The sequence below is a fragment of the Fringilla coelebs genome (genome assembly GCF_963513975.1).
Source record: "Fringilla coelebs genome assembly, chromosome: 3".
Classification (NCBI taxonomy): Eukaryota; Metazoa; Chordata; class Aves; order Passeriformes; family Fringillidae; genus Fringilla; species Fringilla coelebs.
Genome location: NC_140030.1, coordinates 58,535,212 through 58,812,466, shown reverse-complemented (window position 1 = coordinate 58,812,466; position 277,255 = coordinate 58,535,212). Strand labels below are relative to the sequence as shown.

General features: G+C 40.6%; 3 protein-coding genes across 3 annotated transcripts; all 3 read right to left on the bottom strand.

Moving 5' to 3' along the window:
- Positions 1–35,009: 35,009 nt before the first annotated feature.
- LOC311152149 (monofunctional C1-tetrahydrofolate synthase, mitochondrial-like) lies at positions 35,010–142,067 on the bottom strand. Its single transcript, XM_084202996.1, has 13 exons — positions 142,014–142,067; positions 138,742–138,818; positions 134,441–134,581; positions 127,854–127,922; positions 121,815–121,926; positions 101,799–101,938; positions 100,074–100,115; positions 98,967–99,067; positions 98,412–98,589; positions 85,469–85,576; positions 83,917–84,069; positions 41,420–41,528; positions 35,010–37,782 (listed from the first exon to the last, which is right to left on the bottom strand). Exons 3-12 carry the CDS (start codon positions 134,546–134,548, stop codon positions 41,439–41,441), a joined length of 1,101 nt encoding a protein of 366 aa, XP_084059122.1. The 5' UTR covers positions 134,549–134,581; positions 138,742–138,818; positions 142,014–142,067; the 3' UTR covers positions 35,010–37,782; positions 41,420–41,438.
- LOC311151918 (monofunctional C1-tetrahydrofolate synthase, mitochondrial-like) lies at positions 137,997–180,952 on the bottom strand (the record flags this gene model as incomplete). Its single annotated transcript, XM_084202631.1, has 19 exons — positions 137,997–138,095; positions 138,742–138,818; positions 142,014–142,116; positions 143,455–143,529; positions 144,404–144,511; positions 145,314–145,360; positions 146,592–146,728; positions 154,482–154,655; positions 158,493–158,590; positions 159,290–159,369; positions 163,637–163,748; positions 171,898–172,022; positions 172,890–172,990; positions 174,079–174,203; positions 176,772–176,825; positions 176,903–176,953; positions 179,613–179,697; positions 180,322–180,648; positions 180,828–180,952. 19 exons carry the CDS (start codon positions 180,950–180,952, stop codon positions 137,997–137,999), a joined length of 2,103 nt encoding a protein of 700 aa, XP_084058757.1.
- A 384-nt stretch (positions 180,953–181,336) lies between these two features.
- On the bottom strand, positions 181,337–270,695 carry PLEKHG1 (pleckstrin homology and RhoGEF domain containing G1; the record flags this gene model as incomplete). Its single annotated transcript, XM_084201688.1, has 18 exons — positions 181,337–184,413; positions 185,374–187,042; positions 187,850–187,957; positions 189,054–189,272; positions 190,165–190,187; positions 190,638–190,676; positions 191,901–191,996; positions 192,455–192,488; positions 194,304–194,390; positions 194,502–194,597; positions 194,681–194,863; positions 197,200–197,331; positions 198,312–198,462; positions 198,908–198,954; positions 205,920–205,989; positions 210,560–210,660; positions 227,250–227,788; positions 270,647–270,695. 18 exons carry the CDS (start codon positions 270,693–270,695, stop codon positions 183,317–183,319), a joined length of 4,740 nt encoding a protein of 1,579 aa, XP_084057814.1. The 3' UTR covers positions 181,337–183,316.
- Positions 270,696–277,255: the final 6,560 nt, after the last annotated feature.

Genomic DNA, 277,255 nt, shown 5'->3' with positions numbered 1-277,255 from the left:
CTTTTTGTTTGTGAGTGGGGTGGGTTTTTTGGTTTTTTTTTTTCTTGTCGTGCAGGATAGATTCCCAGTTATTAATTCATGCCAGATCCTGGCACAAGCTAGCAAAGCCAAGAAGAGGTTAGTTTTTTCTCCTAGCCCAGAATACACAAAGCATCTTTCCCGTGCCACAAAAGCAGGACCAGCATGTATGTGGTTACACTCTTACCTGGTACTTTCAAAGGCATCAGCAATGAAATAGCACACAAATTAAATTAACCACAACATGCCAAATGGGTAGCAAATGGATCTGTTAACTGTTCTACACCATAACTATAATTTTTTTTTTCTAAACATATGCATGTACCTGTCCTATACAGAGTTCATGGTTAAAATCAGGAATGGTCTGAAGAATTAATGGTACAGACACAATTTCTTATTGGAACATTTAAACCTCACCCACCAAAGCACTGTTTCATTCAGAGAAAAAAAAAAAAAATCTGAAAAAATTCCATTCTACAAAGGGCCTAATCTTCACATGCTGGTCAGTTTTTCCCTAAAAAAGTCAACACACATCAAGTCAATGACTGAAAAAGCATTTTCATCATCTCCATTAGCTAACACAAGAACCTACTGGAATTGTTTGTGTTCCGCAGACCAAAACTGGTGTTGTGGATCACAGAGTCGGGATAAATATCTCCTCCTTTCTGCTTAGTCTTCCTCATTTTCAGAAGACAGAGGAGATACAGGCCTGAGCTTTAGATAGTGCCTGAGTCCCTGTAGTAGAACTTACCCATAGCCACCCAGTACTTCTGGATCACCCACCAGCCAGCACTCACAACAGGGAGCAAGGAGCCTGTTCCCAGCCTTTCCTGGCTGTCATCCTTTCTCCACCATGTCTCTGGTGGAGAAAGAGCAGGCACCACCTCCATTCCCCACCAAATCTGCCTTTCTCCCTGCCTTCAGCTGCTCCTTTGTAGGTGCAGCTGAGAATGGAGGCCAGCCCAACTGCTGCAGGGCTATCTTGGGTTCGTTCCTCTTCAGCCGTGGACCCTGGGCATAGACACAGAGGGTTTGGAGAGGGGAGGGCTGGCTGTGGGGCTCAGTGACACACAGAGAAGTTGGGAACGGCCTGTGCCGTGGGGAGATCAGGGTTTTGCCAGGGAGTTTCTCAAGAAGGGAAATTTGACATAATTCAAGGTCTTTGCCACATCATTTCTTTTTTTCACTGCTCATTGACCACAAAATGCTTTCTCTGCAAGCAGCTAGAGCACTGCCTCCTTCCTCCCATGTAAACTTGCTCTTCAGTCCTTTTCCTCGTGCCTGGCAGCACCGGCTCTGTGCCCAGTAGTCTCAGAGCAAGGATGCTGCAAGCACTGCAGCTGAGAGAGACACCCCTCAGTGCCATTCACTGGCCATTTTCTGAACACAAATTACTTTCTTTTGGCTGAAAGTCTTTGGTTACATCTATTCAGTGAAATAAAATGTGCTTGGGATGGCTTTCTGGTGATGAGGTTGAGCAGCACAGGATGGCTTGTGCGTACACTCATGACTTCTCCCCACTTTGAACCACCACATTTCTGCAAACTTGTGATGCAGACAGCCATGAGCTGTTGTCTATCCCTGTATAATCCTTGATGTGGGCACAGTTTCTGTCTCCTTTCCTCTTGCATTTGCTTTTGTTTTCTTTCCTGGAATACATCTAGCATAGGAACTTTTAAGAGAGAGATCCAACATCTCCAATCTTATCCAGAGGGTGGTCATTTTCCAATTTGCCATTCTTGATGGTCTGCACCCTGCCCATACAGAAGGAATCATGATGAATGACAGGTCTGACTGGCATTTTTCAGCCTGTGTTTACCTGTCTTCTGCCTGTGTGCTGGGGTGGTTATTGCCCAGACCTTTACCCTGAACCCTGCAACTGCCTCCTGCTGTATCAAAGCGTTGTTCAGGCACTATGTCTGTTTCTATTGACAGACTTCCCAAAGAAGTGCAGTCACATAAGCTTCCTCTGGTCCTCTTGCAAAGTCACCAAGTGTTGGTGCTGAGGCAAGAATATTCAAGCTATTGACAAAAGTATGCATGCACACTTTTTAGGATGAATCCAAAGAATCAAGAAAGATAATAATTAAAGCTCTACTGCCATGTTATCTAGAACTATTTCCAGCAAAACATCTTTGAGGAAACTCCTACTAAGATGTGCAAGCACAGACCTTCCAAATGGCAGGACAGTCTTTTAGCATTGCAGCTAGCACATGACTGTTTTAAAACTCCCCTGAAACCTGGATAACTTTCATAATGATATTTATAATGCAGAGTCTGTAGACAGGGTTTAATTTATATACTTTTAAAATTGCTTCTTTTCCAAAAGCATTTATGATTGATGTAACCACTGCTGATGCTTTTGTGCAGAAGAGAAATTATATCTACAGTGACTCAGACTGTGAGCCTGTGTTGATGAAGTATTTTCCTGTTGTCTTCTGCCTCATTCATGATTTTCCCCATGCACTCCTTCCAGCCTTGACTCTGCTGGTCCCTGCAAGTGGCCACAAGCTTTGCTGCTGTTGGCCGCGCTCTGGCTGATCCTGAGAAGCAGCAGAGTGGATGGGGAGCCAGCAGCAAGGTGAGGATGGGATGGCTAGTCCCCAGCATCCATGATGGGTAACAGGGCTGCCTGCCCAGCCAGCATGCCAGGGCCTCCTCCATATCCCATCCAGGCTGGCTGTTCACAGGTTTGTGTGAGACAGTGGCTGGGAGCACTAGCAGCTGCCTGGAGCCCTGTTTACATGAAGGGTCTTGCTTCCTTTATCAGTGGTGAAGCTGCATTGGGATATTTTTGGCATAAAAGCTAAGTGGAAACATATCGTGTAAGTGTTCTCAAAATGGGAAGCTCTCAAGAACATACCTTAGATCTGGATAGAGAATATAGTGCTCTGACTTCATCTCAGCTGTTCTATTTACTGCAATCTTCAGCTTTTTCTCCCCTCTCTCTTGTCCAGTTATGATAGGAAATTCTAGGATGCTGTTAGAAATATGTGGATATGCCTAAGGAGCTAATATGTATCAGACAAACAAAATTCTGATGAGTGTAAAAAGAAGAAAATTACAAAAGCTGTGTAAAAATACTTGTTTTGCAAGCGGAATTGATAAAGCCATAGTACGAAATAAGGAAAAAGGAAAAAATTTTGCTGGTAGAGGACTGTTTCTTTGCTTCTCAGGAGTTCACATATCCCAGAAAAATCACAGTAACAGATAAAATGAGCAGAACCTTTACATCTAATAGGTTGACATCACAGAGGTGGTCTGTATCATGGATAAGGACACACATCTGTGTGTCGCACATAACAAAACCAAATTGGCTCCTCGCACTGTGCAATTTAAAAATAATGTTAGTAGCAGAAATTGACTTCAGTCTTGAATTTGATGGCTATTTCAGTAAAGGCCATGTATTTGTGTAGCAAGTATGCCATTCAGCGAGTAGTTGCACATTTCTGTAGCATCCAGAGATCCTTGTTGGACAACCCAGAGCTGTTCCAGGAGAGAGAGACCCAGCCTGTAGTTTTCTCTGGTACCAATCTGTCTCTACTACCTCTCTACTGCTGTCTCTCTACTACTACCCAGCCTGTGATTTCTGATTTCTCTGTAGTTTCCCTGTGGTTTCTCTCATCACCAGTTCTTCACTTGTTCTGCTCTTCCCAGGAGGTGTTGGACAGACATGTTAAGCTTCAGGAGCCTAACTGTTGTCATCTGCCCACAGACAGTTCTTCACAGGGGCATGGGACAGGGCAAGAGACTGCAAAAGTCCATCCCATTGGGAGTTTGGCTGAAGAGATTCACAGCATGTCCTGGGCACAGCCCAAATGGTCCCCTCTCAAACCTGTAAGAGCACTGGTTATTGGACAGGCTCTGATCTGCCTGTATAATTATATTAGTGTTTCCAGGAGACAATGTTTGGGTGTTGAAGCTGGAAGGTGCCCGTGGATTAAATTTTTTTCTTAAATGAGGAAGAAACATAAAATTTGGCTTTGTAAAGAAGGAAAAAAAAAATATTCTCTGTAAGTACTCTTTTCATAAGAAAAGAAGGAATAAGCTCAAAGGACTGTGTTTCATCATTCCCCTGTAATGCCAAGTGGTCCACTTTCCAGCTAAGGAAAGATATAGTGAGGCTGTAGTTTAATTTCATGTTATCAGTATAATAGTCATGCAGTGCCATAGGAGAATAAATGATGTGGTGTGCAGGTGCAAGGGGACACCAGCTTACAGGCAAGCTTAATCACAGTGTCAAAGATGGAAGAATGTGACCTCCACTGCAGTGTTTTATCTGCTGCACAGATAAATGCATCTCACCCAAGAAGCCTTTCAGGCAGAGCTCTGAGGAAATTCCTCATCAAGGGAGGAATGCCCAGAGGAGAGAGATAAAGATGCATAGAAGGTCCCCCTAATGCCTTTTTCCCATTGTCCCAGCAGCAGGTGAGTGAGGCTCTTTTGTCTTCAGGAGGAGACCCCTGTGGCTTGGGACTGAGCCCAGTGACTGTTTAGAAATGCCTTGGCACTACTGATGTTATCAAGAATGGCAGAGTTCAGAGCCAGCAGGTGCTAAAACACCACCCTGAAAATTTAATCGGAATCTGGAGTGGATTTAAAGAGTAGATTAGATTGGGGGGATACTCCAGAGGTCATCTAGTCCAATCTCTTGCTCAAAACAACGTGAGCTTCAGGCTTAGATGAGGTTGTTTGGTTGTTTAGGGCTTTGTTCAAGTGAGTTCTTGTTCCTGCTCCCCTACCACCTGGTGCCTGCCCCACATGTGCACATCAGGAGGCAAAGGAAACACCTTCTCTCTGTCACCAGCAGCAATATGCTTCCAGTTACTGCTGCTGAGGGGTCCCCATCCCTCACAAGCTTGGCTGTCACCCTGAGATGCCCACCCTTTGCCAGCAGTTTCTGCCAAGCCTCTGTATCCCCATCTGCTCTCCCAAAGGCTTGGTGACACAAGCAGGCTGTATTCTCCCCACGGGGAGACACTCATGGCCACCCCAAAAGGCACCCAGCTCTGCTCACCTGGACAGACACATCCCCCTCAGGAGCCCTGTCCCATAACTGGGAACCAGACTGTGAAGCTGCTCTGTGCGCTCTCCAGACTGCCTGCCCCTCTGGCAGTTTCTCATCTGTTTTGTGGCTCCTGGCTGAACCAGCAGACATTTGCAGGGTGAAACTGCATAAGCCATGAAATCCTTCCTCCCTCCTTCTACCCTGAGCAAGGTCAATGCACCTGGGAGACCTGTATAGCTGCAGGTAGGAAATGGCAAAATGTTCAAGAAACACAGACCACTGAGATTATGTCTTAGTACTGTCATATTCTTCCTCTGGCCTAAGCAAGCACTGTCCTGCTCTGCTAGTACCCACCCAGAATAATTTCCCTAGACTGTTACCTCTTGATTTGTCTATTTGCAGCTTACCTCTGGATCTCAACCAAGTGTGGTTGACTTATCTTTGGCTTTCTCATCTAAACCTATCATATTTATAAGTTATCTTTCAGTACTGGTAATGGTCATGACTACCCACCTCCTTCATTTGCTTTTGAGATTTTCAAACAGGAGCATCTGTGCTATGCCCTATGCTGCTCCTAATGCCTGGAGGCAACGTCCTTCAGAAATCTTCATTAAATCATGCCTTTGACATGTCATCTACAGAAAATGGGACAGCAGATAGTGTGGTTGACCTATGACTACTGATTACTCAGTAACATTATTTTCCTATTTCCTTGTATCCCTTCATGGGCCCATCCCTATCTATTGCAGACACATCAGGTTTCACCTCTGAGAGTCGGCCCTCTTCCCTTAACCCCTCACCTGCATGGTGTCTGTCAGCCCAGGCTGGCAGGGGTGTCCAGGCACACAGCAGTTCAGTATCCCTGTTGGCAGAAGGGTTTCACTGGTGACCCCCCCAGGTCCAGGGATGCAGAGCCATTGGGTGGGCAATGCCTCCTCCCTTTCCTGGACTGGTGCACATAGCCACTGAATTGAGGGAAGCCACAAGATGTGCTGTTTACACTGCTTTGTAGTGGGATTGTGAATTTTCAGATGCAAGGAAAGTGCTTTTGTTCTGGCCAGTATAATGCCAAATGTAAGGGGGGTCTGGTGTGGCTCAAAAAGCCTATTTCTGAACTAATACAAATAATAAATACCCCTTGGTCATTCATAATTTATAATTTTTGTTGTGAGCAATCCATAGAAATTCTAGTCCAATCACTTGACTGACAAAGTACAAAGCAGTGCCTCAGTTTTTAACCAGAGGTTTTTAACTTTCTGCCAACGTGATCAAAAATAAGCTCACTCCCAGAAAAAAGATAGCCAGAAAGATAACCATCATCATTCAGACTTCTAAATAATGCCCAAACTGGGACTTGAGCTCGAAGCATTTTTAGCCCCTTTGTTGCCAAGGCACATAGAAAAATCCTACAGATGCAGAAAGGGACAAGAAGTAGAGCAAACATAGGTAATAGTCCCAGTTTTGTCTTAGTTTGTAGAAGAAGGCACTAGCACACCTGACAGGCAAAAGCCTTCAGCAGCAGTGAGAACAAGTGAGAACAAGTGAGAACCATCTTCAAATTTTGTGTGGGTCTGTGTCTTGGAAAACAAAAAGTAGAGAGCCTCCGGCAAGAAGACAGGAGTCTTTCAGTAAGGTACCATGTACAGATGTAAACTTTAGATCAACTTTTCCAATTTTTACACATAAAAAGGTAACAAGCTTTTCTCTATGGGTCTCCACCTTTATGAATATATAACAATAGTAGCACGGATTTAGCCCAGCCAGTAAATGGTCTCCCCACCTCAGCTGTAAGAGGAGGGACAATGACCCGGCTGGTGTCATTTCTAGGGCTGGTCAGGCTGCCGTTGCACTTGAAGTGATCATTGATAAGATTACAAGTGAAAGGAGGGAAAGACAGAAAGAAAGAAGACAAGGAAGCCTCCCCCACTTCAAATTCTTCAGGCTGACCTGTCAGCTTCCATGTTACTACATTTGGACTTGAATTTCTTGCCAAGGTCAGAGCAGATTAGAAGCTGCTTTCATATCTGGCAGATATACTACTCCCCGGTGAACAAGGGAGTGTAGCTCCAGCATCTTTAAGTGGAAAGGAAAGTTCAGTCTTCTCCAGTCACCAGCGTGGAGTGCACAGGGGCCTCCCAATATTAACTCTGGTCAGCACCAGCGGGTCATCTTCTCTCCATAATCCCACATTCTCCCCCTCTCTGCTTGGACCTGAGCTGCAGACTCAAAAAGCAAGACTGAAAATATCAGGAAAACAGTGAGATTTGAAAGATCATATGATCATCTCATGATCACCAGTATTTGTTTTTTTTATGCTCTTTGTGGGAAATATATACTACTTTTATCTAAATCACCCTTAAAACACAACAGCAGAATTATGTGCAGCCAGGCAAGAGTTTGATTTCAGGAGTGACCTCAGGACTCACATTTCCTCTTGCCTGAAGCTCAATTCACATTTGTAGGGAACTTGCTCAGTGGGAGACATGTTTTTCTTAAATGTTCAACAGCTGCATGGAAGCTAGGCAGCAGGAAAAACACAGGGACAGGCAAAGGATAATAATAATAATAGTGTATTACCCCCTTGTCTTTTAAAACTTTGGTTCCCTCAAATAAAATGTAAGGAAATCTGGAAGTCCTGATGTGATGAGACCGAGGCATGCTGGATAAGTGGCTTGCCAGAGGTCATAAAGGAGCCTGAACAGAGAACAACATGCATCATCCAGCCATGTTTACAAAAATGTCTAGCTCCACCAGAATTAGTAACTGCATGCCAGAATGCTTAAGTTTTTTTTCAGTACAGAACTAAAGAACACAGGGCTGAGAAAACACAATGTGAAACATTGGGATTACAAAAGGGATTATAAAGTCTTAAGAGCAGACTGGCAAAAGTAAGAGGGTTTGCTGAGGAAAATATCTGGAGAAGATTTCCGTTCCAGAAAAGGAAGGAGGCTGTAGTAGTCAGCAGGTGACCACAAATCACTGAAGATCTGTGTTAACCAGAGTTTTCCATTTGGCCACTTGACTTCCCATATGTCATTTTACATGTCACAGACAGAGCTTGCATCTGTTTTTTTCTCTGCCTCGATGATAGTTTGCAGCAGTGAGAGGGGCTGCTCAGAATAATTCAGAAGAAATATTTCCCTGGTTTACTTTCCCTGTGTGGGATGCCTCACTTGGCTGGAAATCAATCTCACAACCAGGAAGGAAGGGGAAATTAGGAAAGAGAAGATAAAGAGAAAGCAAAGAGGAAAGAGAAGCAAAGAAGTCAGGAGTGGCAGAAATCAAGAGACACAGGGATGATGGTTATGGACTCTGAAGACAGCAAAGGGCAGGTAGGAAGAAGCAATGAAAATCAGTGAGACCCAGAGAGAGCAAGGAATGAGGGCAAAGGAAACAGTTTTTTCAAAAATGTAGTGTTAGGTTGAAAACTGAATGCAAAATGGTCACAAAAGTTTTAAGCTAAACTGATATCATATCAAGAAACACTTTTTGGACAAAATCAGGAGTTATTATTGCCTCATCAGTGTGCCTGTAGCCCTTTGCTGGGTCAGTGGGCTGACCCTTCTCTCTGTGCCTGCCCATGTGAGGTGGTGGGGAGGCATGGAGATAATGCTGACAGAAATTAGTCCCTCTTTATCTGGCCTGGCTCTGGCTGCAAGACTAAACAAGCTGAAAATACTCCTTAAAGGTGATAGGTCTTCACAAAACACAATTAACAACTGCAAGATGCCCTTCCAGGAACCAGCAAGACAATCCAGAGCATGCAGAGTTGGTTTATCCTAAAAGGAGTCAGTCTCTAAGAAGACATAGAACCCAAAACCAGGCATGTCTGTCAGGCCACGGGGAGGAGCATCAGCTGTGTTCCTCTGGCCCCATGGGGGAATGGGTGCTGGCAAAAGCCAAGACTGGGGGGCAGAAGGGGGCTTTATCCTTTGAGTGGTTCATAAATAACTTCCATCTGATGCTGCAGAGGCAAATGACTTGGGGACCAGAGATGTTGCAGAGAAATAGTTCTGCATACAAGTGCTGCGTGTTCCAGGCGTGGCAGCAGACCTCTGAGGAAAGCCAGAGCAAGGTGCTAGCCTGTGGCTTGTTTCTCATTGAATTAGAAGTTGTAGAAGTTGTAGAATCATCGCTGAGATTATCAAAGGTGGCTTGACTCTCCTCCTGTGATGGTAGCATAAAAAAATCTTGCCAGCAAAATAGGAACCCTCTTGCAAAACTTAAAAGCAGTCCTTTTGTATGATTCTGCTCCTTGATTTCAGACCTGTCCTCAGATTTAAGTGGTATCATACAGAAGCCCAGTAAATCCCTTTGGCCACTCTATCCAACAACCTGCAAATTGCTAATTAAGAGAATGAGCAGTTAACATGGACACCACATGATAACAAAACTCCAGTGGACTTTACTGAAGTTTACTCTCAAAAGCAATCAGTCCTGAACTGAGTTCCTTCCCAGAAAAGCTGAGTGTGGTACTGGAGCTTTCCCAGAGGACTCTCAGCTGCATTACAAACATGGTCTGTGCCTGTTTCTTAGCATGAGCTCTTCACAAATGGGTGCACATATGACATAGAAGCCCATCAGTGGGGCAGTGGGTCTCCTCAAGTCTATTCCCTGTGTGGGCAGAGCTGTCCCTGTCACCTGTGAAGGTCCCCTCTCCACCGGCACCAGCACAGGTCCAAGTTGTCCTTCTAGCTGGAAGCTGGGAATTTAATGCCTCCTTTATTCATTAGCAGTCTCTTCTCAGTGCTAAAGTTATCCAACCTATATTGAAATAAATTATTATTAAAACTTGTAATTATTCTTTTCAGGTCTGAAGTGCCGGGCACACCAGAAAATCAGAGATGGTAAGTTGTGCTTCGCGTGGAATTTTTATTTTTGTACATCTTTGCAGTACCAAGCTGGGCTCCCACACCGTGCTTCAGGGGCTGAGCCCTGCATTTAAATGATACCTGTGAGCCTCAGTGTGGCTGCGTGCCGCCCATGGAGCTATAGACAGGGATCAACCAGTGTGACAAAAATTACAGGTTAAAGCCAACCCCTCTGTCTTGTGAAGTCAGGAGTGATGAGAGCAGAGGCAGTGTCTGATTGGATCAGACTAAAGTCTCTTCAAGTCCAGTGTGACATTGATGCTGTTCAATACCAGATTACTACAGGGGAAAAGATCTCTTAAAGAATGGTTATGAAATTGCTTTCTATTTCATATGGTATGGTTTTCCTAAGCTCTGTTGTGTAGTGGCTGACAGAATCACTAGGTTGCTTTTATTTTTTTATCTCCCTAACTGCGTATTTTAAATCTGATTTCCAGAAACAATAAATATATTTGGAAACTACCCCAGATTGAGTTTTTTGTGGTATCTGGAAGTGAACCTGGCATTGGAAAAAGTGATAATACTTTCTAAGGTTTTAACCATCCTCCATCTAACACTATGTTAGATGTTTTTTTTCATTTTAATCTCTGTTTCAATGACCGCTACATCTGATTAAACTGCTTTGAACATTACTTTAATTTCAAGCCCATTGACCATTACCCCAAAGTATTACCTGCCATGCCCCAAAAGTAATGTAAAACAGGGGTGTAAGCAATGTTTTTATCTGTCTGAATATCCACACTGCAGTATCAAACAGATATTCAGATTACTCCTCGGTCCCAAGGGGTTTTTCCCATGATTATCTGATCCCTTTCAATCAAACAGGGTGTGTGCATCAGTCCCAAAGGCAATGTAAAGCTGACCAGAGCCATATTTCTGCAGATTCCCCAAAAGGCACAGGCAAGAATTCTTTTCCCCTGTGAGGATCAGAAATGCTGCAGGAGTTAATTGACTTTATATGGATGCTGCAGGCTTCCCAGCCACCAGCAATAAGAATATTTTTTCCAGGGATGGATGGTGGTGCAGAGGCAGAAATTCCCTGCAAGTAGGATATTGCTGGCAAAAGGATTCCCTTCTCTCATGTTCCCATTCTCTATGACCAAAGTACACACAGCATCAGTGGCATTTTCAGTATATAAAGTATTCTCATATAAATGTGTTAATTCTCTTGCATTGTCCTTGTAAGCATAATTTTTTAGTTCTGTGAATTTTTGTACGAGGGAAGCAGTACCCCTAGCTTTTGTAAGAACTGCTTTTTGACTATGAAAGAGAAGTTTGGTTATTTGATAACTTTGTAGATATAGGGTAACACTGCACAAAAGAGCAAATGCAAACCACCAACTCAGAGATGTATATGATGGTTAACTGCATGTAGGGTTGGTTATAAGATGTTAGCTAACTATGGTGCCCTGTTGAACCATGCCCTGCTTCAACCATGGAATCATAGGAGTAGAAAAAAACCATATAAAATCACCAACTTTGCCTGTCTGGACCAAGGGAGGATGAACTGTAACTGAGCTATTCTTGACTGGTGCTCATCTGTCCTGGTTCTCAAAGACCTCCAGAGAGGGAAACATTTTAGTTTCCTAAAATAATCCCTCCACACTCTGCAGTGGAGCCTGGAACTTGCTCAGCACCCCATCCACTTCTGTGGGAGGCCAGGGATCCACCCCAGAGTCTGCAGAGAGCTTTAGAGAAAGGGAGCAAAAAGGTTTTCTGCTCCTGGACTGTGCTACAAGACAGCACCACCACTCTTGTTTATAGTTTTCACTCTCCTCCTTCCCCTGATCTCTTCTGCCAGACCCCCCCCACAAGATGATATATTGCTCCCCCTCAGCTTCCTGACATGACTGTGATGTGAACTGCATCCCTGAGCCCACCTGCATAAGGAAAACCCCTGCAATTCCCCTGGCCAGTGGCAAATAGGGGTCATGGACAGGAGCAGGGGAAAGGAATGATGTCCAGAGAAGGATGGCTGGTTTCACTGCATTTGCTGCCTGGGAAAGTGGTCGTGGAAGGAACTCTTAACATTTCTCACTAGGTAGCCAAGAGCAACTGGTCTCAATTGGAATATTCCAGAGATATTGTTACTCTTCATCTGGTCTTCCAAAAAGCCCCTACACTTGTGCTCCAGGGACTTCTTCCCCATGCACATGTACAAGGATCAGTCTGACCCTCAGCCTTGATGAAACCACTTCATATCCCTTTTACAAAGGATGCTAGTCTGTGTCATGAAGCAACCCATTATTAAAAATACTTTCAATTAACTTTGATCATAGCAACTCAAAATCATTGAGGTATTTCTGAGTACCCAATTTTGCTATTTTTTCTCTTTCTATTGAACTTTGCATAACTTTACCAAAAACAGAACTAACTTAGACAGTTTTAGGAAAGTGAGAAATAGTACTGCCTTCAAACCCCTCCTGTGGTGCTTTCTGGTGATGTTTTGTTCTGTAGGAGCGTTTCACAGCAGAGATATGATCCTCAGCTGTGGTGTTTACAGTGGAAGAGCTGCCAGACCCATAAATACAGAAACTAACGAGCACAACTGTGCTCAAAATGTTTCTTTGTGAATCACACATAATTTTCTTATCCGAACTGAGGGAACATCGTGTTGCTAATGCAGTACACAAGGTCACCTCAAATTGTGAAGTAAAACCTATTTTCCCTTTGCTGGTTTTACTTTCAATGCCATCTTGTTCCAGGTCTGAACATTGTTCTACAATGTCTCTCTTGCTAGTTTTCCAGGTATCCTTGATGGGACATTTGACTATCCCTGACCAGAAACAGATGGATTTAGTCAGAAATTATCAAAGCAATAAAGATTTTTTTTTTTTTTTTAATACCACAAAATTTTCTGTTTGAAAGGAAATATTCCAAGATACTTTATATGCATTAGGCATGTCCCTGCTCTTCTCAGTAACAACTGCTGCATAGCTAGAGGAGTTGCATAGGTGAGTGAAGCTAATGGATGGGTTAACATGTTTATTTTTATATCCCTTCACTCTTCAGCCACTGGGTTGTATGAGATGGAAATCAGGGTGGATTCAGTAAATGTTTTCTCAGTTTGAACCATTTTTCCAGTATGTCTAGACTCAATAGGAGTATCAATGGCTCTGTGCTTGAACATATGAAGCAGATGAATAATTTAGTTGTTGGTTATTGAAACCTGATGCAAGATGCAAGTAAAATGGTGAAAAACCAAACAGCTGAGTACCCTGTTTTGCACAGGACATCCTCAGTTTCACTGTCCCAGTGTAATGTTCTGTGGTATCTATCCAGGGAGGAAATACTTTGGAGCATTTCGTTAGATAAAAATATGCAGCCAAGAAGAATTCCAGCAAATGGTAATGCTCTGCTACAGATATGTAATATGAATAAAAGGCATTGTTCAGGAGGGTCTCTGCAGAAGCAATCTTAATCCTCTTAAATTTTCGGGCTCTTGATACCTATTCTTTCTGGTCATTATAAACTTAATAATTTTTTTTTTAAAGTATTTCCAGTGTTGTGGGATAGGATCTCTGGAGACAGCAGAGACATGAGATAATGTAGGCTTAATACAGATGCTGTTATCTTCAGTGCAAGGATTTGATTAGTGCCTTCAAGAGTTCTGATTTTATAATGCTGTCCGTTTTTCAGAGAAAAACCCTTTCATAAGCTCTGACCCAATTGTTACAGAAGCCAAAGTGGAAAATTAAACTCAGAATGCACAGAATAAATATGGTTCTGTGTAATTTTTCTTGAGTGACCAGTAGTTTCTGGAGATTTTCTTACGAATTTTTCTGTCTTGTGTAAACAAACATGGTAAGGGAGTGCCACATAAAATTTAATGTCAGTATGATTTAAAAAATCCCAAAGGTTTAATTTTTTTGTATAGCTTTTGTTTTGTTTTGTTTTGTTTTGTTTAATTTAGTTCTATTTGTTTAGGTTTCAACAAGCTTTGTTGTGCTTGCAAATGCTCACACTGAAATACTGTTGGGGCAAGAGAGCCAGAATTGGCAGGGACTGCAAAAAGTTCAGTTACAAATAAAAATTAAACTGATGTCTGTTTACAGAATCTAGGCAAAATAAAAAAAAGAAAATGTAGAATATTATGAAATAACAATTAAACTATCAGATTAATTCACTTTTAATAGTCCAACAATATAAAGTTTTTTAACAGAGTCTTTAATCTGGCACCTTCTCTACTCAGGAATGTACTGCTGCAATCCAGAAACGCAGAAAAGCATTACATGTGTTAATAGTTTAACCAAATCAGGGGAGATGTTTGAAGATATCTGAAATATTAATTACATGAGATCAATCTGGCATTCCAGGCAAAGCATGATGATCTTGTGAAGCTGGAAATGTTAGGTCTTACATCTTGGTCTCAGAGAGCTACCTTTTGCACAAACTTGAATATAATCACCTGTGGTTCACAAAAAATAAACTAGAAAAGAAGATCTTCTGAAAAGGGACAACTATAGGGGCAGAAGGGGGCATGAGTGTTTCTACAGCTAGTTTCAGGCAACACTTTGAGATGTATGAGGAGGATTATCGTATGATTTTGCAGATATCCTTCAGCAATGTCTTTCCATATCATAAGAATTTGTCTGTGGGTCAGTTTACTTTTATTAGCTTGCCCAGATAAATATTACTCTTATACTATTATTCCACAGGCATTTGGATACTCTTGTTATACTCCTGTGTGCTGTGTAGTGGTTTTTATGTAATAGTCATGATAGTTTTAAGAGCTTAAGCAAACTGTGAATTAAAGGGCATAAGTACAATTTCATTAGACTAAGCAGGTCTTTCATCATATAAGCTCTTCTTCAGAGCTACATGATTTTTTAAATTAAAATGTCATTTGCAGTTAAATGTTTCTCTTCAGCTCTAGTAATTATTATATGACCCATGTTGACAAGATAAAATATTTACTAGTGTTCCTTGCATGTTCATGGTTATAATATTCTCATGCCTATCTTACATCTTGCACTGATTCTACTGTCAGTTTGACCTGAAACTACATAATTAAGCCAGTGCAAAATTGTTGTGACTCCTCCTTTGAAATGGACTTGCTTGATTTGGAGAGGTTTAGGTAGATGTTGGTTAAAGCTGAAGTGAAATAAGTCACTCTCATCTGATTTCACATGGGCTTCCTAATAATATAACTGCTTTGGTCAGTGGATCTTGGAGTTTGATTTCTCTTTTGCTGAGATACTGTTTTCATACAGGATTTCTGGCAGGTGTAAGCATGCCCACTGTGATGTGTTTGTGATGGTGGCTGTACTAACCCAATACTCCTCTACACCTGCAAACTCTGTCCCTGGCACTGACCTACTCAGACAGTGCAGATACAGTGGCCAGATCGGGATTTACTGACGCAAGTGAAGGTGAAGGGAGGTGCCACTGCCCTCAGCCTTCTCACCACGTGCTTTTCCCCTGCAGATGATAAAGGAGCAGCCTCATCCCCAGCATTCACTTTCAGTCATATCTGGACCTGTGAAAGCTACATCTGCCCTGCAGACGTGGGGGATGATGGCTGTGACAGCCAAGGGGTGTGAGGAGCTGTGAACCCACATCAACATCCCTGTGTCAGCAGAAGCATCTCACGCAGACCAGCCACGCTGCCAGATCATCATATTTGCTGGGGTACTTTCTTCATCTTAGGGAAGGGCTGCTTGTTTTATCCACAATGTCATGCATGATTTAAGAAAATGTTCAAAGCTAAAGCAGCTTTAGTAGTGAAGCTGCCAAGGATTTAAAACATTCCTGTGCTGGCAAAGGGCTCCAATTGGAAACGTATCAGTATATGGAGGAGTCCCGTGCATGTGCTCACACAAGTTAACACTGATCTACTTAAACTGATATAGCATGTGATTTTAGCTCACTCATAGCTGTGTCACGGCTGAGACATCAGAACCATAATCACTCTCCTCTTAAGAGCATCACTGGCAGCATGAACTCTTAGTGAGGAGGAGTCTGGTCTCTCCAGGATGGATGCAGTTCATTCCCAAAGTGAGACATACACATTTGTTAGCTTGTGCTGTGATGCATTGTTGCTCCTGCTCTTTGCAAGCAGCTTTTGCAGCCATCACAGTGTTCCCTGCAGCAATGCCCAGGAGGAAGATGGCCAAGCTCAGAGGAGCAGTGTCCCTCCCAGCAGCTGCAAGTACTGCCTACCACATTAAACAAATGAAATCTCACCCTTTATCATGCAAATAAGCAAGGTTAATTCCCTACCGCGGGAAAACCGTGAAATTCCCGTGTGACATCCCTTTCCCTCCTCCCTTCTCACTGCAACCAAGTGGTGGAAAGGGACAGCCCATTTGGTGCAGCATCTAAGAGGAGGGGGGGAGGCAAGCACACCCTTGTTCTCCCACGGGAGCTTTCCCAAGGGCCTGCCCTGTTCCTGGCAGCATCCCAAAGATCCAGGCGCTGCAGACCAGAGTGCCTGCCTTTGATCTCTCCATCTTGACCTCAGAGCAACCCTGCTGCCACATCAGCCAATACTCCCCACTGGAAATGAGAAAAAGAAGAAGCTTTATGAAGTATTTCTTCAGATGAATTTTTGTTCATCTAGAGTAGGGGCCATGTGGCATGTCTGCCTCCTGGTCTCCTTGGTCTCTTTTTGGCAGCAGGGCAGGTTCCTGGGCCACAGCACAGTGAGAGAGTGTCAGGAGAGTGCTGCAGAATCAGCAATCTGCCTTGTATATGACACGGGGATCCCCCAGACTGGGAAATGAAACTTAATGACACAACCCTATTTTCACAATTGAAAGAACAATGGCATTTGATTTAAACATAAATCTGCAGTTCAATTACAAAGAGTTTCAACATGTCTAAATGCAGAAGGTGATACTTTCATAATGGAGCTGCAAGGATCACAGCAGTATGAGAATATAGCCCCAGGGAGTGCCATCATCTTCATTATTCATGGTGCCTGGCCTATTTTCTCTCCCTCTTCTGGAAAGAACATGGGAATGTATATGCACATGTGTGCATGTGCAGGCGTGTGAGAGAGAAGATGTAGGTAAGTTAATGTTTTTCAAATAAAGTAGCTGGAAATAGTTGCTGATAATTAACCGTGTATTTGGCTTGTCCCACCCACCATAGAGTGCAATATCCCCAAGCAGAGTTGTGGCTGCATGACCTCATGCCACAGAGGCATGAATTTCTGGCAGCTCCGTGACATCCGTATGTGGATGCCTTAGCTGCTGCGGTGCTGTTGCTGATGAGAAGATTACAGATTCCTCTGCTCATGGAACAGGAGGACCACATCTACAGGTATCGTGGCCACTGGGGACTTCCAGTGACGAAGCCCTGAATCCAGATGCTGGCAGGAGCACACTCTGGGGCTCAGTGGGCTTGTCTGGGCAGACTCAAGGTCTGCTAGTGGGGGGAGGGTCCCCACGGTACTGTGAGGATGTGCCTCCCTTTTTCCTGGGGGCTTGTTGAGCCCTTGGCAGGGCAACAGTGGTGTCACGGAAGGGATTGGCCTCTCAGCAGTGCCATATCTGAGTGATAAAACCTGTAAGCAGATAAGTTATTGCATCCTGAGGGGATAGTGTTATTAAATCTATTTAGCATCTTGTTCACAGCTTTGAAAGGTTTCACAGATATGAGCTATGCTGAAACAGTTTCTACCCTCTATGCTCTGGAAGCCAAGGTGTTGTCCTGATTCAAAGATCTCTTTTTTTCCCCTCATTCTGCATTCATCATGGGGACTAAATTAGCAGAGATAAATGGGTGGCAAACACTCCTCTCCTTCCCCCACCACACCACAGCTGTGGTTGTGTTTCTGCTGGGTGCCAGCAGCTCATCCCTACTGACAGCTCCAATTTCTTGCCCTTGACTAAACCATCCACACATGAAATGGTGGCACTTAATGGTTCTCTGCACAACCTGCTTGGCTTTGACATGAAACTGCTTTTTAATGCATGTAGTGGAGATGTCTAACATTTCTACATGAAAGTATTGCGCTTTAATAGCATTTCAAAGTGACGCATACTTTTATATTAAAAAAAAATAAAATCCACAAAGCTGTAGTTCTGAGAGAAAAACAATTTCAAGCCATTATCATGCTTGTCATTGGCAGTTTTTTATCTGTAGGGGCAGTGGGCACACACAGGTTCTGGTGGGGTGTCAGTGGCTGCCATGCCTCTGGGGTGCACCCATCCCTAGGCAGGTCCAGAGGGTCACCCTGTGCTAGCAGTGCTGGCAGCTGGGGAACTCTGTGTGTGAGAGTGTGTGTGTGTGTGTGTGAGAGAGAGAGAGAGAGACTCAGACCAGTAACTCAATCTGATGTGAGGAGCCACCTTTCTGTTTCTGAATCACACCTAAACCCTTTGGAGAAAGTAATCATTAGGCTACTTGGAAGGGTAGGGGCCACTTAGCATGCTGGTGAAACACAAAGCTGGAGAGATAAGAGGTAAAGATAGCATTTACTCATCATTCAGCCCATCTGGATTTGGTTTATGGTACACATTCCTCAGCATCTCTACTAGAGACCAGACGATTTCCTTGTTTCCCTCAGCCTGTTCCTCAGCCACCCACCACTGCAGATGCAGTATGCTGTGTAAAAACTTTCTTTAAACTCTGTGTCCAGGGGAGTCACTTCCAAGCACTGCTGGATGAGGATTCATGTAAGGACGGAACACCATCCTGCCTTCCTCCCTGCTGTTGCTGTGCCTTTTCTGCCTTTATCCACATGCACACACACACACATTGAGCAGGGACTAAAATCTAAAGTAGGGAGGATGCATCCCCAGTGCCCTCCCTAGTGGGAGCATTGCCAAGTCTGGCCAGCTCCAGACACCCCTCTGCCTGCTTCTCTCCGAGGGAGGTGCAGCAGAGGCCGCCTGCCGCAGCTTCATCAGGTGGCTGGTTTGGTGTTGGAGCAGCTGGTGCTGGGCCAAACACCGTCAGTGTCCTGGTGCAGGGCCCTGAGCTGGTGTCTGTCGGTGCTGCCAGCTCAGCCTTCTTCAAAAGCTTTCTAAGGGGTGGCAGGCAGGTTTTTTGCTGGATGGTGCATTGCCTCCAGGAGCTGACAGAGAGCCAAACCCAGCAAAAACACAATGTGCTCTGACTAATGTGACACAAATACGATGCCAATAAAGTCTGTACATCCAGGTGACCCGGCAGTGCAGGGAGGTAATGACTGAACCACGGTGGACCCATGTTCTGACCCACTTCACAAACACACACCACAGATGTTGCTGGTCAGGAACCCCATCGAAATCCGGGATCAGGGGAGTGGTGGTTAATGCCTTCCTTCCCTCAGCGATTGGCAAAGCAGGATTGCATCCACAGGCAACATTTACCCTGAGTCTGCAGTATGCAGATTAAGGGGATGATAGCCATCGTTCAGAGTCCTTCACCCCTTGGGAATACTCTGAAACAGTGACTGACACACCCACTCCCACTTACTGCCTGGGGTACTATGGGTCTGCAGTACTTTATCAGCCTACTTGTGTTGTTTACAACTGTTTGAGGTTTGAAAATGCCCTGCTAAATGAAATACAGAGCTAAGCTGAGAAAATGCTAAACAGATTCCTATTCTGTAATTGGCTGTATCTATGGAAATCTAGATCATTATCCTAACCAAAACTTTTTCAATAATAAGATTAAAGAACATGTTTATATTTTGACTTTTTGCATTTAAAAGCAATCAGAAATTAATGTTAAAGGATACATGAAAGAACATATCTGTATCTCTGGCCAGAGATGAATGGAGAGAAGGCATCACGAAAGTGACATTACCACTCCTACAGACCTAAGGACACTGTTACTGTGTTATTGAAACCCAAGGTGTCTGAGAGCAGAGAGGCTCTGTAGGAGCTGTAGTCACCAAGTGTGGGGGTGGTTTGTCCCAGTGGCATAGCACAAGCTGGTCAAAATATGGCTCAGGATCAGCAGGTTAAGTGATAATCACATCTACACCTTTTTAAAAATAGCAAAGTCTGAGGTCACTCTGCAGAAACTGGTGTTACAAATGCCACAAAGAATAATAAAAACCTGTGGGTCTGGTTATAAAAAGAGCAGTGGAAAGAAAGAAGGCAGACGAAAGGTGGAGATTTATGAAAACTTCTTATAAGGCATTATGGTGAGAGCAGGGAGAAAAACAGAATATAGGTAGAACCAGAGGGTTTTTAAAATCTCATATCTGAAGATGCATGTGCCTTGCAGACAAGTGGTTACTCTAGCATATTGGTAAGGTCACATGCAGACAGGTACATACATCTGCAGGCATCCTTTCCCATTCAGGGCTATGAAGTACATGTGTACCTTTCCCTGTAAATGCAGCATCCTGTGGCTTTTATTGGTACAAATCAAGATAGCTCCATTTTGCAGATATGGTCCTTTATGTCTACTTACAGCAATGCCTGTGTTTTATTAGGCTGTTGTGTGTATTTTATAGAGGCTGTGGTGCAGAGATCTTTGCCACTAGCAGCAGGAGATGGGGATGCTGTCAGTTTGTATGGCCAGCATAGCAACCCTAGGTAACTGAGCACTAAACTAATCATCTTTTTCCTGTCCTTCGGTGATGTAGAGCAGGCTCATCACATGATGCAGCAAGCAAGCAAGGCTTGAAAAGAAGGAAAAAAGATGACATGGTGGCGACTTTTTCTCACTGAGGTGAGATGGTCGCCTACCTTTGCTGTGTTGAGGCAGGAGATTTGGTTATAAAGCTAAGTGGGAGGTGGTGATTGATTCTCAGCTGGTGAGAACTTGCTGCTCAGCCTTAAGCAAAGCATTCACCCTTTTGTTCTCGCTTGTTGCCACAGCAAAAAGGGAATATGGGATTTTTTTTCTGGTCGTAGATACACTGTTAAACAAAACTGTCTGTGAGATGCTCTGAGAGGATAAGATGTAAAATGCCTCAGGATTGCTAGTGTTGTTAAAGGATTGCCAAAGGACAAGGTCCTCCTGACTGGGAGACTTTAAAACTTCATTGTGAAGGCTTCAGTGGAAATTAAATACCATCCCAGCATTTGGGGTTTGCTCCCCCTGCTTGAATGGTGAGCTGGTCCTGCGGACGTGTCGAGCATTAAAGCATGGTGGGGCTGGTGCCAAAACCCCAAACAGAGCAGGAGACAGAGCTGCTGCCTGCTGACAGAGCCTCTCCTGCCATTCCTCCTCATGGGGACACGTGGAACAATCTGGTACCAAACTCCAGTTGGGCTGGAGAGAAGAGAAATAAGGGGCGGGTGTGGGGAGGGAGTGGGAAGCTCTTCCCGTTTCTGTCTGTTTTAAGGCAGGATGTGAGAGTGCTGCCTCGGCTTTGTTCTCCCTCCCTGCCCGAGCATCTTTGCATAAAGTCCCTGTGATCAATACTGATTAACTGTCTTCAGAAAAAAGGTCCTTCCTTCCTTTGTTTCTCCTGAGATAAGAAGCATCCCGATCCTGCCAGCCTGCCCTGTGGGAATTGTTAGATACTTTGCAGACTGTAAAACCAAGCGATAGCTTTTGCACTGGACAGTGCATAGCTTCTTAGACAGGAGCTAGGTTTGTTCTTCCAACTGATACAGATGAGAAAGAGGATGAGAAAGATTCTCTGTATTGAGCTGAGAATCCTTTTGTTTCCAGATATTGTAGCAGATCAGGTAAAAAAATATCTTTGCTGAGGGTCTGGCTTTTCTTAGTCGTTAGGCTTTGTTTAAAACTGGTAGCACCCCTGGGATTAGTTAATATTTAATTTGAATGGGAAAAGAAACTAAAGGCAGGCCACAACAAATGGTTCTAGTGCACAAATCTCATCCAGTGACACAGCAGCTGAGAAACAAAGCTAGTCACCTAAGAGCAGCAGTTAAATGGTGAGGGATGGAGCTGGAGTTCACTGCTCAGTGAGATTTATTTCACCCTCCCAAGGAAAGCTAACCTTGGGAAAAAATAAAACAGTAAATACTTCTTTCTCCTGGCTGACAGTTTACTGCTTCTGAGAAGCAGTGGTTTATGGACAGCAAGAGCAGCAGACAGACTGCAGCAAGAGGTGCAGCAGAGAGAAAATGGGAGATGCTGTCAGGAGAAGGGAGGAAGAAGGAGTGGGCAGGGCCACCCTTTCCAGCAGGAGTGATCCTGCAGTGAGGGGAGAACATGATTTTGATTAAATTTAACATGGCTGAAAACTACTTCAGTTTGGAGGGCTGTGCTGATGTGGACCTAGAATGGGTGATACCATTCTCCCTTCTGCATCCCCCCACTCTTCCATGCACACAGCTATGAGCATCAGCAAGGTTTTAATCTTGATTTTTGAATGCAATTTTTTCCTTATGAACTGTAGTAACTTTTCATATGGGTGTGTACTTTGTTTTGTCTTTAAATGCTATGTTTATTCGGTTTTCCATCAGGGCTCTTCAAGTCAAACTATTATTTTATGTATTGGTTGGGGGTTTTTAACACTACAGCTATAATGGGACCCTCGTGAATCTCACACATGCTAATACAGAGGCATTTTTTCCCAGTTTAAATGATACTGTAGCATCTTGGCACGTTTGGAGGTCAGGCAGTGTGGCAACATGATGAAAACTCCTGTTAAATGAATCATTTGTCCTTTTGTAATTGGGCTTCTTGGCACATCTTGCTGAGAAAGTGAGTTGCTTCAGCCCTGAAAAACTCAGGTTCACAATGTTCACTCAAGTATCAAATCAGTATCTGTGCAAAAGGGGAACAAGCATTTGTGATATTAATTCCCTTCTGTCTAGGGACAACTGATACATCTTCTTTTTTATTTGCCTTTTTCTTTGGCTGCAGCAATGTGCTCTCTGTTACCTGAGTAGGGCAGAATGAATGGGCAAGAAATTCTAAATCTTTACCCAAACTTGCAAAAAGGCTCAAAACTACAATGGTTTAACTGCCATTATTTATTTGTGAGTCTTTGCACTTTGTAAGTTTGGCCCAAATTTAAGGGAACTCAGTGTGACAGGTTGCTCATAGGATACTTTTGACGTAGGAAAAGCCTGGAATTTGCTTAGAGCCCTCTGCTATTGGAAGAAGTTTGTATAGGTATTTAAAATTTCATGTCCTCAGTCAACCTTCCGGGCCTTTAGAAGCTTGCCAGAACTGGAATATGGGCTGTCACTCTGTCAGAGAACATTAAGCCAAAGTGCAAGCTATTTTCAAGATAGAAATAATAATTCACCCCCAGGATATAGCAACTTGAGCAGTGGTTCCATTAGCAGCCTGCCAGGCTCTTTGGGTCTTGTGGGGACTGTGTACCACTGTGGGTGCTAGGCCAGCTCTGGAGGATGCTGCAGCCACAGGTCCTGTGCATCTGCCTCCTCCCTTACAGTGTTCTGAACACTGGTGGTAAAGAAATGGGTGGGGGAAAATACCAGAGAGAGAATGATGCTGAGTGACTCTTCACTTAGGGTATTTATTGTGAGCAAGAATAATAATCCATCTTTTTTTCCCCCCTCAGTGACTGGAAAAACAAGTGGTATTTCGAATGTGATACCATATATGTGGAGTCCCTTGTTCAGAAAGACTTCAAGGTTTTTCTTCAATATTTTTCAAAATCTCCTAAGGAAATATCTCTATATTATTAGGTTGGAATTAAGAGGTACCACTCACAATGAGCTAAAGTTTGGCTTGCTTATTTATATTCCCATTAGTTACATTTTTCATACTCCCATTAGCCACATTTTTTGTACTCCCTTTTTTTAGTTGCTTATTAAAATTGGGACCTTTAAATCCATTTTTCCATCACATATAGTATATTTTTGTTACTTCTGTTTTTAGGAAGCCCCAGACTGCCTTAAACTTCAGATGTGGTACTGCAGGTACAGCTCATACAGCGTTGGTGCAGCTCATTGGGTAAATTATTATGCGGCCTTAGTTTCATATTACGTTAGACTAAAGCCATAATTGCTGGTAATTCAATATGACAAAGGAAAGGAAACATCATATTCAGCAAATTAAGCTTCATATGACGGCATTACTTACGAAATGAACAGTTGGTCAAGGACTTTCAGGGACTATAAATAGCAGGAACCTGTACATTCAAAGAGTGGAGCTTTTAGTGATGGAAAGCAGAAGCCTTGCAGCTACTGCCATAACAAGGCAGAAAGAGTCCTTCAGGAAGTATCCTTCAGGGCTGAAGGGTGAAGCAGGTGGATCACATTCATTGAACCTCCCAGGGGATGGGTTTTCTTTTAAAAATTTCTGTACTTCTGATCAGTGAACAGCAGTACTTCGGGAGTCACTGGGGTTTGCTCTCAAATTAAAGTTCAATAATATTTCTGGGTGAAAATCTGCCTCTGCTGAGAGCAGCAGAGGAGCTTTGCTATTGATTTGACATGGGATAAGGTCTCACCAAGCATGGCAGGGGAGGGAGGATCTTCTCGGCCTTTCTTTTGACAAACTGAGGATGTGAAGAGGGCAGAACAGGTCTGCACCAAGACCCTTCCCATGACTGCTGAGCTCAGTGAAAATTGCTTTGCCTTTGTTCACATTTCCCATGTTGAGGGCTCACTGGTGTCTGGAGGTAGCAATCAGCAGCATTTAGCATCACCAGGAATCTCTGGCCTGAGCTGTGTCCTTCCAGAGAGCTGCCCTCACCCCCACATCCTGCTGCCCACTGCTGTTGATGGGAACTCTCGGCATGCCTTTTCTGAGGAAAAGGATTGGGTTTTGCCGCACTGTGGATATTTTAATCCTTCCTGATTTTGATGTAAAAATTAAAATCTAAGGGCTTGAGTTCTGACAGAAAATTTGACTTCATTGTGAATTTTAGGGGTTTTTTTTGTCTGGTTCAATTATTTGTCCATTAATGTCAGGCAGGAAAATGTTTTAAAGAGTATTCAAAAAGTGATAGAAATCCAACCATTTCCTATCATTTCCCTGTGGAAGACATAAAAAGCTGAGAAAATAAATCCTCCCCCATTCCGAAATGAACATTTGGAGATCTATTTATTTCCATTTTTCTTCTTGAAAAATAAATTTCTGAAATGTTTTGTCCTGTCTGCCAGATGCTTTTGCTTGAGTCACACATTTTCTCTAAATAAAACCCCCTCAAATATTCAACACGTCCTGTATAAGCAGCAGCGCTTCGTACGTGCCTTTGATAATGAAGACCTCTTACCTACCAGCAGTGACTGAAGAATCTCTTGGAAAGGAATCATTCCCATCTTTCAAGAACAATATTTTTTAAAATCTTATCTTAGAGTCTTGGATCAATAGGATAAAATCGACATAAATCTTTTATCAAGCCTATACATTTTTTCAAAGGGCTGATCAAGAACTGAAAAGGGATTTGGGTCAAACTCTAAGCAGAAGGATGAAAGACCATGAGTTGTGACACGTCTATCCCTGCCAACAACGTCTATGTTCAAACAAAAGACCTCATTCCTGGTAACCCTGCCATTGATTTTATCTTTAAGCACCTTGTCTGTAGTCCCACCTTCCTTTCTTCCCCTGATTCCAGCAGGGCTGGGTGGGTGTCAAGGGAAGGGCTCCAAACGGATCAATAGACTTTGGATCAGGCTATAGGTGATTACAGGGCTGTAGTAAAAGATTTTAGGTAAAATCTAGGGTGTGTTCAAGCCAGCTTTCTTACAAGACTAGGCAAATAGGATAAAGATGCACATAATTTACCATCTTGTATTTTTATTTTAGTATGAAAATGTCAGCTAAAACTCCAATTTACCTTTGCCTTTCAGTATTTGAGATGCAACTGTGTTTTATCCTACAGTGTATGGTTTTGAAATGTACTTTTTAAATTTAAAATATTTTTTAAAAGCCTCATTTCAAATTTTCAAAGTTTATCCACACGTTTTTTAATTCACCAGAGTATTTTATGTAATTGAAACTATTTTAAACAGCATTGAACCAGTAAGAAGTACTGCTGTATTATTTCTTTTGAACTGAAAAATCGGATGTGTAAACGTCTGTAATCTGAATGCATCTGTTTCCACTGATGATGGTGCACAGCCCATTTAGCCTGCTGTATCTTTTCCCACTGTTCTCTTGCTTCACCTCTGCTTAGGAATTTTGCAAATTTTGTGCCATTATTTGAATTTTTTTCTCATCTCTCAAACTGTGCTCCAGCAAACACACAGAACTACAGGAAGGTGATTTGCAAATTTCTCTCAGCAATTTCAACAGGCAACTGAAATGAGCCTGGCATTGCTTGGTACACACAGAGACACCAACCTGCCCTGCTGTGTCTCTCATCTTCCCACCACATAGAAACAGCTGCAGCATTTTGTCTCCTCCAGCGATTCCCCTGGGCCTAATTCTTTGCTCTTCTGTCTCCTCAGTCCCTCAATCCTGTGAACAGTAAGTGTTTGTCAAGCTGGCTTTTACAGTCACTAAATGCTTCTGCAATAAACATCAGGATCGTAATTAAGATGAAAATATTTTCCCTTCTCTGTGTCTGATGGCAATGCTGTAGGTCAGTGTAGACCTACACAGCACACCACACCTGAGCCAACCACACAAACCCGATTTTCCAAGGCTGAAGTTGTGTGATGGATCTGCCTTTTCCCACCTTGCTTGCTTTGTGTGAGGCTCATACACAGCAACATTTTTCTGTAGTAGCAGCAGTAGCAGTAATGAAGACCTCAGATGGTTTAAGTGAAAGGCACAAGTGTGCCCTGAAGAGCTGCCAGCGTTTGCTCACCCACAGGTGCAGAGGCACTCTGGCCTCTCTTTAAAAAACAGCTTCTGAGCCTTTCACCAGAGGCAGCCGAGACATTTCTCACCAGTGCAGCCCTCGAGCTGCTGGGCAGCGTTTACCCAGAGCTCTGAGAAGTTGCATTATGCCCTAATAGGGCCCACATATTGATCACAGATAAAAGATTGCTAATTACACTCATTCCCATGATTAAAGCATTCAGACTGAAATGCCGTTTCTAAGTTATTCTCTTACACTACAGAAGCACTTCCCTGTTGCATCGACCAAGGTGCTCCCTGCCCAGAAAGAGGGTCCTGCAGGGGTATGTGTCCCTGGAGCTGCCCAATTCCTCCAGGGGCACAGGGAATGCACAGGGCATGGCTGGGGCATCGCAGAGGCCAGTAAGCAATAACTCCAGCTCTGCTTTCCCAGGCACCACAGAGCAGATAAACAAGGATGGATCTTCTCTTACGTGCCAAGAAAAGTAATGTAATTATTAATCTCATTTCCTCAGAGAAAACAAGGGGTGATTTATTTGGCATTTTACTTCTATAACACATTCAGTGCGTGAATTATCCCTTTGAATTATACCTTTCCCTCTGCAGCTGCCTTGCACCACAGAAATACTGCAGAAGTCTCATGCTGGCCACAAAGAGAAGTGACCAGGAGTGAATGTCTGATGATCAGCTCCTATGGAGTAAAGCATGACCCAGCAGCCCATGCTCCTGGGGGAAGAAGAAACCATGGGGACACAGGGAAGTCCCCTTGCTGGGGCATGTGAGAGGGACCAGCCCTGGGGATAGCACAAGGCCACAGGTCTGGGAAGGTGAGAGTCAAATCTCCGTGGCTATGCTTTGGCAGGCTCCCAACAGTGGTGGGGAAAATAGTAATTTGAACAATGATGCCAAGATTAATTTTTCTTATTGTTCCAGGAAACTGTAGTTTCTTAGTGTCTGTCCAAGGACTTGCAAGAGAAGTCCTGAATTTGTCCTTCCAGTATGGGCAATGAAACTGAGACTTTTGCCGTGTGTTGTTGAAACTTTGATGGAGAACTTTCCTCCATCAAATAAAGTTGATGTGATTTGAGTAGCAGAGCAGCATTGAGGTCCTGAGCTTATTTCCTCCTCTAAACTAATTTTTTGCTGACTCTCAGTCTGTACAGTTTAAAAAGTAAGTGAAGTCAGTTTGCTCTGTTTTGAGTATTTCCTATTCATAAGATGCAATAAAGAGCACTGGGTTCATAGACCCATTTTCAGGGTTGAGTAGGGCCCTAACATGTGAGATTGTAGCAATTTAGGATTTTATGAACATTATATTGCTTTGCAACAGATTTACAAACTTAAAGCAATAGGACTCCTGATTCTAAAATACAACAACGGAATTGCAACCAGAATTATGAGTTAGTTAAAATATTAGATGTAATGAAAGCATAGCCTGGCAAGAAGTGAAACTGGAAAGTTTGTTCCTCATAAATTTCTATATCATCATGGAAAAGATGTTATCTCTCTCCTGTGTCCATTCCACTTCATCTCTCACTGTCTCTCTGCTTTGATGAAATCTACAGTCATTTACTTGTCTGTCAATTTACTGCTTACATGCAAAAATATCATGGTCAAATAAAATCAATTTCCTTGAGAAAGAATAAAAATAAGGCTAAGAAGCCCCTTCACTACTTAGTAAGCCTTGGGATAATTTAATTTATGCAAATGTATACAAAATGCCACGGAGGATATAAATTTAATTGAACATTAATTGGAAGTGATCTATGGTATCACACAGAGGTAGGAGTGAGCAGGCCATTTCCAGTTTGCATTTATGTGTGTGAAATGTGTGCACACACAGCCCTGGCAGCGGTTACCAGTGCTGAAAGCAATCACACACTGCAGCTGACAAGTCAAAGATCAAGTAGAAGTTTTTTTGTAAAATGGGGGAAATCCTGCTTTGAATAACCAATGACTTGACCTTTGTCAGCTGTTAGTCTAGTTGGTAGCAATTATCCAAAGGAGATTAAATTATCAGTCTCAAGGCAAGGTACTTTGCATTTTGAACAAGACCCAGGATTAAACACAGATACTTTCTGAATGCCAAGGGAGTTTCCAGCAGGATAAGGATTTCAGAGGAAAAGCACACTACTGTGAGTAAATCGCAGCTTTCTTCCCCCTTCCTTGTTCCTTTTCCTTAGCTTGAGAGCCCTCAGGAAATCTTACCATAGTCTGGCAACAGCACTGCTGGTTTATCCAGCAGGCTGCAAGTGGGACAGAGATGGCAGCCCTTGCAAACCAGGCAGGTGGTGTGTGAGTGCTGCTGTGGGTTCACAAACACCTGTGTGCCAGGTCATGGTGTTTTGTGGTTGGATGCTGACTTCTAAGACCTGACACCCATTCCTGAATACCGTCCAGAGTCCCAGGTACCATCCACCTCCTCAGGAGCACCAGGCATTTCCCCAGGGACACAGAGGATAGCCTGCCCAGGCTGGGCTGAGGGACAATTTGCCTCAGGGCTACCTGTGGTGCTGTGACTCATGGCACTGCCAGGACAGCTGGCACAGTGGGCAGAGCTGGCTGCGTGGCAGGATTCAGCCATACCAGCTATTCCCAACAACCTTCCTTAGCAGGGGAGTGGTTCCTGCAGCGTGGTCCCACCCACCCTGGGGCAAGCCTGCCTGCATGGGCTGAGGCACCCAGAGCCGGCAGTTTAAACCCATCCATCTGCTTTCATTGGAGGGGGCTGTGGAGGGACTGCAGCTTTGATACCTCCATTGGGCAAGGGTAGCTCTGGCCATTGATCCAAACACCTAAATCCATCAAACACAGTGAGACCAAATCTCCCAGGTAAGGACCTGGTGTGAGCAGGTGTTGCAGCCTATGCTGTAGTTGAGACAGCCACAATGCACAGAGCATCACCATACAATTTCAGAAGGCTTCAACTCATACAGAGTAACACCATACCACTTCAGAAGGCTTCAAGCACCTGCTCATACAGACCAACACCACCTCAGAAGGCTGTAAGTACCTACTCCTCTTGTTCTTCAGCCCAGCCTTTTATACCCCTCACCTTATATGCATTGCACCTGAGTGTCCCTTTTGAGATTGGTCAGTGCACCTGGGCACTCCATGGCTCATTGCTTTCAGTACTTTTCACCTGTCCTGCACAGCTGTAACCCCTTGGGGATGAGGCTCAGTGCACCTGGGCACACCATGGCTATTGCTTTCAATACTGCTCACCTGCTTTTCACAGCTGCAGCCCATTAGGGATGAGTTCAGTCACAGCCCCACTCCCAATTACCCCAAACTGTGCACCTACAGGTAGGCAGCACCTGCCCCTGCCAGACCTCGTTGTTACAGGGAAACTTAAAGTGCCTGAGAGTTGGGGGGGAGAGGGTGGAATGATGGAGTGAGAGTTGTTTCCTTTGGGTGTTCAGGCTTTTCTTCTTGTCTTTCCCCTCAAGTGCTTTGAAGCAAGCAATTAGGCCAGTGCTCTGAAAGTCTGCAGGATGTGACTTGGACTGTGACAACTCATCCAAGAGACTGAGCAGGTTAGTGGTCTTAATGTGGCTCCTTTGAGGGCTGTAGGGGAATAGCTGTTCTATGCTTCCACAATCCTGGGGACTGGGTGGTTCTGGCTGCTCTATCTTTGCAGCAAGCCTTTGGTTTTTCAGCACATTGCAGGAATGAACAAGTCCTTCAATTTATAGCTGCTAAGTAGCCCCCTACATCATGTGAGCTAGTTCCTAAATCTGTACATGAAAACACAAACTTACTTAAAGGAATTTTGTTTAGTAATAAATACAACGTTGAGCATGTGGTGGGACCTGCTGAGCAGAGGTCCTTTCCATCCTGAGTGGTTCTGTGTAAGCAGTGTGGATAGGGCTAGCATCTATACCAGATCTGAGTGAATATTTAGATTCTAAAATATTTTTATTAGAAAAAATATAGAGTTATAACCAGCTGACTCTATACTGGAGTCCTTACCTCTATTGAAAGTATTAAAAAAAAAAAATCTATTTTCCTGCTAGGCACTGGCATTTAAATAAGTCATGTAGAATTTAAAGCATGTGCTTGAATTTTTGAGTCCAGCATTTAAGTTTATAAATCTTGGAAGAAGTTTTTTGGTTTGCTTTTTTTTTTTTTTTTACATCTGTCATGCACATCTTTCCACATAGTAAGCACCTACATCTTCACCTGGTGATGGGCTGCAGGGAGCAGGATTTGCCCTGTTTGTAGGGTGGGGTGCTGTGGCGTGCTCTGGCCAAGCCTTGGTGGCATGATGGCAAATGTCTGCAGTGAGTTCAGCTGATCCCGTGCTGATTGTGTCTGCAGCGTCCCCAGACATTTCAAGATCCAGGCGAGGTTTTCTTCTATCCTGCTGCAGCAGATGACTGTAAACATTTCTGTAGCTGTTCTGGCTCAAGTCAAGCTAGTTGAGGCAATGTAAAATTCTAGGTCAAAAGGTGAAATGCTGCTAAATTTAAGGTTCAAGTTTATGTAGATGAGTAAATGGTTACTTGGACTGTTTCCATTTCAGTTGCACTAAGTAAGGTATGGCTCTCCCAGCATGTCTCCCTGCCACAGCTGGGTTTCACAGCCACTTCACTTCAGGAGTTGTGCAAAAGATCCTCCCCAAACATGTTTTCCCAAGTATGCAAGCCTAATTGCTCCTGTGCATCCAGGCTTGTCTCTCTAAATGTTTGGATTTGGCTCTGTACGTTCACTTTATCATCCCTTATACAGGATTAAACACTGTGTTCTTCTGTCAGTTTGCTCCTACCACTTGTTTTCAAATAGTGGAAAAACCTGAGCATTAAAGAGATTTGGGGTAAGAATCCATTTGCAGATACACGAATATATTTGATGGGATCCTCTCACTGTGAGAGAGTGAGGTTTTGGGACTTTTTTCTTTTGTCAGAGCTTAAAGGGAAAAAACTGGAATACCAGCAGAAAAGCAGTACTTTAAGGAATCATTTTTGCAAGTACTCCTTCCCCAAGCACGGTGTTGGATGAGGATGCTGTTGGTCCTTTCCGAAGGTTTAGAAAAAGAAACCATCTGTCTTTTAAACAGCTTGTGAGACTCTTGGTTTGATAATTGCAGGTTGTCTGCACAGCTCCCAGACGTGTTTAAATCATTCTGGGTATAACTCTTCCATTTTTGCCTCCAGGCTGGCGTGTGGTTTGTTTGTTGCTGAGTTACTGCAGTTGTGGGATAGAGATGTCCAAATTTAGCCAAGGTGAGGTTATCTATTGCAGTTACCTGCCACAGAGGAAGCATGTATGAGGAGGACTCAGTACACACAGGAATGTGAGCCTGGAGCCTCCCCCTCTCTGGGCTCCATGGCAATTGCTGCCACCCCTCTGATCCCTTGCAGTTGCTATAGGTAATGCCAGGCACAAGCTCAATGCAAGATCTTCCTGTCTCTGGAGACCTGGTAATCCATTCTGTGAGACAGAATTGATGGGACAACACCTTGCTATGAACTGGGTCTTGGTCATCTCCAGCAGCATTAACTTTGCAAGTGCATTATTATCACAAAAGCTATTTTTGGCTTTTTTTTTAAACTGACAATATTTTTCACTTGTTGGTCATCTCTTTATCTACTATTTCCTAGTTACACTTCAATACATTGTGCTGATTTAGTGTATTTCTTTAATATCAAATTAGTATTAAAAGTTCCATTTTCAGCAGCAATTTACAGTTAAATGCACTTTTGCTTTATATACAGCCTTCTTCAGAACTGTTGGTGCTAAGTTATATACTGCTCCACTTAAAGGAATTTTTTATGTGAGATTTAGTGAAATTACTTCTTAGACTCACCTCGATTTGCAACTGCTGTCATACAAATCTGCCCCAAAAGAGTGAACTTGATTCCTATGCTTTGTTCCTTCATTTACTGTCTTCATACTTTTTCTTCTTTTGTTATTTTTCATTTCCCCCATACTATTGAGAATTAAGTAAGTTGAATACTTGGTTATTACTGACAGGACTGAGGTTTAAGGTGTGCCTGACTTTCAGTAGTTCAAGAAGCAGAATTAGATACAGGTTTCATCCTGGATGACCAAGCTTTTTCCAGGTGTTAGTGTTTGACACTGAATGACAGCAGTTATCATTCTAAACATGGGGGGGAAAAATCAGCCTTTGTATGGCATGGATGTGCAGGGCCTGGTTCATTAAACTGCCACCTCAAGCTAATGTCATAAAGAGCAGATGGGAGTTAAGATACTGGTTTTGTTGCTCTCCCCAGAACCTCCCTCAGGGAGCATTTACTTACCTCAAATGCTTGGAAAAAAACCAACAGGTTGGCAAATAGAACTTTTTCTGACTGCAGTGGAGACACCAAGGTGATCGAGATGAGCTGGACCAGAGTAGGAATAGGTGTTGCACCCAAGCACAGAACCAGTGAAAAAAGGGATTTTGTGTCCTTGCAGAGATTCTGTCTGACTGAAAGCTGTGTAGGGGCTGGTCTGCAGTCTCAAGTCAGACATTCTCCTCCCCTTCAGCCTTTCCTCAAAAAAGAAAATGGAAGGAAATATCCTGGAGTTCATATAGTGGTGCAGCTACATGTCATGTACATAATACGCATTTTGTACAAATACAGCCATAATTGTATTTTTCTCGAGAAAAATGTAAGCTGTGTGTGTGATAAGAACATGCAGAGCCTGCATTATACAGGCAACTAACAGGCTGTATCCTGAAAAGCTGAAACTCTTCTTTGGCATTAAGAGTGTAACTTTGACCAGATGTTGATGGCAATTGAGTTGAAAGAGCATGATGGAAATTGCCCAGTGGGAAACAATTTAGCTTTTAAAATGTCATAACTTAAACCTTGATTTAGTGTATTGCATAGAAGTGGGCATGACTTGTATTTGATACATCCTCTTTTTTATTAGAACTCTGCAAAGTGAAGTTCTTAAGGTGCCTGTGGCGTGTGTGTGGGGTGTATTCCAGCTGTGGGCTTCCTCAGTGCTAACTTTTTCTGCTAACATCTCAGCTCATAGGAACATTGAACAGTTTACCTTGGAAGGGACCTGGAGATCACCCAGTGTAGGGTTGATTTAAAAATGTTCGTCAGAGTCTTGACCAGTTGAGCCTATGCTGGTATGTAGCAGTTTAGCTCCTCCCAATCATTGCTCAAAAGGTCTAAGTTAAAAATTTTACTGGGGAAGCAAATATTGAGGATTTTACATAAAAGCTGCATGCACAAATTGATTCTTGCTCATGCTTGTGTGTATGTAATACATTACACTCAACCACATGGAGTAGGGAACTATTATTATAACCACACTTGTGAAAATATTTGAATTTAGCTTACTTTATGTAAACACTCTGGCCTTAACTCCACAGTGAATGGTAACATGTATAGCACAGCAGTCCTGTTCTCAGGACAAATGCCTGAAGGAACTTTCAGTGCTCCCATTCCAACCTTCTCAAGCAGGGGGTCATATCTTCGCCTAAAAATTTTTCTCTAAAATATTTTCTCCAAAGAAAATTCTATGAAAACATGCATGTTTAAAGGGGGAACACCCTCCCTCATCACCCTAATAATTCCGTGGAGGGGAGAGTTTGCACATGCCTCCCACACTCACCCCTGGCTGATTGGGTGGCTGTCAGCAGGGCAGGCCCATGGGCCACCTAGAACAAAGCCACTGCTTGAGACCTGTTCTGTATGGGTAAGGTCCTGGCTGAAACACTGCAGAGAAGCTGCTTGGAAATCTAGCCATGAGAAGTATGCGAAAAACCCAGTTCTAATGCAAACCACGTGGTTAGCTATTTAGAAAACAGGAACACTGTCCACTGTGTGCCTGCAAAGCTCGATTTCTTCCCCCGCCTTCCCCATTTTATTAATTTGTGCTCCCAGGATGTTTTCTGCTCTGTTATGGCCTAATGATTTAGCACTCATAATTACTGAAGCTTTTGTATCCCTTCTGTTTGAATCCCACCTTGAGAAGCCCACAGATAATATTCCTGTACCTGACACTGCTTCACACAAATCCAGTGTCCAACTGACCCTTGCATCTGACCCAGCCTTTCACATCAAGGACCAAAGACAGCAGCAAGATTATTTTGGGACCAGGATAAGGTGTTAGCCTAGTGTGTCCTTCCCCAAGCACAAACTAACTTTAAAAGGACTGTATTGATGGAGAACCCATGGACAACCCTCTAGTGCATGGCCCTTTGTGGTAACAGCCAGGCACCAAATACTTTCCTGGGTTCTGGGAAGCCAGATAAGAGTCCCATGCTTTGCTAGCATCTGGCACTTCACCACACCATGGCTGAGCTCCTCTCCTTCCTTGGCATAGCTGTGTTTAGCTGCAGACATGGGCATGACAAGACTAAATGACTTCTGAGGAATTAAAAAAAAAAAGAAAGCCACTATTTAAGTAGACAAGATCACAGAGAGAGAACAATATTAAATAATGGATGTATTTATTAATGAATTCAGACAGGCACCACTTGTGCAAACTAAACGTTAGCACACAGACTTTATTTTCATGTTCATAGTAACTGAAATTCTGGAAGCTTGAATTTCACACTACAAATGAAGAAACCTGTTGCATGTATTCAAAAGTATTTCAATGTCATTGCAGAATTAGTTCAGCAGTAGCAATAGCAAAGTATTCAGTCACTACAGAAAGCAGATCTGACAATAACTGCGTGGTGCTAAACACACTTCAGCAAATGCAGGGATAAGCTTGGCAAGCTGCCTTATAAAGCTCTGGTTCTGCCCTGTGACACTGCTGCTCAGAGCAGATGCAAAAAACAAAGGAGTCCCACAGTCACATCCATGTAACAAGTGACACACATATCAATAAGACTGATCTTAAAAAGTTTTCACGTTAAACTCTCCTGGAGGAAGCGGCTCAGCTGGTGGCCAATAGCTCGTTCCCTTTGGATCAAAGGACAAAAAATGCAATAGCATGAGAGATTTTGGAGCTAGTTAATTAGATGGGGTGGGGGAAAAGCTATGACAAAAGCGGCCATTTCAGCTTTCTTTGAATTACTGAAGCTATCTAAACAATATAACAAATCCTGTGCACATGACAGTAGAAAAATTACAGGATGTTTGCAAACTCTCAACTAAATGAGCTGGAATGGTGTTTTAGGGAAAAACTGCTGGGTCAGATAAATGGTTCCAGCATGTGTGGCCTGAAGGGATAAGATGGAGACAACACTATAGAAAGTATCAAACAGCAGCTAGAGATGACTTATAAAACTTGTTGCTCAAACATCCACATCCATCCAAGCTTCTCAGGCAATCAGGCAGTGCTACATTTAGTATCCCACACTGCATGGGGACAATTCCAGTGCACCTGCAGGGAACCACAGTAACTCCAAGAAAGGCATAATTCTGTATTTTCTGAATTTCTCTGGACAAAATGGAGGGAAAACCTTGTTTATTTTTCTTGTAAGGAAGCTACTAGGAAAACTATGTCTTGAAACCACACTTATTTTCTTCCAAAACTCTCTGGCTGTTTCTTGGCTAGATAGATGAGTGTGTGCAAGACCAATTTACAACACTGTTGTGCGTATGAATAGCATTGAGTGGTATTTTGTGGCACAATTTAGTAGAAAATATAAGAAATCTCTCTTCCCAGCAGCTCTGAGAGCTTGAATCTGACTTTCTACTTATCATGTTTGTCATGCCCCAGCGTAATTAAAGCATCCACAGTCTAGGCTGTTACGAGCTCTATCGTCTAGTAAGGATAAAATATTAAATTGCTCTAGTTTTTACACTTATCTTCACAGCAATCCCCGTGGTGCTTGAGGACCATGCTATGAATAGCACTGAAATGCAGTCAGCAGACATTTCCGTGCTACTCCAGGGAAGGCCCAGACAATTAATTGCCCCCAGTTTGCTCTACTGTCCATAATTATAGTTTTGAGTTTATAAATAACAAAGCATGATTTTAAGAACCAAAACAAACCCCTCAATTACTACAGAGTTCCTGAGATAATTAAGTCTCCAAATGTGGCTCTGTAGAAGGGAACCAAGGCTACACTGCAAAAGCCCATAACATGCAGATGTGCGTAAGCAGAGCGAAGCGACAGGATGGAAAACGTCATCAGGAAAATAAACTCTCTCATCATTATTTCACCGCTTTTTACCTAAAAAAACAATGGCCTATTGTCTCAATTCACCCTATTGTTCTGTTGCATTTTTTGTTATTGAAGGAACCAACAGTCAGTCAGCGAGAGTTTCCTGAGGAGTAGCAGTTTGGAAAGTTCAATGCAGTATCCTGTGCCTAAGGCTTGTTTTGCTACAGGTTTTAGGAAAATCCAGGAAAGTAAAGTTACTGAGACAAATGAAAGCACACTTGTTTGAATACCCCTCCAAATGAAATACCCTTCACTTTTACAAGTGTGGTCGTTAAAACCTGCAAAATGAAGCATAAAAAAGCTGTGCCCTGTCCGCATCCCCGCTTGATGGACGTTCCTCTGTTGTAACTGGGCCGTTGTGTACAGCCAGGGAAGAACTCTAGGTCGGAGCCAGCACAGCAGGAGGCTTCATTAGCCATGAACAGGAGCAAAACAGTGCTTCAGAAGGAGCAGTGCCCTGTCTGAACAGCCAGCTTCACCACAACAAGCACATAATCAGCTGGACAGCCTGTAACACACGCTTCGGATAAAGACAGACCTATGGATACAAGACAGCCACGGCTTAAGTGTTTCAAAAGATCTTTGCCCAACAAGGAAACAAATTATACATTAAAAACTTTTTACAAAATACATGCTCTGTTCTTTCTCTGTTTAATATCTTCCTTGCTTGAAGCTTGGCTGTTGCCCAAACGCATCCAGAGCAACGCTTGATGATAACTCAAAAATGTGCAGTTAATCTGTGTGTAGTTTCAGCTCTTGAATGCCAGGAGCAAAAGTGTACTTTTCAGAGAGAAATAGGCTTGGTCACACAGCATAATCATGTTTATGCAAGTTTTTAGTAGATAGCCAAGATAAAGGAAATACTTCTGTAAACTCCTCTGAGAAAAGACAAAAACTCTGAGTTGAAAAACTGCTCTTTTTCAATGTCATTTTATCCACAAACAAGCGTAAGCCCTAGTAGAGAGCTTCCTGCATTACAGAGAGTAAAACTTTAGCTTGCCATGTTTTTTTTTGTTTTTGGTTTTTTTTTAACCGTACAGCTATATTTCATCATAAAAAACTAGTTTGAAGAAAGAGTAAACTTTTGCTCTTTGGTCTATCTTGACATTGCTCCAGAGACACATAACAGGAATATTTCAGACTCATTTTTTGTCTCCTACTTGCAGGAAACAGGAAAGTTGGAGTTCTTAATTTTCAGGCTTCTGAAATGACAAAGATAAGAAATTTATACATTGAAACAAGATATCTTTGCTTTCTTTAAAGAAAAAAAAAAAAAAAGGTGTCACATTCTAAAATGAGTGCTTCAGTGAAATGGGATATTTTTGCCTTAACCATAATAAACAAAAATGTATAGTTATGCCATATGCACCTCCTATTTATTATCTGTGCAGCCCTAGGTGAGAAACAGAAATCTGTACTCGTACTCCAGCATAATATGGACTTCAGACTGCACATTACTGTAGTAATTGTTGCTGACTGAAAGCTAATACTGTGGAATGAGACTAAAGGAAGTAACTTTTTTGTCCATAGGCTCAGTTTAATGGCTGTAAGGGAAAGGTCTTAAAACACTTTCTATTTGTATTTGAATAAATTAAGATGAGAACATCTAACAAATAGTTTGCAATTTTAGAACACCAGTTTTGGTCTTCTCTCTCTTTATGGACTTATTTATGGCCATGAAGATGCTCACAGGCAGAGCCCTGGGATTCCACTCAAGTTCAGAAAAGTTCAAAGTATCCAGGCTGTGTATTAAAATAATTCTGATGCTGTGCCAGTGCTGAAGAGCAGCGTGTGAGAACACCTCAGACACTGTGGACAGTAGATGCCTTACGAAGTCACAAGCAACTGAGGAGAACAATTTCCCCCTGCTGCCATCAACCCAGATACTCAAAGCCTGCACAGTAAGAGCAAGCACCTACTGCCACAGATTAAATCAGAGGGATCCTTAGAGCTCACAAGGGTCCTTAAGAGACTTTTCTTGTGCAGGTCCAGTTTGGGACTTCCCCCCCACTGAGCAAATACTTTTTTTTTTTTTTCCTTCCTATTGGCAGACTTATCTCCAGGTAAGTCTTACTCTGACTGGTGCTCTCTACAGACAGCTCCTAAGGAAACAATTTCAACTTTCTTAGTGTATGAGTTGGGCAGTATAATTTAATTAGGACAGCGGCCAGTGACGAAGGACTAGCCAGATTCCTTTGGGTTCATTTCTGTATATTAATGTTTCATTCTTTTGATAGATCACGTTGCTCCTACAGAGAGACTGCAATATTGTCTACCCATGTATTGGCTATTTGTCAACAGAGGAAAAACAGAGTTGACTTTTATGATAAGGTTTTTGCTTCTATGACTTTTTAGAGCATGTTCAAATAACTGCTGTGAAGTGGTAGAGAAAAATCAGAGTGGCAAATGACACCCAGTGTTTTAGCTCAGCCAGAGCCTCACACAGCATCCTGAGAAGCAGGAACTTCTGCCTGTATCTTTCACAGGTCTGAAGATAAGCATTGCAGAGGAGGATATTAACTGCACACTAAATCAACTGTTCTCAGGTCTCATGTTTATAATGAAATATCTGCAGCTCTTCCACAAATTTCTAAATATTTTTCAATTAAAATGTCTTAAAGATCTGAATCAGCCCTAATGAGCTGGCAAAACATATTATTAGTAATATTACATCGTACACTAAAATGCTGAAGAATTCAAATGAAATGAAAAAAACCCCTTGATTTGTTATCACAGAAACAAACCCACAAAGACCTCATAAGTGTAAAGACCCATCACCTACAGTGTGGGTTCACTTCAGTGCCTATGTGAAAACAAAGGATACTGCTAAACTTCTCCACAGAAAGTTGGGAGTAAAGACTACTTGGGAATATTATTTCTCTCTTCTTCCAAAATTAGCAATGTACAAATCTAGCACATGAACCAGATGAATTCTAGAGCTAATGAACACTTGACTACCTTGTGTGGTGTTCACTGGGTATTACCATACTTGCAAGGCATTTATTTAGATTCTTAAAGGTAGGAACACAGGTGAGCATGTGCCTATATTGGTGAAATATATATATAACTAAGCTGTTTTTTTCTTTAAAAGGCTTAAACTTAATGAATCATTCATCTGTCAGATGCCAACAATACCTCTGTAATGAAATTAAAATAATTTATTAGTAGTTGGCTATACATGTTATTTCCTACCTATTATGTTTTTGTGACTTCATTAGCATTTCTTTTTCTATCTGCCAAAACACCGTCACTGACTAAAAGCCAAGTTTAACATTTTCATTTCATGCACAGCTTCCAATGAAAGGCCTTCACAGTTGGAATGGAGTAGTTTGTCTGCTTAATTACTGTTGTTCTTCCAAACTCATCAGCCCCTGGTTTGGATGGATTTGTGTAAGACTAGGCAGTAAACACCCAATTAAGCAAGCTATGTGAATCTGCATATAGATTTTACATTAGGATTCTACAGTCATTCCAAATGATTCAGGAGCAATTACATGGCTGACACATGATGAATCAATATGTATGCATGAAGCTGCCAGACATATCATGTGTATCAGTAACAAAAATGGGATATGTGCCAAGGAGTGGTATGTGCGACGCCACCCAGCCACAGAATAGTCAGGGATGGTTTGCATACAGCTAATTACCTGTGCATGCAGGTTAACTTTCAAGGTAGGTGCTTTTTACTTGTCTTGACTGGCACACACACAAACTGGTGGAATCTGCTCTCAGAATCTCTTATTCTCATGAATATTGTGGCATTCACGTGAACGTGTGGGCAAGTGAACAGTTCACTTGGTCTGGTTGGGTTGTGCAAACCTCTCCCCTCCTCCAAACAATCCATCAAAACACAGAAATAGAAAATGAAAGCCCTTGCTCTCAGTCCACAGTAAGAAAGGACTGCTAAAGCAGGACTGAAGCACCTGGGCACATCCACCTCAAAGCTGTGGCTGATCTGGGGTCCCATCATAGTCCCATTAGCTCATGTTGTTCTGTCTTAAAAAAGAAAAACCCTTTTGCTCTCCAGACCAATCTACTGGGGGAGAAAGCTAAGTGATGAAAGGAGAGAATCCCATGACAGGCACACATGGTTTGTTTCAGTCAGGGTTACATTCTCTCTTACTCCACTTATTATGTTAAAAGGTTAAAGTGGAGGAGCATGAAATATTTTCATAACATCTTGTATTTTTAAGTGAGGAACATGTGCTGCACAAAATTAAAGCAGGACACCAAGAAGATTAAGTACTTAGAGAAAGGGAGGAGGTGGTGGGGGAACTGCAACCTTCGAGGAAAAGGGGGAGAATCCAGTATGAAAAACAGGCTAAGAGGATAGCTTTGTGTTCCTGAAATGCTTATTACCATTTGAGAGAGATGACAGCAGCTATGAAAACAAAACACAAAAAACCAAAGCAGAGCTCATGAACACATTGAGAAATACCTGCCTTGATACCTAGGTAATGACAGACGCACACTGCCACGTGAGTGCCCTATCAAAGAGTATTTCTTTTGAGGGGAGTAAGATGACATGGTTTCTCCAGACTACCTTTTTCCATAGCCAAGAGCAATACAGCTGCAGAGCTGGCTCCTCCTGATGCCAAACTGACAGTGCCAGGAAATCCAAAAGGCACCATTAGTGGACAACAGCAAAGTGCCAGTCACCATTCAGCAAATGAGAAACCCATGTGATAAATTGCACATTATGAAATACACCTCCAAAGTGTCTGAAGTCCTTACTGAAACTAGAGCCTAGATAAACTCCTGACAACCTTTCTTACACACATGCTAGGCACAAACATCCTCCCCCAAGCTGGAACAGGAAAATAAAGGCTGTTGACTGACCTGAATTTGGATGTCACTCTCAAAACAATCCTTTCACTTGCTCTGTGGTGGGGTCAAGGTCAATGTCATAGAAGCATGGCCTTGTGGGCAGTCCTGGCATGGTGCTCATCTGTGGAAACAATGACATTCAGTTATACTCCTGCACCCGTAAGCAGATAATCAGCCTACCCTTGCATGTAAACCTTAGATTAAGAGAAAGGTTGGATTGTTCAACACAGGCTCAACCCCAGATGTGATCTGTACCACATTTTTTGTTTCTGTTAAAAATGTCAAACTTGGTACTTTTTTGATGAATTTTTAAGTATGAGCTTCTAAAAGACAAGAAAGAGAAAACAAAAGCCAAAAAATACAGGCTAGCACAGCAACCTATGAATAAATTCTGTAACAAAATGAACACCCTTTGGGAAACTTGCTTGTTCCCCAAAATATTTATCCAGAACATTTATCTATTTATATCTCCTGAAAAAGAAATTGCACAGCAAAGGGCAAAGATGTGATTGTCTGACTTTACCTGGTGATATGAACATGTTAAACTCAGACCTCTCCCACAGAAAACCAGAATACAGAAGCAGAATTAATCACAACACTTACCCAATGTCAGAAGCAAATTGAAATAGTTCTACTAAACATACAGGAATTACAGCTGAATCCTAATTTAGTAGTTAGAATTAACAGGTTGAGATACTAAGCTAAAGCAACCCAATTATCTCAAACTATGCATAATTAAGATCCTGATCTAGCATAAGACACTAGCATCTGCATACTTTTAAACATGTCAATAGTTTCATGGAATTAAACTACACAGTTACAGCTCTGCTCAGGCTATTTATACTATTCTTTGAAATTGGCATTTTTAGCAGCAATTAAAGGCACATGACTGACATTGAAATCTTGAAGTGCCCCACAACAGTTTAAGCCCCTTTAAATCAGGGGTTCCTCCAGTTCCCAACTCCCTGCCTAAGGATTCCTTGTTTCTCCCTTGCAAAGGAGATGTCTGGAGAGCAGGTTTGGCAGAATAATGCTGGTTTTTGATCTGCTTCCTTTTCTCTTGTTTCAGCCCCTTAAGCCAGGAAGGGCTTTCCCATTCCCATTGGCCCCACTGGCACAGTGCAAAGGCTGTGCCTGTGGGGCAGTTTTAAAACAGGACCAGTTTGGATTGGTTTGGATCACTTTGGATTCACACCCTGAATAGCTCACTATATTTCCACTAATTCAAGGAACTCTAAAATCAGCATTTGGACTTAATGACTCCTTAAACCCTTTTGATATCTTAACCTCATAAGTGGAGAAAGTGGAGAATGCCCCTGCTGTAAAAGGCCCTATATTAATACCTAAATTGAGGAAAGACCTTACAATCTCTTGAAACGAACCTGGAATTTAACTTTACTTGACTGTTGGCTGAGAGTCTTTTAAGCATTAAAACTTAATTGCTAGATTTTGAGGAACAAGCTTTTCACCAGGGCAAGTCAGCAGAGTTCATGAAAACTGCTGGTCTACCTGACCACAGGAGGTAACCTTCAAACATGGCTGTGTAGGAAAAAAAATGATACAGACTTGAGTACCAGAAACAGAAGGAGTCAGATTAGGGTATGTCTTCGTGAGTGAGCTGAAACATCTTGCTGGAAGAGGGAAGTTTCACCCTGGGAACCCCTTGAATGATTCTGCCTTGGAGCTGGCTCTGGCACTCGTCTTACTGCAACCAGCCTTGTTCAACACACTGAACTGGTGTCAGTGCATGTTTTTGTGGCCAGGGCGGGTTGGCTAATGAACTAAATCTGCTCACCACATGACCAGATCCCCTCCAGGCCCCAGGCTGTGCCGGGGGAGCAGCCAGAGTACACTGTGGCCAGCCATCACCTCCAGCTCTGCAGCAGAGAGCTCAAAGCCAGGCAACCTCCTCCCTCTATCCTCCCGAATTCCCCAACAAGCACAGCTCAGCTACAGTGTTTGCTCTGGCCAAAGGCAAGCCCTAACAGGATAATTGCCTCCAAAGAGGAAAAACGTATGACCACCATCCTAGCTGCTCCCGAGTGCCAGACTTACAGGCCCCCCAGGCTCTGGGTCAGACTGTGTTGCATTCTCAGTGAGAGGGTCAGCATCTCCCTTATGCTTCAGCCTTGCTCCCAACACTCACGTAATGACTCCACCACGGGAACACAAGCAAAATGTGAAACCTCCCCAGCACAGTCCCATGTGCTCCGGAGAGGAAATGCTGCTGCCATTTCAGAGGTTAATCGTGTGCTGAGGAGGGGAAAGGCGCCTCGGGAGCTCAGTACCGGCGCAGCCATCATCTCACTTGAGATCTAGCTCAGAGGAAAAACAATGCAACAAGCTCTTCGAGTGGCTCAGTACATTTCCTCTGGTTTTAAATATAGTTCTTCCTGATGTTTTGTTATTGTACGTAGTAGGATTAAAAGACAAAACTGTCAGTTTGTGTTGACCAAACCCTGCCTCTGACTGCATGACATCATTTGTTGGCTGACACTAGCCTGGCATCTTAGCTAAGTACTAAAACACCTTGCTACTATTCTTTATCCACTGGCCTCGATAGTTGGACTACTACATCATTAGGGTTACTTAATTATTTTCTGTCTCAGATTCCTTCCAGTTTCTGAGTTAATGTTTGACAAAGAACTGCCTTAATGAAATTCATATCACTGGGAGGGGAATGAACAAATTGCCAAAGACAACTTTCTGGTTACTTTGTGTATGGAAGTTCAACATCTGAAAGCAAACTCCCAAATTCCAAGGCATTTTTTAAATTTTTTTTTAAACTATTGCTAATTTAGAAGAGTTTTTCCTTTTTTTTTTTTTTTAATTTTTCAGGTTTTTTTTAGTTTTAAATTTTTTTTTATTTTTATAAGAAATATTAAATACAAGTCCAACATATGTATTTCATATTTTGGACTTTTTTTTTTTCCTTTCATAGGCACAGTTCTACACCAGTATAAGTGTACTGTATTAACTAATGAAAAGTTACTACATTTAAAAAATTGCAAATATCAAACCAGTTTATTGCTGGTTTGGGAAATACAGCTATTCTCATATTGAATACTGAAGTCAACGAAAGGGAATAGGGTCATTTGAATTAAAACCACTGCTGCATAAAATGAAGTACAAGGCAAAAAAAAAACACCTCCAGAAGAAACACTTTGGAACAAATACTTATGTGAATCACAGACTGAAAATAAACTATGTACTGTCATTTTTCCCATGGCCCAGACTTTCAAACAGGCAAAGCCATGTAGATTTATGATCATTACTCTCTGCTCTCATTATCTGTACACACAGAAGAATCTATCCCTTTTTCATTGCTTCAAGGTCAATAGGAGGAGATGGCTGCCTGGCTGAGGAGAGCACGGCTGATTATTCCCTCTGCAGCCCTCCATTTCTCTCCTTCCACCACCAAGGCAGGAAAGAAAAGAGGGCTCAGTCTGCTACAAGGCTGCAGTGAGGCTTCACCTGACTGGCTTTCCACATGGCTGCAGGCTCAGGATCCTCTTCCCTCTCACCACTTTCTGTGATGCTGAATAAAGGCATTAATAAGTGAGTTGGTCTTTACCCCAGCAGGCATGATCCAGAGGGATCCCTCTCCCTGACCCGAGTAACCAGAGCCCAGATTTTTGTGCATGAAAGGGGAAAGCCAACCACCCCCTGGCTGTAGCACTTTCTGTACCTGCACAGTGTCCAGCAGACTATCTCCACCTCTCTTCCTGAAATAACTAATTACTAAAATTACTTCAGTTTTCAAACTTGAAAAAAGCAGAATGAACAATGAAAGAGAAAATATGCTTAAAACATAAATCACTTTATTAGCAGCTATGTACAGCATGAGAAAAACCCACAGAAATTTATAGTCATACAACAGCTTGCTTAGCATCTCATAAAATAAACATCCTCTATATATTACCCAGAGAGCAGCAAAACTCTCCACTCTATTGCAACAACATTTGGGCTATAGATTGGTAGCTATGCAATGTTGCACAGCGTGGCTGTGAGAAAAGAACAGGGTAAGAAGTGGAGAATGACAGCACCATATCCACTGAAAATCACAAACTGGATTTAGATGGCTGAAATAATCAGTACTTAATTTGAACAAAACTGCTACCATCACACTTTTCCTGGGAGAAGGGAAAATATAAAGCATGAGCTTGATTAACCTTAAGGCTTAATGCAATTCATATGAATGTTTCATGCAGGGGAAAAAAAAAGTTATAAAAATAATTTAGGAGTTAATAGGGACTAGTTTTCTAGGAACAGACCATTTTCTCTACAAACTGTGTAACTGTCCATACATCCATGAGAGCGAATCAACTGCAGAAAGATGATGTGAAAAATACAGAGCTATTTGTTACTATGGCTCTCTGTGTTTAAAGCAGCAAGTCTTACAGACAGCTTATCCTAAGGATCATTTACATTCCTGGAAATGCACAGCTGGTGGAAGATAAAATACAATTTTAGTTAAGGATGCCTGAAGGCTACTGTTATATTAGGCATTTATGATCCTCCAGAGGTTTACTTACATGACTGAACAAAAAAACCATAATGAACTTCCTTACAAATGGAGAATGCCAGTTACTTTCAAGAAAGCCAAATGAAAGTGTTGCTCCACACCCTCTCCACAAATGCATCCAAAGTTACTGGAAGAGTAACTAAGTTTCATTTAAATTACAGTTGTGTGTTCACTTGTAATTTGAATTGGCCATGAGATCTACATAAGGGTTGTACACAGTCAAGCACCAAGACTCTGTTCACCGGGTTTGTTGTGGTCCCATGAGGAACTATGCTGCTTAGCTTCCTTTTTTTTATCATACAAAAACCTATCAGTGGTTCACATCCTGCCTTTCAGGTGTATTCATCCATATATGTATCTGTATTTTTTCAATTATCTATATGAAGAGGTCCTAACAGAACCTGAGGTTGCCTTAACAGGGTTAGCACAATGGCACAATTTGCAAAACAGATGGTCCCAAGGACCACATCCAACTCATGGTTAGTGTCTTTTTCACCTATAAGACAAGAAGTGTCTGTTTTACAGGCAAAACATGGTTTCTGTTGAAGAGAGAAAGAAAATCTGAGGAATCTGTGCTTACATAAAGTATGGCGAACAACTCATTAGAAAATAATGAAAAATCAAAAAATAGGCTTGTAGAAAAAAACCTCCCTATTCTCTGGATTATGGAGTTAAGATTGTGTTTGACAAAAAACACAAGTAATTCACATTTTTTAATTGTATCCTTTTGTTAATTAAATGAGCTGTAACAACTCACAACCCTTTGGAACTTGAAATACTGCAGAAAACAGATGTTGTTTCTCAGGGGAATCCAGCATGCACATGACTGCGGATAACTCCTCAATAAAATCTGATGGCATGAATTGCATATCCCACACTCCCTCAGCAAGAAACAATACAAGAGGAAACTCAAGAGATTTATAAATAGTGCTATAAACCTGTATGCATTATGGTCAGCGTGCCAGAACTTGCTGGAATCCTGAGGCACAGCACGAAGGAGCTACGCTTCGGAGTTTCAATAACATTTCCTAGCGTGAGTTAGAGCCCTGGAAGACAGATCCACCACCTGAAATTTGCTCACCTTCAGCGCATCTGTCAGTCTCAGGGCATGCAAAGGTGAATGGGATAACTTTCTGAAGAAGTCCTTCCAGGTCTCCAGTCCTGCCTGCCCTTAGGTGTGCTTTGAGTGCCAATTACTCCCGCTGACACGTGCGGTGCTGGCCACGCACTGCAAGCTGGCACCAGGGGAACTGCAGTCCATGGAGCAGGAGAGAGAGATTAGCAGTCACCTCACTGCACTGCATGGCTGCAGAGGTGTGTGCTGATCTCTTTACTGGATCCTTTATGGCCCTGCAGCCTCCATTTCAAACTTGTACTTGAAAAACTTCATGAGACTATCCATGCAATGAGGGTCATGGGTAGGGCTCCAGCACTCTGAAGCATGCAACTGTCCAAACACTTTCAGTGAGCAGTCACTTATTTCATCTTCAAACTGAACTGTCCTACAGCACACAGAGGCACTCGGTGTGAAAAGGTCACAGAAAAATTAGGCAGCATACACTAAGCATTTCCAGAATCATCTTGAAGTTTGTTCCACAGAACAAACTGGGAAAATTCCCCCAGTCTACAGAGCTCTATCACTTCAAAGGTAGCTCAGGTTTTGAATAAAGGAAAAAAAATTCCATGAAAATAACAAAAGAGAATAGTTAAGAAAACAGCATTTCCACACCCCCCCACCCCTCCCCTAATAACTACAAGAACATCAGAACGAAATGGCCAAAACAAAAAAATGCACAATATAGTCTTCATCTTATCCATCCACCACATATTACACAGGGGAATGCTATACCAAAGCCTGAAGGGATACTCAAGCAACCTTTCACCACCTCTTAAAAGCAAACAAATTTCATATTAGGAAAATCAGATGCATAATGGAGGCAAGTTTGTGCTTCCTTCAAAAAATATCAACCTTTACAATCTAGTAAATTCAGTTTTGGAAATGGCAATGTTTTTTAAAAAAATTACTTTATTAGCTACATAATGTTTAAGAAAATATTGTCTCATTGTTTTTCATTGCCTGAAGATAATAAGGCTTTCTGAAAGCAGCTAACCAATGATATTTAGTCACTGTTTAAATAATGGTTTACTTTCAATTTTTAATGAAAATTTGCCAACCCTGATGGCCACAGGAGTTAGGGAGAGCGAAGATCATATTTCCTTCTCAGGAAATCTTTAACAGGAAAGGATCTTGCTGCAATGTCTAAGAACAACCACAGCAAGAAACTCAACACATTAACAGCTTTCAAAATGGTTAAAATAATGTTTGAAAAGATGCTGATGCTACCCCAACATATGCTGTAGTGTTCCTTGCAGTAAACGGCTCTTTTTCACTGGCATGCTGACTGATCTCAGGTGCAGAAGTCCATCTGGCATCAATTATTGTATTATAATTGCCTCTTACTTTGATGTTTTACACATTCTTGGCAATTGTTCGATTTTTGTGAAAGGATTTACAACAACAAAATGTATGGACATTGCTCCTCTGCTCTCAGCATCTGGATGAAGTTATAAAAGTACTGAATATTGATTATACGATCCAAATTGGCCTTGCTGCCAGGTGCTCAAGTTAGGCAGAAGCAACTTGTGCCCTGCTACATCCTCTGAAGGATTACCAGGATCCAACAAATTACTCAACTTGAATGGAGATGATCTGAACCCAAAAGTGACCTCCTGGGCACACTAGGGAATAAACAAAACCCACACAATAGTCCACATCTATCCAGTACAGCTTTTGCAGAGATCTTTGGGTGCATATCCCAAAGGAAGCAAGGGATTTCTCGGTGGAGGAACTCAAATGCTGCTGTTAGTGATGTGCTGAAGCACCAAAGACCCAGAAAGGACGTTTTTCTACTATTAAATAAAATATTTAGGAATAGATGTAATCTGTAACAGAATGAGCAATTTCCCCAATTAAGTAAAATATTTATGACTCACATATATGACTGCAGTTCCTCTTGGCAGAGTTCTCTCAACTCATTTTCATCTTAGAATTTATAAAACCACACTTGAAGCAGAAGAAAATGGTCCCCATTATAACAGCACAATGGAAATGATATATTAAATTTTAATTGAAAAATACACCTCACTGAGGCAGCACATTAGATGGTGTTAGTTGAGTTCTATACAATCCACACCGTGTTTCACAGAGCATTCTGCCCTACACAGGGTAATTGATAAACAAAATGCTACAAAAATGAAAGCAACACAATCCAACTTAACCAAACAACCCCTCAGAAAAAAAACCCGTTAATGAAGGAAATAAAGGGGGTGAGAAAAAAAATGAGACTACAAATTCCAGGTGACTTGTTCCAAAACACTTCCTTCATCCCAGCCCACTCAAATCCATTTCCAGAAGTAATTGCTCCCTTGACCAAGGCCTGCATCCTGATTTTCCTCTCCCCCTTGGGCTTTAGACAGAATCCCTGGCAGAGGACTCTTGCTCACTGCCTCCTGTACAAAATCACCTCCTCATCCAGGAGAAATCCTTCCCTGCAGCTCAATCCTGATGTCAGATGCTCCCAGGGCTGTTCCCATTCTTGAAAAGTATCCAATATATCAGACAGTGCTGGAAATGGGCCTCTGAAGGAATAAATCCAGAGCATAAAGGCATTTTTCTCAAGTGCTTTAAATAATATTTATTATTAATATTTAAAGCACCTGATGTTCATGGGTACATAATTCTCCTGCTTTGTTCAGTGCTCAGATCTCCTGGTAAAGAGGAGGTGTCCAAACTTTGCCAGCAGCTCAGTTTCTGCTGAAAGCAGAGCAAGTTTTGTGGTATTTGGAGGGGAGAGATCTTGGGTGACCCATGTCAGCCGCCTTGTATTTGCTCAGGGACTGGGCACCCTTCCTTTCCTCTGAACCTGTTTATTTTGTACCAAGTGTTTCTTTAGAAGTGCTGTTCTGCAAACTCTGGGACCAAGTCACGCTTTGTGCTGCTGATCATCACTATGCCATTTTGGTTAAAATTTTCACAACTCTGAGAAAACCTCAATTACAGCCCAGAAACTGGAGATGGTGGCAGCAGTAGACTACGTGAAGCAAATGTGTGTGCTCAACAAACTTGAGCCTTCTCAGCACACCATACTAGGAGAGCACAAGGAGCATCATGCAGTCATTTCATGGCAAATTACAACATGGAAAAACCAAAAAAGATTGTATAACTGTAATGAATAAAAGAACATTAAACTGCTGCCATACTAGCTAGACCTTTTGGTTACAATTAACTGGGCCCACTGATGCCTGAGTAAGTTAAGTTTCCTAGGAAACATCGCTGCAGGGAAAGGAGATGTCCGTGTGTGTGTGCATTTGTGTGCATATATACATGGGAAAAACTGCTTCTAAAGATCATAAAGGTATTATAGTGAAGGGCTCCTTAAAATGAATTCTGTTAAACTGTTAAATTGCCAAACTGGCTCGCTCTCATTACTTGATTTAAACTAAGTGCCAGTGATGACCTTTGTGGTACCAAAGGGTATTAGATTTTTGGCAACCACCTCAAAACAACAGAAGTGGAAAAAAGTGGTAGAGGAGGTGACTGTACTTTGCTGCTCCCAGCTAAGTAGACACAATCTAGTTTTCAGGACTGGGAAACAATAAAAGCTAGCATGTACACTTCACAGGTGCAGTTTGCTATCTGGTCTGTAGGTATCATGGGTAGGGCAGAAAGAAGAGCCTGGGAAGCTTGTCTCCAAAGAATGACCAAATGTGGTAGGCACCAACAGCATCAGTCACTATCACTGGACTGTCTTCATGAACAAACCTTGACCTGTGAGCATCTCTAACCTCCTTAGTTCAAGTTTCTATATCTACTTTCTCAAGTCACTTGTTGTTTGGATAAACAATTTAAATTATTTGCTCTTTACAAATAAAACTTATTTAACACACAGTATTTCAAGACAGACTGAAGCAAACAAGAAATAGACAATGACAAGCACTGGATATGGCTTTCTAACCCTACACAGTTTTTCTCTCCAGACAAATTACTGTTTTGATATGCTTGGTCCATGCATTCCATCTTAGGAATGATTCCACTGAGGAATTAAAAAGCTTTTACTTTCTATTTGTTCCTAACCCAGAAGATCAGAATGGTTCCAGCTTGGATGGATACAAGGATGCCAAACTGTTAAACTGTCTACGTAAATCAGATAGTCTGAGTCACAATTCCATTGCAGACCTCTGGCATCACACACTATTCAATATAGTGTGTCCTCTAGAATCATGCCAGAATGTACTACAGTCCCCTTTGTCAAGGAACAAAATAGAAAAAATAAGGATATCACTTAGATCAGCAATTTTCCTCCTCTAGTCTATTGAACCACTATTTTAAGAAGTCTTCACAAGGCTGCTAAGAAAAGCAAGCCTTGAATAACCTATGCTAGAGCTCACACTTCTCCTGGAAAATAAAAGAACAGAGAAACTTTGAAAAAGGCTGAAAGCTACTGACTTGTGGTGAACTCGAGTGTTCAGAAGAACCAGCTCCTTTGTAAGCCATCTTAACAGCAGTAAGGAGAAATATACAGCCATCTAATAGCTCTAAGGAGAAAGGAAAAAAGGGAAAAATTCTGGCCATGAATATGGGACTTAACTTTCTTATGGCAGTACTGATTTTCAACATTTCTCTAAGAAGAAAATATGAAAACCCTAATTTTTGTTCACTTTCTTGACAGTTAACAAGCTGTCAAGACAGATTTAATTGTCAAAGGAAATACAATAAAATTTTGTCAACTGATGGAGAGCACAATCTTTATCTTACAAATGTGTATCCTTACATAATATAATAAAGATTTATGTATTTTTTATTTATAAATATAATTCTCCTCAAAGTACTTACATATATGAATGAAGTATTTCAAGTACATCTGGAAAATAAATAAAATAAGATCCTGACTTTAAATTGTTAGCTAGGAAGCAGAGAAGGTTAAATGATTTGCCAAAAGGAGCTGAGGTGCTGCTAGGATAATGGAACTTGAAATTGGTAACTGATTCTTATCTTAGTCTCATATAACTGAAATTCAAAAATAACATTGCATGCAACATCTTCTTCTATTACATAACGAATGCTGTATCAGCATTTTCATGCAACTTTCTCAATTTCTCACAATATGTTCTCTATGAACTTGCAGTAAGTCACTTCCCTAACTATGGTTTCAGCAATAAAACAAGGGATAACAATATATTCACAAAAACAATAAATATGTTGCTAAACCCTCTAATTAAAATCAACTCTATTTGGAAACACATTTTTTCAGTCTGAAGAACAAACTAACCCCCAAACAGATGTTTTGTGGGTAGTATTTTTCCCAAATGAAGTATATGAAAGGGCAAAAAAGAAAAGGGAAGGTAATGAATTTCTGCATCCCAACACAACTTAGCACAGTGTTTTTTTTATTCTGACAAACATCTCGTACAGTCTATGGGAACTTCCTTCCAATCACTAGAAAAACTGTATGAGTGTCACCATTGTGGAAAGGTTTTTGTGAACATACAGAGTAAATCCTAAGAAGACTAAAAGCAAAAAAAATTGTAACACAGAAATAAAAAAACAGTTAAAATATATAATCCCTTCAATGCCAAAGTGAACAAACTAGCAGGTAAAGCCATAACCTTTATTTACTCTTATGGTATACCCCTCCAACTCTTCCTAATAAAAACAAGGCCAGTCTGCAATGAACTTTCATTTCTGGCAAAGAAATCATTTACAACTCCACCGCTTAGCCAAGGCATAACAAACACAACCCGTAACACAGCCACTAACGTCCAGCCTTCCTCCTTCCCTCCTGGCAACCCCACAAACACAGATCCCCCCAGGATGGCACACCAAACTCACCTGGAGAGCTGCAGTGCCCCAGCAGTGTGCTGCTACCCACCTGCATGGGCACTTGCCTTGAACAGAGGCTGCTGGTGAGCAAGAGCGCTCTCCCTTGAATGCAGCCACAGGTCCTGCTGCAATCTCACCAGCAGCATCCCCTCCAGCAACTGGAATTCATGTAGTCATTCTCATTTGAAAATTGCTTGATGTTTATTTGTAGGAAAATGTTGCTTTATCTTGGCTTCCACATTGCATTTCTCAGACAGAAAATAAATACTGACAGTAAAGCTATTTTAAAGTTGATCTTATTTCTGTGAAAGTTATCAGGAAATTTAGCTTTTTTCTTTTCTTCCCTAGAAAATTAAAGAGACAAAGAGCTTCACAAACTCAGAGGGAGCTTATTTGTGCTGTCACAAGCATTCCTTGATCCCATTCTGGACAGATTACCTGCAGAGCGCTTATTTTCCATGTCTACTCTCTGCATCACATCTTTTCTACAGGTGCCAAATACAATAGCATTGATGTTCTTTTTCCTACAGCCTGGAGCAGAGCTCTACAGTCAGCACAGCTCATTCAGGGTCTCAGACACAAAGCAAACCTGACATACACAGTGCCAGCAGTGTGATGCTTCTCTCTGGTGCATACAGAAAAGGCTTTGCTTGGCTCCCTGTGCACCACTGCATGCTCTTTCTCCATTTTCCTCCTGCTTTGCTGCAACTGTGCCTGACCCTGCAGGATGGTGCAGAGCACGTGCCTGGCCACAGCTGAAACACAGGAATGAGAAAGAGCTGTCCAAGCTAGAAGAAGAAGGGGAGTCTATATCTGCTTTATTTGTTGGTGAACATCACCTTTCCCTGTGATTCAGCCCAGTAACAAAAGGCGCGGCGCAGCAGGGTGCTGTGCAGGCTCAGAGAGCTGTGCAGCCATCAATGCTGCAGGAGCTGCAGCCCAGAGCAGCCAGAGGCAGGCAGGGAGCTGTGCCCGCCTGTCCCAGGGGTGTCTCCTGCAAGGGCTGGTGCCAGATGCTGCACGGAGAAAAGCTGAAACTGTGCAAGTTGACAAAGCAATCTCTGTCCAGCTGGGAGCTGATAGCTGAAGACCAACTGAATCCTTGAACACAGCGCTTAGCATTTTTTCCAAATTACTTACTTGTTCTAATTACAACCCTGTATATTGGTGATGGCTATAACCTCTCAGAAGTCCTGTTAAATTCTTGGACTCAATGGCTTTCCTGTGTTAATGACTTCCACATTTTAGTCACATGTGAGAAAGTATTTCCTTCTTTTATAGAAGTATTAATATAAATGCCTGGCAGCATCTCTTCACAGATTGAAAATATTTTTGAAGAAAAACTAGTTTCCAGGTGCTATGGAGAGGGCTTCAGATAACCTTTAAACTATGTATAACACCACAGGGACACAATACAAGTCCATGAAATTCACAAGCCTTTGGATTTACAGATACACATTCTCTATGAACATGACAACTTAAAATTTCTTGGCTTTCTCAGTACTTCAAATCTTAGAAACACGATAACATGTCAAGAGTCTTAAAACTGTTTCTGTGAAGAATAATCCAAGAAGTTTTCATTAAATGGAGAGGAAGAAAGTGGTCAAGTTGCTAAAGAATATGAACCTTTTGCTAAATTGATTCAGGGATAACAGCAGAGCTCTGATAACATCAGTCAGCTCTAAACACACATTTTAAGTCAGCAAGCCTATGCAAAATACTACATGTCATATTGTGTGCAAGCTGATATTTAAAACCAGTTCAATATTTTGTTTTCAGAAGGGAATGACCACACATTAATGTGCAGCTGTATGACATCAGTAACATTCTGCCTTTCAAGATTACTGTCTAGATACTCTACCACCGATTCAGATTTTAGCAGAAAAAGGTACTTTACATGAATTTTAATTTTTGTGGGATCCAGATTATAATGCAGAAGTAACCAGGGTTATGTATGCCTAAGATATGTGATAACCTTCACAACTGAAAAGTTTCTCTTTCTTGTGAATAGGGTTGCACTGCTCTTCCAGTTATAACTTTTGAGTTTTAACAAGCCAGCTGAAGTGGCTGCAATGTCACACAAATAAGGATCTTTACTTTTTTGTGGACCTGCTGGGATTACTGGGGAAGGTGATGAAAAGCCTGGCAGACACTGAAAAAACCAGCACAGGCCAGAAAGTAATTTCTGGGAGCAGATGTTTGTTCTAAGTGCATTTACAGATGGATGCCATACAAGGGGAAGCTGGCATTTAACAGGTCCTGCACTCATCCATTTCACTGTCATTGAGGCTACTATTAAAAATATATATAAATAAAGAAGATTCAGTGAGAGAGAAGGGAAAACTATGACATACCCAGGGAACAACTCCAAATAACGCAGGAGATGGTCTGTGACGTCCTTATTACTCATTTCCTCTCCTAAGATTTTGACCTTTGCCTACCTCATCCTGATGGTTAAGGCTGATGGTCTCTTTGCTAGTGAAAACCCCTCAAAAAGAAAACAAAAGGCAGCCCTTGACACTGCTGTTCCTTCAGAGAGGGCTGAGCAGGCTGGGCTGGGAGCCTGGGCTCCTTCCCAAGGCAGCAGTGATTTACAGCCTCCAGAGCACAGGCTCCTACACCCAAATTGCTGCCAAGAGGGACACATCTGCAGCCTGCCTGACCCCTCCCCAGATCACCAAAGGACTGCACCAGCTTTAGGACTGACTAGGGGACAAGGACAGTGGGACTTGGAGCTGAGACAGACACCCCTGCTATCCCTCCCTTAGCTCCTGTCACCGAAACACCTCGGTCACTTCTCAACCCACTTTCTGGATAACCACTTTTTTTTAGAGTGATATAGAGCAAAGTGAAAATACCAGAAGCTTACCTACAAAACACTAAATACAGCAAACTGTAGCCACTGTGGAGCTCATTCACAAACAAATCAGATGTTCATACACTCGGGGCATTGCCACCCCCCCAGAGAGACAGGGGCTGATCCAGCTCCAGCAATCTGATTTTCATTTGTAGACACATGTCTGTCAGAACCCTAAACCTCATACTGTATTATCTTTGTGAATGATATTATGTGGGCCTGGAAATAATCAAAGGGCAGTCAGTTGTCTTGAATTTGATAATATGTAAGAATTTTTCTTACTCAAGTGTCAAAAAATATTAACATAACTTGTACTTTATAGAGGGGAAAGATTCCAAAACCAGGCAGCGTTCCATGTACCTGCAGTGATAAGTAGAGGAATGGTTAGCTATAATATAGACCTACAGAAAAATAAAACTCCCTTGTAAGTTTCTTTTCCATCTGGGAGAATACAGCAATTCTCCATGAAGAATGCCAGCAGCAAACTGTCATGCTGAATTTTCCTCTACAGTATGTATTTGATTCTGAATCAATCCCACAGAGAACAGCAGACAACATCAAAACAGAAGTCTTTAATTGCCCCATAAAATGAAGATTGCTTTAGACCCCTAAAAATGAACTTTTATGAGTATATCCCTGGAAAATGAAACCACTAGACATTACAATGCAGTTATCTGGGATTCATCTCATATACTACTATTTTTTTTTAAGCTTTACTGGAAATCATACTGAAGGGCCTACAAGAAGGCACATTTTTGGATTATCATGGCTTTTGTGTCTGGGAAACAGATTTAGAATATATCTTTAATGAAATGGTCCATTTGGTCTAAACAATCCAAGGAAAGAAAAAAGTTGCTTTCCCTTTAGAAAATGTGATTTTAAATGTTTTCCAGTTTCAAGAGTAAACATAGGCTGAGCTAACATTTCAGAGCAGATTCAGTTTACCTAGAAAAAAACACTTATATCCTGGAATAGAAATGCTTGCAGCCATTCTGTTTAAATTTTGAAGGTACCCCATTCCAGCATGACACATGCATGTGTGTGGTAGGTGTCTGTGTCTACATTCACCGGATCTCCCATCATGGTGCTCCTGACTGGGCGTAAAGCAAGCCTCCCAGTTGTGCCTATTTTGTAAAGTGCATGTAAACTATTAGGAAATGGCATTTCAATAACTTGAAATGATTGCTGACATTTCCTTCAGAAAAAGGTGAAAGAATCTGTTCTTACTACAGACTCTGTAGCAGCACATTTCTCAGTAGTGTAAGGAAGTGTGGTCACTGACTGACACAGCTTGCTCAGCTACCAGGTTTCTTGTGGCAGATGGACTTTCCACATTCAAATTAGGATAAACTGCTGAATAAGGCAAGGCATGGGAGACAGGTCACATTCACTCAAAGGTATTTTTAATGGAATTATATCAGTGTATGCTACCAGCAAGTTATCCTAAAAGAAACTCAAAAGGGATCTGAATTGGCAACTCAGGAATACCAAGAACTCTCCAGCTCAGTGGAAACACAGCTGTGGGACTTGATGATCCTCATGCAACATGGGCTTTTTGTGTTACTGTACAACTGGAGCTATTTGAAAACTTTATTTGCTTGTGGTCCCCACTTTTTTATGCCCACCTTTTAGGGATTTGTGGGTTGCAATGTCACCTTGGCTCTTTCTCCTGAAGGAGCCTTCTTTCTCTTTCTTCCAGAGCACAGGCATTAGGGTAATTTTTATTTTATTTTTGATTGAGTGTCTGGGAGAGAGAAGAGGAGCCACTACACTTTGGAGGCACTCATGATTTCATGTATCTGACTTTATTTTCTTCCTTTTCTACTGGCTTTGACCACTTGAATAAGTTTCAGTATTGCTCTGAGTATCATTCTCCCTCTTACACATAATCCTTTACAGATTACATGTCTTGTTCAACAGCACAGGGAATATTTGAAACAATACATCTATTTGTATAGCTCTGCCAGACATTCTTCCTATGCTCTTCCTGTGCTGTGTTTGTAATTTTATCTGTCTTTCAAAAATTCAATTAAGGGACTGTTAATAAAAATTAATTAAATTAGTCCTCTGACAATACAGAGCAGCACCACATAGATGACATATTACCAGTTCATGATGGTGTAATGAGAAGGAAGGAGCAAAGTACCAGTAAGTCTGCTGAATCCTTCAAAATACTGAGGAAGGATGCTCTAAATTGACTTGTTAAAAAGGATGTTATGTGATACAGAATGCAAAACAGCTGCTGCTTTCTATGAGGCACCAGGGAAGCTAAAAATAAAACAAGCAGAAAGGTAAAATGGATGAATCCTGGATGTCTTCTTATTTCAAATGAAAATAATTCTCAGCATTTTTTTGAGAAACAAGGGTGTAAAATATACAGAGGAGGGTTAAGAAAGACTATGGATGAAAACACCCAAAGGAGGATCCAAATAATTAATAAACAAGCAAGCAAATAAATAAATACATCTGCAACATCACAGAAATAATTCTCCAACTGTCCAAAGTGTTTTATTTTCCAGCAAAGATGCAAAAATCCTAAAATGCACTACATTGGGGATTGATACAACTTTTGTATTTGATTCTATTCCAGCACACATCCAATATACTGGGTGGGGAAAAGAGATGAAAGGAGGAGGAAGGATGAAAGATACCCTTATCTTTGAAGGGTATCTGGAAGGGAGCCACTTTGAAGGATAAATAACTTATTTGCCAATCAAAATGAACACGAGCATACACAGAGAAATTTTATCCCCATGAATGCTTATCAGTTGCTTCTTACTGCAGTCAAAGTATAGAGATTCTTCACAATGTAACCTACTTGTGAATGTTTCTAAAATTTGTACTTGATTTCTCCTGAATATGCAAATCCAGAAGTGGAAGCATCCTTACTTGCACACTACAACTAAAAGTGTGTAGTGTGCAGGTAGGTGGGTATACCCACAAGTGTGTTCCTACTATTCTGAATGCCTGTGAAGGAAAAGTTTTCTTGTCAAAAGGAAGCTAGTTAAAAATAATGGTATTGCTGTTTTTACTCAAAAATTTCAGTTAAGTTTTCCCGTCTTGTTCACAAAAGCCTTCAGTTCATGACTTTAATTTATATGAGACTTCTACTTTGTTTATTTCTTTTTGAAACCAGCTATCCCAAAGCAAAATGATGAGTGACAGGCTGAACTGACAGGGTTGACTAGGTTGAAATGCTCCCACCACTCCTGGCTTGCTGCACCTGCGGCTCACAGCACATCAGTCACAATGTGTGCTGCAGAGCCCACGCCTCCAGGTTCCATTAATTGAGTTTGGGGATGCAGCCAAACAGCTTAAAACGTTCATGTACAATGCAGTACTTTGTCTTGTTGGGACAGGAACCTTGGGTGAGCTTGCTCAGGCGCTCTGCAGAGAACTAGCACTGGGAACAGCGCGTGGGCTGAGTTTGCCCCAGCCTGCCTTCCTGACACTTAGAGCAGGACTGCTCCAGCAGCCACATTTCCCTTTATGGTAGGGCCTTCCAGAGCATCCAACTGCAGTAATGCAACCTGTCTGTGAGGCAGGGCTGTGTCCAACACGGCCTTGCAGGGAAGCTGATCCACCCCTCTGGCTCTTGTCCTCTCAAGTGATGAAAACAACTCTATTTTAGAGTCCAGTGAAAAACAATAAATGTTGACACTTCCATGCCCCTCTTCATATGGTTTATACAAAAAAGAGGAAATTAATATGGAATATAAATGTGCCAAACCAATTATACTTGACCATGCACATCAGAAAAGCACCTTTCAGTATTACCTGCCTCCTGGACTGTCAGCCAGCCATGTTTCTCTTAGTTTGAAAAGAGGACTGTGCCCAGCACAGCAGCCATTCACGGCTAACCCAAGGGATGTAAACAAGGAAGGAACATTGTGCTTTGAGCTACTGCCCTTAAAATGCTTCAGAGCAAAAGGAACTACAAATTTGGGGTTGAGGAGTGAAGGGGGACTGAAAATCTCAGAACTGGATATTCAAGAAAATGATAATCAAATAATGCCTGTAAACACAGTCCAGTACAGTTATGTTGTAAGAAACCAACTAACCTTCTTTCAAGTATCATAGGATCTAAGGACTCATTAAATCAATTAATAATATGATACTTCATGCTAATTCATCAGGTGCTATTAGTAGCACCCTGTGTTCTACCATAGTTCCTTTCCCACTTCACCACAGACCAGAACTGAGTATCAACATTTTTGTCATCTGGGTTAAAAACAGGATTATATAAAGTTGTAACCTAATGCTACTAACACTGACTAAAAGTTATGGACAGCAGTAACTACAAAAAAAAAAAAAAAAAAAGAAACAGCAGTAACTAAAAAAAAAAAAAAAAATAGCAACACTATAAGCAAAGAAATTGTTACTAAAACAATTAAAGCACTTATTTTACAGCTGCTTTTTCCCTGATCCACTATGGGTGTAAATGGATAATTTCATCTGAGCTCTAATCACACAGTTGCAGCTTGTGGTTTACTGTGGGTAACCAGCAATAAATTTATATGATCCAACCCACTGAGACACAACTGAGATAATTTTGATCATGATGAAGGAAAACAGCTAACACAAATTTTATAGCTTTCAATAATCCTGTGTGCTTCACAGACCAGTCATATGAAACTAATAACTGATGATGAAACTTTTATTATGGAAAATCCTTGCCAAAGTGAAGGAAGATCTACTAGTTCAGGAACAATCACGGGGGGAAAACTCTCCACTAAAAGCACATTACACCTGAGACTGAAAATAAATGGATGATGTGAAAGTCAAAAAACCCATTCAGCAGACAGAAGGTGTGAGTTGCCTTCTCAGGAGCACAGGTAGCATTCCCCAAAACCAGAGGGAAGGCTTGTCCCTGGCTGTATGCTGGTCCAGAACTGCCCTCCCTGCTTGCTCATTATACCCATGCTGACAACGCCCAGCTCAGGATAACATAAATGCGGCAAAGCACACCCACAGTACCTTTGGAAGCAAAAGCTAGTTATATATGTGTGTATATGTATATATATGTGTATATATACATATATATATATATAGATGAACATGCCACTGAGCCAGAGGGTGTTCCATAGGCCCAGTGCCCTGCTCAGGGCCATCCTACCAACTCTGGAACCACAGGGAATCCTTCTCATGCCTGCTGTGCCATCCATTGCACCACCACAGATCTCCATGCTGCACTGCACAGCATGCCATGGGCTCCTCCCACTCCACAGCCCAGTAAAGCACTGCCTTCAACGCTTCTCAAAAGCATCAAAAAGTTAATTAAAGGAAAGAGTTAAAAAAGCCTAAACACAGAGCTTTGGAGAAGTTTGTACTTTAGTGATAAGATTTTGGCCACCTTCTTTAAAACCATTGATGTCTCTCACACTGAGTTACCATGATGCTAATTTAACATAATTTTTCTTCAATTCTGCATGCCAAAATCAATATCATAGCAGTGGCTATAATTCTCTTTCTCACATCAATATACTTGCAGTCCCACTCCATGAGCTGGGAAACCAAATAAGAAACCAAAGAAAAAACTGTTTCGTTGCCAAATTGGAAGGACACTATAGTAAACAAATTCTTGAAACGATCACCTTAAAAACAGACTTTCAAAAGCCTTAGAAGCTTTGGGTCAGTGACTAGACTACAGATGCTAACCCAGTATCTGATTCAGCTTCTGAAGCAACCAAAAAATGTCCATGCCTATCAGACTTCCAGGACCACACTCCTTCTTTCCCTGCTCTCCCCATAAAGGCACATATCCCTGCCCACTTTCGTGTCTAATACCTTGGCCCCATTCCCAGAGCAGTGTGTGTTATCCTCCTTCCACTCTTTAAAGATGTGACACAGAATCCAGCTGCAGCTACACTGAGATTTGGACACAAATACCATGTGCAGCATATCAGTTGCTGGAACTTTCATTCTGACATACAAAGCAATGAGTTATGATAGCTAAATAAATAAATAAAAGATTACACAATAGTAAAACCAACCTACTTCCTTACAGGATTGTGCAAGCTTCAAATGAATGCTGCAAAGTATTTTGTAAAGAAGAATCATTGTAGGAGTCATAAAGAAAGAAAATGGATGGGGATTGTGATGATAGGACCAAGTCCTTTGTCACACTGGCCATAGTTTTAAGAACTAAGAAATAGAAATGCATGTTCCAGGAATAAAATTCCAATGTTCAGCAAGAAGAAGATTTTCCAAGCTTTGTGACATTCAGATACTGAGCTACCCCTAAAAACAACATGAATTTTATAGTCATTAATTCTTACCTAGCTTTGTAACACATGACTCTATTTATGCTGCTCATTACAAGAATCATTTCACCTGTATGCTACCAATCAAATTTCAGTAATACCTACTTCAATTTCATTAGACTTTGAGGGGCTGAGAAAAATATTTTAGCTGGGAAGAAGCCAGAGGTAATCTTGCTAACTCTCAATGTTAGCAATATCCCCAAACAAGACGCCAAAAGATTTGCTTCTTAATTGTGCTATGCAGTTCCTTTGACTGGCAGCCATCTCCTTCCCCACCATTTCAGCCCACCCCAAGAGAAAAATTCATACTTTTCCTGAATCAGCTGTCCCATGACACTCACTGGAGGTTCAGCAGCAGCAGTATGTGCACAGCTGTAAAACATCTGGCACACAGGTGTATGAAATGGCATTTGCTTGCTGTCCGGCTAGTCACACTTTTTTTGAAAGATAACAAACAGTTATTGTGCAAAAAGACAGACAGTACTGCTGTGCTCACAATTGTAGTTGCATTTATCTTCAGTGGTGCAATCTCCAGGGCAAGAAAGAAGAATAAATGTTAAGAAAGAAAAATTTTATGGAAGTCAAGCACAGTCCTTCACGTTGGCACTGATAATCCAGCTTGGATCCAGGTTTATTTCCAAGGAGCAAGTGAGTGGGGCTGGAAGGCACACTTTAAATAAATCCTCTGACACTGTATGAAATGGAATGGGAGCAAGTGCTTTCCTTTGGCAGCTTGAACTCACACGTTAATGCCGGCAACAACACAAGCATTAATCTTAAATAGAGCACCAATGACAGAATAAACACGAACCTCAACATAAGAAGTAAGGCTGTATAAAAGCAAATTTGATATACAAAAGGCAGCTTACATAGAGCAAGGAAGAAAATGCATTGCTTTCAGCATGAGACATTAGATATTTGGAAAAAAAGACATTAAAAAATGCAATCAATGTCACATTTGCCACAGGTGTTGCTTGGACAAAATTGCTAACTCCAGAGTTCTACTTAAAATAGTACAAGACGGACCTACATGGCAAACCTGAGGAGGTAACTCATGCCCAATGCCCGCCATGAGCATGCAGCACACGTGTGAGCTTTAACACAACAGGTGCAACACTAGCAAGGAAGGTTTTAGCATGGACTGATTAGGCCACATGGAGAATCCCCCAACAGCTTGCACTACAACTGGAAGTTGCATCTTCATCCCTGGCACCACCTGGGTATGCCTTTGCTTACTCACAGCACAAACATCTTGGATTACTCCTCATGTGTCAGCGATGGACGCACGGTGGCTCGTGTTGTGGGCAAATGGGAACAGCGCCTGCCACGTGCTTCTTCATTTCCCAGTAACTCATAAAGAAGCTTGATGAGACTCTGCTGGCACTAGGGCACTTCCTACCTGAACCAAGTTTTCAAACAGCAGTCCAAGGAACAGATTCTCTGATTTATAGTCTCTTAAATTTAAATCACAAGGTCTATATGACATGTCAACATCATGATTCAGCTTGCACACTCAATGTCCTTACCATTGCAGAACTCTCAATTTTCCTCTGCTCTTATCCTTTTTCTATTAAGAATAGAATATTCTTAATATTCTACATAATCTGTAGCAATGCAACACCAAACTCTCAATGTGGGTAATGCACACAGAAAAAACAACTGTGTAATCCAATCAAGTTATCCAAGCAATGCTGAAACCACAAAACACTGACTGGTCTTTTCCATGCACTGTCATACCCAAGAAAATGTTTGCTTTTCCTTTCTATGTTAACTTTCTTCAGAAGGTTTTCTCCCCAAAAGAAAAGACTCATCACATCTCTCAAAAGCCTACAGTTACTGAAATGAAATGGAACAAGAACGATTAGATGGATAGTCATGAAGACAGGAAACATGAGACAGGCATCTTAGAAGGAAGGGCAAGTCTTTACTATAAATCAAAGCTTTCCAAATGTTTCCAGCACCAAAATGGATTGGCAGCATGAGGTGATAGGTGCTTTGGCAGAGATAAAACTGACAATGTGAAATGAAATATGTGTAGGTTATTAAAACAGTGAGCTTTGCTGGCAGCTGGGGTTTGTTGAAATTCTAATCAAGTTTCCAAAAAGAATTCATATTTGAAATTAGAAAGGAATGCCTCATCTATTGGCAGAAGCTTTAAGGCCCATTTAATTAGTCCTGAAAACGAACGGGTGCAATATTTTTCTTCAACTGATGTTATGCAAATGCAGGCATGTTTCAGTTTACCTGTTCTTCTCTAGACTTCACAATTCTCTATCCTTGCTGTTGAGGCAGCTGGAGTCAGTGAGCAAATATCTCCCATTGTGATACTCAAACAGCAACCCACAACTCTTTATTTACACTGGCTCCATTCTTCACTGAGATATCAGTACAGGACCAAACCCTCTGAGCATGTTATTGGCAACTTTTTGATTCAAAAAGTAAATGCTAAAGATTTACTAGGAGAAGTGAACCTACTTTTCCTCCTGAAAATACTCTGCTGCCAAGGTGGGAAAGGTGCCACTCCAAACACTTCCAAAAGAGATGAAAAACAATAAAACCTTTTCTATTTCCTTAAGAGATATGAATAATATTCCGAGATATTACCTACAGTGCTGAATCAGCAGTTACCTTTACCTTTTGACAATTCATAAAGGACAACCTTCAAAAGATGAAATGAAGACCTGGAAAAGACCAAGCTTTTCCTAAGTAATTGGCAAGGAGTTAGAGGCAATATTCCATGAGCATCATTGTGCCCTAATGCATCATCCACACTGTAGCAACATTTCATAAACTATTTCAAAACCAGGCTGTGCAGCTGCTTGGCCTGGGGGGTGTATCATGGGATCAGTAAACAAATTGAAAGCAAAACAAACACCTCAGTTGCTACTAAAAATTTCTGCTGGAAAATACCAAGATTTTGTTTTCCGTTTTGTTCAGAGATTGACAGATCCCTCCAAAGGATTGCAGATAAGCTGCTAAACTTTAAATTACAACATTTAAGGTGGGGTTTTTTTAGCTGTTTATGGGCTTGTTTTTTTCTAGTTATGATAACTTTTTATTCTTTTATTAAAAATAAGCGAAAACCCACACCAACAACTTACACATTCACATGTTCAAGACCATCTGAACATCAGGGAGTGGGAAGGGTTAACCGCTGTATATTAACATAAACAGCAATGCTGGAGAACAGTACTAAAGAATAGATACTCAGTGCAAAAATTAACACAACTCTGCATTCCTCACTTTGGCCTCTTTCCTACCCTCTACTTAAGTCTCCATTCTGCCCAGGGGCTCCATCTCCTCTCTGGAAGGAGAGGACTGCAGCTGGAAGGGGATGAGGCTGTCCCTAGGCACAGGTACACGTACTCATGTGAAGACTGCAGCCTTGTCCTTGCTCATCCATGGCCAAGAGGATGGTCCTGTGGGACTGCAGGAGCTTTATCTCAGCTCTGTGTAAGCTAACTTGGGACTGGCCATTCTTCTCTGATGTGATAAGCTTGAATTTGTATACACACTCAGGTCAGCAGGTTTCTAATATCTGCACATTTGTGGCATCTGCCAGTTAACATGTGGGTCACTAAATGTGCCCTGAGTATTAAGTGGTTAATCTGTGCCTATGGAAATGTTTTGGAACTAATATAACCAGCTTCAACATCTCAAAGGATTTTAAGACTTGGGTTGCATCCTATTTGCGGGGACCCTGTGGCAGGGAGGAATGAGGAATTTGACTCCATGTTCTCAGAAGGCTAATTTATTACTTTATGGTACTATATTATATTAAAGAGTACTATACTAAACTATACTAAAGAATACAGAAAGGATACTTACAGAATGCTAAAAAGCTAATAATGAAAACTCGTGACTCTCCAGAGTCTCGACACAGCTTGGCACTGATTGGCCATTGAGCCAAAACAACTCACACCAGAATCCAATGAAACAATCACCTATTGGATAAACAATCTCCAAACACATTCCAGATGAGCAAAACACAGGAGAAGCAAATGAGACAACAATTGTTTTCCTTTTTCTCTGAGGCTTCTCAGCTTCCCAGGAGAAAAATCTTGGGTGAAGAGATTTTTCAGAAAATGTGAATGTGACAGGGTTGCACTGTCATTCAAACAAGACCTCAAGTGGTACATACTATTGCTAGCAGTGCTAGTTTGATTTCCACAGAAGTCAGGTAATTTCCCAGCTGTGTTGCTTTTGATGGACAATTTCCTTCTCATCTGAGTACAAGGATTGTACCTAAATTGTGCCTCCTCTGCGACGCATCAGAAAATTAGTGGTGAAAACCACTAGGAAAGACACAGTGTGTTACTGCAAATATACCACATGACAGCCTATCAAATGGGAATAATGGCACTGCAGATTGATTTTGAACAGCACATTTGGGAGTTGCTAAGGATGTCCATGGCACAGTAAACATCTACTGCCTGACATCTCACTTGTTTGCCACTGATGACAGATTTTGTATCCATTAATAAACAACTTCCAAAATACACTTTTAGCAGCCTTTATCTAAGAGTATGTGAAGTCACTTGTGATATAAGTTAAATAAACTCTTCAAAATATGCAGCCCTCCCCCGAAATCAGTCTCCTTAATGTAAGGTCATTTCTGACGTAGCTTATTTATCTTTCATGAATGCCTCAAGGCAAAAGTAGGTACACTAAGAAATCAACAACCACTTTTACAATTGGGTAATTGAGTCTGCAAATTGCAGTTAATATCCTCAATTCCTGGCTATCAGCTGAAGGCATTATTCAGAGGAGATGCTTGATCTGAAGGGAACACATGAGAAAGACTGAAAAATAGCTAAGTGTGCATATGGCATTCAAATGAACGCAAAATTTTCTTTCAGAAGCGAAGTAAAACATTGCTTGGAAAATTATTACATATTTTGATTAATGGAGATGTAAAACAGAATTATTAAATAGAAAAATCAAAACTTTTGAAGTCTATCAGCTGGAAGGAAAAACAAAGATTGAGAACATGACTTTGGAGACAAGACAGAAAATAATATGCCACCTATGAAATTTTATGTAAAATGGGCAAGTAAGAAAGGGGCCCTTCACAGCAAGAGAAACAACCAGATGCTGTGAATCACTGAGACTCTCAGATGCCAACAGAGTGGAGAGCCAAAAGACTGTTTGTTACCTGCTGCCAAAGGGTATAAAATAAAGCAGCACATCTAGAACCAACACCTGGTGCCTACTCTGAGTACACCTGTCTTGATGCCTGGATGCTGGAGGTGACCTGCACAGGTGTGTCTTGGTGCTTGGCAGTATGTGGCAATGACAGCCAGAGTAACTGAAAATTAGTTTATTTTCCCATCCTAGTTTTGCCTCAACATTTGCTGCACAGTAGCAAGATTATGTTTTATATTTAGGAAAGCTATTTATTCTTTGAAGGACATGTGGGAAAACAGTACAGGGAGAAGAAACAAGTTTTGTGAGGTGAATGACAGGGCCTGGAAAAAAAAAGGGGGAAATATGTCCTGTGCAAACAGGGATGGTACCAAAGCCACTTGGGAAAACATAGCAGGAAGCAGAGAAAAACACTAGCTGAACTAACAGACAGATGTCATCAGCAAAATGCAAAGAACAGAGGACATGACTTCAGAAGATAATTGCTAAAAGACAGACACAATGAAGCAGCAGTAATGACATTATAGAGTCCTTATACCTCTCTGAGACCTGAGAACAAATACCATGTATAATGCAGTACAAGCAAAATCCATCTCTGTAGCCTGAACTTCAGGAACAATTCTGCCCTGGTGCCTGTGAACTAGGAGAAATTCCAGTTTTGAAGACCTCAAAGTCTAAACAGCCAAAGCAAACAAGGAAAGGAATTTAAAGATATTGAAGGTTTCTGAGAATTGCATTTTTAAAGCTGCAGTAAAGAACTACTCATTAAGAATTTATCATATGCATCTTAAAACCCATTCTCAATGGAATTAGGAATCAATATGCCATTGCATCCAAAGCCAGATAATCTTAAATGTAATTAATCTTTTCTTCCATGGAAATTATATAGAGCTGTTAGAATTATGTAGGGCTGAAAATAACATTATTTAGAGGTTGGGAAAAGGCAGAAACACCTGAATGCCTTTCCCCCCTCTTTTTTGGAAATGGTTTTCTTTCATTATTTCTACAGATTAAAAAAAAAAAATTTCAGCAGCTGATTTCCTCTGAAAGTCTATTCCTCCTATAGTTACTTTCACAGTTGGACTGAAGTGCATCACAGGATACACAAAACAGAAAAAGAATGGGTCCCAGATGCATTTACCTTACACAGGCATGTTCTTTCCCATTTTATCTTTGAACACAAAAAGGTCAATTGTTCTTAACTTAGTTCCATAAAACTTAACTTTTTCCATAAAACTAGAAAAATCCATAGAGTTTTGTTGGTTTTCTGTTGGTTTAAAACAGCTCCTGCAGCTTCATTCATCGTTTGTAAGAAACCGCTGTCCTGTAGCAGCTGCTTTTAACACTTCCTCAGTAGAGTAGATTTATCTTTTGAATTTCTCACTGCAGTAAGTTGCATCAGACTTATCACACACATGGAACAAAATGATTACAAACTATTTGACAATGCTTTCTCATGACCTGCACTGGTGATGAGCACATTTAGAAAAGCAGACCTAATCATGCCATCAAAGAGAGAACAGACTCAGATTGTCTTCCTCTGAATAGCTGGAGGTTTCTCCTCAATCTACAAACAAGTGTAGCAATTCCAATTTAATGTGGTCCTGTAGGTAATTTCACCTCATGCAAAATGACACACCAATGCAACACAACCAACAGCACTGGCCCAAACAAAAGAGATCTTTACACTTCAGTTAAAATTGATTTAGCTGAAAGTTTGAATTAATTTTACAATTAAAGTAAATATATTTTATGTGCTTGGCAACCTTTCCTCCAAACTTTCCTTTAATTTGTCAACTTTTTCTATGAATTTACCCACAAAAAATTCTTTGAGGCTTCACACAAGTTGCCTTTCTACTTTGTTTTTGTTGGTTTTCCCTTAACTGCAGAATAAACTTTACTGGAGGGCAAAGTACAATTTACCAAAACAATTTTAAAAAGTGGAAGCTCATTCTGTGGCAAAGGCTAAATTGTGTCTTCCAAGAATCACATTTGGCAGGAGTCTTAATACAGCAGGCTGCCTTGGTTTCCAGAGGTTATGTCTGAGTTAAGAGAGAGCCAGCAACACCAGCCCATAAACAGCAACACAACATGTGAAGGAGAGCTGGAGCAGAGAGCTGAAGATCATGAAAAGTTCAGGACTTTCAGAGATTGAATTTAGGATGTAAAAGCTGCTTACTGCTCAAGCAAGTACCATTAAGAACACACCTTTCATTCAGTACATTCCCTGGCTCACTCATGCCTGCAAGAAGCCAGAAGTCTTCTAACTGACCTCCCTCCCCACCCCAAAAAGGACAGATCCTTTTTGATGAGCCTGGAAGAACAAGACATAGTGACACCAGTGCAAAGGGATGCAACACTTCATACTCAAGGAGTAAAATGTGGATTTGAGAGACACAGAGATGGGAACAGCAAGCCTCCCCTTTACAACTACCCAGGCAGAAGGAAGGAGGTAACAACACACATTTTGAGGGTGTTCACGCTCCTGCTCTTCTGCACAGGTGTTGCTGGCACACGGAAACACCTCCATTCCTTGAATGAACTCAGGAATATTGGCCTGCACATTTTGAAATTCTGACCACACAGAAAAATCCCACGTTTGGATACACATGCTTTTCAGTCCAGGACTGATCCCAAGAACAGCATGTATGTGGTTATTGGTTGGTTTTGGTGGATTTTTGTTTTTTTCTTTGTTTTTTTGTTTTTTTGGTTTTTTTTTGTTTTGTTTTGTTTTAATATACAACTTCCTCTTGGCTGAACCCCTAAAGTTGTAAATTACACATTCTATGTTTAACGTATACCATAATCTTGTTTGCCATTTTGTTTCCATAAAATGTTAAGTTTTATGGTTCCAACAACATAGCTAAATTATCTCAATTTAAATAAAGCCCTTTAATTGAAATTTATTCTCATGCATATCCTGACCTGAAACCAAAAACTATCTATATTTGTAGGACCAGAAAGAATTTTCTTAATTTCTGCAATGCAATGATTCAATTTTTCTTCCTCCACTAGCTTTTCTGCTTCCCAAACTGGACACATCCTATCCTTTATTTTAAACATGTTAAAATAAAAACTGCCTCTAGATGACAAAACAGCTCCCAGGAGGAAAAAGGAGAGAAAAATAGCAGGAGGAGGAAAAAAAAAAAAAAGAAAAAAAAGGGAAGAAGTGGAAAAGGTGGAAAAAAGGAGGAAAAAGATTAGGCTTTTGACCACTATAATGAAGATATGATAGTCATCTATAAAATCTTACCAATTTGCTGCAATGGCATGTACTAAAACTGAACACAACAAAGGCGTGGTTTAATGGGTAAAAAAATGCATACATTTTCAATGCAGTCCACAAGCCAAACAAAATGTGGGTAAACAACAGAGTGATGACTCCTAACATTCTCAACTGTCAGCAGAAATCTCTCCAGTTACAGAGAAATTTTCCACAAATACCTGATGATCAAACTAAAAGCACCCCTCTATCAACAAATTCATTCCCACAATTTACATATTTACAGTTTCCTGTACTTACAAGGAAATTCTTCTTACATCACATGATGACTGCTTCATTCATTGCACTCCACCTCCAGTAATAACATTATGAATGAAGTCAAACATGTATAAACCAATGGGTGGAAAACTGCCTTTTCAACATAAATACACAGAAATACTTAAAACACTTCCGACAAGAAAGAGATGCCACTCAAAAAATGCTGGTTAGTGGCAAAGATGAATAGGAACTGATCCGTATTGTCTGGGTTGGCTGTTGTTTGTCTCTGCCCAGACACGCGTGAGATGGGTTCGCTCCGACTGCGCTCCAAAGGACGAGGCTGGACTCTCAGGTTTGGCCTTTAAGGTTGTTTATTATTTCTTATCTACAAAGTTTTCTCTCTGCCCAGCCAGGGTCTGACCAGCAAGACAACCAAAGGCACTCTGACTGCCCACAGGGCGGTCGTGTCTTTTTATAACAAAAACTACATAAATCTTATTTACCTTTTGTCCCCAATACTTACCATTCTTATTAACAAGTGCACCTTCACCAAGAACCTATCAAAAAATATCTGCATCACACAAAAATTGAAGACATGAAGAAGGAAGAAGAACCACGAGACAGGCCCAAATTCCTCCATCTTGTCTCCACAACCCCCCTGTACCAAAATCTTAAAATCTGTGTTTTGCCCAGTAATTCTACTATTTCTATACAATTTAAACCCCAGTGATTCTCATATCCTCATATACAGGCGGCATTTCTCTAGAAGGATCAAAGTCAAGCCACCATGCACTTTTGGCAACATTCCAAGACCTCCGAGCCCCCCAAGGGTTCTCTCGGTAGCTCTGGATCTCCGGAGCGATGTGCTGAGTTCCCCCACCATATAGCAAATACATTTCCTCTGAATCCTGATACAGGGCATTCAAGAGCAGGAATGCTCCCTGTTGAGGCTGGCTTTGAATGGGCATTTACAGAAGTTCAACAAGGTTCAAGTGCCGTGTCCTACACTTGGGTCACAACAAGCCCAGGCAGTGCCACGGGCTGGGCTGGGGGACAGCAGCTGGAAAACTGCCCAGCAGAGAAAGACCTGGGGGTGCTCATCAACAGCAGCTGACCTGAGGTGGCCAAGAGGGCCAGTGGCACTCTGAATCAGCAATAGTGTGGCCAGCTGGAGCAGGGAAGGGAGTGTTCCCCTGCAGTGGGAACACCTGGAGTGCTCTGTCCAGTCCCAGCCCCTCACTACAGGGAGGACATCAAGGCGTTGGAGTGAGCCCAGGGAAGGGCAACAGAGATGGTGCAGGGTCTGGAGCACAAGTCTGATGAGCAACTGGGGGAGCTGGGGGTGTTTAATCTGGAGAAGAGGAGGCTCAGGGATGACCTCTGCAACTCCCTGAAAGGGGGCTGTAGCCAGGTGGGGGTTGGCCTCTTCTCCCAGCAGCAACAGGATGAGAGGTTATAGCCTCAAGCTGCACCAAGAGAGGTTCAGTGTGGATATTATGAGGAATTTCTTCACAGAAAGGGTGATTGGAAATTGGATTGGACTTCCCAGGGAGGTGGTGGAGTCACTGTCCCTGAAGGTCTTTAAGAAAAGACTCTAAGAGGCACTCAGTGTCATGGTATAGTTGGCAAGGTGGTGTTAGGTGACAGGTTGAAATTCATGATCTCAGAGGTCTTTTCCAAACTAATTGATTCTGTGATTCTACAGAGAGAGTAAAATTATAGGAGAGCAGAAGCACTATTTATATATCAACATCCACATATCCTGCATAGCAGTAACACTCTTGGAAACCTGAAATTGGATCTGAGCCGAAACCATGAGCTGGAGGGTGAGAAAAATCTGCAAAACAGCCTTCTGAACAACCACTGGCTAAATGAAACCCGGAGATGCTCACAAGGGAACTCTACTGTGAGCAGGGAAATCGGGCATTTATCATATAATATGAACAGCACAGCATGTAAGATACCAAACTAGCTTTTGTTTTCCAGGAAAATAACCACAGAACCCTGTATTTTGGGCTATTTCATGAATCAAAGAAAGGTAAAAGTCACAGCTTTGTCATGCAGCTTCCTTGCACAGACTGCCAGATTAGCAGCGAGCCCCAGCAGTTTTTGAGAGCTGTGCAAATGCAGTAACTTCTGAGCAGCATGAGGCAAATGTTGCAAATGGAACTGGGAAAAAACAACTCAGTGGTATCACTTATGTGATGCTTACTACTTGTTTTCTGGGGGTGCATTTGTCATATTATAAATTTGTCATATTATAAATAGCATTGCCTAAAAGAAAAAGAAGTGTAATATAAATTAACACCACTGAGATTCCACCTGTCTCAGGTGTCCCCAAGTACACTTCTCCAGAAGTACTTCTGCCCCTCACAGCTGACTGAAAATAAGGAGTCAAGCAGGAACTCTCAAGTGGTGTTGAATATCATGCTGTTTTGTGAAAAAAATATAAGTGAAAAGTAAAATCAAGCCAGGAGATTTATTTTCACCTATCTAAGTTACTCTTAAAAAAAGACTAGAGACGCTACAACAGGTTTCTACAGGTGACAAATTGTCATAGTTCTTCCAGCCTCAGTCTACTGGTTGTTTGTACTGAGTGAGCAAGTAACAAACCCAGATCATCTCAGTGTAAGAGCTTACTGATGATTTACTAAAAGGCAAACACATTTTCTACATTTCTCTGCTGCTTTTGCTTATGGAATGCTCATTTGATTGCGACACTGAAACCAGGAGGCCACCTCAAGACACACTCAATATTCAGTGTTTGTAGGGTGTCAGCCTGGTAGGTGGCTCACAAGATACAAAAGGTTTGCCACCTCAGTGAGAGTTATGAAGCAATCCTTTCCCATGCAACAATGCAGCTTTCTCATGCACACACACACAGTACTCCTTTACAGACTGCTTTTGATTATAAAACCAGAATTTAAGGAGAATCAGAGCAAGATTTGCTGAAGATTGCTGGGGATATAAATGATATTTTGGTGACTATCAGAAGGCTCCATATATTTAATCACTGATGTGTTGGTTGCTAAATGATGATTAAAAATTAGTATCTTTATGCCATTTTGCTTATTTGTAAAAAACAGAAACAGTTGATTTGGACTCAACCACCCTTTTAGAATTGCTGTAGACATGTAGTCTCCAACTAAAAAAAGTGAAGTAAAAACCTGTAAAAAAGTGACATGAAAAATAGTCCCTGAGCAGCTGTGCAGAAAAGGAACCACGACCTGATTACCTAATTCTCACTCCTTTTCCTGAAAGCATGTACTCTGAGGTTAACTTTAGACTCAAAGTCTTCAGAGCATTGCTCAGCTTGAAGTAGGACAGCTCGTGCAGAACTTCAACATTTCTAAAATACTTTCTTTCCAACTGCAACATTTTTATATATGACTGAATAGCTCATTCTGAATTTCTTCATGTCACTACCTTTTCTTATTAGGCCTGAAGCCCAGCTCCTCATGCTGTCTAAAGAAACACGGTTATTAAACAAAGATGCTGTGGTCAGGCACTCCAGTCTAAAATGTCATGCAATTATAGAATTTTATCTTCTGAAAACATGGAGTCCCTAGAGAGAAACTGTTTAGCCTACTAGCTCCAAACTTTGACATGTTATTAAAAAACATCATTAAAAATGTGAAACCAGTTAAAAAGACTGTTCCATTTGTATCAGGCATTTCTGTATGCCTTGAAGAAAAGCTGAATGTCCAGCTGCCAGGCACTAACCTGTAAAGTGCCAAGCACTGGGACACTGTAGAGCTAGCATGGGATTACCATCCACTGGATGGTTATGGAGGTGAGAGTCAAGATTATCTCAAAGCAGCCAGATTTTGCTGTAAAAGTGAACACCCACCCATCTGGTGACACATCTCGGATCTTTTGCAGAGGTCCCAGATGGCACCGCTGCCGGGCATGTTTCACTGGGAATCCTCTCCTGACACACCTTCCTGCCATTCCCTCGGGTCCTGGCACTGGCCACTAGAGACTGGGAGTTGTAGACTGCAATGAAGTCTTCCCCTCAGTCTCCTCCGCTGTTCATTTCAGAAACCAAGTGATGTCAGCTGCTCCTCATAAGGCTTCTGGTCCACACCCATCACCATCTTCACAGCTCTCCTATGGATGCTCTCTAATAGCTTTATAACCTTTTTTTTTAATGTGGCACCCAAAACGGCACACAGGACTTGATGTGAGGCCAATGCTCTATTCATGGCATTTCATAAGTAAAGAAAGATTGCTCTTTTCAAAGCAAACCCATTACCCCTTATCAAAAGGAAAATTCAGTGTGCCAGCATTTGTACATTTTGTATTTTTTAAAATAAGGACACATGAGGAATATCTCAGGAAATACTTTAGGATTTTTATGTGGGCGGGTGGGTGGAGTAGGGGAGGAGTAGCAGCATAACTTTATCTTTTAGCATTGTGCACAGAATGTAGGTCAGGCTACTCCAATGGAAATACCCCATGCTGATTCTTCACATTCTTAGACATAAACATCTCATGATTTTGTAGGCCAGGAAATTGTGAATTTTATTCATGGTCCTATCCCAGAATTGTCAGGGGGACCTTACTGTTTGTACCTCTGGACTCCTTATTTTAAAAAAAGTAAAAATTTTGCTTGTCTAGCAAATTGCTAATACAAAGAGACAGTATGTAATTGTTGAGTATTACAGCTTCTATAGTCCATGTCACAACATAATAAATTAGAGAAGCTCAGTTTCTAATTTCTCAGTAAATACTATTTTGTACATAACAAATGTAGGATGCATTTATTTCAATATAAAACAATCTGGAAAATGTCCTCCCTTCCCTGTAAAAGCTCTTTGTTAACTAATAATAGATATAGATTTTACTGTGTAAAATTATAACCTATTTTTAACCTCACCTTATCATACAAAGTTTATGGAGAAAATACTTTAAAAAAGGAAATCAGAGTCCATTTCCCGTTTTAACAAGGATAATCCCTTGACCAGAAGGCACAAATATTCATTCCTCTTTCATGTTAATTAGCACACTGTTTATTTTATATGTCACAATTTAACGAAAGAAAGCAAGTTGCTGAGAACATTATTAAGTTCAAAACATCTTTCACCTTATTTATCCAGAACTCAATAAAACTGTTCAGTCACAGACTTGCAGCCTCCAGCTAGGTTCCTGCTTATTAGCCTTAAATCATTTTTAGAGTTTCAGAAACAGTAAGTTGCCAAGCTCAAACATACAGCTATCTACATCTGCTAGATAGTTTGTCTTACTGGACAGTTTGGAAAAATTTCACTCACTTGATCCAAACTGTAAAGTTTTGTGCTGCTGTCAAGGAATCAATTTGCAAATCAGTATTTGAAAAGCGCATCTGTACGAACATTGAAAAGACAATGGGTTTTTTCCTTTAGGTGAGCCTAAGATAGCCTCTCAAAAAAAATTGCACCTAGTTAAAAAAAGTAACTTCTCCTTCATTAATAAATGGTTGAATCTCTAAATTTCCCATTTGAGCCATAGAGAACCTTTTCAGAAACTTCAGTTTCCTCAACTGAGGAAGCTTATCAGGCTGAAGAAGCAAAAATAGGGAGCATGAAACATGATTTTATTTTTTCCCTATACAGAGGAACAGCAGAAAGCTGGAAGTGACAGGATGGCTGCTACTACCACACTGAACCATGACAGGCAGCAGTGATGCCCATCCTGCCCCAAAGCAATCAGATTCAGTGACTCCTATGTCTGGCAGCATCAGCCTCTTCCCACAGCAAGTCACCCAAAATATCATGAATGGGGGAAGAAATACCTGCCTGCCCTCTCTAATGTTTAAGTCTGTACATCTTCCACATGGGTAGCATAATCTAACACTTAACACTCCTGTTTCAAGTCATTCCATAAACTGATTTTTGAGCTCTTCACATCTGATCAAAGCCCACATGTACCAGGCTGGTTGAATGAGCTCTAAACCAAACCCATTTACCTGCTCTGGACACACATCAGGTGCACTAACCAGCACAGTCAGAGCTGTAGGCTGGGACCAGGGTGGGCAGGCTGCACCACAGAGAGGCTGCCAGGATTCACCCACCTGCAGAACACCCAGCAAGAGGCATTCACTAACTGCCCAGACTTGCACGTGCCTGCATTTCCACTGCAACATCCCTATTTCTTGTCTGAAGTCATGCATAAAATCCAAGGGCAGTTGTCCAAAATTGGTGCTGGCTTTTGTCCAAATTGCTCTTCCCACTTCTAACTGATATATCTTTGTTAAAAGCAAGCCCTGAGCAAATAAGCTAATGTACATCATTTAAAGAGCCCTACTCTCCATATGGATTATCAGTCTCCTGTTTTTTCCTTCTTAACTGGTGCAGCCATATCCATTCTTATCGGGGATCGTGGACTGTAAATCAGAGACAAGGGAATGAAACTGATAGAAGACATACCCAAACTGGTTATGATCACAGGCAGGATCTTAATGACTCCCAGGCTCCATGAAGGCCCTGAGCAAAGGATGCTTTCCCAGAGGTGAGCCTTTGGCTCCACGTGCACTCCAGGTGATTCCCATTTGCCTGCCCTGATGGCATCTGCAAGCCTAAGCTGCACTGAGTTCATTACATGCAACTTCCAAGCTCTGATGAGAGCAAGACATTCACAAGCACCATGAACAAAAGTGTTTCAGAGCATGATGAGTTCTCTTGGTTCCTGCATTGCTGAAACTTGTCTGCGTTGGCCAGGCACTACATGATCAGTGAATCCGTCCTGCCTGGGCTGCTGTGCCGAGTCAGCTCCTCTTAACTGCACACACCTGCTCAAGCCCTCCTGATCCTGCCCTACCAGCCTGGGAAATTCCTCTGCAGCTGCTCTGAGCTCTGATCCACCATGCTTTCCATGGCCTTTCACATATAAAGCAAAGGAGGTTAGGTAAAATTCCCTCAAGAGATGGGAGACCATCAAAATGCATTTTCAGGGGATCAGACTGAAACTTTTTCTGACTAAAGTGAAACATGAAAGTCACCTCTTGTACTTGTAAATAAGTTTTAAGTTTACCTATTCAGATAAACTACTTTAGGTTAACACTGACTTGTCTAAGAGCAAGTTAGTGCTTAAACATGATGTTACATTTCTACAGATGTATTTAATATAAATATACTTGGAAAAGATGACCAAGGAAACCTGATTGATACCAGAAATACACTTTAGTTCATTTTTGTCACTAAAAAGTTACTTTTATTTAAAACCAAATTTAAACATTTGCATAGAAAAAAATTTCTGACAAGGCTTAAAATATGGTGAGACGGGAAAATGATTTTGGAGGATAGTGGACACTATACAAAGAAATAATTTCACAGGAGTCATAATGGAATTGCTTAAAATGGAGGTTGTAGTAAGAAAAAAATCTTATCAAAACTAAACATTAAATATCTTACTAAACCACAGGATCTATTTTCTTATTTGATATGTTATCTAGTGATTTCATCCTGTCCCAAAAAACAGGTTTTCCTTCAACAATTCAGTGCAACTGAATAACACACACACACGCACCCCTACAAAACTTCTTTTTTCTTCTCAGTAGAAAACAAATCAAAACCATTCATTCATTTCTCTAACTAATGTGCTGGCCTTCAAGGAATGTAAGGTTAGGTGGAATAAAGCAATAATAAGCTACAAATTTAATCTGACCAGCAATGGGACATGGTCTTTCATTCAGAAGAGGCAATATATGGTACATTATAATGATGTATGTTAAATAATGCTTACTAGCAAACAAACAGCAGCCAAGAGTGACAGCATGAACTATACAGGATCTAAATAAGTGTCTTGCCTTTATTATCTGTCAAGATGCAGCAGAGGAGGAAGAGAAGTTGGTTTGTGGAGTTTTTGGGTGCTGTTTCAGGTTGTAAGACCATATGCCTGTGTCACAGCCATGGCATGGAGGTACAGTGACCCAAAGCAAAGTATATTTACTCTGTATTTCCAACAAGCACTGGCTTATCCACATCAGTTCAAAACAGGTGAAGTAGACAGTAAATGCACAAACTATATGGAAATTTCTACCATTTAAATACATTCTTTTCTATTCCCTTTCAAAAGTTACAGAAATGATAATGATATTTTCAAGCCAGCTAAAATCTACTCTTTTCCTCTTAAATTTAAGAAAGTCCTTAGTCATCAGCAAGGCATGTTCTGCTGTCCTGTAACTGCATTCATTACTCACAGGATTTCTTCCTTCCCAGATCTCAGGTCATCTCATTGTTTTAACTAATGCTTTTGGAACATCTTCCAAGCTCTTTAACCCTTGTGGCTTTTATGTCAGTGTCCTCTTCCAGTTCTTCATGTACATCTTGGATGTGTCTCCAAATCATTTCACAGGTATCTCCTCCTATCAGTAAACAACTCTCAGTTTTTTCCTTTCCAGCCAATCCCATCTATCCAATCCTGCCCTTAATCTTCTATTCCCATCTTCTGATCACAAATGGCCACTGCCATCCTTGGCTCTTAACTCCCTCATGGTCCACGCACCTGGGATGTTTGCAAAGGCAAACCATTATAATCTACAACTTTTTCCTCAGCCCTTCATCTAAATCATTCACTTAGTACTCTTTCTGCCTCATCTACAGAGACCTTCCCCTCTCTGGCCAACCCAGTACCATCACAACCACATCGTGCAATCCACCAAGGGCCAGAAGTGGATCTCCTGTAATTGCACTAACCTCAGCCTACTAACTGATCTCTCAGCCTTTGGCTTTTAGACATAACAAACTGAAGTTGATTGTCCCCACCCTCACTTCCAGCCATCAATCATACCTATCTGGTCACCCCCAGCCCATCAACCCTATCCTGAATAATTTCTCAGCCTTCCCCCAAGTAGAACATCATTCAGCATTTCCACATGTGCATAGCTGGTCCCTGGACAGGAATGATGCAGTCTTTGTAATTCAGAAAACCTCTCTCCCTGATTGGGATGACATCTGCTGTGATAGATACAAAGGTACAGCATCTAACAGCACCTTTTGTTTCCTTGTTACCAATTTCCAGTTTAGAACTAAAGAATTGTTAACCTGCTTGAGTTGAACTTCATGGCTTTCCTTTACTCTCACTGCTTACACACTTCTTGCAGTTATCTCAAAAGCAGCCCACAGAGTCTGTGAGCACCTAGCTTTCACAAATAGCTGTTCTGAGCACTGCTACAACACAGCAATTATACAACACCAAAGGCAGGTGCCAAATGCCACATCCCCAGGAACATTTTTTGGACCAAAAGTGGTCAGGATACCTAGCAGGGCTTAAATCCTTTGTAAACAATACAAAATTGAACTGCCAGCTAAATGTTTTACAAAGCAAATATAAATCTCGCCATCATTTCTGTTTTTGAAATGTTATCCTGTGTTACACAGATCACCAGGATTAGTTGAGCAATCAAACAATTATTATTCATCTGTCCCACAAAAGCACCTGAGGAAAGTGATAAAATGACAGTTTGGAGGCAATCTGAGCATCATGCACTACTGAAAACCTGCAATTTCACTTCAGGTGGCCTGGACTCCAGCTTATGTTCAATAGACACTCTTAAAATTTTTTAAGCTCATAAGCACCAAGAGAGAAGAAATTAATTCAATGGGGAACAGTATTTTCCTTCTGAAAGTATTAATAAAAATATTTAATTGTGAGGTCTTTTTCCTCTTACAATACCCAGGTAATATTTTGGCAGGGCAGTCCTGGCTCTTACCCTCAAGTGAGCTGGAGCTTTGTTCCTCCCATACACTGATTTTAAACTACACTGGGTCACCCCAAGAATTCTTTCCAAGGGGATGTAGTTTCAGCACTAGCTCCAGAGACTTGGAACTCTTTCTCTAAGAGGAGAAAAATATTTCTGTAATAGGTTGACCTTTCTTCAGATATGTTGATATCTGAAGGATGTCAGTCCATTGTGGGAATTTGGAAGCTGGCCATGACTCCAAAGGCTCCACATATTTTCAGAGTGACCATGCCTGTAATTTTAACCCATTGAAATGAAAGTGCATGGCCGGAGAAGAGTAGTACATGCTTAAAAATCTCACTGTGACTCAAACACTGATTTATTTCCTGCAGCAGTGATTTGGTAGCATCACTTCCCAAAGGCAAAAGGCAACAGGTTTTATTTCTATGACCTTCCTGCATTCTTGCAACTCACATGGAAAGGAACAATGGAAATGTGGCTGAATGTGAGAAAGCACCAAACTGCTATGGCTTTTTGGGTGGGTGTGGAGAGAAACACACAAACTACAAAAAATCTAATAACTCCCCACCCAAGCATTGCTAGTGAATGACCTCACTGGTTTCCTACACACACTCCAGCAGCTTTCCTGCCATCACTCTGTTAAGCCAAGCAATGATGTCAACAGTCCACCTGTGAGAGTGATGTAGCCCTCTGGGTCATGGTCTCAGAGAACTTGGATAAAAGCTGTGCCAGTGTTAATTAAATGCACCTCTTGTTTCACTGCCGATTTCCTCCGATAAGGCTCAGCTCATTTTTCCTGGAAAGACTTCCATGCTGTATGGGAACTGGGGCCAACCATAACACAAACCAAATATTGCTTAGAGAATATCAAGACAACATGCTAAATATTTAGTTTAAAAAAAATCACTGTGTATCAGAGCTGGGATAAATACAAATCTCATTACTTTGCATGTGCTAGTGACAAGGCTAAACTACAAATGCTAGTTACTGCAGATAGTTTATTGTCTTTCAGCAGTACTTATCTCTCTCATTTCTAATGCTCTTCCCCATTACATTGGAGCAGAACTCTTAACAACCTGCTTTACTGATCAATTCTGACAGGTCAGAATATCAGAAGTTCGCCTGGTAAAAAATATACTTTGAGAATGGCATTTGACATTTAATTAGCATCAGAATTATCACTACAACTTCAATGAAAAACAGCATTTTTTTCCTGCCATCAGAAATGCCTTAGTTGTAAGAAGGTTCTGAGCAGCTTAGGTATTAAGGGACCTCTCCATTAATACAATTAGCCAGCAAGCAGCAGAAGGGGGAAAAAAATTCTGTTGCTCCTTCTTTTTTTCCTATATTAAGAAATCTAGTCCACTGTCATGACTGGATGTTTTCACCATATGCTGTCACTGGGATTTCTGTAATCCCTCTACTCACAACATTGACTTCCAACCACTTTAAGCCTTCAGGACATGCCCTTTTATACTTGCTTTGTTCTTGCAGACATTTTCAGATAGCTTTATTAGTAAGAGAACTGCCAAGGGAAGGCTTTCAGTTGTGAAGCTAGATGTCAAAAATATTTCTTCCTGCACAACTTAAAAAGTAACACTAACCCTAAGACAGTTGCTGACAACAACGCGCACCAAAAATCTGAAGGTGACAAATTAGAAAAGTGGTTTCAAAAGTCGTGGTGCAATTATATTATGAAAGTTTGTTTCATGATGCTCACTCTGAAAGGCAGCAAGTTGGACCTCTTGCTCTAAATTTAATTCTAAAGAAAGAACTGTGTGTTAACAATGTTAGGAATACATTCATATTCATTCATTCACTCTGGTTTGTAGCAATTGTGATGGTTCCAAGAAGTGTTCTGTCCCACATTCCTGAGCATTACATTCCTGAGCATTAGCAATATTTTTCCAAACAACCAATGATCGATGGTCATGTATTTACATTTTTACCTCTTGGGGATCTTATGTTTATACAATACCTCGCCTACAAACTCTCTTGGAATACATAACACAGGCCATACTGCCTTCCCAGCTCAGGATATGGGAGAAGTTCCATGGCTAATACTGCTTCTCACCAAAGTCAGGCTAACTAACTAAGACATATTTTTTACACTCTCCTCCAAAAAGAAATCTCATACACAAAATATCCTTCAAAAGAACTTCATTTTTTCATTTCCAAATGGTAACAGAAAGAGGTAATCCTTGAACTGGTTTGGTTTATACTGCTCCTATGGACAGTTTCTATGGATTTATGACACTGAACTGCAGCTAGTTTATAGCAAAGCATGCAGGGTGTGACTCACTCAGAAAGCTCAACCCAAGGATATTTCATTCTGACATCCAACAGAAAAGCTCCCTCATGGATTTGAATTAGTTGCTGCCCATTACTCACATGCACTCTTTCTCATAACTTCATGACACACAACTTGCAGAGCAAACTTGAATCCAGGCCATCAAGGAGATACTAGAAGTTCTGACAAATTTTACCCCTGTCACCAGTAACTGGAATTTGGTCTTACACAATTTAAATACACAGCTGTGCTCTGCTTCTGGAGGATGTGCATAATGTGGTCATGCAGAAGGAAAGCATATCCCCAAGTCCAGTGACTTAAAGTGACACAGTTTCCTGAACTCCAGGAACCCTCCTGGTCAGAAAGTACTTCCTTCCTCATTTCAAACACTTGATTGTTTCGGAGGGAATTCAAAACAATAGATTAGAAACTTTCAACCTTTCCTAAGTGTACTGCTCCACAAGGAAATCAGGCCGTGCTCTGGGAAGATGAGATAACATTGGGAGAGTACTCTTTCCGGAAATGCAATGGCTTTTGCATCCCTCCTCCAGCACCATCCCATGAATCAGCTACATGTAAGTAATAACTCTAGCTAGGAGATGTCAGAGGCAGTTCAACTGCTGTTTGGATTAAGATGTGCGTGGTTGGCAGAAGGCATGAGCCAACTCACTTCTCAGCTATTTCGAGAAGGCCTGCAAGGGAAGAAATACCAGGAGCTTCCTAATCTGAGTCTGTACTTGTAAGGACGGATAGGAAGAAAGGATGATGATTGCTTCTTTTTAGCACCTCACTGTTTAAATCTCTAATAAAGGAGAAGGAATGTGCTATTACTTCTGCAGTTAACAATCTACCCCTTCCCACCATAACTTACTTTTACAGCACCAGTGATGTTCACAAAGAGTGGGAGCAGATCAGGCTCATCAGCTGAAGAGCAATTATTTTAACCATACTCTATTCTCCAACAAAATTCCTTTAATCTAAATGCATTGAAATGGTTTGTAATGATGGATGAAAGATTTAACATTTAGAATAATATCTAACTAGTTATTTACAGGCTGCAATTTAAATAAAAAAAGGCAACAACAAGTAAATTCATTTTTCAGCAGCATTAGGGTGCCTAAATACCCTAGACTAACCTAATACAACAGCAACAGAAACAACAGCAAGAGCCATTCTCTCAGACCCAACAGTCAAAGCTCTTATATGACATTGCATTTTCTTGATTATCTTTCCCTATGAATATAGGGCTCCATAAAGTTTGAGGATAAGATACAAAAGCAAGAACTCACATGGTTCTACGCATTATTTTTAGAGGCAAACAGGAAATGCACTTCCCTGTCAAGCTGGGTGAAAGGGGAGTTAATGAGCTGAACGCTCTGCACTCACCGTTCCTACCAGAGGGTAGATGAATCCAGCTCCAATGCTGGCTCGCACATCGCTAATCGGCAAAATGAAACCAGTGGGAACACCCTTCCTCTCAGGCTGATGGGAGAGGGATAGGTGAGTTTTTGCCATACAAATGGGAAGATTTCCAAATCCCTAACAAAAAAAAAAAAAGGAAAGAAAATAAAAGAAAAATGTTTTTTAAATCACAGTAAAGGGACATTACGTTTTTATTTTGTTATCAGTATCTTCTAGAAACCTCTCGTACAGCAGTTCCCTTTGGGCTCTAATGACCCAGTTAGACAGCAACTTGAGACCAGGATACAGAGTCCAAAATTTTCTGAGGGTATGAATGTCTTCTTGGGGGTAAACACAGATGGTGCTCATGATGCTTTCCTTTGCTTTTAAACAAGATAAAACCTGCATGAGGTGATGGCATCCCCTTCACTAATGTCGGTGTGCTAATTGCTGAAAATGTGGGAGAAAATCAGGAAAAGTGCCTCAGCAGCTCCCCCTGCCCATAATTTGTCTCCAAGATATTGATTAATCTTGAGTCAGGCACCTTCCACTCTTCTGTTCAATTCTTTTACAAACAGGGCCAGGAGGAGAGGCGGCACTTCAGGGAATTGTCTCTGCAGCCCAGTGCTGACAACTCTTCAGGTGACATTGTGAGAGTATTTCCTAATACACTAACACTTAGACTAAAATATGGATTAGAGAATCACAGCATGGATTATTTAGCTTCAAGTACACTAAGTAACCTTCTTTTCCATTTAGAAAATTTAAATTAATTCTCAGGAAGTTCGTATTTTAGGGAAGATGGCTGTCTGCCTGTCTGACCAAGGATTTCTGCTTGTCTGACCAAGCTGCTGAAGTTTACTCAGGAATTTTCCCTGGACATATTGTTTCTATTTTCTGACAGAAAGGCTCCAGCCACATTTATGTCCAGAAGCCATTCCACTAAAAAAACCACATCCACCTCTCCACACGGTTTCAAAACTTTCCAAACTGTAACACTGCTCTCACACGCTTTAGGATAGGTGATGTATTTCATGTTCTAGTATTCATAACTCCTTGAAAGTAATAGGAACAGAAAGAAATCAAAAGATTTTACAAATATTGGGACCTTTGTTATCAATGTGTATAGCTGCGCACAGGTCTTACTGTGTTCGCAAACTCTTTTTTGCAGGTACAAATGAACACACTTATTCTAAAATTGGTTACATTTGCTAGCAGCAACTTTTGCAGATACGCAGGTGACAGGTTTAGGAGAGTAACCCAGACTGCATAGGAAGTACAGTTTCATGGACAATCTCAGAAGTACTCTGAACTCCATTCATATCTCACAGGAGATCGCCTTCAAGGTTAAAACCATTCTGTTCTACCAAATCTAAACCAACCCATACTGACCGCCACAGTTCACCACCATGGGTAAGCTCATGCCTTTCAGCAAAGCTTGACTTCCCACTCCAGTCTGAGAACATGTTACACCCTGAGCTTTCCCAGGACTCACATCCAGCAGGTACCTGCCTGCACAATTCCCTGCTGCCCTTACCTGCCGGGTGTAACGATCAACTTGAGACTGCGCAGCAGGAGACAACTCGATATCCTGAGCTCCATACACCTTCTGAGCAATGATCCTTATTTTTTCAACAATAGGAAGCTGCAGAGACAAGGAAACAATACAAGGATGAACATTGGCCAAGAGAAACCAGGATTTTGTTTGCTGAGTGAGGTCTCTGAATCTCTCATTTAGAGTCATCCCTGTTTAACAGGCTTGCTAAAGCATGAGACCAGGTAAGGAGCACTGGTGATGGATATGGTACACAGCTACAGGTACATGAACTAACAGCTGTGATTTCAGCTACTCCATCATTTGGATGCTGCACAATTTGTGCGTTACAGAGTTGACAATGTGAGCTTATGCTCACCTGAAGCGGGGAGAGAAAATTACTGCCATCTAGTTATGAGAGTGAAGAGATAACCTACACCTCAATCTCCACCGGGTTAACAGGGATCACAAGACAAGAAAGTTTCATTTCAGAATAAAGATAACCTACATGAGTGGACAAGGCAAGATAGGAGGCAGCCAGGGAAGGTTCCCCTGAGAAGCAAGGAATTGTAGCAGAGAATTCCTGATCACTGCTCCTTTGATTGTGATTTTCTTTCATTATTATTATTCTTACCTCCCGTCCTTTCTAACATGCATATTTTTAATTGTAGCTTTGATACTGTAAAGCACTTTGGACACTTAAAAAAAAGAATATGAAAAAATTCTAGAATTCATCTGAAACCCCAAGTCACTAAGTTTAATCCCAGTCTCCAAGAGTAGCCACATCATTATTCAGCTCAAACTGAACAAGTTCTGCCTTCACAGCTTCTATTTGAAGGCAGAGGCAGACTCTCATATTTAATCTGTTAGAAAACTCTTAACACATTTTCAAGAAACAGGTTTTTGTGGTCAGATCAGGCATTTACTTTTTGTGCCATCATTTTTCTGTATTTAGAGTAAACAACTCTTTCCTCTTTCCTTGTTCTCTTTCCTTTTGTTTTTAATGACCCAGGAGACAGCAACTGTGACTCCTCTGGCCTATTTTAAACAAGCCATTCTCTGACTTCTTTCAATAGGAACAGGATGATGGAGGAGGGATCTTACCACGAGTTCAGATAATTCAGTGCTGACTATAGATGGCCAGAGACATGTGAAATATTAAAGGGAATATCTCATCAGTAACTTGCAGAATATTGCATCAACAACACATGTGGAATATGTGCTAAACAAAATCTAGAGAGATAATCACTTGGGGAAGAAGACTTGGTAATACAAATACAATCCAAAAAGCAATACAAAAAGCACCAGAACACAAAATAGAAGTGTATCTTTTTATTCTAACACAGGTAAGAAATTAATTAATTTGTGAATAATGAACTCTAGCTGATGCATTTATAGGAAGTTCCACAGTTAACCACATTTTTGCAATGCCTCTCTGGAAGTAGTTCTTTTCCTGCAAAGACACATCAGTTGAAGGGTTTGTGTCAGGCCAATCTTTTTTGTATTTATGGCTGAATTTTAGAAAAATTAAAGCTTACATTAATAAAGAATTCCAGTAACAGAGGTATCACAAGAAAAAAACCTCTCCAGACTTCCAAGCACCGTAAATGTAACACAGTTAAAAGCTACTAAGGCTCAGATAAAATTCTCCCTCAAATCTGAAATGATAAAGACAGGTTTAAAGAAGCTTCACAAGACAGTTTCTATACATGCTCACTATACAATTACTGCACCTTAATTGGGTGGAATAATGTCACATTCCCTACAACAGGCTTTTTACAGGAATCCAAGCAGCGCAAAAACATCTAATCAAGACTGGAGATAGCACATTGCAAATATCCTGGGTATAATTCCTGGCAGCAGCAAGCTGAATGGAATACTTAGTGTCAAGGACACCCATCACGAGATGAAATTTGTCTCAGGATGAGTATTAAGTACGTTCATATCCATGGCAGTTTTCAACCCAGTGGGAGAAATGCAAAACATGTCTGTTAATTTGCCTTTTGGGTGCTGTTTGCTTGCAGTAAAGGACTAACAGCAATGGCAAATGGAAAGGCAAAAGGAATTCCATTCCCTGTTGTCAGAGGGCCAACATGGAAACGAACAGCTTTCTGCTTAAACCTCAGTAAATTCATTGAGATGGAGATGGACATTTAGATTCAACTTGCATTTGTGTCAAAACATTTCAAACTAATTTGACAGCAGTATAACTACTGTGCCTGCAGCCCCCTTCCAATGACCACAGCTGTATTTTCCAAAAGAAACCCAGCAGGGCTCTGGCTAACACCAGAGGAGAATGCTTTAATGACAGTGGTGGCGGCACTTTGCTTCTCCTGGGATATGTGCAGTGTGTTGCATGACTGAGTCTGAGCTGGACACTCATACCCTATCCCTATGGATTTATGGTTTGTGGCTTTTTTCCTGGTTTGTTTTTGCTTTAGCCAGAATTTCAGATACTTTTTGGGTCAGTACCCACACATCAAATTTTGCAAATGCAACCTCAGAAGAATCACCATTGAGGAAGGAGCCGTGGGAGTGTGAATAGCAAAAAAAGAGTGGTTTCCTGAGCCCGTCAGGTTCTTGCCAGGCATGCTCACACAAACAGGTGAGGCAATGTGTGCATGGTGTCTGAAGAGAGTTTGAGCCTAATGAATCTCAGCAGAGGCAAGATGAGTCTTGGCTGAGCCAAATTCAGACAGAAACCAGCAGGAAGGCACAGATGTGCTATGGACATTAACACAGCCCATGCACACTCTCAGATATGCTTCCTTCCTGAAGTTTCAGGAGTAGGGAAAGGAGTGCACTACACCATGCTAAGGATCCACCTGTTTCCTAGTATTTAGTGTGATTTTTAAAGCATTATCTATTTAGAATCACAGTGTATCAGGGCATTTCAAGCTAAAAAGTTTCCTGTGTTTCAGTTATCAAATAACACTGCTGGGAAACTTCATTTTAATTTAAAGAAATGTTTTCCAAACTAAAAAACACCGATGCTTTACACAGGAAATAAAAATTAATTTTGCTTGAACGTCCATAATGGTATTTTAACAGAAAAGAAGTTCTACTTATTCAAGGGGCATTTTACATAGCAGAAGCCTGGATTTACAAGACACTTGTTTAACTTTAGGTTTTCAACAAAGCTGTTGATTATTCAGCACTTCACTAGCAAAATAGTCTCACTGACGGGCAAAGACATCCACCATATGTAGCAACAATGCTAATTCACATGGAGAAGGGGGCTGAAAAATTAAACTCCTATTCCACAAGAAACCAAGTCATTAGGGGATTTTATGCTGGAGTTTTGCTCCAGCTGCTACTAGACTTACCTAGGAAAAAAACCAAAAACATGTGAACTACGTGTTTGTGCCTTATGTACTCTGGTCAAATGTCTGCCAGCAGAAACCCCATATCTCAGATACTTTAAAAAAAGGGTCATTTCACATCTGCTGTGGTTTGGGAATGATACTCTCCAATTCAGTGTCCCTACTAAGACTCTCCAGGAATGCCTTCTCCCAGGAAGCAACTCCTTTTCCTCTCCCCCCATCATGTGACATTGGATGGAATATCCTCCTGGTTGTGGCCCCCCGCCCCCCGCCCCGTACTGCTGCAAAAAATTAACCCTGTCCAAGCCAGAATCAGGCCACCATCTCTCACTTTTTCTTTTGTCTGAGAATTTTTTACAACAGCCTTTTAGTAATTTTCTGACCTGGTTGTTCATTCCCACTGGCAAACTCCAGCGCTGCACCCTTAGCTGTGCTGATGCAACCACTTGCAGGCCATCACCAAAAGAGTCTTAAGGAAGGGAGGATTAAAAGTCTAAATGGGGAGTGTTTATGCACACCTATCAACAGCAACTTGATTCCACAGCACCTCTGCCACCTGGAGAGCTAGGGTGAAAAGGAAAGTTGTAAAATGTCCAAGGTGTCAAAAGCATGAAAGATTTATGATCAGCAATAAAAGCTACCCCTCTTCTCAGTTCCCTTATGTAAAGTTGTGACTGGTGCACGACTAAGTACATTTAGGTGAAGATTAGGTGACAGACAATAGACACTATGGATTATGGATTTGGATAGAACCTGACTTTTATAGATATGTAACTACCTATTAGTGCTACCGCTGAAGGAATTATGGCAGCTTCAGAGAATTCACACCAAATTCAATTTCAGCTTCCTGAGAAAATGGTGACATAAAACACTTAGGTAAATTTACATTGAATATGAGAAAATGCTTCAGGGCCACACAATACAAATATCTGCAGACAATTCATTAGGATTCTCTCAGAAACAACCAATCTTGCCTCTCCTGCCAGAGAGAATGTTCACTTCTGAAATCTCACACATTTAGAGCTACCAAAGCCATATGCTGCTTTTGAGGCAAGCACAAACACACACACACGCTTGCTGAGGCTGCCAAGCACCCACACCATAAATAGGATTATCTCCTAAGGCTAAAGCATAACAGGTGCTAAAGCACAAACTGCTTTGACAAAAACAGTATCTATGTAGCTGTACATTTCATTACTTGATAGAGAATGATTAAACCACAAAATCAGCACTGATAAAGGTGAGAGCCTGTCATTCCCAGGATTGTTTTGATTATCTAAACCGAATCATACCAGCGTTATCATCCAGCCATACTGCCACTTCCAGTCCATCTCACTTGCAACACATGATATTAGTGCCAAGTGGTGCTGCTTATCACAAAATCTTCTTTCTTCCCTTACTATCAACAGCAATGTTTTCACTAAAACATAATTTAAGAGTGCTTAATTTCTGCTAACCTTTTCTTACATTTCCTTCACTCTTCATCTCTTCCTTCACTAACAGCTGACCTCAGATTTTCTGTTTTTCATGTAGGGCTTGATAAGGATTTCCATGGACAGCAGACCAGCTACAGTAGATCTTCCTCTCACCCTTGTTTCCTCTGCTGCTCACACTCACCCAAGTGCCAGTGCAACAGAGGCAGCGCCGCTGTTTGTGCAGCCGCACACACCAGAGACACTCAGCCAGGCTAAAACATAGCCCAGGGAAAAAACCCTACTGCAACCCACATCAGTTCACACATCCACCTTATCATAAAGGCAAAGCCCATGTGAAGCAGGAAGAATTGCTCAAACTGTTCAAATCTGAGCACTGAAAGGCACCAGCAGAAAAAGCAATTGGGGCAGGGACACACACCTTGGCAGGGATTCCTGAAATCAGTCTTGCTGCCAGAAATCAGTATTAAGTGAAACAAAGCATGCATATTACCAGGCATCTGGTCTGAGACTATGCTCAAGATTTCCATCTTTTGCATCCTAATTTGGATGACTTTTTAAGCTCTTCACCTACTGGAGAAAGGAGTTAATCTTTTAAACTCCCCACAGCCCATCCCTGAGACTGCTGAAAACAACCCGTGTTCCCTTCCTCCTTAATTTCTTCTGCTTTTAAATATCCTCCTGACTTCCTCACTGACAGAACACATCTCTACAAGGCCAGAGACAACAGCAGTGAGTCCCTAGTCATACTACATTCCACTAGGTTACAGCTAAGTCCCACTTTCAAGAGAAGCCCTGGTCTAGTTTAAATTGAGTACCGTAAGTGAATGCCCATCAATGCAGCACTGACAGCATCCCTTCCCAGTTATAAAACATAAATACTTAAAACTACTTTATTCTCCAACAGAACTGTTGAAAAAACATGCATTTAACCAGAGGATATACAAAAGCACTGTTTATTTGTAACTTACACATTTAATACTTCAAGCACCTTAAACATTCACTTTAGTCTCAATGCCTATTTTTAATTATAACATCACCAGTTTAATTATAAGGTGAGAACCTCTGGGCTCACTGTTACTAAGCTGTTTGTGTTTTAGCAGAAATTCTTAATATAATTTGAAATGCAAGGCAGTGGCACTTTATTTTAAACTTACACATTCACTGAAAGCAATAAAGAAGAATCGCTGGTTGGCTAAGTGAAACAGTATGCAGACATCACTCATTCCTCTTCTTGGGAAGGCTGCCAAATGAAAACATGATGGGAGTATGGCTGAAGGTGCTGTGTGGGGTGACAGAGTGCAGTGCTAAAACAATAGCTGACTCTGCACATTCGAACTCCTACTTCTAGCTTTTCCCTTGGATAAAATAAAAACACATTTATTAAAGTATCTGTATATTCTAGTTCCAGAAGATCTGTGGCTGACAAAAGGATTTCCAAGTCTTTAGCACTCCTCTTCCTTTGCTGGCACAGGACAATAGTTGGTTTTTTTAATTAGTGAAAAAGCATTTTCAGTCAAGCAAAACACTTTGTGAATCAACACCTAAGCCTGTGGCCTTAGAGATTTATTTTCCATTTCCCCAACTTTGAAATCCCAGCTGTGCGCAAGAAAATTGTTCTAAGCAAAGACTAGGGAAATAATGAAAACAAGCATGAAGGTACAGTGCTGTCAAGAGCCTACATCCACAAATAAAGACATGGAGTGGCAGAAAGACAGCTTCCAACCCTACAACACCCAATTCAGTGAAAGAAGTGTCCAGATTCCACAGAAATCTCTTTGATGGGAGTGGGAGGAGTGGGTGGTACGGACCTGTGGAATTGCTCTTTAATGGGGCTTCACTGCTAGATGTCTTACTGGCAGTAGAGGGGAGGGGGGAAATAGTTTAAAGCCCAGCACATGGTGCAGGGCAGCACAGCCTGCATTTCAGGATGAGAAATGATCGCCATCAATTACTAGGAAAAGTTCCAGTAAGGACCATTTTATTTATTCCCACCCCAGCAGTACCTGAGGGCTTTCTCTTAGGTCCACACATGACTGAACTCCGTGCTGTACAGAGAACAACACAGAAGCTATTTGCTTCCTAGACAAATAGCAGAGGTATGCTGGGCTGCTGTGACAGCAGATACACAGTGGATGGGTTTCATGGCTTAGCAACTCCATGGTATTCGTAGAGGAAACAGGAAATACTCCTGTTTTCAAACTATAAGAAACACTCTGCCTTGGGATAGTCCCCTTGAGGTTGATATATCCTCAAACACAGGCCCCATGAGCCCTTCTTGACTCTGCCTTCCTCTTTGAGCTGGCTCCTCCTCTCGCAGTACAGGCACCAAGGAGCTTTCTCCACTGATGGGGCTCTTCCTCCTCCATTATTCACAGCTCATTCTTGCTTTGAGAGACCATAGATGGAAGAGAAAATATGCACAGAGAACTGCTGCTGGCAGAGTTTTCTCTGTTCCGATGCTACCCTTAGACCCCTCTGAGTGACCCATTGTCTGTGACAGCTGAAGCAAGGACTGGAGGGAATGAGATAAGTGACAGCCCACACCATTGCCACAGCAAAACAGAGGCAGGGGCAGACAAAACTCCGGACTCAGATGCTCCAGATTTGCCCTAACTATTATTATGCTCCCAGCAGGGGAAGAAAAATACCAGGGCCGAGGCTGCTAACTGCTTGAATGCCTCTCTGAGAAGTGCTGCTGCTCAGCCTCGCTCCCAGCGGATAGTCCCAAGCTGAGAAAGCTCTCCTTTGTCCTGCAGGCTGGCCAGACAATGCACTGCACCCTGCCAAAATATTTCTGCAATCAACTTTCACTGTATAACCTGGAAATATTTTCATTTGTCATGATATTACCTAAAGGCATAACACTGTCAAAAAAGTTGTCATCTGACAAATTTAGAAGGCTGCAACGACCCCTTCTCTTCCCTCCCATTTGTGACCTTTAGAGTCTCCAATTTAGTTTTCTAGTGCAGCATAAAGCTGGTGATTTGAGGCTCTTCAATAATATTTGTCAGGTTGCCATGTCATTCTTTTAAGGGGACAGTGCTAACTCACTGAGCAGCCAGATATGCTGACCCTGCCTCATGCCAAATGCCTGTCCTTTTCTTCCATCTCCCCAGCGCCCACTCCACTCCAGCTGCTGGCAGGAAGGAGCAATGTACCTCTAAAAAACCTAATGCCTGCCTTCCTCAGACCTATGGTCCCCATCCCAGGCTGAGGAGGGCTGCTCTAGGCCGAGGGAGAGTTCACCAGAGCAGAAGAGAGGAGACCAGGACAGTGAGGGCAGGTCACTCAACAGGCGTGCGTTAGCGAGGAACACAGCTTCCCCCTTCTCCTGATCGAGAACAGGCGCTGGAGCCAGAGAAATTTGGGAACGGGATGTGTTTCCATCCTTTCCTTTCCTCCCCCTAGTTATCTAAACTTACTTTTAATGGTTCAGTCAACTTTATTTTGAGTAATAGCTTTCTGCTGCAACTTAAAGACCCATACTTCAAGAAAACTGAACCCAGAAGGGAAGTCAACAGTGATAAGAGGATTGATATTCTGATATTTTCCATATGTAGCAAGAATATATATTAAAATAAACTGCCACAGATGATTTCACAAAGAGTTCAGGAGGCCTTTTAAACAAACCCATCCTTCAAACGCTGAAGAGAAACACTCTGCAAGAAACCAACTCAACAGTAACTTAAGAGAGGTTATTGTGCAGAGGGGGCAAAAATCCATACTAAAACCACACAATACCATAGTGTTTACTTCAATTACTGCCAATAATGTTTTAAGCTAGTTATCATAGACTTCAGAGTTATAAACTCTGAAGTCTATGATATGAAAACTCATCCTTGCTCTTGAACCAGTCCTCCTGACCTGTGCAATTCCTAATACTGTAAGTATTTCAGGGTACTCTATCTGTTTCTGTCCTTTCCTTACACTTTTACAGTGGAGATGGTGTAGGATTTACTTGTCATAGGTCATGTCTTGTATTTGATCCATGAAATGACTGCCACACATACACACTCCCAAAGCCATACATGATGTATTCTATTCTCATTTGAGGCCCCCAAAAATATTTGTTCATCTCATACCAAATGTCAAACAAATCTTTGCTATAATCAAGACTAAAAAAATGCAAACTACAAGCAGTAGCCACTAGGATAAAAAAAAAATATTGCCCGCTTAGAGAAACAAATAAAAAGAACCCAAGAAGCCATCTAAAAGTGGTAGTATAGAAGAGTATGTCAAGGAATGACACCCAAGGAAGTTTAAAGAGACCAGATTTGATGTTTTTAGGAATAAAATTAGCAGAGTCTTCTAATTAGACTGGCTTGCTATGATACTGAACAGGAGCAGAGCCTGAGTCCTGAACTCACACAACTGTGTTGTGTCCAATGTCTAAAATTGCTCGTTTGGCACACGCTCAAGTTTCACTGGACAAGATGGTAAAAATGTATAAAGATACTTCAGAAAAAAAAATCTGAGTCTCAACTTTTAACCAACACTTGACAGATCTAGAAAATACTTTCTTCTAGTGTTCTTCTCACATAACGCATATTTGTAAACATCCTTCAAGGAAGCTTTTGTTTTCAAAGATAAACTTGGAAATTACATAAAGCACTACAGAGATTAAAGCATTTGGGAAAAAAATGAAACAAAGAGAGCCCACTTGACATGGGCTATCCTCTAAGTACATGTCTGACTGCACACTAATAAAATAGTTTACTGAAAAGTTTGTTCTAACTAGAAAGAAAGGCTATAAACCAGTTTTACATATAAAGGTTTGAAGCTTTTTTTTTTTAAAAATACCCTGGGTACTGCTTTCTAACAAAAGATCAAAATATTGAATGAACCTGTTACAGCTACAGTGGTCGGTGCTGTTGTAAATTTTTCTAATTATAGCCAGTTCAGGAAGCAAATTCTGATGAAGTTTTCCAGCAGGAAAACAAGGTGCATAGACATCACGGGATTAAATGGAGACATGGAGTAAAGGGAACAGTAGAGCACTCTCAGGAAGACAGGCAGGTATATGGATGAAGTGGTAGTGGTTTTAAGCTGAGTATTTCCCCTCTTTGACCTCCCAAAAGGGAAAGAAAACAGAAAAAAAAAGCCAACCATGTAAATCCTGTGAAACTTGAGTCAACCAAGACTTAATATTATTCAAGTAACTGGACAAGTCTGACAATCAGATAAGGAATGGAACTATGTCCTTTCACTTACCCCCCCTTTGGGCACAATGAGGGGGGAAATAATCTGTCTGAATCCCATTTTACTGCTTCTAATCTTCCTTAAATTTCTTAATTTTACCCCAGGTCCAGTTACTTGAACAGCAGAAACCACACCTCAAAATTGCTACAACAACCAAAAAAAAAACCCCAAAACCTCAGGGCAGGCTTATTTGGGAGAGGTGGCTTTCCTTCACTTCTCTGTGAGCCTAGTAACCAATTGACCTACATACAGTAATAGTGGCAGCATTGCTGTTTCATTCTCCTGCTTCCAGCTGCTTCAGTCCCCATCCTTTGCACAGTAAGGATGAAACAGAAGCCTGAACTTTACACTTCACTGTTTTTGTTGGCCTGAATGTACTTTTTTGCAGTATTTAAAAATCTTTATATGTTTTTATAAAATCCCTTCAACATATTTTTGAGGCTTAGAGTACTTGTGTGAAGTTACAGGATACTAAGTTGATGTAAAGATGTGATTCATTCCCTTTGTGATCCTGCTGCTGATGCAACACAGCACGAAACGATGTGTCTGGGAAAGACATTAAAGTGGAAATCAATCTGATTTTCTTTATAGGCAGAGTCCACCCCTACCAATCCTTTTTGCTCACTTGTACCACCAGATTGTAAGCTACACAGTGGATAGTAACACCAGAGCTTTAGTATGAGCCTTGTCAAAGGTTAATGCATGATCCCTCTAACACAAATGTCCAGTGAGGAAAACTGTAACATGTATTTCTCAAAGAATTTTTTCCCTTCATTCTATTGCACAAGCCCCAGAAGATGACAGCCTGTGTTTTCAGAGCATCTCAGTAGAGACAAACTAAGAAAGGCTTATGCATTGTCCATTTTTCATCTGTAAAATTGCTGCATGGGCAAAGCGCCTTGAATACAGTGCTGCAGCACTAATAATCCCAACTCATTCCCATCTATTCTGTCAGGGCAGGGGTTAGTACTGATATGGGTTGGCTGGATTACTGACATTTTGTAAAACAGCAGGGGAGGTGGAAAGAAAAAATAAAATGGGTGCAACAGATACAGGGTGCATATCAAGGAGAAGAGAGAATGAAATATGACCACAGGGCATATCTGCCTCAGGCTGAACTTTTTTCTGGAGAGAAGAATCAAAACAGGAACTTCCAGCCATTTAAAAGAATGAAGCTAAGGTTCTGTTATAAAAAAATAGCATTTGAACATTTTCTAAAGAAACTTAAGCAGCACGGGCACAGGATCTGAAACTTGACAAGGGCTTCCTTGGAGCCAGAGAAGTCTGTTTGGCTGTTCAGAATTAAACCCACCCACATTTGGACAGCCAGGAAGGCCCTGAGAAATCATTTATACAAATGGCTGTCCAAACCTTCTTGGCAATGTGTCCCTCCAAATGTTCTGCCAGCACAGTGGTACCCCAGCACCTCCAGCGCTGCCAGGGGTCCAAGCTCCCCTTGACAGCTCACATCACAGTGCTCTTACCTTGCAGACAACTGCAATAACAGTCTCCAAATCATGGAAAAAAGGAGTCCCTAACTCTGGCAGACATGGGATTGAAACTTGGACCACACTATCCTTTGTTGGGTTATCTACGGGCTAAGCAAATTAGCCCCAAAGGCCCAGCAAGGATCAGAGGAACAATGCTAGGTGGAGGAACCCTCTGTAATGTAATCCCTGGGAAAACCCAATCAGTGAAAATTAGAGCACCCTGAGCCTGTTTCCTATGACAATCCAAAGGGAAGATGAGACCATTGTCCTCAGTGTGAAATGCACCAAGATGGGTCAATAGGGAAACTCTTTGATCAAAAGTCTTTGCAAATGAAAGGAAGTGATCGCCTACAGCAGCACAGGACTCTGTGGGATGTATGAAAAAGCAGATTTTGGGACTGTGTGAAGATTATGATGGGATTTTCAAAGAGGATAGTAGGAATGTCTAAAGACTGTTTAGTGAAAGGAGCAAAGATGGGAAAAGGGAGCAATCAAGGTGGATTGAAAAGGTGTAAGCATGGAAAGAAAATGAGAGGATAGAGGAGGAAGGGGTCAGTTGTGTGTAAAAGTGTCTGGCCAGTAGTCTGACTAACTGAGCTATGTGCTTGAGGACCTCTCTATTAATATTAAACCTGGTTTCTGACTGCCTTTTGTGTGGGTGTGCTCTCTGCTGGGTACCATGAGGACAGAGAGTGCGAGGTAAGGGCTGTGCCCAGCAGCTGTAGTGAGCTGCAATCCTCAGGGGCTTGTGGACTCTGGTGCCATCAGCTGGAGCAGAGCAGAAGCCCTGGGGGCTGCTCCTGCATAGACTGAGGACCTGGGGCCAGCAGCAGCAGCAGTGACCCATGTACTGTGTGTACCCATGTACTGTGTGTACCACATTGTACTGGCAGACTCCAATCTGATCCTGTGAGAGAAGGAACAGGACTGGGTCACCTGTGCTCTTTGTGTTCATGGGAGCTGGCTGTGGAGGTGGGTGCAAGGAAGGGCGGTGCTCCCTCTCTGTACTGACCTAGCTGGGCTGGGCAGGTGTGTGGGATGAGCACGGATGTGCTACCTGTCACATCCTTCTCAGACAGACAGTGAATGCTCCAGGAAGCCACAACTTGGTGCAAGACCTGTGACTGTGGGACAGCAACTACATCTCCTGTTATCCAACTGACAGAATACTGTCACTGTGACATCTTTGGAGAAGTCTCCCAAATTAACCAGTGAGTGTTCCATCTACATACATACCTTTATGTCAAACATGAAAGTATCAGATGTGTCACTCAATGCACGAAGTAACAATCATTACCTGATTGGACAAGCCACAGATTGCTGGTTCTCTCCAGCTTTTATGATTTTAAACCAAGGCAGGTTCCTTTCCAAGTATTTTGGATAACTTTGTTTCAATGTTCTCAATGTTCTTCTTGTTTTAAATCTAACTCTGATGCAGAATGCATTCATTAAAAAAAAAAAAAAAAAAAAGAAAAAACAGAAAGAAAAGAAATCTTACCTCCAAGCTGTAGAGATATTTGAAACTGTTTTTTTGATTGGCTGCCTTTTCCACAGCTTGAGCTAATTTCACTGCTCCTTTCCCACCAGCCGACCAGTGATGGCAGGGTACAGCATCAAATGCTCCAGACTCCTTTGCAATCTTACACACCAGATCAACCTCAGCTGGAGAGTCAGTTCTGCCAACCAAACAGTCCTGTCTCATTAGTTTGTTTGATTAGTTCTCTGTCACAACCTTACAAACTTACCACAGCAGTGGTAAAGTAGGTGTACATATAGAAACTGTGCCATATACGTAATGCATTTATGTACAGCATAAGTATTTACATGTTTCAAGAAAATTTTGTAATTGTTATAGCTAATTAACATGGAAGATTATCAGTTCTGTAATAGTATATACTTCTTTCTGTTGCTTTTAGAACATTAAGAACAAACTAAAAACTTAAATATGTTTATATTCATGATGAAAAAAGGAAATTCTTTAATAGCTTCTTTGTTCATGCCAAATTGAATAATTTAAAAACCAAGAAAAGTGAGGAATTTGAACAAGACTTACTTGAAGACGTTTAGAGCAACCACAACAGGAACTCCAAAGAGCTGAGTAATTTGAATCTGTTTCTGTAGATTACAGCAGCCATCAGATACCAGCTGGAGGTTCTGTGCAATTAAATAAAAATTAATGGAAATGGTAAGATACATAAAGTCTTCTCCAGCCAAAGAATTTTCCATAAATTTAGTGAACATAAACAGTGCCGATCATGACAGTTGCAGGCAAGTGAAATTCTTCCAGACAAAAGTATTCTGGCACTTATTAATTCTCATTCCAATTAATGAGCATCAGATACATTTAAGCAAGCATCCAAAATTTGTACATGAACCCATTGCTCTCTTCTGAGACACAGGAAGATGGTGCAGCTGATGACTGGTTGCCTGTCATGATTGTGAAAGGGATGTTAGTCTGCTGTTTGCAAAGTTTATAAACAGTAGTGGGGTGGGGTTTGACACACAGATGTGTTAGATGCACAGTTCATATATGCACATGCACAGACTACCCCAAGCACATTACTGGATTTCCTTATTTACTCTTTTACCTCACACTTGTCCTAACTGTAACAAAACACACACCCTTAGCTTCACACAAGCAGAAGACCAGAACTTGTCTGGAGTGCAGGACAAAGAAAACAAACCAGCAGAATTCACTTAGTTTGAACAGCGACATCCCACCCCATATGTGAAGCATAAACATATTAAACTTCTTTTTAAATGAGCAGGTTATGCTATCATTAATTTCACCATGCTGCTTTTGTGCTTCTATAAATGCCTGTACATTGATCAGTCTGAAAACTTAGTGGCCCTGGAAAAACTATTGAAAAAAGGTTATTTTTCAGTTATTTCAGTTTGCTATTACAATCCATCACACAGTCACACACACCATACACCTAAGAGGGGTAACACAAAGGGGCTGAGGGGGGATGAGGTGGTTTTAGTTGTAGGCAATGCCCATTAGAGATGTTCACTGCATGTCAGCTTTAGAGCATGCTATTGTCAAACCTGAGGCTGCACACTGTCCAGCCAGAGCAAGAAGTTCTGGTTCTCTGTACACCATATTATTTTGCACCTTTAAACAAAACCCTCTTTAAAGTTTTATAACAGTTCCTCTTACCTCTTCTGTGTATTCTTTCTTCAAGGGGGCACCAGCAGTTACCTGGGATCAGGTAATAATAAACAAGCAAAGTCATCACAAATTGATACTTGTCATAACCCAAAAGGGTCTGAAGTGCAATTTTGCTGGCTTTCTGTACTGCCAGTTAACCCATACCAGTGCACACAGCATCACAGCCTGACTGCAGCTTGTGCTTTATTCCCAGTTGCACCAGCACACAAACAACAGCAACACCTCCTATTGTGTTTGGGGAGCAAGACACAGGTAGTGCCTCAGCAATTAGCTGCAAAACACTACTAGGGGAGGCAGCTGGATCTCATTCTACATGTTGTTACAGCACACCAGCAGTGCAAAGACAATAGGCACCAATTTCCAACAGCTGAAGAAATAACAGCAACAGAGAAGAACATCATCTTTGATGTTCTTTAATTACTGCCCATGGCAAGGAACTGCATGCAAGTAATTTGTTGGAAAGCACAAAGGTAGACATGCAAAGTGCATCACAGGGGTACTGGGATACTGTACTGAGTCTCCAAGGAGCACATAACATCCATCCCAGGCACCAGACCTACTTTTGTCTCTGGCATTAGTCTTTTTTATAGTTAACCTCCCAGTAAAAGTATCTGGTACTCTACATGCCTCAGTGATGAATGCATCGCATTTGTAAACAAATGAAACCTTTAAACTTCTAAGGACACAAGTGAGACAGAAATAGAGACAGTTATTAAGACATATTTAAGTCCTATTTTTGCTAGATTGAGTGATAACACATGTGAAAATATACTTGCCTCGATAGGGATGGAGAAATAAAATTCAAAATAAAGAAAACATGCATCAGAAGTGTACTAAAATGGTAGAAAATTATATCATTACATCAAACTGAAAGACTGAAAAAGGGTAGCTAAGCTTTAACTCTTAGAGAAGATTAGCTGTAAGGGAAACCATGCCTTCTAAAATTTTGTGGCTGTGGAAACAGCTCTGGTATTTTCCCCCAGTGTGACTGTTTCCCTGGCAGCATCACTCTCCAGCATGCTGCTGGGCAGATGAAAGTGCTCCTAGGAGTTAAGTGTCTCTCTGCTTGGCTAGCACAGTCTGATCTGACTGCACATTCGGGGAGCATTTCTACAATCAGTAATCTCTAAAATCTCTTTGTGCCTTAGACAGCAAAAAATGATACACTGGTGATTCTCGGTACACCCGGAAAACACTTGCAAAATGTCATCAGTTACTTCAGCATCCCTGAGGGAATTAATCTGAGTGAAAGAAAAGGACACAAGGGGTACCCATTACTGGAGTGAAAGAAATGCCAAAACCTTCACTAACAATGTTCTCTACTTCCACTCACATACTGCAACTCAAATTCATCTCATTCCTCCTTGGCTGTCAAATTTCCCAGCCTGTGACGACTTCAGTGCACTTACAAATGCTGTTTCAAAAGGCAGGGAAAAGAATCTCTATCTCTTACAGCTTTTTTAAAAAATGCAACACCTTCTCTTCCTCTGCAAGATATAGTACTTCTTCAGAGCTCTTTTGTCCCTCATCTTTCATTTGTGGCTTAGAGATAGCATTAACTTTAGTGATAACATCTATACAATGAGGCATCTCAGAAGGGTTATCTAAATACTGCCCTATAGACTACCCCAAATATTTCTTAAATCAAGGTATTTAACTTATTTCAAATATTAGCAATAATTTGATTTTTTCAAGAAAGGTGCAAAAACTTACATTTGGCCCACCTCCATGCATCTTCAAAGCCCTCACTGTAGCAACAAGTACAACCACACTGGGAACCAAGCCAGACGCTCTGCATTTGATGTTGAAGAATTTCTCCATCCCAATGTCAGCACCAAAGCCAGCTTCAGTTACTGTTAAACATTAAAAAAACAAAACAAAACCACACATTAAACATGCTTTTGGTTAAACACTGGGGGATATTTCTACTTCAGCATACAGTGCACTTAAATACACACCAGTACTCAGTTTTGAATGAACTTTTAAATAGAGGTCTATTTACATTACTGAGTCTGATTAAAAACCAATTCTCAACTCAGAAATAAATTCTCTTATTCTTAGATGTACAATATGCCATCAAAGGTAGTTCCATGGGGGGGGGAAACCAAGCAATCTAAATTAGTATGAATCAAAGTACTTAAAAAATACATAGTCCTCTAAAATCACTGTTTTGGTGCAATTACGTGTAAAATGATTGCAAATTCTCAGATATAAGACTTTCCTAGATTATTCCTCCTCCTTTGATTTCACTAAAGATGTGCTTTCATCACCGTTAATGAACCTAAACCTTCTAGGTTTGCAGAACTTCTGGTGATCTCTTGCTTTTGTGGAGAGGATGTTTAGTTATAAACACAAACCAGCAGCTACAGCCACATCTCAGTGTTGAATATGCTGTTAAATAACTAATTCAATAATGGGATTTTGCACCAAAGAAGTCAGACATGAATGTAACATGACTCAAGAGAAAAATCTGTGCAGAATTAGGATACACCTGGCAAAGTTTGTTTAGAGGACCTACAAATAAAGAGAAGATAATCTGTATTAAAGGATACCAGACCCTTCAGAGTGAATTTGTTCTGATTTGTCAAATAGAAATTATTTTGATTGCTTCTTTTAAAATCCAAGTAATTTCTTTATATCAGACAAAGAAAAGCACAGAGCAAATAAAAAAAATTAAGGGATTAGTTCTCCTGTTGGTTGAAAATTTACTGATGCAACGATTTCCCACCAGAACACATTGAAGAGCCGGGCTCAGTGCACACCTCTCAAAGATGTGAAGGGACTTTCAGGCAGACAAGTCAGGGCAGGAAAACAGCTTGCTCCAGAGGCTTCTGGACCTGACTCCATGCAGGGCTGGTAATGTGTTCTCACAGCCCAAATCAACTTATAAAACCTTGTAAATTCCCTTCTCTTTCCCTCTTGCCAGCAGTTTTGTCTCTCATACTGAGGAGGGGAAGGAACCACAAACTGTGATTGAACATTTCAGGATTGGCAACCTTCAGCAGGGTCAAGGACATACAGATCTGCTCCGTTGCTGTGGCAGAAAGCATCTCACTGTTGGCAGCTGATGCACTTTAGGAAGTCCCAGCCTTTGAGCATTTGTCCTAACCCCACTGGTCCTGTTCCACCTCTTCTTCGTTTTGCACAGGCTGAAACAATTGCCTGGATCTGCTCTAGGGAGGAAATGGCTGCTGGGGCTGGGAGAGGAAGCAAGTAGTAGCAAACAAGGGGGAGGGCCTGCTGGGGGGAGCAGGGACCTCTTGGAATAGTAACATGGCAAGTGTCATGATTAACGCTGTCCTCAATCATTGTAATAACTATATCATCTTTTTCTACATAGCCCTGAGAAAAACAGACATACTAAACATGGGGAAAAAAAAAAAAGATGTTTACACAAATGCAGTAATTCATAGGAGCAAAGCTAATGCCAGGATAAGTCATATGAAAAGCAGAGCCAGGGATCGCATTTCTGCTTTCCAGTAACCCTCATTCTTCTTCTCCAGTCTCTAATGTGGCATAGGGTGATTAATGGGAACCCTGAATTAGGAATATATAACCACGATCAATCTTTAATATAAACAACAGATAAACTACCAAGTGCTTGAGAGGGTGGGAAAATAATTTGTCTCTTACAGAGATTGCCAGCACATATACATAGCAGTCTCCTAACATTTCCAAACAAAGTTTCCAGGGAGTTAATCCATTTCATACCAAGCCTTTTCAAGGGTCAGCTTCCCTCTGAGAAAGGGGGGATTCCAAGTCTGCCTTTCAGTGGGAGAAAAGCAGAGATATCAGCCTTCCACAGCAGCTGCTCGCACAGCAAGCCACCCCTTGGGCAGTCCAGGCAGCCAGGACTGTGCATATTCCTCTCTTCTTTGCAATCTTCCCTTTCATACAGAGGATAAAAATCACTTTTGCCTAAAGAACCCAAATATACTGTGTCAGAGTTCAGCAGAGTGAGTACTACAACATGGAGACCAGGATTTTTTCACTGGAAGTAGAGGAAAGGGAGAGAGACGTCAGTGCTTTCTCCAGAGTGCGGAAGGAAACAGGATGTAGTAGAAAAGCTGCCTGGATGAAAGTTGCAACTCCATTTTATTTCCTCCAAGGAATATTAGGAAGATAGAATAACACGCCAAGCTATTATATTTTAAAATCTTTGTGCTGAAACACTTAATAGAATTACTTTCAGATTGTTTCCTGCTTTCAAATGAAAGCGTCAATGAAAAACACAGACTACGAATGGGAAGTTTCAAACGACTCTGCACTTAATGATCATGAGATAAACCAGCTAATCACTTTAAATGTAACAACAGAAATCGAGAGTAGTATGTGGCGAGCTAATCACTTTACATGTAACAACAGAAAATTAAAGAACTACTCAGGTCCACTTATTTTGACAATAATTTCTCAGACATAGCTTGTCAATAGAAGAGAATTACAGGTGAACTCATAAATTTTGGGCAACAAACATCTACTTTAGAAGCTGTGGTCTGCTGTACTTCAGCTGTAGAAAAGTTTGTGACACAAGCTGCCTATGGATTTGTGCCCAGCTCCAGCTTCCCCCCTCCCAGTTGCCTGTTTATCCCGTGCCTGCCAAGCGACCATTTCCCAGCTCCATGAATCACAGCTACCTGGGCTGCTGCCCTGGAAGCAGGTAGGGGGTTTGTATAGGTACCAGCATGGTGTTAATTGCTTGCTTTGATTTCCAGGCCACAAACACATTTCCAATGCAGTTTTAATGAAAGTAAAGAGGTAAATGATTTGCCTTCAGCAAGCTCACAGAAAACACACAAGTATTTGCATTTCCAGGCTGAGAACACAACTCCATGGCAAACATATACTAGATCAGTGTTAATACAGGCCCAGGCCTTGTCTTGCCTCCTGAATCCCCTCTTTGCACTGATAAGACTCAATGATGAGCTGGACAAGTGCTACAAGATTATCTTCGGGGTACAATTTTCAGTCAGTACAGTCCTCTGGACTCTCACTGTGTGGTCATATAAAGTGCAAAACCTAAAGTGCAAACCTGTTGTTTGATTTTGTGCTGCAGTTTTAGACCCTAAGCATCATAAAGAACATTGGAATGAGGATTAAAAATTAAAATTTCATGTATCAGCAGCGCTGTTAGGAACACAGGAACTGTGTTTGTGGCCTGGAAATCAAAGCAAATCAAAGTATCTGCACTACCATTGCATTACAGTGGTCTATAGGTCAAACCTAGCAATTAATTTACATATATATCAGAAATAAACTGCATCAAAATGGTAAAATAAGGTCAAATAATTTGTTCTCATAAAATATCCACATGAGTGTGACCAAAAGCAGCTCATTCTTACACATCTGGGTAACTGCGGGATCTTGGGTCAAAAAGCCAGTAGGCAAAACACAACACGCAATTGCTACAGCTCCTGCTACCGAAATAATCAGTAAACCATAGTTTTCTTTTAGAGCAAGAACCCTTAATATCAAAATTAGGTAAGGGGAAAATGGGGAAGGAGAAGCCCATAGGGGTGAAACCGGGCAATAGAGAGAAGTCTGGTGCAAAGTCAGAACAAACTCTCTTCACTGCAGTCTTTAATTCTACTTCAGGGTTCAGGCAAATGCATAAATCACTCTCAGGGTTTTGTTTCTTGTTTATAATTATCATAACCTTCTTTATGTAATTACTGCCTTATCAAGGACATCTGGGAATCACCTACATGTGACATTAGCTTAAATAGACAGTGTCGTGCGTTAAGCAGCTAATCAGATTTCCCTATCATTCTTAATACAAAATCTAATTTTTCTCCATCTAAAAATACATCTATCTTGCTAAAGCTGCATAAAGTGGTTCCACATTACTCTTACATTGATATAGTGCTTAAAAGCCTTACAGAAAGTGATGTTTAGAATATTTTTCAAAAAGCTATTTCACCCACAATTGAACTTGATGTGTACTGAGGGTAATTTCTAATGAAAGTATCTTTTCCCTAGTCAGCCCTTTGTATCAACAAATCAATGTCAAAATAAAGCATTTGTACTATAAAGGGCCAAGTCAGATGCGCACACATGAAGCGAAGCTTGAGGACGAATTGTGAGCCTGGATTCCTGAACAATGTAAAAGGAAATGGAAACTCTCAGCTGCAAGTTGCCATTTACTCCCCACATGTAAACATATCTGTTCTAGTGCAGCTGTCTGCTGGTAAACTCAGGAAAGGAAGAGCTCAAAGTCACAGAAGCACATGAACTGTGAACCTGGAACTGGAGATATGCTAGCTATAAAGTACTGGTATGTTCTTTTTAAAGTGAAAAATATCAAGGTGTGCTATCGCCAAGATAAACCAGGATGATCAGTGATTTCTCTAACAGGATATCATATTTTTGTTAGAATAGCTAGGGATGAATAACCAGATGTTTGTCCATTTTGACTCTAGCAATTATTTGATGTGAACTTCCATTATTATGACTGATTTTGGAATGTAACAAATACTTTCTTCTCCCCCTCCCCACCCCCCTCAACAGAGGGAGTTTTCCTGTTCATTTTTCTTTTCATGCATTCTCAGATGTCACAGAACACAGGAACTCACGGCTACCACTGCTGAACACAAAGTCCAGCAGAAAACTGCACATGAATATGTTAGCCTGAACATTTTCCATGCCATGAAGAAAATATTTTGCACTGGTTATTAAAATTTTATGTTGTTGTTCTGAAGTCTAGAAGAAAAGGTAATAGGAAAAATATTTGCCCCTAAGTTTAACAGACCATAAGCTGATTGGATGTAATCTGTACTTTCCATCTTTTGCTAAAGAAAGATGGTATTTGCCCTGCTGACATCAGGGCACTGGAGGTTTCTGATTGTTGACACCCAATCCATGCTTTTGACTGAACCAGCAGATATGGCAGTTCCTTCAAAGGAGACATTATCTCCTTTGGCTCAGTCTCAGGCCTCAGCTAACAGTCACTGCCTGCTGGCAGCAAGGGCTGCATAGGAAACTTGGCTCCCAGGAATACACTTAATTTAAGTGCTGGTTCCCTTGGGACTCCATAACAAGCTATTTCAATCTTTTCCTCAGAAACATTTATTTTTCCATAAGAAAGTAATTTTACCATTGAAATGCAGGGTAGCTTTAAATGAGAAACTAAAGGTTACTTCATAACCTCTCACAGCTACTCACTTTTAATATCAATTGCTGTTAACTTTCCAAGAGCATCCCATACATTAAACAAAAGAATATTCACAATGATTCATACAGATTATTCCCAGACTATAGACAAAAAAGTATAGAAAATTCATTTATTTACTCCAAGCCAGACAGGTGAAGAAAACTTTTAAATCTCAATCCTCTGACAATTAAGGATACAATTGCTTTTTGTGGGTGTTAAAGGGGCCTGTTTATGTATGTATGCTGCAGATGTTGGACTTTAAATTCAGGGTGGGAATCAAACTGAAAATTCCAGGAGCTGGCAGGAGTAGCACTGTGTGACAGAAAGCATGCTCTGCACATCTCCACAGCTCTGCTTGCTTCCCTGTCTTGAAAATATGCAGAAGTGCAACTGCAGTGATTCCTGCCTCCAAACCACCAATTTAGGGCATGGTTTTACACCGTGGCTGAACCAAAAAGGCACCCTGACTTGCTGAAAGGGTAATTCTTGTTCATTCTTAAGTCTTCTACCTTTCTCTCCTGCTCTGTCCCTGCTGCCCAGACTTTTTTGGCATCCATTTAATTAGAAGGTAAACTGTTGCAATTTGCTAAACAGAAAGCAAAAACATACAAAAACACACACACACAAAAAGTTGCCAGTTTTTCCACTGGGCTATATTTGAATTAGTTGAAGTATGACCAGGCAAGTATCTGAACATGTTCAAACAAGCAGCAGAACAAGGGAAGGAAGGAAGATACGTTTCAGAAGTAGAAAACTAAATTCTTCCCTAGCCACCTTGTCAAACCATATTCCCATACTTCAAATGTAAAATTTGACACTTTCTTGCAGCTCATTGTAGTAATGAGCTCATTATTTAAATTTATTACTAGAGATTAAAACCAGAAGATGTCTTACAAGTCACAAATGATTCATTCTAATAGAAACTAAGTGAGCTGAATGTGGCTTCATGGGCTACACGTTTCTTTGAATCGCTCTGCTAAGCCAGCTGGGTTTTACAGTCACTTTCTCTTAATTTCTGTGTCCTATACTCATGTAAAGATCTGTAACTCTTAGGCTAAGTGTCACGAACTGCAATGCATAGCTAAATACACTAACCAAATACACACAGTTGTCCCCCCCCATTTTGTAACCTCTTTCTGTTACAACATTAACCAGGAAAATTCAAACAAAAGAACTGTGAATTTTAGGTTGCATCCTTTCACCATTCACAGCACGTTTTCTTTGAGGTAACAGAGTACCATTTGCTCATAAGACAGATGACCACGTTTGGAGCCCAATTAATGGCACAGGAATAAGGCAATTACATTACATACTTTAAAGATCACCATGGTCTTTGGCAAAAGAATTATTAGTCTTCTGGTAATTACAAAATTAAAACCTCACCACCTCTCTATTTAGAGTTGCGTGGAAGGAATAATTAACAGCAGCACTGATGGCTCTTCATTTAAGACCATTCTTTTACAATTCTGTAAGGAGTACATTAACTTATGGTACCCACATAATTTCCCTAAGGGCTTAAAATAAATTTCATCACATTTAAACCATGTTACTCAATGCATATCTCACTACCAGACGTTCATTTACTTCCACTTTTAAAAGATCCAGTTGGCTGAAGCACCTTTCATCAGAGCGAAACTGCTTTCTGTTGAGCTCTCAGGTTTTGGGTCCTTCTACACTCCCCTTAAAAAAGCTACTGAAAATGGTTTTCCAACATGCTTTGAGAATTCCTATTACAAGCATCTGGAAAACACTAACTTCAAGGGGCAGGCAGAGAGCCTGAAAATTTCTTCCCTGGAGAAGTTCTAAGCATTTCATCAAACGGTCATGAAGCAAAACATGCTTTAGCAGCAATCCTGTACTGTTTTGTGAAAAAGAAAAGAAGGGATGCAAAGAATCTTCTTTTTGAGACCTACCACCATTTCAGCATATGCCCTGAAAAAAGACATTCTGAAGGGCGGCAGAAACACAACTGGGCAATGAGCGAAGATACAGGTCATGATGAGGAACACAGAATTTTGCAGCCAGACAAGCTGCCATCAGAACCTATCACAACTCCCAGACAAAATCCATTTCAGCAGCACCTCCCACCACTGCTGGGCTCTGGGTGCCCAGCAAATCCCTCTGCCAGCTGCCCGCGCCGCTCCTCGCCCTGGTCACAGAACAAAAGCATCTCTGCACGGACGGCGCAGGAGCGGGGAATGCCACACAACAAAGGGCCGCTGAACCACGATGATCAATGCTGCTGTCACCGGCGCAGTCACCCGAGGCACGCCAGGCACGGAGTCATCCATCACCGCCGAGTGAGCCCACCCCGCAGCGCACGGAGCCGCTCGCCCCGGGCAGCCTGCCCTCGACACACTTGGAGAAGCGTTCTCCACCCCGCCCTTCTCTAACCCAGGGAGCACTTGCATACTATGATAATGATTTTGCCCATGATTTAGGCTTTGTCTTTTCTGTGCACCCATGTAGTGCATCCCTCTCCCGGAAGGACAAACAGGTTCTGGTTTTATTTCATCCCACTTAAGTCTTTGCTAGGGGACAGAATGCCTGCCTCGCATGATTGGCCTGGGAGAGGACACCAACAACACTATTGACAGCACAACTACATCATTTAGAAATTCATGGGAAAGGGCATCTCCTCTTATGTATCCCCAGGAAGAAGAATATTCTTCCCCTGCATGAGCAGTTTGTCTTGATGTAAAAATGGCCCAGTGAAACATCTGATGCAGAGGCTGTAAATCACTCTACAAGACCACCCCAAGACCTTTGCTGGAGTGAGAGTGAGACCTTTCCATTTTGTGAGAGTGGAAATTATTCTAAAAACAATGCAAGATGTGTGTATTAAACAAAATTTAAGATATCAATAAAGAAAAAGACGTTCTATGGAGACAAAGAATGCCGGGTACTGTCAGCAGTATTTTAGGAGACAGGAAATAATGCCTAGTAGTGAGAACATGCAGCATAAGCCACAGAAGAGCAGAGGAGGGTAAAAGAAGCAGGCAGGTAAAGCCTGCTGTGCTGCACAGACTTCATGCAATAGCCACATACATGGAGAAATGCAGCAGAAGCAACTTTGGAAATCATGGAAACTTTTCATGGAAGCTCTCCAGTACCTTTTGCAGGTAGGCGTTAGCTTGGTTGTAATCACCTGCATTTAAAAAATATTATATACAAAAATGGTATTTGAACCTCTACTCAAAGTGTAAGATTGATGATCTGTAACAAGCTTATTAATATGTATTTGCTGTTTTCCCTATTAATTGTGGATAAGAAAAAAGAACTGCACTGGTTCAAATTGCTATGGAAAACAATTGTGTCTGTTAAATGACATGATATCATGTGTAATTTATCTTACAGGAAGAATTACAAACTGAGGAAAGAGACAGTACTAAGGTCACACACCAATAAATCCCATCTCCCTACATGGAATTCCCAATCAAAAATGCAGTCAAAACCAAAATCAAACCAAACCATAATTCTGCTGGTTTACATGACAAATCCTTGCAACTGCTCATGGCTAAATCAATTCTTTAATGCCTGTGGTGAATTTATCCACTTAACCACAATTCAAGTAATCAGGGCAGCAGAATTGTCGTCACAAACTACCCATTAGCATTTCTGAAATATTTCTACATTATTAGTTGTGCCTCCTTACTACAGATTATAAATTATTAATTTTTTTTTTCAATTCCTCTTCATAATTGCCCATCATCTTGTCATCTTAGCTACTCTATCATCCTTTAGCCCTCCCCCACATTTTTGTGCTTTCTTGCTCCTTGTGCAGTGAAGAACCCCAAAACGTACACTGAATTCCTAATGCGCTTCTGGACAGGCTGAACCTGCAAGCCTTGATTTATGAAGCTGTTACTCAGTCCCTTGGGAGCTCTGTTTGAGATGCTGTAGATGGAGGCAGCACAAAGATACCGTGTCCTCATGCATGCAAAGCATCTGCTTGTCCCTGAAGCTTCATTCCCACTCAGGGCTTGCAGCCAGTGCCAAGCTGAAAATATTTTAGAAGCGTGTGCCTTATTCCTGCAGGTAGCAAAGTTGAGGAGCTTGAGACTGTCAGCTTCAATAAAGCTGTCAGCATAGAAAGCCAACAATAAAGGGACCAAAAAATAAGCCTACCATGTAAAAGACAGGTAGGCCACCCAAAATTTAAAAAAGGCTGTAACCTACATTTTCTCTTATTGCAGTAATCTAATCTATTTCCTCAATCAAATCAAATTAATTAAACAGCAGCTTTATAAAACTGCAAAAATTAAATCACAAGGTCAGAGCATTAAACTGACCCTGAGATACCATTTTGGATATTAATCTTTTCTTTTAATGTATTATTTTATAGAACCAGAGAGCAGCATTTGAACACTTTCAAGTGCTGTCAGTAGCCGACCTTCAAAAGCACCTTGGCTGTTTGCCAGAACACCACTCTTCCCATTAACAAATCATACTGGCCATACATAACCTAGCATGATTTGCAATCTCATTAACATGTTTAAAATGGTTTAGAAACAAATTTACATCCCTAGACATGAATTCTTGAACTTTTCTTTAAAGCTAATCCAATTAGATGATAAGATCAGATATGTAAACAAACATACTTTCTGTTTTCAAAGAGAAATAACTATTTTTCAGTTATTGTTTTCTGTTAAAATACCCAGCATACAACAATATGTATAGTTTGTTACCTGAAAACTAAAACACCCCAACAAAACAACAATTTAAAGTTAGCACGTTTTCAGAGAAATCACAGTATTTTTCTTTTATATTCTATTACCATAGAGCACTTCATTTCTGAGGAAAAAACAAAACATCTGTAAATAAAAATATTTGGAGCCCTTAGCATCTGCACTTTTCTTCCAGGAACATCTAAAGACATAATCTTAACCTTTTCCCCAAACCACATGATTTTAATTGGGCTCATAGAGAGGGCAGCACAGGATGAAAAGAAAACATATCAGAGTTCTGATCCTGACTAAGAAAATGTAGCTTAAAATAATGGTTTTTGAAACCCCTGTTAACAGAGCTCTCAGTGTGCCTGAGCTTATGGAATACTAGCGGAAAACAGGAAATCAACTCTGCAAAATGTAAATTTGTACTAGCTGATATGAAAACTTTGCCTACTATAACTACCGTAATCAAAAATGGAAATACATATATTTATGTCCTTTTTGCATTCCATGTTTGTACTGACTTCTCTGGAGCCTTGATGAATTAAGTAAATATACAAAATAAATAAACAAATATTGCCCCTTCAATACACGTACATTATCAACAACTGTAATTATAAAAGCTTTCAGAAAATAAAACACTTCTGCCTGCAGGCTCAGAATGAGTCAGAAAATAAAAAGCAAACACTGGTTTCTCCAACATGATGTAAATATCTGAAGAAACCTTATTCTTACACGAGTTGTGCATAAAAAGAACATTAGGTTTCAGGATCAAAAGGTCAGTAAACCAACCAAACAAAAATCTAATAAAGAGCTAACATTTTCAACTGATATTAAAAATAAACCATCCACTAAAATTAAAATTCAGCCTTTGAAATGGGACTTGAACTCTTTATGCATACTCTGCCCTGCTGACCCTTGCTAAAGGGTGTAAGTCAATATGAAATACTCACAAATGGAGAGAGGATGATGGATTTTCTGCCAAATAACCCTAAGCAAAAGTAACGCTGCTAGCTGGGGAGCCTGCTTTTATTTCCTTTGCCAAGTGATGAATTAAGAGAACTTCCTAGCATACATGATGTTTTACTGTTTGCAATTTTTTTAATCCCTGGTTCTTTTCTTCTTATAAATAAAAAAAATACAACCAGTCAGCAACAAGAGAACAAAAGGAACTGCTTCTTATGTGTTAGGAGTTTTAGAACTAGGTAAGATTGCTAACTTGGGGAGGAAGGGAAAATGAACAGAAGTTGCAATGCCATCAGTTTCTACTCACTAGAATGGTATTTTATTTATCAGGAACTGGGCAGTGCCTCTACTTTCTGAATGAATGACAGATCCTTCCTATCTATTTTTACCTCTGGGTAACTATCCTGAGACTGAGAATAATGGATAGCCCTTAACAGTTGTACACTACATTTAGTTTATGAATATCACCGCCAGAGGAAAGAGTTGTGTTAATCTCTAACATGTTGCAGAAGAGGTCAGCATACAGGACATTAAAATACCATGTCAGCTTGTAAGTAAATTCCTGATGCATGTTTAAGTACTGGCAGCTGCTGTGGCTCTACAAAAGCCCTGTTACCCTAAAGTTCCAAAAGCACTGTTACAGCAGTGCTTGTCATCTCCCCGTTTGCTATGGTGAGACAGTTTTTGCCCCCAAGAAAGTTCATAAACTGAAAGAACACATCAAGAAGAATGGGATTACATGTGCAGCTATAGAGGCTGCAATTACTTGCTTAAGGCCAGAAAGCCAGTCAAGGATGGAGGTGGGAATAAGATGTATGGCTCCTGTCAGGCACTGCAGCGCCACAGCCTCGTGACAGAGCAGGACGTCTCCATCAGAGACCGTGTGCTGCTGGTGGCAAGCGATGGACTCGGCAGCTTTGTCTCCTTGTCTTTCACTGGGCCAGAAAGAGGAGATAGGACAGGTTTCCTCATGGCACCAGCTCCTCAGGAGCCAGCCAGCTCTAGCTAGCAGCCCGCCAGAAGAACACTCACACGGCCCTTCCCGCCTCCCCATCACCGTTGCAGCTCACTGCCCAGGCAGACAATCCCATCCCAAACCCCATCTCACTGCATCTCTGTTCTGCTCTGAAAACCCACAGGAAGGGAAGGAAACATGGGATTCTCAAATAAGCTACATGCGTCCGGTTCTCTGCTTGTCTGCGACCCTGCCAGCTCAGTGGCAGTGTGACACTCCCTTCAGCACCCAGCCAACACACATGTGCCCCTTCACAGCTCCTAGTCTGTGAGAAAACCATTTAATTCCTTTTCCAGAGAGGCACAGAGCGGCATCCATCCCCCCAGAAACAATAAAAACCACTGTGATAACGCCATGCTATCTCTTAATTATTTTCTGTCAGGTAACCAATAAAATTTCTTTCTTCATACTGAAATCACCCATTAATTCAAAATTCTCTAAATGTACAAATTAAAATGCCTGGTCTCTCACATGACGTTTGGCATGAGAACAGTGGTAACTCCTGGTCACTAGGAGGAAAGGCAGTCAAATAAACAGCTTTGCTATCCTGCAGGGTTAACTTCTTGAGTAGAAGATAATGTCACTATTAATTACATATGCTCTAAAAGAGAGGAAAAGACAGAGCGAGCTGCTACGCTAGGGAACAAGTGTCAGAACCTGCAAAGGAAATGCAAACAAATTACAAGGGTCTTCAGCCCAACCAATTAAAACAGAGAAGCTAGTGATGTGAGTATACCATAATATATTAGAAATGGAATTAAAAAAACAAAATACACAAGAGCTGAATGCACTTCTCTTAATAAAGTGCGGATCAGAGTTTACAAAATCCTGGAAGAAGAAAAATACAATCAATGTCTTAAATAAGTTCCTTTTCTTTTGGTGCCTTGTGCCTGAAAAGTATCAAACCTATCTTCAGGTAGTGGGGGGAAGTCTGAGTGACTACAGACTTGATGGTTTTCTAAGAGATTTTTAAGAAGAGAATAACTTTAAAAAAACTGAAATAAGTAAGAAATATAACCTTTGTCTACCAAAGGGAGGCCATGCCAGATTAAAAGCTTTCTCCTGTGGTGAAGGTACGACAAAATCTCATCAATAATGAGGAACAAAAGAACCTGCTACAGCAATACATAGGAGTCTGTTAACCAGGCTAGAGGAACATTACTACACGATTAAGGGGAGAATAGGCAGCCACCACACGAGAACTGTGGGACAGGAGAGAGGACCAGCCCCAGGGCTCCCATTTATTATTTGTTAAACCACATCCACAGAAGGACTGAGCAACACTGATGGAGTTGACTGGCAACAGCAAAGCTTGAAAAGGTAATACAGGGGAAAAGGTTTCTGTGGATTTATGAAGAAGAGAAACAGAATAAAAATGATTTGCAGTAAAGAGTTATTGCCATTGGAGAAAAGTGACAAAAATCTGACCTACGATTTGGATTTGGGAACTTCATACCTGCAAACATCAGGGAGGAGCACAGTTATGTATGGAAAATGTGTGCTTGAACAGTTAGAGACAGTATTACTAAAAATTATCACTTGAGAAAGAGAGGGCTAAGCTGTAACACAGTATTACAAAAAACAGATCAAATGAATCCCAGCTGGCCATGGCAAGAGTTAAAAATCCTAGCTAGTCAGGAGCTAAGTCAGTTTATGAAGGAGACCACTTGATATGCTTGTCAGATAAAGCAGAGAACTCAGCTAAAAGGCTGATGATTTATAATCACATGTTATTTTATTCCTGTAAATTGCCCCTTGCAATTATGGATATAAACAGCAGGTTTGGGAACAAACATTTACAAATACGCTTTGTAGCAAGGAAAGACTAAGTGAATTTCCAACATGTTTTTAAGATGCATTTCTTTTTTAAAGGAAGAAGGTAAAATCTCACTACAAGACAGTCCATAATTTAGGAGGCTTTGTCTTCAAAATAGCACCACCTCTCCTGACTGGGAAAAACATAACTTTTTTATGCCAAGTGTGATATTTGTCAGACATAATTCAATAGCTCATGATCAATACCAACTTTCAGTTTTGAGTTCAGCTTTGCATAATTTATAGCATTTCAAATTAATTCAGCTCTGAAATACAGTGACATATGATACTGAAGTCAATGCTAGGATGCTTCCTTATACACAAAAACATTCAGGACAGCTCTCTTCTACTCAGTCTTTCTTCTGAAAAGCTTTATATTGCAATGTATGCTAAAGAGCAGAAGAAAAAATTTATAGAAATCTGCAGTGACAACGTAGAGTCAGAACTTTCTCAAGGACTCTGAACACACAAAAATATAAGAAAATATCTGTTTCTCATTTCACATGATAATTAATAAATTATTTCAAGACTGCTTTAAGCACTAAAGCACAGATAGTAATTTAAATCATATTCACCTGACTTCCAGTTGCAGCAAGCTACAAGCATAGATTATTTGTGACAAGGCAGTAAGTAAACTCAGCTTCTAGGAACTCTGACTTCATGCCAGTAAAGAAAAACACATTTCTGAAGACTTCCCTGCTTACTGGTAAGAAAACTTGCTAAGATTTTAAAAGCATGAAGAAGGAGACTATTTTTTTGTTCCCACTTTACAGCAAGTGAAGCAATGGAGTTTACTTTTATCTCAGCAGCTGTGAGGAAAGTAATAAAAAGGGCAGCCTGGATGTGAATGGCCCCACCACTCACAAGTGAACGGCACGGATTCACGGATCTTCTAGCAGTAATGGCACCTTATTTTGCAGTTTGTGGTACCACTGAGACTTGTATTATTAGACCATGACTTTAAGAGCCTCACAGCAATACCAGCTAACACAGTATCACCTTCCCTCCCCCCAGCCCACTGTCACAGTTGTGCCCAGCACAGCTGCTTGAGCAGCTGCACCATGAATGGAGTCAGAGAAAATACTGTAAAGTTCTGAACATCCTTCTTCTAGTTTGCAGTACACACAGATCAGAGTAGGCAAGCAACACCTACACTGATAATGCTCTCAACTACCCCGTACCATGAAACCTTAGCCTTGCTTTAACACTTTAACAAGAACAGGCACACTGTTCAGAGAGCAGCACCCTGGAATGCAATCACACTAAATTTTGGGGGTTTTTGTGAAAGTAAGAGTGAAGAAGTCAGAGATTAAATAATGCAGTGTAAAAAAAATGCTGGGCACGTTCTTAAAAATTAAAGCTTTCTGGAGAGTCACTGCATGGAATCCCCTTCTAATGATATCAAGCAAAAAAAATATTAAAAATAAATCCTTGAACTTGACATTTAAATGTAATAATATCACATTACTAGTGGCGCCAAGAGAAGTTTAGCCAAAGTATACTGGGCTTTATTTCCTTTTTTGGAAAAAGAGTACACAAAAAAACGAACTGAAGTGTCTTATGATATTAAAAAAAATCTACTGAAGATTATTCACTTAGTGTATTAAACACATACAATTTTTATTAGGTGCTTTATAAACTTGTTAAACAATGTCTGCTCTGAGAGTATGTAAAATGGATAGCCTTTGAAATAAAACTTTGTATGTTGTGAAGAGATACTTACAACAGCTAGCATCATTAGCTGACTCTAACCAACAGAGTACCAACACAATAAAAAGAGTCAATTACTTGGCTTATAAAAATTTACTGCGTCTACAAATTCTTTCCAATTACATCAAGTGTACCAACTAAAGAAAGAAACAGAAAGTGGACTTTTCTTAAGTCAGCAACAGTTTGCAATAATTCCCCTCTTGTCACCTGATAAAAAACACCAGGACAAAGTTGCCCAGCACGGCATGCTCTCAGCATCAAATGTGATGTGCTTATCGGGAGTAACAACAAAGCAATCGACAACCACAAAGTCCAAACCTGAAAAACAAACTTGAGAAGAACTTTGCTTTAGGATCCCAAGGATCTACTCATGCTTCACTTGCCTTCCGATTTACAAGAACCTTTCTCTTCAGCTGAACACGAAGGGATGAAAGAGATGGATAGGGTAATCTGTTGAATTGCATAGTGCAGTAATTTCTGACAGTTCAGGAAAAGCTCTGGGTTCAGACAGCCACAAAACCCTGCAGCTCCAGGGACAGTTCCACAGCAGCTGTGACGATGGGCACATTCACCGTGCCTCAGCCTGGGTGCTCCCCATGCTGGAGCTGCCTGCAGCCCTCACTGCTGCTCTCAGCCACTCCTGCTCTCAGCAGGGCCAGGGGAATGGTGCTTCCAGCAGGGAAACACGAAGAGGCCGAGAGGACAGACAAGAGCAAACCAGGCAGTGGCAGCTGCACTTAAAGTTCAGTAGCAAAACTCATAGTGAGAACTCAAAATTAAAGCAAAAAGACTGAGTTATTGGTACATAGCAACAAGGCTCAGGAAAGAGAGAAAGGAAAAGATGAGCTAAAAGGCTTAAGCTATTTAAACCTAATGAAAGCCTGTGATTCGCTTGGATATCTGAAACTGAAGCAGGGAATGCCTTCAGTTAGGGAGAGCTCACAACAGGACTCAATGGTTAAACTTCATTTCTATTTTCTTTAAAGCAGGCTGCCTACATCACTGTTACCTGACACTCCTCAAAAGGCACAGCACGATGCCATTCCAGCTGAAAAGCAAGCCGAGAAATAGGCAATGCAGGGCAGAGAGAAAAAGCAAGGTTTAAAAATAAATTTTAAAATAACACTTTGAGAGAGTTTCTTTTTTTTTTTCTCTTTTTTTTTTTTTTTTTGCCTTGGCTGTGGCACATGGTCACACAAGTAATTGGATCTACACAACAGATTGGCTTCTCACTGCTGGCTGTCCCAGCTCACCCTCTCCTGCACCAGCTCTGGTGTTTTTGTGACTCTGGGCTGAACTGCTTCTGTGTTAAGTCAGCAGAAAACGAAGCCAACAAAAAAGGCAGTAGGTTTCTGCTGGGATGTCATGCAAAAACAGTTGAGCACAGGCTGAGAAAGGAGACAGGCTTAGCTGCCCTGGCAATGCAGGCTCAGTCTGGTCAGCTAGTGCATCCACAGTAGCTTTACTGGCATTTGAAAGCTCCAAATGAGGCCTTAATACTATAAATATTTATTTCAGCAAAAACACCATCTTATGTGGCATTATCTCATCTTCTCCCTGTCACACAACGCTGTTTGCCCAGACACTGTCTGTTGAGGGGGAAGGAAAGGCTTTTTTTTGTTGTAGTTGCTTTCAATTGAGACCAAGTCTCCAGCTCAGCTTGTCATGTGGCTCTGTGAACAGGTGTGCTGCTGAAACAGAGGGGCTGCAAAGGACTGGAAACAGGCAGCTGGAGGAAGGAGGGTGCTTAAACCAGGACTGAGAGTCAAAAAAGTCTGTGTTTGTAAAACTGTGTTGCAAATTCAAGCCTTAGTACTGTCCACACACTTAACAGAAAATTCTAATCTAAAATAAATATGGTGTAAGTGAAAAAAAAAGAATAAATAAGAAATAGATATAAACACTAAATATATAAAGCAATATATATATGAATTATATATATATTTTTATATCATCACCCATCTCACAGTGAGTGAGCTAATGTATGTACATTAAGATACTTATTCTACTAGTCAGGAAAGTAATTTAATTGCAGAATATGTCACAGATTTCTTATGTTCCTGCTTTGGATGCAGCTGAGAGCAATCTCCTAGCCTGTGGTCCCTCAAATGTCTCTCCCAGCCACATGGTTCTGCAAGACACCTTACTCTATTCCTAGCACCTTTTGAATTCTTTCCTGAGCTTACGCAACTCAGCGACATGGCAGGGCTGTAATCGCTCGTACAAGATTTAACGAGTGCCGGATCTAATGCACGAGAACACTCCCAAAAGGGAAATGTGAAAACAGTGAAAAGTTCTACTTCCAGCAGAAGTGAATAAACTTACTCAGCTACTTCCCTAACTGCAGCATAGCTGTCCTGCACCCTGGCTGGCTGAATTAGCTAGAGGATCAGCTTTCCCCTTGGAATTTCAATGGCCATAGAAGGCTCAGGCAAACTCCTGTGAGCAGGAATGCAGTGGAGTTTTGGAGTTTCTTGCTACCTGCTTTGCTGTGCAGATTCACAAGGCACTGGGCCCTCCATCTGTATGGATGTCACCTCAGTGTGGACCGGTGAGCACTTTGTAGCTGTCATTTTAGACTTCAGTTTTGTAGGGTAGGATAGGACAGTATTTAATAAAGCAGTGCTGTCTCTGCCCACGTGCTCTGACTAGTTAACAGAAAAAACATATTTTTAGAACCATAAAGCTTATGGTAATTACAACAATTAGAACAAATATTTACACTTGTGACTACCTGAAAAGTTTAAGTAGGCCACTCTAAGAACTATTTCTTTTAATAATCTAACAAAGGACTACAAATCATGCTGAAGTTCCTGGCTCTGCAGAGCAAAGGCAGTCTTATTCTGAAGCCAGTTTCATGGGGATTTGTGTTCTGTGGAATAGAATCTGAACAAGAGCCTTTAGCTGGCAGCACACAAAGGTTTTCCTATATTGAAGCTACGCTGCGTTGTCTCCCAGCAGAGAAACTGGAGCCAAAGACAAACAAAGCAGAAAAGAGCGTTAAAGACAAACAGGTGGATGAGACTGAAAAAAGCACAAGAAATGCAAGGATATGCTCTCTGTGCCTGAGGGACACACTCAATGGAAGGGAATCCAAATCTAAGGCAATACATTTTGGACTCTGAAACCTGGATCAAGACTCGAGACTGTCACCTGCATACTTTCATTCAATTGATACACAGCTCCTCACTTGAAAAGACTGCACACTGCAGAAACAAAGTCACTTCACATGGCTTATGAAAAATGTTAGCTACCCTAAATTCTTTTGCTCTTCTTTCCACAAAGCCATGTAACAACAAACATGGCCCAATGAAACAGGCATTCAACTATCATTAAATAAATGTATTCAGAATGCAGTATGTTCTTCTTTGAATGGATGTTTGATTAAGAGAGGGAAATAAACTGACCTTTAAGCTGTACAACACTGTAAAAACCAATCCTTTCCTGTATGTAGGTATGACATAAGCATATACATGCATGTTTCTCTACTACTTTAAGGTTGCTAGCACAAGAAACCTCATGTTTCACATCGCTGCATCTTTTCAAGAGCATTGTTCCACAGGTATTCAAACCTGTTCCACAGGTACTCAAGCTTCAGCTTTAGGATTACTGTAATCCAACCTGGGTGTTCAGGACTCAGAAGAGAAGGGCTGCAGCAGTGCAAAGGCATCACTACTGCAAAGCTGCTACGCCCCTTTTATTTAATTCTAAGGTTTAAACATTCACAACAATTTTTATAAAAGCTAGTTCATCGTTCAGCCACAAGTTTATTTTGCCTGCAACTGTAAGCTCTGTGAGTCTATTGTTGCTTGTAAAAGCTGAATTCCTAATGTAAAAAGAGTCAGCCCACTCAAATGCTTTCATGGGAACATAAGGGCCTCACGGTGAGGTTTGACAATGCAGCTGGACCAACTGAATGGCTCACAGCCACCAAAACGAGGCAGAATTAATCTTTTCTCTACCTTGCCTCTGCAGTGGCTCAGGGACATCTATCTGACCTCTGATTTGGCTGAGTTTAGTGAACTGGTAGAGAAATAACCCATCAGGAAAAAAAGAATGGTTTCTGTTGGTTTATCAAGTGAGGCCAGATGAATGCTAAGAGAATGAACAACAGGACACCTCTTTCAATGCAATCCAGTAATTTGACTGGTTCAGCCACCTTGTGGAGTGAACAGGTCACCTGGGAGTCAAACATGGTGACAGGACCACGGTGACAGGACTTGAGACAAAAGGCAGGGTAAGTAAAGAAGTGCTGTCAGCTTATTACACTTTCACTTTAAGATTATTTTATACTGATATTAATAATGAAGTAGCATTCTTACCTTTAATTGCTAATTTTACCATTCATTTGCATCATTGCCAATTCACTAACAGATCATATTACAACAAACTGAATATTTACTTACCTACAAATCCTTTCTCTCCAACTAATTTAAGAGCAATTTTGTCTGCCAAAACAGAAGAATTTCCATGTGCAATGTTAGCAAAAGGTCCAGCGTGAACAAATACTGGTGTTCCCTGGATGATAAAAAAATATATGTAAGTAATTCAATGTATAGACATCATCATGGTTTAACCCCAACAGCAACTGAGCCCCACACAGCTGATTACTCACTCCTCTATCAGTGGGATGGGGGAGCAAATCAGAAGGGCTGGAGTCAGAATACTCATGGCTTGAGATAAAGACAATTTAATAAGTAAAGAGAAGACTGCGCATACAGGACCAAAGCAAAACAAGGAACTCATTCCTGCTTCCCATGGGCAGGCAGGTGTTCAGCCCAGGAAAGCAGGGCTCTATCATGTGTAATCATTACTTGGGAAGGCAATGCCAGCACTCCAAATGCCCCCCCTTCCTCCATCTTCCCACAGCTTTGTATGCTCAGCAATGTCACATGGTTGGGAATACCCAGCTGAGGTCAGCTGTGTCCAACTGTGTCCCCTCCCAACATCTTGTCTACCCCACAGCCTGCTTGCTGGTGGGGTGAGGCAGAAAAGGCCTTGACTCTGTGCAATCCCTGCTCAGCAATCACAAAAAACATTCCTGTGTTATCAACAGTCTCCAGCACAAATCCAAAACACAGCCCTGTACTAGCTGATGTGAAGATAATTAACCCTATCCCAGGCCAAACCAGCACATTATGTAAGAAACTCAATAATTTTTCAGACTTAGCAAAGTCACAAATAAATCAAAGCACATCTAGCAAGGAAGTGCTATTAGACAATTTAGGGGAACATCTCAGGTGCCTGAGACCTCATTTGCCTGCTTCATTCCTAGAAAGGTAATAAACACTAGTGCAAACCTACACAACTTCCTCACCCCACCTTGTACTAGTTGATGTTTCATATTCAGGCAAACAAATGCCCATGGTTGTGTTTATGCATCTTTAAGTGCCCAGCTGGTTAAAATGAAAAGGTAAGCAGACAGTTTCACATTATTTCCATCGATCTTCTTCTCACATTCTGTACAAGGAGATACTCCCAGACATCAAAATTTCAGGCAACCTACCAGGCAACCTCCTTCAAGTTTTGACCAGAAACACCAGTTAAGGAGGACAGTGTTCTATGGATCAGCTGCAGGGCACATCTGATAGTCCCCTGAACCACAGTTTGGGAACTATTAACCATAAAATCAAGTTGGTTCTTCCTCCTTCCTCCCCCCAGCCACTAGTGTCTTGAGGAAACAACCTACATAGGAAAATCTCTATTTCACTGCTGTAATCTTAAGTGATGTTTAGTAATGATGACTAGAAATCATATACAAAAATAATATATCAACAAAAAGCATCTCTTCTCATTGCTTCCTTTGAAGTAATAACATATAATTAATTGTTTTGCTCAGAGGAAAGACAAGTCGTTTTTAGCCACTGCCACATGCATACACATGGGTGAGGGCTATTCTCCAGGAACAACACAATTAAACTACAACTCAGATAACTCTGCCTCATACATATTGGAGTAGAAACAGGAGCCAAAAAAGCAAATGAAGGAGAAATTGTGCTCTGTAACAAGAGAACTGATTTAGATCACTACAATCATAACATAGAGCTTACCTAGGGTTAGCTTTTTTTCTTGCTTTCAATCTGCTAATGGACACTGCAAAATCAACTGAGATTTTACACAGGTGCACAAAAACTTAACATGAACTACAAGCGCCTTCAAAGGTTTTTATTTGGGCATCAGACCTAATAGGTGCCACACAAAAGATGTTATTCCTATCCCAAAGAGCTTGTAACAGAAAATCAAATGCAAACAACTTTCACTAAACTAAGTTGAAGTTTTACTTCTACTTTAATCCAGTATTTGGCATTCATATAAGTAGGATCACAAATTTCCAGCTACAGACTCAGATCCATCAGGTTTATTCCAATTTGTCTTTTATTACTCAGTAAGACTAACTTTACTCTTCCAACCCCCAATTCCTTGTGGCAAGCAATCACAGGAGGGCCCAGAGCACACACTGGGCAGATGTGATGCACGGAGCCACAGCCACTGCCAGTGACCGGGCAGCCCAGCACACACTGCAGCAGCCATGCAAAGAGAGGTGCCAGAAGGGTCTCCTCCTACACTCCCTGTGCTACTGTGCTTCCAAGAGTTCATCCACACAACATGGATAGGAAGGGAATGGGGACTGAAGGATCCAAAATCCCAGAATATTGGAAGCCAAGAGGCTCCCATGACTAACTTGAAATCCAAACATACTACTAAATCACTGGCATAGACAGATGCTCCCCTGGAGCTCTGAAATCCACCAGAAGGAAAGGAATAGATATTGGAATGGTTTTTTACGAGAGCAATCCCGGAAGAAAAGTAGAGTCTAGGTACTGAAGAGAGTGAACTCCAGCAGGACCTTGGGAGCCTCAGGCACACCTTGGAACAGGGACAACAATGTCTTCTCAGGCCAGCTTTAGTGACTGTGCCAGTCCATCTGTCCCACTTATTTTTGCTAGACTCTTAACAAACTATATGGAGTACCCAACAGTGGCACAGGGATGCATTCTGCTGACTGTTTTCAGTACAGAAAATATTATTATCCAAGTTTCAGTTAAAGAAAATAAACCCCAAATGTCAATAAATATCTGAAGTTATCTGGCCTCTAGAAGGATGTTTATAATACTTATTACCATTCCTCTCTCATCTTTACTATGAGTGGCACTTCAAAAGTAACACAACAAACCACCCCAGAGCAGCCAGCCTGCAACTACAAAGGGCTGTCCCATAGAGCAGCAGCTGCTCTGTTACGCGTGGTATAAATAAATGCTAAACATTAAGGGATCAGTCGACAAGAGAACAAATCTGTCATGAGGAACATAGATAAACACTATGAAATCATTATGTACATTCCAAACAAAGTAATCTCAATTCTACAGCGCTGGATATAAGTAAGCTCCACCAAAGTCTGCGGTTATTGTAGATGAGTGCCCTGTGTCTCCCATTTTCAGCTTTTTACTGTCATTCCTGCATATAAAACACTGTCAATCACCAACACTTCCAGGCAGAATTTTTGGTGTCAGAGTAGCAGGACTGTGACGGAAAGCAACCCACCAAGAAACCTCTTTAAAAACCAGCAAATTAAACCACACATCAATTCACATATGAAAAAAAGCACTGACATAAGCTGCCAGTTCAGTTCCACGCAGGACTGACATTTGGTAATTTTTGATTTATGACCTTCTAAGCCTTTTCTCCAGTGCATGCAGGCATCCACATAAAGTTGGTGCAAATCTGCCGAGCATGTTGCTCTTCTCCCTTCTCACAGGCCCTCAGAAGCAACTCCTCAGACTTCCACGGCTCAACATAATTCCCATCGCCAGGCTTGTGGCCAGACCACAGAGGAGTGCAGCTGCACTGGCTACTTCTATCTGGGTACTTGTCTCTGCAATGGCTCCTTCCAGTCACTGCTGCCCACAGTCACTATGACTTACAAATGATGCCAAATCAACTCAGTCATCCAGAACTCCTGCTCTCCCTCATCTGGCAGTCTTTTTGCCATCCCCCAAAGTGATCTGGAAGATCTGCTTTGGTGAACAGTTTAGTCCCTAGTTGCCAGACAGGTCCATGGTGCATTCTGAGTTGCATTTATGTTCTCTGTAATCATATTATTCTGTTTTTTCATCTATGTGCTGTAGGATTATTTCTAATTTTTCTGTTGTCAAATCATAGTGCTATTGCTAAAGGTCCTTACCCTTTAATGAAGAACTTGTTCTCCCCAAAGGGATTAGGATTATGTTACCCAATTACTACTGGTAACCTCTTTGGAAACTTAAGATGCTAACTTTTGGGTGCCACTTATTAGGTTTATTTCAAGTGTAATGTAGGCTTCCATTATCCTCATTTCTGATTTGCAATTCACACATTCATCAGAAAGATGGCATTACCTATAGCAGAAGAAAAACTGCTACATCTACCACTCCAGGGTATACTAGGATAAGTTTGGCTTAAAATCTATCAAGCTAGAGGGCTCTTAACTCACAAGTGGAGCACTAGAGTACATTCAAGTGTGCAGGGCACAACAGCCTCCTTGTTCCTGTCCTTTTTCTTTTTTAAACTGAAGCTATTAAAAGTAGCACCTATTTCAGCTGCTCAGACGAAGAATTAAAAATAATGAAGAGAGCTCAAGAGCAGCAACAGCACAGGCATTAGAAGAGTGGGCCACTGCATCCCCAGGAAGGTGAAGCACATCCTGGGGGGCATCAGGCACAGCATGGCCAGCCAGGCAAGGGAGGGGATTGTCCTGCTCTGCTCTGAGCTGGGGCAGGCTCACCTCCAGGGTAACAAAAATTCATCTTCAAGACTCAAAGTGGAGGAGTGGAGCATGAAGCAGGCTTCTGAGCTGCTTTGGTTTGCTGTTTTAAAAATAACTTTGTGAGAAGAATTTAGGGGGAAAATGAATCTTTGGGTAATGTGGTCAGGGTCCTGCTAACAAGCAACAGCGTTTGATGAAAGTTGGCAGACGCTTCAGCCATAGCATAGATTAGACTAGAAAAGAATACCACATAAAAGGCAGGAATTTTATTGCACAGAAATGTGAATATAAAGAAACGCAAGGAAAAAAATAAATGCATGCAAGTCCCAGAACCAAACGCCTATCGATCAAAAGAATCTTTTCTGACATTTATAATTGTCCTTCAGAACACTGCAACAAAACCACTGTATTTTCCAACAGATATGCAAAGTGCAAATAGAGTGACTAAACAGGCAGAATCAAAGCTACCTTGTCACCAGCGCTTAACACACACAATGTTATCCAAGTGGTGATTGTAACACTGAGCTCTGGCCATGACATTCTCAGTGCTATGTGACCTCCAGTTTCTGCTACTGGTTGTTATATTGAAATTATCACATGCACACACATACATTCTTCAGACAGCCACATGAAAGAACAGTTTCCTTTGCAGGGGAAAATAATTAAGATGGCTATAATAAAATAACATAGACTTAAATTCTGTTTTTCTAATATTCCCCAAGACTAGGAAGTTGTCCCTGTCCAAACTCAAAAGCAAAAAGACAGTTATAGCTTCAACATGCTGTAGAAAATGAGACTTTTTTATCAACTGGTGATTGCACTGGTATCTTTCTGCATTCTTCAACTTTTCATCATATCAAGAATCATAGTGAAATACTCCAGCTATGTAATTTTGATGGTCAAATGAAAAAAAGATAGACACTGATTTTTCTCCAAGTGCATTTGTTTTCAAAGGTGCTTCATTATTTTCTCATTATTCTTCCTCCTTCTCCCCTTGCTCATTAGTTTCCCATCAAAACATCAATACCAGACTGCCCAGCACAAAGTTAGCTTGTGCTAATTCTACATTCTTTAAGCTTTTGGAAGAAAGCTCACTAGGGTAAGTGTAAAACATTCCTCTCATAGCCCATGAAAGCTTCATTTAGTCCATGAAGGCGCTGTGGCAAGATAGGGTGGCTGGGAGGCATCTTTAGAAAATGCATTACCAGCTGAAAGGACCCTCCTGTGATTTTGAATGGCACAAACTGTAATACGGATTAGAATGGCCACAGCAAAGCATTTTTTTCCACACAAAATGCTGGGCTGTGGGAATTGTCATGAGAACACACAAAGAAATACACAAAAAGAACACTTCCCTGTGAGAACAAGGTGGGAAATAGTAGTAAATCTGTGACTTAGAAGATGAACCTGCCTCCCATTGTGCTCAGAAGCAGCTCAACAATGCACTGCAGCTTGTTTGCAACAGTAGGTAAAATTATGACTATAGCCAGATCTCAAAAAAGGAAAAAAACCAACAAAAATATATAAATACAGATAGAGTTGAATAGTTAGCATAAAGAAATAAATGTTTGCTAGAATGGTTTTATGGCTCAGACCCTGGCTTGAACTTTGAAAGTCAAGCACAGTTGCTGAAGAGAAGCATGATCAGCACAGTATGGAATTTGAAAGCTGGAGAAGGGCAGGCATCATAAGCAATACTTACCTCTAATGTCTGCATTAGCGTGGGCTTAATCGCATCTTTCATCAAAACTGCCAAAGCACCAGTTACTCCCTAAAAGACAAGAGTCCACATTTTAAGGAAGTCAGTTCTGAGGTGCACCATTTCCAAGTTACACTCATAGTTTCGAAACCCTTACATCCTCTTACAACCCTTACAGTTCAAAGCATTGTTGCAAGGATGCATAAAGAATTTATTTAAACATTACCTCAGAACTTCTAAAATTCTGTATTTACACTGTGTCTAAAACAAAAATTATTTTATTCCGAATACACTTAAAATGCAACAGGCAACTTCTTTGTTCTATTTCATGGAAAGATCAGAAACAGAATTAAGTAACCAGCATGAGGATGTTCAAGGTAACAAAAGATGAAGTGCCAAAGGCCACTGAGACCTGAGAAAGCAAGAAGGCAACAGCTTGCTAAAACTGCCTAAAGAAATGAGAGATGTATTTCTTTCATGACAGAATGTACAGCATAAATCAATAGCTAGCAACAACCAGAGAGAGTATTTTTCAAGACTTGTACAAATATACACATAACAGATAGAGGATGAAAGCAGCCACAGAGTTTACTAGGGGAAGATAAGAAATACATCACAATATTAAAAGTTAGAGGTGCCTTACTGTGATGATGAGATCACAAGAGGAGTTGAGCAAACTCCTGCATTTTGGTTGCAAAAAATTTTACTCCTCCCTAAAAATTCTGTTGAAGTATAAATTTCAAACTGACTGACCTTAAAATAAATAAAAGTCATAACAACCCTCTACACCAAATTTCAATGCTTATTCTAGGGAAAAAAAAAGGCTGCAGAGTGTGCACATCACTATCAGATTATATGAAGAGTGCTATCTAGAAACCACCAGCATATGTTCAAATTTATTCTTGAATTACTTTGATTTTGAGATGATGGTTTTCGTTTCGAAAGAACTAGATCACGGTTCAAAAAAACCACAGTAGTGTTATAAAGAGTAGCTCATAGACTTGCCAGAGAATGCAAAAAAAAAGAATATATTCTTGTATTGAAAAGAAACATGAAAACCAAACAAAAATCCTAGCTGCTGTAAATGTTTAAACTGAAGATTAAAAACATGGGTACAATATCCAAGTTGCCTATAAAGAGATGAGCAATAATATTCAAATAAAGAAAAGCAATAAAAATAGTGCCTTTATAATTCCCAACACAGCTTTTGTCAACTAACCCCAAATTTGAGCAATCAAAATCTGCATGAAATTTTTGCCGGCAACAGATAAGACATAAAAGTATGTGATGATTAAGTGCAGTATTTTATGAAACAAAATATCCCCCTTTCTGAGCATCACTTCTGAGCACAGACTTCAGAGGAAAATGATGCAGAATATTTGGCCTCAGATAAAACTGAATTGAAACCAAAATAGTGAAACTGGCTTCTACTGATGCATAGCAAGTGTTTCCTTGGAGGACTGTGAGGCAGAGAGAGAGAAGGAAAAGATTTTTCTTTGCACTCTGTATCTCCCACTATTTACAAAACCCAATGGATCCACAAAGATACAATACGAGAAGCTGATAGGAAAACAGGATAGTTTTTCATCTTCTGAATTAGATTGCTGTTTCTTAAGATGTTAATTTTAGAAGCCAGGATTAAAATGCAAGGAAGTATAAGCACTCCACTCTTTCAAAAAGGTGAGACTCCACCACCTCCATAAACACAACCTGGTGCTATGTTGTTTACATACCCAAATACTCTAATTTCTAGAGGGAGAAAAAAAAGCCAAATGCAAAATTTTACATCTGATCTTTCAAGTGGTCGACAGCAGGAATAACGACCTGAGCAGCCATGGATCAGACCTACTGGAAAGAAGAGCTGGGGGAAGAAGAAGTGAAAAATAAAATAAGGACACTTCTCCCCCAGCCTCCTCCCCTGCTCCTTCTAGATAATAATGGCTCAAATCCTGTCTCCTCTGTTTTCTGATGTCTTCACCAGTCTGATAAAAACAGGGAAGTAAGAAACCACTTCCTCTGCATTTGAACTTTTTGGGAGATGTTACTTATGCATTATTTCGGAAATACTAGACACACCTTCTGGACACAACAACTCACTTTATCTGAAGCTGAAAGCAAAGAAAAAAAGATGTAAATACTCCAATAGGCGTATCTTGTGCCTCCCATGGTTCTTAACCAGGTTTGGTGTCAACAGCAGTCCTTAAAAGCTAAACAAACTTTTTTTAGGTTTTCATACCTATCTGACACGACTGAGAATGAAGTTTTCATTTCTTTGTACACTCAATCCTCCAAGTATCTAATATACAATTCCTACAGCTCCCTCCAAGTCCTGGATCTGATTCACAAAGCTGTTTAAGGAATCAGGTTCCTATTTCCAATTCAGAACAGGTAAACTTCTTATAAAAGAATTAGAGGCTTTGACACTTGCTCACCAATTAAGCTTGTGAGAGCCCAAAGATCATTAGATTTCCACTAACTCACTGTCAGAGGAAAGAAGCAGGGCTCTGAATCAATTGTATACAGATGTTCAACTTTTCTGGGTTCCTTCCTGGAATTGATCACAGGTATTCCTGAAAATAATGCTCCTTCCATCTATCCAGCAGCTGTCAGGGCAGGTATGCTCCCCAGCACAGCACAGATCACAGAGCAAAAAATAAATTATACACATGACACAGGAAAGGCAAACTTAGATGAAAATCCAAAATACTTTCAAAGCAACTTCCAGTGGAGCAGTCTCTGAAGTCTATCAAGACTGGAAATGAAAGCCAAGACCAGATGACAAGGAAAGTGATTGAAAGGAACTACTATGAAATGAATAAAGGCTACACAGACTGAAGGGCAGAGAAAAACCCTTTTCTTTATAAGAAAAATAATGAAGTACTTGCAACTTCCCTTCAATAGAAACTATAATCTCTAACAAAATAATAATACTTTCTGTAATTTTGGTCCTATAAACCTCAAACCATAATCAGAGAAGAACTGCAACTCCTTTTGTTTGATGTGAACACTGTACACAATGTTTCTGATGAACCAGAGAACAAAATCTCACTAGCTGACAGATCATTTACATAAGCAAATATGAAGATATTTCTTTTTTTCTTTTGGTCCCAGAATTACTGAAAGCCAACAGTATGGTACAGCAAGTAAGCTGAGAAGAAGTCTCATTAAAAAAAAATAGTGACATATTTATTTAATATTTTTCATATCTGCTGAAATACTGATCTTGGGCATATATTCTGATTTAGCTTCATATAAAAATATGGTATGTGTCCATCAGAATTCTACCTCACTGTAAAAGCCAAAAAGCAATTAAGTCTTCAAAATACTGTACAATGAGCACCACATTTTGGCAAAGGGTTCAACATATTCCATTACAGAGGATAGACATTTAATCCACTACTCTTGCGGAAAGAGTCTTCTCAATTCATGAAATATTCAATTTATCTTTTTTCTATTAATCCTAGCCTGTCTCTGCATATGGTTTATATCTGCCAATGTGTATTTTAGGTTTTACTATTGTATTATGATAAATATATTGCATATAAAGTCAAAATTAAGAGCAATTGTATTTTTGTGAAGTATTTTGTGCGTACATCTGGAAACAAATCAGAGAGAAAGGTTTAGTGGTTTTGATTCACATAGATTTCAAAAAACTAAAGACTACTGTCAAATATTTAAATTTGCATAAATTCAATCTATGTAGGATATAAACATGAACCCCAGAATTTTTTTTAAAGATAGGCAGAACTGACCCATTATTCAGGTTGTGTGTATTTCTCATGATAAAAGTGCCTTTAAAGTTTCTTTGAACTATATGCAATTGCAGACCTTTGGGCTAAAATATTCCATGTCAGTGGATTATGATAGATTCAAGCTTTTGAACTTGATTTTGTTTTACAAAAATAGAAGTCAAAATTATTGAACCTGGATTGAGAGCATTCTAACATCTTGTACAGTGTTCTTCCTTTGTTCCAAGCTGTCTTGAAGTCTTTCCTTACTGAACTATGGAGCCTTACCTCTTCACTGACCCTGACCTGAAAGGAGGATGGAAATTCAGGAGCAGAATTGCTTCACATCAGACCTCTTGATGTGTGTGAAGATTTTCCCAAGAAATAATCCTTGGATTATATCAACACAGGCAGCACAAGCTGCAGGGGAAGAGGGAAAGAGTAGAGACTGCATTTAAAGTCCAGAAACAGTAGGTTTAGTTGCAAGCTGCTCAAACAGACTGACCACCTGGGGGAAGAAACCAGCAAAGGAGACAAAATGCAACAAGAAAGAACAGAAATTCATCTTCTTTGTACATATGAATTATGACTTGTTATGGTCTTTGACTATACTTCTCCTGCTGTTGTTTCCAGAGGATTCAACTTTATACACTTTCACAGTGCAGTGTGGTTTTTCATAAGCTCTCTCCCCCTGTACAAAGTAAGTATTATTTAATTTGGTACAGAAATCATAGAGACCTCACTGCTAATTTCTTTTGATGTTTTTTAAATCCCAACACCACAGCATCTGACTTCTTCAGCAACATTAGTAAATCTTCAGAAATAAACAATTGTTCCTGTTTTGCAAAAGAGAAACCTGCACACTCAAGAATCAAGCTCAAACTTATTCACTAATTTTGGATGCTCAACCTGAGACAACAGAAAATAACTTCTCCTGGTTCAAAGTTCTTGATAGAGTTTCACTCTTTCCATAAATTTCAGTTGTTAGCTCTCTAGTATTAAACCAGACTCAGGAATGCCTAACTCCTTATGTAGTGTAAGAATCAGTTTGTGTGGACAGAGCACCTCAGGAATGTCTTGCTAAGAACCCAGGAATAAAGCTCTCCAAAGAGATGCTTTACATCCTTAACCATGAAACCATATTCCTCCTATTCCCATGGTTCTCATACTTGTTTTTAACACTGCACAACAAAAGAGGTAGGAGTTCCTGCACTTCCCAATCATGACATGCACCCAAGTCTTTCCTGTGCAGGGTATGGAGAACCTCCAGAAGGAAAAGAATGGAGCAGCAGAGCTGCAGATGCTCATAACACATGTCCTTCAGACTGTGATGATTTTTCCTTTCTGGGCAGGTTTTTGGGTTTTTTTGTTTTTTTGGTATAATACAAAACACTGCTTTAAAGAACAACTGGAAACATATGTTCAGTACAAGCAAAACTATCAAATGATTGAGACACTAGGCATAGGAAGTTGCTTTTGAGAAAAGCCAAAGAAAACTGAATTAGTAACAGACATTTTGCTGAGCACTACTTTCATTTTAGGGACACAGTGGAAAAGTTCTAAAATTCTTTTGCCTCAATGGAAAAGCCATTTCTTTCATTCATCAAGCTGATTAGCATTAAGTGGTTAACAGGTCAAATATTTTGCAGTGCTAATAAATAAAAATACCTTCATTCAAAAGTAGTGTCAAAATTAAAATCACATACTACAAATGCAGTTTTAATTCTAACACTAAATAATTTTAAAGTATTTGCATATGCCTTATAATGTAACTTATCCCCCATTCCCCTCCACTTGGCCAAGACAAAGTTATACAATTGAAAAGCAAAAGCAAAACTTCAATAGCTAGAATATGTCTCCTGCATAATTGGGAAAAGATTATTTACTTGGAATTTTAATGATGACTGTACTTAGAAATTTTTAACCTTAATTTCATTCTTAAACCCAGGCACTCCAGATATCATGTTTTCATTTCTTTATTAAACTGGAATCCACTAAGGCTGTGAAGGTGCTCCTGAATGGTGGATTGGCTATCTTTGCTGACAGGGCAGATACTCATTGCTTTACTCATTCATTACTCAGTAAGTTTGAGGAGATGTTCACAAAAGAGGGAGAAAGAGGAGAAAACATACAGAGCCTGTGTGATACAAGCAGCCATCAGCGGTGGGCTGGCTTTAGACTGCTCCTGGCATGCAGCTGATTACAAACATCAGCTGGTAGCTTCTGGCTGCACCAGAACCTGCCATACACAACCTCAGGTGAGCTTCTAACCACTCACAGCCCAGATACAAGGGACAGAATGTGATTTAAAGAAAAAACATACTGATTTTTTTCAGAAGCTGAAGGAGGGAATGAGGAAACAGCAACTAGTGAAGATAAAGAAGAGGAAAAAATCTAATGACAGATAAACCTGTCCCAAGCACTATCAGCAACCTCTGAATTAAGAACAGCTTGTTTCCATTCTGATTCAGTGGTACAGGCATTCATGTGGTAACTATCACTGAGCATCTGAGCAGACTCTAAAAGCACAGTAGCAAACATTACCAGCTCTCTCAAATAAGAGCCCGCACTTTGACTCCCTCCAGCACTGAATTTGTTTGCCTTCACAATTGCAGAAAACGATCCAAGTAGGTTATGGAGACCAGAGGCTTTCTAAGCCAGATGTTACTAGAGTTGAAGAAATGAGTTCTACATCTTGTTCTCATTCTCAAGCAGGTTTTGGCCCAGAAGATGATCTTTCTTTGATATCTGACTGCGCTGTTCAAAGCAAAATCTTTGGCATGTACCTGCCTTTTTAATGCTTCAAGAGGCAAAACAAACATGTTTGAGGTTATTCACAGGTCTCTACAGCACTGAACATACCAAATCCTCTGCTGTTACTGGTTGTCCTTTCTTGTCATTAGCCACCACCATTCTCCCCAGTCTTTCTTTCATATCTTGAAGGCTGGTGGTAAGTGCCAGGATGGCCATAATCTCACTTGCAACAGCAATATCAAACTGAGCCTGTAAAGTAGAAATGACAATCATGAACCAAATCAAAGTCAGCTGAAATACTCACAGGGGATCATCAGGGATAAACTCAGGAAAGATAAATTTCACACTGGCATTCAAACAAATTCTAAATGGTAACTTACAGCTTTTGAGATTACTTAAGACTAGAGTAACTTTACGTACAGACTGGGCAATGAGCTGTGGGAATGAAGACCTGCAGAGAGGCACCTGGGGGTCCTGGTCAGTGGGAAGGTGAACACGAGCCAGCAGTGCCCTGGCAGCCAGGAGAGCCAACCCTGCCCTGGGGGGCATCAGGCACAGCATGGCCAGCCAGGCAAGGGAGGGGATTGTCCTGCTCTGCTCTGAGCTGGGGCGGGCTCACCTCCAGTGCTGGGGCAGTTTTGGGTGCCATGATACAAGAAAGACATAAAAATATGGGAAAGCATCCAAAGAAGGGCTACAAAAATGGTGACAGACCCTGAGGGGATACCATATGAAGAGCAGCTGAGGTCACTTAGTCTGTTCAGCCTGGAGAAGAGGAGACCAAGGGGAGACCTCATTGCTGCCTACAGCTTCCTCATGAGAGGAAGAGGAGGGGCAGGCACTGATCTCTTCTCTCATGAGAGGACCCGAGAAAATGGCCTGAAGTTGTGTCAGGGGAGGTTTAGACTGGATATTAGGAAAAGGTTCTTTACCCAGAGGGTGGTTGTGCACAGAGTCCCAGGGAAGTGATCACACAATCAAGCCTGAGAGTTCAAGAAGCATTCAGACAATGCTCTCAGGCATAAGGTGTGACTCTTGGGGGGCCAAGTTCCACTTTGATGTATCCCTTTCAACTCAAGATGTTGTATGATTCTGTGAACTTCAAACACTTTATATTCCCTGATTAATATTCTCCATTACACTACATTTATTTGAGGACCAGTGTTGCAGACTGTTTAGCCCCTTGGCTCACATTATCCTTAGAGAAGCTCCCTGAAGGATCAAGAATTTTCTTTCTGTGGCAGAAACAGGAAATCACCAGATGTCTTTTGAGCTTTACTGGCCTGAGCAAAGGAACACTGTGGAGGGTTTTTTAATTTTTTTTTTTTTCTGTAATGATCTCCAACAGGTTTTTATTCTGGTTTCAAAAACATTCTTGTTACATTTGATCATTCTTTTTCTACTTAAGCTCAAAATTTAGAGTCTATGCTGTTAAGTCTTGTGCTTAACCTATGAAAACATAAAATATATCTCTGTTCCTTTTTTTTTTTAATTAAATGAACAAATATGTAAGCCAAAAAGCACAAAGAACTATATGTGGCATCAGTTCTATTGCTCCTGTAGAAACACACCCAAGCTGTGCAGCATTTCAGCACAACGTAAGCAATAGTTTTTACTTTTCTTTTAGATTAGTGGGACTTGCACTAATGCACTGTTAGTAAAGCTCAGGCCACATGCTGTCAGGACATCAACAGAGAAGAATAGAAAAGCCACTAATGTATTATGTGATAGGAATGCAGTGTTGGCAGTGACCAAGAACTGCAATTTCTTTGGTAATCTCTCCATCTCCAGCAATTAAAGGCTACATAAAGTCTAGTAACTGACATTCTGCTGCTATCTAGGTGAGTAAAAAGCCCAGGACTGCTTCTATCAGACCTCTGGCAAATGTATCCCATGCTAATACCAAGGAATCTGTTCAAACTGAGAGCTTTGTCTGTTTTTAAGAAGCACCTACATAGAACATACCCCCTACCACTCTTGTGCATTTGCCCAGTACTTTAAGAGCTTCTGCCCTTTTTTAATCCATGTTCCTGCTTTTAGTTTTTGACAGCTACAGCCCAGAGCAGCCCTATTCAGGCTGATCTCTATGTACCCACTTGTTCAGTCAAAACTTCTGAAGACACCTGAGCGTTTTTCTGCTGTGGACAGAGGCAGAGAGTCCTGCATACCACGGGAAAGAAAAATAATTCTGTAACTGAGATTGTCAGCATAGTGAGTCAAGTGAAATGGTGAAATCACAAAACATTTTCTGTATTCTTTGGAAGCAGTTCTAAATGCAATGAACTTTGCTGGTATTGTAATGACATGGATTCCACTATCTTTTCTGAATTTGAGAATGTCCTCAGTTAGTCATTGCAGCACAGGTAAGACAAGAAATAAGCCTGAGAAATTTATGTCCAAACTATATGGTGAAATACTTCTGATCTATCAGAATGTTTATTGGAAGACTTCAGAAAAGTTTTTATCATTATTTCTATATAAACCCAAAAGGAGAGGAAAAACATCCCAGGTAGATGCTCAAAGAGTGACATAGAATTTAATTGAAGAAACAGGCAAAAAAATTGTAGTAGCAGGTGCTATTTTAACTCTAAATAACCTTTATACACCTATGAAGTGCTGACAGAAGTCTTAGCTGCAAAGTCAGTTTTTTATTGATGAAAGGATCCACCCACATGGATTCAATTGCAGGATCAAGGGCATCAGTCATGTAATACTCTTCAGAAACCACAGCATCCCTGTTCATTAAAATGCAGACTTTTGTGCCTGCTGCGCTCTGCCATTTTACACAGGTGTCATTGATTTTAAGAGTGCTAGAACATCACTCCAAATATTTATAAAATGCATCTGTTAACCATGAAGTCCTGTTTTCTCTGGATCTCTAGCTAGGCTCTGAAATGAGTTTTCCCAACTGCTAACTCTATTTCTTGAGTCACTAAGTCCATGTTAAAATGTGAATGGATATGCATCAGTACAACATCTCAATACGGAAAGCATTAATTTTACCCAAAAAAGTACAGAAGCAACATTTGACAGCAATATTGTCAAGTAGTACTCTAAAATAAAATAAGTCACATTTAACTCAGTAGTACAATTACAGTGGTAAAACACTACACAATAAGGCTGGCAGAACCCAGCTTAAGACTAATAATCATATTGAGTCACTGAAACAAATCTAAACATATGAAAAGGTCTTAAGTGTTGAAGGAACTCACACTAAATATTATATTTTGTAGTCCCAGCCCATTATCAGAAATGACTATTAGTTAATATTGAATTTCCTGGGAGCTGCAGACAGAAAAATTTCTATTTTGTGCATTCACAACCAAAGTAACTGAGCATTTCTAGTCAAAGGGTCTCTGCTTAGGGCAGAGGGGTTGGAACTGGATGATCTTTCAGATCCCTTCCAACCCAAACTGCTCTAGGGTTTTATGATTTCTCTTTGAAGTTCTTCTCTCCAATTTGGCTTTGCTTTACCTGCTGCAAAAAATACAGCACTATGTTTTGGTCTCTTTATTCAGGTATATGTAAAAGAAAATGTTGAAGAAATGGTAAAGAAAAAGTAAAGCTAGGATTTCCAAAAATGTGAAAGCCTTATCTCTACCACAAAACCTGTTCACATCAAAATAGTCAGAACCTCATTAATTTCATGATCCAGAATGTTAGATTACAAGATCTTCATCAAATTAAGAGCCACTTCACCACAATGAATTTCCTCCTCCTGACGCTGCTGTTCTATGCTGGGCTGTTTCAGAAATTCATTTACCTACATTACACCAGGAACACTTGTTCAGGTGGTGTTGGGAAAGTCTGGCTTTCAATTTATCAGTAACTTTAATAAACTTCCATAATCTCTCATTCAGTAATGCAGGTTAGCTTTTTACACCATTGAAAAGTACGCACATACTCATTTGCTGAACTATCCCTTCAAGCCCCCACAGCAAAAGCAAGCACATGCTCCAAGTTCTTACAGTTCAGATTCCAGAGCTGAGATGCACGACAGGTAAATGAGAACTCTGAATAAAAAGCTTATTTTTTAACAACTTTTAAAATTAAATTTAAATGTAATTTGAATTATGTGGGTCCTACATAAATTGTTACAGAGATTTAAATAAAAATTAAAAGTCATACAAATTAACTTTATGAGGGCTCAAAGGCATCTTGTCATAGGACAATGTTAAACTGCCGACACATGCAATTTTTTAAGCGCTTTCAGCACATTGTAGAATATGCATTGGTTTCTGTTGCTGAAAATTCAGATTCACTTACAATCAGTTTCACTGCAAGATTGCAATACAACAGCAACATAGAGCACTATTGCAATTCAAAGTTTGCTGAAAGAACTGCAGAAACCCTCTCAGCCTCCAATGCAAAGTCTGTCCAGAATGTGATTTGTGAATGCCTTTACATACCTGACGGACAAATCCCTTCTCCGTGTTTGCCTGCCCGACGGTTATTTTGCGCAGGAATCTGTCATTTGTATCCACCACTGAAATGAGGGAATGGCAAAAGCACAACATGTTAACAAGCACTCAGGAATGTGGCTTTTTCCAGGCATACCTGTTGTCACACATATGAGATTCAACTGCTCCAAGAGCGTGACCAGATGGCCACACTCCTGCATATCAGCACTGGCACTGACTTGGCTGCTCCCTTCTACTTGATACCATTTGATGACAGGTTGAAAAAACTCCAATAGAGTTTATTTGAACTGCATTTGAAGCTAACAGATTCTTAGCATTCTAACATACTATTTAGTATTTTACCTACATGAGAAAAACCAGTCTTAGTAGATACAAAGCACCAGATCTACTTCAAATCATCTGCTTCATCGCTGACTTGTTAAGAACTGACTTTAGGACTGCATGGTGTTGGTCAGATTTGGTCAGTTCCTCTTTTGAAGGACAATTATGCTGTCAGATTGGTTCTTCCAGAGAGGTATCTATCTTCCACACACATCACAGGAACTAACTCACTCCACACTCAGCTGCACAGCATGAGCATGATCAGAGGGCCGGAGCACCTGTTATGAAGACAGGCTGAGAGAGTTGGGGCTGTTCAGCCTAGGGAAGAGAAGGCTCTTGGGAGACATTATAGCATCTCCCACTACCTAAAGGGTCCAAAGAGGGACTTTTTTTACAAGGGTGTGTAGTGATAGGACAAGGGGACATGTAAATTCCTACAGAATGAAAAAACAGACTATCTTTTTCTTACTCTAGGCTCTGTAGTCCTAGAAATGCTTAAGTTTGCACCAACCCTAAAATAAAGGGTGCAAGGTACTCTTGATAAGTTCAGCTTTTAGCTTGGCAATGAACTCATCTTCTGGTAGATTTGAGTCCTGTTCATTTATAAGCAGAGACTCCAGAGAAGCTGTCAGCACTCAAGGTAAGTGAGCTCCTTCCGCTTTTCCCGCTGCTTTTGGAAATTAAAAAAAAAAATCTGTCTGCACAGAAAAAGATGACATAATTACCCGAGAACAAGAGGGACTTGGAATGTTAATTAAACCCCAGTTCAGGGCTGTGAGTGAGCTGGGAGAAAACCAAGATTTAAGTCACTTTCCCCCTTCTTGGGCATTTCCCTTGGGGTTGTAAATACCACACATATCTTTTTCCCTCTGCTCAGTCTTTAGGCCCCTAATTTCTTCAGGAATCCCATTTAAGGGATGCAACACAGATTTGGCCAACTCATTTTGGTTTCTATATATACACAGTCCCACTCTGTGCTGGCAGAAGTTGCAGAACAGAGCCTGGTGCATGGAAGCTGTGGCCTTGCACCAAGCTGTGGCACCATATGGCACAATGAAGCCATATGGCAGCTGATCTCTCCAGCACACACTTCTCCCTTCTCTCCCTTGGAAGCTCAGTCCCACAACACCTAGGCAGACCTAAATGTCTTCCCTGTGTACACAGGCACTCCTAAGGGCAGGAACCCACCTTCCCACCAGCCTGGGCAGCCAGTGAGCTGATTTTTTATCTGCACCTTCCTCTGAAATCATGTGACCTAAACACCCTTACCATGAAATTGTAACTGCTCCTGCAGCTCCTGGTGACTGAGATATACTTACTGTGGTCACTGTGACCAATTCTCACTGTGGTCACTCACTCTCCAAGGAAATTCCAATAGCTGCACTAAGTAGTAATAAAGTAAGAAATAACTGGTTTTGCCATAAAAACAATTTTTCCTTCTCTACATCTTCCCTCTTCCTTTACCCAAAGTAAAGCTTTCACTAAGGTTTAGGTTCAAAGAAGTGTTAGGTTTCATGTATTCACTTCCTTATCCTCTAGAGATATAAACAGAATCTGACTATCAGGGAAAGACAAAGAAGGGGGAAACTTTCCCACTTTTCAGTACATTGTATGTTTTCAAGTTACCATGAACTGAAAGTTTGTGATACTTCTATGGAAACAGGTCCTGACTAAAATAAATTTTCAGAAGATGTGACAGCTTAGCTCTTTTTCCCTACAAATTCCCTGGTATGTAACAAGCTTCATAGACATATGGACTGCAGTACAGTCCTAAATAAAACATTCTCCAAGTTATCTAAACCATTCCTAAATCCAGGTTGTTTTTTTTTTTTCTAAAATGTTTAAGGTATGTACATCATATAGAGCTGTGTGGAATAGAAATGTCACTAACATCGTTTGAGATTAATTAAATAACTCCCTTGAGGTTAACAGCTGTTGAGCAATGTTGCCTTCTCCCAAACCCATGCTGATAAAAAAGAGGAGTCATATTACACCAAACATTTATATTACTTCTTTATCCTAATACAGGTCTCTTCCAGACACACTGTGTGACTAATAAAAAACATCTTACGCCACATCCCCAGAACTGGCTTGAGAAAAATATCCCAAGCCTGAGGTGACATGCACACAAAGGGTACACTAAAGCATGGCCAAGACTCCTCCCTTCTCAATAGATTCACCCTTTTTTCTAAGCATCACAATACATTCCAGTTAACAGTGATAACTTCAGTGTTTGACAACTAAGAAAGAAAATTAAATCCAGCAGTATTTAGCTCAGAACTTTATGCAGAATTTACTTCCCTAAAGAAGAAAAAGATAGGTATAGAAATTGAGGTAAACACTGAAATTTGAGCCAGCACTAGAACTGGAAAAAGCAGAGGGGAGCTGTCTAGGGGTATCAGAGTGGGTATCAGTTTGCTTGGCAACAGCACCACATCTTTCATCTCTTTTTCCAAATGAAGCAAACAACTCAAGAGACTTCAAAATCACAAAAACACATAATCCCTTAAGCCTATTAAGTGTCTCCTGAGCTACCCAGGCTGCTGAGCTTGGGAGGGTGAGGGACCAAAATCAAGAATAATAAATACGAATCATCTAGAACCATAACAGACACAGTTAAGAAAAGAATGGCTAAGATTTGCAAAATGCACAGAAAATACACTTTCACATGTCTAGAGAGGTATTACCTAATGTGAGAGTGACTGGGAATGTCTTTAAACTGTCAAAGAAACCTATCTTTCAGAATTTTAGCAAAGTCTCTTGAGTTATTGCAGATACTTGACCAAGTTTAGAGCAACGTGCTGCACCTGCATTTGTTATGAACCCACACTTCCCAATTGGTTATTCTTGCTGTCAGCCCTGATTCAGGTGAAATTAAGCAAATTAGGAGATAAGTTATGATGAAATCCAAGAAAAAGTGAGGCTTTCTAACTACATACCTCTTTGCCATGTTATGGTGGATGGGTCAATATCAAGGCGCACAAATTTGCTGATCTCCTCTTCTGTTAAAGTCTCAGGATCAGTCTTGTGTATTCCCAGCCTCTACACACAAAAAGTTCAAGAAGTGCAATGAAATGGCTTATTTGTTTCAAATCATGTAGCTGCTCTGGCTTATCAAGCCCACTATACAAGTGAGGCGTTTCAATCTTAGTAATGCTGTTTTGAGAAAAATGCAACATGATCCCACAGTGATTTCTTCACAACTGACATCTTGTTAGATATAAGGAATCATCACACTGAGAATAATTCACAGCAAAATAATTCAATTATATTGTAAATTATGATTCATGTATTTGAATGTTATAAAGCCAAACTTTTATTTACTCAGTTGCAGCTCATGTGAAGAGAAAAATCCATTTGAAATATAGAGATAGCTGGTATGCATAAAGCAAAGTCTTCCACCTCTTTCCCTAACCTGTTTTCTGTAACAGTGTAAACAAGAACAAACTGAAAATATCCCAAAATTCTGATGGAACAATCTCTGAGCCTGACTCTGCCTCAGAGTCAAGCAGGTATCATCCTCATTTTAATTGACTGACATTCAACTGAGCAGCACAAAAGCTTAAAATGTTATGAGGACTCTTTTACCCGCCACAAAATCAGAAGCTGTCACTACCTCCATCCTTCTTTTCACCCCCATGTGCACTAGGCAGCTGCCCACTGCCATCCCATGACTGAAACATGGTCAGTCAGGACTCAGAGGCCAACAACAAACATGGAACTGGCCACAGAAGAACTGGAGCTGTCCTCAGGAGTCATATCTGAGAGGTTCACATTCTCTTTCTCCTACACTGGTGGGCTGTGTTCCTCTCTAGGTTTTTACCAGAATGGCACTCTCAAATCCAGACATGTTGAACACACATGAATTGCACAGGAAGCTCTTCTGGAAGCATTCAGGGAGCAAGATGGGATGCAAAAATACACTGAGCATACAAATGTACCCCTTGAAGGAAGAACACTGTCAAACTGACATCAATGAAACCCCAGAAGTATATGCTATATTAGACTTTCAAAATCAGAAAATATTGCAAAACCAAAGAATGTGAGCCTTCAAATGTGACTATACCATAATTGGAAAAGTATTTTAAAAACTCTGACTTCAATATTTCATCAGAAAAGACACAGCATTTAAAAACACTACTGGTTTATTTCAGGAGAAAAGAATAGCAAAAATGTTAGTTATAAAAATAATATCAGACCCAGATCCTATTACTCCAAAGATGATGCTTTCAGAAAAAAAGTCTAGACTAGATATATTTATGAGGGTTTACACAAACTCAGTCCCATACATCAAATAATTTTAAACAAGTTGTGTAACTACATTTCATGAAGAGAATGAAGAGACACCATAAGAGAGGAGAGACTGAATGAACAACTTACTCTCAGACGGGCAAGCTGAATAGCAGAAAATCCTCTCACGCCATTAACCACCGGAACCAGCCTGTTATACAAAGACTAGAAAAACCACACAAGAAGTTGAAGGGAAAAGTTATAAAAAGCTAATGCTTTTCTAATTTATTCCCCCTAATTTCAGTAAGAACTTCCTAACCACATAAGTTGTGGACTTCTGATTAGAGACTTAAAGAACAATTCTGAGAAGGCAGCAGGCTTCTGAGCCATGTCTGTGATTTAACAGTCTAAAATCCAATTACCAGAAATCATTGGTTTTCAGAAAAAAAAAATAAATTTGAAACTGGGAACCTTTTAAAACTTTAACCAAGATCCAAAGTATTTAAACTACAATTATAATTTCCAAACTGGCCTAAAAGTACATTGACCTAAATGTACATTGTGTACAAATGTACCAAGCAAAGGGTACAACCCTGCTCAGTTTTAATGCTGCAGACAAGATATCCCCCCCTCCCCTTTAAAGCCTCAAGTTAAGATTTGTTTAAGGTCACAATATCTATTTAGCAGAGGGACAAGGATCTAGTTTATTTTCCCCATAACTCCTTCTTAAGGTACATCATACCCAACCACATATCAGAAATAACAATCTGTAACTTTGAAATGAGTCTTCAAAGTACTGAAAAAAACAGGATTATAGGTGGGGAAAACATGCTTTATTACACTACAGTACAGTCAGAAAGAGTTGTCAATGTTCTGGGCACGGGATCCTTATCTTAAAGACTACCTTATGATAGCTATTTGCTAGAAAAACGGATTGTATATGGAAAATTTCCCAGCAGAATATAAAATGGCTTCAGCACAGTTACTGTTCACATGGTGAAAATACAAAATTATAAACAACATGTTTTTCTCTGAAATGCAGTTTATTGAAAAACTGAAAGTAAAAAATGTCATCTGGATAGGAGAAAATAATTCTCACCTTATCAGATTGAGTATTCTCATGCAAGATCCTAGCATCAATAGCAGCAGCCAGCAAATTATTTGCAGCAGTTATAGCATGAATATCTCCAGTCAAATGAAGATTGAACTAGAAAGAGGAAACAACAGGATCTTTTTATAAGAAAATATCTAATTCAATTCACTAAGACAAATTAGCAGCACAAATCATTGCTATGTCCTTGAGACTGCAGCTCTGATTAGTCAGCTGTCAGGATAGGCTAAAGAATTCCAGGTGAAAATTACACTGGGCCATACAAAAGACTTGTTTTCATCAGCCAAGGACATCTTCATTCTTTGCATGATTCAAGAATAAGAAGCCAAGAGTTACAGTTCTAGATCATTAATGTGGAATCAGTTTAGCATTACTAACCACTAACTGGCCTGGACCAGAGGTGTGGATTACTGCTGAATGTGCCCCAGAGCACAGCATGCATCCTGGCTTTGGGGCCACAGCCCAGCTTTCTGTTAGCCTGTTTCACAGGCATGAAATTTGCTGATACAAAATTTAACAAACAAAGTTTTGTGACAACTCTGAAATGAGCATCCCAAATTAAGACCTGTGTTACACAGGTACTGTATTTTTTATGTGTCTGACAGAAGGAGTTGGAAGATCAGTTTTAATGGCATTTCAGGGCTCACATTAGGACTCTGCTTGGACCAGCTGTGCGTGGTCAAGGCGGCTCCTCACCAGTTCTAGCCATAGAGAGGTTTTGCTGAGCTCTAAATTAGACTCTCTCAGAAACTGCCACACATTTCCAAACAAGCACTGTGAATGTCACAGAATCATTAAGGTCGGAAAAAACCTCCAAGATCATCAAGTCAATCTTCAGCCATGAATACCACCATGCCCATTGAGCCATCACACAGACTGCAGGCTGAGGCTGCCTCACCTCCTCCATGGGGATCACTTGAGCATATCCACCTCCAGCTGCTCCACCTGCACAGGGAAGCACATCGTCCCATCAGTTTTGGAAAAAATCAACCATCTTTAAACACACCAAGTGAAACATACAGCAATGATGACACATTTTTGGCATTTTGATTTCTATTAGAAGATCAGTGATGCATCCAAATAAACATGATTTCCTTAATCTTGCTGGCTTTTTTTTTAGCAGGTGGCAAAAAGGGAATTCTTGCTCTGAAATGAAAATCTACATGTGATGGGTGGTGCAGGCTCTGGCTACGTAAATCTGCTGCTGCCCAGATTTAGGACACAGTCATGCACATGCAGCTGCTGGGTGGAAAGACAGAGCAGTCACAAGCAAGCACTGCTTCTGAATGAAACCTTCACGCCCTTGCCTGAGCACTCCTTCCCCTCTACCTCTCATGGTACAGGCAAAGAAATCTGCTGTTGCCTATGCACAAGTTGAGTGGAGGGATTAAAGCACTCACACGCACCAGTCTTAGCTGAGAAGCACCAAGCACCAGGAGCCTTCCAGCTGAAACCAAACTTGTTAACTTAAACTTCAGCAAAGCAAAGCAGAGCAGGTGGGGACTGCTTGCCCAGTTAGGCACCAATTTCAGCTGAGAAATGGCAAAAAAGAGATTGCATTACTTCCTATCATCAGCATTGAAGACGGGCTTGAAATCTGGCTGGGTCTTACCTGGCCCTCAGGCTCTTACAGGGTTTCTAGGCAAAAAGGCAGCAGCCCACGATTAGAGGCGACAGCTCAGGGGAACAGAGAGAAGAGGTTCAGACCTAGCCAAACGTGTGCTGCTGACACAACTGACCCACCACTGCTAAATTCCTTCTACTGCTTGGAAATATCCACCGTGGACCCTTTCTCAAGGAGTAATTTGACAGTAATATTTAGAAACGTATTTAAAGAGTCCCCAAGTAGAGGGGTGGCTGGAGGGGCGTGTACTCACAAAAAATTCCTCATGGCTAATTACATGCCTCTGCCTTTCATTATGTTTAGGCTTTACCTGCATTATCAGTACATGTTAAATGCAGGAAGATAGGTATGAACCTTGCACAGGAAGTCATGTGCAAGAAACCTTAATCTATTAGTTACATACTATTAAAAAATCCAATATGCTACCACTGGGACAATCCACTGAGTGAAGCAATTAAGAAAGTAAAACAGAAGAAATAAATTCAAAAAGGCAGAAAAGCAGTATTTCCTTTTAATCTGAAAGAGGTCATAGGTTCTGCAAATATTATGTACCTTTCACTCCAAAAGTAGGTCCTTGAGAAGGTTGTCTCAGACAAGCAAAGGAATTAATGTTAAGGTGTGCAGTGAGCGCCTGAACGAGACCAACTGTGACTGTGCTTTTCCCTTCTCCTAGGGGTGTAGGGGTTATTCTAGCAAAACAAGAAAAAAGATTAATCAAATTCTTTGCTGATGTCAGCCTGGCTAAGGATATCAGAACTTAGAGCTTTTGATTTCAATGAAGAATATTTGTACAGCAAATTTCAATAAGATTACTTTATCTTCACAAAAATACTGCCACAATGTTAGCCCCTAGCTCAAGCTGGAATGCTAATATACATGTGTCTTCTATTTAAGCAATTTACTATGATAGCAGAAAAAGAGAAGATTATTTTGGCAAAAGTTCTAAGAAGAATATATTGAATTTAGACATTTTTATTACAGCACAAAAGTCTCACCAGTTTCATTAACAAACCATCCATCACGATACTCTAAGCATGTATTAATATTTTTCTGCAGTAATGCATGAGATCTTTTATTCCCACTGTTCAAACTTTGAATGAAATAATAGAATATTTTAAGTCAAATAACCAACACTTTTGTTTGTAGAACTCAGCTATGCCTCTCCAGATTCCATGTCACCATAACCCTCAACAATGACAGATCAACTGCTTTTTAAATAAAACAGGACACAAAATCCACTATATTCAATTGAACACGATTCATTGCACGCTTCTGTTTCAGAGATTTAAGGGCAACAGGGGACAATGACCATCACAGTCCATACAAAAGCTCAAAAGCCTCATGCTACAGCTCCCATATTTAGACCATGACTGAAACAGGACAGAATTTTAAAAATACCTGCAAACTCAAATCAGAGACTCTAACCTCCACTCTATTCTTGTCCCTAGAGAAGACTCTATTCTTGCCCCTTTCACAAGGGACAATAACAGCTGATTTTGCAAGTAGAAAACTTCATCAGCCTTCAGTGAACAAGAGACACCTCAATTTAAATGATCCTTCCTCTCCCTACTTTCAACATCAGCACATTTGTTTGTGATCCACCTTAAGTGTGTAGGGGGCTAGGGTTTTTCTTCTCTTTCTGTTTTTCTTTCTTGATGTATGAATACAGCTCATGGCTCCAAAATGCACTTCTGAGGCAGCATTTTTTTCTGATTGGCAAAAGAAGAAAGCCCCAGTCCTTTTCCATTCACACCACTCTCACACAAATCTTCCTTTTTGGCAAAGAGTAACCATTCATACCTTTGGTGCCTTTTCTACTTGCAGAGAAGTACTTTAGTGAAGCTGATGTTAAAAACTAATGTTCATTCCCAAGGAACTACAAGCATGCACATGGATCTAGTCAAAGGGGAAGCTTTATCTTGTGACCTTTTCAAAACTTGAGCTGAAACATCTAGCTCTACTTAGAAACACTTCCTTCCCCAACCAGTAACTTTTCCAAGATATTCCTGTCCTCAGATCACAATTCAAATGGCACAAAAACATTAGAGTAATTGTAAGAATCAGCTTCATTCAGTCAGTGCACAGACTGGTAAAAGCACTTCTTCGTCCCACAAAGGAAAATAGATTAAAACATTAACTTTTCATAAATCTATCTTTTACAGCATCATCAGATCCTTGGCTTTGACTTTAAAAAAGATGCCCTGGATAGATATGTCTGGAAAAATGTGGGCAGTTTGGAAGCAAGTCAAATCAACATCTTTATATTGTTCTAGGAAAAAAAAAAAACAATTCAGAAAAGTTGCCTTTTAACTAAACTTTCAGTGAAATCAATGGGTGGGGTTAAGCACTTTTATAAGAGATTCCCTGAATTTCTGCTTTGAGCTACTCTTATGTGGCCATGGGCCACTTATTTGGGCTCTTGGTTTTAGCAATTTTCTCCCACATTTTATAACATGTGTTCACCAACCATCAGATTCTTAAACATCATCAATAACTTACTATTCAGACTATTTCACTATCCTCCAATTGCACTTCTTTGACTTAAAAAGGAATTAGTAGAATTCTAGCAAAATATCTATGTAGAGCCAAAAAAAAAAGGTGGGAGATTTAGAGCATATCCTTTATCTAGTCTCAAATGCAGTTTTGGCCCCTGTCATTTCTTTATCCATACTAGGCCTTCTTATTTCCTTCTGATCTACTGCAGGAGCACAGAATGCTACTTCATTTCTTTTCCTTTCAAGTTTGCAGTTCCTAGGAGAAAGGATGGTTTTAATCTCTGCATTGTCAGGACAGGGAGCCCTCAGGGTTTTACTGTTGCCACACAGACAGCTTCCTTTTCTCCCACCACTCTTTTTCTCACCTCCTTTTTGTCCCAGGATCTTTACTTTTGTATAAATACATTTCTTTCAGAGCACCACAGCCAGGTTAAATCACTTTTACTACCAGTTTCACCTTCTGACTACTTTTCTAACACTGGTTTCCCCAAACTCATTCAAATAATTCTTAGCATGGTTTCTCCTTACCCCTTGTTCTCCCCTACTTTCTCATTCACTTTTGTCTATTTTCCTAATCCCATTTATTTGATCCTCTTATTCCTGTGCATTAAAACCAGATTTAAAGCATATATAAGTCACCCTGAGGCATTACTGTGTTAAAAGACTTAACAAGGTAACAACTCTTGAAGCAATCAATTATTTAAAAATAACAACAACTAAACAAAAAGAAAAACCAATAATGAAACACCCAAAAGAAAAGTAATCTACTATGAAAGAGACACTTATAACTGTTTACTGGAAGTTACCAGTAAAGAACTTTCCAAAATCTCAGTGCACACAGTGGCTGCACTAACAGAAAAAATTGCATTTGCAGGGCATCCTGTTGGTGGCTACCTCTATTTTTGAGCATCAGACATATGAAGTTCACACTCAAGAGAATTCAGAGATGCCATCCCTAGTTATTTATTTGGTTTCAGCTCAAAATGTGGCAGGTGGCTGATCTGGCATGCACAGCAACACAGGGACTCTTCACAACTCTTATGAAACCAGTAAAATCAAAGATGCAGCAGCATCCAGCAAAGGAAATGAAACTGCAATTGACAAATGCAGAACCAGAATGCACGTTGGTAGCATAAAGAATAATATCTACTTGCCACAGAAGAAAACAACACACAGTCAAGTGTCATGTTACTAAAATGCTCTGGTAACTTGACTGGCCTATTCTAACATGACACTGTAATATGAACCAGAAAGCACTGAGAGTTTTCTATGAGACAGACCTTTTTCCAGAAAGCAGAAAGAGAAACACACCACTGCTCTTTGATTAAACTGGCAGGAAACCTCAAGAACTAAACAGTTAGTTTCAACAGTTACCAAAATCTCAGCTTTAAACATTAGTTAAAAGAAGAAGAAGAAAAAAAAAAAACGGACTGAAATTTAAAGAAAATGATATTCCAATAATTTTCCTTTGAAAGCTTATTTTAAATATCTTCCCTTTTGTACCTGCTCTACTTTGATTGGGGTTTATAAATAAAATAATCCACTTAATCTGCTTTGTGGACATTGAGCTGTTTTTGCTGGCTACACTACTGAGCCTACACTCTTGCAGCTTAGGTCACTTGCTCACATGGGTATAAAATTACAACTGCCAATGGCTAACTTTAGCTCAATTGTGAAATGCTGTGCTTTAACCTTATGCAAATTAAGGAAAAACCTCCTTTAAAACGCAATAAATTTTAATGAACTTCAAGAGACTTTAACAGCCATTTGCATTATTCTTCAAATTTCTTTAGTATGTTTTCAATCAAAACACAGAAACCCCACAATCATTTTTTCGCCTTAAACTTTGCCACCTACCAAGCAGTCATCAGCTCCTGGCAAAGTTTTCCATAACATTGGAAAGCCTTCTCTCTTTATGTATATCAAAACAAAGATAAGAATATGCAGACTTTTTGTTTGTTTGTTATACATCGCATTAGCTTACAGCAGAGCTGTTTCTGTGGGAAAGCTACACAAGGTCTCCCAAAGAGAAAATAAACAAACAGGGAGACATACACTGCACCAGCTGTAACCTCCTTACAGCTACACCAGCCACTGTGACTCCAGCAGGAGCTTTACTGCATTTGTGACAGTTCTCTTTCAAACTTCCTATTTGTAACCCACAGGTATCAGCAGATTCCAAGATTTTAATGAGTTCATAACTCGTGTGATCCACATGGAAACCTGCAAAGCCAGGCTATGGAGGCCATGGGCAACTGAGTTCCCACCTATGTCAGTCTCCCATCTGGAGTACAATTGTCAGAAATGTATTTCTGAGCACAGAAGGGTTGCAACTGCTGTCACCTCATCAAGATGAGGTTATGACAATGTTGCAGTGGCATCCTTGGGCTGGGACTGGAGCATCCAAATACAAATGCACAGAGATCACTATGAAGCTAAAATGACTGAGCAAAGGCAGGAACAGACTGAGGAATTCTCCACTACAAACTCTCATAATCCACTACAGACTCATACAAGACAATCCCAATCAGGAGCTGTGCAATGACATGACCAATACATGACAACTTGAGTTGAGACAACAAAGTCTCAACTATGACTTTACCTTGGACTATCAGACAATTCAGGGCATCAACACAGGGGTATTTTCCCCTCTTATCCTTCCCTGTATCTTTCCTCTAATTTTTATTTTCCTTTTTTCTTAGCTTTTAAGCACCTTGCACCCAAGGGACACAGTAAAAAGAAATACAATATATTTTTATTTTCCTCCATTTTTATCTTACTGAAAAGGTAGTTCATCACAGGACAATCTATTGCTGTTAGGAGAAAAGTACTGATTTTAAATTTTCCAGCATTCAGAATTCAACACACTTCTTGTTAAAAGCAGAAATATTTCATCATTTTCCCACTTTTTATTTTTCCTCATCTTGCATTTTTGAAGTGAACAAGTTTCCAGAATTATCTGCTAAAAGCCACAACACTGGAGCATTGAGAAACAAGATACTGAAACATACACACACACACAGACATGGATTCTAATAAACTGCAGCTGTAATTTCATATTGTGTCTGTGAATATGCCATCTACATGCTTGAATACATGATTAGGTTACCCTGAACACTAAACTTAGCTCCTAGGTCAAGAACAAGCTGCATTCATTTGCATGCTCTCAGCTGGCAATGAGTGGAGGCAGTTTGAGTTAACAGACCCTGTGACGTATTATTTAGCACACTAAAACCCTGTTTACAGGCAGTTGATGCCCAAGAACCAATTACTCTATGATAACTTCTGCCTCTGACCTCACAGTGTCTTAATATGAGCCCTAGAGCAAGCCAAACACAAAGAAAATATAAAAGAATAAAAAAAAAGAATAAAAAAAAATTAAAAAAGAGAAAAGAATGGTCTCCATATAGAAGGAAATGGAATTTATGAAGAAATAAAGTCTTCATCCTATTTTTGGGTGTCATGATCTGTTAATCAAACTGCAATATTTCAGCAAACAAAGTTTATAATGGATGAGACACTTGGCCATATTTGCTTGCATTTAGAAGGAACAAAAAAGACTTTGCAGTTAGGAACTTTTTAAAGAGCCATAAAGTATCCATAGAGATAAAAAGGTACATTTCAGTTGCATTTTCCTGCTCAGAACAAGTTTGGTCTTTAGTATATCAGGAGTAAACTAGAATGCATTTGCAGCAAATATTTATAAATTCCTAGACATTGTGAAACATTTAAATCTGAATGTGCAATTAAAGGCACAAGTGTTACTGGCTGCATCACGGATGGAGGTTGGAGGTTTTGCAGTTTCTTGAACACACACACACACACTTTACACTCTTTCCACACACGAGAAGCTCCCATCATACATTACAAATATTTCCACCAGAACTGTAAGTATAAACATATATCTTAAATATTTCCTCTGAAGCACTGAAAATTTATTCTGAAGGCCTACACTGCATCAGTCCAAAAGAATTTTTAAGTATCTTTGGTTATTGTGAACAAACATAATAATCCAAATGGCAGGTTCTGGTTGACCTTGCCTTGGCAAGGGAGAGAATGAAGGCAAAGGAGGATCCTATTTCACTCCCCAGTTTCCACAGTTCAGTGATACTTGATTTTCATTGCACTGAACATTTCCCCATCAGACAGAGTTCCCTGCTTTTCTTAAAGTTATTGTCATCTGCTACAGCCATTTCAGCAAGGGAGAGCAGCTGAGAGCATATAAACACACATTATATGTATATTTTATATGTACAATATTTCAAAGTCAAGCTTTGAACTCTCTCAGAAGAGAATGTTCCCACTACTGCAGTGACCCTGCCCAGGCACTCCTCCTGCAGCAGATGTGGCTTTGCACCAACCCCAGAAGATGCAACCCCACAAGATGCAATGACTTCAGAGATGTTACAAATAGCAACATACTGCATCACCAGGTTGGCTAGGTACCAAACCCGGCCCTTTGTTTCTGAAACGCCATTCTGCATTGGTACATTTCATGTAAACTTAAAAGAGGATACAATTTTTTACATTTTGCCAGTTTTTTATATTGATGGTCACAACTTCTGCACTTCTTCCACATGCAGATGCACTTCTTTCTGTGACAACTGCCTGAGACACCTTCTTTGAAGGAGAATGGGAGACGAAGCAGTGCGAAGAAATGTAAGCACTGGGGCATGCAGTCTGACACAGCTAAAATCCACCCAAGTGGGGCTCTGCAACCTGCTCTCTTTGCACCTCCAGACATCTTCAAATTACCTCTTCTTTTTGTTTGTTTGTTGCTAGGGAAGCCTGAACTGGTTTGCAGCACGATGACCAACTGATGCTGTTAACACCATGACCATGAAAATACATGACAGCAACCTTCTTCAAACTCAGTCAAATGCTGAACCTGTTTTTGTTTCTCCAATGCCACAAAAAAACCCAAACCAAAATAAAACTATGCCGAAGGAAACCAACTTCAACAAGCTATTATTTCCTTCTCTTAACTGCTTCAGCATCCTCCAGGAATATCTTTAAGGCTGGACTTCTATCACCTAGCTTTGAGGAAAGTCCCATATCTTGCCTGCCTCAGCTTTGTGACATCAAGTCAGACTACAAGAGCTCCATCTAAGTGCCAGAAATCCAGGTTGTTCCTACAGGAAGGCAGTAAAGCAAACACCAGCCAAGGTGAGGAATCAGTAGGTCAAGGTGGTTAACAACAGCCTTCTCCTGGATCAGACAAAACTGCATTTTAAACCTTACTGGTTTCACTTAAAAGGAAGCAACCAATAGATTAACTCAGAATATAAAGACACACTGCAATTTAAATATTAATGAAAACCTTCACATGTTTGTTCACAAGTTTCTACTTAGTAAACCAGGTGAATGAAAAAGTTGTGTCACTGATGCAAGAAAAACCTGAAGCTCTTCAGAAGAGAAGTGCATAATTCCTGCTGAGCATTGCATTTGCTATAATCGTGGGAAAAGCAAGCAGGATAAGCCTGCCTGGAGACATGTCTACATTTCAGAGAAAAAACATGGCTTTTTAAACTTTGTAATCTGTTCTTCAATAAAAAAAGTATTTATTGTTAATATCAACAGATTAGCATCTAGCTTCTGTTAATGTTTGTTTATAAACAGCCATAATGCAAGCAGCCTTAAATATCCAAGTTAAACATTTAAAATTTTGATAAAACAGTAAGAAAAACTCCAGTCACCAACATTTCACAGAATCATAGAACAAATTACTTTTTATAAAATATACTTTAATTTAGTAATAAGAGTTTGGAAGGAAAGCTGTGTTACTTCAAAAAAGTTTAAAACCTGCTCACTGTCAGAAAAGAGCAACATACAGACAAAAGCATTCAAGATTCTTATTTGTACAGAGTACAAAAAAGATGTAAGTTGCATGTTTATATAAATAAGAGTGGAAACAGCAGACATTAATGACATTACATAGCATTCTTACCCAGCAACTAGAACATATTTTCCATCTGGTTGATCCTTTAACCTTTCCAGCAGGGACAAACGTACTTTGGCTTTGGTTTGGCCATAGATCTCAATTTCATCTGTAAGCAATCCTATCTCCTTGGCAAGTACATCAACAGCTTTTGGACTCTGTGCTCGGGAAATCTCAATATCACTGGAAAAGAAAACAAATAGGAGCCAGGAGATTTCTCTCAGCTTAGGTGGTCGACAACAGAGCACAAAACAACAGCAAATAATCCAACAATGGAGTTATTGTAATGAGTTTTAAAATTCTCTCTCACATTTTGTTAACCAAACCTAAATATTAACTAACACCTAATATAACATTGAAAATCACGTACAGAGTTTGTTAATTGCTACAATTTCACAGAGCGCTCTCGTTTAATCAGATTCCAAATATTACGTAATGCTTTCATATCAAGCTAGAAACGTGTCTGCTGGATGCTCAAGCATGTCCCACTGGAATGGATTTTTCTGGATTTGTTTTTCCCTTTTGTTCTCCTCCCTCACAGCATATTTCAGCACATTCAATTTACTAAAAAGTGCATGCATTCCTTGGCCAACAAACACATTCGCCAAACCCAAAGCTTGTGTGTGCAGCACCTTTCATCCGAGGGCAGCGCCAACATCGCTGCTCCCCACGAGGGCACCAAAAGAAACAAGGCATCTGAAGACCAACTCATGCACTTCTAAAACACAGCTAAACTAAGAACGGCCACAGAGCAGGAGTCTAAAGCACAGAGCTCAGCCAAGACATCCAGTGAGCTTACGAACTACCTCCAGCAAGGATGAGCAGCAGCTGAGGCAAGGCACAGATTCCCGGAGGGAATGTGGCTGTAGGGGACACTATTGAATCTGCAATTCCTGACCTGGACAACCTGAGGTCTTTGGATTTAATACTCCATCATGGATTTTGCATTTGTGAGCTTGACCTAGCTGCCTATTATGTCCACAGAAGCGTGTAGAAGCTGTAAGCTCCTGCAGCATGGAAGCCCAGGGGCTGGAACACAGGATGTGAAGAGTTGCCTCCTTGGCTTTGAATTGCTCACATTACCACAAAAACAACTTAAAAAGTTACTTTCAGCCTAACCAGGCTAAATCTCTTTCTGTAGTTTCAGTTGATCACAGTATTTTTAAGACAGAATCTGGCAGTGGCATGAAAGCTCATGTCCTGTACTTTCAAACATTCTGCAAGGCCTTAAATACCCACCAGTGAACATAAAAGTACAACCAGATCTCAACTCTGTGCGTGGACCTTGGCCATTCTGCATCCACCCGGCAAATGATCATTCTGTGCCAACTTAACTGCTTGCAATTCTTTGAGAAAGTCCCAAACTGGCTCCATTGTTCATTTATAGCTCTCAAGTATCCCCCTTTTGCACCCTGCAGCAGGTAAGTGAAATCCAGAAACCACCTACCCAAACAATGACATAACCCAGTACTACAGGACAAGGAGTTACTCAAGCACAGCACTAACCTGGAACCTGCTTTCTTTCCAAGACATACTAAGTGCATCCTCTTTCACAGAAAGATATACCTTTGGCTTTTTATGTGTGACTTCAAACACAGGTAGCCATAAAAATTTAACGAGAACACAAGATGGAGCGGCTTACAAATATCCCATTGCAAAGACCATCTGAAGTTTTCACTTAGAACTTCCAATATATAAGCAACTCAACCCCCAGAAAACTCTTGCTAAGTTGGTGGTAGTGTGGTCCCTTAAAGATCCAAGAAATTAAAATTTTCAGGGTGACTATTCTCCTTAAAATAATTGATGCATTTAGCAAGAGGAGAGAGATGTAGGCTAATACGACAATGTTAGTTTGCATTTGTTTTCCTCCTACTAAATATATTTTCCCAAAACACAGAAAATTAAAGACTTGGTTATACCTGGACTTTAGGAGTCTATATTTGTTGCTGACTCTTTCAGTCTGACAATATAGTCTCTGTACTGGAAATACCAGAATTATTCAATATGTTGTTCAGTATTGCGGGAGATGTGCAAAAATGGTTCTTCTGCATGAATGAAAAATGTTAAGCATGAAGTCCACCACTGACAATGCTAAGTGATAATTCGCAAAATACAGAAAAATTTAAAAGACGGAGGCAGGCTCTACATCTACTCACCTGACATTTCTTTTTTACTGCATACTGTAAGAAAATTTTCCATTCCATTTCCAATGTATTTGGAAATACTTCAACCCAGATCTCACAGAAATCAAAAAGCAGATGTTCTTAGTTTTAGTGCTTAAGCAGCTCTGCCTCACTTTCAATGAATACCCCATCTGTTTCCACACAACGTGGTGTATTACTGAAAGCTTACATTTTATTACAGGATACTTTCCATCTGAAGGGTTTTTTTACATTTAAAAGAAAAAAGACAAAGCTATAGAGTTAGCAGATAAATGCAAGTCCTATTACTAATTATAATATATATATTATGGTGCGTATGTGTACATATATATATATAGATATACACCATTATTTATTAATTACGTAATTATTGATGTACTAAACACACAATGTCATAGAGAGGGTTGGGAGTACCTTTTCATGAAAGTTTTTTTTTTACCATCACCCTCATGACATTGCATACTTTAACTTTTAATTGTATTATTTAAGGATAGTTTTTTTAGGCTTCAATACTAGAAATTGAATTCTAGAATTCCAGAAAAAGCTCAAGCATTTCTGCCTCCTTGTGTCCCTGGCTACAAGGAAAAACTCCTTCTTTTAGCATCTCTGGTTTAAATTACATTTGTGTTCATTCCCATTAAACTGTTGTAAGAGACAGTGAAAAGTAAATCAAAATACAACATTTTGTCACAGCTTTCCTAAAGGACACCAGCAGGATTCAGAATTACAGAATCACAGAGTGGCTGGGGTTGGAACGGACCTCTGGAATCATCTAGTCCAACCCCCTGCTCATGCAGGGGCATCTAGAGCTGGGTAGTTGCCTATGTCCAGGTAGCTTCTGAATGTCTCCTAGGATGGACGCTCCACAACCACCCTGCACGATCTGTGTCAACATCTGGTCACCCTCACAGTGAAGAAGTAATTCCTGATGTTCAAATGGAGCTTCCTGGGTTTCAGTTTGCGCTCACTGCTGATGGTTCTGTCCCTGGGCTCCACTGAAAAGAGCCTGCCTCGCTCCTCTTTGTATTCCTGCACATTGTATTTAGACACACTGATAGGATCCTCCTATCCTCCAGACTATGGAGTTCCAAGTCTCTCACACTTTCTTCTGGTGTGAGGTTCCTTCAGCATCTGCAGAGGCAGGCGTATCAATAAGCACAAAAAAACGTTGACACTTTCCTCACTTTCAAGCCATTGGTTCCTCTCTCTGTCACCCAACACAGCTAACACACAGCAAAGCACTTTAGCACAGTGAAGAGCTCAGACTGCTTTAAAGATCAGAGATGTCAGCAATCATGCCAAGGCAGACCTGAAATCCCTGAGGCCCAGACATGGGCCTTGGGAAGCGAATGACAGGAGCTGATCGAAAAGATTCTGGCTATGAGAATAAATATGCTTCCTGCTCTTCACACCCACACAGGAATTTAAAAGTCTAATGCAGAAGAAAGTACTTCTACTGAGGGAAGAAAATAAATACAAACTCAAATGCCACTGAAATCACTGAGCCTTAACTAAACACCTTCCTGCATCATGGTTCAGCCATTAGGAACCTCCTGTCTTTTGTATTTCTGTTGGTGTTGCACAAGACTTCTCCTCCCTTTGTCAATGACACCTTCCAGCTTTAGGTCTTCATTACATAAAGCTTGGCTCCAATGTAAAAAGCAAAGTAAAAATCAAAGTAAAAATCGATATCAAACAGAAGCCCATGGTCATGATGAAGCATACAAGAGAGTGGCACAACACATAGTCCACATAAGATTAAAAATTAATTAGGAACAGCACATTTTTAGGTTGTCACACTTGCCTGCTCTTTTAAAAAATATTTTTCATTTTTTTTTTCTTTAAAAGCACTTATTACCTGGGCACTGGGGAGAGGGGCTGCAGTTTCAAGCTGTGGAGGTCCCACTTCCTGTACTGCTGGGACTGGATCCATCGCTCCATGTTTTTTACCATGTTCTGGTTTTAAACAAGAAAACAGCACACAACAGCTGCATCATAAATGCTGAACAGTAATTTCAAACAATCTCCAGAGTATGTTGAAATAACTTCTACTGCAAAGGCTAACAAAAAGCCCCAAACTTAAAATCTTTTCTATTTCATGGTTTTAGGACAAAGTAAGAGCCACTTTTCTATTGTATGACCATGTTTCAAAAAGAAACAACCCCACTAACACATAAGTGGCAGAGAAGAGTCTCTAATTAGGCAGTTGGACACTTTATTCACAACAGAGAATCACTATTCTTCTCTCACCTTAAAAATAATGGAAGATACTGATTGTGCATTGACTGACTCATGTTGCTTCCAAAATTGAATACCATACTTTTGGACCCTCTATCCATTCTAATGCAAAAATGCAGATACAATTAATCTTCTCAGTCTTACCAGTGACTGATATTAGCCTATTGACACAAGTGCTTCTGCCAACCTTTACTGTATTAGCAACAATTATGAGATGTCTGATTTTTAATTTACCTTTCTCTAATTAAATGTAACAGGTATCACTCTATCTGATTAAGAGCTGCTATTAAAATGGAAGTCATGTAAGATGGTGAAAAGAGTAAAACAAATACCAACTGTAGAAGCAATTTCTGCAACTTACAGAAAGAACAACAAATCTGCAACATTGGTACAATCTACAAACAAAGGTACACTAACCTGCATTCTCATTGCTACTGCAAGAGAACCAACAGTCTTTTCAGCAGCAGGGTTGTTCTGCTGACCATAGCTGTGCTTCTCTGAAAAATACAAGTATTGCAGTCATAAATCACAAATCTTCTGTGAGTGGGAGCATGTGTACTTGAAAGCTACATCCAAATAAAAAAGTTCTGAAGGTTGACTTGAAATTTAACAATATTACTGACAAAACTATAGGTGGCTTCTGTAATACTTCAAATGAAACCACCATCCTTCAAATGAAGGATGAATAGACTATGAAAATCAGAGAGTAACTCTATGTTCTCAAAGATAGTACACAAACCCACACACAAAAAAAATCACACAATTGTATTTGAAAAGCTACATACATTCTTAAACAGAACACCTAAATGAGCATGGTAAAGACTGTCTTCTCTTTGACACACACATTACAGTGAGCGAGAACAATGAAATGATCACAAATACCATACAGGATCATGATAACTTGGAAACAGCAGATGCAAATTTTTTTTGAATAGTAACCGTTATCTTCATCAGCATGATATTAAAAGCAGGTATTCTGGAGAGTCTACACAAGTCAGTACTTCAACTTCAGAGACAGTTATAATTGTTTCTAGTGGCAATACATCAAATGATAATCACACATTATCTACCCCAACTATACATATTATTTTGTCATTTTGCAGTAATCCTCCTCCTGGCTTGTTCTTCTGTTTTTGCTCATTGACTTTTATCTAGACACAATTTCTCCAAAATTCACATCCTAGTCTCTGTGGGCATATCAAGGCCGTAGCCACATTCTGAAGGGCGTAGATATAACTGTAATAAAAAATAACAACTGTACACTGACAGCTCTAACCTTTTTGCCACAGGGGAACTGAAGTGCAAGCCCTGACCTGGTCAAGCTCTTGCTCTCTTCACCCCTTCTGTACTGGTCACAAAAGGCTCACGTTTCCTTGCACAACCACCCCTCCCAACAGTGGTCCCAGAGCAGCAGGGCACAGAACCCTCAGACTGGAGACAGGGTGGCAGCTACAGCCCACCCTTCCACACCCATCGCTGAGAGAGCAGGAGACCCCCTCTGCAGACCCCTCAGCCTCACTCCATGTGTTTCCTGAGCCTTTTTCAAACTTTCCTGCCAGCAGGCATCTACACACCAGTGACACAGCTAACCAAGCTGAAGGCAACAGTCCTCACATTAAACTCTAATTAAAAAAGTGTCTGAAAAGTCGTTCTTCTTGCGTTAACACTTGCAATTAAAACAAACACACAGACAAACAAACAAAACCTCAACAATTTCTTCTGGAGATGCTCAACTTTAGATTTAGACAGAGGAGTTTTACTGGAATAGTCTATTGCAGTCATAAGCTGACTCTTGTTGCTTTGAGACCAGGCTGGGAGAGCTGCCAAAAGGACAAATGAAGTAGGAAGAATGAAGTTTAAAACCCCCTTTCAGACAGCTGCACTCTACAGAAACATTTTGACTTTTTATGTTATTTGGCTTAATACAACTATTTTTATCAGGACAGAGCTAGCATGTGTGTAAATACATATTAGAATTAGACAATTCCCTTCAATAAACTATTTCTCTCAGACTGCCTATGCTATGCAGTCACCCCACAAATGACTAACCAGGCTTTTACAGGGGTGAAGGTGAAGCTGGAGGTCAAAGCCATGCACGCATGGAGTTAGCAAGACAATCACAGGACTGCAACAGCTCTCCTAGGAAAAATTTTCCAGATGGAAGCTGGAATAGCACTCACTGCTTCGGATATGGTCAGATCACCTGAACTTCAGATATTGTGCTCCCTCCTCTGACTCGTACCCTATTGTGCAGGAGAGTGAGAGCTGCTGTCAGGTGCTACCTGTCTGCTCAGGCAGCTTCGACTAGAGAAGAGGTGGGGAAATGGCTGAATTTCCCACTAACATACTTAAACCATGTGGGCTTCAGCTTTCAAGTGACTCCAAAGGACCTGGACATCAAATCTCAAACAATTCTGGCATCCTTAAGTTTTGTTCAGAAAGTTATTTTCATTTCCATACATTTATATATAAAGTATATTCCTGCAAGACTCTACCAGCACTCACCTGATTCCAAGACTGTCAGTACAACAGAAGCAGGTGTTGCACTGCTAGAAAATTGCAGAATGTTTTAAAATTGTGATAATTTAAAAATCTTTGATTTAAAAAAATACTTGAAAAAGAATTGTCCCTTTGGAGTGAGCACTTTTATCTCGACTGTCCTGATTTACGACATTACATTTCCCCAATTCAGCTACATCCTTGCAAATTCTGAGTGCTTTTAAAACATGCAAGTGTGTTAGACAACATGTACACCCACACAAGTTGGGAATCTAGCCACCATCTAGCAAGAACAAATGTTACTTCATGACCATTATTGCTTTCAGGCTTCATTTAGCTCCTGTGACCCCACAGATGTTAAGTCTAAAGCAAGAAAAAATCCAGAACAATTTCCAAGCACCTCAGCCAGATTCCATGGAAGTCAAGAGACAGTTATAAGATTCAGTTGTTTCTCCAAGGTCACAACTACTCCACAATGGGCTTTCCACAAACATCTTGCAACTTAACAAAGTGCATTCATTCTGTCAGACACCTGTGTTTCATGTATCTCTCTAGTAAGCCTTGAGACCAACGTTTTCATAGCTGGTAAAATGCATTTCTGCTGTAATTTTGGAGCTTCTCCAAAGTTCTGACAACCTCAAAAGCATTACCAAAAGACAGATAGACATTTGGTAGATGAGTTCTAGCTAAATTATCTTGATAAAAATCTCATGCTGCCTTTCCAAAAAAAAGCAATACTCAACACAGTCCTACAACTTGAAAAATGCAAAGAAATGTATATGCTTATGCCAAATCTTACATTTCCTGCATTAGCAATGAATGTTACTGAGGTGTGTAATGCAGTTTTTCTAACACTTTCACAGAAGGGAAACACTAGTATTATCTACAGTTCTTTAAAGCAACTAAGGCATGAAGATATTTAAGTCTTACGACATAGCATGCAGTTATACTGCGTAACTTTCAGGCCTGTGAAGGCTCAGACTCACTTCTCAATGCAGAGAATTACTGTCTGAAAGTGGTGTCTGAAAGTGGGGCTTGTACCAGGCAGCACACAGTGCTGGGAGAGTCCAGTCCCTCCTGGTGCCCACTCCAGCTGCACGGACTGGCTTATCCCACCCTGTCAGAACCACCCCAGTCTGTCACATAAGAGGTTTCTACTTTCAAGATTAAAATGAGAAGGGGAGATTCCTTTTTATTTATTTTTTAATTTATTTATAGGTATGACTGCTGTACCACCACCCCCTCTCTATTCCTTTCCCTTTCTCCCCCATTCCTCCTTCATGTGTCATACTAGTAGACTGGGTACCTGCTCAAGGGACCTGTGTGCCAAGCCCTGCCCTACAGACACTTAACAATTATATCCAAAAATCCCTAGGGGAAATAAACTGGCATTAGAGATGCAAGGAGTCTCCTAGTCACTAGTCCAGGAAAAAGAAAACATGTATTATTTTTGGACAACTTGTGCAGCATCAGGAAGGGAAAAGACTTGGTACCCACCCTTGAGATCCTCAGTAGGACCAGAGATCTGCTTTGGGAGGCAGACAGTGAATGTCCAAATGCCTTCAAAAAATCAAGTGAATAATAACCCAGATCTCCACATCTGCAGTGTCTGTTCAAGTCAAGAGGACATCATGAAACACAAGGAAAGAAATCTATTGCTAAGGCCATGCTTTGCATGGGAACAGCAGCTGCTTTATTATGAGCCTGATCTTGCATTAGCTCTGCATGGACTGTCTGCTTCATTTGCCCTTAGGGAATATCCCTAGTTTAAAATCCATGCAATCAGGTTTTCTCAGCTTTATGCCCATTTCCACAGTTTTGGTCAATAGATGTCAATCTAGTGCACTTGTGATAAGATTTTAAAAAACCCCAGATTAACCAGTCATGCTAACCACGTACTTCCTCATTTTCCTATTCATTTGCAGCATAATCTCATTGGGATGCCGAGCAGTCAAATTCATATACACACCAAAAATCTAGAAAATATCTAGAGATCTTCACAGAATTTTAAGAAATTTTACAGGAGATGTAAAATTACATGTTTATTATTATTATTACACATTATTCTAGCAGCAGAGTGACTTCTGGGAAGATTTTTAATTTTATTCCCAAGAAAATTCTGTAACATTTTTTCAACTGATAAATTATTGAACACATACACCCTCCACAACAAGTCAGGGAAAAAAAAAGGAGATGAATCTAAACCCTTTTTTGTTGGAAAAATTACTGCAGGAGACAGGACTGTTACCTTTTATCACCTCTTACCTGACAGAGGATGATGAGCACAATTGATGATGGTGGCCCCAGGCTTTATGCAGCTCACAGGAACGTCGTGGGGTTTCGTAGTGCCGAACACCACCGCGTCTGCGTGACGGAGCTAGGACAAAACAAGCACTTCAGCTTAGGAATACACACTTGGATATGCATCTTAAAAATATCCTGACTTATACAGCAATAGCCTTTTGAGCAAAGCTTTCACAGACAGCAAGAACAAAAACTGATCCAAACTGATAGTTTGGTTCTTACCTGTGACAAAACTTAATAGCATTTAAAATTAAGTTAGGTAAACAAAATGTGAGATCAGGAGATTGAGGTCAAAGTAAGCATCAATATTTAATGGGACATATCCTTCCAAATAATAAGTTCTACCATTGTCCTAAAGTCCAAAATAACTTGGAGTAAGTTAAAAAAAAGAAGGGTTGAAAGACAATAAATAGGCACTTATAAAGAGTACAGTCAGATTGTCTGACAGTAGAAAACCAGGCCAGCTGAATGCAGGATGATCAATTAAAGCACTTTTTTCCTTCTCAGCTCATGTCTGCTAATCCCTGCCCCTGATTTAGCTCAATCCAGCAATGCTGGAGCAAAAATGGTTACTATAAAAATTCTTATAATCAAAGACCCAAGTGCCTTTCTTTCCCCACTTCCTCTGAAACAAGTCCTTTACCAGTTATTAGAATCACCATGAGATAATGGACAGCACCAGAGGCAGACGTACTAAGATACATTAAAAAAGCAAAACACAGACACAGCATTGCCTCAAGCCTGACTGCAAAAATTATTTCAGAAATACAGCAGCTTTGGTAATATTTTGGATAAATGCAAATTAATTCCAAGTGTCACAAACTCAGTGAGCCACTCTACGAATTGATTTGTGACTGACAAGAGTTCCAGCTTCTTTTTTGGCCAAAAGTGCTCTGACACAACCCTGCCCAACACTCTTGCCAAGAAAGAACAGCTACAAATCCTGTCAGGATAGCAGGTTTTTGGCACAGCTGAGCATCCAGGAGGGGAAAAGAAGGTAACTGCTGGGGAAAAGGCAGAAAACGAAAAAAACTCAATATTCCCCAGAGAGGACCCAAGGATGGCCCAACCCTCCTTAGAGATCCCCATGTGGAAATAAAGCCAGAAGTGTGGGAGAAGATTTACTTGCTGGACAAATGACTGATGCAATGAGCTGATTCGGGCTTCAGTCACACGTCCAGCAACACTCCTGTGAGTGCCTGTGCACAGCCATTCAGCCTTGTTAAACTGGTCACACTCCTGAGTCTGGTGCACATATCAGCTTACATGCCACTCCTAGAGGGGCACATAAGTCATAATGCTTGCCCAGTGTCAGGTCAAATGATACTGGGGAATCTGCAAGGAAATCTGGATAAAAAGATGCTGCAATGCCTGATGTACCAAGAATACCGTGCTGAAGGCACGCTTTGCCCTGCAAAAGAAGGAAACTTCTGCTGTAACAATCAACATCAACACAGAGAAAAACAGTGATTTTTCTCAGTTACATGATCATAGCCTTTTTTTTTTGCAAGGAAAAAATAATTCATATTCTAGCAGTTATAAATCATGTACTGTAAGTCAAGATGCCTTTCCATGCAAAGCCTCTGGGACAAGGACTAAGAGCTTTGCACACTGCTTAGCATCGTGAGTTGATGAACAAGTTGAGAGCTCTATGCAACAAGTAATAATTCTGATGAATGTTCAGCCAACATGCTTATGACAGAATTGATTCAATGTAACTGTTATGTCAGAAAACAACTGATGGAACCAAATATTCATCTCTATGGCTACCGACCCTAATGTTGAAAAATGTTCTTAACAGCTGAACACAATTATTTTTGTAGCCAACATTAACAGTGGTCAGATAGCTAACATCACACATACCCATAAATTTTAGCAGAAAACCAGCTGGACCTTTCATCTCATTGCCCTGCCCCACCTCCTCCATGAAAAAAGTTGCATCACACGGCAGCAAAGAGTTGTAACACAGGTTCAAGACACACTGATTTCTCAGAGCCTTCCCCAGTGTGATTTCCTTTCCCTTATTTCACAAAGAAAACAATATTTTATGTGCAACTATTGAAAAAGTTCCTGCAGAGTCAATAAAATAGATATATATCACAAACATTTTAGAGATTTTTTTCCCCCTTGAGTATTTTTTAAATGCATATCCAGAAACTAGGAAAGCAAGTCTACTGAAAGCAAAATACTTGTGTAATTTTGGGTATCCTTAGAAGAGATTTATGTGATCTCCATCGGGGAATTTTAGTTTCACTTGCAAGAAGTTGTGCCCATGCCTCCTTTGCTTTTAGATTTTTCTCTCTTGCCATAATCTACCCTTTTGACTGCCTGTTTAATCACTAAAGCAAGAAGCAAGCCTTGGCATGCACGTTCAGGATCAACTCCTACATCAGAAACCGATCACGGACGTGAGAGAGGGAAAAGTCCTATGAAATAATCCCAATTAGCCTCCCTTGGCAAACGCACCAGAGTCCCTGGACAGAGGACACAGAGGACGCATCTGACAGGAACCAGATGTGAGAGGCAGCCATAGGCAGAAGGTCAAGGAGATACCCATGAGGGAGAGCATGTGGCTGCCTGCCTCACGCTTCCTGGACAACCAGGCTCCATCCCATCAGGCTGGCCAGAGGAAGGAATGACAAGCAGCAGGCCAAGCCCTCCCTAATGCACGAGGCAACTGGCTGGAGACAAAGTAAGCCAATAGCCCAGTAGTATCCTGCCTTCTCACCGGTAAATATTTTTTCAGTTGGGAAGAGCTGTGCCAATAAATAATCTGCAACTTTACCTCATAACAAAATATGATCCCCTCCACCAAGATTTAAGTTGAAGCAGATTAAGAAGCACCACCCATTCCCAAGACAGAACACCAAATGTTAAAACAACAATACAGACTTTCCAGCCAAGTATTAAATGATAATGGCACAAAGTAGCTGTAGATTACAGATCACTGAAACTCCATCTTGCTGTGAAGTCTGCATAAAATTTTCATTTTCCCGTAGTTAAAATGGACTGCTACAAAAACCATTTTTAAATGCATGATCAAACAAAATAAAAATTAAAATTAAAAATTGAAATGTAAACCCTCAGAGTCCTGGGTATGAAGCGAGACCATATAAAATTGAAGAGATGCAATGAGGAATAGGAATCTGAAAAAAGTTTTTTCATAACTCTCTTTATGAAAAAAGTCTCTTTGCACATCGCTTTACAGATTGGGTTCCACTTTAACCACAGCAATTTGAATTATTTCTGAAATCTTGAAATTTTTTAAAGTCAATGACTAGTTTCAGGTACTTTTCCCACCAAGACATGTAGTAATTACACAATGTCTTCCAGCTTTCCCTGCCACATCACCCTGAATGCACTTGCCCTACGCAGTGCATGTGAAAATCAAGCCCACACCTTTGTTGTGGGCTCAAGCCTGCCACTATGATCCACACCTTAACAACTGCTCCTCTAGCTTACAGACAGGGGATACAGTTCAAAATTGCAAGGAACAGAGATGATGTGCATAAGATGTTGAAGTGGAAATACTTTGCCTACATCATCATCATTAGAAACACTCACGCTCCTCTCCTCTCCTCTCCTCTCCTCTCCTCTCCTCTCCTCTCCTCTCCTCTCCTCTCCTCTCCTCTCCTCTCCTCTCCTCTCCTCTCCTCTCCTCTCCTCTCCTCTCCTCTCCTCTCCTCTCCTCTCCTCTCCTCTCCTCTCCTCTCCTCTCCTCTCCTCTCCTCTCCTCTCCTCTCCTCTCCTCTCCTCTCCTCTCCTCTCCTCTCCTCTCCTCTCCTCTCCTCTCCTCTCCTCTCCTCTCCTCTCCTCTCCTCTCCTCTCCTCTCCTCTCCTCTCCTCTCCTCTCCTCTCCTCTCCTCTCCTCTCCTCTCCTCTCCTCTCCTCTCCTCCCCTCCTTCAGGCTTACAATACAAAATGTATTCTTATGCCCACAGCAAGAGTCTTGGTCTTAACAAGACAGTAAATAGGTAAGAAATGTCTAAGAGTTTGAAGTTCAAGTGTTGGCTCTAAGGAAAAGCACACTGTGGCCAAAAGAAGCTCTTTTTCAACCTCAAAAGGAAACTCCCATTCAGCACTCCAGCTGAACCACTCTCATACTTTTCACTTTTGCAAACAATTTTTCTATTCCTAATTATATCTAGGCAATGCTCACTTCATTTACAATAAAATTGTATGATAGCAGCTCTCTTAAAACAGGCATGATGTGGTTTCACACACAGACAAGATTAAAGATGACGTGCTGAAAAAATGACTGAATTTAGATGATTGAAGCAAAATTCTGTTTTCTTACCGCTACTAAGTATTACCCATGTTTTGGCAAGAAAATAATCAATTTTTTTCAATATGAACCTACTTGACAACCTCCTTTCAAATAGAAAGCATAATTCTGACATAAAAAAGGATTAAAGACATCAGCTCCTATTCCTCACATTTAATACTGAACTGACTTTTGGGGAGTCCCATTTTAAAATTACAGGGGTCATGTCCCTAGAAGTATGTCACTAGGTCATACTTCAGCCCCAATGCAGTGAATGTGCTTTGAAGAGGTATCTACACAAAGCTCAACAGAATGATAACATCTTAAGTATTTTCTCTAAGATGCTTGTGTTATTTCGTAACTTCTCTTACGTTGAACCTATCAATGCAAACAGAATAATGCTTCTTCATGACAACTTCACACAGATGTGCCAGAACCTTCTGAAATGCTTTCTTGTATTTCTGAACTATTAGAAAACCCAGGAAGCTCAACAGTTCTGGAGGGCAAGGCCCAGCTGTGCCGTGAGAACTGAAGGCAGGCAAACCCAAAATGGAACAAAAAGAAATATTAATAATCTGCTCAGCTTAACAAAACATGAAGTGGGGAGGGGAAAGAACATTGAGACTTTGTCCATTATTTCAGATCAAAGCCATGAAATGAAAATGTACCATTATTTATTTTATTCCTTTTCCCTGCCATCAGACAGAACAGTCTTGCTTTAAAGGAGCACATTAAGTCAGATGGTAGGTGGCATTGTGCTGTTTGTTAGGACAGCTACCCCTACATTTTTAAACTTTTCCTAAGGTGGATTAAAACATAGCTCCTCTTGATAATTTTCAAAATATTTTTGCAAAAGTGCACAAGTGAAAAAAAGCAATAACAAGTCCATAGCAATACAAAACCTCATCCAAAAAACCTACAAACTCAGTGTTGTGCAACTCATTTAAATTAAAAGAATTTCTAAAGGAAACACTTGTTGTTATGCTGTCCTTTTTAAAAAGAAGAACAATTCAGCAGAGCTCATCTAAGGTAATGCAGTAACCACTTAAGAAAGACTCATTAGATTAAGGTCAGGGTTAGGACTTCAAGCAAAAAGGCCTGGCCAATGGATTACAACATAAGATAAACTTGAGATAAAATTCTCCTTTCCTGGTATATATTGCAAAAGAAATGCATCTCAGTGAAAAAATCATACTCTTCATAGGTTTATCCCTCACTTCCTAAGTGAAGTTATTATGCTGCCACAGGTTACACTTCCCAACAACAGCACACAAACTGCCGCCTTTTAGGTGTCCTATGCAGAGAAAGGAAAAGTTATTGTATTGTGCAGGAAAAACAAAACATGAATTGATTCTTTCAAGTCTTTGAAAAACTTAAACATCAACTAACACATTTTCTTACTTGAAATTCAAATAACAAAAAAAAAAAAATCAAGAGAAGAAACCAGGAGAACATTAAACCTGTTTTTCATAATCAGCATTTTAAACAAGCAGAAGAATATAAATTCTATAATCATGTTATCTAACAACATTGTCATTCAAATACAGGTTGCCACAGTACTTCATTGTTTGGTTAGAAACTTGTGCTCAGTTTCTGACTCTCCAGCTTCTGGGAATATGAAACAGGATAGTTTTCCCTGCATGCATTAGATTTTATCAAGGAACTAGAGCTAACTATCAGAGTGACATCCAGACAGGTTCAGCACAGCTCTGGGATTACTGGTGACATGCTGCTCCAGGCTCACAGGTGAGGAAGAGGAAGGTAGGTTTCCCCTGGGCTCTACTTGATTAGTCCCACAGGCAAAGTACAAACTCTTTTGCTGCCAGAAGTTAAAATAAACCTGGGAAGACTTAAGTGCACAAAGCCTCAAACTTAGGCTTCCCATTCTGTTTTCCATCAGTGGCCTGCTCCAAGAGGTAAGCTATGGGGAACGCCAAAAAGCAAAGCATGATTATGGGAAAGCATCTGGATGGAAGGAAACAAAATTCTCTCCAGCTATTGACAGCACTGCACAAGCAGCTCTGGGCCCAATCCAGATTTTTTGCTGTGAACCAGTGGAAACACCTCTGGCCACCCTGTCACCCACCCCATCCAGCCCAGAGCAGTCCTCCAGCACAGCCCCAGGCAATGAGAAATAGCTGAGGAATGAGACATGGCAGGGATCAAGTTCACAGCACTCCATCTCCCAGAGAGCCATATGTTTCCTAAGTGCTGTCAGTCACTTAAAAGCCCAGAGCTGAGACAAGCCTGACAAAAACATCCACAGCTGTGAAAACACGGGTTTGCCAGAGAACTTTCTATCACAGCTGCTCGAGTTTGTTTCCTCCTCCTGTCCGCGCCTCCACGGCGCGCAGGTCGGACACCGTGGTCTTGCCTTGGCTGCCACCCTGCGGCACGGGCTGTCCAACACACGGGCTGTCCCCAGCACCCAGCCTGGACCCTGCTGCACATGCCCCCACGACAGTGCAACCCCAGCTGGAGTATTCTGTGAAATATGGGACTAAGGAACTGTGATAGTCTGTCCGAAATTTCTCTCATTTGTCTCATGATTTTCATCATGAAAAAGGACAGAAACTGAGACCACCGAAAGATCCTGTTTGAGATCCGGGTTTGACGAAAGTCTGCCGAGCTTACAAGGCCAAGATGTAACTCCCAGCCTGCCAAATAATTGTGCAAAGGAGAACCTTGACCCGTTCTGCAACAACGAGCCTTGGAATTTCCCTGCCTCTCAGCTTGGATGGACTCTTTTCTGGAATAACCTTTAGGTGGTCCCCACAGAAGACCCTTCATCTGTTCTACAACCACTGTGAGTGACTGACTGAGATGGGAGAAGCCTCTTCTCCAAGGACTGAGACATGAAACCCTCACATAAAGAAAACTCCTTTTCTTCCCAAAGATTGAGACTGAAACCTGGGGGGAACTGGCGGGGGGAACAGAACAGACTGTGATGTCTGCTTGTGGGTAGTGATTATTGGGACTATTGGACCAAGAAGGAAACTATTGCATTATTTCCCCCCACTCTTTCACAATCCTCCATAGGATAAAAACCCCCAGGTTAGCTAGTCCGATTCGAAGATCTTCCCTGTGCTTGGAATGACTCCTCGACTGACGGAACCTCAGCTGGACTCCGAAGGACCCCGTCGCTTCCACGGGCGGTAGCGATAGCCTCCTCTTTTCTCTTTACCCCCCTACTTTTCCATATGCTTTCCCTCTTTTCCCACACACACATCTTTGCTGTAATCATTCAATAAAGTTTTGATTATTACTGCAAACCCCCTTCGCTGTGTTGGTATTTTGTACTGAGAAATCCTTTGGAAACAAATCATCATGAAATCCGTCAATAAGGACAGTTCGTGACAGGAACAAGCTGTTAAGTTCCACAGGAAGTCATGCCAACTTCCAAGTTGTGTCTAAAAGTTCTGCAAAAAGCAGCCAGGGAGACCGTGCAAATCCTTCAGTTTAAGGCTCCTGAATTTCTTTGAATTGTTTTACAGTTCTCTTCAAAGATGAAGATTGGGAATTTCTTTGTCCCAAGAGCACCAACACTTGCAAACCTTTAGGACACAAGTCCAGTGGAAGTAATTTCATGCAGATGACAGTATCAAAGGACAAGAAAAAAAGAGGGCATTTCTCTTGCACAGAGCCAAAGCAAAAGGGAGAGCTAAAACATTTGTTTGTTGCATTCTTTCTCTCACAGCCCTTGGTATAAAATAATGAAGTTAGTGCAGCTGCTGTTACATGTAATATTGTGGTAGAGGCCAGTGTTTACACCATTTCTGAGCAGGCAGGAAGGAGAACAGACCCTAACCCACACTGGCTACCAGCAACCCCAGTGCCACCTGCGACTGCAGCGTGGAGTCTCCCTCTTGGGAGGGCAGGATTGTCAGGTGGGCAGCTGACAGGGATGGGCAGGCAGTGGGGATGCAGGATGAGGCCAGGCAGACAGAAGAGCACTCACCTCACTCTGCAGCTGTGGGGCTTCCCAGTGGCAGCTGAGCACGGCGGCTCCCTGGCGCTGCAGCACGCTCTGCAGGGCAGCACCCTCTGCCCCGCGCGCTCCCACCAGCAGCACCTTCTTCCCACCTGTGTGACACAAGGCAAGGCACTCAGCCACCCCCAGCAGCTGCTGGAGCTCCCCCCAGGGCTGCAGCGCTGCAGAAGGGGCTGCAAAGGGGCTCAGAACAGGACAGTGCCCTGCGCCTGCACAAGCACAGCAGCTGTGCAGCACAGCTGGCACTTCTGGAGCCTGTGCAGTGATAGCAACCACAGGTCTTAAGGAGTTTCCTGGCGACTCTCTAAATGCTAGGAGGCAAATACTGTTCTTCTGGCTTTTTTTGCACAAATCCTTTCATTCATGTTTGTACCTAAGTACATTTAACCTCCTGTTTACAGTTCTGCGACAGAAATCCTCACTTCAACAATTATGAATCACTGTAAGAGAGACAACTGACACACTGCCTTAAAACAACACTGTCTTCATACACACTACACCTGCTTGTTTAAATGTGCCATTTCAGGGTCAGCACTGACACACCACAATCCAAACCAAAGGATTTGCTCAGCAGCAATTTACAGGCAAACCTGATTTCTCCAACTCCTCACACTAATCAAAACAATCAAGTGAAATGCCCAAGTGATGCCTGCATTTTCTGTTTGGAAGAGTCACATGTCTTGTGTGCCTTCAGTGAAACTGAACCTCCTGATGGCAGCTAACCCCTGCCTAATACCCAAAATCTGTAGGCCTGAAACCTGTTTCTACAAATACAGCATTCAGATGGATGTTACTGAGCAGGAGGACTCCTCCTCACTAGCAGGAAAATACATGTCAGGTGGGAGAGCAACACAAAAGAGAAAACACAATAAAGGCACATTATATTTGGCTCCCAGCCAGGATTAAAACTGAGTAAAACAGGCCAAAATTAATGTAATGATTGTGATAGAAGGGCTCACCTATATCTTCAAGAAGCTCCATCACAGCACAGACTGTAGGAGGAACTAGACAGTCAGAGACATCGCCATGTACCAAACGTCCTAGGTTTACACTGGATAATCTGCAGTGGAAAAATATGGCAATTTAAAAAAAAAAAAAAAGAGTTTGTGCAACATAAATCCCCAGCAATGCTTGTAACACGGCTAAGGGCTAAATCCCAAGAGCAAACATCTCTCACAGAAGCAAATCCTTTGATAGTCATGTACTGTAGCTAATTTGTATCATCCCACACCTCCGTTAGACAAACACTGAGCCTCAAGAGAGGCCAGGAGAGGATCTGAGCTAGAATGAGTCACACAATCCCAGGACACACAGGCAGCTCTTCACTTGTCCCCATGGGCTACCCACAGCACACTGGGCACAAACACTTTGGTGGCTGCAGGGAGACCAGACCAGCGCTGCCAGAGCCAAGGAGGGGCAGCCCAGGTGCTCCCACACTGCCCTCCACTCTCTCTCATACAGAAGGATGGATGCTCCAAATTTTCCATTCTCTGACAATCTCCTGTACTCCACATAATGGAAAGGTTTTTGAAGGATTTTTAGATATTTTTCCTGAAAATGAAAATAAAAAGAAAAAGAAGAGAGTGGGATAAAAAAAAAATGGTAATAGCTTCCAGCTAAGAGCAGGAAGGCTGCAAGAGCAGCAAAATGACAACTCACAAACCTAAATTACACCAGTGGCCTCTTCAGAGAGCAGTACAGCTCAACACTGATTGGAAATCTGTGCTAATGGGTCCAAACTATTATAGCTTACTCTCTCACCACAAGAGAGTGCTGTAAGGAAGCTAAAACCTCTCTGCAATTTTCCCATCAATCCTTCTTGTGAAAATTCAGTACTTTGTGCCTACCACTTGTATTACTGAAGTGCTGAAATACCTTAAGTATCGCCAGTAAATCAAGATTTCATTTTTTATTTCTTTGAAAGGACTATGCCTTGAATGTACATTATGTAAAAAATAAAAAGATAATGACCAAAACTACTTCAGTAAAAGATTTCTCATTGATTCAGAGGCATCTTTTATCACTGCTCAATAGCACAGCTAGACACATTGACTGAGGAATCCATTAATGAAAAGCAGAGGAGAAAACTGATTTTACAGAGCCATCAGGCTTGTGCCTGCTAATATTATTTCTCAGTGCTCCACTTACCCATCCACATCTTTCTCTGGTTTCACAGCATTTAATACCTTACTGCTATATAAGCTTTCTGGGAGGTCAAGAGCAAGGCCCTGCACATTAGGATCCTCATTGAGTCTCAAGATTTCACTGACAATCTAGGAAGTTAATAAAAAACATTAAAGATCAGAACAGCAGATAAAAGGAGAATCTGATTAGAATGAGGTAAAACCTGTAATTTTTTTTTTCAATTACTTTATGGCCACCTTGGCTTCCCTTGCTTATTACTGTAAATTCTAAATGAAAAAGCTCTACTCAGTTTATTATCAGTAGCGTACCAAATTAAGCCACCCTGACTCTATTCTAAACATCTTGCAAAGTAAACACATATTATGTGACATTATGCTGCCAAAAGCAGTTTGTGTTTCAGCACTCCAAACCTCAGCAAAAGCCTGTCACTGTAATGGCTTGGGAAGATGTTTTCAGACACAGGACACCTGAGTTAATACATAGCACAAAACAGCACCAGATCACACCCCAAAAGAGGGACAAAAAGCTGCAACACTTGAGAGAACAACTATACAAGAAAAAAATCTCATTTTATTTAACCAGCATATATGGTTACCAATTTTCCTTCTCAAAACCCTGATCCTAAGAGCTGGCAATTGCCTTGTGAAGAACTGCTATGTTGAAAAGGCACCGCAGAGAAGTTTATGAAGCTCAAGTTCTGAACCAGATGCAAGTTCAAGTGGGTTATAACTGGTCATGCCTGACATCTGAGACTGCACTGCCTACCCTTGATTCCTTCCTCTCTAAAATATAATGCTGATCCGTGCTATTCTGCTGTGACCAGAAAGAATACAAAGGAACAAAACATGTCAAACATGTTTTTTTAGGTGTGAAATGTCATGCAAGCATGCCTTCCTATCTTATACATAAAACCACTGTGCAGGCATCACAAAGCTTTATAATGGAATTGGATTAACATCCAACAGAAAAGCATTTTAAGTTGTTTTTTTTTCCCTCAATTAATACTATGCCTTTTAAAAATGTTTTTCTTGTAAACTATTCATTGTAATTGTGAACTCTATTACCCAAACACTTGGTATGCAATCAACATTAAGCTAGGGGAATTAGGCAGGAGTTAGATTAGCTGAAACCCTGAACCAAGAGAACACACTACTTTCATGCTAAACACAGATTACACAAGCATGTCACTAGTACAGAAATGCCTCTTTAGTTTCCTGACTCCTGAGGCAAAACCAGGCACACCTCTTAAGGTTCTAGGGCATGTGACAGCAACAGGACTGGTATACATTACACTAGAAAGGATGAATGTATATGGACATGAAAATATCTGCATTTTTCTTCAAAAAAACCCCTTTGATATGCTACAAAATGCTGAGGGCCTAAGGAGTAATTAAAAACTCAAGCTGTATTTCTGCCTCCTGGGAAAGTACTTCTGTTTTCCATTTTAATTGCATCTTACTTTAATTCAGCTTTCCATCATCACAGCATTTAAATTCCTTATAATTCATGCAGGATAAAGTAGTATGGTATTAACCTGCCTTTATTGTACACAGGAAGTTATGGCAAAACCCCAAGTTATGGCAATGTGCATGGTACTGAAATCCCTCCTACCTTCCCACACCACACCAGGGAACACAACTGAGATGTGGATTTTAGTAGGTGAAAAAAACCTGCCATAGTGAGTAAGCAAGAAAGTAAGCAAACCATGATGAATTTTACAGGAAGTAGCTTCCTTTAAATAAAAGAAATACCCCAATTTTCTCTTTAAATATACAGCTAAGCCATTTCTAAGATACTACTTCAAACTAACTGCTGCATACTCACTGTATTTTACCTATTTCCTGCTGTGTTACTCAACAGATAAAATGCATTTACCAACAACAGAGTGTATTTGTTTTTAATTTCAAAAGCCTACTCTTCTTGAATGGGTAGCTGACTATCCATAATCTACAAAACTTCACAGTAAATTCCTTTCAATGTATCTGGAAGAAGTTCTTGAGATTACACTGCAAGGCAGTAACATTTTAAGAACAAAGTGTACCAAAAACCAAAAGAGTACACGGAAGTCACAAGCCTGCAGGATTATCAAACTTGCCAAGCACAAGGAGGCCAGCTGATAACAGTGTCATCATCTACAATACATTCCTTCACTGGTTTAACTTTCACATGGTTTTCTGTATTTAAAACATAATTTATATTAAGTGCTGCACCTTCAACAAGGTAAAGAATTCAGGCCTTTAATTATTTGGGGGAGATGTTTGTTTTTTAATACATAATTGAAACATTAAAAGATCAATAGACAAATTCAACACCCCCCTCTTCTTCCCCCTCTCCCATCCCCATATAATCATGTAATCTTTAATTTCCCTGAATAATTGGGGCAATAATCAGGTACAGTCACAAGAGCAACTGCAGGAGACAGGATACCCGAGCTGGTATGGGGTTAAACACCAAGCACAAACCTGAAACATTACTCTTGATTCTATCCCAGCTTGCCAGAGAACAACAGATATGCCCATTAATTCTCTTTTTTTCACTCATGCCAGTAAGGGGATAATATTTGCTATTTAAACCGAGGCAGTCCTAAGCCTAATTTGAGTTACCTGAGGTCAGTCAAAATAATAATGAATGTCAGTAATAAATAGAAGTTTATGACAAAAATAGAAAAGGCAGGCTCTTTCAGGTACTTCAGTTACCTCATCTTTGGTGCTGCCTTCAGGAAGACAGATGTGAATAACACGTAGACCAATCTGTTAAAAGAAAAGACTTAAAATTACCAAAGGCAAGCAGCTCATGATTATTAACACATGTATCAGCTAAAGCTTACCTCTTTGGCAAAGTTCTTGTTTGCTTCTTGAATCAACTGGTCATTACGTGCCTTGGGGAACAAAACAGTAACTGAGTTTTAAAATAATACATTTTAAAAATGAGTACACTAACGCACATGCCTATGCAAGAAACATAGTGACAATGTCTGTGTCTATTCAAACTAATAAGAAACAATTCTAAGAAAGAAGCAGAAGGCCATCTCTGTTAACCCCAAATAGTTCAAGACTGCTGACAGTGAAAAAAAGAGCATTAAAAAGCACAGGCTTCATGGAGAGGCACAACTCCTGTGAGGGAAGGAGGGCTTGCCCTCTATCCCCCAGCTCCCTCCCCGCCAGCACTCCTGGCACTGCACTACCAGCATCCCACTCCCCAAATGTGGCAGCTGGTGCTGAACAACAGAAGCTGCTGCACTGAGGACAGCTCACACTGTGCCAAGGAAGAAGAGACAGCTCTAGGGACAGCCCAGCAGCTGCTCCCCTGTGACAGTAAAGGTGGGACTGTGCCCCCACACTGTCTGCTCAGGAAGTTTAACTGGGATGAACAACTGGGGGTGGTACCACGCTGTCCTCTGTAACATCCCTGCTGCTGCAGCACTGGCAGGTGAACATTTACCTTGTGTGAGTGCAGGAAGTCCCTGCCCTAAACCAGTTCCTACCCAAACCCACTGAGCAGCACAGGTGAGGCCAGAGTTCAGCACATGGGCTGGCAGAGTGCAAGGGCAGGATGGGAGGTGCAGGGGAGCCAGGGGTGCTTTGCTGAACTTTACAGGGCAACAGCTACACTGCTAAGCAGGATCCTGATGCTTTATTTTACTTTTCAGCATCAAAAAAATTAAGAAGCCCCCACCAATCATTTTTTGCTGTTGCACAGCTCCAGCCAAGGTTCAACATGGATAATAAGCAACACAGGTATCAATTTTGGCATTGATTCAGATTCAGTTGACTCAAGAGGAAAAGGACAGTCCTAAAATCATTCCACTGCAGGCTCAGTCTGCAACCCTCATTCCCAGTCCTGCAGAAGAGGTGGTGCCCTGTTAGCCAAGAGTAAAGGAGGTAACTTCCCTGCCCTCCCTCTGCTACTCTGGGCAGATGTGGCACATGGGGAGCAACACAAATCTTAAGGCTCTGCCCACATTACTGGTAGAGCAGTGCATGACAAGAACATGTGCAGACCAAAGCAAGTTTTCTTTGCATCAACAAATACACATTTAAAATTGACTCGGCTTCAGTCTTCACAACCAGACCAGCTAGAGTGACTGGAAAGCTGAAGAACAGGGCTTGGGTGAATTTTACCCAGAAGGATCTAGGCCACATGTTCCCACAGCCACCTCATGAGGCAGACCAAGTGAGATAAACAGGGACAAGAGGGACATTCCTTCCATTGTGCCAGCATAAAACTTGCATGTGGCCATGCAGAAAACCAGATCCAGGAGACAAACATGGTTGAAAGGCAGTATCTTTAGACTCCTTGGGCTGGAGTAGATCCCAGTCCTAGTCCAGATCATGGTGCAACTGGATGGAGACCAACAGGAGTGAGAAAAAACAGGTCACTGGTTTCCTAGCAGTGCTTCAGCTTTAGCCTTAGTGGGCTCTGTGAAAATGCAATTATCAGGGAGGGTGAGACATGAGAGAGACTGTTCAGATATCCTCACTAGAAGACCTTTTGTTGCTGCTTTACTTAGACTATCAGTACTTTAAAAATACTTATAGTTGGGTTCTAAACTTAAAACCTACTGGGTCAGAGTTTCAGTGTGTGCCCACTCAAAATCAATAACAGCATCCTAGGAAACAGGACAATCACATTTTTGCCAGATGTTTATCATTCAGAGGGGACTCACATAGCAGTGGGTCCCCTCTGAATGATAAACATTCCTAATTTTGTGGCTTTCAAACCTTAAGAAACCTAAGGATGAATATCTTTCAGCTTTGCAGGGATAGTAATCCTCATCTCTGATTTTGATTGCCTATCAAAAATGGCACCATCAGTGAAATGGAAAGCTCTTCACAGTGCTAGTGAAACAATGGTTCTCAATTCTGCAAGATTCCTTCACATCAGAAAGTGCTGCTACTTCTACAGGATGCTGACACTTTACACTTATTTCACACAGACCCTTCTGAGATGACTGGGACTTTTTAATGTGGTTTTCCTCTCCTTAGAAGAGCAGGAAGACATTGATAAGCTGTAGCTACCCAAAGGTAACATGGCTGACAGGAAGCAACAGGGTCTTTCATTAATCCTGGCATTGTTATTTCAGGGGTGGGAAGTGAAGGGAGCCCACATTTTCAGAAACATAAGGACTTTGCTCAGGATTGCAAAAAAAAGCTTCAAGCTAAATAAAGGTTTGAGAACCCTACTTTAATTCAACTAATAAGTTAATCAACTTAGACAAACTGTGAGAAAAAGTGATCCATACTTTAAATGAGGAAGATTATGTTGGCAAAAGGAAGAAGGAATAAAACTATTCCTTTCCTTTGCAAAGCCTTCCCAGTCTGAAGTTTGCTGTAACTGTTTCAGACCTGAAGTAGGGCAATCTACCATCTGGTGGAGCTACCCCATCCTATTGCTTTGCTTTATAATAAAGCAGACAATATTCTTTATTAAAAAAAGGACTAATATTACTTTCTGCAGGGTGTGCTTCTGAAGTTTCAGACAAGTAAGGGTACCAAAGGAGATCTCTCACAGCCAGTGAGTGCACAGACATACTTTACCTGAATAATGGCAAGTGTTGGCTCAAGCAGAGGGTTTTCTCTTTTAAGAGATGCCAAGGAATTCTTTGCATTGTCGGTGACTTTGCTGCAACACAGTGACAAGCAAATCTTTAACAAAATAAATCCTCCTAACATTAGTGGGCAGAAACCAGTATTAGTCAACAATGTAACAGAAATGCTTGGGCACATAAGTTTTCAATCCCCAAAATTATGGTTGGATGTGAATTGTGAGGGCTGCTGTTCAGCAGGTAGGTACAGAAAACCTTAAAAGGTCAATTTCTTTTTTTTTTTTAATAGGTATGTGGGGCATTGCTCTGACATGCCCAAAACTTTAAAGCTAGGCTGTGCTAATTCATGAGAAGGCTTGTCCAGCCCCACCACGGGAAGCACAGCAGGGAACCACCACCCTGACCTGTCTGATCCGCTCTTGGGTGAGGTGGGTCCCTCATCTCCATACCCTTGGCCAGGGCAGTGAGAGATGCAGAGGCCTTTACAGCTGGGGCTGCCACGGCTTAACATGGGCTACACCAGCCCCATGAGCAGCAGACCAGCCACTTTCATGGATGCCTTTCAAAACCACTGGCAGAAGGGAGACAAGGCAGCTCTGTTTCGCACACTGCTTCTTGGAAAAACTAGTGACAGCCAGGCACTGGGAATGCTTTCTGGAAAAAAAATTCTGGGTAAGTGGCGGCCAGCTCTCCTCCGTTACCTTTTGCGTGTGCAGGTGGGCAAAGAGGAGACCCCCCTGAAATATGTCTGTCTGTCCCCCATAGCAAGGAAGACAAACAGAGGAGAACAGCCTGGAGTGGATTTTTGACAGCTCCTACCCTTGCAGAAGCCAATGACCAGTTCAATTCCATGCCGTTGCAAACCATCCCGTCCAGGACTGAATCGGGACGGGGAAGGACCAGGGACACGTTTTTCCAGGCACACATCTGCGCACCGCCTCACCTGAGCCACCGCCACATGACGGCGGCTCTGCTCGCTCTCAAAATGCCACCGAAACCAAAACCCGGAGCAAATCCCGCCAGCGGTGCTGGGGGAAGGGGGGCATTTTACTACGAGGTCCCCCAAAAATCCCACCTCAAAAACCAACCCGACGCACCGGGTGAGGGCGCGTCGCCCAAATCCCCCTCACCCCTCCTCCCTCCGTGCCCACACCATCGCACCCCCGGTTGCATCAGCCGGCGCTGCCTCCCCACGTGCGCCTCTTACCGGGCGGCCGCCGCCGCGCCGCCGGTCCGGGGCAGCGGCGCGCTCAGCCCGCGGCGCGGCGGGCGCGGGGGCGGCGCGGGGCCGAGCGCCGGGGCCAGGCAGCGCCGCAGCGCCGCGCTCCTCATCGCTCCGGTGCGCTCCGGCGGCCGCGGCGGCGGGCACGGGGCGGGAGCGGGGCCGGGGGGCGGGCGGGGATGGAGCGCCGCCTGTCCCCGCTCCCCGCCCCGCCGCTCCCCCGCTTTCGCTTCCGCTTTTTTTTTTTTGCAAGAAAAAAACTCCATCCAAATCACCCCCGAGCATCAACTCCGACAGGCTGAAGCAAATAACTTCTTTCTTCCGCGCCCCGCAATGAAAAGCACCCAAAGCTCTTGCATACTCAACGTTTATTAAAAATAGTATGAAATGGTCCCTGGGAGAAGTTACAATACTAGTAGAAGTCCCTTTTTTCTGGTTGGTTGGTTGTTTTCCCCTCCCTCCCAATTCCACTGATTGCATGAGATGCGAGTTAAACATTCTCCTAAAGCCGTTTAAACAAATCTAGATGCGCGCCCACAGATTTACCTTCTATCCATATTTACAATACTTTACAAGCTATATTAAATAAATATGGGCTCTGCTACACCTCGGCGTCTTAAATATGTACAACATTATTTTTCAGTCGGATTTCACTAGATAGATACGGGTCCTATCACAGGGGGTGTGCTGACTGTAACAAGTATCCCTGTGGTACGAGCTAGTAAGTACCATGACCAACCAGCCCTGAAAATAACAATTCCTAGCCAATGCAAGATACGTGTGGTAAATAATTTAGTCAGTTCTAACAAATTCAAGTCCTCAAACCTTAGTCTACAAGTAATTAGCTGTACACTGATAACTTCAGTTTTTCCTCATGGTAACCAATGTAGTAAATAATCAGCTGTTCTGGAAGTACAGTGCTCTGTAACTGAGGGGAGTGATTCGTTAGTTAGTAAAAACAGTATTTCAATGAAATTCCTTTGTTTATTGATATGTTTAACTCGGTACTGGCTTTATCCATGTAATCTGAAAAATGTAAGCACCAAAAAAGAACAACAGTCGCACAAGATGATCAGTGTAGATGTATCTAGGCTTTCCTTTTGGTACAATGTTTTCAAGTAACAGAATCCAAAACTGTGCAACAAAGATGATGAAAGGGGAGTTAAGTGTATATGATATTGGAAAAGCCTGTCCGTGCTCTAAACGGCAGCATTTATTCTATACACTATTTGCAAAAGAATGGAATGTATTCTCATTTTTAAGCTACTTTTTATTGTACATAAATTGGATTAGAGTCAGCACTGACTGATTTACAAAGATATCTTTTACCTCTCTCTGTCAGGAAGGGTTGCTTCCTGCTACAGGAGATGCATGCCCTGGGGACTGCAGCTTGTCACTCAACCAGCAGTATCACTGAACCCCCCTATGGGCCAAACGAGCCTCACAAGTAGAATTTCACCCAAGAATCTGGCCAAACCTCATTGTCTCACAGGGTTACTGACACTGGGACTTGAACAAGTGCCCAGCAGGTCGCTGCGTGTAACACACAGCTTTGTTTCAAACTCTACCCAGCAGCTTTCGACTGCTGCGTGCTGAGCTACAAGATACTCAGATTTGGCTTGCATGTCACAAATGCCACCATCACTGGAGGTATCAAGACTGGCCTAACCCTCTTGACAAGCAGTTCAGCTCCCCTTGTAATGCCAAAACCATTCCCCAGGCAAGGACTGTGTCACATCCACAGGTTCTCGTAAAAAGCCTCCACTGCCTGTCTTCTGCCTCCTACGCAGTTCCAGTAAGTAGAGAAGAGGCTTCAGACACAGAGCTATCAGCCTGGCACAAGTACTAGGACTAGATTGTCTTTAAAATGTAAGAAGCTTGCTCTAAATGTAGCATATGCATTGGTCCCACACACTTGGAATCTGCCTGATGAAAAGTAACGCGTAAAAAGGTGTGTGCAATTGCACACGTAGCCTGTTGGACTTCTCAGATTTCTGAGAACCCTGCTCAGAAATCTGCACTGTCACAGGAGTAGCTGCCCAGCTAAATGCTCCTGTATGTAAACAGAGTAATCATACAGGTGTTTTGGATGCAGAACACTGGACACCAACTGGAAAGTCTAAATACCAAGGTTTCCAAATGATAAAATGGCTTAAGAATTGAATGTTATTACGCCTGGTTTGATGGCAAGAATCAGGGGGTATCACACCTAAGAAAGGAAGAGATGTGAAGGTTTAGTAGGAGATGAGAAGTTCACATGTGCTACAGAGAGATCCCAGACAGCACACATGTGGTCTTTTTCACATCCAGGATTCTAAACCATTTTTAAAAGATACATTTTGCATCTATTTACAACATTATTGCGATACAATGTCTGATAGTGTAATATTATGGAAATACGTGATGCCAGTACTGATTGTCCTAGTATATATTCTGTCATGATAAGGCAGTACAGCTAGAAATTATTGAAAGCATCAAGCAAAGCTACTTGAACTGAGACACTGAAACTTCTCCCTTAAAGACTGGACAATATTCTGCTGATTAGGAGATGGTACACTCCACAAGTAGTCATTCAGTTTATCCGAATCACTATAAGCAGTCAGATATGGGGTAAGTGCGTGTTTGCTGCCGGCAGGCTTTGCAGGAGTACAGGAGACAGTTTTGCCACAGAACATTTCAGAAGGAACAGCATCTGTGTTACGCAGTTTAGGATCCGATTTTCTTGTTTGGTTCTGAGAAGTCTCCAAGTCAGATCCCTCATCTTCAGACTTTATTTCAACATAGTCATCATCATCCCCTTCTCCGTCTTCAGAATCTTTGAAATTTGAAAAATAGTTCTGAGTAGCCATCTGTGCTGTCAGAGGGGAGGCTCTGTTCACTCTCAGGACCTTTTGAGAATCCTGCAGAATCATATCTGAATAGTTTTCAGGGATCTGCTTTCTCATCTCCGGCCCTGTATATCCTGAAGCAATTCCAGGAGATTGATGGCTGTTGAATCGAAAGTTCCTATTCAAATGGAGCCTTTTCTTATCAATTTCATTATTATATACAATTGATTCTCCAGACCTGTTGACCACTATTGAGGACGAGGACTGTGACCTGCTGTATGCCTGTGGTTTTACACTGCTTACTCTCCTCCCCAGCGAGTTATAGACGTGATCTTGATGCAAGTTTTCTTTGTTTGGCTGGCTTATAATGGCACTCCACCTCTGCGCTGGGGCGTGCAAACGGTTGGAAATTTGAAGGGAAGGCACTGAGCCAGCTGATGGCAACTGCTTTGAATTGCTTTTTGTACCAGCTTCTGTAAATGAGTTCTTGGACTTTGGGTCCTGGGATTCAGAACATGGAGAGAAGTCGGCCAGCTCGCCGTTACTGTACGTAGAATGCAAAAGCCAATCTTCTGCTCTTGAGTATTCACAGGCAGGCTGGGAGCGGGGAGGACATGTGGGTGTGGAAAACCTCCCAGCTGATGGATCCTGAGGAGTGGCCCCAGTTTCCTTTTGGACCTTAGGCGTACTGTCTCTGAAGACAATTTGGTCATAAAGCTGGGAATATTCAGCTATTCTGGCACCTAGAAAGAAGAGAGAATTAACTTAGTAGAGACCAGGAACCCATTTCAGCAAATCATACAAAAATTTAAAAATCTCAAAACGCTTAGTATTAGAAAGCTCTTAGAGAAGAGCTTTCAGTTGTGTCAATAAATTTGCCTCTGCAAAGTAACACGAAACACTGGAGGCCTTTGAATCACATTTCTGCACACTTTGTTGAGGAAAAGAAGCATAAAATATCTTGCTACAATGAGCAGTCATGCAGGACACAATGCAGCACACGGTTCCAATAATATGCTGCTTGTTTCATGTTAAAATGGAAAAGAACATTCTAAAAATGGCCTGGTAAATAAGATATTTAGGGAATTTTAAAAATATCACAAGAAAGCAAGAATGACAATCTGGTGCATGGAGTCTGCTGGCTCCACATCTTCCATTTGTTTCAATTGATCATGGACAAAAATAGTTCCAAACCTGTTGCATATCCATGACTTTGCACATTGATTAGCTGATAGAAAAGATTATCAGCTCTTTCTTATCTGACCACATTCTTTGTGCTTATGGGTATGATTCTGAATGGCACCTGAGCAAATATATGTGACTTGTTAGAAGGCAGACTGACTTGAAAAAACTCTGGCTTAGTCAAACTCTAAAGATCACGCTATTAAAGGAAATAACTGCTTTTCTGTAGGGAGGCCAAAAGTGCTTCAGGCATGATTTCTACGTCCAGCCTCAGCTGAATTGCTCTTTCCTGACACTGCCCCGCTATTTCTTCCCAAAGTTATAAAGTAACAAGAAATGAGATATAAAGGGCCATTCATGTTAAAGCAGTCTGGGAAAATAAATTTAAGTTGTAACACAGAAAATAGATCCTGATACCCAATGACCAAGGTGAGAAAAATTCATAATCTTCTAGTTCAGAACACAAAGTTCACTGAAAGTTACTGAAGAAATGTATCTGCACAGAAATGTTTTCAACATACCAATAGCAGGACCTCCTTGTTTCTTCTCCTCCAGAATAGCAGCAAGATCTTTGTGTTTCAGTTTCTGTTGTCTGCTAGCTGGCTGCTCCTGCTCTGGACTTTTAACTTTCAAAAGCTGGTTAGCCTTCTTAATTTTTTGACTGTACTGTCTTGCCATCATAAAAACTCTGTTCTTTGTTTTATCCGTAACAGCCAAGTCATTTTCCACGCCCTCTGCAGGTGTGCTGGACAGAACACTACTGGCAGGCTCGTATGGACTATCTACAAAAGGCATCTCACTGGAGAAGGAAGATCTGTTCAAACTCATAAAAGAGTTCTCCTTGCATGGTGTAGTGTCTTCAAGCCTGAGATTAGCCTCACTTATGGTGGCAGCCCTGGGCTTCACAGTTTTAGGGAAAATAGGAGTTTCTGGCAGAGAGAGAGTAGACAGTGAGTACTCTACATCTTTACTTAGTTCAGGTGTGCTACCAGCGTGCAGCCTTTCCTGCATGTCATCTTTACAAACAGGAAAGGCTGCAAGGACACGGTCTCTTGTCTTTTCCTCATTTTTCTTGATGTAGTTCTCCAGGTCGTTCCAAATCTCATCTACTTCTTCTGAGAGTTTGTCTGCCGCTGACTTATGCGACAGCGAGTCAGAGTTGGAGGAGCTATCGACTAAGCTCAAATAGTCAGTGTCAATGGGAACACGATGGTAAAGGCTTTCATCTTCACTGAACTGCAGACTCTCCTCAGAAACAAAATGTTGTAGATTGTCACGATATGCAAAGTCTTTTTCCAAGAAACTCCTCCTTTTAGAGGATTTTAAGGGGTCACATTTAAAATTCAGTAGAGGTGTTTCTGGAAGCCGTATGGTGTCATAGATGTTGTCTTCAATAATTCTGAGCTCATCCAAACTTGAAGTTGGTGCTTCTTTACTGAGTAGTATCTCCTCCCTGCTAGCATGAATGGAGGTCCTCTTTTGATTTGCTGTTTTCTTTTTGGGAGTTGAATCTGAGCTGCTTTTGTTTTCAGCCTCATACAGAGAGTCTCGAGCTGATCTCCGGGGACCATGGTGTGTCTCCTCCCTTCTTGTCAGACCCATCAGCTTTAAGTCTTCATAGCTTATATTATCATAAACATGTTCAATATCATCGATAGTCAGCTCCTCTGAAGATTCAGGATACGCATTCCTACTGCTCCCCTCTGCTGTCTTCACCTCCCTCCGAGAACCGCGCTCCCCTGTTTTACACCTGGCGCTGGCTGGACACGTGTTGCTTTCACCAGCACTACTGGCCCGTCTAACAATTTTGTGACGAGTGGGGCTGGAAGTCTCATTTTGATTCCCTTGCCCCAAGTGCCAGCTGCACGGACGGCCAGAAGAACCCCTCCTTTCTCCACCAGGAGCTGAGCTTGTGCTGGATGTAGACGCTGATGGTACAAACATCTGGTAATCATCTTCATCGTCTTCGTTCTCGTAAGGTGGGCGCCGGCTGGGGAACAATGCCTGCCTGATCTGATGGTCTGTCCAGATATTTCTGACAGAGGTACTTCCCCCCAGGATATTCATGATCAGAGAGTTGCTCTGGGGTGTGCTGAACTGCCTAGGAGACTGTGGCTGCCTAGCTGCGCAGGAAAATGGAAGATCGGTATGCAACTGCATTGACTCTTCATCTGAAGGGTCCTTGGAGCTCTGTGGAGATTTGAAATTTGCAGGTAACATTAGCATATCCCTGTAATAATACAGCAATTCCCTCTTTTCACAGGACTGCCACAGCACCAGTCTGTCCCACAGCAGAGAATCATGTGGAGATGGGCAGGGCAAGTGTTCTCTCCCAACAGAATGAGGGAGCCAAGGTGGCAGTGCCAGACTACTTTGCCTCCTAATCCTTACCATGGCTCAGAGCTCACTCTCGGTGTTTAATAACATCTTACTTCAAATACAAGACAGTAGCTTATGCTAATGCATGAGTAATTGAAAGCAAATTTGTTTGGCAGAGGTTGGATTAAACCTTTTATGCTAACTCTGCAGTTTCACAGTTGGATTAAGCTAATCTGACTCTGGGCTTGTGCCAAAAGTTTTGTTCTTCTCCTTTTCCTTGCCTATAACCCTAGCAGAAAGGAATCTTATTCTCTCTAGCACATGCCACTGAAAATGTCTTTTTTTGTTTAGTGTAAGTTTTCATCCAGATCTAATTTACAGCAAGGCCATGTGCTCCCTAATGCCAACATAAAGGATGCTTTAGATATTGCTGGCCAGAGTTTGGGGGAGAGAGGGAAAGATAATTCCTTTTGTCTTTAGTTAATGCTGATTGGTTTAGTTAGCTACTTGTTTTTCCCAGCCTCCAAAAGAAAGAGTTTTTTGTCATAGACATGAATATTTTAATGATATGAACATTGATAAACAGAGGATTATATATCTGTCAACCTAGGGAAAACATTTCTTTGACATACCTATGATGCATAGCAAAATAGAAGTAAAAAAAAAATAGTTACTTACCTGCATTTCACATTTATTGAGATTGAGACTTCTCCGTTTTTCAACATTTTCAGCAGCTTGACTATTAAGTCTTTTTCTTCCCCCTTTTGATTTCTGCAGTGAGTTTTGCTGTTATTTTAAAGAAAAAAATGTGAGGCGTAATAAAACGTACAGTTCTTTGTATAGTCTGGTTCAGAGGAACTACTAGGGACTACAACAGGTCAGGGACCTATACTGGGAGATGAAACAGCTTATGAGTCGTTAGCACTGCCACAAGAATTATTCAGAGCTTATAAAACCTGTAAAAGTATCATTGCCACATCTAGTAGTAACCACTAAGCTAACAGTATCAAATTTTTTGTGGTATTTTTTGTGCTTACTCATTCTTTCGTTCTTACTTATGTTGGCAAGAGGGGGAATTACAAGACACTGCACTACACTGGTACAAGATACTATTTTATGAAATATTTATAATGCAAATAGTGTAATTTCAAAGAGGAAATGCAGTCAGCTTCAATAAGAATCTCAATCACTGGTTTTATATAATTCACAAAATAGATTAACCACACAAGAATATGATCTCAGTATCAACTAAACCAAATAAACTGAAAATCTAGATTCTTTAATACAGCCACATTTTGAAGTTGGATTTTCAGTCTTTCAAAGGTACTACATATGTGTGGAAACATCATTCTGAGTAAGAAAAAACTACCATCTTTGCAGTAGCAGCAGATAAAGACTCATTTTCATAAAACCTACTCAAATCTTATATTCAAGTTCATACATCTGTAGCTACTGCCAGAGGCTCACAGATCAAGAAATATCTCATCACATGCAGCAGTGTCTGAATCTCAATATAATATTCAAATCCTGGCTTTGAAAGCACTGTCTCTGCATGAGGTCTAAAAAAGGTTTTTGCACGGCATCAGCTGAAGAAACAAGGAAAAGCCAGTTGTGTGCAACAGGTAAAACTTTTCTGTAACAATCAGGTTGGAGGACTGCAAAGGACTAAGTAAAATTCAAGTAGTGAGAATTCTCCCTCTGTGTAGGGGCTTTTACATCTTCTCTGTTAAAATCCAAGTGAGTATTGTGTGAAGCCTAAATAAAAATGTTCCTACAGAGAACATTTGCAACACATTCCTGCCTGTTTTACATAGAATTTTAATCCTTATTCCATTCTCCCCAAGAAAAAAATTATTTTATTTTTTTCCCCACTTTTTCCTACCAGTTCAGACTCTTCTTCATCATCAGCATCAATCTGTTCTGTTGCAGAAGTCTGAAGAGTTTCATCATGATCACTACTGTAGGCTGGTTCAATAGACTCTTGAAACTGGCTCTCCAGTCCACTGGATTCCAATGAAACCTTTTTCCTCGAATTCAGCAGGGCTTCACTTGATCCCAGTTTGGTGGCTTGAGATAATAGGGCTCCTTCAATGCCCATCCGCTAAAAAAAAACCCATGAAGCTTTGATTAGAAGTTTGTAGAGATTCTATATTTTAGTAAGATCCTCTTATAGCAGACTCACAGGCAACATTTAACCTGCAGTCAGTTAGCTGCACTGAAATGAGATTTATAAAGAAGTAAGTACAACAATCACTACTTTTCCATGTAATATTTAGAACTGAAAAAAATACATGCAAAAGACCCCATTCACATCAAATCCTGGGCTTCAGTATTATGGCATGACAATGAAGTAATACCTAATGTACTCTGTTTATAACACACACACACACTTTTTAAAATTCCATCCTAAATAAAACCCCAAGACCTGAACTTCAAAATAAGACTTTCAAATTGTACTGGGAATTTCCATACAAATTCTTACAGAAAATGTAAAAATTACAAATGCTCATTACAATCTGCTCAAGCTGCATGTGCTCTGTTCAGTGATATATCACTACATATCTATCTATCTATCTATCTATCTATCTATCTATCTATCTATCTATCTATCTATCTCAGATTAAGTTGAAGCTTTCCAGTCTTATTTAAAAAACACTAAGATAATATGATCCAAAGAATAAACACTATTTTCATACACTACATTTCTTTTATTCTAGTCGTATTTTTAAGTATCCTTTACTACTAATTGATTTTACTGCATTATAAACCACAACCATATATGTATCGCTGATTTTTTTCTTTATTAAATATTCCCAAAATAGTAAGCTGTATTTCTACTTCTTTCATTCCAGTAATCTTATTTGAGATACTAAATAACATTTATGGGTTTGTTTTCATTCTTAAGGTCAACACAACCAAGAAGATCTCCAGTAAATACTGTGCTCTAAAGTCATATGAATGGGCTAAAACAAGGAATTTAAGAAATGGCTTACCTTCTGCATATCTGGGCTTACATCTGAAAACAAAAACAATGAATAATCAAACTGGTGTCAGGCTATTCCCGTTTTAATGCCATCCCAATTATGAATTGCCCAAAGGGGCATGAATGAAGCAGCAATTGAGCAAACAGACTACATGGGATTTCTGATAAAACAGAGACAGCATGAGCTTTACCAGAGTTACACTTGAGGCCCTGATTTTGCAGCCCTGCTGGGATTTGAGGAACTGTTCACAATCGCCAACACTTGGTGCATTCAGTTCCTAGGATGTTTACAATCCCCAAGTGTGGAAAAGCAGATAGTAAATTTAAACACTAACATTTTGGGTTTGGCTTTTTTTCTTTCCCAAAATTCCTCTTCCTCCCCTTAATGTATTTAGGGACAGTTACATGAAAAAAGATTCTGTCTTTAGTTGGTTTACAAGTACAGGAGCACCAGGTCAGTAAACAGTACACAAAGTATCTTACCATTTGACTTGCAAACTTTATGGACTCTAGATGAGGGTTCTGAAAAAGACAACAACATGTTTACCCACTGTGGCATTCCAAAGAAAGCTGTGGGCATCCTGGACAACTTTTTTTAACACGTATATAAAAATTTAAGCTTCTGAGCCCACACAGTGAAGCCAGATTTTAATTTCTTTGTTGCAAAATTTTCTCACAAAGATGATCTATTGAAGTGTCAAATCTACAGCTGTTACCAAAGCACATACTTGTTTCTTAATGCAATAGCAGTTGTCCTCCATTCATCAAGGCACACATAAATTTTTATCCCATGCAAAGATTCCTGCCTTCAAAAGACCTTATCACCTCTGTTACTGCTCTGCAGTGTTAGAGGTTTTCTGTTAGAAACATGCATAAGGTACCTAAGTCTTAGATGGGCTTAGAAAGTGTAAGTAGCTGAAGATTACATAGGAGGCCCTTTGATCAGTAGAAACATTTTGTATTCTTCCTTTCACAGAAAGAGCAGCACCAATGCAACAAAGGTGTGCAAACACCTCAGAAACAAAGGAGAACATAAACATAATTAGAACTTGACTGCTTTCCAAGCACAAATGCTGCTGTATTTTAAATCATTACATCAATATTCTAATAAGCCTTGTTTAAGTCATTCCCAATATGCAATGTTACACCCCAAATTGGAAAGGTCTTTAAGGAGACAAAGAGGGGAACACAGGGACTGTAATATGAAGTCACCCAACTTCAATGACATTGGTAGTGTCTTTGAGAGTAATTATGGATAGATGTTTGAGCTAGGAGGGCAGAAAAAGCCCAGACTCAGCAAAACCATCTCTCAAATCTCTATTATTCATAAGGCAAACATGACACTAAGTATAGATAGTAATCATATTTTGAAATAATAAGCCTATCATAAGCAGGATGGACCACTTCTAAGACAATAATAACTGCAGTAAGGGGGAATGTCAGATTTAAATAATGTGACTGGCCTTACTGCATATGCACTTCAATCTATTAGAGAGTACCAACTGTTCTTTATACATTCACCATTACAAATGTATATTCCTTAAATTAAATGCAAACAGTAGATAAAAAATAAATTACAAGAACGGTTAACGGATACTTCATCCACATCGGAGAGATACTGTGCTATGTGAAACCTGCCTGGAGTGCAGATTAGAAACCAATTCCATGTACCCAGCATAATCCACCCCTAAAACAATCCTGCCTGTTTTTCCTTTTGTCATCTGGGGTATAAATGAGTTTATTCACCTGATTTCCGTCTCACTCTGTGGGGAGCAGTGCCTTCCTTAGGCTGGAATGATGATTTCATTTCTCCCTCAGGGCTATAGTGGAAGCCTGGGTGATCTGTAGAACAAGCGGAGGTGCAGGGAATAAGAGAGTGACAAGGATGGCACTTCACACACCTTGGCAGCTGTCTTTGGAGGCAGTGCCATCATCCCTTTATGTCTAATCCAGTTGCACCCCATCAGAGCCTGAAGCTACACGAGCAAGTATGCTGCTAGGGTAGCGGGCTGCCAGGCAGCCATGGGAATGCTTTACCCATGTAGCTGGGCCTGGCTCCAGAGGGCTAACCCAGGAAAATTTATCCACCACCATCATGTTTGTCTGCCAGTTTCTCAGTCAGAGTCTTCCCAACAAACTCCACAGGATCTGCATCTAATTTTGCCTTTTCCAGCAGGGTCATAATTCAAGGAACATAAGCCTGGCATTCTTCCATCTCAGATGACATCAACAGCTAAAGCCAAAATGCTGAAGATGGTTTTATTAATTTTAAAAACAAAAGGGAAAAAGAACCAACTTACGTATGGCATCCATTTCAAGAATTGCCTGCTTGGCCTGGAAGAGAAAAAGTAACAAATGAAGAAGTTAAAACTGTTAGTAGCAGGGCAAGCTGAATTGCATATTACAGAGAGTAGTGAGCTTATATGAAAATAACAGCAATTTTAATTTGGGAACTAATAAATATGGTTAGCAGCATTATTGTTTTGGTTTGTATTGTTTGTTCTTTTCTGTACATTGGACGTGTTTCATACGGGGAGGAAAGTTTTGGTGGCAGGAACACACCAGAGCTTATCTCCAGGTCAGTGAACAGAACCTGTTGTTCACTGCCCCCAGAGCCTTCGTCTTGCATGCTCACCTCTGCACAAGCAGTGCAAGGAGAGGAAGAATGTGTGCCAAAAAAAAAATTATTAATTTGGTTTAAGTAAGATTGATGCAGGATAAAGAGCATCTCCCAATTGCTTAAAATTTGTCTCTTTTTTTAACAGGAAAAAAAAAATCCAGATGTTTTAGGAAGCATATCAGCTACTAAGTAAGAAAACAACCTAAACTGAAATATCCTAAGATGCTTGCCCTTGTACAGGTGCAGTTTGGTAATTTTCCACCAGGCGTCACATGTGGACTACTATTGCATTCTGCATTCTCCAGAAGCTGGGCAGACAGAAGCCTCACAACAAGCAATTACTGGTTTGACAGGAAAAAAAAAAAAAATTAAAATGTACAGATAACCTTCAAGATTTATTTCATGAGACTTTTCCTTTCTCAAGTGAAGTTATTTCTCTGAGAAGAAAATATTTTTGGTTTCACATTTCTTTTCTACAGATAAAAATTGAGTGAGAAATAAGAAAAAAAATGATACAAAGGCCAAGATCATGCTGTATTTTTTTGAACAACCTAAGAAACTGAAATGAGTTTTTACAGTGCAAGCGTGGATACTAGCATAAACATTATACCTTCAATAGACTTTGTTAACAAAAAGAGAAGAATTAGCAATAGGATCTGCCGGGTTTTTTTTCTTCCATAAGTCTCTTTTTGTCCTACTGTTGAAAATGCATGTTAGTACAGTACGATGCATGTCAGTCACGGGTAACATTTTTTAGCCATTACCACATAAAACTGAGTGAAAAAATGGTGAGGAAAACTGGAAAACCAAGAGTAAATTCAGTGTGAAAAAAAATCCTGTTTCCACACCAACGGCTGCTGTGTCTTGGCAAGAATTAACAAGAGTTAACACCCTTTGAGAGGTGCTATATGTTACAGTGGGAGACATCACCTGAAGCTCTAAGACTGGATTTCATAAATAAGAGGAGGAGATTTCCTCATCCCAAGATATTATAGATTTGAATATGATATCAGTGCCTCATTTTTTCTGCCATGAAGCTCTCTAGCTATCCCACCAAAAAAAACTAGATGTCCCAGCTAAGGATGCTGGGTTGAGGATGGGTGTGTGTAGTTGCAGTGAAGTGTGTGCTGCCAATGGCTGCACTGCTGTGATACCTAACCAGTACTGCAAACAGTGCATCCCCGTGCTTTGCAGACAGCATCAAGCTAAAATGTGCTCCTAGAGTAAAGCTTTCTGACACTGCACCTCCGTTACTTATGTCTTGGCAGGCAAACGCTGCTAACCCATTCTTCTATTCCCATACCAAACCCTGCAGATAATTATAGTGGAACTTTCCCATTAGTTCTGAGGAACTTTTAAACATATAAGGAAACAACACATTAATTAACATCCCGGAGTCTAAACTCTCTGTATATTGCATGCATCTTGCAGTTAACAGTGTTTTAAGTTAGTACCCATACAAGGAGGGGTCTTGTGATTTTGTTTGCGTTTTTTGTTTGGTTAGTTTTTGGTTTTGCTTTTTTTTTTACCTTGGCAGGAATTTTAGCAGGATGATTTTCCAGAATTAACCTCTTCAAGTGAAGAATCCAAAGGCGCTTGTCTTGCTGCGACTTGGCCTGATAAAATAATCGGGCACAATGAGAAAAATGCATTCCTGCACTATGCCATATAAACACCATATGGACATGAGCCACGTAACCCAGCAGGCAGGGGGGTTTCTGTGGTACCTGGACAGTATGTTGCATCTTAGGATTTTTGTAGTGGAAGACACTAAAGCTAAGTGGTTCCTTTGGTATTACTTCGACAAGCATCAGGTTTCCACACTGCAGAGAGGAAACAATGTGAATCACAGAGGAGTTTTAGGGAGACCTGTAGACAGCACATTACCACCTGCTCTCTGACATACCAGTATGTGAGCTTTGTATGCAAACATTTCATCTCTCTTTTTTGTGATTAGCAGCATCTTGTCAAAGAGGAACAGCGTGCGCTCATTTTTGGCTCGCTGAATGCGGAACGTTCCTTCTAACACCAGCTCCCCGTAACTCGTAAGGTCTGGCCCTTTCCAGTTAGTGAGCAAACTCTGTATCTCCTGCAGAGAGAGATCAAAGAGCAACATCCAAAATTAATTTCAGAGATCTTGTTGAAACAAAAGACCCAAATGATCTGCTGAGGCCATTCGCACTCTCCTATATAATGTTCAGCATCCAACAGCTAAAAAAGTCATCAGACACCAATCCTGGGGCTGGTAGGTCATGTGTAACATTGCAGCCAGGTGCTTGGGGCTCACTGCAAAGCCCACACTAAAACAGTGTCACAAAGCCCACACTAAACAGCTCTCAGTCCTGGTTACTGTCGCTACATGGACCCAAAAAAGCCCTGAACTCCCTGGGGCAGCCTGTAATGAAAGAGCACAACCTCTGCTCCCCTTGCTCCCAGAGACATTCAGTCATCAGTCTCTCTCACACTCTCCTTCATGTCCCCAACCAATCCCTCTAAACATTTCCCTCTCACCCTGGATATCCTCCTGAAGTTGTGTGGTCTGCCACTGAATGAATTATAATGCCATGTCCATGCCCATGACAGAAGACACTTCTGCGAGGTGTTTGGATTGAAGAGATGATTCCCAGAAGACTAAACAGCTACAGGTGATTCAGTCAACTGAACATCTGAATATTTGCTTGTATATTAATGATTTATGTAGATACCACAGATATTTCTCACCTTATTTATTATTTAGGGGAAAAAAAAGGTTGGAGAAACATCTAAGAACATCTTCACAAGACTGTGTCACTTAGCTATGGCTGCTCCGTTTCCTTAAACTGCTTGTGGTTTCTGTCAATGACATAGGACTTAAGCATGGGACATCAAATTCTAAAAGCTAAACTTCTAACTAGGGAACTCTTTAAAAACATCCATCAGACTTTAAACCTGGCAGCATTAGCAAAGCAGGAACAGATTGCCTCATCCTAGGCTGGTCACTCTAGGACATTCAGATTTTAATAGAGCTTTCAGCTAGAAAACATCCCAGTCCACTTGAAGCACCCATGCAGGCTAAAGCAGTCACAGGAATAAAACCCCAAAGCAGCCCACTTTGGACTATACAACAGTTATTAAAAAAAAAAATAAAATTAAGAAGTTGCATAGTATCAGATCTCTCCAGGAGCTTGTTAGTAAGTCAGGAAAGTCAGGATACAGCACAGGGATAAAGTCCACCACTCTTGAGGGACACTTTGTGCAGGAACTGCTGTTGCAGTGCTTGCAGACCACATTGCAGTGTGAGAGCCCACAGAAGGCCTATCCCTATGGCTGCAGAAGTAGGTTTTACTTTTATAAGGGGGAACCATGAACATAAAAATTTTCCACAAACCCAAACATTTGCCAGCTGAGTTGAATAAACAAAAAAAAAAAGCTTTTGTTTTTTCCAAAAGCATTTAACCCCTATTTATTTCTGAATATAATTACTCAGATTTATAGCAGACTGTTGTTAAAAGTCATTAGCATGCATTTCCAGCAATGTGTGGCAAAGGTTACCCTGCTGCAGGCAAGACATTGTAAAATTTTCCTTACACATAAACAACAGCAACACAAAAAATAAACAATCATTAAAAACCCCCAAAATAGAAAAAAGAAGAAAACCACAAAAAGGGTGAATAAATTAATTGTATGCAAAAAAAATTGGCAAAGAATTACATGATACGGATTTCTGGAATGGGATAAGCTTATTACTCCCTTTCATAAACGAAAAAATCCCCTCAATGTTCTTAAAGTGATATAAATATTGAAAATGTAACATAAAAGTGTGATTCACTGGGAACCAGGAAACAGAATGAGAGCATAAATTCTACAAAAAGAGCTTGCTCCTTGCTCTTGATGACAAAAATTACTCAGGGTGTAGTTTTGTTTCTTCTCCCCAGAAAAATCTTCATTTGAAGTGAAGCTAGAGTTTTTCCAAGTATCATGTTTCTAGGTTTATGCTTTTCACAAAGCAACTGATAATGAGTTTTCTAAAACCCAGGAGGAAAGTACTTAAACAAGAATCAGCAAAAGAAATGCCTCAAAACAAAATTAATCAGCACAAAGGGAAGAAATCGGAAACCACAGGACTTCTGAACAAAGCCATGCCCTAGGGTTGTACAGCAGTGCTGTACAATTGAGGGAAAGGAAGAAAGAAGAGTTATCTTAAGTTCCATATTACTGCAAAATAAATGCTTTACAGGATGCTGCTTGTAGGTTAGAGATGTCTGAGATTTTCCTGCAGCAGTTATGACCATGGTTTCCAAGATCAAACAGCCACAGGCATGCTCAACAGGAGTCTAAATTATGACTGACAAAGATTAAAAGAAAAGATAAACTAAAAAATGTTAATTGCATATATATTGACAAAACCAGCTCCCAAACACCCATAAAATCTCTCTGGGAACTCACCTGGAGCCTGATGGCGTGTTCATGTTTCCTCTTCATGTCATTTATATGCCATGCCACTCTCTGCATGGTATCTATGGCATCCAGCACTACATCATAGCCCTCAGTGTCCTTGTCAAGGTGGTTTTCTATTTCCTAAGACAAAGGGTAAAAAAACAGAGACCCCTTATTCCTAAGTGAACTTTCCCAGTGGAATGCAATACTGTGTTTTTATCTGTACTGTTTTGCCTGTGCATGGCAATCACTCGAAGGCAATGTTCCTGCCTTTGTTAGTGATGCATGCTGCTATCAATTTGATTAACACAAGACGACACACAAAGTCAAGTCTTTGGGGTCAGTTTAGCAGCAAGGACACTTGAAGCAGCCAGTGTGACCAGAGAGGCACAGAAGGAGAGCACAGCACACTGACAGGAGATCTTTCAGACAGCATTTAATGGCTTTCTGACAACACAGAACATTTCTACACACTTACAAAACCCTGATGGAATTACACAGGTTTTGCTTTACAGTTGGAGAGCAGAAAAGCACCAGGCATTTAAAATAGGGATCAGTGTCTTAACACTTCACTAGAACATGACTCTCTAATAGGAAACATATGTGGAAAATGTTAACAATAAAGCATGAATTTCCGAAACTTGCTTAACTCAATTCACTGAACGTGGAAAGAGTTCCCACTTCCTCCATCATTCCTCTCCACAAAATTCTTAGCAGTCAGGGTGTTTATATGTATTTAGTCCTTCTTTCAACCACCCCCAGCATTGCAACATGTGAAAAACATTGTTCTTCATTGGAGCAATAAATTTGTGTACAAAATGTTTAATCATGACAAGAATTTTCCAAACAACTTCAGAATTAAAGACCAGCTTTCAAAAAAGTGCTAATTATTTGGATGCAAAGACTGATGCAATATCTCTAAAATAATTACCATAAATTCCCTGCTCCAAATAGATGCATATGGTGTGAAGTGACAAAGACAGAAAGCCTCCACATGCTGAAATCAAATGCCCACAAAAGGATGAGCATTTAAGGAAAACCAGAACCATTCTAACCACCAAGCCTTCTACCAGAGGAAGGAACTCTGACATACAGCAGCCCTAAAGAAATACATTTCTTACGTGCAGCAGCAGGTGGTACTTGAGGATGCGTTGGACAGGTTTCAAGAGGTAAGAGCCCAGGGGCAGGGAATGCTGCAGTGCTTCTTGCCGCTCTCTGAAGAACTTGGCCAGTGCCTTGTTCCTCATGCACTCTGTCAGCACAGCCACAGACCTGAAAACATCCATATGCAGCTTTAAGACACTCTGTTTCCATAAGTCTGTAGGTAAAGTAAAGAATTGCTTCCTTTTTAGCTAGTAAAAAGGGGCAGCAGGTTCCCATTCTAATAACTGCTGTTTCTGCTGTTTGGTTTGGCTTATTTTAAAATTATCTTGTGCATTCAGCTATGCGCTCCCTTGACATGCAACCAGTCTCTCTTACTGGGAATTCTATAAGCAGCATTGCAGAGTAAGACCATGATTTTCTAAAGAAGGGTAAAGCAGTGAACCACAAGAATAGATGAAACAAAGCTTCACTAATTTTTTTTTTTTTAACGTAAAAAGTAAATTCCCTCCAATTTAGGAAGGGGAGAAGCTGACTTTTTTTTCCCATAGAGTGTAACTTGCATTACACAAACAGGACAAGGGACAAAGGAAGAAAAGGAACCCATGATTCCTACCTTGGGTAGTTGGTGCAGTACTGTGTATATATGTGGAAATCTTCACTCTGCACAGGGAGGAAAAGTTTGCATATATTGAGATTTTGTCAAACTAGCAGCTAACATGTACAAGATAAAGATGATGTCAAGACAACACCTCCTTCAGCTCCTGACCCATGAATTCTCTATGTTCACTGTGATAGTCCTAACACAATCAGAATTTAATTTCATCTTTTTGTGGGGGAGATTTTCCTTTACTTGAAAGAAAGACCAAGAAAACCTACACAGAGATAAAACAAGTGACTTTGCAACAAAGCCTCCAAGGTACCCTATAAAAATCTATGCATCTCAAAAAAAATCCAAAAATCCAAAAGCCTGACCAAAACATCATCACTACTCATACGTCCTTCAAACATCTGGCTGCACTTATCTACCTTTGTTTGTGTGCTGAAGCACACCCATAGCACAGAATCATAGAATATCCTGAGTTGGAAGGGACCTACAACCACCCCCTGGCTCTGCAAAGAACAGCCCCTACAACCACACCATGCACCTGGTGTATTTACTGGCAGAATTAAGTTCTGCAGGTTATGTTTGGTGTGCCATTTCCAAGCAATTATAAATACTTTCACATGCAAGCACAGTCTAAGCGTGAAATTAGAAGCCACAAAAGCGATTTTTTAAAGAAGTAAATTATGTGAAAGCAGACAGCTATTACCCCAACAAGTTGTAACTAGATCTGGGTGGGTTTCCACACTTGCCTGTCACACTGAAATTACTCAAACTTTATGCTGATAAACTTCTCAGAGCTAAAGTCTGAATTTCATTTCTTTCTTCCCTGGCCTAGGATTTTTTCTTAATAATCATAATTTAATTCTATGCAAGAACAGATTTCCAGAAACACTCCCATGTGCTCTAAGTCCACATCTGCCTATGAACTTCTGTCCCAAACAAGACATAATTTCTGCAGCTCACTGGAGTCCTAAAGGCTAAGAGTTCACTGCAGAATGGCAAAGCGCTCCCCGTATCAATCACTTTTTCTTTCATAAGCCCCCGACAGATAAAACACAATCCTCCAGCAGTGAATAAGACCCCAGTTTCCCCTCCAAGCATCTTCAGAACGGGCTCTGGCATTCTGCAGCACAATAGCTGTGCTCCACGAGGGGCTGTCTCCCAGGGATCACTGCTGGTGAATGGCAAGACCAAACATCTGCATTCACAGAAGGCACAGTGCTCTGAGGAACACCACCCCTGGGGAGAGGGCTGACACAGGCTGTGGCTTTTGTCTTTCACTGCTGGGGTTTGGTTGTTTTTCATTCAGCTATTCATCAGAAAGAGCCATCTCAGGCAGTGCCCTTTGCCAATTCCAGCAGCACTGGTCCCATCCCCCTCTCCCGGGAGTAAAGCAGGTTGTGCCATTCATCTCTGCACTGAGCAGTGATCCATAAGGACCCTGTATAAAGTAAGATGTTACCCTGCAGGAGTACAAGTCATTGCAATTCATTTCAGTACGTCCTACTGGATTTCAGTATTCACTGTTCTGAGAAAAATAACTCAAGCAAACTTCTAATAAATGTTTCCCCAGGGGACTGTGATCCCCCTTTATTCACTGGTGGGCTGTAAGCTTATTAAACTGCTCTTCTCTTAGAAACCAACAAACCAATTAAAAGTAGTCTTGATACAAATACAGTTAAATTATTTAGCTTGGTTTTTCCACTTGAACTAACTTTGTCATTGCAGCTAGGTTTTGTGGCGGTGTTACCTATGTCCACATGCAGAGGAAGTGAGCCTGTGTCACAGACAGCTCCTGTCCATGCTTGGAAACACAGCCACAGCTCCAAATCCTCTCCCCTCAAAATGAAGAATTAACAAACCTCAGAGAGCTGCAGCTATTACACTGTAATTTTCTTTGGCAATCACTACCAAACTAGCCAGCACTCATAATAAGCCAGGGTGCTTAAGAGAGAACACTAAGGTGAAATTCAGTATGGTGAAAAAATGGAATTTATGTTATATATGCATATATTAATTCAAAGTTTTCATTCAGGGGATTTTGATATAAATTTTAATATATTCCCATAGCTATCTTAAGAGAATAATACAATTTATAGAACTACTTCATAAGCAGCATGAAGAACATTTTGAGCCAATTTATTTTTATGTTTTTGTTCTGCTCATATCACATGATTAGTCCGCTTTTCAAACAAAAAGGAAAAGAGTATCTCTTGTGAAATTTTAACCAATGAAAGTACTATCTGTAAAACAAACAAGGCCAAACACTTCAGGGTTACAGAGTAGGCTGTGTGCACATTCCCCGCAAAATCAAAAGCATGTCTGAAATCCCCAGGAGCCTTTTCACACTCTCACTCTTTGGTTTGGTTTTTGGTTTGGGTTTTTTTACACAAGGTCAGAACCACTTTTAATGGGGTCGGCTTTTTTTGGTTTTAAAAGAATTTTCGTCTAGCTTTTAAATGCAACAAATTTGTATTAAAAACATAAAAGATAGTTTCTTATGCCCTTGATACCTCTAAACCTTAAGAATGGTTTCACTATCACCCCTGCTTTCTGAGCAGACGTAACACCAAATTCCACAGTGCGCTTACGATGCGTACTCGCTCCAGTGAGCCACAGCTCATTTCACCTCACAGAACCATCAGAGAGCATTTACTTGTACAGAGCAATGCGAGCATAGTGCCAGGAGAAAGTCAAGTACATGTGTTTTGCCTCCAGGATGAGATTGTTGATACGCACTCAAACTTGCAGATCTCTTGTGAGTCAACGCCATACACCTTGCCCAGGCATTAGCTGGATTCATGTGAACTTGTTGGGAAAGTGGCCAAGAGAGCCACTTCTAAGAGAAGTTCTTCCTCATCCTGACAAAACTGCACTGCTCAGAACAGGAGTAAGAGAAAAATCAAGAACTAAGATGGTTTTATTATTTTTCCAACTACTTTCACAACATAAGGAAAACACCAGCTATGCTCATCAGTATTTCTTCTGACATTCTTAAACTTACTCAGCTTGAAAATAGTTTTGTTCACATCAACTGTCTTCAGACCAGATTAAAACTGATCTCTGCATGGAGATTGGAGTTGCTCCAGGGATGAGTTTAAATCTGGGGGCCTATTGCTGTTGTGATAGAAGCTGCAAAAACCTGAGACTCAAACTGAGAGTTTGTCCACAGACTGGCAGTCCCTCTCAAGAGCAAAGCCAAGTGTGAGCAGACCCCAGCTATACTTACACTGGTCCCTCACACTGGAATCAATCCACTGCACATCTCCTCCACATATATTACAGATCTTCCCTCAACTCTTAGTGCACTGTGCTTTTTAATAGCCATAAAAGGCACTATAAAAGAAAATGGAGACTGAGAAAATGAGTGGAGTCAGTGTACAAACTGAAGCAAATTGCCTGGATCTCCTCTTCACTAATGAGATGCTAGATAAAAGAAATTCTCCCTTTCCCCCTGGTTAAGCTGTTAGTGTGCCTTGAAGAAAACATATGTTCTGAATTTCTGGGGTGCTGAGTGAGAAGAGTGATGTGCCAGAATTCAGCTCTCCTTTAAAACAACTCACTTAAATGTAAATGTACAGTATAGTGAAGTCAATCACTGGCATCATTACTATGAAAATGAAAGACTGGACTGGCAAAAAAACCTTTTGTCTTCTGTGTGAATAATTAAACCATAGCTATAAGCTTGCACTGGAACCTTTTTATTAGTCTCCAATTAGTTACCAATAATATGTCTCCAAGAACTTTTACATCTAGTGCTAATACAGTTCTTCTAGACAAAGAGAGAGGATCAGAACTGGTATAAACTGAACTAGTACAACACTACCCTCAGAGGCAGGTTATTTCCATGCAGCAGCCATCCCACTCTAAAACAAATAACCATACCCACACCCTCTGCATCTTGAGGCAGTGAAAAAGACTGCAATTCATGACTGGATGGCAGGCTTTAAAATAAGTGTGTTTTTCTGCGTTTGTGTCTATCTGCCTGTGAGTTATTAATGTATTTAAATATTTGGAAGCAGAGGGATTCAATAGAATGTTGTAAGTTGCTATTAAATATTTCCATTTCCATAAAGCCATCGCTTTGCATCATTATTTCATTGGTTAATGGGTTTTATGTTACTGGCTAGTTTAGACTAAAAACATTGCCAAAGTCTGTTAATAAATCAAAGCTGCCATTTTAGGGGCTATTTACTTTGGGCACTCAGCACAGAAAATATTAAAATAAAGATTCAAACCCACAATGATGTGGTTTTTGTTGAAATTACACTGAAGTGTATTTTGATAATCCTTTCCCTTAAAAGTTACAAGGCGTTTTACTACTGAAGCATGAAAGCTATACACAGGAAACACAGTCATGTATGATTGTGTGAGAGAAGTATAACATGCTATACAAGAAATTTTATTGAGCTAAACTAAATAACAAAGTTCAAAGAGAATGATCTAAAACTTCAAAAATCAAGCTCCCCACATCTTCACAAATATAAAAAATTTTATACAACAAGCTCCAGCGTTACTTTAACCATAACTGTTGTTATACTGCAAACCAACTTCATGTGATTTCACATAAATCCTAAGAAAGAAACAACTTGTACTACATGCAGTTACTGAACTTCTAAAGAGTGCAAAAAGCAAACACAGTAACTACAGTGAAAACTTGGTTATACCTTAAGATTTGCAACACCTACAATATTCACCGTTGGGTGAAAAAATGACTCTAGGTCCAGAGCTCGTTGGACCTAAGCACAGTTCCACTGGAAGCATTCAAGAAGCTCCAGCACAGCTATATCCATTAGCCAAGGCTGTGAGCTATGACTTCAGCATGATAATATCCCCGTGCTTAACTCACAGTGAAGATCTAACGCACTCAAAGCAATGAAACAATAAATGGCCAAAGTCCCATAAGACTTGAAGGAGCACGTGCTGCCAAAAAAGGCAGTTTTATTTCCACTTCTCGGTGCTGGGAAGACACAAGCAACCAAGAATGGACAACTGGAGTTTGTTAAGGCAGTCAGCAGTTGCTGTAATGAAATCCTCACGGCCAAAACCAGAACTGTGGGGTATTTTGGTATTGTTTGATTTTGCTTTTAAGTGTTTGCACTTGTCTGGATGAAGCTAAAAAATGCCTGCTAGTACTGCAATCTCTAGCAATTTCTGAGCCATCAGGCTCAGATTGCCTGCCAATAATACAAATGCTAAAAGCATTTGACAAGGGAACAAAAGGCACAAGCAATGATATGCAGATGGGTTTTGGAACTAATGGCCAGAAAGTCTACCAGACAAGCCCTTTCAGTTGGCCAATTTGAATGAGAACACAATTTTTTCCTGGACTTCTTATTATCACTTGCACCATCTCTGTTTTACATCCCAGCAGGAGCAGTCCCAGAGGTCCCAGCTATAAGCAAGCAATACAGCAGAAATATCTACCAGCTCCAAATTGTTTTATCTGTAAACACCCTGAATGCCTCCCAGTTGGCCTTCGCTGCACAGGAACTGTGCTGACTTACTCACAACTTCTTGCCCATCAGGACCCCAGACCATTTTTACTAAGCTGTTTTCTAGTCAGCCAGACTCAACAGGCACATGGGGTTATTCTGTTCCAGAAGCAGGACTTTGCACGTGCCCTTATCCCATTCTCTCTCTCTCTCCTTCTACTCAGATCAATCCAGGCTATCTGTAGCAATAACAACATGCCATAAACTCCACTGCAATGGGGCAAAAATGCACCCTACTTTTGCATTAGTGGTGCCAACACTAAGGTCTCTCAGTGCTTACAAAAGACCAATTACTAGATAAATTACAGCTTTCTCAAACTCAGCTGAACCAAGAGATCTGGTGAAACAGCAGCACTTAGCTGGCATCATCACTCTAATTTACTATAAAATCCCTTATGTCACAACAGTGCCAAACAAATTACTAAATTAATGAGAGGGTGGTCCTGTTAATCCTAAATCCATGTGTTAGGCTTATTACATTGAGTGCTTGGTGCTGACAATGCTGAGTTCAGGACAAAGTATAAAACATGACAGCCTTTGGCATTTTGGTTTCTTTGGAGTTTTTTCATGTTTGTATTTTTTTAATTTTGGCTTTTTGTTGTTCTTTTTTTTAAATACAAAAAGGCAAACACACCTATAAAGCGATTATTCCACTTCAGACAACTACATGATCTCTCTTCCTCCAGAAATACCACAGAAATAGCATTATTTTTTAACACATTTGGGTTCTACAGATTCAAGACATATGTTGATTCTCTGGTGAAGTCTGCAGTGAACTAGCATCATCTGTAGCCCAAATAATTTAATTTCTTGTTGTCCTACTCCCATTCCTCTTCTCCCTGACTGGCTCTCTGTGTTTCCTACAATGAAGGTTACCTTCTTCCCTGTATTTCTGCTGCATCTAATAGCTTCCCATACTCCATATTTTTGGCTTCAGTATTGCCCAACAGGATCAAGATGTCCTATCAAGGTTCAGAAAATTCAAAGTATTACAGAGAGAATGGGATTTGAATCTTAAAGGTAGACTTTGGGCCATTCAATTTAAAAAGAAAATTTAAGGTAGAATTGTGGGTTTCAGGAAAAATTCTCAGAAAAACAATATGGGCACATTTTGTATGTTAATGTTATTGGTTTTTTTAAGAATGCAGCCAAGTTTTACTCTCTAGTGGTTTTTAAGCTGACAAGGCATAACCAGAGTACCACTTGATCACCTGCATTAACAGGTGCAAGTAAAATAGAAACCCTGTAAGAGTTGACCAAAAAAAGTAAATCCAAAGATTAACTCGATAAACAGCTCCACCAGCTCAGATACACATATTTAAGAAAATGACACCTCTGTCTTGATTTTTAGAAATGCAAATCAGAGGCATTTCCCTATCAATTGCTAAGAGAAATTCCTTCCCTTTCCATAGATTTGCTGACTTTTCTTGGCTAACATTATACAAGCTGGCAGGATTAGGTCTCAAAAGCTAATAAATGAATCTTATTTCTCCCACAGCGCTCTGCAACTGGTGCTGCAGACTTACCTTGGAAACAAAACAATCTGCTATAGCCACAGGATCATTTTCACAGTTTTCCAAATCTTGCAGAAGTTCACTAAAACAAAGAACAGGACAAGGTAAGACAATTATGGCACACCTTGGAAGAGGCATAATTGTATATTCAGAACCAGCTGCGCTATTCATGGCAGCCCTTAATGATGCAGGAAGTCCTACAATGGGAACAAGAACACCTTTGATGCCCCTTACACCACCCCCACCCGCCCCCCCCCAAGCTACTGGTTTTTTTTTATTTGCAGGCAGAGGAGAACTATAAGGAAATAGTATTCCCACTAGTTCAAAATTCAAGTCATCAGGTTACCATGGATTGGTTGCTCGGCTAAGCAAAGCTGAGCCCCTTCCTTCAGGTAGATGTTCCATCCCAGAGACATTCAAGGCCAGGTTGCATGGGGCTCTGAGGAACCTGATCTAATTGAAGATGTCTTCTGCTTATTGCAAGGAGGAGGGGCTAGATGACCTTTACAGGTGCCTTCCAACCCAAACTATTCCATGACTCTGCGACTGACAGCTCTTTAGCAATAATCATAGTGGTGCACTCAGACAGTTGTGTTGCTTGTATATCAACTAACATGATATAAAACTAATTAACTAACTAACTAAGACAATTTAAAAGCCACTGAAGCACGTGCACTGTCCTATAGAGGTTTTTTATGTTTTACAAGCTTCACTTGACCAAGGGCTTTTACTTGCTCTGAAAAATAGTGGTGAGAACTGGGGACATATTTCTCATACATGAAGAATGTTATGAAGCTCACTCAGGAAAATTAGTCTACTTTTAGTGGGTTTCTTCATTGAGGATAAAATGGTTGGCCTGGAAAAAGTTTTCTGTAAGGGAATATATATGCATATATGTTCTACATGCATAAAAACAACATGTGAGAGGATTTTATGATTTTTACATGCCAAAGAGAAAATTAACTCATTTGAACAGGAGCAAAGCAATAGTGGAGCCTGTTTGCTGTTGAATTAAACCCAGTTCTTGAAACTAAATTCAGTGAAAGAAAGAGTTAAGCAGAAGAAGAAAACCTGAAAGGTTATCTCCTTGATCCAAAGAGTTTTCAGTCTTACTGAAGGACATACTCAGAAAAACAAGAGAAGAAACTGCGTTTTCTGCCATATTGTTCTCTGAATGAATTTTCTTCTCCTCCTCCTCTCCCTCTTATCCCTCTTATCCCCCACACTTCCTCTACCTACCACCCCCCCCCCGCAAAGATGATTTTCCGTTTAGGGCCACATTTTTCCCAACTCACAGCTGGTTCCCTGAACAAGTTTTTTGTCCAAGAGTTCCTAGGCCTGCAGGATCTACCCTTTTCCCCTGTAAGCAGACACAATTTCCCTCTGCATGTACAAAAAAGAGTAAGCCAGAAGAGTTTCCTGACTTGTTCCTTGCTTCTCTAATTACTAAAGGAAGGAAAGGGAGAAATCAACATGCAGTCACAAGGAAGACAAGGAAGAAAGACAGGCAAAGACCTTAGGTTCAGCAGTCACTAAGTCACTTTGTACAGTGACAGTTTAACCTCTACACCTCAATTTCTCCCTTTATCAAAATGGGAATGAAAATATGACCCTTGCTTGATACTCCACGAAGCTCATTTTCATCAGCAAAAGATGCCAGCTGTAGCAATGATGACCATAATCACCAGTTATACTGACTGACTGTATCCCACACACGAGTTTTGGAAATAACATCAAACATGCCAAACAGGCTCAGAGGATTCCTGCTGTCTGGCAGTCAGACGTTCTCCTGATGGCCTAAAGTACGTAGCACCTGGACTGTCACTTTATTCCTACTGGTCTCAGATGACACCACATCATTTCTCCTTCATGACAGAGAAGAGGAACACTTAAAAGGTTGTACATATTCATGCAATTGAATCTGTGTGCATGTGTTCAATACACTAGTGGTTTGTGTTTTCAGCACAAGCCCAGAGTGTAAGGGCTGTTTTTGAAAGAGTTTGTTACCTACACTGCACTCTGTCTCATCTGCATGGTATGAACAGGATTGGTAAGAGCAGTCTGCCACTGTAAAAACAGGAAAACTGTCATGCTCAGGCATTCTGAAAATCTTAAATAAATTCCTCTAATACCAAGCTGATGTGAAAAAGTAGGGCTATTATTATAGCCTATGTTTAAGTACCTGGCAGGAGGCAGAAAGAACAACAGAGAAAAGTGTTGGTCCTGTTCACCTGAATCTGCAGAGGTTTTCTGCTGGTCACAGTTGTTGGCCTCTGCAAGTGACGTGTGCCAGCCGGCCGGGCAGGGAGCAGGAGCGAGCACTGCGAGGAGCTCTGTGCTCTTTCAGCTGGATCACTAACAAGATTCAGACTGAAGCATGGCACAGGAGCCAGGGCCAGTTAAGAGCATGTACTGAGCTATATAGCTTGGAACATCTGAATCTGTAAGAACATCATTGGGAGCTAATGCTAACTCCTTTGGCATGGGAGAGGGAAGCATAAAGACTGAAATTTTGCATACAGTGCATTCATTACCTTTTTAAGTCAAATGAATGTTTTAAGTCAAATGATTGTCAAATGAATGAAAGTCTTATTACAATGCCTTTTAAGATACTTTGATTTTTTGATGAAGCTTGATGATGGCTTCTCCTCAGAAGAAGCCAGACTTTACTCAGAAAGAAATAGTTTTTCAAGAAGAGACCATAATCATCAGTAGCTAGCAATTACCATGATCACTACCATTTTTGCCATTCAACAAACCACTTGAAAATCCTCAGTAGTTTAGCTGAGAGAAATTCCCATTCACTGAAATGAAATTTCTCAAATCTGCAAGTCTGAAAAAACCCCAGACTGAAACCTTTGATAATTGAATAACAGCCAAAGTTGAGAAAAACAAGGTAATTCTAAATCTATAAAATCATGCTCACAAAAAACATCTGAAACTAATAACATAGAACTGCCAAATGGACCTTTTTCTGAAGCTAAGGATAAATAAAAAAGGCTCTAGAGTACGTTTAGGACCCAAAAGCTACATGCCAAATTTCACACAGAAGTAAACTTAATCCTTGAAGCTATATTGGGATCTACAGTGAGTGTTCAGTTTTAAGAACTCACAATTTCCAAGCAGAACTTTATATCAGAAGCCTGAAATACATTAGTAATTTACTAGATGCTTTGGACAACTTTCCAGTACATTTTAACCATTCTAACATATCTATCTCTAAAATTTCCCAAAACTGCTTTTCTTTTATTTTTTCTTTTTAACTGCTTCAATTTTTTTTTTTGCACAGCTCAGTAATTCTGTATAACAACTGATCATACTTGAAAGTAGTTTTAGCAGGCAAAATTTGCAATGACGCTGGCATAAATGCATGCTAGCTATCACATCTGTCATTTTTCTACCTTTTGAAGGATCAGAAAATATAATGGCCAGGACTGTATTTTTCCACTCTGTGACCACTGGGAATCTGTAAGCTCACAGTCATTGTCTCATGGCTCTAAAACAGTCCATGAGCCTGTTTTAGCATGCTCCCACTATGTATTTTCCAGCTGTTAGACATTCAGTAAAGTCAGTTGTTGTAGCTGAAGCAGGACACACCAGCTTTTTAGTTAAGCATATTTCCATTACCCTGCAGTAGCTATTTTAAGCTTCAGGAAAAGACTTTAGATTTTATCTTTGTCCATAAATTCTGAATAGATCCATTCTCACTCTTTCCTTCGACACTAAACAGCAATCCCAGCAGCTGAAGCCCTTAAAAGTAACTTCCCATGATGATGGAAAAACATTGAAGATGATCTTTGACACAAGTGCTCCACTTCAGAATCCTCTTTTGATTCAATTCAATTATCTGTTGTTCTTCAAAGAACACAGTAGTTTGGGAGATGTTTTGTCAACTATAGCAAAGCTAAGAGAGTATTGTATATAAAGTATGTGGGAACTTTATGTTAATATATTTCCTGCATCAGTTGAATAGTCAGGTTTTCCCTAAATGCTGACTAAGTTAATAATTTTTATAGTAACAGAGGATTCAGATAGAAGTGGCAGTAGCATGCTCCTCAAACTGCAGATACTGAGATCCCACACAATGTGGCACTAGCTATGCAAGCAAGACATTTTACTTCAGGCTCCTAATGCACACTAGAATCCCATCTGCAGGGTTTTAGAGAAGGCTGGAAAGACACTGAACAAAAAATTTCAATTAAGGAAAGGTACTTGAATACAGTTTTGAGAAATTAATTCAGGGAGCACCTAGCAGCATAAAACACCACAAAGGCCAGATCTGGGTGATGTACATAGGTACACAAAAGGAGCTGCTATAGTAGGAATAAAACACCTCTTCATTAAGGCAAGAATTTCTTTTACAGTGGTCTTGCATTAAGCTCAGTTAAAGCACAGAGCATGTTAGGCTTACATTCATGTAAATACCCAGCATAAAAGCAAAAAAAAATACATGGAGACCATCTCAGTGAACCAAATAAACAGCTAAAAAAATCTGGTGTCAGCAAATCAACTTTGCTTAGAATTAAAATTAGATAATTTCTTGATTTATAGATCTTGGCAGTTTAAAAGTGATAAAAGTGAATTTGGCTGGTTTGCTCCCCCCGTTAACACAGGCTATTGACATGTTTCCATTTAGCTAAAAATGAATTTACCTGTTGAAATGGTAGATATCCCGTATGTTTCCAAACAGGGCTGATCGCTCCTCTGTTCCCAGGGAGAGCTTGGTCTGATCAGTGATACAGTCGAGGTAATCCTACAAGAGAAATGAGAGGGAGGTCTTCAGACATTTCCTCCTTTCCTAGATCAGTGCTAAAACAGAGCTATGTTTTATTGTACAGGATGAGTCTCTGAATATCAGTTTCACCTTACTATTACAATAAAGCCTTCAGCAGCCCCTCTGAGAACAGTCACTCTATTATGAATGGTAACAGTACTTATCTGTTCCCTGAAACCAAAAAAATAACAAAAGGCTGAAAGCTAAGTTATACCTCTTAGATGGCACAGCCAATGTTTCCCTCGCTACTGATAAACAAATGTTTTCAACTTTCATTCACAGTGACAGTTTAATTGATCATTTGGCTGGCTCAAAGACAAAAAAATGTAAGACATAAAGAATGTCATTTAATGCAGTCTTAGTAACAGAAAAGCTATATAATGAAGAACAGAAAGCACACAAGCAACAGAGGCTCAAAAAAGCAACCACTGAATAAATTACTTTTAAAAAAATCACGATTAGCAAAGAATGCAGAGTATGTACAAGACAGATCTCAATGTATCTATGTCCATGCAATTTACAAAGCATAGAGTTACATTGCAAATTACATTGTTATTTACTCTAGCAAAAATTTCTTTTTGCCCTTATAAGACTGATAGACTCTCATCCAGGGACTTTATCTGAATAAGAGTATGACAGCTAGAAAAAGCTCAGATCAGCAGTGTTCTGGGAGAACAATTTTCCCACCTCTTCCCTCACTTCGATAAGAGCTCAATGTCACCTTCTTTTCTGTTGCTGCTACAGTATTAAAACTCTCTCATAAGGGCAAACAAATCCAGCAGGCTATTTAACTACAGCTCATGAAACAAGAAACCTGATGTGCTGCCACATTCACTAAGAAATTCTGCTGGAGTATGGAAATAAAAGTGAAAACAGCTGAAACAATGTGAAATAAAAATAAATAAAATCCTTTAGCCTGTGGCTAGACAATGTGGTGTGGCAACCTCCCAAAAGCAACAGAGCATTCCAGGGTGCTGCAGGAAAGGAACCCTGTGAAATGCCAAAAAGTCCATGAAAACTTCTAAGATGTAACTGCGTTCCAGAGTCACACAGAAAAAGGTATTATTGAACACATACACTGGTCAAGATTTATTCAGTGTAAATTCTGTACAGACAAAGGGTTTGAATGAGCCAAGGATCTGACTTTTGGTTTCTAGGTGTCCTCATAAGGATGGTTAGGAATTACAGCATTTAAGCCTCCATGCCCATATTCTTCTGTTCAGCTGAAGTAGTGTCAGCAAACTCAGAGGTGTAACCAAGATTCAGGTTTAGGTATCAGCAGAATTTCCTGCCCCCTCCCCCTATCAATAATCCACACTCCGTCATGACCTCCAGTTAAGGGTAGCCCTCATCACTCCCAAAACTCACTGTTTTTTGCCAGGGTAAAGCAAGTAAGTCTATTCCAAGGTAACCTCAGTGTCTTTAAGAAGAGCAACGAGTAGCAATAGGCAGACAAGTCCCTGGAGAGCCATGTCATCTCTCCTGTAATAGCATCCAAACTTCACCTTCCCTCCTGGCTGGCAGCAGCCTCAGAGCCCACACCTGACCTTGAAATATATTTGTGCAGGAAGGCTTTGGAATCACATCCACAGGCTCCCTGAACTTCAGCTTTTTATTTATACTCAGAAGCTGCAGAGTAAAAAGGTTCAGGATGGTGAGGCAGACAGGACTGCAGCAAGCAGTACACTGGGTCAAAGGCAGAAGCAGATAATTTATTTGGGTCTACTCCAGCAATAGCACTAAACAAATTACCAGAGACACATCTACATCATATAAAAGCAAAGAAGAGAAAAGCTCCAGTGGAATTGTGAACCTCTGAAAACATTTTTAGCACTGCAGGGACACTGCAGCACCCTGAGCTGATATGACAAGGTTGGACTGCAGAGGAATGGAAATCCCACATTAATTAACTCCATACAGCACATTTAATGAATAAAGAGGAGTTCCTTTCCAATTCATTCAACATAGCCAAAGCTTGGGTTTCTTCAAAATAACAAACAGTCCACAGTTATTTCCAGTATTGTAGACAATGTTATATGCATGACCTGGTTTCTGCTCCTTTTGTCCTCCTAGCCTGATTTTCCTCCACATATACCTACTCTTCTCAGTCTTTAACCAATTATTGGTAAGCAAGAGGGAACCAGGTACCCTTCTAATGTGGCTGCCAGGCAGCAGCCTGCAGGTGCTTTGGCAGTTTTCCTGCAGTCCTGTAACACATGCCAGTATCAGCCTACATACACCACACACCCACAGTCTGAGCTCCCTTTTGCTTGAAGATCCTTCAGACTGTGCTTCAGGCCCCCTTCCTCATCCAGCCTCAGATCAGAAACAGCCAGAAACAACTGGGTGGATTTGCGCTTCCCTAGGGTAAGGCAAGAGGGTTATTTGTTCAAAATGCTTGGGATTCAGAGTTAACTTATATCTCACCTCATACTGCTAGGAAACAACACAATTTGGGGACTGCTGTCCTGGTTTAGCTTTCCAACTTTGTCAGTATTACTGACTTGAGACTACAGACATGCTTACGTTGTTGTTATTGGTGTAAGCAGACAGACACACAGCAAAAAGCTCCAGGTATTCAAGTTTTTGTGAAAAATGTGGACCTTGGACAGTCCTAACACATTGGTGTCGTGCAGATCAGGCCCTGCACAGCAGCACACTGCTTGCACTGGCTCAGCCAGTGCGACCTGTCTGATTATACTGCTTTATAGGGCACGTGTGCTCTCATAAAGGCTTCATGAACTCAATGCAGGAAACAGATGCAGTATTGGCATATAATGCCTTCTGCAAGGACAACGCCACAGGCAGATCAAAGCTGCCCAGACGTGGGGTTTTCCTAATTATTTCTTAGCAAATGGTACTTTACCCCCATGGCAGTCACAGCCGTGTATCAACAGCTGTTATCATCTGGAGCCATAATGAAAGGTTTGGAGCTACAAGATAACAGGGCAGGCTGCAAATGTAATGACATGGTACAGAAATCAATGAAATTTATCAGAACAGAGTATTGGCCTTGTTCACTTTATTTGTTTCTTGTCAGCATCTATGAACCCTCTGTCGGCACTGAATGATTTGTTTATAACCTTTGTCTTTTATTGCTTCTCCGAAGTTATGGCATAAACATCTAGCTTACTTTATAGGAGAAAAAAACCCTTCACAAATGTCCATCTCCTTAGATAGATTTATGGACCATGTTTTGCTCCCATAGTATTGCACAATTTTCTCCTCCCTTTTCCTTGAAACTCTCCAAAAACTAGGAGAATCTTGCCAGGCTGCCCCGCCTTTCTTGCCGGGTTTGATGTTCTCCCCATTTGTCTTTCATCATGCCAAATCCATCAGAAGGAATGTCTGCTAGAAGCTGCATACCCTAACTACTGTCTCCTCCTCCACCATCACAAAAAAAAAAAAAAAAGATCTCTAGAGGAATAAAATTATGAAAACACTAACCTTAGAGGCTAAAAAATATGAATCAGAAATGAGAGAAAACTGTCAAGAAAAGCACAAAATGAGCAAAATTATTTTCACATATTGATCAATGTTTTCCATGACCAAACTTTAGAAACCAAATGCAAGTGAGTGGGACCTTCATATCCAGCCACTCTGGTTCTCCTTTGAACACATATGCACACTTTAAAAACTCCATCTATTGTTGTTTAGACCACAGTATAAATCAGCCATTACTGTGGTGATGTTAAAATTGCACATTAAAAGGGATAATATTAATGCTAATATTAACATAGTAATTCCAAAAAAAAATGGGTAAAAAACCACACTGCCTTGTAAAATGAGAATCAATTTTTATTCTACTCTGCAAGAAACACTTATACTATATAAGTTCTTTACGGGGTGGGAGTGTGCACATAAAAATATCACAAAAGATAAGCAAAATTGTTAAAAGAGCAGTGTAGTGGCACAGGTACACCTCTGCCAAGAGGCAGGCACACAAGGCATACAGGACTGAAAAGATGATTAAATATCAAGACCAAAAAAGAATCAAAAAAGGATTCTCTCCACTAGGAAACTTTGCTTTCTAATGCCTAAACAAGCTGCAGGAGAAAGCGAAGCTGCCCTATGTCTCTGATTTCAGCAACACACTCTGGGTTCAAGAGCTGAGGACTTACATCACAAAACCCCAGTCTCTGACATAAAAATATTTAAAACCAGGTACTTATCAAAACTTCAGTGGCTTCTAGTGGTGTTGCAAACAGAGAGGGATAGGTAATATTAAATCAAGCAGGACATGACCCAGGCAGTGCCATAGCATCACTCAGACCCTCATTTTTCTGATGCTCCCTAGATCTGTGCTACTAGTAAAGCAGATTTTACTCCTAGGTACTACCCCATACTCATGGCCATAATTTTTCCCAACTCCCCTCTACCCAACAGTGTGTTTGGCCAAAATCAGATGGTTGTGCAGAAGAGGAACCACTGAAACAGCTCAGCAGCCATAGCCACCTAAGCACTACTTCCACACCACTTGGAGGAAAAGGCTGCAGGCCAGAAGAAAAACATGCCATGGAATGGATCCTATTTGTAGCCTACTAGCTCGAGCCATGCTGCCCGAACTAGCCACACACTTGTAAACTAAGAAAGTTGGGCAACAGATTAGACAAGACACTATAAAATGCTTCCCTGTGCTTATTCTGCTAATTTATAGGTAACTGTAATATGTACCAATTCACCTTTTGCCTGATTTTTTTTCCTATTCTTTTTTCCCCATTATTTATTTTATTTATTAATTTATCCATCATGCTTAGCTGCATACTCTGAATGCCTTGTGGTTCAAAGAATAGCATGCTATCCACACAACAGGTGGCAAGGATGATGAATTTTTGTCAGGGCAGCTCATTGCAGCTCTTTTCAATTATGTAAAGTACTGCTTTGCTCTGCAAAGGCAATGTACATTTGTATACTGAGCATACTTTGCTATCTTGCTCTGGTTCCTTTGGCTATATGAGTCCGAGGGACTGAAACCCAAAAATGCTTGCACTGTCCACCCTACAGATTCACTACATGGAAACTCAGAAACCTAAACAAAAAAGAAAATTTCTGTGAGCATGTCTTTCTACTTTCTGCTCTTACTGGTATTTGGTGGGGTTTTACAGACATCTGAAGCTGGAAAAACCTCACACAGGCCAAAGCATGGACAGGTCTGAAGGACCAGCCCCTACCTGGGGCTATGGCCACTAAGGCACGGCACAGTCCTGCCACTGACCAGCAGCCTTAGCCAGGGTCTTTCTGAGGACAACACAGGCTTGGAGACACAGCCTCCTTTTCTGCTCACAGTGTGAGCAGAAAGCTCCTGCGCTCCCTGTGCTTCCTCCTCACCTTTTCCATTTGCTTTATATCCCTTGCATGTTAGACTGCCACTTGTCAGCAGCAGCAAAGCTCTGCCCCTGTGGGAAATGGGCATACCAGGCCTCTCAGGTGGGCTTCTGAGGACATGGCTACACGTCCAAGGACCTGCTTGGAGAGCACCACCATCAAGGGAAAAGGACATGGAGAAGACCCCCCAGCACTGACAGCCAGCCCCCCTCCCAACAGGAGCAGCCAAGATAACCCATCTGCTTTACACAACCTGACACTAGATGTGCTTTGTGATTGATTTCTTTCCTCTCCAATATCCCTGCAGAAGAGCTGAGTCTCTGAGCTGGCAGGAGGCCACCTCGCCAGCACCAGCCCTGTCCCTGGGCAGATGGTGGAGGATCCATACTGAGCTCACCTGTGCTTGCAGCCAGCTTCCTGGGAAGTGCCAATTGACACGTGCAGCTGGCTCACACGCAGCCCGCGGGTAGCGGCAATAAAGCGTGACACGGTAAGACAATACTCTGCTGACTGACTGCAAGTAGGAAGGGCAAAGATTGATGGTGGGAGCACTCGTGAGAACATGGCATGAGGAAAGACTAAAAATAGAGAAAGCACATGTAAGTTTGATTTCCACTGTTTAACACTGCAGAGTAAGGTGATCATGACAGAGATCTCCCTATGCTTCACAAAGTTAGGGGTTTGTAAATAAGTTAACAGTATTAAGTTTTACCAAGAGAAGTGGATTTTTAAGTTTTTTTTTTTCTATGCAGCTATTCCTGAGAGACAGATTTTTGATAATCAACTTCTTTACCTATATTATAGATGGTAAAACACTGTCCCATTTGCAGCCACTAAGGCCTGGAAGTAGTGACCCCTAGTAGGTCCCCTTGACTTCATCCACCCGCATGGAAAGCCACAGGGGGAGTTATGTGTCAGCCAAAATTAGCAGTGAGAGATTCCTGAGTCCTAACACTATGCCTTGCACCTTGGAAACACACGCTTTCTTTGGTTTAGGCTGCCTTTGAACAGTTGTGCCCATGCAGACAAGAGCACAGTCCTACACAAAGTTAGAAATTTCTAGGGCACATCAATGTCAACAATTTAACAGTCAGGAGATCTTGTCACAGGACTTCAAGCTGTCAGAGCACAGCTAATCTCAGGAAATGAACGAAAGAATTTGCCCTGGAAAACTCTGTCAGTGAGAGGTCCCTCAACACTCTGTTGCACTGAATCCATTCATAGGAGCCCTGGGCAAGGACAATTGCCTCACCAGTGTGCATGGCTGGGAGATAGCAGAACGGCTTCCTGCAGCTGTGGGCTCCCCCTCGATGCTTTAGAGCCTGAGCCTTTAAAGCAAGTTCTGCACATCCTCTCGACCATGCCCCAGTGTCAGAGGATGCCTGTATCAATTTCCAGCTCTGTCCCACAGCTCCCTTCTAGGACTGGGGTGAGAGGACTCACATGTCCTACAATGCCTACCTACTCCACCAGTCGAGGGTCTGATGCCTTCTCTTTTTGCCCAGCATATGCTTTCTTCTTGTGTCCCATGAGTGCTGTGCCTATAAAGCTCTCTGGGAGGGTCAAAACCTGACACCAGCTGATCCAGCTGTCAGCCTGCCTGGATGGACTGCTCTCACGGATTTTTGCCTTCTTTGTTGCAGCAAATTTTTGCTGTAATGAAACATAGTCAGAGTTCAATAATATTCCCTTGTTCAACTGCAGGAATTCCATGCTAAAATTTCCCATCTTAAAAAGACACCTTGGAAGGCAGGCTGTCAATTAAATCAAACTGTAATTTGACAGAGATGCATTAAAAGCACTCAAATTGAAAGTGATTGATGGATTGTACACAGACAAGTCCTGTAAATGGTCCAACACCTGTAAAGATGATTATGGGTAAATCACCCGGAACAGAAACTCACATGAAACCCCTCTTAGACACTTCAGCACACTAACTTATTGAAGTTGAAACCCACTGATTAAAACCATGTCCCACATTTATCTTCACTTATCAGCCAAGCACCCACTGCCACCTCACAGCTACAAGATTTTTTCCCAGATGGTGGCACTCAAAATTGCTGCTCAGAGGTGTGGTAAGAAGCACCTTCAGAGCACAGATGGAGATCACGGGATTACAAATGCTATCAGTAGTTTACCGACGTGTCACTAAGGAGTAATGTGATGCCCTCATCTAATGCCTTTCTAAAGTTAAAAGGAAGCACAGAAGAAATAAGTTACAATAATGAAAACAGCCAAATTAACATAATAATAGTAATATTAGTAGTATTAATAGTAATTAGGATGTCAATTAGTTTGAGGTTCCCAGGCAGATGAAGTGCTGTAAAGATTTCTACATCTATATCATTGGTGCCAATCACCATCATCATTCAATAATCTCAATCTTATTTAAAAAAGTACCAGCTGGAAGTTCTTAGTAATTATAAATTAAAAAAAAAATTAAACTTCATTAGGATATCTATAAATTATTTTTCACAACACACTTTAGCCGGTCTGATTATAAGCTTATTGAACCAAAATCAAACAAAACACTGAGAATTATTGAGGCATATTTGGACTTCCAATACACGAATTGCCCAGGAAAAGAACCTGAGCCTTGTGGTGTAGACCCATGCCCTGTTAAATAAACTTTCCCCCAGTTTGTAAGTCAAATGAATGATAACATTTAAAAGAGATCTCAATATGCTTACAAGTTAAATGAGACATTCCAGAAGAGAAATGTTTATTTTAAAACACAAGAAGGGAAACGGAAAGAGTCTGTTTTCCAAAGAATGAAAATGCAAACCCTGCAAAATGGAGAAAATCTGCACACGTCCTAAACACACATTTATCTTAACCCTAGTAACCACATGATTACCAGAGACTTCTGGATGGCTTTTCTTATGAATATATGAAGAGCAATGAAATGGAACTTTACAGTGGGTGGTTTGCAAGGAAAAACTTTGTTCAAGTGTCTTATTTGCAAAATGGTTTGCTCTTGAAACCAGGAAAAATAGCAGCTACCTCCACACCTTAATTTGCAGGAGTGGTAAGAGCAGAAAAGAGAGAGACTACTATGTGGTTTGTTAAGCATTCAGGCTTAAAGGTCATGGATTACTAGAACACTATTCACTGACAAGTAATAGTTAATAACAGTGATATAACAACTTTAAAAGCAGTCAAATGTTTCCATGGACCAAAATGGAAATGAGTGTATTCAGAAAGAAAAGTCCAGAAACTGTGGCCTGGCTGGAAATGCAGAAATGTCTTTGCCTTTAAGATATCACCTCCACATGATGAAATTTATTTACAGAAAATCCCAATCCTTCTGAAAAAAAGATATAATCTCTTTAAACACTGTAATGTGTACTGAAAATTTTGCAGCATAAGCTATGCTTCCTCTCCCTGCCTCTACGCTCTCAGACCTCTTCTTCACAGTTTTCCTGCCCACTCTATAAACTTTTGTGGAGCTGCTGCTGCTCTGCTCTGCGGAGCTCCTTATCCACGGCCAGTAAGCAACAACAAGACGCAGGGCAGAGGTGAACAGACCTCTCTTTTGTTACTTCCTGAGTCCCAGAAGGGCTCCATGCATCCCCCTGGGCAGGGATACAACCTCCTGCTCCAGCCTCAGTGCAGTCACAGGAAGGACGTTTCAATCCTGGAGCCTCCTGGCTGCCACCAGCACTCCTAAATGGCACACTCCATATTTAAATTACATCTTCCCCTTGCCTGCTGCTCCCAAAAGAATAAAGCTTTCTGGAACAGAAGATTAACTTCCATCCTTTAATCTATATTCATTCACATTCAGCAAGTGGGTAGGAGGCTGCAGACAGCACGGTCGAATGATTTACACCCCGCTGCCAGAAAAGGGAGGACAAGGGCAACAGCAGCCAGGCTTTTCGGCAATTCTGTGGCTCCCTGGAAGAGCAGCAGCCCTCCCTGCTGCTTCTCTCCCACCCACAGCTTAAGAAAGGCTCACTGTACATTTATAGACAGCTCATTTATTACTGCAGTGTAACTCACCCTTCTGTGCTGTCCAAACACAGAGCTGACCTTAAAACAAACCCAAAGCTATGGCTATACATTTGTGCTGTCTTAATGTCTGCAGTCCCAGTCAACCAGGGAAGCTCTGCAATCATCTGACAAAGACAGACTCTGTCCCAGCAAGTTTCTACAATGTAGCTGTAAGATAAGAACTGGGTGCAAAGCACAGGTGAAGGAAACAGAAGGCAGCAATGATATTTTATTCAGTGTCTTACTTGGGAACATGCTGAATTAAAGAAATTTATGAGTGCTGCCAGCAGAAATAAGACCGAAGTAGTGATGATGCAGATAAGAAATACCATGCATCAGTATATTTAACCCTGGCTTTGTGTATTTCCTGTGAAGTTAGTTTACAAACAGCTCCCTCTTCATGCCACAGCATAAGCAGATGCTTACACCACACAAGTTGTTTATTAGGTTACTTCTGGTTGTCCACAACAAATGATATTCCTACTGTACAGCTATAAAACCTCTTTCTCCAAAACCCAGAACCATTCCCATCCTGCCCAGAAGGAAAACAAGGTTTGGGTTTAGCTTCTGCTTTTGTTAGGCATCATTAAAGGGCACATATGATGAGGAGCTTACAGCATATGTAGCTGGCAAAACACTTCTGTTCAAGATCTCAGAGTTCCAGAAACAACCACATCTAAAACTATTTAAGACACAAACACAAAACCCAGTTACTGTATCCTTTCACTACTTAGGTTGCTTAAGGATGTCTAACATGGCTCACATACAGAAAGGAAGAAGTCCACAGGGAAAACTGAACTATCCCTGAAATGCATCACAGGAAAGAAGTCTGATTTACTTTTATTTAAGGGTAGCCAGAACAGCTATTTACACCTGTTTGGTAACTTACCCTGTGGTGTTCCTAACTACCTCCCTTCTCAGCAGCCTGCACTGGTCCTGATCCATAAACAGCAACTCCAGAAACAAAACACAACACTACTGCCCTCTAATAAACCTGCTTACAAATTCATTACAAATTAATTAAGTGGAACACTTTTCTGCTCTGATTTATAGTGCTCTGTTTAAACTTCACGAACTTCAAGAAGGCCTCTTGGAGATGTACTAAGATGCTTCAGTTTCAGCTGTCATATCTCAGTATTACTGGACAAAACTTCCCTTGCTTCTAAGCCAAGCTTTCCCCTAAGGAGGTCAATCAGAATTTGATACTGCTCTTTCTTCATGGATAAAAGAAAAGCAGAGAGAAAGTTCAGCTCAAAAATTTAACAAATACTAATCACAGTTAAACTCATCACTGTTGCATAATCATAAATTTATACAAAACATAGTATTTGTTTTTCACGTCATTTAAATTGTTTATCCAAATTTTCACACGCAACCCATGCCAGCAATCCAAAGATATCCTTCTCAGGTATACAGGCTAGCAGGCATAGAAAAAGAGGTCACGTGTAGAAATTAACTACAATGTGGGAACAAACATTATGAGATGCCTTAGGTATACTGCAATTCCCAGGCTCTGAATCCACAAAGAATTAACTTTCAGAGCTACACTACCTAGCAAACCCAGAGCACAAGCAGCTATGCTTTTACTAACACATCACAAGAGACTGTGCACACTACAGTCTTCAGAGTGGTTTTTTAACTAGCTGCCTAAAACACAGAAGGAGACGTCCTCTAGCTGCAGCACCGGGAGACAGGAAACAGGGAACAGTAACATTCCGACACTGACTTCCTCTCAGAGGGGTTTCCCTTCATCTCTGGTGCCCCAACACATATCTACCTCAAACATCCAACATTTCCCCTTGCAAGACTTGCCCCCACCCCACCAGGGGTGTATAGCTTCAACAGACGTGTTCACCTCAGATGAAGCTTTCCATGACAGAAACTGCCTCCCTGATGAGCTGTTCCAGGAGATTTCAGCAAAGCCCTTCCCCTGAGGCTTTTTGAGAAAGAATGCCCTTTTTTGCTCATGTTGAAAAATTTTGGTGACCTTTCCCCTGAGAAGACAAGCACCCCTAGGCTGATTAGTAGGGACATGAACCATATCCTCGTGTCTCAGGGAGAGACAGCAGCAGATTCAAGCATAATAGAGACTTTGTTTCTCAGAGTAATGCCTTTTGTTGCCTTAATGTAAATTCCCCCATTTTTGACCATACTGGGGTGGGGGGAAGAGAAACTCTCCAAATTCACATATCCTCAATAGGAACTTTTAGCAATGGTCCTTTGCAAGGTTCAGCTCAGGCTTCACAAGACCTTAACCCGCAACTGCCATTCTCAGGTGCTGCCAGCAACATCTGGCTCAGACACGATCCTCTGAGGCAAGAGCATGGAAAAGACTGTTCCCATGTCTCACTGACTCTCTGCAAGCCATAAACAGTATAGAAAAGCATGCTGTGCAATTTCAGGGCAGAGGAGACATAAAGGAGAACTATAGAAAGATGGGAAGGACAAAATTGGAACCAAGGAAAGCCTGGTGGACGCCCCTCTTAACTTCTGTGTACTTAAGAGGGCAGAAAAATTAGGAATGGTGATGAAAATGTTGTCAGGCCTGCTGAGAGAACTATGGAGAGAGCTCTGGAATCAGCAGAAACGAAGAACATGAGAAAGATTAATACTAAAAAGCAAAAGATCAAATAAGGAAATGAGACAACATACTGATGGGATGCAGATGGGATTTACTGAGAGAAGACTTAGGACAGAGAGGCAGCAAGATCATAAGCAGGAGATTGTGCAAAGGGGAATGGGACTTTTTCAAATAAGGAGACTTAAATAAAAGGAGGGGGCCAGGGGCAAAAGATCTGGAGAGGAGAAAGGACAAAAACTTGAACTAGTTCAGTGGAGATGGTTTAAAAGAAAAACGTCATGTTTGGAATTAGAGGTGTAGAGGAATTCGTTCACATAACTGAAGTCTTCCAGATTTCAGATAGAGTTCAAGATTTCTGAAGCTCAACCTCTGTTTACATCAAATAAATGTGAAACACACTGACAATGCACACTTTAGTCCCTTCTAGTCATTCTATAGATGCCAATGACCTTTTAATTTTATTATTGTACTGATAGGGGTGCAGATGCAAGTATTGTAACAGTGCATTTGCATCATTCTTTCATTTTGCAAAGGTAAAACAGAAATGTTGATGTCTTTCTACAGTTACAAGCATTTATACATTTACACATTATGAATGGGGGCTTCTGACACCTATGAACTGCAAGGGCAAAACACAGATTTTTTTTATAACTTCAGAGACAGCATTTTACTCAGGGGAAAATAAAATCACTTCAGTAAGTGACTCTAATTGAAATTTAGGTCTATTCTAACTACATTACTACTTGAAAAAGTCAGGCTGCGTCCTGAAGAGGAAAAGGTCAGTGAGCTCTGCCCTGGCCAGTACACCTGTCAGCATGAAACAAGCAGGAAGCAGAGGTATCCAATTTCTCATCACAAACTTGCCCAAAACAAGCTTCAAGCTGCACTCATTCAAAATTGTAATTATCCTTAACAGATCATCTGATAAAACATAGCAAATGGTGGAAAAGTTCACTCTATCCTTGCTGCAGTGCTTGCCTGTGCAAGAATCACAGCAGCGTGCCTCAAAACAGAGCTAACCCAACTGTCCTTCCAGGTCACAGGCAAAATGGCTGTACTGGCTAGAAAAGCAGTAGGTTTTTAATGCTTAACCTGGGGCAAAGGTGCCAAACAGCACCTGTACAGCCTCCTCTCCCTCATCCTAAGCCTGCCAAATACTTCTTGCCAGCAGTTGCAAAGAAAACTGGAAACCTCAGCAGCTCTCCAGGATCATCTAAAAATCACATTAACCACATCCCATGAAGTCAACTTCTACTTCTGTCTAGCAACCTGGCACTGTTAAGATCACCCAGATATTCAAAAGGCAAGAGAAGTTATGTTTTGGTTAGTTTTACTTTATTTACTAACCAATGACCTAACAGCATTAGGTCAATACAGGCATAAAAAAGGATGAAATTCTATTTTGCCCCGTTCCCCCATAATATTTTACTCCAGGCATGACAACTCCATGTTCTAAGGTCAACAGAGGCTGGAAAGGACACTGCCCAAAATACTGTGCTAGGCTAACTCTTAATGAGCTGACTTTTGGTACTATGACTAGTGCCAGGATCCTACATGCAGTTTCACAATCGTCCATGTTAGTAGGTCATTTGTGCTCAGCTAGCTCTGGAAACCAGTTCCTGGCCCACCAAAGACAAAAGGTAATCAAGAACAGTCATCAGGTATTCACCAGGGGAAAGCTGACCAGTCTGATAACCTTTTAACTATGAAATGACTAGCTTGGTAGATGAATGGAAAGCAGTGGATATTGTCTACCTTAACTTCAGGAAGGCTTTTAACTCCCTTAAGATCCTCGTGCACAAGCTGGAAGAGTAGGAGTTGGATAGCAGACAGTGAGTTTGATTGAGACCTGGCTGAACCGACAGGACCTGAGGGTGGTGATCACAGGCACAAAATCTAGCTGGAGGCCAGTGGCTAGTGGCATACCCTAGGGGCTAATACAGAGTTCCATCCTGGTCTATGCATTCATTAATGATCTGGCTAATGGGAAAGAGCGTGGATATATAAAAAGAAATGATCAAGAGAAATAAACAAAACCAACATCCCATCCGCTACTGAAACTAATAAGAAAAAGCTCTCACCCCCTAAAAATCTAAAACCCAAACAAGTAGCACCCCCAGCAAAGGAAGGGAAAAATATACGCAAATTTGCTTTGCATTTTTATACCAGAAATGTAGAGAATGTAGATTCTCTATGGATGTGAATGGATGTGAGTGTTGACACCCTCTCAGTTCCAGCCCTAAAACCTGTTTGAAAGTCCTGGAAACAACAGTGAGAACATATTCTTTTTAAGTATGCTTCTACTGCCTACAGAGAATGCAGCATCAGCAAATCCCTCTACTAGAGGACAAAAAACATTAGACAACATCTCCAATGATAGTTCTTGGATGGGGGTAGAGGGTGATTAACATAGCACCTACTGATTTTTTCCTTTTTGTTCTTAGGCTGTCCTCAATCCGATACCTCTTCAGCTTTTTGTATGTGGGTTGCCCTCCTCCTCTTTCTCCCTCCCTCTGCCAAAAAAAAACCCCACCCTGAAACAAAAAAAACCCCAGCCCTTCTTACTACTTTTAGACTGTGTACATAAGCTTCTGGGGATCCTGGTGGACAACAAGCTGTCCATGAGCCAGCAGTGGGTCCTTGTGGCCAAGAAGGCCAATGGTATCCTAGGGTGCCTTAGGAAAAGCATTGCCAGCTGGTCAAGGGATGGGATCCTGCTCCTCTACTCAGCCTTGGTGAGATCACATCTGGGGTGCTGTGTCCAGTCCTGGGCTCCTCAGCACCAGGGACGTGGAGCTCCTGGAGTGGGTCCAGTGGAGGGCAATGAATATGATTAGGGCACTGGGGCCTCTCTCTTACAATGAAAGGTTGAGAGAGTTGTGTTTGTTCAGCCTTGAGAAAAGGGGAATTTTGTCAATGAAGCACCTGAAGAGAGAGTGTGAAGAGGATGCTTCCAGGCTCTTCTCTGGGGTGCCAAGCACTAGGATAAGAGGCAAGGGGCAGAAAGCGATGCACAGGAAGTTCTAGACGAATATGAGGAAGGCTGACTGAGCGCTGGAACAGATTGCCCAAAGAGGTTGTGGAGTCTCCCTCACTGGAGATATTCAAGCACCATCTGGACACAATCCTGTGTCAAATGCTCTAGGACCGCCCTGCTTGAGCTGGGAGGTTGGACCAGATAAGTTTCACACAAAGCTTTCTAGATTCATTATCAGTTGCTGCAGAAAATAGGCTTGGGTTTTTCACAGGTGCACAATTCCTTCAGTTATTCCATAACTAAAAATGCATTTGCCTTATTTACTCTACATCTGCTGTAGCCATGCTTGAAGTATTTTCCAAAAAGCATTTATTGGTATTCCTGCTTGTAATTGGAAAATCTGTTACAAGATATTCATTTCAGTTTTCAGTTTCTCAAGTTGTACAGTTCACAGCATAGGAGGAAGAGTGAGGGCTAAAGCTTCCAAAACCATGGAAGTCACGCCTAATGAGTGGTTACTATGCACAGAAGCTGACATGGTTCTGCAACATCTGACAACCTTAAACAGTCCAAAATGAAACTCAAGCAACAGTTGAATGTAGTGAAACAGCACCAGCTATGGAAACCAATGAAATCTTGTGGAAACAGCAACCTTTCTCAGAACTTTGCAGGGTGGGGTACTGGTGTTTTAATCACAACATGCATTTGAGTTATCAAAGCCTTCACATTTTTCCCCTGCTATTGTGGGACCATGCAGCTTAGAGCTGCAAGTGGGGAAGTGTGTCTCCAGCTGGCTGATATTTCCTATCTCAGATGACCACATACACCTGCCTGGAGCTCTAGATTCTACAAACAGCACACTAAGAACTTCTTTGTATGTTAAACGTGTAGGCTACAAACAACAGCCAAGGAAATCAATTGTCATCTTAAAAAAATGCAAAGCAGAATGATGCTGATAGCACAGATACAAGTACAGAGTGAAAAGAACAATCCACAGAAGGACTCATCCATATTTTTCCCCATATTAGAAAGAGGAAATAAAAGGTACTGTTAGGCTAGGGATTGGACAAAAACTCTACTGCTGCTACACCCATTCAGAATAAGTATTAAAGAAAATCTAATTCCTTCATATTACAGCCAAACAACAGAATTTTCCAGCAGATACATATGCCATATTCAATACTACAAGCCAAGGACAGAGAGAGAACAGACTGCAGCTGTGAGCTGTATGAAAGGGACAGGGGGAAAAAGAAGGAAAGAACTTGCAGGGCTAGGACTCCGGGAGGGCCGGGAAAAATCAGTACAACCCTTCAGATAAAGCATATGAAAAGGCAGATAAATCTGTCTTGCTTCTTGCTATGCATTCTAGGACACAGAGCAATCTAATTTTTTTTTTTTTGTAAATATAAAAATATCATTTTTTTTATTACAAAGCATTTATCACTCTTTGTTCATTACTGCTGCCATCTTTAGGATGTTTTTTCTGTTTTTTCTTCATGAACACACAGTAACACCTAAGATTTATCTAATGAAATAAAAACTAGGAATACACTCGAACACCGATGTTACACTAATTCATAAAGACCAACAAATGCCAGTTCCATTGTCAGGTCCATCCGTCCCACTGTGAAATCAAGCAATGTAAAAATGGCATTATGGAGCAGTTAACACTGTCTTAACCAAGCCCCCTACCTTGACAATGCTTTTTAGATCCTGCACATACATCCTCTCTGTCTCCAGAATCTCTTGGACGACTCTGTCTACGTAGAGGAGCTTTGGACTGGTGGGCTCTGTGACCAGGGACATCGCACAGTTTTTGCTTGCTCCTTTTGCTTCTGCTTTCCTTGGCATGCCTGGCCTTTTCTCAAGGCTTCCCTCAGGATCCTCTTGCTCCACAGCAGAGTTTCTGCGTGTCTTGTTGCTGGAAAATCGCCTGGCTGGGACCAGTTCTAGCTTGATGGCACCAGCTTCTTTGTCCTGGTTAAACAAACCCAAGTGGCTGTTTGAAACCAAGGTCATTCTGCTTCCGAAGGAGCAGTGGCTGTCCCTGGAGGATGCGGAGGAGGAAGTGGAACTAAAGCTGACAGGACGGTCACTGTCTGACAGGTCCATGGTGTTTTTCTCACAGTAGCGGAAAGATCTGCTCTCCTTGTGCAAATCTTCCTCCTTCTTCTTGGAGTCAAGGGCCTCTGTCACAGCTGGTACAACATCAAGAGGTAAGTGGAAGTCATCTAAACAAACAAACAAACAGAAGAAGTGGGTTTATTGTTACTGCTCCATGTTGACCGCGGATACTTCTAAGGCTTTTTTGCATAGAAAGCAGCCAAAACCCTATTTAAACCAAAAGACTACCATAACAACATGGTTTGGGGGGCACTGTAACTCCAATGCTTTTTAGGCTGTGGGGATACCCCAATGAGGGCTACAACACCACATTCCCCCTGCTCACACTCTGTCTCTGGCACATCCTCCTTCTGCCAGTGTGCCGGGCCTGCTGCTGGCACACCCACTGCTCAGGCTCAGCACAGGAGAAAAACAGAACTCAAAACATTTTCCCTAAGGTTATAAAAGACCCCCAACACTTTACTGGGAGCAGTCCCTGCTATCTCCCAGCTGAGCCCTGACCCTGGCTTGGGAAGTTTGGAAACCTCAAGAAACACACAGTGATACCAGAAAGTGTCTTTCATTTTGAATCCCGTAAAGCCAACAGTCCTAAAAAACCTAAAAGCAGTTATCAATCACCAGCTCTGTGGCTTGTACAAAAATACTAAAAGCAGAACGATTTCCCAAAGAAAATAATGTAGTTTCTGAAGAAAGAATCCCCACTGGGAAGAATGCTGCCAAATAATTCAGTTTTCTACTGGGAAAAATAAGTAATTCTAAAACTGTTCTGCTCAAGCCAGAATATTACCCCCTGCTGAACTGACCCAAAGCTGTTTTTCAGATCAGTGCAACAACAAAATAAGATGTCTGTCTTCCTGTTGGCATTTCAATTCTGCTTTATTTTCCTTGCCAAACTGCCCTGCAGGACACTGTCCACGATGCAATGCAGATTTGTTTCTGGCCAAGTTGTGTGTGATACAGCATAAGAATCTGCAAAAGTAGCTGCAGGTAAATTCAATACTTCAAAGCTTTGTTTCAGTAAGAAGTGTCCTCCCAAAAAAAATCTTGCCACAAAATCATGGAATTTCATAATGCCTGTCCTGTGAAAAAAGGGAAACTTGTGATAATTTAGGAAGAAAAGCAATACTGAAGCTACCCACAGCATGGTAGCTTAGTCCTTATTTTAGTCCAGTGACAACTTTTCAAAAATTCATACCAGTAATTACAGCTCTTGACAACAGTTTCAGCAAAAAAACCATAAAGCTGCAAATCAAACCCGCCCAACCTTTAAGGTGGCCCTTCTTGAACTGAGTCAGACTTGCTATGCAATTACAAGCAGAAACCTCTGGACACACAGCTCCTGCAGCTGTCAGAGCAGGGGGAGGATTTCATCCAAAGCTGAAAGCAACTCTCTCATTTTTCAAAATAAATCCAAAGCAAACAGAAATAAAATACCAGAGAAGAATGTTTTGATTTATTTGGCCTATCTGGAATACATAAGATTTCATTTGTATGTGAGTAATTACTAGCACCATTTCAGTCATGATGGGATTAGCTTTCTATTAAGAAGAAGTATTGCCCTCAAGGTGATGCAAAGAATTAACACTGAGAGTAATTTGCTCATTACAAGGGTTAAAAATTGGCCATTAGATTAAAAACCTAATTCAGAGGATCTGTACTTCTGATTTTATCTTGTAGTCTGAAAATCCATAGCCTTTCCTTCTGCCAGGTTCTTCTAATTTTGAAGCATAGAAGCATACTTCCTTACCCTTTTTGAAAAAAAATCACATCAAGTACCAATTCCAAAATAAGACACAAAGCAATAAAATAGGGGAAAAAATTAAAACAGAAAAATGCAGGAAAATTAAAACAGAAAAATGAAATTCACTTGTTTCTATGTGGGTGCAGAAAATGATGTGTGCCTTGCTATTACTGGTGCTAAGTATACATTTTTGATAAGATGTATTTTTGTTATCAGCTTTGGATCATTTTTCACATTCAAGTTAGAAAGTACAACACTGCTGAATGAAAAATGCCCCTTTGAAAAATGCACAGGATAAACAAGATAACAGGGCAGCACTTCCGCTAAGTTACTCTAAGGTATTTTACTAAAATTACATGACAATGAAACACCTGATTAGCTACATTTAGGAGGGAAGTAAAGGCAAAAATCTTATGAAATTCCATTACCCCATATTCTTTTCTTCCTGTTCACTGGCATATGGTCTGCCTCTCAGGTAATAATGCAAAGGCATTAATAGTAGTATTTGCTTCACAAAAATTGTCATTAATATAAAAAATAGAAATAAAATACAGTTCACATCAATGACAGTGGAGTCAGAAAAAAGTGTAAGGTAGTTTTCACATAGGACACACTTGTAGCCAGAAGCTAACATGTTTTAGAAAACCAAAGTAAACCCACATATTCTCTTGTTTAATGACAGTGTCATTGCTTATTAAAAAAGCTGAGGATTAGTTGGAAGAGTTAAAATGGGCTTGCTCTTTAATGCCTGCATTCCCAGTGACCTTGGCAAACCCCAGACAACTGCAAGGCATGGCTAATTAATTGCATGCAACGTGGTTGATTCAAGTTCCTCTATTTTTTATATAAATTGCTATTCCTGTACGCTTCTACATAAATTACAACAAACTAGGTGTACTTGGGCTACTTGGCCTGTTGTGTCCTCAGAGCCTCATCTTGACTATTAATCTGAAAAGTTACTTTTTATTTCATTTTTACTCCTTTCCCAGGCAGATATAAATTGTCCTTTGGCTTCTCTGTGGAGAGTTCTGTTACAATTTTGTGCACTGTGTCTCCAACCAGTAACATATGTTTCTCAGGGTGCGCTCTGATGGCGCAGGAGCCCAGCGTCCCTGCAGAGCAGCAGGCAGGCACCTGGGCAGCTGGCACACCTGGAAGGGGTGGGCAGGGCACAGCAGAGCGGGGATTTCAGCATGGCACGGAACCAGGAAGCAGCTCCCCTCCCTCAGCTGGCAAATCCTGTACCAAACACCCTGGTGATGGAAATCAGGGCTTGGGGGCACGCCCTGGTTCTGCCCAGCTCTCAGTTCCTGCCTCGGGGATAGGTAGCGGTGAAAAATCTATAGCCCTTCCCAGTAACACAGGATCTGTTCATCTTCCAAGGCTTCACAAGTTTGTCTTCAGAAACCCATCTGAGCATTGTAATTGGCACTGGTGAGGCCACACCTCAAATCCTGTGTTCACTTTCGGGCCCCTGACTGAAAGAAATACACTGAGCTGCTGGAGTGTGTCCAGACAAGGGGAACAGAGCTGGGAAGGGTCTGGAGCACAAATTTTATGAGGAGCATCTGAAGGAGCTGAGGGTCTTCAGTTCAGACAAAAGGAGGCTCAGGGGAGACCTTATTGCACTCTATAACTACCTACCTAAAAGGAGATTGTGGCCAGGTGGGGTTGGCCTTTTCTCCCAAATAACAAATGATAAGACAAGAGGAAACAGCCTCAAGTTGCACCAGGGGAGGTTTAGATAGGGTATTAGGAAATATTTCTTTACCAAATGAGCTGTCAAGCGCTGGAACAGGGTACACAGGGAAATGGTGGGGTCACCATCTCTGGAGGTATTTAAAGGATGTGTAGATGTGGCACTTGGTGACACGGTTTAGTGGTGGAATTGGCATAACCACTGGGCTAGCAGTTGGACTTGATCATCTTAAAATACTTAGGTAGGAAAGTAACCTCTACAATTACCCTTGCTGTTAAAATTAGGAAGAGTTTTTAGATGATTTCTGCATTCACAAGGGCATCAGGACAGAAAGCAGTTGAATGGAGTTCATTGCCACATGCCCATTCTCTTTTCTCTTGTCAGGGTCTGTGTTTCGCTTTTCACAACTCTGAAGAGTAGTTTTACTCTGCAGTTGTACCACTAAGTAACTTCACCCTCGCACCAGCTACCTAAGGTCTGTAGCAAATGCCTGGTGAGAAATTCACAAGTGAATTAATGAGAGTGAAGAGAGAGTAAACAGCCTTCCCCAGCATTGCTCTCTATGAATCATAACTGACCCAGTGCCTTTGCAAACCCTGTAACCTCTTGCAAATTTCTGTCTGTCATAGAAACTTACTATAAAAAGCAAGTAATTTGTCCCATACCCCGTGGGACTGATTTACAAGCCCACTCCATCCCAACCTCCCAGTTTCAGCAGCACACCAGCGGGTAGGTGCATTCATCAAAACTCAGTGTGCAAACACTGTGTGAAATTGTAGGTACCCCCAGAGCCTGCAGAGGCACACACTGAGCAAGTCTCCTATACCCTGACCCATGTCTGGCCTGGTTCACTGCTTTTTTTGTTAGGCTTTCTTTTGGTTACTGAACCTTTTCAAGGATGAACCAAAATAATATTGAGAACTTTTGTCAGTTGTGAATAACGGTATTTAACTCAGTCTGGGGAGAAAAAAAAAAGAAATCTTCAATTTGCATACTTTAATTAAGGAATAACAGTAATTACTTGTTAGTTCAGCACTGAAAGGAGGATAATTACTACTTGTCCCTACTCACAAGGAAACGTGCTCCCCAAACAAGGTCATTTCTTGTTTGCGCCTTTGCATTAATTCAGTCACTCTCTCCCCCTTCCCAGCCCCAGCAAAGCTCCCTGCTCCTGTGTCACACACACACTGGCATGGCACGACCCCAGAGTGCTCCCCAGCAAGAACAATGACATGTCCCTGCTCCACAGACATGCAAGGGCAAGGAACACTACCCTTTCATCCCAACAGGCAACTCTAATATTGGTTACAGGGCTGAAGGCACACGTAAAACAACCATCTTGGCATGTCTCGGGTTTTCATTGCGCAGTCATAAACAAGTTCTCACCAAAAATGCACAACCTTCTATCACTTGCTTTTCTTTAACAAAAACCTCCTTCCTGTAATTATATTCATGGTAATGATAAATGGTTTTCCATTATCTCTGCAGCTTTGGCTATGCTAAAACATAAGTATACAATGAGAGATAAAGTGCTTTGTCTTTAAATATAAAACTGACTTAAAGATATCCAAGTCCTATCTAAATATAGGTGTTTATTCCTCCAAGTTGTTTACTGCACATGAAATTTTACGACATACTGCACAAGTAAAAACTCCAAAGTTAATTTATATTCATGATTAGCATTGTTGTTGCCTTTCTCCTGGCAAGAAAAAGAGCACCTCAGGTGTTATCTACAAAGTCAACATTACCAGAAATTACAGTCCTCACAATCTCTGGAGTTTAGCTACCAAAAAGCGATGAGACTACAAAAAAATATCTTATCTGCTTTTTTTTTCCTGAGATATCTTCACATTTCAAATAAAGCATTCATACTGTGGATACAATTAAGCAAACTAGTTTAGAACAATTTCTACATTCAGTATCAAATCCAAAATGCAACACTGGAACTGAGAAACAAAAACGCTCTCCGGCTTCCTGAGAAAAATTAAAATCCATCCACTACCAATCCCAAATGATCTTACATACACTCCCTAGATCTTCTGCTCTGAATCCTGTCCAAGTGAAGGTCAGCAGATTTTTAATCACTACATTTTGTATATGAATAAGTATCGGTTCTAAAAGTAACACCCTCTGTGAAAAACAGCACACTAGAGAGCTACAATATTTGCAGGATTAGATTTCTAGCCTGGACTGTCACAAACAATACTCTGCCAAGTATTTTGACTGAACTTTGAGGAACAGAAATCCCATTTATTAGAAATCTCACAACAAGGGAAAAAAGTCACCAACTAATGTGCTTCTATCAGTCCAATTACTGCCCCCCCCCCACCCCCACTGCCTGCAGTATGTAAAGCAGAATAGCCTCTGTCACAACCAAGCACGCTAATACCCGAGAACATTATTGCAAGGGAAAATCCTCTGCGACAGTATCTCACCGCTGAGGAATGTCTCTGGCTCCTCACACCCGGGCTGAACAAGTCCTCTCTCTTTTCCAGTCCTCCGTGCACGAAGAGCCACGACCTACCTGTGCGGCAGAGGAGAGAGAGGCGCGGGCTCTGACTTCAGCTGCTCCCGAATTAGCTCATTGGGCACTCAGGTAAAACGAGAAGCTCTTACTAGTCTGTACAGCTCCTTCACCAGAAATATTGCATGAGTCAGCTTTTATCTATCAAAACCCTAAACACAAAGGCTTTACAGAAACCTGATTCACAACTTTCTCATCGCCTTTTTCCCAGCGCACCGACAGCCTTCGGCATCACTACAAGCTTTAAATGACATATGACATCATGCAATTCAGGGACAGGACAATGGGCATCACCGTGGGTAACTTTAAAATGCACACTTCACTGAGCAACACCCACTAACTTCCATTTTTCCAGGCACAACACTGCGCAAACATCAAATAGAGCCCCCACTTCCACAGCACTTGTTTGCTTGTTTTGTAGACAATATTGATAAGCGTGTGAAGCAAATAAATCACTTGCTGGTAACTGTGAAATTTCTGTGTTTACGTTAGAAACTTCCATGAACTTGCAATATAATAAGACGATCCTGGGAAATAGAAGCATTCTGGAGCTTATTCTGCCCTAACATAAACAGGAACAGGCTAATGCAGAGTGCTTGCAAAGCTTCAGTGGTTTGGGGTTTTTTTCAGGGCAAGAGAAGTGAATTTCAGAAGAAAATGTGAAAACCATACCATCGGATGTTCTCTGCTAAATCACAATGAAGACGTGTAAAAGGAAAACGAGAAAAAAAACCGAAAAAAAAACAAAAAAGAAAGGAGAGGAGACAGTGAGAGCAGAAGCAGGAGAAAAGAAAAGATGAAAAACAGAAAATGAGAAAAAAGGATATAGGCTGGTGCTAACCTGCTAACCCATGAGAAAGCTGACATCTCCTTTGCCTGCAGAGGGTGTGGTGGCATTTTCATCTTGGAGCTGGGAGGCAAAAGAAGTTAGAAGAGTTCCCAGCTGCTGGCATCACTTTCCAGGTGTGCTCTCACAGCTGCATGCTGAAACGCAGCCCACAAAAAGGCATTCTATCTTTAAAATTATACTTGAAATCCACTACTTATGTCCTTGCACATGACACAGCCTCAGCTTCATTCAGAGTATTCCTAAAGAGCAAGTCCTTCCTTGAACAACGCCTTACAGCAGGAAACTGGAGGTAGAAAAGGAAGCCTTGAGACCATTGGCAAAGCTGTGAAACACTTTGATCTGAACATCAGGGCTCTTGGGGTGAAAGTCCCTTTTACCCAGGCTGTACCCAGATCAGGTGTTTACAGCCTGCCATGCTGACATCACAGATCATTGAGATACGCTCCCTCCTGTATTCTCTGGATTCTCCCACAGCTTCTGAGGATTTTTTTAATACTTACAAATTTACACAAAAAGATCTTTTGCAAGATCTGTGCAAAATACTTTAGAGTGAGCTACCACATATTTGTAAGTTCTGGACACACTCAAAGGCACAGAATGGACAACACTGGTGCCAAAATTTTCAGTACATCTACAATGCAGCACCCAGCTACTCAAATCACTTGAATATGGCAAATATACCATACATTTGCTATGTTCCACATGCACACATATTTCTGTCAGGAGCTAATGATTTACTCCTCTGGACTTCTGCTTCCTCACACCTTCTGCCCACCTTGCTTACAAAGCTTCTATCACCTCCAAGTCGGAGGTTTGAATTAATTCCTGGACAGACCTGTGGAGCATTAAGCAGACACAGAGCACTACTTGGTCAATTCTGTGAAGTCCTAAGAAATACAACTATTATCAGCAGCTTCATCATTTAGTGGTGCAAAGGTCCTGAACTCTGCAGTCTCAATGACAGAAAGAGCCCTACATCTGTTTCAGTGGGCTGGGTAAAACAGGGGCTGCAGCTCTGCAGTGTGAGCTTCAGCCACTGGTCTGAACCGGCACAGGGGGCTCTCATGGGCACTCCTGTGGGCAGAGGAAGAGGGAAACAGAGCTGAGATCCTTACTTTGCTCTGTCTTGGTCTTTCATCTCTGCACACTCACACCTGACCTTAGCTCTCCCTTCCATCCCCATGTGTAAGTCAGCAGAATTTTCCCCCACACATATGAATTTCCCCAAGGACAACCCCTCAACCTCCATCCCTTTAAACATGCACAGCTCTGAGAGCTGTCAGGGCAGAAGACTGGAAAGCAAAAAGCCTCCTGTTTTACTGATGTGCATCACAAATGAAACAGATGTACAGAAAAATGAAATGAAACAGATGTACAGTACACAGATATATCAGAAAAATAATGGGCTGGCCCCAATTCTTATTTTCTGGTACTTCATGCATTTTGTTTATCTGCATTATATTTTAGGAGTTGCATACCTTTCTCTGCCCCATCTCCTGCTTCCTTCTATTGTATGTACAGTGGCATAAGACCACATTTTTAGTGTATCAGGATTAAACTTTGAGAAGGGTGACCTGTTTTTATTTTGGAACAAGGCTTTGATTTTTCTAAACTATACATGAAGGTTATAGAAGTTAAGAACCTCAACAATAAGTGAAGTTTATAGAGGTTAAGAACGATGTTATTCTGTAGTTCCCAGCTGGCTAAGAATTTACGGAAAAATAAGTTATTCTCAGCAAAATTTGAAAAAATCACCCCTAACTCAACCACAAGGTACAGTCAGGCTAAAGGACACACTGACATCTTCCCTGGAAGTGCAATGTAATGTATTAATAACTCTCTGCAATGCAGTAGCTATTTAATCTGTACACAGTGCTGCAGAGACACCTAACAAAAGGAACAAGCCATCACATGGCTTGCTGATGTATGCAACACAAACAGAGCATATGGATCCAATCCTCCATTTATAGGCCTTTTAGAGAATTGTTTTGAATCTCCTTGTCAGTTTTGAAGGCTGGCTTCTCTCCTCTTTAAAATGGCACAGTTCAATTATTTTCTAAATCAGAACAAATGAAAATTCAGTGAAGATTTGTAGAATGCATATGGAGGAATAGCACCCTAGATGACGAGGAGGGGCAATACCCTAGATGACAAGCAATCAAGGCTTTTACATCCTTTTCTTTGCTCCTACTGGCATTTAGTGAAGAAGTGTAAGAAATGCATTCAACATGATGCTGCTTGAATGTTTGAGTACTTTTACACTCAAACTGTTGTGCCAGAATGAAAATCCACACATAGGCTTCTATCCACCCAGCACCACACAGGATCAGGCCATGCTGCTGGCACCTCACTAGTGACTTTCCATGCCACGCTGTATCACTGTAACAGTGCTTGGACACCACATTTGGTTTTTACTTCTTCCTGGACTAATCTACTGCTCTGGGCAAATGTCCTGTCAGGCCAACATGCAACACACTACTGCTTTCAACTTCATCTAAGCAGTCTAAAGCTGCTACTGAAGTTCACAACTTTTCAAAGCCCACTGCAGCACAAGAACACGGAGGGTGTTGGTCAGCCAATTCAGCACACAACATTTGTTGCTTTACCAAGTACACTGGGAGGTTTTTAAGACTAAAAATTGTTAACTGTCTCTCACTTCAAAGCAGGTAAAATACACTTTGCAGAGTGAGACACAGTTTCAGAAGAAGGAAACATAGCATCTCTGAATCATTCTTGCTAGTTCCAATGAAAAACTTGTATGATCCTAAAGAAGACGTCCTCTTACAACTCACCTCTTTCAATTTCAATATAACTTGTGACTGCAGTATCTAGCACAAATAGATTAGTTCTTTTAAACTAATTTTAACAGCTTTTTGTTTGCTTCTGCCTCCAAGTTCTCTGTTGACTCACAGTGAGATCTTTCCAGTGAAAATCCTGCATGAAGCAAAACACATTTTATAAAAGCCAGCTCCCTGATATAGCAGACTCTGTTAGATGCCAAATAGAAGTGAGTCTCAGAAGCTTTAAATAATTGATGGTTTTCTTTAAATACAGCTAAATGATCTCTCCCATTTGGTTTCCAACTAAAGCCACTTACTGGAACCTCCTCTGCACCTCAGGAAGCAACCAGAATTTTGAAACAAAACTGAAATAGTAACAGCAGGCTCCTCCTAACAGATGTTCACGTTTACAATGAAAGGAAAACTTTCTTCTGTGCTTCCTCTCTTGAATAAAAATATAAGTTGTAGAAAGCAGTGTCTCGGAGAGAAGAATCCTTAAATTCTACACAGGTTGGAACTAAGACATATTGGTGGTCTGGCTGCACCACAGACTGGCTCTGCCATTTCAAGTCAGCTGTTTTCTTGTGCTCACCCTCCTGAAAGGGAACATTAGGTCTTATTTTTAAGGTGGCATTACAACAGTAATCTAACAGCTCTTTCAAAATCCCAGTTCAATAGGAACATATGCAATGACAGTCAAAGGACACTGGATTTAATAAAACACTGCAGTGGATTTTTACAAAATACAATAATCAGTATTTTGACATCTCACAAACCTTTAAATGAAAAGAAATAAAAAGAAACCAAGCAGATGTTCAGGTTCAAAGGAGTTTAACAGACACAATGTCTTCTCACTGTACTGCTTCTACAGCTAAGCGTGGAATTTTACATAAATAAGGTCAAGTAGACTGAGACTGCCAAATGGCAGCGAAATAACTGGTCACAGCAGAAAAATCAAAGGTGTCTTGTTGCTGCCACAAAAAAAAGATCTGTAAAAATGCAGCCACCCCAGTTCTTCATTTTTTGTTTTCTACTGAGGACCCTATCACACCAGGACTGCCGTTTACCTTGATTTGGTCCTTCCAAATTACCCCTTGGAGCATGGGGAGAACATCTGCATCTTTAAATTATGGGAATAATATTTTACACCTTTCCTCTCAATGTCCTTGCCTGTTGCAATGCAGAGAAAACACAGTGCTACATGAAAATGAAACTTCCCTTCCTTGTCATTCCCTTCCCTTCCTTGTCAGCTTTTCAGGCATGACTATGAAAGCCACTGCAATAGATCCAGGCTTGTGATGAAGAAGTCTTTGCAATGCTTTCAGAGTTGCTTTAATGCCCTTCTGTAGTGTCTACAGTGCTTCCTATTACTTCTTTGCTGTTATTTCATGAAGACAAATAATTGAGTGCAAAATTCCTATCCCAACAAGCAATACCTTCCTTAGAGTTTTTGTATTCAAGAAGCAAAGCATGAGTTGAGATTGAAATCTCTGCAATATCAGTGTACAGAGCAGTGCAGCCTCTGCACTCATATGCAGATGGTGTTAATGCCTGCAACACTTATTGACATATCAGGATTCAAGATTAACAGCGACAACAATCACACTTCAGAAGCCACGGGGCAAGAAGCAAACAGATTAGAGGCCCAGAATTGGTTACAGAGAACATTTGGTGCATAATTCACAGCAACTGACTTCCTGAGTCATAAGCCTTTCTCTGTGCTTTCTTATCAGAGCAATAAAAAGCTTAATTTGAACCAGACAGTCATTTTATTAAAGCTATATATATTGCAGAATCCCTGTGCCTTCTTTACCAACAGCTACAGAAAAATAATCCTATTGACTCCAAAGTATCAAAACTCTCTAACATTCCTATTTAGGGGTATCTCCATTGAATTTTATAGATATGTAACACCATACAAAGAAATTTAGTAAAAAAAAGGGACCTTCAGATTTCTTCTGACTACTGGATTTATTATGGAATTTTTTGTCAATCTGGAGGAAAAAAAAAAAAACCCTAACAAATGCAAACAAGAGAGGGGCATGAAACCTCTTAAAAATGTACCACTTTGTGGTTCACAGCAAGGTAGCTGAAGTTTAAAACATTCAGAAAAGACATCAGATGTCTACTACTATCCTTCTGCTTCTCTGGCTTTTATATCCAGTACCATTTTACTTCTCTTTTGCAGCTTTCAAGCACTTCTATATAGGCCAGTTTTCAGAGTTCTTGTTAACTACAATAAACAACATCTAAACCCTTTGGTATTTAGTAAACAACTCAGATGAATCTTCTCAGTGTTTAGATCAGAGACAGGGAAAACAAAAACTTAAACTACTATTTAAATCCAGTTTGTACAGCTAAAGCAGTTATTTTTCTCAGATTTTTCCTTTGCATTTTATATTTCTTCTAGATAGGGACATTCAGTCCCACCACTTTCCTTGTCTGGGTTTTCCACTTGCTTGTTTCCTACAAGAAAGAAGTAGCAAACCCTTCCTTTTTAAAATATTAGAGCCAGAATCCAAATCAAATTCTCAAATCCAAAACACACAGACCGGACTTGGAGAAGCTTGACCACAAAGGCCAATTTTGTTGTCTAAGACAGGTGAAGGTGGGGGCTGAGGAGGGGAGGATGTATTAACTCTGTGGTGGAACTACAGGGTTTTCCCAACAAGCCATACTAAACCCCAATTCTTTTTGTTATTCCTGTTTATAGAGAGAACATCAAAGCTTTCTCAACTCCGTGCCCTACACACATGGGAACTTACCAGGTAATTCACTTAAGAGCCATTTTCATGACTTATGTAGAGTCTCTTTTTATTTAAGAAACACCCAAACCCCCACACAATTGCACTTTACTCTTCTTCCAAAACCTGCGACTAAATTTAGATTAAATTTAGACTAAATTAAGCTGTAAATCCTCAATGAAATAACTTCTGTTACGTCCACGCTTTTCCTTAATTTAACATGCCGCCTTCCGACTTCCCTCAGGGAAAGCTTTCACTTAACATTCAAACACGAAACCCACCATGAGGGGAAAGAAAACCCTTCCCTCTCTTCCATGCTCTCCCACGGGCACGCCGCTGAGCGGTAGATGCCGCAGGGGCTCGCACGGACCAGCACCAAGCTGGCGGAGCAGAGGAGCCCTGAGGAATGGCCAACTGCCCCCAGGCTTCTCCCAGCCCTGTGACAAGGAGGCTGCAGGCTGAAAATCGGTTTCCCTCGCTCTGCCCCGACATCCCCAGCGCCCCGAGACTCTTGCGGGCCGAACAATGGCGCGCATTCACTATTGAGCGCAGAGACGCACCAGAGGCGCACCGAGAGGCCGCTCCACGGGCATTGTTCCGCCGCCCGCAGCCCGCTACCGCAGCTATTCGCTGGCGTGCTCGCTTTTCAAACCCTCGTCTCTCTGGAAACCCTGGCTACCATTATTTGATTACAAAGAGGCACAGGTTTAAAGAAGTTTAGCTGGGCAGTTCCCTGCTCTTCCCTCTCTGGCATTACTTATAAAGCATGACTCACATAAGCAGAATTTCATTAAGAAGCATTCACTTTTACATTTATATAGAAATTCTGTCACTATTGAAGTGTTCCCTTAACAAAGATTTTGACAAAAGATTTGTGAAGTTTTTGTAAATAAGTCTGTAAGAGAATGCAAAGAGATGACCAGCCATAACAATTTAGTAAGATGATGAAATTATTTGCAAGCCGGTTCAGTTCAAGTAACTTTATTCAGCAAAAGAGAAGGATGGGGGGTTTACTCAATTTTTTCTTCTTTTGCACTAATTTCTAAACACAGCCATGGATGAAATCAGCTGTACTTATTTCTGTATCCAAAACCCTGTATCTCTTAATACCACAGGCCATAAGAATGGCTATATTCTTTGCCAGACCAAGTAGCATGAGAGTACAAGTCCCTTTTACAATTGATCAGTATCACTTAACAGAGCAGCAAAAGATACTAAAATTTCCTCTTCAATGATTTTTCAATTAATACATGTTCTTTATAATGTAAAACTAATGGACTTGAAACACTTCAAACCTTTAAACTATGCACAGAACCTGCCAATTACAAATTCATTGCAAAATATTTTGAAGGTCAGAAAAACAATCTGGGAGAAACATTCCCCTCCTGACAAAATTACAGCAAAGTTCTATGAAAATAATGACAAAGGCTTCTTGCACTGAAGGCCTGAACACTTCATAGTAAGAACAGCCAAACTGACTGTGGTCATATTTCTGCCTTTTGCATGGCAATTGTTACAGCTAGTCTTGACTCAGAAAAATGCAACATCAAAAACTGAAGAGTGCCACAGCTAAATTGTGACATTATTGTGCACACTGATGGAAAGAAGGGAAGCTGCCAATGGATTATCATGGGAAAGAGATCTTCTATGGCAAAATTACCAGAGAGAGACTGGTAAAAAGCATCTCCCAACAAGCACAGTACAGATTCACTGAAATTATTAAGAAGAGACTTCAATATCCATAATCCCCTTTGCCCTTTAAGGTGTAATAACATGAAGTCATTTTTAAGATTTAATGAACAGCATTGACACAAATTGTTTCTAGAGGTATCTGCCAGAGGATTGTACAAAATCTAACCCAGTTTGATCACTACATATAACATATATTGATAAATGTTGAATATGTGATTTATTTAGAACTTGTTCATAACCAGGGAAAAAAAGGATAACATTCAAGAAAAAATCCTGATACAGCTGATAATTTATTGATAATACTTTTGCATCTGCCAATAACTCTGCAGTGGAAGAATACTGCACAGGGAGAAATGTGAGAGGATGAAAGCCCAGGAAAGCAAGAACAGAATGCCTAACCACTCAATAATGTTAGCCAGCCACCACTGCCAATTTGTAAGATTCTGTTTTGCCATCTCCCATTTTATGGACTTTTTAGCAGTCACAGTAACACTGACATACAGGGATGGGAGCAAACTAGTATCACAGGGATTTGCCAGACTCATAAGTGGAAGGATCATGAGATTTTTTCATTATCAAGTTCTATTTACTATAAAAAGGACAGTTCAAACTCCAAGCCTCACTATGCCAGCACTATCTCTCACATCCGAAGGTGGCAAGAAGCATATTTAAGATAAAAGACCTGATAATCACCATTAGCAAACAGGAAAACAATTATGCAGTATGCACTGAGTGTGTTCTACTGGAGCCCACCATCCCCCCCCTCCCCTAGCCCCTGTATTGACACTCCTTCCTCTTATGTTTGCTTTCCTCTTTTCAGACTAACACAGTTGGTTTAGGAACATATCACTGATACCAGTGGTTCTGCTTTGAGCCTGTAATATTACTCTGCACATAGTGATGTAGCTAGGAATCCCTCCTTAGCACTCCCACTTGCCCCTTTCATTTTTCCCCTTTGTTACAGAGATGAATGGGTGTGGGCAGTGACAGCTTATACTTTGCACAAATAAAGGTAATTTACTATGCAACTCCCCATTCTCATCTGAAATAGATTTATTTTAAGGAGGAAAAAAAAAAAAGAAAGAAAAAAAGAAACCCTTTGGACTTGCCAAAGCACTATAGAAAAGATGCACATGCAGCATGTCAGGGTTTTCAAATGCCCAAAGTGCTTAGACATGGCCTTTTTCCATGTGAGTTTTAAGGAAACATTTACTGTATTTAAATCAGAAGCTAAAATCACCACTCTACTAAAATGGGGAGGGGAAAAATCATACTTTTCATTAGTAATTAGTTATCAGTAACCCATGAGAATAATGTTTTACGCACTTAGAAGACAAGCTGGTTTTGTCTGCATAACCCAGAGGTGATGCTGCAGTGTCTGCCATCAGCCCTGTGTAGGGCATAATTGGCTCTCTGCCACAGATTCCCAGTCCCACTGGCAACAGAAGCCTCAGCCAGTGCCTCTGTAGGGTGCAGAACAGGACTGCACTCATTCTGATACTTTTGCTGCTGTAGATAGACCCTTAACTGTTCCTCAGATCAGTGCAGAAGCCATCTCACATGTGCTTATAGCACATGTAATCACTGTGGTGTCCTTTGGCACTGCAACACATTCAGATATGGGTTTTATGATATAAGGAGAGGAAAAAACCTTTCAACTTTATATTATATATACATATATGGCATATATACGTGCCTAATAATCATCTGTTGCCAGATGATATACCTTGTTTTGAGAAAGAAGGACAAAGCTGGATCTGTTGTCACAATTACAACTCTCCACTCTTACTGGAAAAACACAGGCAAGGTTAAATAGTTTTGATATAATGGTTATGCTTGCCAAGTGTGATAAAAGTAGGACTGGCACTGAGTTGCTGAAGCCTGAAGGTTTGATAGCTGTAACACTCTGAGACAGAGAACAGATAGAGCCACTTCTTTCTTCAGCACCTACATGCACCATCAACTTGGGGCACTCCTGAGGCTGGGGTCAGCCATGAGAAAACACTTAGTGTCAGGCCCTGTCAACTGATTCCTTTCCAAACTCCTTCATTTCCCTGTTTGTTACAACAGCAAGGGCATTTTAGCAACTTCATACAGGGCTCTCAGGTTTTGACTTTTCAGACCTGTCTCACCTGCCACATGAACGGAAGGAAAATACAGTTGTGACTTTGCTGAGCCTCCTTTTACAGTGGAGAATCAGTAGTCTAAACTTTTTGCAAGTCAGTTTTACAGTCATATGTCCATAAAACTTTTAAAAACTAACTTTTGGTTACACCACATGAAAATTCAACATAGAATCGTGTGAAGGAAGAAGCGGCTCTCTTCTTTTTTGTTTCTAGTGTGCAAAAATCTTGTGTAAACCAGTAGGTTTACAAACCCCTCGCTGCACTGGGCTCAGTTTACACTCTGATCATAACAAGAGATGTTTCCTTCTGTTGTTGTTACCCTATACTTCAATTCCCCATCACAAACAAGCTGGGCTTGTAAAAACAGACATGTCAAAAGGTTAAGAAATGAACAAATAGATTTTCCCCAGCTGTAGCAAAGTAGCTGACAAACCCAACCTTTTGGATCACAAGAAAAAAGTATTACTTTATATTAAATGTCTGGTATTGATTTAAAATGGAAATAAAGGAGTGGATTAAATTAATCTAGCAAAAAAGAAAGCAATTGCATGAAAAAATATTTTCAGTTTGAGAAAACTAGATGATCTTTAAGTAGGAAGAAAAGCATCTTAAGATATTAGTGATCTGGTGTATGCATTATTAATCCAAAGCAAAATCCATTATATAAAATACCCTGTTTAAGTGAGCATTATTGAAATATGAACTACAGCATATTAGTAATAATCATGTATCAGCATAAAGGTTGTTGTTCAGCAGGGGACTAAAAACATTTTATCATCTATTCCAGAGGTTTTATCAAATTTGCAATGCTCCTGAATATTTGATACTTTGTTTTCAACATTTGGCTTTTATGAAGGATGCAAAATGATCTGTATTTTTTTCCTCTGCTTACAACCTTTAAACCCAAAGAAGATTTAAACAGAAAGTTACCTTCTTCTGCAGGGTGGGGAAAGGGATTTCCTAAAGCCTTTCTTTTCTCCTCTTTCCTCTCCACCCTCCAGTAAATCAAATTAAAGGTCAGTAAGTACTCAGTGCAGTGGAAAGCCCCAGGTTACAAAAATAAATGAATTACAAAAAGCTATCCAAGATTACAGTAACTGGACATGTATTCTCTAGACTATTCCAAAAACCCCGACATGGTTGTGGAAATGCACAAAGTATCTGACATTACTAGCAAACATGATTAAAGTATGTTTATATGCATTGCAAAAAAATCTACACCATACACAGGAAAAACATACCTCTCTGAATTTTTGCTCTTGTCATTCAAGATATTAATCCCTGAAAGAAGCAATAATACAATGCATTTTCCATCTGCTGTCTTTCTGCCTGGACTCTAAAGGCACAGGAAAAATGTATCTTTAAAAAAATTTTCTTAATAAATAGTCTTTAAATACTTTCTTACTCCTTTTGACAGGCTGTAATGAAACAGTTATCTGGTTTATATGCTAAATAAAATCCTTGCAAGAGGATTAAAGGGAAACATAACGATATAATTGACAGAAAAATGTATTTATGATCTTTATTTTCAGACAAGTTCAGTCTCAAAGCACTCTAAGGTAGTCACTTTAAATCCCTGTTAAGCCCAGTGGTGGGCTTGCCTCTCTCCTCTCACTCTGGATCACACACCCTCAAGCACACCAAGAGCTCACTCCAGCAGCAATGGTCCTGTGGACACTCAGCTCCCTTTCCACCTGCACCAGGTTTCTGCTCAAGCTGGGCAGCTGCAGGACTGTTCCTGCCATAGGGAGGGAGTGACCGGAGTGCATGGCCCAGGGGCTACAGGGGGAGGAGGAATTATCCCCTCTGTCACTGCACCAGAGCTTCCCCTGTGCTTGGAAACTTGGGGGGAGCAAAGGTACCTGCACTCTAGAGCTGCACAAAAACCAGGCTGAGCTGTCCCAAAGGCTGGACAGACGGATTTTGCAGCTTCAGCTAGAAAACTTGCCCATGCCCTTGCCTATCAAAGGACCTCTGGGGAGGTGTTGAGGGTTATTAAAAAGCATAAGAACCTGATGACAGACGTGCAGCCTGACAGACCATATCCTCCTTATATCTGCATTTAAATACAGACTTCGGGTCCAGACATGCAGTGTCATTGATTAAACTGGACTTCAGAAGTCTAACAACGTGTGTGTGTGTGTCTGTGTGCATGTGTGTGTGTGAACAAATGCACACACAGCACATTAGTATCTGGATAGACATCGCTTCATGTCAGCTGATTCAAAGAAACCAACTTGCATTAAGCCTCGATGATTTCAGATGTACATTTTGGGACTTCCTATCTCTTTTAGAGGTAGTTCCTTTGGAGAGTGCTAAATATATCCTTTTCATTTCTTACCACATTCTCCCACAACAAGTATAGCTTCACTTCAATCCATCCTTTGTAGGCCACTTACATGGAGGCCAAGACATACAAGTGACTTATTTTGAACCATAGAAAGGTAAATTGTTGAACTTAGAAAGTCAGCAAGCTGAAGGAAAAATGCCTCTGGAAGGCATTTTTCTCCTGTAGCTATCAACTTTTAGAGAGAGCAAATCTTTCAATCACAAAAGGAAACTAGAATGATATGTGAGGCCATGATCTCCTTAACCTTTAACTAAAGACAACAACTACTTGTGTTTTCCCATGTGTCTGCACATCACACTTCCACAAATCAATCGCTAGAGATAAAACAACATCAGCAGTGACAGGAATAGGATATTATGCTGACACCCAAAATAAAAAAGACTTTGCACTTCTATCGTTTATGTATAAACACATCATGAAGCACATCTAAAACACTCAAAGTCTGCAGTTTCTCTCTATATGTTCTGCTTATTTCCCCCTATCTGAAAGAGAAATGGCAAATGGAACATCCAGAATAATGTATTTTGGGTTGTAACACAGCTTTTCATTCTTATACAGCTATGTAAACCCATACAAAATGCAATTAGCATGATGATCAAATCAGCCCCACAGCTGATTTGACATTTGTGACTCAGGTGAATTGAAGACATTCAGGTGCTTGACTGAGATGACAGAACACATGCACACAGAGATGGAACAGCTTCAATGGCCACAGTGACTGGTCATCCTAGAGATGCTCAAATCAGTAACTCAAAGACCCTCCTCTCAAAATTTTGTTATGAAAATACAAGGTGTCACTATTTGTCATTTTTCTTGCTTAGAAATTTCATTCTTAGAAATTAGCTTACCTTAGAAATTAATTGAAATAGCACAATAAATCTTCTGTTTTAAATGACTCAACACTCAATGCTTATTGCACTACATTATATAGCTAGTACATGAAAAGAAAAGATTTACCAAAAAAATGCCATGCATAGTTTTACAGAACAGCATTATCAGAAATTTAAAAAATATTCTGGTTTTAAGATCTTATAAGAACTCTAAATATTGGTGAAAACTCTTAGAGGAAGCAAGCAAAAGAGAGAAAGATGGAAAAGGTGAAAAAATAGGACAAGCTTACCCCAAAAAGCTCTTCCTTCAGCAAATGCAGATTCATTTTCTCTGGAAGCATAACTATATACACTATACAGCCCAATTTAGCCAAGAAATAGCAGATAATTAGGTACAGTGCTTCTCAAATATCCTAGAAACGTTACTGTCCAGAAGCACACTTTCAGAGTGAGCCCTCAGCCCCACCCCGCCGTGATTACTCAGGCACTTGTGCAGCACTGGTCACTCTCCTGGAGACCTTCAGCACAGGATTAACGAGCGGCTAAGAGCCATCCTTTCATTCCAATTTTAAAACCGCAGTTTTGATACTGAGCTGGACATCTGCCATCACTGCAGGCCTCAAAGAGGAGTAAGGCTAAACAAAAAAAAAAAAAAAAAAGAAAAGCGCATTTTGTTCGTTCGGGAAAGTTCTTTTTCCCTGTCTGCTGCTCTGCAGCATCTTCAGCCTCCTCGGGGAGTGCGTTTATTCCACTGCCAGTTTTACATTCCAACTCCAGAGAGCTGCAGGCACAGCAAGCAGAATCTTTCAGTTACTTAAGCTTGGGAGTCCTCCAGGATTGTTTCCATAAGCTGTCTGGGAAATGCTGCTTGATAAATTCACACTATGTTTAGGACTCAAGCTCCTTGTACAGACTGCAGAAAAGACTGACAGAAAAGATTTTTTAAAACAGTAACATCCCCACCACATCACCAACCTAGACCCATATATACTGGCAACAGAAATAGGAAGAAAAATTCTATTTTCTGCCAAAATAAAATAAACTAGTTGCATATTAAATTAATTATAGTAACTTAAGGACAAAAGCAGAACCTTCTCAAACTTCTGAAGTGCACATCTCTGCATATGCAACATCTCTTTCTTTATTCTCCCTTCTAGACACATGGTTAGATTACTGAAGTTACCAAGCAGCACCAGAGCCACAGTGGACACCTCTTTACTGGGAACAGACTATAATGTATCAACTTAACTTCTTTTCCTTGGTGGGCATCAATACTAAATTTTCTTCTCTTCAAACACAGTCATGGAGAGACAGAGCTGTTTTCCATTTTGGTTTTAGGGGCTTTAATTATTAATTTTGTAAGTACTATTTTTTCCTAATCCAAAACTGAAAGCTTGCAAATCTTTACAAAGAGCGGAAACAACAGGAAAAGAGAGAAAACACTATAGCCATGCAGCTATGTAAGCAGGAGTCTTTATTTTTCCTAAGATTATTTTGAACAAAACCACTTATGGCATATGGTACCGCTTGCTAGCAAAGCCACACTCACACTAATTGCATGAGGTCAGTTTCACACATAAATAATGTCAGTAGATAAGCAAAGGGTAGAGTACTGTGCATAATAAGGAACCCACACTGACAATTGAACAGCCAACTCTAGCCCTTAAAGAGTACAAGAGTTTAGGTGCCAGAAGTACCAATTACAAGAGCAGGGCACACCAGATGTGCAATTACCAGATGTTCTAAAACACCTATTATTGTTCACCCTCACTGGCTGTGTTCACTACAGCTTGTATCATCAGTAGGACAATGCATGCCTCAGTAAAGTTGTTCATAAAGAGTCAAAATGTTACTTGAAGTTATCCTAGCATTAAAAGATAAGTTCTAGCTGCTTTGGAGGGCAATACATACACACTGAATAAGTGCTAAGCTGAATAACAACTACAATTGCAATGCTCCTTCAGTGTTTGTGAAACAGCTATGTGCATGCCAAGCAATAAATTTGCAAGAAAGCTCACTGTATTTTCCAGAACCTAACTTCAGGAGTTATCACATCAGCAACTACATGCTTCCCAACATTTAGTAAAATACACCCACAAACCTAAGTAATATACTTCCTGGGTGGGGGCCAACAGCCTGCTCATTTAAGCTTCAGGGAAACTACCTGTCCCTTCTTTCATGTGTTCTGACCAAATTTTGCAACAAGGAAGCTGCAAATGGAGAGAGACTAAGTAATGAAGGTTTTTCATTAATTCTTTTTAACAGCTGTGAGAATTAAAGATAAAGTATGTTTACTCCCTAGAAATCATATTAAAGTATGAAGTGAGTCAGGGCCCCTAGAGATAAGAAAATCATGTCTTCAGATAGGCTTTACAAAGCTTAATTTTAAATTGAAAAGACTGACAAATCCTGAGATTTAATTAGTACTGGCAGGTCTGGACCGCTGGGAACATTTCCATAATTTCAATCATCAAAGTAATTATTGAAGTTTTTAGGGCTGGATGGGGGAAAAAGGAGCTGGGATAGCAAAGAGGAAGGAGCAAAGGAGGTAGCTTGTTTCTCACCATCAGCATAGCAATTTTTAACTTTGCAGTTCTGCACCTAACTTTGATCAAAAAAGAAAAATAAACTCAACCCAATGATAACACTTGAAGCCACTGAACAAACAAGCAGAAAACTAATTTAATCATCTTCCAGCTCCCTCCCTCAGGCAGCACTATGCAAATGAGCTACATCTTCCTGAACTAAAATTCACAAGTAAATACAGTGTTGGTCTTTTCAGCTCTTTTCTGTGTGACCAGGAACAGATTTCATTACTGAAATCAGCATCCAAAAATTGGAGTCTTGATATCACACTTGTTCAAAAATGAAGATATTTGACAAATTGCATGCACTTTTCTAATACACATGAAGAATTTGGAGAAAGCAGGGTTTGATTTTCAGCTGCATGTATCAAAAAGTTCTACTCTGTCAGGTAATACTTTGATTCCAAGTTTCCCATTTTTACAGGCTTGGCTTTGGCCACCACATTCAAATATTAATAATGGCCCCAATTGACCAAACAGCAATGTGTGCTTTTATCTTTATCACGTATGCTTAACTTTGTTCTTCAGAGCAAAGAATCAAGGTCAGAGCAAACTCACTTGTCCTCTTAAGCAGAGTTCCTCATTTATGTATTAAGCATATCTTACTTAGAAGTTATATCTCCATGAATTCACTCAAAGCCTTTCCTACTCTTTTTGCTTTCTTTTTTATTAAAAACTCTTCTATCACAATTACACAACTGGCCTAGATTGTGACAATGTCACAGCTCTGTTGTGGAGTGTATCAACCTACAGAGAAATTTTAGTTCTTTATATAAATATGCATTTTTACAGAGTAATGTTAGAGTGAAAATACAAAAAGGATTTCCCTAAAACAAATAGAAAGGCCAGAGACCAATACATTAAAGGCAACACTTTCAGATACACCAAGGAAAGGACAGATACAGCCACATGACCATCTTAGCTATGGATTTTTGAGCAGGCACTGACAACACCCTGGCGCAAATGTAGCAGCACAAGGGCCATCAGCTCTTTTTACACTACTCAGCTTAAAGGAGGAACAGCCACAGGACCACCAAATCCCCATCATCACTGATGGATTATATTTAATGCTGAATGAAACATATACTGCCAGTATGGTCTAGATATAGAATTCTAAGTGCACAACATAGATTACTTGCTGCCTTGATAGTATGATTTAGAAGTGTTTTCACAAAAATAGGATCAAATGCTAAGCAAGGCTTTGCATTTTAGTTCACTTGCTATACTGATTGGAAACACCCCATGTCACTTCACAATTTCTCCTTACATAGACCTAGCAACTATAAATATATGAAAAATAGTCAGTGTTGTATATGGACTATAGATACAGTCATTATATTGGGCTAACATGAAGAGAAGCTCAATGATTTTACAAACCAAGAGGAAAGTGTTGAATTTTAAGCATTTACAACATTTTCAGTTTTCAGTAAGGATCTAAGATCTTTTACTCTTTGCCTTCTATAATCTAGAGGAGTAGAAACAAACAGAAACTGCAGTAGATATATCCTTATAAACAATGTCTTTGTAATCTTAGATTAAGAACTAGTTCAGACTAATGACAGTAACACAAAGTGAAACATATTCCCCGACTTCCTCATAGCTTTTATCTGCCAAAAGCAATTAAGAGTACTGCACCTTTGGGGAGTCATGAGGAAGGGAGGGAATGCTTGATGAGGTTATGACCCTTTCTCTGATAAAAAACAAAGATCTGACTCCATTCCACAAGAGACTGGATACCAAAAGCTATTATACTTTCCATTTTCCCCTGAAACCTGTTCACTCTTAAAGTCTTACCAGCAGGATCAGCATCACATTCAGGTGTGCAGATTGTTACTTTCTAAAAAACAGTAAAAATAACAAGATTAAAAAAAAAATTAAAAGTGGAGCTCTCAAAATCTGGGTATTTTGGTTGAGTTCCCCCTTTGATCTGAACAAGTCATCCCTGAATTCCGAGTTAAATGCCTTTGAGCAGGTATATTCTGTACTACCGTTACATGTTCAACTTGCAGCAGAAATAACATACTCATGAGCACTTGCTTTTATTGGATCTAAACCAACATTTTTCTTGCACTCTTCTGCCAGCTGGAGTCTGGGTGATCGCTTTCAGTTCAAACACCTGTGCCCATGGCCATGACACCTGCTTGAGGGTCCATTCCCACTAACTCCCCCTAAAGCTCAAAAAAGTTTTCAACTATGGGCATATGTAATCCTTCCTTCAGAGCCTAAATGCAGGGAGTATGAGAGAAAAAACAGAGGCAAACACCCTCCAATGCACCAGGATCATAGTCTAGCCCATTTACTCCATTATACACTAATAGCAATATTGCTGTTGCTGTAGTATCTTGAGTAAGAGCAACAAAACAAACTCAAAACAGATGAGAATTTATTTTTGTCTTGTAAGGAAGGCCTACACCATGACCTAATCTGAAATGGCAGACTATCTGGCTCTTGGGTTAAAAAAAAAAAAAGTATATGAAGGTAGCTCTTTCAGGTATGATGTCTAGAAGCTTCTTTAACCATTCAGAGAACAGTTAAGCCAAAATTATGATTTCTTTACTTCTGTCTATTTCAACTTCCCTACACTACTACCCTTCTCTCAGTATGGGACAGGAGAAAGCATTAACTAATGCCATACTCCTTGTTCTCCTCCTGTGATGGAATACTCTCAATTAACCAGTTGTCAGTGCAATCATATACTATTATAGAACCAGAAACCTGAGAAACAGAATACAATGCTTTTACAGATTTTCTTTTTCAGCCACCACTATCAGGATTCTCTAGGATTACCTTTAATCCTGTAATCAGAAAGACCATTTCACAATGGGGCTAAGAATTTACCAAAACCAAACTAAAATGATACCTTTTTTTTGCCAAGGGAGTCAAGTTGAGCTAGTTACCATCATTGTAAAATGGAAATAGGCTCCCGTTTTGTTCGTGCTGAATTGTAGAATACGCCGTGATATCAGCTTGCTTTAGACGGAGAGATCCAAGCGCCCACTAGGATTTCACATTGCGATTGCTATCGCAAATTAGCCATTGTCATTGAACAATTCCCTCCTTTGGAGCACTGAAAACATAGCCTTGGACACTTGATTAACAAATTCAGCCCTCCCATGCATAAACAAAAGGAAAAGATTCCTTTGTAAACTGGTACAACAAAAGGTAACAACCCATATCACAGGCATGAGCACATCATTGGCACTCCTTATGAGGTTAATCACAGGCATCCAACCTGCCACCAGTGAGAAGAAATTTACATTCATCTGTATTATTAATTTGCTTACCAGCAACCTCACTGTTTACCTGACACTTGGTTCACTTACCATTTATACTGGGAGAGGTTACAAAAAGGCATTTCAAGGGAAATTCCAAAGCTCAACATAAATAAAGGATTAGTTGGTGGACACTACTTTCAAGATAAGCAGGTATATGCCAGTAGTAAAGGCACCTGAGCTAATTAAGCCCTTCTTACCACAGGATGTTTACTCTGTACAAAAATCAGCTTCAAATGTTTTCAATGCGACACTAGCGGCAGAACGGCCAACAAAAGTACTACCTGTTTGCACAAAACAAAATAAAAATGGGATGACAAAAAACCTTGTCTGGGTTTGAAACTCCAACCTGTTTGATTTCAGTATAAAGTTACTAAGTTATGAATGAGGGATGAAACAATGGTAGCCAGACAGAACATGCCCAATAAGCAAAAAAAGCCTTTTAAACAGGATTATACCAACCACTGAGCAAATATTGTAAAAAAAATTAAAACCCACCAAAAACACACCTTAAAATCAGAGCTCCTGTTTGCTCTACTTCAGACAGATTAGAGATTTGGAGAGCACAGATCTTAATCACTGGCTTTATTTAAATATCATTGTACAAAGAATAAGCTAGTCTGGGCACTGCATTCCAAATACAACCAAGTAATTATACCAAATCTATTGGTAAATATAATCCCAGGATTTTGAAAATTAGCACTTAGTCCTAGAAAGCCCAGACATTTGTGGTGTATTTTACAGGAAAATCCATTTTTCTACATCATTTTCCAGCCCTTCAAGTATGGATAAAGTCTCCTTTCATCCACCCTCAAGGGTTGCAGTTTCAGAGGAAACCCATGGATACCTTTTTTATTCTTCTGGATGTTTATGCACACATTGACCCCTTCACACTGGGACTGTTTAATTTGTCAGTAAAAATGACACTTGCATTTCTCCAACTCATGACATTGAGATTTTAATATACTTTTTAAAGAGTATGTTTCATGCTTTTTGTTTTGGATTGCAATCTGCAGTTCAGCAGAGATCCTCCCGGATGCTTCTTCCCTTTAATTTGAGTGGAAGAGACCTGTGAGAGCTTGAGAGCTGTAGTGTCCAATTATCACTGTAAAAATATTTTAAAGATTATATTTGTCTATGGTAACCATCCTCTGTAAATCCATAACCAAAGACTAATTATCATTGTCATTTAATCTCTCAATAAAATCTGCCAACAAATTTGTGTTACAGTATGGGTGAAGCTTCACCTGAAAAAGAGCCAGCCACTACACCTCAGTTTTGTGTCTGAGTCAGAACTTACATCCTTCCAGCTCCAAACAACTATCTCCTGTAACAAAACAAGCAGTAGGCATTAAAGAGCCTTACAGCAGTGGATAGTTACTGCTTTATAAAAATATGATTGTCAGCAGCATCTTTTTTTGCCTTAGGATAAGATCTGGGACTATAGGGACAAAGAAGGGTGGGAGGCAGAGTGAAACATTATTAAGTACTAACCATGGAGGAGAAAAAAGGAAAATTCCCCTGAGATGACAGGTTAAATTCTTCCCTTCGGGTTGCCTAGAACACTGTCAAGTTCCTATCAGGTTCCTTAGGCAAGTCAGGGACTTGTTTAAGTATTACAGGCAAGGAAATAAACAGACCCAGATTTCAAAGTCTCGTCCTAGAGCCAACAAAAACGCCACTTTCCCTCTGCAAGCTGTGCCTGTTGCTCCGTGTAAAGCTATCAATTACATCCTTTCCTAACTTGGCATTAAAAGTATCCAATTGCCCTGGCTGGATGAGAAACAGCCTCTCTCTGATCTGCTTCAAAAGTGATGTTTTTATTGCTTGAGTCCAGAAGTTCCATTATTTCATTAGCACAGAGTTAACACCAGAGTGAAGGGAAAATGAGTTACAGCCACTTTTTCAGCACGCATGAAGCAGAACATCTTACTAAGGCCTGAATAATGTTGAATTAAGCCTTCACATTTAATAAAGCTGGGCAAGTCCACTGCACAAAGTATGATTTACCCTGCAAGGCATTTAAAATGAACATGGATGTTGAGCAGCAAAGCCCAAAGGTAAGTGGGCTCAGGCATGGTTAATCAGTTCACATGCAAAAAACCCCCTCAAACAAACAAAAAAAAAAATACATTCCTGCTGGTCTTGCTCCTGAAACATTGTGGTTTGCATGCTGGGTGAGAGCAAGCAAAGGTAAGTGAATATGTAACTAGACACAAGATGGGACTGTTTCTTCTTAAGGTACTACTGATAAATCTGCTCAGCTGTATCATGAAATCATAGCTCTTTTCCTGCAAGCTGGAAATTTAAATGTGAGTACTTAGCAATGAGCATGCCAACTTCTCTATAAATCCTTCAATCATTTAAAGTAACTCATTTGCTTAAATGTCCTGCTCTGGGAACTTTGTAGTACTGAGTCCAAATATACTGATTTCTTATTCAGTAGACATTTTAAAGTTATGCTTTTTCTATGCTAATATTAGAATTGCTGCTATTGGCAGCATAGTTTACAGGAGGTGTTTCAAAACTAACTGATTTTGGCTTTTAAGCAGAGGAATGGCATTCAAAGTACACCTAAACTTTCCAGACATTCCATCCCCACACATGATTTAAACACAAAATATTGCTATGACATCTTAACATGAAGATGTCAAGAGTATCTTAAACACACTGAATAAACTTCAGAGGAGTATTCTGTGATACTAATCACAATTATTCTGTGGTTACAAGGACACAGTAACATGAACTGTGAGCCAACTACCTATGACCCAAAATAGAAAACAAATAGATTTTGTCTGTCTGTGTCTGTGTGTTAGCTTCAGGACATGGCTTCTCCAAGGATTGTTTTTGTTGATGTTAAAGCTGGCAGTCCACAAATCAGCCTAAATTAGTCACCTCCCCAGAACATACTAGTGCTCCAAAAGGGACATATTTTAAGCAGAAATTTAGCATTAAATGCAGAGTCCTTAGAACTTTTAACCATAACCTGTATTTATTTACCACAGTGGTAAATAAAGCCAGTGAATCACTGTATATTTCAGCTTCTTTTGCATCAGGCTGTTTGACACTATACTGTTTTCAGTATTCAGTACTGATAAAGAGGACTCTTGGTCTCTTTTAGAAGAGCAATCTCTTGTGAGATTCTGAAGAGGTGACAAGGGATTTCTCAGTAATATAAATCATTATTAGGACCATGCCAACAAGCAAATTTGTGAGTCATTATTTTGATCCCCAAGTCACATGCACAAGGTTAGTAGGCATAATATGCAAAACCACACTCAACTACTTTGAAGAAGCAGATAATATTGAGTGCACACATGTGGGTAACTAAGCAACTATTCAACATCATAGAAGAGGTAGGGGATTTTTTTGTGTTTCTGAGAACAGAGTTCTCTTACACAACTTTTAGGAAATCCTTCACTGATGACTTCTGAGCCTAAATTACAAAATCCCACTTTGCTTTAAACAAATCCATTTCACTTTTGAATGTTTCCTAATGCTCTTCTGGTAGGTAAAAAAATTAGGAAAGAAAAGAACCCACAAACCTCCAACCTTCAGGATTGTATTACACACAGGAACTAAAAACATATTGCCCATTTGTTTGGTAAGTGGTAAGTAGGCCACAGATTTCATTTTTTTTTAATTTTGAAACCTGTCCAAGCTAAAAATCTGAGCTCTTTCTGAAGCTTTGATTAGTGTTTAGATTTCAGTGGCACATACACAAAACCACCCTAGAGCCCTCCCTTGTATTTGTATTAATATTTGCAATATAACACACACAAAGAAAGAAAGGGGGGCATCTAGGTAAGAGAGAGACCAGCCTTTAGCTTCCTTCCAGTCTACTTTAGCAACAGCACCTCTCCATCAGGAGGTGCTTCTTTGGCAAAAAGCAGTCCCAATCCTTCTCTCCTTTCTAACTCTCAGCCAATCTGATTATCAGAGTTTTCAAGTACTCTGCCAAGGTACTGAGAAAAGATCACAGGATAAAGTCTAACAGCTACAACTGTGTGATTTAAGAACGAAAGTGACTTCATCAGTTCAGTACTGTTTCCTCTAATTACTGGATCATTTCCTATCTGGACATTTATAGTTTTTGATTATACAGCTGCTAAGATACCTGTGATCACAGATGACTACTATATTCAACAGCATCCAAAGTTCAAGGCAACAAAGTCAGCTCAAAGTAGCTTTTATCTTCCTTTCTGCTTAACCCTTCTAACACCCTGCTCTATTATACAGTAATGCAAGTTACTGCTTCTCTGCAAACTCACAATACCAGGGTGGTCAGGGAAGACCATTACATAAAAAAAAACACCCTGGATTTAAAAATTACCTGTAATTAAATTTTAAATGTAAGGGCTCTGTTATTTAGTAGTTTAGCATAGTTTTATTCTGTAACCTGAATGCTATTCAAAACTTTTATTATCATTTTGGACTAGCTCAGAGATTTAAACCAGGGACTGCTCCATTTTCCCTGCCAAGAGAAAAAAGAATAGAAATGTTAAAAAAAAAAAAAAAAAAAAAAAAAAGGAGAGAGAAGGAGAGATTTAAAAAGAAAAAGGGAAAAGAATGTGCATTAATTACAAGGTACTGACTGACCTGGATTAGCCTTTATTCCATGTCAGCAGAAAAGAATTCTGAACATCTGCATCAATTACAAGGACTGCTGTTCCAAGTGGACTTCTTGTGAGAAATAAATGAAGAAAATCAACTTTCGGCTTGTTTCTGTGCCTGAGTTTAACCCTGTGTAGTCTACTAATGAGATAGTACCTTTCTCACAAAGTCTTTCACATTATTTTAGGAACAGAGCAATATTCCATCTCATCAAGTTTCTGCCTTTACATACACTTTAATTCCAAATGGCTGGGGGGCCAGTTTCCCCCTATTTATTAATAATCCTAAGCATCTTAATCAAGTGGGAATAAGGAAAAAATGCCTTCTAGACAAATGAAAAGATGTGCAGGATTTCAGTGCACTCAAGCTCTAGCTCCTACATTTCTAAAAGAACATCCAAGCATTGTAAAGATTGCAAAAGAAGACATGAGAAACATATGCTGTCAGAAATCCTGCACTGCAACAACAGGCAAAAGAAGCTCCATCTGTTCAATTTACACAGTCAACAGGTACCTGTCTGAGGGCCACAACCATTTCTTCAAACAAAAGTTTAATGGTTTAAGCTAAACACACAGACATGTTCAGTCTAGAAGCAGGACTGAACTGCTGGCACAATTAGGGATAAAAATCTTTTTGTCATGGTTGATTCTACAATGTAAGTTATTGCTTAAAAGACTAAATCTCTTTCTAAACAGTAAGAGATCCCAGAAACAAAACCTTTGCAATTCAGGTCTTCAGCTTCCAAAGACCACATTTTGCAGGGGAGAGGTTCACACACTTATTGCAGTACTTCCAGGCTTTAAAAACTTCTAGACACCTCTCCAACAGCTGCAGATGAAGTGTTAATTCTCTTCATCAGGAAGTCCACAAAACTCCTGTGAGGACAAAAATTCCCACTTTTCTTCATACACCAAATCCAATAGGTAATATGTGTGTTGACAAGCAGAATTACTGCAGAAATCAGCACTGGCCGTAGAAGAAAGACCAATTAACATCTACAATCAAACCATACAGTTTTGATTACTCTTACTTTTATCATTTTCAATTTCAGCTTTATACAAGGGATGGAACTATCAAAGGTATTCAAATACAGAAAGTCTCATATGTAATGGTTTTGCAGTTCTCCATAAAATCAAAGTTAAGACAACGAAGATGTCATCTCTGCAGGGACAGACTGTGCATTAAAGCCAGATGAAACACTTAGAAGCCAAGACCTGGAAGACATTGCTAATTTGAAAATAGGTAGAAAAAAGTTAGTGACTTGCCAACTGTTACTGTACCTAGTTCAGTAGAAAGAGCACATATTCTCTAAAACTATGAAGTGTTTCAGGTAAAATACACAGTAGCAGAATTTGCTTAAATGGAAAACGTACTTCCAAATACATAATGTACTGGTAGAAAAATTATATCTGATGTATAAAGTGAAATATCAATTAGTTGTGCTTCTTGACAGATTGTAAAAACAACTATAGGCTGAAATGTTTGAACTGGGATTTTCATATATCTTTACAAAGTAACAAACTAAGTCAGCCAAATACAGTACTTGAATACATCCAGACTTGAGAAAGCTTGCCAGCATGTCTAACTTGGCAGAAAAAGATTAAGCAGGATCAAGTCTGGTCAACAGGCAGTATTTTCAGCTCTATGAGACTCAGGGGTTTTTTTGGTGGGTTGGTTGGTCGTTTTCTTAGTTTTCTGGTTCTTTTTTCTGCTTTTAATATGCATTCATTTCAGAGGAATTTTAAAGGCTTAAACCTGGAACCAAGAAGCTTTCCTGTATATCAGTGCTTACAAACACATTTGCTGTTTTATGTCAAAGGCAACCTAAATTTATTTTCTTTAAATTTAAAAATTAAAAAAAAAAATAGACATAAACCCTCTATTTTTTTCCCTCCATACAGTATCTTCAGTGTGATTTTTCCTGCCCCACAAGCTTTCCTCCTCCCCATATTCTCTGTATTTCACATTAAAGATTTCCTGGTATGACATTATCAGTGTGGCCTTTCCAGCTCTTTTATTCACATGCAGAGAAGGGTGTGGGCAACTTATAAAAGTAGCTGTAAAGTAAATATGCCTATAAACTCTGACAATTTTATAAAAGGCAGTTATTTGTCTGTATTCAGAAGTGACAACAATGCAGTGACATTTTCCCACAATAGGTAAGTGCAAACTTGGGTTTGGGTATAGTGCTCTTCAGTCACAGCTGTAATTCCATGACTTTTAAATTTGTGAACTTAAAAAGCTTGTGCAATACTTTTTATTCTTAGTAAGACTTTGATTTCCCCACCTCTCAAGGAAAGGGTCCACAGAAGCCAGCTATCCAGGTAGCCCAGCTGTCTTCTAAAAATGTGAAAATCTAAATACAGGCTCAGCACCAACAAAGAAGCAGAAAATAAAAAACCAAAAACAACCCCAAAAAACTTCTCATTTAGAAACACTACATTCTTAAAACACTAAAGAAATGTACGAAGCAGAGTCAAATCCTGCCCCATCAGGGCTCATAAAAAAAATTTACCTCTATCCAAACAAAGTCTAAACCACTATCTTCAGGCTGTTCACAAGAAAGAGGGCTCAGCACTTAAAAATGTGTTGCATTTCTGGTGGTTTTGGCTGACTCTCCTGCACCCTGATTACACAAACACAGCCCCGGCCGGGGCCAGTGCTAGCTCTGTTAGGGTCATACTGCTCCTCCCTGGTGGGCAGGAGAGCTCAGCGTAGCACAGGGCACAGCAACACGCTGGGACAGTTGGATTTAGACCACAAAACTACTCCAAAAGCACGATCTGAATCATAGCCACATGTCTGCATCTGTCTGAAAGATGTGTGGCAAAATGCACTGGAGCTGCTGTATTAATAATGTGGGTTCCAGGCAGGCCTGAGATGATGGGCAAGTCGTGGTCTGTGATGAATGCACAGTATCCATGTATGATAGAAAAGTTTAAGTCACAACAGAAGATTGCAGAGGCCCAGCTGTATATAGAATCAGTTGTCCTGATTCTAAAGCAGAAACTCTAGCTTTCTGACTTGACATAGAAGTCTCTGGTAGCAGTGTACAGAGCAACCTCCCCAGAAGCATAAAGCACTGTGAGTTCCCACTGCTGCTTCTCCAAATCAAATGAAGCTTGTCATGTCATCACGAGCCCTTCAGCTTTGGCTGTTGGCCAAAAAAACCAGTACTTTCAGTACACCTGAGGCCTTGGAGAACAGATAAACTTTATTCTTAAAAAACCTTAGGCATTAATGTAAGACCTGTTCAAAAAAGCCATCAGTCCCTGTCCCCCTGGTTGTAGCCACACCTTGCAGTAAGAGCTAAAGAACTGCAACAAAGACAGGAACTCAGGTTCTCAACAGGATTCAACTTCTTCACCATGAGAAATGCAGGCATTATTTTTGTTCAGCATTTCTCCTATGAAACACTTAAAATATTTCTAAGCACTTCATTAAGTGCACAGCATTGACAGGAAATATGCAACGAGACGAATATTTTTATTTGTAGGTCCTAAAATTACCATTTGAAGATGTAACCTGAAAGCTCAGTGCTGCAACACAACTCAGCCACATAGCTCCTCATACTCACTGATTACTCCATAGTTACAAGGAGCCACCTCCTTCCAGGATTGTAGAACAGTGCTCTTTTAAGACCAAAGTCTCAAGAAGTGGGGTCCGGGTATGTCAGAAGATGAAGGTGTGAGTTTTTTCCTTCAAGAGGTTGAAATGAGAGGGGGTGGCAAGCAGCAGAACTAACCAGCAATCTTTAATAACAAATATGGATTTAAAATACAATTAGGACACTCTTCATCAATATTTCTGAGGAGAGAAATGAGCAATGGTTCACGACAGACTTCACACTCAAGAAAGTCATCTTTCTGTCACACGTCTTCTTTCTGTCACAAGGATTGCCTAGCTAACAGCTGTCAATGGAATGGGTCTTTAAATACTTCACGTGTTTCAGCAGGTCACAAAATATTTGTGTGGTGGGGTTGAGGAGGGCAGCTTTGGGACTCCTTCCATTTCCTGTTTGAAATTTGCCAAATGATGTAAGATTAGACCAGCGCCTCTAGTTAATACTGTTACTTCTCTGAAGGGGAAAAGATCCACAAAAACTTTAGGCAGCCTTTAAACAAAAATAATGTATTTTACTACTACTCTGTTGTGAAAAAAAAAACATTAATGACATGAGAAAAATTCAATTTATACATATCATACTTACAGTGTGAAGAAGGTTCTGTGTCTTTTTGTGAGTCACTACAGAGCTCCTAGGGACGGGATCTAATACCAAGATTCTCACAGGGTAGGGATCCTAACTGGGGCCAAACCTTGAATGCAGCCATTTGCTTTTTGGGAGAGTTGTAGCCGAGTCTTATCTTCCTAAAGGATTTCCTGTTGCCTACAATTTGTATTCATATGGCAAAACCACAAAACATTCATGGCAGGACATTCCATCTTTAGAAACACTTTAGAATTACTTCAGATATGACCAGACAGAACCATCTCCTGGCCAGACATCAGGCAAAATTCCCTAACAATTAGCCTCACACATGACTTGTTTCTTCCAATATTGCTTTCCATTGTGAAACACATACCCTCTCATGAGATAAGATTTAACCATGAACATGAAATTTTTATGCAGTGAAAAGTACAAATACACAAACTGATAACCACCCTTCTTAACAAACAGACATTGAGAGCAAGCATGTGGTTTGTAACTCTCTCGACAGAAAGTAGACAAAACACAACCCAAATAACTTGATTGCCTGGCCTTCCTGAACAAGAAGAGTCCAGATTTCCTAGGACAGAGGTTAAGCTCAAATTCCTACCACCCTAATCAATTTTTTTGGTCATTCCATCATTTGAAGCACAGGCTACATTGCGTGCATATGGGAAAACAAGTGTTTACTTCACCTGGAAGCAGGGTGCCTTTTAAATTATTCTACAATATATATGTTGGAGGAGCCATTGCCAAGATGTATGTAATGTATAGAATTTATCTTAAGACCCACTCCTAAAAAAAAAAATAAAATTGTTGAGTTCTCATGTCTTGAACTGCTCCATTGGTTTTGCAGCGTATTCTGACCAAAGAGATGACCAGAAACTAATGTGGATATAATTTAAAGTATTCTGTTTGCTCTTTTGCCTGCACCACTAATGGATCTGGGTACAGTACAACAAAAGCAGCCTCCCACCTGTACTCCCCTTCCCTGCTCTCCTCAGCTTGCTGACTCTTCAAGAAGTTGACTTCGGGAGTTTGACTTATCGCTTCAAAATTTTTATTGCTCATAAAACATCAAAGCCTCCTCCCCTTCTGGTTTATCAGCAAGCAGCACTTACCCCTTTTTTAAGCTAAATATAACTACAGGGAACCAATTAAAAAAGCAAAATTACAACTAAGCTTTCCTCTGTATATATTAATCTCTCAAGTTTAAATTTAGGATATTGAGGCCTCTCAGACCACTTCTAATGTCAGTGGTATAGTTTGAAATTACTGCTAGATATAGCAGTATAACATGATATGTATATGTATACATATAACTGGGTAAATAAACTACAAAAAATAGTGATACTTACTACTAGCAGGCTTACATTTGCTATGTATATAGCACCTGCCAAAATTCTGCAGAATCAAGTGGTTAATAATGGGGAAGTACCTGTGCTGCTGCAACTCAAACAGCAAAATACGGTTTTATCTTTATTTTTACTACTTTGGATCTTTTGGTTTTAATGATATGGTCAGCACAAGACGAAAGAATGTAACCTTGACATTGTAATTTATCTTAAGAGTTTCAGCTCACTTTAATTGGTAGCAAGTAATTCATTTTTGTCTGTTATCCTTCCATGTCCTTTAAGTTACTTTGGAAGAAATATGGCTGGGGAGGAGGTGGAATCAATGAATCTGAAAACAGATTTCTGGCTTGTCAATTGAATAAAGCAGCAAGGCAAAATATAACAGAAATTCCAAAAGGGAGGGAAAAAGCACAGTTGTGGGGATGAAAACTGATTTACATTTAAGAAACTGTTGAAAGACCAGCTGCTGCTATTACTTATTTTCCATATATTAACCCCGTGCAGTTGCCAGCAATCTGGATTGTGTTTCCACACAATGAGTTGGAATATACGATAGTAAAGAAAAACACCTCAAATCACCACCACCAAAAAAACCCCAAAAAAGCCATTATGAAACTGGCAAAGGAAACTAAATCAGCATATTTAATAGGACACTTTTCATTATAACTGCCTTTTTAGGCTGTTTAAATTATTGCAGAACAGCAATTTAACACCTAGTAGCTGCTTTAACAACAATAACTGTTATGCTTGGGGACAAAGTCTTCCCAATAAAGGAATCTCAAGAGAGGCAATGGTTGTCAATCCCAACCTAGAAAGAGCAGATGCAAAGCATACTGCTAAGGTCTGTAATGACAGAATAGTACATTTATGTTTTTACTCCAGGTCATGCACAGTTAAGACTCCAGTATTAGAGTGTAACTTATGGTTGGGGCCTTTTCCAAAAACTGTTATGGTACTCAAATTATTTTTAAACACAAAAAGATAATTTAAACCTGCAATAGCTTTTTTTAGGATCAGCAGCACATTTCTGAGGTGATAAGCAAGACAGATGCTAAACATAACACAAAAATTTTAAAAACCTATTTATAAAGGAGTGTTCAATCAATCTTTTTGTCAAGCATTTTATAAACACAGCTAAGCTCAAAATAATTAATAAATTCAATAATTAGACACTGTTTATCATTCCTGATAGGAAAAGGAATTTTTACACTTCCATACACAGATAATTAGTATGCCAGTTCTTTTCTCTAGCAAGGAACCTTTGCTCCTCCAGGAATGTATGAATTGTTTCAGATTTCTCTCGATTTGAAAGATAAATTTAGAAATAAATTAATAACATTAGGACTCAGAAGGGCTTTAAAGAAACTAGCTGGTTTTCATCAAGATGCATCACATTTGACTGCTTCACACAAGCCACATTTAGCCTCCCTATATTGAACTACCCCAAACTGGTTATTTAATATGTGCATATTACGTGTGAAACATTATACACATAATTTTACATCCTGTGCAATTTATTGATACAAAAGCAAAAAAATGCATCCAACTCAACTGCTACACTTCTTAATTGCCTGAGAACTAAGAATTAGTTACCATTGAAACAGAAAAAAATATAAGAAATCCTTTGAAAATGGGATCGCTGATTTAAAAAAACCCTCTATAGTTTTCCAAACCTCAAGTTTAAGCAGTTCAGGCCACATAAACTTTTTATAATTCGTGGATGACTGGAACACTGATCTTTGGCAGGATACCAGCCAGTCAGGACACCAGGGAAAGCGCTCGGCATTTGAAGAACAAGTCATTCTACCTGTTAATGGCCCAACCTTTGTAATCAGTGACTTAATCACCATGACATTACAGCAACTGCATCGTCACTTCTGATGGGGAGCAGGCTTTACTGTACTCGAACATTTCACAATGTCCAGAACAGTCTGCCTCTCACTGCCCTTCGCTGCCCTAGATCAAGACAGCCACCTCCTCCTTCTCCTCTTCACTGAGCTGAGGAAGTTTAGAAGCCCATCCAGTTTCAGCCTGTTGGCGACCGAGAAGGAAAGTGGGACCCAGCCAGAGTGGCTCAGTGAGTAAGGCAGCTCACCAAAGTGCTTTCAGGAAAATAGCCAGTGGATTCAAGGCTGTGGTTTAACGCTTCAGGCACTAGCAGAGAACATGAGCTGCGCTGCACCCCGCAGGGGCTGCACACAGACGGCTCTTGTGAGCGCTCAACTTCTGCGGGCTGGAGGCTCACCCACACGTCAAGAGTTATGACAAGAGTCATTCTGCCTTGTGACAACAGCCTACAACCCCTTTTTCAAAGGAAGGTGTGCCACCCTCTTGCAGCGTGCATAGGGAAGCCAACAATTTAGTGAGGAGTCAGAAACAAAACATCCAATTTCATCACCCTTCCACTTCGCTTTTCTCCCATTTCCAATCAGATTTCAAATCTACTTAGGCTTCATCGCCTCCTTTTATAAAAACTAGGGTTAAGAATTTCAGATACTGTCTTTATACAGAGACCTCCTCCTCCATCAAGATATGATTCTGGGGACATTAAAAGCTGCTGCAAAATGAGGCTATGAATAGTAACTAATAACCTGGCACAGAAAGATTAAATTACTGGGGATAGTGAGGATGTAAAAAGCATGTACTATGTTTTCCCTATCACTTTTCTAGCTTCCAACCATTTTCAGCTAAAGGCCTTTCCTTAGTTTACAATGGCTCATTTATTTGGAGCTGTCTTCTCTGGTCTCCCTTTCAACTCATGATTTTTAAAAATTCACAATATTATTTTGCAGGGAAGTCCACAACTTCCACCACCTTCTGCATAAATAGCCAAGGCCTTTTATGTTCCATCTCACCCACTCAGTGTCAGCACACACATTTTTTGGGCCCATCTCAGCTCAGTGATGTACCATTAACCCTACAAGTGCGCTATCACCATAGTTTCTTATAACTTCACATGCACATAAGATCTGAGAAAGCTTTAGATAAGATGCTTCATTCTCCCATCTATTTCTGTGTTTCTTTAAAAGGGGTGCAGTAACAATAAAGTGCAACAACAACTTTCTCCCTTACACATGATGCACTGAAAGCCCACGCAGCACTGGGACAAAAGGCAGCAGGCAGCACTTATAACCCATACAACCACACCCTGGCATTCCTGCCATGAAAGAGTCAGCCTTGGCAAAATCTGGAAGTAAGAATAGTGATGCTATTTTCTTCACTGCATTTGAAGTGTACGATCCATTATGGCTGTGCTTGCATGTTTTTCCTGTGCAGCGTTGCACATTACAGCAAAAATAGCACTCAAAGCTAAGTCAGAGGAGTTACAAAACGCAATGAGACATCACAAGCAGCAACAGAAAGAGCTGGCAGGCTCCCACTAGTGCCATCAGGTACACAATGCAAGGAAAACCACTGCTTGTTGCTGCAGAATATTTTACAATGACATAAGCTTGTTGTCCACAGGGATTTGTTAGTGGCTGTTTATAAAGCCCAGGTGTAACATTCGTTTCCTTCAGGATGCAAGTGTGGACCATGAAGTCAGTAAGAGAGGATCCAGCTGTGGGAAGTCATGCCTCTTACTTAATGAAAAAGTTGGTGTGGGAAGAGGGAAAGGAAGAAGACTTTGTGGGAACTTAACTTCCTTATGTCTTCTTCAAATATGCCTACTTTAAGGCACAGAAAAACAACCAGTCAAGCTGACTGGAGAAACTGAATAAAGGTTCCCACATCCATATATATTTTCTAAGTGTTTTGCATAAAGTTACTGCTAAGGTAGTGTCCGGGTTCGGGCTGTTATTTGTCTCTGCCCAGACAAGGGTGAGATGGGCTCGCTTTTCGGGCTCCAAAAAACAAGGCTGGACTCTCAGGTTCGGTCTTCAAGGTTGTTTATTATTTCTTATCTACAAAAATTTTCTTTCTGCCCAGCCGGGGTCTGACCAGCAAGGCAGCCAAAGGCACTCTGACCGCCCACAGGGCGGTCACCTCTTTTTATAACAAAGTTTACGTAAACTATATTTATCTTTTGTCTCCAATACTTATAATTTTTATTACTAAGTGTACCTTTACTATAAACCTATCAAAAATACCTACGTCACCCGGAAAATGGAAGACAAGAAGAAGGAGGAAGAACCATGTGGCAGGCCCTAACTCCCTCCATCTTGTTCTTTTCCAACCCCCCTGTACCAAATCTTAAAAACTGTGCTTAAGCTTATAAATGTTCTATTTCTATATCTTTTACACGCCAGTGATTCTTATGTCCCCACATATAGGTGGAACATCTCTTGCAGGGTCAAAGTTGAGCCACCAGGTACTTTTTGCAACATCCCAAGGCTCCCGAGCTCCCCAAGGGTTCTCTCGGTAGCTCTGGCCTTCAGGAGAAGCGCGCTGAGTTCCCACAAGGTAGCACTTGACTGATATCCCAAAAACTGAGTCTGTAAATCTTCCAAACAGATACTAAGGTAGACCTCATCTGGTTTCTTTGAACCAAGCCTAGCTATGTTATGAACAGCTGTTCACAGGTATCAGGACAAAAAAAATTAATCCACTATCCACAGGATGAAACACTTGTGTATTACAAAAAAATTTTCAGTATCATCAAAATTTTGTTAAGCTAGAAAAAGTTTTAATCCCGTAAGACAGATGATTTGTAGTGAAAGAATTCTACAATCATTCCCCTAAATTTTTGCAAGTAACTCCTCAGCTCCAGTTACCATCATGAGCAGCCACTGTGAATCAGAGCAGCCTCTCTAAAGGAGAGAGGAGGAATTCAACCTGTGGCTGGGGTGCTCCTGTCACAGCCTCATTTCCAGTGGTTAACTATACCAGAAGTTTAAGAGCAACTTTTCAGCAAACACAAGCAGAAAAAAAAGCTAATTCCTTTGCAAGCTAAACCAGAAATACACTCAATCCACTTCCTGGTATTGACATAGTACATTGTTCTAAATGCATCCATTGTAAATAGAATATAATAGCTTTGCCAAAGGAAAATAGTTAAGCAATAGTAATACGTGGATCATGGTAGGAGTTTTTTGTTTTAATTTGTTTGTCCACCACTCCTTGATAGCTAGACAAGCTTCTTGAAAAGTATTTTTCCCTGTGTGATATGCACACACTTCCATCTTTGCAACAACCAAATCTCCAGGTCCTGGGTTTTTTCTCCTGATAGCACAAAGCAAGCATTGACATTCATAAATACAACTGTTGACTCTAAAAGGTTTGACAGAAGAGGTGTCAGAAAAGCAAACAGTCCGCCCACCCACTGGGGACCCTCGAGTCAAGGACTAAGTTACAGTAACTTAATTACAGGAAACTCCTTTTTCAATTGTCTGCTCCTGTGTGCTTCACGGCTTAACTGGAGAATATGGAGCAGTGGGTCAGGGGCAGGGAGGGGCACTGCTAGGTTAAAGCAACACTGGCTTTTTCAAAGTTTCCAGATAATCAGTCACTTGCCAACACTTTGCTCAACCCAACTTGACCCTGATGAACATTCGAGGTTAATTGTTAGAAATCTGTAACAACAAATACACCTTTTTCTTTTCTTTTGACCAATGACTGCAAGAATATTTCTTTGGGGAAAAAAACAAGCATTAATAAGTTGTTATGATTTCTGGAAATAATTACAAAAGTTTACATAAATGTTTATGCACATAAGGAGCATTGCTATTTTAATCATGAGAAATGAAACACCCACTTCTCAATTCTGACTCAGTCATACCAGCAAAATATTTCTACATACCAGTTAGCTGTATAAATGCTAAGTAAATAGAGATATATATGATCAAAGACTAACTATGGAAGTTTATCTTGTAATCCATGCTGCAGCAGCCACTGTCATATATTCCTGATCTTTTTTTCAGTAAACATTTATCATAACATCTTTGAATGTATTTATTACAATAAAACCAACACAAACTCTCATTAACTTCCAGCACTCATGACTTCATATCATTAGAATGTTTTATCTATAGTAGAGCATTTTCATCAAGACATAAAAACAGGTCTCTTAAGGGCAGTTTCATCACTATTCATTAGTTCATCTTCTTTTTTTTTAAATCTAAAAATTAGTTCTTAAAGAGCAATTAAAAACAAAGCATCCAGATTAAACCTGGATAAAGTTTTGTTTTAGTAAACATTGCGTTTGTTAAAGCACACACACAAAATCACACAGAATATTCTGAGTTGGAAGGGACCCACAAGTATCAGCAAGTGCAGCTCTAATGTGAATGGCCATACAGGGGCTAAAGCTGTGACCTTGGCATTATCAGCATCCTGCTCTAACCAACTGAGCAAGGCTCTTTCATACAAACTCTGGAATAACTTCATGACCTCTTATCATAACAAAGTACAATGATAACTGCAAATTGAAAACAAAGATTCGGAATAATCTCATCATTTTAGTTAGCTATATTGTATTGTAGGCTTTTGCTTCAAGTGAACTCCAATGCTTTTAGCATAAGCATTTATTTATAAGAATGACACACATCATGTGCATCACAGAGAGCTCAGTCTTCAAAACACTAGCTATAATTGCTTCTCCTCTTGTGTGGAGAGTACTCCCAGTAACATGTTAAGCTTTACAGTAAATTTTAAAAAGGCCTTCCACAGTTAAGCATAATCTAATACCCTTTACATGAAGAGAATTACCTTTTGCTACTATATTTGATGCACTTCTTGAAATTATTATTGCAGCCTGCTCCTCCATGCCTTTCAAATACCAAAACTGAGGTTCAAAATCTATGAACATACTTAAAACTGTATTTTGAGACTTCTGTCTTGAGGAATAGAATAAACAATCCTGAGCTGCAAACTTTAGTCAAACTAACCCACACATTTAAATCAATATAATCTTTGTATGAGGACAGCAATAATCTAGAAAGCAAGGATATACAAGCGCTACTATAGTTTTGACACAATACTCTCAGAAATGCCTCACAATGAAATACCAAACTTCCCTTCACATGAAATAGCAAATTTTTATAAAATGCTTTAATGGCACATCCAGCAGTGATTCTGGTGAAGGAATCAAGTTAGGCAGGGTTACAATTGTTTTCAAATAATGAATTTTCCCTGAAAATAAGTACCAAACCTTCAGATGTGGGAATTTAGAACTAATAGACCTCAAGAGGAAACAAAGTGGTCTGACTGAGCATTTCAAGATTCCACTAATTTAGTGAAAATCACACAGACAATTCCTCCTTGTATCAATCAACCCACATCCTAAATGTCAGCTTTGGTTCTGTGAGACACAAGTATCCCATGAAAAAAAACTGGCTTCAGTTAACAAGATCTCTTTAGCAAATGGGACAAAACATCTCCACGGCTGAAATCCTAGCAGTGTACTTCCCCATTATTATATATTTTAGTACAATCATGGATGTTGGGCTAGGGAAGGATGGAGAGGTTACTCAAAGACAAGTGAAAATTTCCTGCTCTCTAGATAAACATGCATGTATAATACTAACCCAGCTCTTCCCTTAAAATTAAGGCCAGCAAGAGAAACTCAGTCTTTAACTTCAGAAAATTCTTCACAGAATCCAAACACTTCTTTTTTTTTTTTTTTTTCAATAGACAAAAGAATGGAAGAAAACTACTAACCTTCACTTCTGGGCACAGGCTCTGTAGCACCTGGTGTTTTATCTGGCATCTCGGCAGACACAGGCTTAGTAGAACCTAATGGACACAAACCAAAGGAAAAGTTCTCCATCAAAACCAGCACGTTTCAGTAAGACACTCCCCTGCTCCACGGCCCCTGTGAAGGATGGGTTTTCAGCTTTCATCGCTTGTGTCTACATGTAAGAAGTGTAAACAGACAAACTTCTCTCAAGATTAACTGCAATACCATTCAGGAGGCTCTCAGTTGCATGTTCTACCAGGTAGGCAGGCACAAAAGGACCCTCTCATACTGTGAGCACTAATTACATAGGGTGAATTTCTGCCTTTGATTTCACACATTTTTCTGCCTCAGTTAATTTCAAGAGAGAGGTCTATGAACTGGGATGGAAGAGCTGCTTACACTCAGGTGCTGCTGAAGTTAACCATGGAGTGACCATCTGGAGGGTCACAACAGCCTGCATCAAACAGAAAATCCCACTAACTTAAAGCTTTACTGCACCAATATTTCTTCCAGCACAGCAGCGGGCAGAGAAGAAAAGGCTTCTCAGGAAGGCAGTGAACACATCTCCTCTTACAGCAACCTTATGTACCCTCTGTGGTACTGGCCAGCGGTCAACATCTGGCCAACACACAGTGGCTGGGATTTTGTATCCTCCTTTCCAGCACCTTTGAATATTTTCCCATCACCAGCAATGCTGACACTCCATTTCACATGACAGCCTCAAGATCAGACAGGATCCACCAAGACCAGACAAATCAGAACAAGGATGATCCTCTGTCTGAAGGAGTTTGTGTGCCAAGTGGGACTTCACCTCAGCTGACAATTCACACAGCTCAGTGATGTGTACACACTGTACAGAGTGCACAGCATCAGAAGTATTCAGAGCAGAGCCCTAATTCCTAATGAATTTTGAAGATTTTCAAGACAGCCATTATATCCAGAGTTATTGGAGACCTCCCTGGATAACCCTGCAGCAGAACTGAGACTGAACTCAAATAAATGGCCCTTTTTCCCTCCCTTCTAAATTACTTTGCTTTCAAATTCATATAGCTTGTTTTGAATCCTATCCTCAGACATAAAATGAAAACATTTCTGCCCTAATGTCCAATAAAGAGCTTAGGTTTACATTACAACAAAACTATACAAAATTTGTAGGCCGTTTAAGTCATAAAATAGTATTTCAGGTATGCTATCCAGAACAAGTATATTTGTCATATTTAATTCACAAATATGTAAAATACTTAGAAACATTAGACACACGTGAGCTACAATCCTGTAGCACTTCTTAGGGTAGAAATTAATTTCTATTTAGCTGATAGAAATTCTACTAGATTTTCTATATGATCTTCTAGATCAGCCAATTCATCTCTACTCAAGATAAAATCCACCATGTCTTACTCAGGAATTACTTTGTCCTTAACATGGATGTTTCATCCACACAACAGTACATTTACTGAAGACTGTGAGCTAGCTAAGCATCTTCTCTAACTCCCCCAAATTAATAGCTGTAATGCTTATCCACCTGAAGGTCTGGGTTTATGAGTTCATAAAACACAGCTGGACAGTGCCGCAAACTGAACAAACAAGTGTGACCACAACAGAGGCTTAAACAACTATAAAAACCTCGAGGTCTCCAAACTCCTTTATAAATCTGCTGTAAAACAGAACCTGCTCTCCACAAGACAATTAAAAAATAAATTTGTTCTTCAAAGAGATTACTCAAATTTAATTATCTGTGCTTATCATCACTAAGCAGTTGGCTAGAACAAATACACCAACTGATTCTAAAGCTTGGCAAGCTCATGTCAAACCCTCTGCAGTCAATGATGCACTACATCTTCTCAGAACATTACACAGGTTTATAAATCAAATTTCAGCTATCCAGTGATTTACTAGTAAAGTTGATAGGAACCAGTTAATCACACAATATATTTGAAACAAGAAATTTCATCAATAAATACTATATTTACTTTCTGTGATTAATTTTAAAGTACAAAACCCATTTTATTTAAATTTTAAATAAATCATTTAATATCACTTATTCAGGAAAAAATATGTTAAAAATGGAAAAACACAGATATCCGCACATTTGTTTTCTGGTTTTGGTTGGTTGGAATTGCATAGACTTGAAATAAACATGTTAAGTAAACTTCACCATGAAGATGCTCACAGAATCACTTGCTGAGATATTAATGACAAAAAAGAAAATAAATCAGTAGTCTCAGAAATAATTTTAGGCTTCTTCACTGACATTCTGTAGAGGTGCTAAACGCAAGCAAGAAAAAACAGACCTTTTTTTCTTGCCTCTTCTGCCCTGATTTTTATTTACATAAGTCAAACCTTTCCTTGTCCAAAGTAGGCCACCCTTTTCAACTTGGCCTTCTAAGGAAGTGACAGCCTTGCTTTTCTGTTATCTAAACTGAAAACCAGAAAGCAATTTTACTGCAAGTAAGACACACCCCAACAGTCATTCATCCGAATTTAATGGAGTTCCTGTGCTTATCCCTTGCTATGGAGAATGACCTATCATTCCCAGTAGAAAACCAAGTGGGATTCAAATGGGCGTTGAATGACCTTGTCATTTTTAATAATGGAATAGTAACTTGAAACCTGGATCGTTCAATTACTGCACACAAACCAAGGTATTTATTGAACAGGTTCAGACCTGCCACTGCTGCAACAACTCTGTCTTAACAGATCTTTTGGATAATCCATGGCAGTTTTAAAAACTACAGTTTAAAAACTACAATGGTTTTCTGCAGACTTGCCAGTTTAGCAGCTCTGCATTACAGAACATGATAGCAAGGGCTTAACATAGCTACAACAGTTCAAAGAAAGTCAGCTTCTGTGCCTAGAAAAGTGCATATTCAGAACAATGCCTCAAAATTGTCACACCTCCAAGATCCCTGCATCCAGCTGTTAAGCTGACACTGCCAGGTCCACCCCTAAACCATGTCCCTAAGTGCCATATCTATGTGTCTTTTAAATATCTCCATGTGTTTCCACCTCTTCCCTGGTGAGCCTGTTTCAATGCTTGAAAAACCCTTTCCATAAAGAATTTTTCCCCCAAAGATTCTTGTCACTGTCTGTAATGGTTTTTAGTAATGAAACAGTCTGAAATTTGTTGCTGCTTTTTCTCAGGCTTACAGGAGATTAGTTGTACCAGAATTGTACAACCAGGTGTAAACACGACACAGTCTTCAGCACTTTTCTAACTCATTATCAACTGAAAACATTACATCTAAAAACTGAGGTCCAGTAACGTGGCACAGAAAAGTATTTTATTACTTCTTTAGAAAGTACACAAATCTATATATTGTTAAAAATACCTTTCCCCCTTTCTGTCTCATTAATGCAGACCAGTTCCATGCTATTGCTAGAAATTGCAGAATATACCTGAAAACTTAAAAAAAAAATAAATACAGAACTCTACTGTTGTTTTCTGCAACACACCAAGTTTTGAATTATTAAAAAAATAGAAGTCACTGCTGAGCAGTCCTTCATTTATAAAATTCCTCCTTTTCATCTAGGAAGGAAATCTCTGACAAAAACCATTAATCAGATGAGGAAATTAAATCTCCCTCTCTCTGCAGTAAGGCCAAGCTGGACTCATGTAAATTCCAGTCAAAAAGCAGCATTTGGGGTACAAACTTGCTAGTAAATGTAAAAGGAAATAATGCTTGCTCACTTTCTACACAAATAATTTCCACTTATCCATACAATCTTAGTAGTAGTAGTAGTAATATCCTAAAGCTTTTAAGTACCATATAAAAACATTCCAGGTAGACCCCTCTAAATACTCTTGCAATATAATTATTGGAATAGTTTTGATTTTCTCTGAATCTCAGGCTCAGCTATTCTAGTAGTCCATGAGGTACCTTGTATTTTTGAATTCATCAGTAAAAACTGCTACCTATTGCTTAGTGCACTTTTTCACAGAACATCCTAGTAAGAGAACTTGAAATACATATGCATTGATAATTTATGAATAAACACAGCTATACTGTTTACATTGCTCAGTTAAGCAAAATTCTTTTAACAGCAACCAAAACCAGTCAGACGTATGACCATGCATTTTCATGGGCCATAATCAGCTAGGGCCACCCAAACAGGCATACTGGGAGGTCCTAGTTCAAGAAATATTTTGTTCCTACCAGTAGATTGATTTGCCTTTAAAATCCTGAGCTGCTAAAAACTGCAAATCAGCTTTAGCGTTATGAAAAACATAAGATCCTTTAAACACAGCATCTAAGCCAATAGTGTGCTGTAGGTGAATTAGTAAAACATTCAAATTTATAGCACATGGGTGGCTAAAAAATACTTTTAAAAAATCATGCTCACAAAAAATTTGGATTACTTGTGTTTCACAGACAAATATATTCCTTGCCTCTTTAATTAACTGTACTTTGCAAAAAAAAAACCATAAACACACCCAAATAAAAGAAAAACATCAGTAAGGGTTTCCAACTATTCAAAATCACTATTAATCACAATTTTCACTTTTAAAGTTTCCAATGGACAAATTTGCATTGGAGAGAAGACTTCTGTTCTACTTTCATTCTTTGAAAAATTTATTTCTATACTCTCAAAAAAGCATCCAGGCGCTTGAAAGGGACCATTGTTTGTCACAGGACTGTTTGCAAATGTAACTATGGAGCTCAGCTATGTATTTATGTTGAACAATGATCGTCACTAACCAAAATCTAACCTGACCCTCCTCCTTTGTGTCAAACCCCTGGCCCATAGTCTACGTCTGTTTCAAATAGCTGAAAGTGATCATATTCAAGAAAGTTGGTTGGATTTCTTCAAAAACTTGTCAAATACAGTCACTTTGTAATGACAGACACTGCACTTCTTCCCCAGATTCCACAGGCACAATCAACATTAATATAAGACTCTGTGTGGTGACTTTATTTGCAATCAGAATACATGTTCCCTTACAGTACTTTATTACAATTTTAAATGCAGCCTGTTACAGATTAAAGAGTCAGTGCTTTATACACACATCAATACACGTAAAATAACTGAAGTTCTGAAATTCTACCTTACATACTGTGCTGTCAACAGAAAAACTGTTGGTTTATATTTTAAACAGTATCTAGATGAGTTCTTTCTGCTGCAATTAAAAAAAAAAGGTGCAAGAGGGGTAGAAATAAAATAGATATTAGTTTTTCTGACATGAAATATTTTGTAAACTAATAGGACAATTAGATGCCCAGAGACAGCCTGCACAGCCAGCCACCCTTCTTGGATGAATGGTACTGGATATTGCCTTTCTGAATGCAAAACAACTGACAGAACCCCCAAACCAGCACTCACATTCTCAGGTTTCACGATGAACTCCAAACTCCAAGGATGGCTATGGTAAAATTCACACTCACTTCAACACACTCAGACTCTGACATCTGAGTGTTAAACACTGCATATTATATTTGTTAGAGAATAAGGACATCTGTCCCTGATCTAGTTTTTGCCATTTGTTTGTCTACAAACTCCCTTCTGGAGCAGATGCATTGCTGCTCTGAACCCCATGAGAATAGCTTTGATCCCAGGTCACATAAACCATAAAACAAGTTTATATGGTAACACTAACACAGTTCTTTCACATGAACTAAGAAGTGACACTGAATGAAACCCTAAATAACATTGACCTAAGGGATTGCAGTTATAAGGACATAAACCAAGCCCTCATTTCTGCTCCTATTCACCACCATCCCTCAGCCTTCCTAAAAAATAGGGCAGTACCTGTTTAAGATTCAAATGTTATTTCAAGTTCATAGTTATTCCTTCAAAAATTGCACAGAATTCTAATGGCTCCTTTCATTCCCTTCCAGCAGCCCTCTGAATGTGGGTGTGAGTTACAGCTTCCCTTCTACAATAATGTCCCACAAAAATCTTCCAGTCTTTTCCCCCCTGCACATCAACACATACCAAAATGTTCCAGCTTTGAGGGATTTTGCTGGAGTTTGGGGTTTGGATTTTGTGGGGTTTTTTTTGATAAGATGCTACAGATTTTGCTCATATTCCCAAACCATGTCATCCTTTCACTTTCTTTTCCACAGAAAGGCAGTAACTGTGACACTTAAGACAAATGCAGCAAGAGATGAGCTGGTCCAAATGAGACCCTCTGATTTGTATTGGCAAGAAGGAGCAAAACCCCCTGTACACACTTGTCCATTGACAAAAGTCACGGTAACATCACTCTCCTGCCTACTTCTTCAAAACATATTTAATCAACAGCATCCTCTGCCTAGTTTCTGGAGCTAATCATCCATACTGGGGCTCCAATCCATAATACTTAACTTTTTGCCAGCAGGCGAAGACCAAATCACAGAATCCCTTTGTCACTTTCATTCTGGGTTATGGTAACTCACAGTGTTTGAATGTGAAAAACATCATAAATGTTCTAATGTAAGGAATGAGCTGTCTGGCTCCTGTGTGGTTTAACTGCTATGCATATATCTTCTTCCTCCTCCCGTCTGTCCAACACTTTTGAATCCATTCCCAGGGCCATTCCAAGGGTTTGGTCATGGTTTTCCAAACCCACTAAAAGATCAAGTTCAGCAGCTAATCACCATGGTTCAGTCTGC

Excerpts from the sequence above, each read along its gene's own strand:
- LOC311152149 (XM_084202996.1), bottom strand. The coding sequence starts at position 134,548 with ATGGCCATCCTGGCACTTACCACCAGCCTTCAAGATATGAAAGAAAGA. Across the intron at positions 127,923-134,440 it reads CAGTAACAGCAGAGGATTTG|GGAGTAACTGGTGCTTTGGC; the intron begins GTATGTTCAGTG and ends CTTGTCTTTTAG. Across the intron at positions 98,590-98,966 it reads GTTGCTCTAAACGTCTTCAA|AACTGACTCTCCAGCTGAGG; the intron begins GTAAGTCTTGTT and ends TTTGGTTGGCAG.